The sequence below is a fragment of the Schistocerca piceifrons genome, chromosome 8 (assembly GCF_021461385.2).
Source record: "Schistocerca piceifrons isolate TAMUIC-IGC-003096 chromosome 8, iqSchPice1.1, whole genome shotgun sequence".
Taxonomy (NCBI): Eukaryota; Metazoa; Arthropoda; class Insecta; order Orthoptera; family Acrididae; genus Schistocerca; species Schistocerca piceifrons.
In genome coordinates, this window is record NC_060145.1 from 279,338,033 (window position 1) to 279,626,390 (window position 288,358).

General features: G+C 39.7%; 2 protein-coding genes across 2 annotated transcripts in view; one reads left to right on the forward strand and one right to left on the reverse strand.

The window, feature by feature from the left end:
- Positions 1 to 5,206: 5,206 nt before the first annotated feature.
- On the forward strand, positions 5,207 to 161,735 carry LOC124711991. The gene is made up of 13 exons (XM_047242276.1): positions 5,207 to 5,338; positions 5,430 to 5,531; positions 30,964 to 31,140; positions 31,224 to 31,350; positions 31,455 to 31,599; positions 31,676 to 31,818; positions 49,733 to 49,893; positions 75,827 to 76,118; positions 107,476 to 107,589; positions 110,875 to 111,548; positions 140,876 to 140,927; positions 143,226 to 143,414; positions 160,982 to 161,735. The coding sequence occupies exons 1-13, from the start codon at positions 5,333 to 5,335 to the stop codon at positions 161,191 to 161,193; spliced, it is 2,394 nt and encodes a 797-aa protein (XP_047098232.1). The 5' UTR covers positions 5,207 to 5,332; the 3' UTR covers positions 161,194 to 161,735.
- A 51,947-nt stretch (positions 161,736 to 213,682) lies between these two features.
- Positions 213,683 to 288,358, reverse strand: part of LOC124711575 (cubilin-like) — a gene marked incomplete in the record, with an annotated part of 644,865 nt that continues 570,189 nt past the window's right edge. Inside the window, 9 exon segments of the mRNA XM_047241722.1 lie at positions 213,683 to 213,936; positions 224,712 to 224,823; positions 225,176 to 225,282; positions 228,815 to 228,955; positions 247,524 to 247,689; positions 250,542 to 250,699; positions 261,734 to 261,878; positions 269,183 to 269,260; positions 281,705 to 281,916. Of these exon segments, the coding sequence (XP_047097678.1) occupies positions 213,914 to 213,936; positions 224,712 to 224,823; positions 225,176 to 225,282; positions 228,815 to 228,955; positions 247,524 to 247,689; positions 250,542 to 250,699; positions 261,734 to 261,878; positions 269,183 to 269,260; positions 281,705 to 281,916 (1,142 nt within the window).

A 288,358-nucleotide genomic window follows, 5' to 3' on the forward strand; every position in this document is an offset into this window, starting at 1 on the left:
TAGCAAGACATAAAGTTTCTTTCCGAAATGTCGTACTTTGTGATGAGATATATGACCTGTCCAAAATAGTTTCTTCAGCAATTTCAACTACTAGCGAAAGAATATGCAAACAGCCACTTGAACAGAGAGTGAGGTGAGATTAAAAATACCAATCAAAGCCTTGAAATTCTCATAACGATATCAGTTCAAAACTAGCGACTGCAGCGAAGGCACTGTGTAACATACCTAAGGAGCCATAATTCTAACGCAGTCGCCCAAAGCTCAAAAATCCAGTTCACCATAGAAACAGCCATCCAACTTCATTGCCAAACGCCTCTCACCACACAGGACATCCACGCATTGCACCTCAACAAAACAAGGCCTCTAACCCAGCCTACAGTGCTCGCTCACTCCCATGGACTGCACCGGTCATTTGTGGCTACCACATACAGAGCCGCTGCTGGCTCCGAAGTCTTCAGCACCATCTGTCAGCTGCTCGGCGACCTCCAGCTCTGTCCAGCCATTGCCTTTCGACCAGGATGATGCTTAAAAACCGTTTTTTCGCCACGGAGAATGCCCCCTCCAGCAGCCCATCGCTGTGTCGCTGGTGTCGATTGTGCCCACAGCAAAATCGATTGGAATGCATCAGTTACTAAGTGCCTTCTCTGAAAACTACTTACAACATGTAATTCAGAACCCCACCCATAACGAAAATGTATTACATATAATAACAACAAACAGACCTGACCTCTTTGAGGATGTTCACAGCAAAACTGTATCAATGACCATGAGGCAGTTATAACAACAAAAAATACCAAAGTACAAAGAGCTATAGAAGGAGTAGTGTCATCTCTATGAGCTATGAGGAACTTAAAAGTGTTACCTTAGGACAGGAGCCAGTATAGGAGATATGGCTCAAGTTTAAAAGTTGACCATGTTCTGTATCGTTATGTACCCAGGAGAGCACTTCATGATGGGAGGGTCTGTTCAGGAGCCACAGTTAATGTAAATATACCTCTAAGAAACAGAGGCTACTGCATAATAGGTATAAAACAAAGTGTTGGACTATAAATGGAGAGATGCTGAATCGAACACGTTTGACTGTCAAGAGGCAATCCGTGAAGCCTTCATTGATTACAGTAGCAGCATACTGTCGAGTGATCCTTCACAAAACATAGGTAAAAGCTGTTCTTCTTTATTCCTCTTCTTCACTCCATCTGAGATCACTACTGGATACAGGCCTCGTTTCCATTGTCTTCTATTTTCAGCCACCTGTTAACATTGTGTTTCAGCCACCAGCTTCAAATTAATAATCCATCTCTTTCGGCATCTTCCAGTGCCTCTCTTGTGGCCCGATTGTGTCCAGTGAACAATTATGTTGGCCCATTTGCTGTACTCTTGTCGAACTATGTTTCTGACCAATTACCACTTCAGTCTCACAATTTACTCAATGATGTTTGTTAGTTCTGCACTCTTTCCAATGTCCTGTGATGGAATCTTATGCCTGGGCCTGACCCATACCAAATGTCGCTCCAAGGCTCAACGTGTGCACTGCAGTATGTGAGCACTTGCGTTAGAGGCATGGTTTACAGACTGTAGATTGTAACGGGTAGTATGCACATGTTACAGACCTTAAACTTCAGTTTATTTGAGACATCCTTGCTGGTCAGGCTAGACCTTAGTTTCTGGAATGTTGCCCTGCTTAGTTTTATTCTGAGACGAATTTCTGAACTTTGATTGTTTTTCCCTAGTATGATTTTGTCACGAAGATAAATGGATGCATCAACAGCTTCTGGAGACTGGTTTCTGACTGTACGTGGTTATCTGGACTTCTTTATTTTTCTGTTATTGAAGTTCATTTCCAAGAACATTTCTCTACTGAACAGGCAAATAATTTATAGTTGCATGTCGATGATCAGATACAGTAATTATTACGAATGGAGAGTAAGTTGACTTCCATCTCCACTCACTAAATGAATTCCAAAGCTGTTTAAGACTGTATATTGTAATTGTCTCAGACTGGTGTTGGGAGTAACGTTACAAAAGATATGAACCAATGGAATTTTTGAAAAAGCAAATTGCACATCGCGATCTGATAACAGCTCTATGCTGTGCAATTAGTTAAAATTCTTGTACTTCTTCCTTGAGTGACTGCAGGACAGGTTATATGATAAGAGAAAAAGATATTGAAAGTTAGTAACGAAGTTACGCCAGTGGCGGATCGGTGCCAACTCGAAATGTTGCGTCTCTCCATGTTAAAAACACCTGAAAAATCCAACTAATATCACATTGCTTATTGACATAAATATGTGGGCTGGTTTTGTAATAAAGTATTCGAACACATTTTGAATGAAAATTAGCTCAATGTATTATAAATTATTCAGAACTACAGACAATGATGCCTATATTACAGGATCAGATTGGTAAAAGACAAAAGCGATCAGCGAGGCGTCTCCTAGCTGCCCTCAAAGAAAAAAATTGAAGGCTTGCCATCATTTATTTGTACAGATAGCATAAATATTGCCATACAGACACTCTGATTCTCAATCGACATATCAATTCTATCTTCCTTTGCACAAGCCTACACAAAATTTTACACACGCTGGTGCATGGGAGATTGCAGGTGTGCGCCACGTTGTTGCGGTGTTGACGGACGCCTCGTCCAACGACTCACCGCGTTTTGTTCGCTACAAGGTCTCCATATATGTTCTGCAAGCACCTATGAATATCTACGATTCGAAAGCTCTCTACTTGGATTGCACCTGTGTTACAGATTCTATTTTGAAGGATATGTATTGCTCTGGCATCTGTTGGACTGTCATGAAACTATAGGAACTGAAGCGAGAATATTCCACGATATCCCACATCAAAGGCCACATTTTTTCAACCGAAATTTGCCGAAAACAGAATATGCTGAATTACTTATTGAACGCCCCTCCTACTAATATCAACCTCAGATTTTCTCAGGTGATGTAGTTATCCATAATGAAGCACAGCTTGAAAGAAACTGCACAAATATTCAGTCATATCCCGATAGAATTTCAAAATAGTGCAAAGATTGACAACCTGCTTTAAATGTTCAGAAATGTAAAACTGCGCACTTCACAAAACGAAAAAATGTGATATCCTAAGAATTTAATGTTAACAAGTCACAACTGAAATCAGTAAACTGGATGTAACGCATTGTAGGGACACAAAATGGAAATCAAGTAGACTCAGTCATGGTAAAAAGAGATAGCAGACTTTGGTTTACTGGTAGAATACTGGGGGAATGCTACCAGTCTACGAAGAGACTGCTTGTAAAGCATTCATGCGAGCCATCCTAAAATATTACTCAAGCGTTTGGGATCTGTACCAGCTTGGACTGGCAGGGGATATTGAACAAACATAGAGAAGGGGAGCATGAATGGTCACAGTTGACCTCTGTGAGAGCAGCACAGTCAGTAAACTGTTACAGAAAAGTTTAGAAGAAAGTCATTACAGCAGCAAAGAAACTAAACAACATTCATACATTAACAGAAACCAGCATGACAAGAAAGATGAAATCAGTTTGGAATGTGATAAATACAAACTTCGACAGAAGCAAAGCAAAGAACATCATCATTATTCTTAAAGGCTATGACTAAACTATAAAACTATAAATGATCCTTTACAAATTACCACTATATTCAATAGATACTATATAAGTACAATACAAAATCCTACAAAAAACCAAAATCATATAAAGGCTAAATCATAGCATATATGTGAATCCAAAACTATGTTTTTGTATCATGTAACAGTACAAGAGGCAGAGAATGCAATTAGCAAACTAAAAAATAAACTTTCCTGTGGTACAGGTAGTGTTCCCGATATAGTGACTAGACACAGTAAATATATTGTTCCCCTGCTTGTTGATATAACTGATGCCTCTTTCAGCACTGGTGCTTTCCCTAGAGAACTTAAGCTATCAATAATAAAACCATTATATAAGAACAGTGCTCCCTATGAGGTAAAAACTACAGACCTTTATCAAAGTTCTCTTGTTTCTCAATATTTTTAGAGAATCATGTATGAAAGACTCTGTGCTGTTTTGAACAAATGTGGAATATTTGTAATGAAGAAAATGATCTTATAAAAAAGTGCGGCGACTGTAACTGCTATATATAATTTCCTAAAACTTGTTCTAAGTTACATTGTTCATAATGAAAATAAACTGTGAATTGTTTTTAGACTTATCTAAGGTATTTGATGTTATTGATCATAAAATTTTGCTTAATAAACTAATTATAGTGCAATGGAGTCCATTGCACTGCTCACACGTTGTTTAAATCTTACTCATAAGCCTTCTGAAATCCCATTCCCAGTTTTTTGTTTTGAACAATGATTTCCATGACTATGAAACTAGATATAGAACTGACTTCCAAAGAGAAGGACACATGAAATCTCAGTATGAAAAAAGTATAATATATCATTCCAAAATTCTTTTTGGTGCCTCCCATAAGAGTTAAAAAGATATCAATGGACTTGAGAAAATGCTTGTTAAAATGTTGATAGGATTGAAGCGGTCGAATCTTTAAGACAGATGGAAACTATCCTAGAAAGCCAACTTACAAAATTTCAGATACTAGCTTTGAATGGTTACTCTAGTAATGTGGCCTGTGCCGTAGCCACAACTACAACTGCATACTTATCACTCACATAAGGATTGTGAAGACAAGATTGGATTAATTACAACGTACACAGAGGCAGTTAAACAATCATTATTTCTGCACTCCATACGTGAATGGAACGGGGAAAAGCCTTAATAACTGGTTCAATATGGAATATTGCATGCCACGCACGTCACAGTGGTGAGAGAATAGCGGTGAAGGCCTAGTTGTAGCTATAGATTTGGAAGGAAGTTGTATGTCTAGTGGGGTTTCCTTCCGTGCTGCTTGCTTTGGCAAGTCATTTGCTTTCTAATTGTCTGTAATTCCACAATGGGTTTTAATCCACATGAATGTAATTTGTTTGTCGTGTTTCAGCATCCGTAATACAAAGATCGAATTTGAAGTAGATAGTCTTTGTTAGGAAATTAATTCTAGACAACGCTGTAGCACACTCTCAGAAGCTGATATAATTACAGATGTTGAGTACTCCTGACTCATGCGAGATTGCTTCGCTTTCGGATATTTTTATCCTATGGGTTTTCTCGTGAGGATAGAATAAATATTACTTTCCTCTGTCTACAGGATTAGACTATCGATATTTGTGACGATCGAACCAGAATGCGAACTTAGCACTTTATTCGTGGCGGGAATTGAGCTAAGAATTGAAAGATGCTTGAATGTAATGTGTATGTGTGCTGAGAATTGTGCGAAGTTGACGTCTAATGAAGTTACGGAGAATTAAATTATAATTATTATACTCTACAGTAAGGTGTATGAAGCGTTGTGTGGTATTTAATAGATTTGTTTAATTTCGAACAGATGGCGAAACCTAGTATATATTCACAACTCTTGTTAACGAACCTTGAATTGTTGTTCATGAATCATCCTCCACCACCAGAGCTACAGGGGATTTTACAAAAGGTAAGCGGTAAACTACGTTGAGTTATAATTCAAGCGTTCACATAAATGTACGGCGTTTACGTGCCTAAGTTTTGTGGGTACGATTTTGTTTCGTCGTCTTATTTGTTTCGTACTTCTTTCATGCACATTTCTATTGTTTCCCACCACAGAAATTGTTAAAAAGTATATCAAATACTTTGAACAGACCGACGTGTTGTAAGTGCGCTTTCTATTAATTCTGGATCACTGTTCATTGATTTACATTTTTAGATCTATGAATTATTCACCTTTAATCGTTAATAAAGGAATCGATGTCAGCTTTTTGTGTAAACACAAAGTTACATAAGTGACATACATGATGTTAAAAATATATTTGTCCACAATACCGCAGATGATATGTTCAGTATATTCATATATAAGTTTTTATCATAATGGAAGAGAATTAGTAGGCTCCTACTTAAGATCACGTTTAGGTCACATTTTGAACTTGTCTTCTGTATAAAATGTTTTTTTCTCTAGTTTGTTTCTGTGTGGTGCTTTAAACCATACTCAGTGACACATTGTGTGTATGTACTGTTACCATATTAATCACTTTTATCTCCGTGTAACTAACTATCCTGAGTTTTCTAGGGTGTCTTCTGTTTTAGGCATGTGTTATGTTGGATAGTCTGTGGTAGTTTCTGTTTTGGTTTTATTTTGCATGCATTACATAACTTATTATAAAGAGGAATGTAGCAATTGGTATTTTTTTTTTAAATATCCTCTACAGGTTTAATTACTTCTGACTTCACAAATGCATCTGATTGCGTTCCCCCCCCTCTCTTCAGTGGATTCCCCTGCAAAAACATGTCGTATGTGATGTGGGTGTGGAGGAAAGTTGTATTATATGATCTGTGACATAAGTCCATAGGTTACGTAAGAGCTATGCAACATGAACTAACTTTGTACAGGTGTAATTAGTATGGCTCTTCCATGTTAATTTCGAATGAAGGTGGATCCAAAGTAATTTAGCTGAAACAGTCATTGCTATTGTACTTCAGAATATATTTCTTCTCATGATACTCGCACAATGATGTTACACAAGAACTTACTCGAAATTTAAACAAAGTTTGTCTAACTTCATCAAAGTCATTGACATTTTAAAATTTTTTGAAACTGAACTGTAAACTGTTTTGTGACACACTTCACTTGCTATCTGTCCAACAGAGCACTGTTCATCCATGTTATTGCATTCCAGTTAATCTCTCAAAATTAATTACAAATAGAACACAGCACATAACACATTCTACACTCTTGATGAAGTATGTACATCCACTCTAACAGAGGTTTTAGAACAGACTGACTACAACAATGCCACACCCAGCAATAATGTACTTCTACAATGCCACACCTAGCAATAATGTACTTCTTTATTGACAATAAACCTAAATGTAAATGGGCATTTTTATAACCATAGAACAAAAGCAAAAGCTCATATTGTTTAACGTTGCATTATTGAGAATAAATAAACTAAATCAATATTGGGTTAACTAAATATGTCACAATTAAATTTTATTGCAATGAAAAAATAAAACATTTAAATAGGCAACAGCCATAAGATCAGTTGTAGAGTAAAGTGAATTATCTCCTCATTTTTACAAACTCATATCTTTGTTCAGTCAGATATCAGTGTTGAAACTTATACAGTACATTTTTGTATCCAGCCCCACCCGAGATAACTAACTGCAAACTTAACAAAAAATGAAAATTTTTGAATTTCAAAAATTCTAAAAAATTAGGGAAACGTTTGTAAGTGTTCTTGCTCTATATGATGCTAGTAGTGTATGATATCTAACTATAGGAAAAAATACTCTCATAAATCACTCTTTGTTTATTATTTTTGAGCCTAAAGAGGGGATTTTTGAAAATTTGGATACCAAACGTAGGAGGTCATTTTGACTGGTTATTTTTGAATTTAGGGTATTTAGTGTAATAGACAATGTTGTAGATTACACTTTTCTAAAAACAATCGTGTCAATTGCAATTTTTTTTTTGCTAACAACTCTAAACTGAAACATCGTCGCATACTTACAAATGAAAATGGCCACCATTCAGTAAAGGTGCAAGATAAATTATTTAAAAAAAACTGTTTTGAACTTCTCAAATATAGGGGAATCACATATAAAAAAATTAAAATATTTAAAAATGGTCGAGAACCGTCATTGGACCACTTCATATGGATTGACCCTGCTATCTGCTGGTCACTGTAGAGGAAAACAGGGTATCAAACAGAAATTGCCACCCCACTCCCCCAGGTTGCTTGCCTCTCTTTGGCGGGTTCTTTCTTGGCTACCATGGGGCCCCAGCCCTTGCAGCATCCTTTTCCACTCGTGCTGCATGTCTGTCCCCTTGCTATTCCTTCTCCCCTCCCCTGGTGTTGGAAACGTGTTCTGCATATTCAGTCGCCGATATCAGAACAGTCTCACCACTGTCTTTTGCTCCTTCTCCCTATTTGTCGTTTCTTCTCCCTTTTTGTCATCCCCCTTCTCCTATCCTTCCTCTGCCCCAGTGTTTGAGGTTCCTCTTTCTCCTTCTTTCTTCCTGTGCACTCCTTAAGGCCAGCTCACACGCCTAAGACATAAGGGTCATTCCATGTCAAGTCACCCAGGCCTTGACACCAACCATGTCAGATTTTGATGAAACTTGGTACAGTATGAAATTTTGGAATAAGTTTGTGTATTATATCTAAATGTTAAAAAAAATTACCATAAAGATATATTAAAATCTTCCAAATGAAAAAAAAATTTACAAGGGTTTTTTTTTTTTACTAATGGATGTTTAGTTTTACAAAAACTGCAATATCTAGAGTCTCAGACCTGATAGAAAGCTCAAATTGGTTTTAAAATACCCTTAATTGTATAGGCTATTAGATAAAAGAAAAATTATGTTGGCTTTTTAACCTGTTTAATAGTTATCTAATTTTTAAAATAATATTAATTATATTTTAAAAATAAAAAATACCAAGTGACTTAGACACCGAAAATAAGTTTTTGTTTTCTTGGAGTAACACTGTACACTTGGATTTTGTTTTGTTACTCCTGTGTTTTGAAGTAAAAAATTATTACAATGTTAAATAGTGGTTGGATAGTGTTTTATTAAGTTTATTCGAACTCTCAGTAAGTACTGTTACTTAGTTTACAGAAATTCTTTTCCAATATCCTATAAAAGTAACCAGAACAGTAATCAGACCAAAAGTGAAATCAGTATGTCAGATATTCAAACCTATATGGTAGGGTTATTTAAAAAATCTGACTGTTTCCAAACAACCTACACACCTTCAAAAAAGTTACAACCGGTATCAGAATTGAATGAGGAAGAAAAAGATTTGATCCACTTACGATCTGGAATTAATCTGTGTGAATTTAAGAATATATGTTCACACCACATATACTACTTTTTAAATGTTTTTGAAAAGTATCAAACAACATATGTAGACCCACTAAGAAAACACAAAAAGCCCATCAAAAAATTGTTGAGAAGTGTAGGCTTGGATCTTTCTAAACAGTTACTGACAAAAAATATTAGCATAAAACCTGGACAAAAGCTTTGCTCAACATGCCGTAACTTTTGTGAGGAAAAATTAAGAGTTGAAGTCAATGAAAGTGAAACAGATGATGAAGTCATGGTTGAATTAGAATAATTGGAATCCAGAAATGAATCCCTCGTACAAACAAACATTGCTCTTGATTATTTAGGTTTAACACCGATAAAGCTTCATGGCTTGTCAGAACAAAGTAATGGGTCTTATTTTAAAAGGAAGGTTAGCAGTATTGGAAAGACTGCAAAAAGGCGGTTTCAAAAGCATTAAAATATGATGCACCAAGTTCTGATGATGACGAAGAAGATAAAAGTGTGGTTGAGAAAGCAAAGGATTTTGATGTAATGATATCTCTTATGAAAGAGAAGATTTCATCTGTTGGGAGGTCTAGAAAAATCCAGATTTTGACCTAGGCTCCAGATTCTTGGAGTCGAAATAAAGTGATGAAAGAATTTAATGTAAGTGAGTACATGGTGCGACAAGCTAGAAAGCTAAAATCTGAAAAGGGTGTTTTGGAAACTCCTGGTCCAAAAAAGGTAAAACTCTTTCTGAAAATACAGTAAGACTTGTAACAGATTTTTATGAAAAGGGTGAAAGTTCCAGAGTGCTACCTGGAACAAAAGACAAAGTAAGTGTTCAAAAAAAGTGTACATGCAAAAAAGACTCATTTTGTGTAACTTGAGAGAACTCTATTCTTTCAAATGGGAGAATCCCGTGGTAGAAGTAGGATTTTCAAAATTTTGTTTCTTGAGACCTAAATGGTGCATCCTTGGTGGTGCTGCAGGCACACACACTGTATGTGTATGCAGTATCCACCAGAATGTTAAACTATTACTGGATGCTGTGAAAATTGAAGAATCTTATAAAGACCTAATTAAGATGCTTGTGTGCAACACAGAAAACCAAAACTGCATGCTACATCATTGCAACAGCTGTCCTGCAAATACTGCACTAACAGAGTGCTTAACTGAAAAACTAAGTGAATATTATGATTTAGAAGAAGAAATTGTAATCAGTCAGTGGGTTAACACAGACAGGGCAGAAATGATCAAACAGTCTATCAGTGTTGAAGACTAAATTTCTTTATTGGTTAGGTCATTGGAAAAGCTCACCCCGCACTCGTTTATAGCAAAATCCCTACCAGCAGCCTTTAAAAGATTGAAAGAAGACCCACCACCCAAAACAGCAATTATTGTGATGGATTTCAGTGAAAATCATTCCTTTGTTATACAAAATGAGATCCAAAGTTACCACTGGAATAGAGGTGGTTGTACTCTACACCCAGTTGGAGTTTTTCTAAGAAATGAGGAAAACAATGTTTTTGTTTCCAACCACTGTTTTATTAGTGATGACCAAGAACATGACACTGGTTTTGTTAACTTTGTACAAAAAGAAATTACAAAGTGGCTGTCATTACATCATACTGACATTGACTCAGTTCACTACTTTACAGATGGTTGTGCTGGGCAGTACAAAAATAGAAACAGTTTTAAAAATTTGACTGAACACTTGAGAGACTTTAATTTGAAGGCCCAACACTCTTTTTTTGCAACAAGTCATGGGAACTCAATTTGTGATGGCCTAGGAGGAACTATTAAAAGAATTTTAAGGAAAGCCAGTCTACAGCTTTCAGACAAAGAACAAATAATGACAGCAATCGATGTGTATAAGTTTTGTGAAAAAATATTGAAAACATTCATTTTCACTTTATTGTCAAAAAAGAAGCTGATTTGCTACGGTTAAAACTAGAAAAACGTTTTTCAGCAACCCGAACCATTCCTGGAACAAGAAGTTTTCATAACTTAAAACCACTTCCAACAAACAACCTTGAAATTAGTAGGACTACAGATAGTGTAAAACCCTCCTTAGTCTTTTCTTTCCATTCTTCTTCTGATTGGGTTCGTGTTGAACCATCCATAAATAGCTATGTGGCTGCAAATTATGATGATAACTGGTACTTTGGACTGGTAAAAACAATATTGAATGATGAAGAAGATGCAGATATTCTATTTCTACATCCTTCAGGACCCGCTGCATCGTTTTATTGGCCGGAAAGAGAAGATTCCTGCATAGTGCCTTTGGAGCACATAGTCTTTGTAGTAGACGCACCTCAATCAAGCGGCACTGGGAGAATGTATTAGGGTGAAGTGGGGTAAGTGTAACCATGGGGTTAGTGTAACCACGGCTTATGGTGCCTTAAAGAAGCTGTATTTTTACCTCTGACCTATCACACATATTAATTTACTCCTTTCTTTGTTATATTTCACCATAAGTTGTCAAATCTGACATAAATTGGTAATTAATTTTTGGACTTGAATTGACGTCTACTTTTTCACTCTGCGAGTGAGTGACATGCTCAGAATTTGGTGGTCTGTCATTTTTGCAGATTTAAAGATAACTGCACAATTTTTTGGTTACAAACTAACTTTTGCTTGACAATTTCAAATATGAGATTCATTTTACTCTACTGATAAAGCTCTTGATATGCCAGGCATGGTTACACTTACCCCACTTTTTTCCCATGTGGAGCAAGTGTAACCAGGGGGGTTACACTTGCCCCAAACAAACTTACTGGAACAGATTTATTTATTTAAACCGTAACCTTGTTTTTGCTATCACACTAGATCAACTAAACTGGCCTTCCTGTACATATGGATACCAGAATACTTGATGTGCTGGATTTGTAGGCCTACTGAGTTTGTGTGAGATATATTTTATTTTTTATTTAAGTCTACTATATTTTTTAACCACATTTCCTTTTATAAAATATGACACAGTCCGACAGTGTAGTCCCACTGCTAAAACAAAGAAGAAAAGGATTGCACCAGGAGCTGAAGTTATCACTTTTCAAGATGCCGTCTATAAAGAAAAAGATTTTAAAGGAAACAAGAATAATAAGGAGAAAGCAAAACGAAAAAGCATTGTCGACATAAAATAGGGCTTGGTAATGAAAAGTAAATCTTCCAATCAAAGTGCTGTTACTTTATTCGAAATGGCATCTCGGAATGTTGTGGAAAAAAACCCCTGATTGCTCATGTGGGTAACAAGAACAGAAAGTGAAACTGAAGAAGGTCTATCTTTAATAAGTAGTGATGAAGAAAATGGGATCATAATAACATTGGACAATATCAGGAAAGAAATGATAAACTGTGAAGAAGAAAAAGAGGCAAACTTTTTTGAAGCCAAAGATAAAATTACAGTTGGATACTATGTTCTGGTAGCTATTGCAAAAAAATGTAAGAAAGTTCATTTTATTGGCCAAGTTACCAAAATTAGTGATGTAGGAGATCCAGAAGTGATTTTCCTCAGATGCAAAAATAAGACAAAGCATGGCACCACATTCTACTGGCCTGATAGAAGAGATGAGACGGAAGTTCCATCCTCTGATGCCATTTCAGTGCTGCCTGAGCCTACTTTGAGTCGCAGGGGAGACCTGACATTTGGTGTTACATTTGATTCATACAACATTCAGTGACTAAATAACAGTTAGGGCCTAAGTGTGAGTATAAGAAGTTGAATTAGGGCAGTTTAGCGTTAAACACAAATTGCCAACAACTTTAGTTCAATTACCATGAAAGATAATAGAAAGTGAACTTATAAAAGTGAATTTTTCTTTTCTCTTGATACTAGATATTTTATTGTTTTTGTTAAATTGCCTACTAAAGAAAAAATATTACTTTTGTAGAATTTAAACTAATCAGTTACTGGCCTAAAACAAAAATAAATCGTCTATGAAGCATTCTGTTTCAGTGTTTTATGGTTTAGGCTAACACTTATTTTTTAGTTTGGCTAACATTTTCTGTGTATTTCATAATAAACAGAGGCGTGTGCAAAAAAGTTCATATCTTGAGTAAAATTTAAGATATTTTGATGATTTAAAAATTCTCAAATTCAGTAAAAATTGGGTAATCAAGTCACTTACCCCAAGTCTCTTTTACAGTGCTCTGTATGGGTACAACAATTCAGGGTTACACTTGCCCCGAACCATGGGGCAAGTGTAACCTCACAACACAAAATTTTGAAAACAATTAATTGACCATATAATTTCTTTTTTCAAAAACAAAATGTAGATTGTTTAAAAGTCAATAAGTCAACCTTTAAGCATGAGAAATTTCAAAATCATATCTTCAATAACAAGTTGGCAATTTGGTGTCAAAGTTGAACTATGCCAAAACGTGGTTACACTTGCCCCACTTCACCCTACTTCAAAAAAGACTGTATCAAAAGAACTGAAAGCTCTTGGATGAAGTGGAAAAACAGTTTGAATCAGCATTAAAGTTTATTAAAAAGACAAAATTACTCAAAAAATTCAATGTTTCAAGCAATCAGTTGGGTTATACATAAGTGTCGTAAGTAAACTATCTTTGTACATAATTCTAATGTAATCTACTATAATTAATAAACATGTTAAAACGCCATCATTATTTTTGTTTTATCAAGTAGCCTATATGTTTAAGAGTAAATTAAAACAAATTTGAGCATTCTATCAGGTCTGAGACTCTAGATATTGCAATTCTTATAAAACAAAACATCCGTTAAAAAAAAAAAGAAAAAAAATACATATATATATTTTTTTCATAGAAAATATTAATATATTTTAATAGCATCATTTTTGTCTTCAAATATGTATAATAAATAAACTTGCTGCAAAAATTCATGATGTTATCTAAAAGAGTTTTTAAGGTAAGCAAATTTAAAGTTTTGAATACAAATTAAATTGACCATTTCCGAAGGTTCAGAAAACGCAAAACATAAAAACTTTAAAAATTTATTAAAAAAAACCGTAAGAGATACAGCAAAAAAAAAAAAATTTGCAGGTGTTGTCAGGATGGTATTAGAACCATTTGAGCCAAATTTCATGAAAATCTAAGGAGGTGGGTGTAAAATTTATTTTTTATTGGGTGATTTGATATGGAATGACCCATAACAGGTGCCTGGATAATGCATAATTCCCAGCCCTGGGTTGATAGGTAGCGTTCGCATGTATCCCCTGGTAAAGGCCAGTCCCAGGGAGGGGTGACTACCTGAGCTGCTACCTTCCTAAATTGCCGATTGTTCCCTCTGTCAGGTGTTGGGGAGATGTGACGTGGGATGTGAACAGTCACCGAAAGTGGGTGTGCCCCCTTCTGATGGGGCAATCCGCAGTTGAAAGGAGTGCGCCATAGGAGATGCTGGCAATCATGGGGGATTTTCTCACAATGAGCCAATCATTCTTTTCACCATCAATGTCTACCAGAAGTAAATGAAATGAGGCTAATGATTCAAAGACCCTCCCAGCAGCACCGCAGTTCCTCGTTCCATGTACCGAAGACAGTCAATCCTTCACTATGGTAAATATGTTTATTATCCAGAAAGGTGTTAATGCTGCTGCTAGCCCTGTGAAATTCCACACTTTTTTATGAAATGGTACTTTGCTTTTGGAGATTACTTCTGATTCTCAAGGGGCCATTCTGTGCCAAGTGGTCTAAATCGAGAAATGTTCCCACATGACCATCATGGATTTTGATGAAATTTTCTATGAACATTCACACGTGTTCTCAATGAACACTGATAAAGTTTCAGTTTCAGAAATTCAATACTTTCGGAGATACAGTCACTTGTTTAAGACCATAGCACAGCTTTCTATAGCGCGTCCTTGAATTTTCAGCAACTTTGAGATGAGATATCTCTGTAAGTATTTGCATGAAAGAAACAAAACTTGGCCATCTTATACAACTTTTAGAGCTCTTTACAGTAAAATATTAAGAAAAGGATTTCTGAGCAATTTTCATATAGATAATTTGAAGCAAAGTTGGGCGAAAAAATAGCTGTTTAAAAGAAATGCGAGCTTTAGTTTTTTTATATCTCCAAAAGTAATTGTGGGATGTACATGAAACTTTGCACACCATAACTCAGCAACACAAGGTCTTAGAATATAAAATTTCATTCTCCTATTGCTTTCCATTATTTCACAAATCTAGGGTAAAGTTGACAATTTTTCAAAAAGTGCTAAAAATGGGTATTTTTAGTCAAATTTAAAAAAAAAGCGTTTTCTCCAAACTCTTCTAAACTATGGTCATTAGAAATAGCATATTCTAAACTATCTAGACAAGTGGATTTGGTTTTGCAATGCAAGCATATAAGGCCCTAAAAAGTAGCATCATCAAATAGACCTACTGGACGTTTGAACATATTTTTCTGGCACTCAAATTATACCTGAAACCTTTTATTATGCCTAATAAATGTTTATTAGTGCCTTGAATAATTGAAATAAAAAGATCTGGTAAATAGTCAATGAGACTGTCAGAAAAACTTTAGCCCTTCTGCTTTTATCGTAAGTGTGAGAGAGATCATAAAGAATTCAATGAATAATAGCTTCATATTTTTTGTACTTCTCAAAATTGTAAATATTTACAAGTGGAAAATGAAGACCTAATTTTTGGATTCAATTGTATAAAACATTTTTCCAAAAAAGAATCGGTTTGCTTGAATCATGCATCGAGTGATGTAAATTTTCCAACCAATATTGCAGAGATTTTAATACCTGGGTGTTGTAACCTGTGAATTTTTGTCTTATAGAGTTATTTGGGAAACGTGTGAAATTGGTTGGTTAAACATCTAATAGTTTTAATTTTGTATTTAATCACACTTAAATGTAGCCTACTACCTTGGTAAATACATAACCACTAGTTTCACACAGAAAATTCACAAGATTCACTGTTTATAGAAAATATAATGGCAACAATTACTTTAACAATCAGATTGTTTCATTATTGTGAGCCTTGTTTGAACAATCAGTATTTCAGTGGTGTGTTTGCAGCATAGTGAATGGGTTCTCTTGACTGAGTGTGGCTTGTTATGTGATTCGTAATACCATCAAAGTTTGTAATCTAATTTACAAAAAATTGTTTTGATTGTGTCTTTTATAGCATATATCTCTTATTAGATTTTTTCATTGGTAATTTAAGCAGATTGAGATAGTTTGCCTACACCATGAAGCCCTGTTATTGACACACTATGAGAGGTTACAAAACAAATGCTTCAATCCCTTTGGGAAGGTGAATCATAATGTTAAGGCAGGAATTTGCACTCTTGATACTGAAACAGCTAATAAGGCTTCTGATATGTTGAAGAAGCAGCTTGTTAATAACATAAAGCCAGGTCAGAAAATTTGTCCGGCTTGCAGGACTACCTTAAACAAACACTTGGACGAAGCTTTATCAGCCTCATCATCACATTTTGATGAGGACTTTACACCAAAAGAAGACTTAAGTAGTAGCTTATTGTCTATCGGTATTTCATCCCTGAAGAGAACAGTAAGCTACAGAGATAAGCCCCAATATGTGAAGAAGAAAATTCAAAAGGCTCAAAATGTGATTAAAAATAGAATTGTAAATGCAATGGGAGTAAACACACAAATTGAAGATGCTAGTGAAATTAAGGAATGTGGAAACTGTGCCGACTATGCACATTTGCTGACTGAACTGAAAGCCAAGATGCAGAATGCAATTCATAAAGAACAGATGCAAATTTTAACCTTGGCATCTGTAAGTTGGACAGTCAGACAAACAGCAGCTCAGTTCGGCATGTCCGAAAGAATGGTGAAGAATACTCAGAAGCTTAAGGCAGAGAAGGGCATTCTGGCACTTCCCGAAAATAGACAAAGCAGGAAATTACCAGCAGAAGTTGCTAGTAGAGTGCGAAATTTTTTTGAAGATGATGGGTATAGTAGGGTGTGCCCTGGAAAAAAAGATAGTATTTCAGTTAGACTTTTAGATAGAAAGACATACATGCAGAAAAGATTGTTACTTTGCAATTTATGGGAAATGTATGTTGTCTATAAGAATATAAATGGTCCAGAAATAGGGTTCTCAAAGTTTTGTGAACTTAGACCCAAATGATGTGTAACAGTAGGATCAGCTGGAATGCATGCAGTTTGCGTCTGTGCAATTCACCAAAATGTTTGCTTAGCGGAGCTGGTATACGTGAAAATTATAAGGAGATTCTCAGTTTGCAGTTTGAACTCTAAACAGTGCATGCTACATCGCTGTGAAAGGTGTCCTGGACCTGAAGCTATAGCATCTGAAATTGTCAGCTATTTCCTAGATCATGAGTAACAGGAAGTTATTGTGTTTAAGCAATTGATACATACCGATCGGGCCACACTGGACACGAAGCAAATGGTAGTGGATGTCAACTGTGTTTTTGTTAATGCTATTGTTCAATCCACCTACCTCGATAGGATTCCTGCCGATATCCCTTCACTCTGTGGTAGCAGATATGTGCTAGGCAGTGTAAAGCAGTGTTGATGAAACCACCACCCAGTACCTACCAAACAGAGGCCGCATAACTCTAGTTGAAAGTCACCTCCTGAAAGTTCATGATAAAAAAATTGGGCATACAGGATCTTCAATTTACTTGAAGAAAAGCATTTACAATTAGATTAACTTTGCTTTTTATTCATATTGAAACACATGAAATGACTATCAAGTCTGTATTTAATATGGGAAAAGGTTATCATTCAAAGTTCACTGTCTGTATAACAGATACTCACTCGAAAAACAGCCAGAATTTTAGATGTCCAACCTGACTAATTTTCACATTTTACCACTCTCAGACTCACAACTATTCGCGATTTAAACATTCAGTCGTTTCAGTTTTTTTCATAAGAGGTGCTCACCAAAATATTTCATACACAGCACGAAACACGCCACGCAGAGCTGTTACTATTACCAGAAAGTTCACATGCTCGTACTTCTCAACAGGTTCGCAGGAGAACTTCTGTAAAGTTTGGAAGGTAGGAGATGAGATACTGGCAGAAGTAAAGCTGTGGGTACCGGGCGTGAGTCGTGCTTCGGTAGCTCAGTTGGTAGAGCACTTGCCCGCGAAAGGCAAAGGTCCCGAGTTCGAGTCTCGGTCGGGCACACAGTTTTAATCTGCCAGGAAGTTTCATTCATTAAAATGTTCATAACTCCAGGCGCTTCAGTCACAATATGTTCAAACCGAAATTAGCTCACTATTTCCTCATCTTACAGAGTACTTTTAGGGAGCAATCTAACATTGTGTTATCTGTAGACCAGCTAGCAAGCGACTCCTCTTGAGGTACTCTCCTGTCTACCAACTCCTCTTTACACGTGAGAACAGCTTAATTCTGATTGTCTGTTGATCTAAATGACCAGTCAGATCGTTCCTTCCAGATCATTTTCACGGCAAATCTTGCCTTATCCAATCACTAATTTGATGGTAATTATTGTCAGCAAAACTTCAAATTCTTGTATTTTGTTTAATCAAAATAAACAAAGTGCGAAATATTCTTCAAATTGATAAACAAACATATTCCGTCTCTAACTTCCATTCTGGCTACTTTTTTACAAAAGCAAGCCCACACTGACATACGTCACCTGAATGATGGTTGCAACGTAACTTTCCCAAGGTTCATTTGTACAAGCTTTTACATAAAATGAAATATTAAATTTTGATGTATGCCCCACATACACACTCTCAATCATTCTCATGCACTCACATGGCAAAAATAATCAAATAATGTTTTTGACTGATTTTTGTATTATATAATGCACAGTGACTAAAGTTTTAAAAAAAAATTCTAATTAATTGATTTTTATGCACTGATAACTTTGGAATGGCTTCAAATGATAATGAAAGTCAATCTGTTATTGTTCCTAACTTGGTTTTAAAAAACAAGTAGTAGGTTTTAGGAGTTTTAGGTAATTCTCTTTATCTCCAGAACTATAGTAAATAAAAATCTGAAATTATGACAGCATCATTCCATTAATAACAAAAGGTTGTGTATCAGATTTGAACAAAATAGGATCATAACTAATATGGATTATTTAGATTTGTAGAGGGTACAAATCTTTGTATTGACTGAATGTTATGCTATGCAATTCTCACGGCAGGCAGCATCAGCTGTGCTGTGAGCAAAGCAGATAAAAAACATCGCCATACTGCTGCCACCGTACTAGACGGCTGCGTGTTTTACTGCAACGAATGTCATCTCGTAATAACTTGTTGCATTACACACACCCTACGAACTTAAAATTACTTCCTAACTTTACAGATACATTCATATCATAATTCGTTTCCTCTGTGAAAGTGGTTTTTATTTTCAGATATAAGGTTCTCCTTTAGTCTTGGAGCAGGGGCAGGTTGGTTGTGGTTGGGACTTCTTTCAGAGTCTTCTCGGTCTGTGATCCCTTGACCCCCCCCCCCCCCCCCCCCTTTTTCCAGTTTTTAGATTTGTTCTCACCTTTTATGCTTTTATTGTGTGTGTTTAATGTTCATTAGTTTCTAATTTGAATCCCTTGACTGAATCTGTCCGCTTTTAGCAGACCCTCTTCTTCTATAACTCACTTTGGAATCATGTGACTGATGACCTCGCCATTTGGTCCCATGCCCCTCAATTAATCAAACAATCCATAGCCTTCTAGGCCGCCAGCGACAGTCAAGTGTCCAGCGTTTAACCTTAAAGGTGTTCTGTGCACTGATCCATTGGTCCTTGCAGAACACCTCACAACACACTTTGCAATGGCATCGGCGTCCTCTTCCTATCCTGATTTCTTCCTCCGGCAGAAATGCAATTGGACAGACACCCCCCCCCCCCCCCTCATTAATCCTGTACCATGCTGAGCCCTAGAATGAACCCTACACTGAATGGGAATTCTTCACAAGACACGGCCCCAGGCCCGGATTCCATCCACAACCAGATGATCCAACACTTGAACGTTCCCCAGAGGTAGCATCTCCTCAGGAACTGCACCCGCCTTTGGCTCAACGCTGCTTTTCGGTTGCAATGGCGAGACGGTATAGTTATCCCTGTCGTTTAGCCCGGGAAGAACCCAACGTCTCTTGACAGCTACCGCCCAGTTAGCCTGATAAATTTATTTTGTAAACTGCTCGAGAAGATGGTTAGCTTCAGAATCTTGGGGCCTATTGTCCCTGTGTCAGTGTGGCTTCCAGGCAGGACAATCTCCAACTGACCATTTACTCAGATTGGAAACAGCCAACCGAAAGGGTGTTACTAACCGCCGGCAACTTGTCGCAGTCTTCTTTGACCTAAATAAGGCATATGACATGGCTTGGTGCCATCATGTTTTAGTTATCATCCATGACTGGGGCTTCCGAGGTCCCCTTCAGATTTTTATCCGCGAGTTTTTATCTCACTAGCTCTCCCGGCTTTGAGTTGGCACTTCACTCAGCATCTCTCAGATTCAGGAGAACAGTATCCCAAGTGTTCTGTGCTAAGTGTCACATTCTTCCTCAAAGCCATCAATGGGCTTGTTACCTCTCTTGGTGGTGGGTACCCGAGTGTTGTACATCAACAATTTTTTGAATCCGACGTAGCTCCCACTCGGTAGAATCTGCTGAGTGCTGGCTCCAAGGCGCCATCCGAACGACCTTTGCATGGGCCACCTCCCAGGGCTTCTAGTTTTCTCCTTCCAAAATGTGGGTTATGCATTTTCATCATTCACTTACAGTACACCTTGATCCAGAACTCTATTTAGGCAACGAGCTCTGCAGTGCTGTACCAGAGCCTTGTATCTTGGGCCTTTTTTTGATAAAAAAGAAAACACAAGGCTGCCCCATATTCACCACATGAAGACTACATGCATGCAGAAGCTTAATGCTCTCCACCTCCTGGCCCACACATCTTGGGTTGCAGAGTGTACCATTCTTCTCCATCTGTACTGTGCTCTGGTCTTGTCCAAACCAGATTATGGTAGTCAGGTTTATGGCTCAGCAGCTCCGTCCACTTTGCAACTTCTTTGCCCTGTTCACTATTATGGGGTGCATCTGGCTATTGGTGCCTTTTGCACTAGTCTCGTCACAGTAGCGGGGGTTCCCCCTCTACTAATATGATGGAGCCAACTCCTGGTTTCTTACGCAATCCCCATTCACCAAATCCTTGACTATCTAATGTACTCTGTCTTTTTTGCAAATGAGGGATGTCTCCTTCCTGGCACTCGATGGTAGATGGGATTGCCGGTTGGCATGTGTCTCACTTCTTTCTGTCGGGATCTCCATCTCCACACTCTGGAATACACCATGTGTGTTTCCTCCCATACTCCCTCTTGGATGGTGCTTCGACCTCAGATTAGAACCAATCTATTCCTGGGTCCTAAAATCTCTGTCGCCCCTGTGGTTTTCTGGCGTCTTGTCTGTGCCAACCTGGCAGAGTTCCAGGGTGCCACCATCTTTTACACTGGTGGTTCTAAAGACTATCGATAAGCTGGGATATACTTCCACATCTTCCAGTGGCTTAGAACACCAATTATTGCCGGTATCATGCAGTGTGTTCACAGCAGAGCTTCTAGCCATTCACAGAGCCGTCCATTTTGTTTCTGAGGCTTCCCTCCACAGTGTTTTAATTTTTTCAGACTCGGTGAGTAGCCTGTAGGCTATCTACCGATACTACTCTCATCGCCCTTTGGTCTCCACTATCCATGGCCTTCTCTCTGCTCTTGGCTGTGCTACCTGCTCAAGTGTCTTTCTCTGGCTCCCAAGTCATCTGGGCATCCGAGGGAATGGATTGGCTGACTGTTTGGCTAGAGAGGCAGATACTTTCCCCCATTTCTTGCATGATTCAGCTGCAGGATGCAGATCTATGTCAAATCTCTCTTTGCCCAAAAATGGAATGATATCTTGTGCACTACAGCTCGTAGTAATAAACTCCACACAATAAAGGAGTCTACTGTAATTTTGTGCTCTTCCTTCCGCTCCTCTTGGAAGGAGCCCACTGGTCTATGCTGTCTACGCATTGGTCATACCAGTCTCACCCATTGTTTTCTCCTTCATAACGAGCCAACCCCACAATGTGGTTGTGGAACGAGACTGACGGTGTCCCACATATTGGTGGAATGTCTCCTTCTTTTGGCCCTTTGTGCTAAGTATAGTCTTCCTGATTCCTTAAATTTTGTATTAGCATGTGATTCACAGATGGGTGAACTGGTCCTTAGTTTCTTCTGTGAAAGGGTTTTTATTTCCAGATGTAAGTTTTTACTTTACTGTTCGTCCAGGGGCAGGGTGGTTGTGATTGGTACCTCTCTTTATGCCTTCTCGGTCCAGCACCCCATGGAAAGACCGCCCCTTTTTTCCAGTTTTTAGATTTGGTCTCATGTTTTATGCCTTCTACTGTGTGTTTTAGCTTCACTGACTGGCTCTGTCCACTTTTAGTGAACCCTCTTTCTTCTGTTATTAACTTCAGAATTGTGGGACTGATGACCTCACTGTATGGTTCCATATACCTTCAATTAATCAATCCTATGACATGTGGCTTCTTGCTCCTGTTAGGGATCCTACAATGTGTGGTGTTAGTGGCAGACAGATAACTGCGCGCCACTTTTTACTAGTCTGTGTTTTATTTTCAGACAAGAGGGCAATGGCAGATTTGTCAGCAGATCTACCATCTCTTTCGTAATGAATGTGATTAGAGTTTTAAGATTTTGTGATGTGTCCAACATGTTTCCAAAAATTTTAGGGAGATGTTCATAATGTGTTTACATGGTGACTCCATTTTTTATAAAAGGTCGGCCAGTCGCATTTCCCTGTGCCATTCTTTTAGCTCGTCTGTGGTTTTACTTCAGTTTTAATCTCATGTACATCACCTTTAACTCTTCTCTTTTGTATTAAGGCCCATTAGATAGAATGATTGTGTGGGCCAACATGAGTGTGGTGAGAGTGAGAGAATGAGTGTCATTTTATAGGTCTCCTCCTCACTGTGCGACAACAATATGAGACATCTTACCTACATTTATTTCTTTTAAAATGTGTAAGGGAACAGATAACATCTGCGTTCAGCACCTGTGAACTCAAAAAAACACACACACACACACACACACACACACACACACACACACACACACACACACACTCTCTCTGGCCAACCTCTATTCCACTGGTGCAAATCACTGACTGATTCTCCACCCTGGAGTCACTGACAGTCCCAGGGAGGTTACGGGTACCTCAGATGAAAGTTCTGCAATGGAACATTTGTGGCATCAGATCACACAAGACAGACTTGCAGCTGCTATTGCGATTGCTCTACCTAGTTGTTTTATGCTTCCAAGAAACGAAATTACGTCCTCAAGACAGCTTTAGCTTCTTACAATTCACTCCAGTATGTTTTACCTTCCCTCCAAGGAAGGCATTCCAGCTCGGGAGGGGGGGGGGGGGGGGGGAGGGTTACCTTCCCTCCAAGGAAGGCATTCCAGCTCGGGAGGGGGGGGGGGGGGTCATGGTGCTCATTTGAGACGATACCCATCACCAAACCATTTCTTTGAACACCCAGCTACAAGCTGTTGCTGACCGTCTTTTTCTCCCCATTTGTACCTTTTCTCTTTGTAATACCTAGTTTACCCCATCATCTGATCTCACCAGGGCAGACAGCCAATAGCTTACCACTCAGCTCCCTCAAACGTTTTTGCTGCTTAGTGTCTTAAGTGCCCACCGTACCATGTGGGGCTCTCTAAGAACTTGACCGAGAGGCTATCTCCTGGCAGATATTCTGAACTCGCTTACTCTCACTTCTCTCAACATTGGTGGACCCACATTTCTTTCAGATTCCGTACACTTTCTCGCTCCTGGATCTCTCATTCTGTAATACACATCTTGCCCACCATCTAGACTGGTCCATTGCCCCAGCACATACTTGAGTTACCATTTCCCACATGTAATTCATCTGGTAACTCATGTCTCATCTGTGTGCAAGACAAACTGGCAGCTTTCTAAAGCTCACTGGATTCTCTGCTCTTCATCGGTAACCTTTGGCGAACTTTTCCACAGCAGTGTTCATCAAGTAGAGTATCTTACGAATGTTATCATTACCAGTGTAGAATGTTCCATCCTCTGCAACTCTTCTCTACCACGACATGTCCCAGTCTCCTGGTGGACTGAAGAAGGCCGTGAATGGTTTGCATGCGCAGATATGCTCTCTGTGTCTTTGAATGCCATCCCATGAAGGAAAACTGTATTCATTATAAACAGTTGCGCACAAAGTGTCGTCGCATTATCAAAGATAACAAAGAAGCTTGTTAGACATCTCTTACTAATTCTTTTTAAGCATTTTACTCCCTCTTCTGTTGTTTGTGGTAACTTACGTTGGATTTCTGGAAAAAGGCGCATTTCCAGATTGCTCAAATATACTTTCATCTCATCACAAGCCTGCACTCCAGAACTGGACGATTTTACATTTAGATGTTGCAGCATCTGTCTCTTGATGACCAGCACTTTTTCCTTTGTAAGTATAATCACTTGTGGATGGACGGTGCATTTCCCAGATGCTGGCGTGGACCACTGTAATCCCCATACACAAGCCTGGTAACAGTCTTCCATCCAGCTGCTGTCCAGTTTCCCTCACCAGCAGTGTCTGCAAGGCAATGGAATGCATGATCAATGGTCGGCTGGTTTGGTGGCTTGAGTATCTGAATTTGTTAATAAATACACAACATGGATTTTGTAAGCAGCAGTTTGCAGTTTATCATCTCATCACCCTTTCAATCCATATTATGAACTGTGCAATTAGTCTATAAACTGTTACCATTTTTAAAGCTATAGAACATCACGTGAAAGTCTGAAATTTTTTTATCAATTATTCGCAAATGAGGGCGCACCAGGATGAACAGCTGGAGAGTGTAAACGTCACCATATAGACTGTTTCAGAAATTTGATCCCACAACTAGGAACCTCTCTATGAGGTGAACGCTTCCTCGTCTAGCCATTAATGGGCTAGTCACCTCTGTCAGGGTGCTGGTCGCTCCAGTCCTGTATTTAGACTTTGCATCTGGTACAGCTCCCACTCATTAACCTTGGCTGAACATCAGCTCCAAGCTGCCATCTGAAGGGCCACTGCTTGGATATCTTCCCATGATTTCCATTTCTCTCGACTGCAAGTACACAGTCATGCATTTCTGTTGTTCTACAATGGTCCATCATGAGCCAGCACTCGACTTAGGTATCCAGCACTTTGGAGTTGTTGCCTAGTCCTATTTTTGAGCCTCCTTTTCGAAAACAAGCTGACTTCGCTGCCCCATATTAGTTAACTAAAGACTAGCTGCATGTGGAGCTTAACACTCTCTCCTTCCATGCCCAAATCTGTTGAGGTGCAGATCGTGCTTCTCTGACCCATATTTACTAGGCTCTGGTCTCATCTCTACTGGACTATTGTTATCAAGTACATGGCTTTGTGGCAGCTGCTGGTTTGAAATTGTTAGACCCAGTCCATCACTATGGCATGTGACTTGCTTCTGGTGCCTTCTGGACTAGTTCCCGCTTCGGTTTCGACAGTATCGACTCTTCTATGCAACTCCCGGGAACCTCACATCTTGTGTGAGTACATGCTTGGCCATCATTGGGTCCCAGCCCTTGCAGCCCTATTTCCATTTCCATACTGCAAGTCTATCCATATACTACTATTTATTCTCCTCTGCCTCTCGATTGGACAGTCTGTTTGATGCCAGTTGTGCTTACACTTGGTTTGTGATTTTGGACACTCTTTCTCTTCGCTTCTGGCATTATTCGGCTTTTCATTCTTCAGTATGTGGTCCCCATTCTTGGGTTTGACCTGCTATTATTTTCCCAAATTTTACAAAAGTGTGGGTCGTGCATGGTAGGTCACCAAATGCAGTGTATATTCTGCCAGTTGTTTGTTTGTTTCTTTGCACCCTTCCTGTGACTATAACATCAGTGAGTCACTGCTGGAATCACTCAACCCATACAAATATCTGGGTGTAACACTGTGTAGGGATATTGAATGGAATGATGACATAGGCTCAGTGGTTGGTAAAGCAGGTTGGTAAACTTAGGTTTATTCATAGAATATGGCGGAATGCAATCTGTCTACAAAGGAGTTTGCTTCTAATTACTTGTGTGGCCCATCCTTGAATATTACTCAAGTGTATGGAGCCAGACCAAATAGGTCTAACACGAGATATTGAATGTTACAAAGAACAGCACAAATGGTCCCAGGTTTGTCTGACATGTGGCAGTATGTCGCAGATATTTTGAAAGAACTCTAATGACTGATACAATGGGCATGCCCTTTGCCATACACTTCAGTGGTTTGCAGAGTATAGATATAGATGTTATTAAGTCTCCACCCAACCTCCAAGTTCTGATTACAGTTTGGTTTGTATTATTGGAAAGAAAGAAAGAAAGAAAAAGTATAAAAATTGCAGGTATAGTGTAGTTTATATCTTGAGTCAGAAAGGATGCAAGAGGTTCTTAATTTTGCTGCATCATTCCGAGCTGCACTGAAAAAGAGATCACAAAAAGTTGCTTCTTCAAAACACTTACTGGTTTGAAGATGCAGATTTCAAACATGCTGATGCTTCTGTTCCTAGGGGTTCAGTGTTCACTAAATGAATTATTTCAGTAGGGGCACACCAAAGCTAAAACTACTGCTCTTTCTCTCATGAGAGTTATTAAATGATCTACTTTTATTATTATTATTATTTATTTTATGGCCTTCATTGGACCACTCTAGTCAAAAATAGAAAGTCGTAAACAAGTTGTTACACAGGGATACAATAACTTAATATGTTATTTAGGTAATATAATTAGTAGAGTCTATTCTTATATGAAAGGTGTTTTGCTCTTCTGTCTGCCCAATATTTGTTCATTCTTTCAGATATTTTCTTTCTTTCTTCATCTGAGACCACTCTTCCTGTACTCCTTTTATTGATTTTCATTTGTAGTCTGGTTTGCGGGTCTTGCAGTATTCTGGTTTTCTTTGTCTTGTTTTTTAGGTCATCTACTGTAATTTGGAGTTCTTGTATATCTTCCTTAATTTCTGTGATCCATCTAATGTTGCTCTTGCTATTCCACAATTTTTGTATTATTTTTTTACTAATTCTGTTTTCTGGAGTTCTCATCAGATGTCCAAAGAATGAGATGCGTTTCTTCCTGATCGTGCTCATGACTGGTTCTATTTTCTTATATACTGTTTCATCTGATGCTATTCTCCTATGTCCATTTATTTTATACTGTTTATTTATACATGTCCTTATTCTTCTTTCTATTTTTAGTATTCTGTCAATTTCTGCTGTATTAGTTGTTTTGAAGATAGTTTCAGCTGCATACGTTATTTCTGGTTGTGTAACTGTTTTATAGTGTTTTAGTTTTGCATCTATAGATAGGCTTTTTTTGTTGTATGTAGTTTTGGTAATGTAATTTGCATAGTTCAGTTTTTTTATTCTATTCTGCCATGATGGCTTCTCATTTAGATTGTATGTTATTACTTCGCACAAATACTTAAATTTGTCAACAATTTTGATTTCTTGTTCTCCTATTGTAATTTTGCTTGCAATTGGTGGATCAGTAGCATAATCTCCGTTTTTTCAAATGACATTCTAAGGCCTGCTTTCTCTGCTATTTCTTGTAGTGATTTCACTTGTTGCCTGGCTTCCTGAATGGTGTTGGCTAGGAGAGCAAGATCATCAGCGAATCCCAAGCAGTTCAAGCTAATATCATCTTTTGCACTTCCAATTATTATAATCTTTGCCTTATCCTTGTACCATTCTCTCATTATGTTTTCCAGTGCACAGTTGAGCAGTAATGGTGATACGCAGTCACCTTGTCTTAAGCCTGTTTTTATGAGGAATGGTTCCGAAATTTCTCCTCTAAACTTCACTTTTGATTTGGTGTTGGTCAGAGTGAGTTGTATTATTTTAATTAGTTTTGGATGGAGTCCTAGATTTCTTAAAATTTTTAATACTGAAGGTCTGTGGAGACAGTCATATGCCTTCTTATAATCTACAAATGTTATTGCCAGAGGTTTGTTCTGTTTCTTGTAGTATGCCATAATCAATTTTAAACTGATTATCTGCTCTGCACAGCTTCTCCATGGTCTGGAAGCTCCCTGATATTCCCCTAACTCCTGTTCTAATTGCTCCTTGATTCTTTCATATAGGATCTTGGATAGAATTTTGTATGTGCAGTCTAAGAGAGAGATTCCTCTGTAGTTGTCTGGGTTGCTCTTATCTCCCTTTTTGTTAGTGGGTGGATGATAGCTGTGGTCCAATGTTCGGGGAATCGTTCTGTTACCCAAATTTTTGTTAGAGCCATGTGTAAGGAGGTCTTGACTGTGTCACTTACATATTTCCACATTTCAACAAAAACCTGATCTTCTTCACATGCCTTATAATTTTTTTGTTCTTTAAGAATTTTTTCTACTTCTTGGAAAGTTGGAGGGTCTAGTTTGTTAGGTTTGTTTTTTATTGGGGTATTTATGTTGATTTGTAAGGGTTCCTTGGGTTCCTCGCAATTCAGAAGTTTGTTAAATGCTTTTGCCATGATTTCTGCATTTTCCTTGTTAGTGTGTGTCACTCTTCCATCTTCATCTTTCACTATTAGTGTAGGGGCCTCATATTGTTGTAGTTGTTTCCCAAAGATTTTATAGTAGTTCCTGGAGTTGGTTTTATGATAATTATCTTCTATAGAGTTTATAATATCCTTATGGAATCCTCTCTTGATTCTTCTAATATTTTGTGTGAATTTTTTTCTTTCATTTTTAGGTTGATGACATTTTCTTCAGTTTTGTGTGTTTGAAACTTTAACCATGCTTGGTGTCTAGCTTCATGGAATTTGTCACATTCTGATGTCCACCATGCATGTTTCCTTCGTGGGTTCAAGGGAGCTAGATTCTCTGCTTCGTTTTTAAGATTTGGTACTAGTTGTTCTAGATCATCTGTTAATGTGATGGTTTGTGTTATTTGTTGGTATTTATTATTTTTAATTAGCTGATGTGGGTCAAACCTCCTTTTTGTTTTATTAGTTTTTCCAGTCCTCTTCTTTAATGGAGTGAATTTGATTTTACTTTTAACTATATAATGGTCTGAGCCTGTGTCTACTCCTCTCAGTACTTTAACATTGTGGATCTCCTTATGAAAATTTTTGTCCATACAGACATGGTCTAGCTGCCACTCCCCCTTTCTCCAGTCTGGATGTTTGCATGTTTTAAGTTTACTTGGCTTCCTCTTAAAGTATGTTGATTTAGATACGAGGTTGCGTTCTCTGCAGAGCTCTGCAAGTCTTTGACCGTTTTTGTTCGTAAATTTATGTGGACTCCATTTTCCAATTATATCTTTATATTTCCTTTCTTTTCCCAACTGAGCATTGAAATCTCCCAATAAGATTTTTACATTCTTTTTATTTACTCTGTTCACAGTTTGTTCTAGAACGTCCCAAAATTTATCTACCTTTTCCTTTGTTTTTGTTAGACTTTTTTTTTCATTTGTTGGGCATGAGCATTTATAATTGTATAGGTTTTATTTATTGTTTTAAATCTTAGTCGCAATTCTTGGTGATACTGCTTGGAAATCCGTTACTGAATCTATTATTTTTATGTTCACTAAAACCCCTGTTCCAAACTGGGGACATGTTTTATTGCCCTCGGTCCTGGTTTCCCATTATAAATTCTGTATCCTTATTATTCGAATAGGTCCACTGTGGTGTTTCTCATTTCTTGGATCCCTGTTATTAAAATTTTTTGTTTATTTAGTTGATTTGTGAGCTCCTTGAGTTTTCCGGTCTGAAGTAGTGAGTTTATGTTGTGTGTTGCTATATAATTTATCTGCTCATGTTTAATATTTTTTTGTGTTTTAGTGTGCATTTTGATGGTTGCAAATGCTCCGATTCGTTGCTGTCTTCTAGTTGACTACCCACCGAATCCGATGTAGCCTTTTCCTGCCTTTTTGAGCAGGACAGTGGAATTTTTTTCCTAAAAGACCTTTCAATTTTTGACTTTCGAAGGTTGTCAACCTTAGTTGGAGCAAGCTCCGACTTACAACTACGGTTGTTAACCACAGAGGGTGTGTTTGGTCCGCGAGAGCTATTTTATTTCACTCAAGTCCGCCTGTAAACCGATGAGGACTTCCCTATCCGCCACCTGGGACGCGCTATGTAGGGGTATCACCTCTCCTCCTACTATGACAGTGTAGTAGCTACTATAAAACTACAGTTTCTTTTTTGGTGTCACCATATGAACGCTGTTTTTATTGTTTTGTGAAGCTGTGTTTATAGAGGCTTTTTCAAACAACTTTTACTAGCAGAAAGAATTCTCGCTTTGCAGTGAAGTGTGTGCTGATACTGAAGTTTGGAAGTAGGAGGCAGAAGTAAAGCCCTGAGGGTGCTCGTGAGTCATGCTTGGCTAGCTCAGTCAGCAGAGCTCTTGGCTGTGAAACACAAAGGTCTCACGTTAGAGTCCCGTTCTAGCTTATGATTTACCATCATTCTTACCTATAGGATCTTTCAGTGCATGCAATGTGCTATGAGGCTTTATATTCACTTACACAGTTTGAGGCCTTTTCACCTTTACATTTGATTATTTAAGAAAAATCACTGATTATTGTTGTTGAGTGTCCTAGTAACAAATCATATTTTTAATAATATGTTGGTAAATAATTGGTTAAACATTTTCAACTGTAAGCTGTACTGCTTCTCTTTGAAATGCTGACATTCCTTTCTCATAAAAGCTTCAACTTGTTTCATTCTGGCAGTAAATGACAAACAGGTATGGTAATGCTTGAGACAAGACTTTTGTTGGTCTTCCTTATTTCTTAGTGGCATTTTGTAGGCTATCTGAATTTTGCTAAAATTAATGGCTAGTAGTGGTGTGCTTGAGCACATGAGTAAGAAAAATTACAGTGGGCCCGTAAGTAATTCCTGTACTCATTGTCATTGGGGTTGGTAATTGGCCTGTACTTTCAGGTTAGATTTAAGATCAAGGAGAAGTGAAACTTCATTTTCCATTAGTTTAATTTAAGAAGTAATTGTAGAGATTTGATTTTAAAGGGATTTTGTGTTGTACAAGCTAGCTTATCTTTCTTCTTTCTCAAAACTATTCTGTTGAAACATTAGTATTTTCAAATTTTTTTTTTTTTTTAGAATCTGTTTTCAGTGCCAAATAAGAGGGCATCAGATGAGTTGATTTGTTACCTTTTCTCTCTCATTGATGGAGATAAATACAACATCAAGCAGAATCTGCTTTACATCATGTTAGACAAGAAAAGGGAAAATAGTTTTTACTCTCAGGTCCACAGCTTTTCAAAAGATATAAGTGATGTAAGTATGTTGTTTCATTTAATTACACCTGCATTCGCAATAGTTTTGTTATTCATTTTATTCTTTTTTTCTTTTCTGCTCAGGAATATCCAGAGGAAAACCTGCCAAAAGTGGTTAAATCATTTTTCCTTATGCCTTCAGGAGAAAAATACGTGCAATACTTGTACAAACTTACATTAATTGCAATGAAAAATGATCTTAAAATGGCTGGTATGATGAATGATTTTGCAATACTTTTTTAATCTCATTGAATGTGGTTGGTAGTGGTTGCCTCACAAGTAATGATATCAAATACTCAGTATTTACACTTTCAGGGATCGTAATGCATCCAGCAAGAAGACCTAAGGATGAGGAAGAATTAACAAAACTAGAATGTATGAATGATATATTAGACGAACATTTGAAAATGCAGACCAAGTGTGCTGAGCAATCACATGTAAAGAACAAGAATAAGGAAAGGTAAATATACAACTGACTAAATTGCCCACTGACTATCATTAGTAATACCAGTGTAACAATTGTCTCTTTTTCCAAGATTGCTAAAGCTACAAAGAGAGAGAAAGCGAAAGGTGCTGATGGAGCTGACAGCAGATCTTAAATTGAAGATGGAGAAGTGTAGTCTTCCAGAACATATGAAAAGTTTGGTCTTCTCAGGGTATGACCAAAAAGTCATAAAAGGTAATATGGCTGTTCTTTTGTTAAATTATAAAAATTATTCCAATAGTCACAAATGAATCAATGAAATAGTTGTTTTGTGCAAATTTGTTTACAAACAGACTAAATGCAGAAACATTATGTTGGAGAAGAGCACTCATTTATGGCAGGTATATTTTAAATTTTACCAATTAAAATTAAATTCAATCACAAATTGAAGAGAGAGAAAATTATGTGACTTACACTTTCTGGTATCTACTGTTGTTCAGGAGCCTCTATGTGGCCACTTGCATGTCCTCTTACATTGCTCCCTCCTCTGTATCTACATCGTCCTTGTGACTTACTTGCATCATCTCCCTTTCTCTCGTTCAAGATCATTCTTTTGCGGTGAGACCAGTCATTAGGCAGTACATACAGAAACCATAAGAAGTGAGTGGAAGACAGTGTGTTCAATGTATCACAAAGAGACAGCTCAACAGTAGACCCATGCAGTGGCTAGATTTGTATAAAATATTGGAATATGTACTGCCTGAAAGTATACCCTGTAGCTCTCTAGTTTGATTTTTTCCTATGTGACAGTACATAAATATTCTTTAGTTGTAAACAGCCTGTAAATACACTGCGCAACAGAATTAAAGTATCACTTTTACGAAGCCCAGTAGTTGTCTCCCATTTTGATGCATAAGTTTGAACTTTCTTGAAAGGTGCCTACAGCCTCTCTCTGTAATATAAAAATATCACTGATGAGAAGTTCATTTGACGTGTAAAGTGGGTTAATTATGTCACATTGAACGTGTCACATGATGTGAAGGTCGTGATAGCCCCTCTTCCCACATTTCAGCCATGCTTTTGATTCCTCTGTAGAGGAGGTTAAAACTGCAATATCCAGTATTTAAGTCAGGTGGTTTGCTCATGGGTGGCCAAGGAAAACATTTCAGACACACCACCACTCAGAATCAAAATGAAAAGGCCTCGTGGATGCGAGGTGGCAGCATAAAGGGTTTCAGTGAAACCAACCTTTTCCTTGGGACATTGATTCCCACACATTTTGCGGTAAAAAACGACAGTTCGCAGTGCAACAAGCAGCAGGAAGATTGTTTTGACACTGCCTGCACCCTCAGACATTTCAACCCTTCTCTGTGGGGCTGAATCCTCATTGAATGTGATCGTACCCATTTGGCGTGCAATGTGATTAATTTTTGCTCTTGTGTACAGGTTATAACCAGTAGGTACAGTTCAAAATCTTTTGATGAAATTTGAATGTGATCTGAGCAGCAAAGAGTCTTTGTGCTTTTCCAGTGCTCCTGTTGCGCACTCCTGTGACATGATCAAAGAGGGCTGTAACATTGACATGTGTGAGAATAAAATGGCAAAGAGTGCCTTTAAGACCCCTCAGTTTTGCAAAACCTTCAGTGGCACCCACCCAACTTTAAAAATGTACCATTACAGAGAAATCCTGCCCAACCGGCTTACGCATCTCAAAGGCTAGTTGCCTGCCTGCAGTCACCTAGGAGTATTTTGCAGGTTTTCTCTGTCAATGCTAATTTTGAAAATACTCAGTTAATGTGGGTGGGTGCCACCAAGAGTTTTGCCAAACTGGGGGGTCTTAGAGCAACCATTTGTGTCAACACCTCCCCCCTTCTCATGATCACGTCACGGGAGGACATGAAACAGGAGCACTGAAAAAACATAAGGACCCTTTGCTGCTACTGATCATGTTCAGATGAGAATGGTTGGATCACCTAGGAGGAGTTACCAGTGCCAAAGATTGTCAAGTATATAGTCATTTTGCTCATAGCACTGCGAACTGTTATTTTTCACTGCAAAATGTGTGGGAATCAATGTCTCAAGAAAAGGGGTGTTTTCATTGACAACCTTATGCTACACCTTAAGACTTTTTCATTTGGTTCTGAGTGACAGTGTGTGTGAAATGAAATGTTACCCTCGGGCTCTCATAAGAAAACCATCTGATTCCAATGGCTGGCCATCATGGTTCTGACCTCCATCAGAGAGGCGAAAAAAGCAGCAATGAAATGTGGATAAGAGTGGCTGTGTCAACCTTGTTATCATGTGACAAGTCCACGGTGGTGTATGGCAGGATTCTGGTGAAATTTGATGCCAATGTGACATTATTAATGCACTTTGTCACATGAACGTCTGAGCTGTGGTCTTCTTCTCATACTTGAAGCATTGTTGAGCCCAAGGGAGAGGTCTCTGGGTGCCATGTCTTAGTACCATTACAGAGGAAGGTTGTAGGCACCTTTGAGCCAAAATTTAAACTTGTCCATTGGAGTAGGAGACAATTATGGGGTTTTGAAAAAGTGTTCGTGTAATTCCATTATGCAGTCTCAGTCTTTCTTACTGTAGTAATGTCTTAAGTAATATCTGAGCGTGATTTTTTTTTCATTATTTAGTTAAAATATTGATTGTAGTTATTGAAAATATATTTATCAGTGAAATGAGTATTGTTTCTTTTCACATATTTACTTTGTGAAACACTTTTGTATCCTTTGATCATAACTTTTTTTATCATCATATGATAGGGTCTTACTAACAAATAAAAGGATCAGGCTTTTCTATTTGTTATGCTATAAAAGGCAAGTTGAAATTTTTATTTTAAATCAATATACTTCCTGCAGCCGAGTTGTCGTATATTCCTATCTCTGCCAATTAATAAGGTAGCAACAATTCTCAACTACGTCAGGCATCGGCTTCTAGATAAACTACTATTCCCAATTATAGGTTACAATAAAATGTGGGAAATTGATCCTGCTTGTGAAACAAGCAGCTAATAGTGAAATATTTTTGTGTTTCAACAGTTCTGAAAGCCCTTGTGTAAAGGTGGAGAATTTAAGTAAGTAATGATTTTTGTGTCTCAGGGATAAAATTGCCAGTCAGCAACGTAAACTGTTTGATGACTCTAAAGTAGACTCGAGCACGTACCTGATATTGTTGCACATGCTGTCACCAGCACCCAAGACGACTTAACAGAATCCTTCCCCCCTTTAACTAGCAGACAACTCTCTCAGCAGATGATGGTCTGCACTGGTAATCAATTGGGACTCCTTCTGATTACAATCTCTCTTCTGTACACTGCTATTGGTTCAAATTTGAGTTGTTCTGTATGAAATGATTAATCTGTGACCACTGAAGTATCTTCTCAACCTAAATGTGTCTGCCTATTACCAAACCTTTAAACTGCATGAGTTGAATTCTGTTCATTTACAGTTTCAAAATTAGACAAATATCCCAACTATTGAAACAGTATAAATTTATAGTCTTGTGTACTCCCTTCACTTGACCTTGATTGTTTAATTTTTTTTCTTTTTTTAATGACTTAAGTAGTAGTCTTAATTTGACTGGTGCTCAGATAACTGATCTGCACAGGACCAAAATCCTAAAGATTTCCAGTTTTTAACCTGTATGTGATTGTAGCTCTAAGATGTAATGGGGGAATGTCCAACGTAGTCTCGAACTAAGCAGTGGGAGTGCTGCTAATTCCACCGATTATGGCTAGGTAGGCCCTTCTCTGCACCTTCTTGAGTTCCTAAGCAGCTGCCTTCTGTGCACCTTCTTGAGCTTCTTAGCAGCTGCCTTCTGTTCTACTTTATTCCACTGTACTCTAGCCTCATAAATTATCATACGTGTTGTTACAGAGATGTAAATCCAGTTAATGTTCTTGGGCCTGGACGCCAGTTTTTTTCACAGTGCTTCCTAATGTACATTGGAGCAAGTCTTGCCTTGCAACATGTATTCTTCAACTCAGGGGTGCATGTTAGTTTCACATCCATGGTTATCCCTGGATTCATCACCACACCCCCCTATTTGTAGAATTTTGTTGAAGCGCATAAGATTCCAGTAAGTATTTTAGATACGCTTTCTCATAAACTGTACATCAGTTTCGCTGGGAATAGCCATTAGATCCTGTTTCCTATACCAATTTTGCACAATGTTCAGAGCTTATTGTGCCAATATTCTATCAGTAGTTACAAATTTGCCAGGTATTAATATGACTAAATTGTCTGTGTATCCTTGAAACATATATTCCTTAATGAGCTGATGCACCTCTAGTTTTCACAGTTGTGGGGACATACTGTGCGTACTCCCTGCAGTGGTGCTGATCACCATTTTCACGTCCCATCATGGATGACTTCTGTCTTCTGTCCACTCAGCTTGGTATTAATCCATGTACATATTATGGTCGTAATTCCATACACTTCTGCAGCTTTGACTGTGGATTTGTAGGTCATGTTGCCGAAAGCCCCATCAGTATCAAGGAATATGCAGAGCCATTTTCTGAAAATGTAGTATATTTTTGTTATAACTTCAAGTTCAACAAATATATTTCAAGGAAGACACAATACATGAAAGTCACAGATCAAGTAAACAGAGTAAGAACAAGATGTCGGCCAGGTCGATAAGTAGCCAGGCACGGGGCGTGTTTCAGCAAAGTCTTCAATTTCTGGAAAGCCGCATTGCATGACGCGGACCAGTGAAAAGGCACGTTTTTATGCAACAGGCGATGCAACGGCTGAGCCACCGAAGCAGCATATGGTAAAAACTTGTGATAGTATGCTATTTTCCCCAAGAAGGCCTGCAGTTCCTTAACAGATGTAGGGTGAGGAAGGGCATCGATCGCAGCGACAGTTTGCTGAAGTGGACGAATACCATCCCGAGAGAGTTGAACCCAGGAGAAAAAAGGGACGAAAATGTCATCAACAAGGAATCCAATTGAGCATAAGGAGTAGCATCAGAGACGATATTCAGAGTCATCTATGGAGAACCCAAAAACGTGAAGGCATCGAAACCAAAAAGATTCTCTGCGTTACTATGGTCAGCCACAAATATGGGAACAGTGCGAACGGCAGATTTGTAAGATACCTCAGCATCAAATTGTCCCAAGAGAGAAATCTTCTGTTTATTGTAAGTCCGTAATTGCCTAGTGACAGGTGACAGGATTGGAGAACCCAACTGAAGATACGTCTGAGAATTGATGATAGTGGCAGCAGAACCAGTATCCACCTGCATGCGAACATCCCGACCAAGTATTTGGACAGTGAGGAATAACTTCCCTGAAAGGGAAGAAGTACAATTGACAGACAACACAGAAGCAGAGTCAGCGTCATGTGCATGAGCATCAGGTATGCAGTTGGATTTGCAAACGGATGACACATGACCCTTCTTTTTGCATTTGTGACACACGGCCCAACGTTGGGGACAATCCTCTCATGAATGTTTCGTAAAACACCGTGGACATGAAGAAAGTTGCCGTGGGTTTTGCTGCAGTTTCTTAGAGGGTTGTTTACAGTTAGGCCAAGGCTGCGCTTGGGAGCATACTGGGGCCACGTTGGCCGGCGGGGACACGCCGCACGCTTCGGCAACAGCGCACAGAGGTTGTACGTCCCCGACGTCACCCCCTGCCTCTTATTTGCACTCCAGCGGTGCGAGAAATTTCAAAAGATTGAGTGATGGATAGGACTTCATCTAGAGTCGGATTTATCAACTGAAGGGCACATTGCCTAACTTAGTCGGGCGCCGACCGGATAATAGCATCCCGTAGCATGGAATCGGCGTAGGATTCTTTGTGAATGTCAGTAACAAATTGACACTTTCGACTGAGGCCGTGAAGTTCAGCAGCCCAAGTGCGATAGGATTGATTCAGTTGTTTCTGACAATGATAAAAGGCAACACGAGAGGCTACCACATGCGTATGCTTTTGAAAATATACGAAAGTGAGCACATTTCAACAAAGGACAAAGACGCAGGATCTTTCAAAGGAGCCAACAACCGATACATTTGAGGTGAAAGCCATGAAAGGAACAAAGACTCACATGTTTGGTCATCCGCGACATGAAATGCCAAGAAGTGCTGTCAAAGACGTTTTTCGTAATCAGACCAGTCTTCCGCCATCTAGTTGTAAGGAGGAAAAGGAGGGAGAGACAATGACGAGAGACGCCCCACATTGGATGCCGCGACGAAGTCATGAATCACATTTGTGAGAAGCATTTGCTGTTCAATGAGACCTTGCAATAGTTGTTCTAAAGTAGCCATGAAAACCTGTGGGTCAACGATGAAAAAGAAAAATTCACTACCTCGTTGCCAATTGTTATAATGTCAAGTTTAACAAGTATATTTCAGGGACGACACAATACATGTAAGTCACAGATCAAGTAAACAAAGTAAGACGTGTGTATAATTTAACAGTCAAATCCGAACTGAGTCTGAGTCTAGCGGCTGCTGGCTGGATGGCTGGCCGGCCGCTTAGGTGGCGCTGCTGCTGCATGGCTGGCAGACAGCACCGCATGTAGAGAGCGCGTAACTGCACGGCGGCACTTTGAAAGATCGGCGAGTCACAACAGAAAGCTTTCTAAATAAGAGGCTATGATAGCAGCTGTTACTTCATCTGCCATTTACTCTAAGTCTACTGGGTTTCTTATTTAAGTTTTAACATCAGATAGACGTAAGTTGTAAGTATTTCTTATATGAATCCCATTCTGTCATATTAAGGTGCATTGTCCAAGGTGTGACAGCAGTTTGTGACAGTGATAAGAATCTCTGCAACGGAAGGGGTTGCCTGCTCACGCAAGCACAATGTGAGTTTGGGTTGCGATGCGCAGCTGGTGTAGGTGCCGTTGCAACACTGCACTAGTGACAAGTGCTGTGACGGAAGCTGTGCAACTGTGGTGTTCTACCTAGTGTTGTCGCATGGTGCCTATGCTAAGAATACTACAATGAGACACTCACAAAGAGTAATACTCTGTGAGCTAATCTCTCAGCGCACTGTCTTTAGATTTAAAGCATCATAAGTACGAGGGTGCTTTGTTCCAGCACCATCACAGTTGGAAAACAGGAAATATTTTGTTGCAACTCTGTCTCTGGTATTTGACTCTTTTAGTTAGAACAAAAGACTGACACCCTTGTTTCAAACATTGTGACTGATTCCAGACACAATACAGAAATTGTATCTACATCAGTTAACCAGGGAAAGCCTAAGATGAGAGAGAGAGATACAAGCTCCATCAACTGTTTCTGATGAACGTAAAACTTCCATGCGGATAAACAAAGGTCTTGATCCCAGTGGCTCAAGTTTACGTAAGAAGAAGAAGAAGAAGAAGAAGAAGAAAATGAGTGTTGAGGACAAGATGTATCTTCTGCTCGAAAAGAAAGACAGAATGAAAGGGAGAAAGCATCCGCAGAATTGAAAATAAAATACCTAGAGGTACCTATGAAGAAATGTATAAATTTATTTCTACCGAACATGTGTATGGAAATGAGAACACCCCACCCAACTATTTTAGTTGAGTCAAAAAGGCATATGGAATTTAGGAATTAAGTGATGGATATAAAACTGAAAACTGAGAAGTTTAAAAGTGTCAAAACAGAGTGATGTTATTTGAGAATGGTGATCTTAGGAGCATGATGTATTTTCCTTTTAAAAAAAAAATTAAAGTGTTGTTTAACTTTGTAAATTTCTTAAAAGCAGCTTGACATTTGAATAAATACAGTTGCTATTAAATTCTCTCTCTCTCTCTTTCTCTCTCTCTCTCTCTCTCTCTCTCTCTCTCTCTCTCGGGTTGCGATGCATAGCTGGTGCAGGTGCCGTTGCAACACTGCACCAGTGACAAGTGCTGTGACGGAAGCTGTGCAAGGACTTTTATCACAGTGATGTTGTACTCTGCAGAAGTTATTAGCTAAATGATATGCAAGGGTGTTAATAAACAGCTATTTTCCAAATGTTTCACCGTTTCCACCTTAAAGAAGAAATGTGACAGCATGTTGCAGGAAGGGGTTCAATTACCATCTGAAAACATTCGTTCTTATGAGGAATTGTTTAACATTACATGATGTGTTAAAATGTTAACTGCTGTTAAACGATTAGAACTGTGATAAAGTGAAAAATTATTTTAATAATTTTAGCCAAAAAATTTGTGTATTACAGCAGAAAATAAGTGTTATGAGAGTTTCTTCAGCTGAGCTGATGGGTTTCTTGAACAGGTTGCACTTTCCTGTAAGGTGCAAAATATGCACAAGTTAACCTAAAATTGTCTGAATTTGGTGTCATTGTTTACAAGATGCTTGTTAATAAAAATGTTATAACAACCTTCACTTCATATGCTGCAGAAATACTATTTATCTTCATCTTCATCATCAAGTTGGGGAACCACGATAATATATTGTGCCATTTTCTTCTTGTAGTAAAATATCTAACTACAGTAAAACCCCATTTTAGGTTCCCGGAATTAACATTTTCCTGCCATTTACAACATTTTATATCACTTCCGTAAAATTTCCTATGCCCGCAATGTTATTTCACGCCCGATTTTGCGTCAACATATTTATAATTTTCCTGCAATTTACGTTTTATGAAAAAATGTTTGTGGGGAAAAAAGGACATAAAATGACACTGGCATGATGTTGGCCGTCAAATAGTGTTTACAAACATTATGTGGTTAAATGTCTTGACACCAGGGAGCTCTACTAAGCAGATTTAAACTGGTAAAGACGTAAAAATTAGACTACTCATGCTGTATCTCCTGCCGCTGCCAAACTCTGCCCTGCGTGGTAGCTTATAGGAGTAACTAAGTTCATATGAATAAAGATACCATTATCAATCACAACCGTCTCCTAACTGTCTCCAGAGCACATGTGCAGTTTTGTGATTGTTGTAATCACAGTCACACCTCTGTCGAACTATATTTAGTGTTTCATCTTTTGGCCACTTGTAGTGCTAGTTGTCACATTCATTCACTTTGCGTTGCTCTAATGTTTTCGGTTTAAACACAGTGCGAATTACGTATATGATCATGCTGAGCAAAACATGTTTCAAGGATTTATTCCCATTGTGAAGTGCAATATTTATGTACGTATTTTTTGTGATACACAAAAAAAATGAGTGATAGTTTGCATGTGTGTGGTTTTCTACATGACTGAGAAAGCACAGTACCGGATAACCTCAAGTAAATTACTACAGTTCAAGAGATGCAGAACAACACATATGCAAACACCACATGAAAAAATATTGAACTGATGCAGTGTTTCATTATTTAAATAATGAATGACACCTGTAGACATCCCAAAAACATTGATAATGATGTATGAAATTGAGTCAAACATTTCTGTTTCCAAATTATCAGTTCTCATTATATTAGCAGTTTTTCTTAGATAATAAACCCCTGACAAGAGTATTTTGATGCCTATTGTGTGCACAGGAATAAAGAGCGGAAATGCAAGGGGGTATTCTATACATAACTTTTACAGCTTAAAATGTTATTACCCACATTTGACACCATTTTTTGAAGTTCCTTGAAAAACGTAAAAGCTATGTTTCACTGCATTTCAAAGTCAGATTCAATTCAACCATGTTTCTCTCCAACCTGGTTCTGTTAGTGTCACAACTGCGCCTGCCTTGCACCTTGGGAAACAGCACTGACTGCAGACAAAATTCTGTAGCGTGAGTGAGCAGGCAGCCCATTTCGCCGTAGGGGGTCTGTTGCTGCCGCAAGCTGTTGTCACGCCTTGGACAGTGCACCTTCAGATGCCTAATTGGATATGGTCTATCCATTTCCACCTATAACTTGATGTACATGGTGTGTAGAATTAAAGAACCAATTTCAAAATGCTGTAGAAAGAGAACCAAAGGCCTGTATGAGGTCAAATTTGAACAGCGCATTATTGGTACAGAGGAAAATGTCAATGAACAAGAAGAAGTGTAATGAATATTTGTCAAATGGATGCCGCCGTGAGTGTCATAATATGCACACCAACAGATGCATGGCACACGGTTATTCCTCAGTTGCATCCAAGACACCCAACATGACTGTCTCTATGAAGGATTGCTACTGATAAAGCTCTTTTATAAGAACAGTGACAGTACGCCAGTAGTCTTGTAAAAGTTACAGTCCCTGAAGGGTATGAAAAATAGTGCTGGTCCAATGTCTGCTAAGGGTATGGAGAAAATGATTATAAAATTAAAAAAGACAGGTTCTTTGGAAGTGCAGTGTGGTAGAGGGAGGAAAATAATTGATCAAAAGTCTGTCAAAGTGGCCATAGCATTGCATGGGGGTTCGAGTGGTGGTTTGCAAACGTGCAGTGCACAGGGAATCGCCCGAATGTTGGACATGCTTGCAAACATGGTGCATAAAATCCTGTGAAACATTCTGTTTTGCCATTCATGTAAAATCACCCATGTTCAGCAGTTGCTTTCTGCTGACCTGTGAGTATGACAAATATTCGCTCTGGCACTTCTTGCATGGATGGAAGTGGACAGTGAATGGTTTTGGAATATTCTGTGGCCAGACAAAGCCCATTTCCATCTCCAATTCCCCGTTAATATGTAGAAAAGCAGAATATGGGCAACGGAAAATCTGCACGCACGTCAAGCGGTACCATTTCATTCTACAACGGTGACTGTGGAGCTGGTTGACAACATCATTTATTGTAGGGCCATATCTTTTTGAGGAGATAAGTCCTGCAACTCCTGTTACCTGTACCATCACTGGTAAATACTACATGTGTTCTACATATCAATGTCATTCCAACCTTTCAACAGTGTGAACATGAGGGTGGGATCATTTTTATCAAAGATGGTGCTCTCCTGCACATTGCACAGCCTGTGAAGTTGCTGCTGCAGAGGCATTTTGGAAATACTACTATCAGTCGTCATTTCCCTACAACTTAGCCATCTAGATCATCTAATCTTAATCCGCTTGACTTCTGGGGTTATCTGAAAGATGTTGTGATCAGTGCTTGAGTTATTAATGTAGCTCTGTTGAAGGCACACATTACACAGAGCATTCTAAAAGTAACCCCCAAGACACTCCAGTCTGTTGTGGAACACAACTGTTTCTCAGTTTCAACTTGGTCAAAAAATGCTGGAGAGCATATTGAAAGTGATATGCACAAGTCTCACATCAATTATAAATATATGTTGTTTTGCTTCGTATGCAGTTTGTGGACCCAGAAAAACAAAAACCAATGTCATTTTGCTTTGTACGCAGTTTTTGGCCTCAGTGCAAAAAGAAACAGATTTTTCCCATTCAGTGTGGTACAACATTACCATTGTAGATGGGCTTGCCCAACTAACAGTGCTGTTGACTGCTGAATGTATACCGCCATGCACATTGAACAGTATGGATAGTGCAATGTGCAACTCAAATGATAGCTGTCGTAGCCGATCCTATTTACGTTAAGACGATTACAGTGCCATCTATTCATAAATTTTTTTGCGTAATGTTTCCTCTTGTGGGAATAATATGCTATTCTAATTTGATGTCACTCTAAGCAGGGGTTCTCTTGCTACAGCATTTTGAAACTTGAAATTTATTTACAGTCATGCCATACCATAAAGATGGTCCATTGCCATGTTTGGTTGTTTGATGTAGCTATCCATTAAGATAGTCCCAAAAGTTATGTCAGTTACTTCTTTTGTTTCACTACTCCGTGAAGATAGGTTCCTTACCCCTATTTAAGATCTCGGGGGGAACTCTTTAATAGTTAGGTTTCACTTATGCTGTTGGTGTTACTGCTTCCCCACACCAGCTTGTGGGCCTTAGAATCACAACTAACCAGCAGATTATTTGGTCATCTGCAAGCAGCTGCTTATCAGTCTCTTGTTGTTTGGGTTAAGGAGCACTGTTCCCATAAGGGATTATGCTGAGGGTCAATAATACTTCCTTTGAGCTACCTTCCTTATGCTGTTTCATTCCAATGGTCACTAAGTCTCTGGAACCGAAGTCTACCATTAACATGAATGAAATTCCATTTTTAACATAAATGCATGTTCAGGATTTTTTTAGGTTCATCTCATAAATCAACTTGCTTCCAGTTCCTCAGAGGCCTACCTTGCTTTATACAAGTATGGTTCTTGAACCAGATCCATGTCCTCTACCTATCTTCCTAGAAGGTAACTCAAGGCGCCAGTTGCCCCCTTACTCCACTACAGGTTTATCTGCAATGCTTCCAGCTGCTAATTTGCTGTCATTGTCACCTTTAATGTCTTTTTCACTCTGACAGTAACCTACGAGAACCTTAAGTCCAGTTTTAGGTCTTCCTCTCTCCAGGCTTTCTCTGATTTCCACCACAGGGAATTTGGAGGTTTGATTTGCATATGAAGCATGGCAAGTTGAAATCTTTCCATCTACTCTTGTTGTATATTTTTCTTCTTTTGAGTCTAGTTATCCACATTGTGTATGTGTAGTGTATCCTCAAATCTTGAAAAGTGGTACGTACCATGTATCATGCAAATTTATTCTTCAGGGGATAATTTTCAATGTGCTGACTACAGCAATTTGTTTAGTTCTTCTGGAAACCATTTTAATTGAAGGAAATAGAACTTACCATCATAATTGTGTGTAATGGTAGGTTTTGAGTAACAAGGGGACCCTCCATACTGTAAATGATGGATTTTGATGCGCTTCAAAAATGTTGTAGAGGCACATATGCTGAGTACCTGGCTATCCGGTTTTTCAGCGACAGGCTTGGTTTTTGAGAAAATCGATTTTGAAGTTCATTGCACACTTTTTATACCCGTAACATTATATATATTCCGAGCAAGTCAATGTAGCACAGAGGTCTGGGTTCACAGCTACCGCGCTGGAGATACTGTGTTTGAATCCTGCTCACGGAGTAGATTTTCGGCGTATTTAATGGCATTTGTGATTTTGCCTTTTGGTTCTTTGTTCAACTCCTCTACTTGTGGATCTTCTTCTTACTGCACCACTGCAGAAACATCTGGTTCTTCCATTTCACAGAATTTTTCTAACGCACGGCACTAGAGATGCTTTGCGAGCAACTGACACTGTCGTTAGATGCGAACATTAGTTAGATGCGAGCATACAGGAATGCAACTCGCATGCTCATTGGTCGCAACTAGGAGTTGGGGTTCCCGTTATGGCAAACAGTATTCATGGGAGAGGGGACGATAATGGGCGGAGGTAGATTTCAGGTAATACAAGAAGCGACCATTGTACGAACATTTGGAACTCCAACTGTGAACCACAAACGGAATGAATATTTGAAAGAATTAATAACTGAATATATCTTTTTAATTTTGCACACCTTAGACTGTTTGTTGATATTCTTTGAAATAAAATTAAAAAATTTGGTCGATTTTGGGTATACAAAGCGCGCAATGTATCTCAAAATCGATTTTCTCAAAAATCAAGACCCGTTGCTAAAAAATTGGATAGCCAGGTACTCAAGGTAAGTGCCTCTACAACATATTTGAAGCGCATCAAAATCCGTGATTTTCAGTATGGAGGGCCCCTTTGTAAGCTAATTAGCAGTTTTGGAAATATTGACACACATCATGGGAAAGCTGTGACTACAGACTTCACAGTAACTAGTTTTAATTTTTCTGAAACTAATTAACCTAATAGACAGTTAGTATTGAAGTTGGGATATACTCAGACCTGTTGCCTTCTGTGCCATTGCACCTGTCTAATTCAAAATTTTACCTGTTTACTTCCATTGCCCTAAATTTTCTGTATCAAATGGTACATTTCATTAATCATTTAAGTCACTAATTAAGAATTTGCATAATTTGTCATGATTTCAGATATGGTAACTGTACTCATGAATTGGTAATCTTCTATATTTTGTTAGCCATCTACTTATTGTATAAACAAAGATATTACATGAACATATGGCTCACCTACTCTGGTAAATTTCAGCTATACAGTTTTATAATCCCACACAGAAATCTTTAGTCTGTGTCCCGAGAGAATACAAACAGCATCTATGTGAAAGTCCTCTAACATCTATGTTTCAGCATCTGCAATCATGCATAATAAGTAACTGAGCGAGGTGGCACAGTGGTTAGCACACTGGACTCGCATTCAGGACGACAACGATGACGACGACGACAACAGTTCAAACCTGCTTCCAGCTGTCCTCATTTAGGTTTTCTGTGACTTTCCTAAATCGCTTCAAGCAAATGCCGGGTGGTTCCTTTGGAAGGGCACGGCTGACCTCTTTCCCAGTCCTTCACTAATCCGATAGGACTGATGACCTCGCAGTTTGGTCCCTGCAACCAAATCTACCAACCAAACAACCTTAAAAAGTACCTGTTTAACATTTTCTGTGAGAATTTGTACACATTCAGTGTGCATGCTTGAATAATACGTATAGAAATGTGTCCTTTGTCATAGTTTGAACATTTAACATTATTGCACCATTTATCTTGTTATCAACATTTATTAGTGAAATCTCTGTGTGAACTTCTTTGTTTGTTGAAAACATTAACTGTATTCACCAAACTGCTGTTGGTGAATGTGTTTTGGGAATCAATGCCACACGAAGCTCGTATGGTGATTAATAATGAACTTCGTTCAACTGTCTAATTCTTATAAACTGTGAATTACGAGATGGGTTTCGTGATAAGTATTGCCACTGAAACTAATATGTGTGTCACATAGTGAAACTAAAAAAAGACTTGTTGTGCCCGCTATTGTTGAACATAATTCAGCACCCAAAGTTTTCAGTTTCAATACAATGAACTAACACATGCTGCCGAGAAGAACAAGATGAGGCTCAAATCGTGTTTGAAGCATTCCATGTCCTCCGCAGTTTTTTTAAAGAGTGCCACGTGGACTAACAAGAGGACATGTGTGTCATGTGTGCTAACAAGAGGACAGTATTTTTGGATAACTGCCATCCTAAACACTGACTCTCGGGTTCTGTACAGTGTCGTTAGAAAGTGTCTGAAAAGCTTTTAAGGGTGTTTAACCAGTGAGGCTCCTGAGCAAGCAGATTCAACCAGCCTGCAAGAGAGAGTGTTGCCTAATGTGTTCTTCGTTCAGTTTTTTCAAACCGAACAAGAGCAATACAGAAATTTGATATTGGATGGAATCATGTGTCTAACCTGAGCCAGTGACTCAGCAGTTTTGTTCGCTACCGTCTACACTATGAGAGCAATCGACATTAATGGTATCAGCTTGTGTAGCTGAATTTTATATGCTAGTCATTTGATCATTTTTGGAAATCCGAATCAATATTTCTTGTGGTACTTGCCAAATGTGCTCTTCGTTCAGTTTCTTCAAACCGAACAAGAGCAATACAGAAATTGGATATTGGATGGAAGCATGTATCTAACCTGAGCCAGTGACTTGGCAGTCTTGTGTGCTACCATCTAAAATGAATACAAAGGGTATTCAAAAAGTTTTGCACAGTCGTCTCTAATTTTTTTATTTTTTGCATGAGGAGAATGAAATTTTTTGTGAACATACTTGGAACATTTAGCTATACATTGAGCCTACTCAATGTAACCTCCATCAGCTGTGATGCATCTGGCCCAACATTCTTTCCATGATGTAAATGCAATTTGGTAAAATTCTGGTGATTGACTTTTACACCATCGCTTGACGCAGGGTCTTTCTCACTATCAAATGTTTTACCATGCAGGTGGGCCTTCAGACAACCAAAGAGTTAAAAATCAGACGGAGCCAAGTCTGAACTGTAGGGAGGGTGAGGAACAATTTTCCAACCCATTTTCCTGATTTTCTTGTGCGTCTTAAGGGCTGTATGGGGTTTGGCTTTGTCATGGTGTAGTCTGATGAGCTGACCATGAAGCTTTGGTCTGTGGGTCGTGATGGCACATCGCAGCTTGTCCAATGGCAAACAGTAATGGTCTCAGTTAATTGTGGAGCCAGGTTCCAAAAAGTCAATGAAAATGACACCACACTGATCCCAGAAGAAGGAGGCCATCACCTTTCAGCCTGCTGTTCGTGAAAGTCTTGGTTTCTTCTTCCGAGGGGTACCCAGATGACGCCAGTCTATGAATTGAGTTTTGCTCTCAGATTTGGACAAAAACAACCATGTTTCATCCTGGGTAATGACACCATCAAAACACTGTTGCCACTCATCAGTAAAGGTTTTCGTGGGACGCTTCCACACATTCTTCCTCATCATTTCCATTTCTCTTGTCAATAATCTAGGAATCTAACATGCACAGATTTTTGTGTACCCTAGTGACTGTTCCAGTGATACTACACTACCCAATGACAGACGAGACATTTTAGCAAGCTGTCATGTCATCACACATCCATCTTTTTGGATGATTTGATCAATGGTCTCCTTATTCACATCACTCACTGCCGTCAATGGTCTATTGCATCGTGGATTGTCCAGTAGAGAGAAATCACCTTGTTTAAACCTATGCAACCACTGCTGGATGGTGCTGCGATCCACTGTGTCCTCCCCATAAACAGGGAGCAACTTCCTGTGAATTGCTGTGGCAGAGTCATCGCCGGACTTGAAGAGTAACTCCATCACCGACCGATGTCACAGCCTGACCTCTACTTCACTGTCCATTATGGCTCACCTGTAAATAAAAGAAATTACTTTTATTTACCAACTTACAGCTAAATGTTCCAAGTATGATCAAAATAATTTAATTCTCCTCCTGCAAAAAATAAAAAAAAATAGAGACGACTGTGCAAAACTTTCTGAACGCCCTTTGTATATCTTAATAGAACAAAAACAAGCTTCATGCAACAATGTTAAAAGAAAGATAGATGGGATGATGACAATGAGTGCTACTAACGTCAGTGATACAAATAAGAAAGTCAGATGCTAAATAAGTCAGGTGCTAAATAATATTTTGAAATTTGTGGTAAGGTCTTATGGGACCAAACTGCTGAGGTCATCGGTCCCTAAGCTTACACACTACTTAATCTAACTGAAACTAACCAATGCCAAGGATGACACCCATGCCCGAGGGAGGACTTGAACTTCCGATGGGCGGATCCGCACGGACGTGACAAGACGCCTAAGACTGCGCGGCTATCCCATGCGGCTGCTAAATATTATCTGGAAATAAGTTACAGTAGTTAAAAGGTAAATAAAAGCAGGATTGGTAATGGGGCAAAGTAAATAATTATTAAATAAGTTTATCACAGTGTACAGTGTTCTATGGTACCAGTACCCACACACAAATAGAACTAGAGGCTGTATGAGTTAAGTTGAATGATTATGGTGTGTATATTAAGTTTCATTGGCCCCCCCCCCCCCCCCTCTCTCTCTCTCTCTCTCTCTCTCTCTCTCTCTCTCTCTCTCTCTCTCTCTCTCTCTCTCTCTCTCCCTCCCCCCTCTCTCCCTCTTCCCCTCTCGCCCTCTCCTTCCCGCTCTTTTTTTTTTTTTTTTTTCCCCCCCCATCCCATGAGGGAGATCCTTCAAGTAAGTGAACAAGTTAAGCAACTTAAACTTATTTTGTTCACTCTGTTAACAACAGACTATCACTACAGTGCTATATACTTGCTTACTCCAGTTGCATTTAAAGCTTTCTCAGCTCTGTTAAACAGCTACTGTTTATCTGCTACTGATAGCTTAATATTTACACCACCATAATAATATTTATGGAATAAAAAGCCATCTGTATGCGGTATGAACAGATGCCTGCAGACAGTTAACTTTTCTGCTTGTCATAAAAATAACAGGACTTCTCAGTTACTGTTTTGAGATGATAAGAAAATTAGTAAGGGTGGCTAAGGAGGTACAGTTCCATTTCTCTTTTCCACTTGAGGGGATTATTGGTTCCTTTCTTTGTCATGGGAGCAGGTTGAAGACATTCACACTGAAATATGGAACCTGACTATGACCCCTAAGGCAGTATGTACATGGAAATAATTTTTATTTTATTAAATGGGTATTATTATTCATTGTTAAAGGGAGACTTATTTTTATTATTGGCAACAAATAACATTAAGGAGGAAATATATACACAACATTTTTTGTTTCCTTTTGCTGACTAAATACATTGATTGCTACAGAAAAGTGTATGAAACAATGGTAAGTGAAAATATGTAAAATAAGCCAGAAAGCTCTCACTCCTTTTTTTCTTATTTTTTAAAATTGTAAGTGTGTACAGACATGTGGCTATTTAAGTACTTCAAACATTTCTACTTTGAAATGAAATATTGGTTGACAAATTATTTTATTTCAGAGTGGTCCACAGCGCTGAGTCAAAGGTGTGAAAACCTGCAAAAAGATGCCGAGGTCATTAAAAACATTAAGTGGAATATATCTCAGCTTCATAAAGCCATTACCCAAAAGAGAAATGGAACTCTTGGGAAACGTTCATCATACCTCAGAAATGAACCGTTGGTGAGTGAAGTTGTGATATTTGCTGTTCGATACTGCTGATAAAATAAGTCAGGCTTTGCATTAGTTTTGCATGCTTTCATTCATCTATATTCTCTAGCGTTCTAGGGGTAGGAATGACGTCAACGCTTGACCACCCAAGAGATGTGGGTTTGCTGACTTGGAGAGTAGACGCGTGTCTGACAGCTGAAGGCAGTATTACAATGTTAAACATTTATTGTCCACAAAATTCAGCATTTGATGCTTTCGACATTTAGGCAGCCAGCAAGGGTGGTGGTAGTTTACTGCCGCAGAATGCACTGGTCAGCATTTGACATGCAGTTGTTAATATATCAGTTCAATAGCAGCAACATCATAAGGCTGGTCACCTCGTATATGTAAGTGCTCTGTTGTGTTTGTTCAAAATGAGGCTGCACACAACTTTTGTGAGATGATAGCCAGAGAATGCATGATCCTGTTCTAGACAATATACAGGCAAGGGATCTACCAGCTTTGCTTCGAGTACGTGAAATCATTCAGTGAAGTGAAGTGCTGTGGCCCTCTGCCAAGAAATACTGGCAACACTAACATCAGCCACAGGAACAGATGCGAGTGGCAGCAGTGGCTTGCCCTCATGGCAAAGGGTAACGAACTGCCCCCAGGTCCTACAAGTGAGGTGTTCAGAGGGCCTACTGGATAGTGATGGCCACAGCTACCCATCAGTCTTCACTTGTAGTTGGCACTGTGGCTATCAGTGACCAAGTTCCTCTTGACACAATAGAAGATCAAAGGCTACTCACCAAGCAGAAGGTTGACTGACACAGGCCTCTCCACTAGACAGGATAACAGCACAGAATATTAATACTATTTACACAGGATGAGCTTGTGTGCTCTGCTACAGTGGGGTAGCAATGACATCTCTCTTGGGGGCTTCAGCTTTTCACAACCCTCTTTTCTGCCATGTCAGTAAACTCCTCAGTTGCCATGTTGTCACTTTGCTACATTGCTTCCTAGAGCTCTCAGCCCTTTCAGGGTGTCAGAATAACTTCTGTGTTCACTGCAGCTCCCTCAGCAGTCCCTTCTTGCCAGCATTCCACTTGGCTATCGAACCTTGCTGCTCTGCTTCCAGCATTGCCTGGGAAGAACTTTGAAATTTTTCTTGCAGTAGTAATTTGCTGTGCAACAATTCAGTGATGAAACTGTGCAACAATTTAGTGACAAAATAGTTATGGAAAATATTTCGTCTCCCTATTTGTATGTATTCAAAATTTGAGAGCTACTTGAACAGTAACAGCTTTCTTCATTGACTTGATAGTACTGACACACGCTTTCTACTGACTAAAAGGAAATCCACAATAGATACCAGTTTAGCCTGAATGTTTTTTCAATGAACAGATGTATATAATTACTAACAAACCTGGCAGTGCTTCACAATTGGTAAATACACTGAAGAGCCAAAGAAGCTCATAAACCTGCCTAATATCGTGTAGGTCCCCCGCAAGCATGCAGAAGTGCCGCAACACGATGTGCCATGGACCCGACTAATGTCTAAAGTAGTGCCGGAGGGAACTGACATCATGAATACTGCAGGGCTGTCCATAAATCCGTAAGAGTACAAGAGGGTGGAGATCTCTTCCGAACAGCATGCTGCAAGACATACCAGAAATGCTCAATAATGTTCATGTCTGTGAGTTTGGTGGCCAGCGGAAGTGTTTAAGCTCAGAAGAGTGTTCACGGAGCCACTCTGTAGCAATGATGGTTGTGTTCGGTTCCACATTGTTCTACTGGAATTGCCAAAGTGTGTCGGAATGCACAATGGACATCAATGGCTGCAGGTGATCATACAGGATGCTTACGTACATGTCACCTGCAAGAATAGTATCTAGACATATCGGGGGTTCCATATCACTCCAATTGCACACGCCCCACACCATTACAGAGCCTTCACCAGATTGAACAGTCCCCTGCTGACATGCAGGTGTTCCCGACGCTAGCAGTGCCATATTCTGTCCATTTACATATCTCTGTATTTGAATAAGTGTGCCCATACCACTTTCTTTGGCACTTCAGTGTATGTACAGGACATGGATAGACACCCTAAACTTCTTTCCTCTCAGTACATCTCCTTCTCCTGCCTCTCTTAGTCCATTTCCTCCTCCACCTCTCTCTGTGTATCACCTCTTCCACCCCATTTCTCCATCTCCTTCTCCCACTCTCTCCTGTCTGTCAGTAGACTCATTCTCATACTCTACATCCATTTCCTCCCCCCCCCCCCCCCCCCCACCCCTCCTCCATTCTCCCTTTTTCTCCTCTCTCTGATCATGAGTCTGGTTTACTGACATCACAAATGAAACCTTGATTGGGAATTGAAGTCACTTAAAATGAATGAGCAAATCGATCCAGATGATTGGTATATGGGATATGAGAAAGAGATCTCTGCAGCTGCTAGACCTGTCAGCATAATACCTTCAATGTTAGTACTTCGCATAGTTGTAACCTGTGAATGGCAGGATTACAAACTTTCTGACAAGTCAGATTCCGTAGTAGTTTTGTAATCGTAAGACAGTAACCATAAATACAACTTTCCTATTTTCTATGAAACAGATTGAGTGGGACCCTGTCTGGGTGGAACTGTATGAGGGTGGTTTGATACGTCTGGTACATTTTCATGAAGGAATGGAGCATTTTTGTTGTGCCTTTATGATTGTTAAGCTTGAATATTCCAAAGTTCGTATAAAGAATACCAACCGTGTACAGCGTATAGCTCATTGTTGACAGCTGTCTGTGTTGGTCAGTCTGTTGGCTGCAATTGAAAATGGAGAGAACCGAGTTTTGTGCTGTTTTTAAACATTTTCATTTTAAAAGTTGGACTGCCACAAAAATAAAAATGGAATGGGATGAAGTTCACACGGGCTCTGCACCTTTGTTGAAGACCATTTACTTACCGGTTAATGAATTTAAATGTGGTCACACAAGTGACAAAGACGAAGTGCACACTGGCCATCAAGTTGAGATTGCCACATAGGAAACCTTTGACAAAATCAGCGATTCGGTACTGCAAGACTGCCAAATAGAAATTTGTGAGACTACTGTGACTGTAGGCATTTCAACTGAGCAAGTGCATAATATCATGCATGGAGAATTGGTATGAAGAAAAGTATGGCAAGGGGTGGGGGTGGAGGGTTACGATTGCTCTCAGTCAACTAAAAGTGCATCCATCACAACATTTCAACACAGTGTCTGGTGATGTTTAATTGCAATCTGCAAATTTTTTTGTGCTGATTTGATGAAACCTGAATTCATCATCACACATCAGAGTGGAGACAGCAGTCAAAAGAATGGGCAGGGGTTGGTGAAAGTGCCCTGAAGAGGGCACAGACAATTTTGTGAGCTGCTAAGGCGAGGGCCACTGATTTTTGGGATTCCCAAGAAATAATCCTCATGGATTACTTAGAAGAAGGCAGAACCAAACCTTGACCACATTGCGCTTCATTATTGGATCATTTGAAACTTGCTTCCTTTGAAAAAAGACCAAGATTGTTGACATGGAAAAAAAAGTGCTCTTTCACCAGGCTAATGCACCGCTCCACACGTCAGCGATAGCAATGGTGAAAGTACATGAATTGGGCTTTGAATTGGTTCCTCATCCACCCTATTTACCAAACTTAACCCCAGGTGACTTCTTCATGTTTCCTAACTTGAAACTTTGGCTTACTGAGAAGAAATGTTAATCAAATGAAGAAACGAAAGATGTAGACAATGAGTGTTTTGCAGAGTTTGACAGAAATTATTTTTCCGACGGGATAAAAAAGCTGGAGGAACTCTTGGGTCAAGAGTATATGTGTCAAATGAGACTGTTGAGAAGTGAATTGTATTCGAAACAAACATTTTTTTTTCTTGCTTTTTTATCAGAGTGTCAAACCAATCTCATATGTTCCTAGTTTCTCATATGGACACCCGGCAAATCTAATCAATACTGTCACTCGTAAAAAGTGCTGGTAGGTGTACCATCTGGGAGTACTCACACCCACTCATCCATATAAATGAGGGATGCTAATCCTCCTGATAATGAAGTTGCCTGTAGTAAGAGGGCTCAGTGAGTCTTAAATCAGATTGTGTACTTCTAGTGTTTTAAGAGGAAGGAGGGGACATTTGAAATAGTTTATGATAATAGCTCATGTTTGTCATGGTGTGCTCACTGTACCACCATCATGTGAGTCCACCGACAGTGTGATCCTCAAACAGCTTAATGGTGGACTGCCCTCTCCTCTCTCCTTTTATGAGATTTTAATGCACACAGTGTGCTATGGAGATCCAACACCACTTACTTTCAGGGATCAGCTACTCGAGACTGTCACACAAACTGAAGTCATTATCTTGCTGATCATGGGTTAAGCTGTGCATTTCAGCGCCCTACAGGTTATTCTACAACCGTAGACATCTCCTGTTGTCACCTGTGCTAGCAGACACTGCTCAGTAGGAAGTGGATGATGACCTATCTGGTTTATGGAGCAGATCATGAAAGGAAGCCGCTCAGATGGTGGTTCAGAAATGCTTAATGGAGGCAGTTAGGTGTTTTTAAGCTGTGTGAATGTGTCCAGGACTGGGCGGATCACATTACAATAATCATTCACCAAACTGGTGATGCATTCAGCCTGAAGTCAACAGGAACATCTAGGAGGCAGCCTGTCCCTTGGTGGAATGATGAGTATTTTTCTGCGTTCAGAGACAAGAGGGTGGCTATGCAAACATTCAGCTGATGCCCTAAAGATGCAAATCTTGTGACCTTTTGAATGGCACCATCGAAGGCGAGGAGAATAATTAGAGAGAGTAAGCAGGGGTCTTATCAAAAGTAACTGAACTCCATCAATAAGTCAACACCTTCAAGCAAAGTATGGGAAGAATTTCCAGGTGGAACTCAAAACTGTCAACAGCAGCTGTATGACAGGAGGAGGTTGTCTTCCGTTAGGTTTTTAATGAAATTTATGTGACAGAAATACTCCCCACTTCCTGGAAAGATCTGTTTCGTCTCGATTTTAAAATCGGGGAAGGATCGGACTAACACCAGTAGTGATTGTATTATTAGTCTCAAAAGCTGCATAGGAAAAGCACTGGAGTGTACTGTTAACCGGTGCCTAGTGTAGGCTCTTAAAACCTGGTTGCTAATAAATAACTCTCATTGTGGATTCATGGTGTATTGCCCCATACTCGCTAATCTGATGCTGCTTTACATGGCAGTCAACAAGCTTTCCTAAGTAAGCAACACGTGTCAGAGCCTCCTTTAATTTGGGAAAGGCCTTTGATACTGCCTGGAGACATAATATTTTGTTGCGGCTCTGCAGGTGGTGTTTACATATATGTCTCACCACTTCCATGCACTCCTTCCTCTCAGAAAGTTATCTAAGATACAAGGTTGAGGATGTCCTGTCTGACCGTTGCAAGCAGGAGAATAGTGTCCCTCAAAGTAGTGTTTTAAGTGCAAGGGTATTACGTTGGTGTTGAGGAGTGAGTCCCATACAGTGTCCTTGGATGACTTCTCCATGTTCAGCACATCTCCCACTCATGCAACAGCTACTTGGCAATTACATTTGATAGTAAAGTGGTTGGAGCAATAAATTTAAGGAAAATGTGAATTATTTGGTCTCGACTTTCGATGAAAGGCTAATGTGGCTACCACACCTTAAAGAACTAAATTGAGGTGCCTCAAGGTTTTAACAATCCTTAAATGCCCTGCTCCAACTTCATAAAATCTTTGTGATGCGCCTGGTTGAATATGGATGTCAGATTTATATGTGACTTTGGGCTTCATACCTAAACATGCTGGACACGATTCACCATAAGGATATTAAGCTGTCAACAGGAGCTTGTTGCACGAGTTCATTTGCTAGCCAGTGTGCAGAAACTGGTGAGCGTCCACTGATTATTTGACATCTCCTCGTGGGCACGCCAAGCATATAGGGCTCTGCCTGTTCCAAAATTGCCAGCATCCAACTCCATTGCCCAGCCACCACTTGAATGGCTATTTCATAATCTTCTGTGGACAGTTAGGCCATTTGGGATCTGTTTCAGGGAGAGCCTTGAGTTGTTACAGGTGGAGGGAATTAGAGTCCAGCCAAAGGTGGTGTAGATCCCCCTAGCTAGTACAGAGTAGTGGCCCACGGTATGACTTGTACGACTATCTACAGTAAGCATTATACTCCAAATTATATTTTTAAAATTAAATTTAATGAGATTTTAAATCAACACTCGGATTTTATTTTACATTTATGTGGATGGGTGCAAGCAGGGAAATTTTATCAGCTGCTCTGTCACGTTCCCCAACATTTTCCTTGGAATGGGGTTCCCAGAGCAGTTTTCAGTTTGTTTGATATCCTGAGGGCACTAGAGCATATGAGACATCATCGTGGAAAGAAATTCCTCATCTGCTCTATCCCCTTCTAGCTGTGAGCAGTAGTACCTAGTAGATTGTATGGTGCAAGAAGTGTGGGATGTTCTTCTCTTGCAGAGGAACGATTCAGAAATTCCTTCTGTTGAGTTCCAGGGCATGTTGGGGTCCAGGGAAATGAATTTTGTGACGCAGTTGCCAAGGAGGCTTGCTCCTTTCCATGTCCCGCATGCTGTTTAGTCCCCTGCAGACTGTTACCACATTTGTGAAGAGGAAGATAGTGTGTTGGTGGGAGACTTAGTAGCTGGAAGTGAAGAATAATGAGCTGCATTCATTGAAATGTTCAGAGCAATAGTGGCTTCACTCCTTCTGACCATGAAGAACTGAGCCAGTAGAACTTTACAATCCTTTGACTCGTGGATTTCTCTTACATCATGAGGAGCCCCCTGTATGGCACAGGTGTGGAACACAGCTCTCGATACAATATATGTTGAGTATATTTTATGACGACCTGCGACCTGAGGACAGATCTGTAGCTCCCACAGGAGCAGCTCTGCTTTAACTGATAATGAGGTGAGTGTGTTTTGAGATTTTCTTTCATGTCAGGACTACTTACCAAAAAATTGGGTGTGAGATTTAATGTGTTGCAGTGCAGCCCAGTCACCCATTATTTCTAAGTACTCACCCAGCCATTGTCGTCTGCCCCCCCTTTTTTAACTGTTTCTGCACAGGTGTTTTATCCTTGATTTTACCTAGTAATTCTGCTGCTTTTTGTCCAATTTTTATGCTTGGTCTTCTGTATATCTGTCTATTTTTGTGTGGGGATATAACTTGGTTTTAAATTTTATTTTTATTTTTCAGCAGCTTTTGACCCACGTCATTTTTATTTACGTCAAGCAAGGACACTAATGACGTCACCACCTAGTACCTTAAATCACTAATAATAATAATAATAATAATAATAATAATAATAATAATGAATAAGGAAAAGAAGAAGAAGAAAAGCAACCTAGTGAATTGTAATTCACCTCCATGGGAGGCAGCTTACAGACAATCTTTGAACTAAGTCTTTAATGTTACGTAACAGTCTGTGACCTTCCTTATAATGAGGAGATTGGATTTAGAGAAGCACTGTATCAAGTGCAGGTTTGTTTGGATCACATTGTTGCAATGAACATTGGCCATTTGGCTACCTCCTGCTTATGGACACTTTGCCAAGGCAGTATGGTCACATAACCTAGGGCCTGGCTGTCTGAATAAGCACCAGCTGTTGGCTCACACCAGCAGATGCTCCTGGCTGCCTGCCAATCATCACTTGAGTTGAATAGCCAGGTATAAAAGGTGCAAGAATGTTACAGAAATGATAACAAACTCTGATACAAGAAATAAATATGGTTTGGAAATATCAGGCAGTTTGTAAATAATTTAGGAGTGAAGGAAGCAACATACCAAATAGTAGGGGCTTTGACATTGATAGTCACACAAACAAGAATAAAGACTTTTATTGCTAGTTTTGTACAAACCTTTTCTCGATTTAGAGTGCCGACATTTGGCTACAGCTATATAGTGCCACCTTGGTACGCAATAGTGGGACTGCAGTTCGGCATGTATACAGGTGGAGGGGCTGTGTTGGGTGGATTGGGCGAGTGGAGAAGAGAGTCATGGAGAATGGGGTGGGGAGATAAGTGTGAGTAATGGCTTGGAGGGAGGCAGCAGGTATAGGAGACAGTAATGTGACACACAGGTGGAGGGACCAGTGAGTTTGTGCAGTTCACGATGGTAGTGACGTGGAGGGGTGACAGAATAGAGGAAGGGGAGACTGTGGGGAACGGGATGTGGGCACAGGGGATTAGTGGAGATTGGGGCCAGGAGGATTATGTAAATGAAGAATGTAGGCTTCCATCTACATAGCTCAGAAAATCTGATGCTGAGGAGAAGGATGCAGATGACACACATTGTGAAACACTCATCGAAATTGAGCATATTGCATTCAGCAGCTTTGTCTGCTTCTGAATGATGAACTCTGCTCTTGATCACAGTTTTGTGGCCCTGCCTCTGACAGTACAGGATCAGCTTGTAACATGATTGGAGCAGAATGTGCCAGATGCGTGAACAGGGCAGGCCTTGCACCTGGGTCTTCGCAGGGATATGACCCTCGCGGCATGTGATTGGGAGTGGGTGTACCATGGGGATGGATAAGGATATTATGTAGGTTGGAAGGGGGGGAGGGGAGGAGCATTGTAATACTATCACTTTGGAAGCGTGGGAGGGACAGTCAGCAGACATCTCTCATTTCCATGCACAGTGGTATAGTTATGGTGCTGTTGAATGATATGGTTCAGTTGCTCCAGTCTGGGATGATCTTGGGTGATGAGGAGGGTGCCCCTTTGTTGCTAGTTTTTGGGGTGTGTTGTATTTTTTGAGGGGGTGAGGGAAGAGATTGAGGATGTGACACAGAAATTCTAGTTTGCAGATGAAGTGTGAGGGATAGTACCTGTCTCTTAAAGACCTTAATGAGACCTTCAGCAAACACACACAAAGGAAATCCTCCCACTAACAGTCAACAGTACTAGATCCCTTCCACACACAGAATCACCCCCATAAGTCTGACCACCTTTGGATGACACATTTGCAGGGATGCCCTTGCTTATTTTTTCACGTGACCAGACATTCGATTTTTGTGCCTCATTAACTACAAAACACTTGCTACGAATGGGTTTTCAGAGAACTTAGTGAAGGATGCCATTAAACTTCTACAGATATAAACATTAAACCAATAAAAACCAGACCATAAGATAAACTAGTAAAAGGTTTGATGAAACTACTTTCTCAAGAAAAATTTTATCATGTTTATCTGGAATCAGCTGGATGTTGCTGGCAAGTTTTGAGTTACCAATATGATAAAATGAGGTGCCAATTCTGAAAATATAGTGAAGAATAAAAATGACATAAACAGTGTAATGTGCATGGTGCATCTAGTGCAGTAACTCATTGTTAACTTTACCAATATGAAAAAATCCACTCATCAGGCCATTTGCTGCTTGGTGGTACAATTTCATACTTAGAATTGAGAAACATAAACCTCAAAAGTGGTGTCCCTCTTCTCGTCTAACACAGTTATTACATACAGAAAAAAACACCAAAAACCAACTCCTAGCCAGTAAGTTCAGCCTTGGGCTTGTCCCGATTCCAGCACATCTTCACCCCTGTCCCTCTTGCCCTCAAGAGCCCAGTCATCACCATCCAGTCCCAACCCACAACCAAATTAGAGAGCATTAAAATCTACCTAGAACAGTTCTAACCCAAATCCCAAAGGAACCACCACCACCACCTCCTCCTCCTAATCCCCCTCCACCAAAACCTTTCTGATCATGAATGCCTCACTTCCTGCATTGCTTCTCAGTCCTTCCTGAAAAATATCATCGAAATCACTACTGTAGTACTTGATACTGAGGAAGATGTAGAAGAGGGCAGTGTCAGATCTCGGGTTCTTCAACACACAAAACTGTTTCTAATGACTTAATTTCTTCCATTCATACTGAGCAGTACAAAGCCCTTCAAATAATAGGCCCTTTGTAAGAGGTCACAACACCATAACCTTCTACCCATAGAATTTTCTCATTTTGAAAGTATTGAAGAGCGATCTGTTGTAATTACTAAAAACCATTCAACAGCCAAAATCACCTTTTTTCCTCCTTATATATGTATAGTGTGTTGCAGTCACTAGGTGACTCTTATATTTGAACCATGTAACAGATCGTAAATAATACTCTTTCCATATTTAAAATTAACTACTTTAGTAAGTGATTGGTCTTTAAGAATACTAAAGATCACGAAACTGTACTTTACTAACAACTGAAACATATATTTAATTCTTTCAATCCCTTTACAAGTTCTTATTATTGCATGCTTAATAGGGAAATCAACATGCTAACTCCACAATAGTTTATTTCGTTCTTGTGGCGCTTACATGCCGCAAACACAACAGGCGCACAAGAACGCTGCTGCAGGTGGGGAGGAGGCATCGGGAGCAAGCGCTCCAGACTATGAAAAAGCAATCTTGGCTGTTGATTTTTACCTTCTCCTTACTTACCAAAATACGGAAAACAACCTGCCTTGTCATTGTCGATGCAACCTCTCTTTACACCATCGCAACACATACACAAGCCTCTTCGCCATAGAACTCTACCTCTCTCAACGGGGACTTGAAAGTCTTTCTAAAATCTTGTTTATGCCACACTAGTCAACTTCGTTCTTACCTGTAACTACCATATTTTCCTGAGTGTAAGATGATGACACCCCCCCCCCCCCCCCACACACACACACACACACACACACACACACACACACACACACACACACACACACACACACACACACACACACACACACCACCACCACCACCACCACCACCCTCCCCGTTTTTAAGAAGCTCCATGAGAAAAATTTATTTTTTAACATATTGCGACTAATAAAAAGTTAAAAACTTGTATTAATGTAAGCTATGTGCCTGAAAAGTTACCATTACTCCTATTCTAAGCTAATGCCATTTATTGGTTGTCTACATTTTGATAATACAAGGAGAAATACAATGAAAAGATTGTTTACATTAATTTTTATCTTCACTGCCTCTTTTGGTTTGCCTGTCATCGGTCGTACCACTACTTTTGTCATCATACTAACAAGGAAACGGTGAAAGTTTTATCTTCGTTCTCACAAATATTTGGATGTTTCTTCCAAATATGGTGTGTTTTATTTTATTTTTGAACACACAGTGGATTTTGCCTCTCTATTGTCGTGAGAATGTTACAATGTCATTTGCTACAAAAACTTACCATCTGCCCGCCACTCTCTCATTGGCTGTGTAGAATCTGCCGATGACACCCCCTTATTGTTTGTGCCATACCTCTTGGTAAGCATTGACAACATTGCTGCATGAAACAAGTAAGTACGCCACTGGCCTCAGTCCAGACTTAGCATATCGTGTAGAAATGTATGCTGTTGTTTAGTATTTAGCCTATTTTAAAACCAATTAGAGTACAAATGGAGTCAGGCAAACTACAGTTTAAGCATGGTGGATGTTCATAAAAAGCCAAAGTACGCAGTGTAAATTCCCATGGTTGGCAACAAGACGAAATCTTCTGGCCGCTCACCACTCCCCTCCCCACAGTAATTATAGTTCTTGGCTAAGCTCGAGTCAATGTTCCCCCTCCAAGCCTTCTGTAGTGCTGTGCTTGAACAACTATGAAACATGGATGGCTATATATTCTAGGGTCCAGGTCATATGTATCAACAGCAGTTAATACGTGAATAAAAGATTGCAATCGTGATTCAGTCCAATTCCCAAACTATAGCTCGTCCCGGGATCTAGTACCATCTGTTGGTACTATCTCCGTAGTGGGTCTTTCTGCTATAAATTATTCTTGGGATAACAATTACAGACAGTTTAATGTGATTTATTTTGTTTGTTAGACATTTAACTCGCGATTAATTTTCTTTTTCATTTCATCTGAATGTTACCATGTTCTAAAGTTAATTAAAAGCTGGTAATGTTTTCCCCCCGGTATTCTAATAAGTGGACAGCTACGTAATTTTCAATTGCAGTGCACTTCATAAAACATCAGTTTCTCATAAGCAAATGAAATACTGATATGGGTTCAGAATCATGTAATGGTTTATGAAGGACAAGATTTTCACCTTTGAATGTTACCTTTACTTAAGAAGCAGCATAAATATGTGTATACGTTATCTATACATGTATGAGAAATTCTATTGCAGACCTATTCAAAGACAACAGTTTGTGAGTTGATAGAGTTTAATGCTATCAATTTTTTAAGCAGAGCATTATATTGTTATAGCACCTATTTCGTAGTTTCTCATGTCGCCATCCATTGCACTAGGGCTGCTAGTCAAATGTTGCGTGATAGATCAAACAAGATCAATGTTCTATGAAGAGCTTTTGTTTATCGGCGAATCTCGAGCCTATTCAAACGAAAATATTGTTTGCGAAGCCCTACCCTTTGGCACTCTTGAAGCTAAATTTGTACTAAACCTCAATAGCTAAAGATACATTTGTAAATGTAAGATAACCCCTGTATTAATCTATTGAACACTAAAAACATCTACATCGACAGCAATAGTATAATCTGCAGATACTATTTTCAAATGACGAATTTGGGGGAAAAAACATCATCTTTTAATCGGGTAAATATGGTACTTCACCCTTGAGGGCCAGATATACAAGCAAATGATTTGGGAACCAGGGTGGCTGTCATGAACTGACCTTTGCACATGCCACTTGAAGAGGTATTCCTTGGGTTGGTAAAATTTTATTGTGACATCTGGTACTGCTTACCACCCCCCTTTTCCCATTTTACAGAAAATGTGCTTAGCTGATATTAAAAGTAGTTACATAAATAAATGCAACAAAGTGGTGACCCAAATGGTACTCTTTTTGGGATGTTGGTCTGTGCTTGGAATTTATTCAGAATGTGAGGAAGAACTTACTGTTAGCTGAACTTCACCACATTAGGAATACAATGGTGGTAACTTACTACATGTTGCCTTTATAGATGTTGTTTGGTAGCATTATTATGTTGTACACTGATTATTTAGCCCTCAAATAGAAATTGTATGTAGACAGTAAACAGTGATAAAACAAATACAGAATGCACTTGTTGGATAATAACTTGAAATATGATACCCATGCTTTATACTGGCTTGTATCATAGTTCATTCATGATTTAGCAGGTTAGTAAATTTGTAACACAGTCACTAAGCCTGACAAGATAGTACACAAGTGTATCTCATCATCTGTACACACACATGCCTTAGCACATGACATTAATTACTTTAACACAAGAAAATACTTCCTTTGTGAGAGTCCGGTCATTCACATTTTAATTGCTTATGATTCACACTTAGTATAGTAAGAAAACTGTGTACAAATCTGTAAAGTGAGTGAGTGTAGTATAACTGTTAATTAGTACCACTTATCCCTGCGCTTGGAGTTGATTAGAGACTTCACACACGTCTTGTACATACTGATGGGTACTGCAGTGTGCAACTACTTGGCATAACAGAAACAATTTTTATATTATACCTCCTTGTGTCACAATACCTGTACTTGCAGCAAAACAGGTACCACTGTCTCCTTTTTCTCTTTTGCTATCTCTATATCTCTTTTGCTGTTCCCTTCCTTTGATAGTATTTAAATTAGAACCATATAACATATGCAAATAAGCTGACTAGCTTTGTTACTGTATGGCAGATATAACCTATTGGAGTCTGATCCACAGCACAAGTATTCATTACTGTTGCATTTGCCCAACACTGTAGAGAGAGAGAGGGAGAGAGGGTATCTGTCATTCTATATGTCTCTCACACCATGGAACTCCAATGTACTTTCTCAGTCATTTGTTATACCAACATTCACTAGTAAAATTATGGATTGGGCACTTTCCTCTGTACCGTTATATAAACCAAAAAGCCTTTAAACACTTCTCTCTCTCCCCCCACTCCCCCCTCTCCCCCCACTCCCCCCTCTCCCCCCACTCCCCCCTCTCCCCCCACTCCCCCCTCTCCCCCCACTCCCCCCACTCCCCCCACTCCCCCCTCTCCCCCCACTCCCCCCACTCCCCCTCTCCCCCCACTCCCCCCTCTCCCCCCACTCCCCCCTCTCCCCCCACTCCCCCCTCTCCCCCCACTCCCCCCTCTCCCCACTCTCCCCCCCACTCTCCCCCCCACTCCCCCTCCCCACTCCCCCCCCACTCTCCCCCCTCACTCCCCCCCACTCCCCCCTCTCTCCCCCCTCTCTCCCCCCCTCTCTCCCCCCCTCTCTCCCCCCTCTCTCCCCCCTCTCTCCCCCCTCTCTCCCCCCTCTCTCCCCCCTCTCCACCCCTCTCTCCCCCCAGGGAGTCCACAACTCTTTTGTGGATACGTGCGTGGCGAGCACGGGGCCCCGAGCCATTGCAGCCTTCTTTCTCTCCCGGGCTGCATTTCCTTTCCCTTCCCCTCCTTCCCCCTCCATGCTCCTTTCCCCTCGCCCTCTCCTCTCCCTCTATTGGTGCCCTTGCTTATGTTGGCCCCCGCTATCCTCCTGGTTCTGTTGGTTTTACGCTCCGGCTTTGTTGCGTAATCATTTCCTCGTTTTGGCATTCCGTGGTCCCCCTCTGGGGTTTGACCTCCATTCCAAAATTTCTCTTCCGTAGTGTGAGCCATTTGGGGAAGAGCACCTTACCTAGTGTCTCCGACGTGCGCCCTCCTAGTACATTTCACCTTTTCTTTTACATCGTTGTCTGATGCTAGGGTGCATAGCCAGCACGGTAGCCAGCCCGTGTGGTGGGGTCGCTATGTACCCTTTTGGTTGAGCCCCCTGAACACACAGGGATGACACTTCTGATACCTGAGCTGTGACCTCATCATGCATGCCGTGGAGTGGTTGCTCGTCATCCTGGAGCATCGGAACTCCCGGCAATGGCCGCCGTGCCAGACGGCCCTTGCTGTGGCTGGGTGGCGCCCGTGAGGAGAGCCCCTGATCAGAGTGGGTGGTATCAGGGCGGACGTTATGCAGATGAAACGCATACGGGTCCAAAACTCTGGCTGTTCTTCCGCGGCCGTCTCTCTGCGTGGAACTGATTCCTCAAGTGCTGCTTCTCTTGCCCTTTCGGCCTTCCCTTCCATGGCTACCCCCTGGGAAGAGGGTCAGGCCCGTCGTCTAGGGGCAAAACCTTTCCCCTGTTATCTAGTTTGCACCAGGACTGATGGAGATACTTTCACCAGTGTCAAACCTTTATTCTTTGTGGAACACATTGAAGACAAGTTTGGCGAAGTGGACTCCCTGAGCAAGATGTGGTCTGGTTCGTTGCTGATAAAAACTGCTTCAGCTGCCCAATCTGCGGCCCTTCGTGCCTGTACCCATCTTGGCACAATTCCTGTGTCCATTACCCCTCACCAGTCTCTAAATATGGTACAAGGTGTGATTTTTCACAGGGACCTCATCCTTCACACTGATGAGGAACTTCGGGACAATCTCGGGCTTGTTCACTTTGTTCGGCGTGTTCAGAAGGGTCCTAAAGATAATTGTATTGATACTGGTGCCTTTATCCTGGCCTTTGAAGGGGATACCCTTCCTGAGAAAGTTAAGATCATGGTCTATCGCTGTGATGTGAAGCCGTACATCCCACCACCTATGCGGTGTTTTAAGTGCTTGCGTTTTGGCCACATGTCTTCTCGCTGTTCCCAGGACCCTCTCTGTGGTGACTGTGGACGTCCACTCCATGAGGGGAGTCCCTGTGTTCCCCCTCCTGTATGTGTAAATTGCCATGGTAGTCATTCTCCACGTTCACCAGATTGCCCAGTATATAAGAAAGAAAAAAAGATACAGGAGTATAAGTCCCTTGATCGTTTAAGCTACACAGAGGCCCGTAAGAAATATGCACGATTGCACCCTGTGTCCATGACATCTAGTTACGCCTTGGTTACATCTTCAGCCCTTCCTCCCCCTTCCTTACCCCCATCCCGGACCCCTCTCCTCCCCCCCACCCCTGCGGCTCCCACATCATCTCCTCTGGGCGCTGCTCCCCCTCCCCAGCCGGAGAAGTGTCCCACTCCTTTGGCGTCTGCCGGTCAAGGGCGCCTCTCCCGGGATGCCCCTTCCCGGCCCCTTCCAGGTCAAAGGTCTGCTGCCGCGCGGCGACCGCGAGAGCCGCGGTCTATCGGCCCTCAGGTCGCCCGGTCTCTTTCTGTTCCTGATCTTGCTGCAGCTGGCTCCTTTATGCCACACAGCCCTCCTCGATCTCAGCCTGAAAAGAAGAAGAAACATAAGTCCTGGGACAAAGAGCCTCTGGTGTCACCGGAGGTCCCTTCCCCGATTTCACCACCGGATATAAAATTAATTTTTGGTATGGCGGGTACCAGGTCGAGATTCATTGGGAGAGTGCTTAGAAAATGTAGTCCATCAACAAAGGAGGTGGCTTACAAAACACTAGTTCAACCTATACTTGAGTATTGCTCATCAGTGTGGGATCCGTACCAGATCGGTCTGACGGAAGAGATAGAGAAGATCCAAAGAAGAGCGGCGCGTTTCGTCACAGGGTTATTTGGTAACCGTGATAGCGTTACGGAGATGTTTAATAAACTCAAGTGGCAGACTCTGCAAGAGAGGCGCTCTGCATCGCGGTGTAGCTTGCTCGCCAGGTTTCGAGAGGGTGCGCTTCTGGATGAGGTATCGAATATATTGCTTCCCCCTACTTATACCTCCCGAGGAGATCACGAATGTAAAATTAGAGAGATTAGAGCGCGCACGGAGGCTTTCAGACAGTCGTTCTTCCCGCGAACCATACGCGACTGGAACAGGAAAGGGAGGCAATGACAGTGGCACGTAAAGTGCCCTCCGCCACACACCGTTGGGTGGCTTGCGGAGTATCAATGTAGATGTAGATGTAGATTCTGACCTGTCATTCATGGATGTCGCCCCCTCCTTGTTGGTGACGGGTGGGGACCCGGCGGTATGACTGGATTTAGCGTGTTCAGCCCTCATTTAAACCATCATTCTGTGGTTCTCCAATGGAATTGTAATGGCTACTATTGTCACCTTCCGGAATTGAAATCCCTTCTTTCGTCCTACTCTGCAGCTTGTGTGGTTCTCCAGGAATCTCATTTTACTGATGCTCACTCACCGACCCTCTGTGGGTTCCGTGTTTTCTGTCGAAATCGGGTCGGACCCTTGCAGGCTTCTGGTGGCGTTTGTACGTTGGTCCGTACAGACATTGCTAGCACGTGGATTCCTCTCCAAACTACATTGGAAGCGGTTGCTGTTAGGGTCCACTTAGACTATGCAGTCACCGTTTGCAATCTTTATCTCCCTCCTGACAGGACTCTTACACCTGCTGCCTTAACCACCCTTCTTCAGCAACTTCCTCCTCCGTTCCTCCTCCTTGGGGATTTTAATGCTCATCATCCTTTGTGGGCCAGTGCCTTTCCATCTAGACGAGGTCTTCTTATAGACCAATTTATTGCAGACCACGACCTGTGCCTTCTTAATGATGGCTCCCCTACTCATTTCAGTGCTGTTCATGGTACCTTTTCTGCCATTGATCTTTCTCTTTCTTCTCCCTCTCTCCTCCCTTCATTACACTGGTCGCCACACGACGACCTTTGTGATAGTGACCATTTCCCGTTGATTATCACGATCCCTTCCCGCTCCCCGATGGACAGGTTACCTCGTTGGTCTTTCCACCGCGCCGATTGGCCTCTATACACTGCACAGGTCGAGTTTTCTCCCTCTTTGTCGGGTTGTATTGATGACGTCCTACGTGACGTGTCTGACGCGATTGTTTGCGCTGCTAACCTTGCTGTCCCGCGCTCATCTGGACCATTTCGTCGCCGGCAAGTCCCGTGGTGGAGTACGGCCATCGCCATTGCCATCCGTGATTGCCGTCAAGCTTTGCAACACTTTAAGAGGCACCCATCCGTAGCCAGCCTTACTACCTTTAAGCGCCTTCGCGCTAAAGCCTGTTATTTAATCAAACAGAGCAAGCGGATATGTTCTTCCTTGGTTCCACTGTCCCTCTGTCACGGGTATGGGCTACACTTCGCTCTCTCCAAGGTTGCCATCGGCAGTCCACCCTCCCAGGCCTTCACCTCCCAGATGGCATTTGTACGGACCCATTAGTTCTCGCAGAACATCTTGCGACCCATTTTGCGGTGGCATCAGCGTCAGCCTCCTATCCAGCTGCTTTCCTTCATCAAAAACCGCAGGCTGAAGCTCTCACCTTATGTTTCACCACTTGTGAGTCAGAATCTTACAACGAACCTTTTAGTGACTGGGAATTTCTTTCTGCTCTATCTTCTTCTCATGATACGGCCCCTGGCCCAGATTCCATTCATAACCAACTGCTTCACCATCTCAGTGCTCCACAACGGCAACATCATCTTCGGGTGTTTAACCGTATCTGGCTCCAGGGTGACTTCCCTTCTCAGTGGAGGGATAGCATTGTGGTTCCTGTCCTTAAGCCTGGTAAGAACCCCCTATCTGTTGACAGCTATCGGCCAATTAGTTTGACCAATGTTGTTTGTAAGTTACTTGAACGGATGGTAGCCCGTCGGCTCACTTGGGTCCTCGAATCTCGGGATCTATTGTCCCCTTACCAGTGTGGCTTTCGAGAGGGACGATCTCCAATCGATCATTTACTTCACTTGGAATCCGCAGTTCGGCAGGCTTTTTCCCAGCGCCGCCATTTGGTTGCAGTGTTTCTTGACCTTCGCAAGGTCTATGACACGGCCTGGCGCCATCACATCTTACTAACCCTTCATCAGTGGGGTCTTCGGGGCCCACTCCCGATTTTTATCCGCCAGTTCCTGATCCATCGGTCATTCAGAGTTCGAGTTGGTACGGCTTTTAGTTCTCCACGGACCCAGAAGACGGGCATCCCACAGGGTTCTGTCTTGAGTGTCCTTCTTTTCCTCATTGCTATCGATGGACTTGTGGCCTCTGTCGGTACCTTGGTCGCCCCTGCCCTGTATGTGGATGATTTCTGCCTTTGGGTTAGCTCCTCCTCGATGCCATCTGCAGAACGGCAGCTCCAGGTGGCTATACGGCATGCCTCTGTATGGACCCTCTCACACGGGTTTCAATTCTCCCCTTTAAAATCGCGGGTGGTCCACTTCTGTTGCCGTACTACGGTCCACCCTGATCCAGAGTTCTATCTCGCTGCACAAAGATTGCCTGTGGTTCCACAGTTTCGTTTCCTGGGTCTTCTTTTCGACAACAAGCTCACTTGGCTGCCCCATATCAGACTCCTGAAGGTAGGATGTTTCCGTAAACTCAATATCCTTCGCTTCCTTGCCCACCCCTCTTGGGGTGCGGACCGTTCCCTCCTCCTCCGTCTTTATCGTGCTCTAGTTCTGTCACGTTTGGACTATGGTTGTCAAGTTTATGGTTCAGCTGCTCCTTCCACACTGCACGTGCTGGATCCAGTCCACCATCGTGGTATCCGTTTGACCACTGGTGCCTTCCCTACTAGCCCTGTTGATAGTCTCCTGGTTGAAGCTGGGATCCCCCCCCCCCCCCCCTTTCTGTTCGGCGGTCCCAGCTTCTGGTGTCTTATGTCCTCACTATCCGTTCTTCTCCCACTCATCCTTCCTATTCTATCCTGTTCCCAGATCATGGACGTCGCCCACCTGACTCCCGCCCTCGGGCGGGTTTACCGGTTGGGCTGCGCCTTGTGTCTCTTTACCGTGATTTTCAGCTTCCTTCTTTGTCCTGTCTTCCTCGCTCACTCCCCTCCACCCCTCCTTGGTTAGTTCCTCGGCCTCGAATTCGGATGGATCTCCGCCGCGGTCCGAAAGATTCCATCCCCCCGGTGGTGTTCCGTTCCTTTTTCCGCCAAATTTTATGGGAGTTTCGGGATGCTGTTGTTTTTTACACTGATGGCTCTAAATCTGCTGATCATGTTGGGTATGCCTTCACGTCCTTTGTTGGAACGGAAAATCATCTGCTGCCACCTACATGTGGGGTGTTTACTGCGGAATTGATGGCAATTTCCCGGGCCCTTACCTTTATTAAACAATCCCAACACAACCGCGTTTTGTCATGTACGGACTCGATGAGTGGCCTTCTTGCTATTGACCGGTGTTTTTCGCGCCATCCCATGGTCTCTGCCATCCATGACCATCTCGCTGATCTTCACCGTGCTGCTTGTTCCATTGACTTCCTATGGGTCCCGGGCCATGTGGGTATCCCGGGTAATGAGCTCGCTGATCGTTTGGCTGGGGGAGCAGTACTTACCCCCGTTTTCTGTAACCCCTCCTGCAGCGGATTTACGGCTTCACATCAAATCCCACTTCGCACAGTCATGGGCCAATTCTTGGGAGGCTACTCCACTGTCTAAAACTTCGTGCAATTAAGGTGACACCAGGCCCATGGCGTTCTTCCTTTCGCCTCTCCCGCAAGGACTCGACCACACTGTGTCGTCTCCGCATTGGCCATACCAGGCTGACCCATGGTTTTCTTTTGCGTGATGAGCCACCCCCGCTATGTGGTTGTGGAGCCTTCCAGTCAGTGGCCCACATTTTGGTTGAATGCCCCCTTCTTTTGGCTCTGCGTGCTAAGTACAGACTCCCCCACACTTTACCTTCGATATTGGCTGACGATTCCCAGATGGTCTTTTTTGCAAAATATTTTACTGGTGGAAAAAATTGGGAGTGGATGACCCAAATTTTGAAGAGAAACTTGCAAGGATGTGCGAAGAAGTAGATGGAGAAGATGTGGAAGTAGAGGATTTATTTTCTGACAGATTCCAATTGTGATCCTTCCTTTTTTCAAGAAAAAGCAACCTCCAGATCTTCCTTCCTCTGATGAACAAGAATCAGTTGCAGGTGTTGACTTTTCCTGCACATGTGAGCAAGCAAATAATGATATGTCAGTTATTTTTGTTGACAAAGGCAATAATGGATTTTGTTGGGAATCAAAAGAACCAACTAAAGCTGGATGAGAATCTCATGATAACAAAATCAGAGTAATACCAGGTAAAACAAGGGTTGTTAAAAATTTGGGTGATAATCCTAAGGTAGAAGATGGTTGGTCTTTTGATATTTGATGATAAACTCATAGAAGTAATTGTGAAATGGGCAAATATTAAACTGGAATGGTACAGAAACAGTATTGAAGTACATCAGCAAAGTGACTACAAATCTGCTGATCTGTGTGAAATAAAAGCACTTATGGTGCTTTGTATGCTAACTTCCATGTGTAAGTCTAGGCACGAAGATATGCTATCATTTGTCTCTACTGACTATATTGGAAGACCTATATTTAGAGGCACAATGCTAGTAAAGCGGTTTCAAATCTCGGTACTCTGTGATTTGATGACCCTGAAACAAGAGAAATACGGAAAGAGGAAGACAAATCAGCATAAATTTCAGAGATTTTTTTCCAAATTCATCTGTTGTTGTTGTTGTTGGTGGTGGTGGTGGTGGTGGTGGTGGTGGTGGTGGTGTTTTTTCTAAAAGAGTTCCATTATATGAGTATTCATGAAAGTAATTCATATTAGAATTGTTACGCGCTAAGGGGGTTTATGGAGTTATTCCTCAGTTTGTTCATTGTACTAACAGATGAAAATCCTACTTTGTGAGAAAGCAACACGTAGTTCGCTTTCTTAGTTACCATGTCTGTCAGACACACATTTCCAGTTGAGTAATAAAAATCATTCTTCTTATTAAGTGTTAAATGATATTGGTGAAATGGCGGCCCCTTGTCTTAAGCCCAGTGAAATTCTTAAAATTTTCAGTTTCTCCTACAGTCGTCTTTATATGACAAATTTTTGTTTGTAAACATTCTAATCAATCTGGTTAGCTTTGTTGGTATATTAGATTTCCTTATTATATTAGGAGTATATGTCAGTGCATGCTGTTGTTGGCCTTCATGAAATTAGAAATAATATATGGGCATCTGCATTGATTGCCCACACCTTCTAATTAAGCTGTCATGGAGTGAATAAATGATCTAATGTGAATGTATTTTCGCAGAAACTGCATTGGTAGTCACCAATTAGTTCTGTTATTGGGAGCAGTCTGTTGAATAGGCATATTGCTAGGCTTTTATAAGTGACATCCAGTAAAGCAATCCCTCTGTAGTTTTCACAGACAAGGGGATAATTCTTCTTAAATATGAGCATATTATTTTGGTTTTTCAGTCTGTAGGCGTGATTTGGTCTGTTAAAGAATGTACTTCTAAGTCCAGTTCAGGTTCTCCATTCTTTAATACCTCATTGTATATCTGGTCTTCATCCCATGCCTTGTTATTCGTTAATTTATTGCTTGCTGTATTTCATTTACTGTTGGGTTTGTGACTTGTGCATCAACGCTATCAGGTTCATGAAATTTGAAGTAAAACTATGAATCATTGTAGTTGAATAGCTGTGAGAAGTAAGTTGTCCATCTTTTTTATGCCACACATGTTGGTTAGTATTTTCTCATGCTGATCCTTTATAAACTTTTCCATTTTAGTAAATTTACCAAAAGAGGTTTTTTTGCCCTCCCACCTTCCTTTATCACACTGTTTGTGCGGATGCTGGCTTCATTATTTTGCGCAACCTCTACCCCTGAGCTGGCAGAAGAGATATCTGCAAACAGGGAGGAAAAGTTGGTGATAATATTGGGGAGGGGGGCAGGGGGGGTGGGGGGGGGGGGGGGGGGATTTGGGCTCCTCTGAAGTGAATAGTGGATTGAATAGCACTTGATTTGCTGTTCTGAAGAAAAATCAAATTTAAGGTGATGAAGATTAATATCAGACCTATAAATAGCATAACAGCGCCACACCACTTCTCTGTGGATTAGTGTTTAAACTAAGCAGATATGTCTGCACAGTGTCGCGTAAAACTAGGAGTCTTCCTAGCTAGATAAAGTAATTGTATTACCATGTACAAACTGTTTTACAATACATACAGTTATATAATATGTGAAAGGGAGTTGATTAAACAAGCGTTATTCTACAGTGCTTTTTTAAATTGTATGTGTACTGTACCATCGCAGTTTATGCAGTCTACAAAATTCTGTATTGTAGTCTTCTTATGAAAACTTACATGTGCCAAGATTGCTTTTTTCAACACGTTAGTGCATTACTAATTTTGGCAATATAAATTTCCCTGTCAGATCAATAAAACTGGTCAATGGTAGCCACATCAAACAGTGATCAAACCATTCTGTCACAAGAACACACAGTGTATATAAGAAAAGTTAAGGCATTACAGTAACATGCCGGGTATGCCAACATTATGCATACACAACTTAAAATTTGTATGTTATGAACAAAACAGATGCACACCACATAATTTTGTTCCATGGTTTAATGTCATTTTGGCTGCAACAGAGTAACTGATCGGTTTTCGAGCTGAAGACGGCTGTTTATATTGCCAAAACTAGTAATTCACTGATGTGTCAACATAGTTATCTTGGCAAGTAAATAAGTTTTCATAAAAAGACTACAGTTTAAAATTATAGTAGTCTCCTGCAATGACTGATTACGTCAGTCATGTCAGTAACCACTATAAAGTTCCGTTGCACATGTTTGTAAACTTACTTGAATTCTATGCTGTACAATAGCAATTATATCTTTACAAATATTGGTACTTAATTACAAGGTGTAATTGTAGATTTCTCTCTCCTACATGTGGTCATTGACAGAAGTAAAATTATGTATGTAGCAGCTTTTGGTATTATTCAGTACGTCATTCATTAATTATGTCAGAGTTGTGGCTTGTGAAAAGTTACTGGGAAGCATTCTCCAAAGAAGATTTTCTGTGACATTAGCAACAGTAATGTTAATTACATTGCTACCATCTGGGGAATGTCCAGCAGCTTTTGTCTGGAGACTTTTGACCATTTGATTGTCTCTGTGGGGAAAGGCATTCCTTATACCTTTGTTCAGTCAAAAGTTCACTCTGTTGGCTCTTGCAGAAGTATCGAGAGTTCGATACAAACAGTTGAAATTCCAGATACCTTCAGATGGCAGGCTAGGGAAGAATTAACATGCAGTTAGATAGTATTAAACATGGACAAAAATGTAGAAACACCACGAGAAATGCTTGCTTCAGCATGAATGTAGATATTAGCCCAGCCTGTAGTGTGTGCTGTTGTATTTCACCACGAGCGGCAACTGTGTAGTGACCTCAATATGTTGCAAGTGTCAGTTGTCATAAAAGTGTTCTATACAGATCTGAGTGCGTTACATTGGAGCTATGTGAATTTGAACATGAGGAAACTGTTGATGCTGTATGGTGGTTGCTTCCATAAGCAAGGAAGCCAAAGTGTCCGGTGTTTCAAGAGGCACCATATCTAAGGTTCATACCGCATACAGGTACCGAAGGGAAAGCAACATTCATCAAGTCACAGAGCAGACAAAAGTGTGTGTTAAATGATCACGGCAGGCAGTCATTGAAGATGATTGTGACCAATAATGAGCAGAAGGCTGCGGCAATAGTCACGACAGAACTAAATGTCGTACTCGTGAACCCTGTCTAGAAGAAGAAGAAGTGAAGAGAGCTCCATAAGCTGGCAATTACAGAGTAAGCTGCTGTAATTCCAAAACCATTCATCAGTGATGCAAATACACCTAACAGAAAAACTTGGTGCCGAAACTATAAAACGTGGACTATGAAAAAATGGAAAAAAGTAATTTTGTTTTTTGAGTCATCTTTCACACCCTTTCTAATTTTTGACCAAGTTTATGTCCCAAGAATGAAATATGGCAAGATTCTATGATAATTTGGACAGCCTTGTCATGGATTCAATGAGTGCCATGGTGACTTGGTGAGGTCCCATTAATGCCAAGGTTTATGTGACGATTTTGGCTGACCAGGTCCATCCCATGATACAATGTTTGTTCACCAATGGTGATGCTGTGTTCCAGGAAGACAGTGCTGTTGTTCATACAGCTCACATAATCCAGGACTGGTTTCGTGAGAATGAGGATGAAGTGTCGCATCTCCCATGGCCACCATAGTCACCAGCTCTCAATATTATTGAGCCTTTGTGGTCTGCTTTGGAGAAAAACGTGCATGATCGCTATCAGTCTCCATCATCATTACTTGAACTCGACCACTGTTTTGCAGGAAGAATGGCATAAGATAGTCCTGAAACCGTACAATACCTGCATTCACCCATTTGGAGACAACTGGAAGCTCTTTCATCGGGTTTCCTATGCTGTATTAGGCATGGTAATGTGTTTCATTTGTGGTGTCCTCATATTTTTGTCCAACTTCTGTATCCTGCAGCAGTTAGATGAACATTGTCCTCTTCAACTATAGCTCTTGGAATGCATTGAGTGAATAGTATTATTTTGGGTACTACCATGGTGTCTGCAAGACTGTTCAATATTTGTTAAATAGGCTGTAAGACTGATATATATTGTCTTCCACAGATGTCCCCAGGAATTTGACATTATCTACTTCCCTAACTTGCTGATTTTTATTGGTAATTTGGGAGTTCTTTGTTTTGGGTTGCTTGGTTTTAAAGTATTAATCGGGCTTTGTCATCTTTAATTTTAATCCATTTAGATAAACTAATATACTAAACTGTTTTTAGTATCAGTGACTATTTGGAGAATTTGTTTTATTGTTCCATTTTCAGTTATTACAAATGCATTATCTGCAAATAAAACTGCATGAGATTTTATATTCTCAGGTGAATAAAAAAAAAATGGTATTGATAGAGAACAGTTATCTTTGGGATTCGCTGTGAAATCATTTTCGAGTCTGGCTTTTGCTGTGCTGAGGGAACTACCTTGTTACATACATTTATTCCTCTGCATCTAGTGTGGCACTGGGTGAGGCCTGTGTTTGTTAGATAAATCATCCATGAAATAATTTCAAAACTTTTTTTCACATTTTAGACATTTTTATGAGGCATCTTAAATGAAGTTTGTTGCTTGAGTATGAAGGATAGTTGACTAGCACTCTGTTCTTTATGGTATTTTGTTTAGGAAGCCTCAGATAATAATATAGAGTTGTAAATTGTACAATGTTGCAATACTGTATATAAAGATGTAAAATGCCACTTGAATTGCTGTTGTAGAATGGGCTGTTTCCAGAAGATTTCCTGAATAATTTGCTTAGGCAAGCAGAAGAAACTTTAATTGCACGACGTCTTGAAGGTCCTGCAGATCTGTCACCATATATCCCTGAGCTAGAGGATCTGACAAAGGAGTTTAAAGATATGTTGGATATTGTGTCTCACTGTTCTCAGTTCATTATCCAGTTGCACGATGAAGCAGAAATGCAAATCCCACAAGTGGAAGCTGCCCTTTTCTCCGATGAGCAGCTGGAAGCGAAAATTGTAGAAGACGAGGCTGCTGGTTGTGGGCACTGTAAGTAGGCCAATACATTATTATTAACTACTGTTACATAAGAAAAATTAATTAGTTGCTTTTAATTTTTCAATTCCTGAAGGAATTAGTTAATGTATGTTGTAAAAATTAGTACATCATAGTAGTTTCGTGTAGGAGACTGCTTCAGTAAACATGACTCCAAATTTTGCATTCGGTCATGTTTACAATTTTTTATTGATAAGATTGAATATTAACAGCTTAGACAGATGCACCACACACGAGCTGATGGGGCGAATTCGACTAATATAAATGAGTTGTTGATGATCAAATTCAAAACTGGCCAACTGCTCCAGCATGTTGGTGTGTAAAAAGTGATTGTAATTGATTTTACCCAGTGCAGTACTGTATGGTATTGCTTTTACATTCAACATGTCCAAAATGGGCTGAATATTTCCACTGTCTTTGGCAACTTTTTGGGGGGAGAGTGGGGGCGGTTAAAGTCAGTCTCGTAGAACAATGGTAAGATTTACCCCCGCCGCCGCCCGCTCTTTTTTTAACACGTAGTAGCTCAAGCTGACCAGTTCAATTGTTGCAACTCTTCCAACAGTGTTATTTCATTCACCAGTGCAAGTTATGTCGTTATCATCATCATCAGAAGAAGAAGAGAATATGTAATAGAAAGTGCTGGCAACAGTTTTTCTTCAGTGCTGAACATTGATGGCAGAAAGGCCTGTAGCAATGAAAGGTTGAAGCTGGTGTGGAGGCAGCAGTTACGATTAATCACTTGGAGGATACTACAATAATAGGCTATGCAGTTTTATACTCTGTGGAAACCAGTGACAATGTTGACAGAGGGGCTTCTACGTTTACTGCTGCATGTTGATGCCTGATGCAGCTGCGTTCATATCTAATGCTGTAGTTGATTCTCTTTTGATTATGTTTGTTCGTTCATTCATTCATTCAGTCAGGCAGTCATTTACTTGTTATGTCCCATAAATCGTATAACATTAATAGGAAAAGAGAACTGTTGCAGGCTGTGAAGATGTGCTGGAAAGTAATGCTTCTGACTTTTTGATGTGAAAACTGTGAAAACTTCTTAAATAAAACAAACATTATTAACTTTCTGTTCTTGTGTTATTGTTGTTATGCACCTGTGGTCAAGGCATAGCATCTTTGACTTTTAGTCAAAACATCCTCAATCCCAGATTCGAACCTCACCACTGCTTAAATTTTAAATAAAAACCATCAGCAATGGCAACCGAAGACTTCTGGCATAAGATGTCACCCTTGTTCTGCCAATGGTCTTGTGAGAAAGGTCAGAAGAGCAGGTAGAGATTCAGGGCACTCTCTTGCCCTCAGGGTGGTAACCTGTCCCTAAAAGTTGGAAAAATCAGCAGCAGTCAACGGCATGAGGATGCAGAAGGTAATGGAAACAACTGCAGTAAAGACACATAAAGTGTATCCATAGAACATATGGCCTGTAATTGAAGAAGTGTGGTGCTGTTCTCTCCATTAGCAAATGATTCTGGAGTATTCCCCCCATTTTGATCTGCAGAAGGGGACTGCCGAGGAGAGAGTTAACCATGAAAAAAAGATTGAAAGACCAATGAAAGGGTGATATTCTACGAATCTGAGCATGGAATGTCAGAAGTTTGAATGTGGTAGGGAAGGTAGAAATTCTAAAATACAGAAATTCAAAGACTCAATCTGGATATAGTGGGGTTCACTGAAATGAAATGGAAAGGAGACAATGATTTCTGCTCAGATGAGTATAGGACAATATCATCACCATCATCAGTAGCAGCAGCAGCAGAGAATGGATAACAGGAGTAGGATTCCTTACAAATAGGAAGGTGGGGCACAGACTGAGTTACAGTGAGCAGTTCATTGATAGAGTTGTTCTCATCAGAATCAACAGCAGACCGATGATGATGATAATAATAATAATAGTTCAGGTTACCTACCAACACTGCAAGCAGCTGGTGAAGAGATGAAATATATGAGGATACAGAATGGGTAATAGGGTACATAGAGGGTGTGGGAAATCTAATGGCCATGGGAGGTTGGAATGCAGTTGTAGGTAGTGATGTGAAATGCCTGGGCATTTACAAGTTGGTGCAAAAGTGTAAGATGAATTCGTGGGCAAATGCCCAGAATGCGTACGAGAGAGAAGTAGAACTGGTAAAAATAACAAGGACATTGTAAATGCCCTTCCTTGGTAAAACAAACTGGAATGCTAGAAAACAAAACATGCTTCTCTCTTCTTTCCCTTCAGTCTTAGAAACAAAGGCAGTGAATGACATTCACATGTTTAAATGTAAACATTTACTAACTTTTAATATTGGGAGTATTGTTCCATCCCTTATTTTAATTGATGAATTATACATTATAGCAGTAAAAACTTATTAAAAAAAGCCCAGATTTTGGGCATTTAAAACTGCTTTTGGTAATTGCTGGGCAAAGGCCATTTATAAATGTTCTGCCCACTGGCCATTTGCCCGGCCCACATCACTACTTTTAGGGTAGGGAGTAGAAGAACAGGTTACGGGAATGTATGGGCTTGGTAGTAGAAATGAAAGAGGAGAAAGACTAATTGAGTTCTGCAAAAAATATCAGTTATTAATTGTGAGTACTCTGTTCGAGAATCAAAAGAAGTTCATGAATACTTTGAAAAGGCCAGAAGATACTGGAAGATTCACACTGAGATTCCAAAATCATATATGGAATTGTAAGACATACCAAGGAGCACATATAGACTCAACTCATAATTTACTAATGATGAAGAGCAGGCTGAAGATTGAGACTACTGAGGGAGAATCAGTGCACAAAGAAGTGGGATACAGAAGTAGTAAGAAATGAAGAGATTTGCTTGGAGTTTTCTGAGGCTATAGGTACTGCGATAATGAATAGCTCAGTAGGCAGTTCAGTTAAAGAGGAATGAACATCTCTAAAAATGGCAATCATAGAAGTTGGGAAGAGAAACGTAGGTGCAAGGAAGGCAACTACAAAGAAACCATGGGTATAAGAAGAAATACTTCTGTTGCTCGACAAGAGGAGGAAGTACAAAAACGTGCAGGGAAAGTCAGGGATACAGAAATATAAATCACTTAGGAAAGAAATACATAGGTAGTGCAGGGAAGCTATGGTGAAATGGCTGCATGAAATCTGCGAAGAAACCAAAACAGGAATAACTGTCGGAAGGACTGACTCAGCATACAGAAAAGTCAAGACAACCTATGGTGAAGGAGGGTAACATTGAGTGCAATGGGAATTCCACTGTTAAATGCAGAAGAGAGAGCAAATAGATGGAAAGAGTATATTGAAGGCCTGTATGAGGGGAGGACTTGTCAGATGACATGTTAGAAGAAGAAACAGGAGTCACAGGTAAGAGATAGAGGATCCAGTGCTCGAATCAAAATTTAAAAGTTTTGGACAACTTGAATCAAGTGAGGAATAAAGGATAGATATTCTATCGGAATGTCTGAAATCATTGGGGGAAGTGACACAAAATGACTATTCACATTGGTGTGTGTGTGTGTGTGTGTGTGTGTGTGTGTGTGTGTGTGTGTGTGTGAGGCAGTATACCATCAGACGTTTGGAAAAACATCATCCACACAATTGCAAAAGCCAACAGATGCAAGAATTATCACACAATCAGCTTAACAGCTATTCCAACCAAATTTCTGACAGGAATAATATTCAAAAGAATGGAAAATAAAACTGAGGATGTGTTAGGTAACTGTCAGTTTATTAAAGACACCAGAGAGGCAGTTCTGACATTGCAGAAAGCAAGACTAAAGAAAAATCAAGATACGTTCTTAAGATTTGTCAACCTGGGAAAAGTGTTCAGCTATGTCAAATGGTGCAAGATATTCGAAATTTTGAGAAAAATGGGGTGGAAGACAAATAATATCCAATATGTACAAGAACCAAGAGGGAACAATAAGACTAGAAGACCAAGAATGAAGTACTCAGATTAAAAAGATTATAAGACAGGGATGTAGTCTTTTGCCCCTACTGTTCAATCTATTCATCGAAGAAGTGATGGTGGAAATGAAAGAAATGTTCAAAAATGGGATTAAAATTCAAGGTGAAAGTATATCAGTGATAAGATTCACTGATGACATTGGTATTTTGAGTGAAATTGAAGAAAAATTTAGAATCTGTTGTATGGAATGTATAGCTTAATGAGTACAGCGTATGAATTGAGAGCTGAAGTAATGGTAAGTAGCAGAAATGAAAACAGCAAAAAACTTATCAAAAGAAGTTAAAGAATTCTGCTACCTAGGCAGCAGAATGACACATGATTGACAAAGCAAGGAGGACATAAAAAGCAGACTATCACTGGGAAAACGGGCATTCCTGGCAAAGGAGAGTCAACTAGTATCAAACATAGGTTTTAAGCTGAGAAAGAATTCTGAGAATGTGTATTTGGAGCATAGCATTGCATGGTAGTGAAGCATGGACTGTGGGAAAACTGGAACGGAAGAGAATCAAAGCAATTCAGATGAGGTGCTACTGAAGAACATTGCAAATTAGGTGGTCTGTTATAAGGTAAGGAATGAGGTGGTTCTCAGCAGAATCAGCGAGGAAATAAATATGTGGGGACAGAGACTGGAATATGTCCAGCAAATAACTGAGGACATAGGTTACAAGTGCTGCTCTGAGATGAAAAGATTGTCACAGAAGAGGAATTCGTGGTAGGCAACATCAGACCAGTCAGGAGACTCATGACTCAACAAAAAAAAAATCTTCATGCTTCCATACTTGCGGCCCTCTGTCACTAGTTGACTCTGAATTGCTTCCATACTTGCGGCCCTCTGTCACTAGTTGACTCTGAATTGTAGTGTGTAATATGACTAAGTTGGTGTGTGAGAAACAGCGTACCGTGATCAAGTTTTGAATTCGAAGAGTTCATCCACCCATCGAACACCTTCTCCTTCAAGGTGACAATGCCAAACCACACACAAGTGCTGTGTCATCTGCAAGAGTTTGATGCCTCGGGTTCACTGTCATCAATTGTCCTCCATACAGTCCCAACTGGGCTCCATCTGATTTTCATCTGTTTCTAAAACTTAGAGTGCCTTTGAGAACTTCACTTTGACAGTGATGAAGTGGTGCATGCAGAGTTGAGATCGTGACTTCATCAACAAAGTCAAACATTGTACAGTTATGGCATCAGAAATTAATATGTGGACGTAAAGAATAAAGACGTACAACGTTAATAAAGTCAGTTTCGTTTTTAAAAAAACTTCAACAGTTTTCACATTAAAAATTCAGGCATTACTTTCCAGCCTGAAGTATGCTAACATTTGAATTAAAACTCACACAGTTAACTATGGGGACCACTTCTAAGTGCTCCCAGTCCCACCCTAATCAGGAGATTATGTTTATAAAATACTTGGGCAAAAGCTACAGGTCGTACTTTTACACTAGTCTGCTGCTATTTTTATCGACATCCTCTGCTAAGCCTTTATATAATTTTACCATTTCAGACAATGCTATCAACTCTCTCTCTCTGTAGTAGAAAACGTAAAACCTATTTTATATGAACATTTGGGAATAAAACTAATTTCCCTCTGATATGTGTCGTGATGACTTGCTCTAACACTTTGGAGGCTGGCCTAGGAAAACATGTATTTATGCAGTTATTTAAAGTGTTATTGGCACATATGGAATTGATGTATCTTCAGGAGTAATAAATACTAAAAAAAAAGGACAAAGCTACAAGATTTATTTTACATATTACTTTTGTTCTTTCATAGATTACAAATTTCAAGTTATGGTGGTAGGATGTATAATGACCCTTAGTGAGTTATTGAACAGTTTCTTCCTCATTGATCTTCCAAAATTTGTTACTCATTCAACAAAAGATATATTTGTAGCAGAATTATAGCAAATTGTGAATGAGTACACACATGAAATGACATCAGTGTGGTTATATTGGCTCAGCTGTTTGCTACAATAGCTGTTACATTCACTAATGTTTCTTTTGAAATAATTCTATAAATTGACAACAGAAGGCAACACCATTCATGGAACAGGCAGCGAGACATCCATTCATTGTTGTCATATACAGCAACTACAGTTTTTGAGCAATAGATGGCTCACATGTCGAGAAAATTGTAACCCAATCTATACTCAGGTGCAGTCTTTTAACACAAAGTTTTGTCCAAACTATGCTTGGACTTGGGCTACAGTGTGTTAACAAGCACAGTTACAATATCACAAAATCACTCCTGTAACCGACTGTACTGGCCATGCAACTTGTGCTAGCAGTGCTTATTTTGAAAATCTACTAGTATCACTCAGGCAAACAGTTCACTTAGTTGGCTATTATATCAGGAGTTCCATCAAAGGCTTATATTTTCTTGCTGTGATAGATGGTTCGGTGCAGCTGTGGACACACATTGACAAAAAGATAAAGGAATGACTTTCTCAAACCTAGAAAGGTGTGTACTTAATACACCCCCCCCCCCCCCTTTACTCACAACATAGAACACACCCTAAATTGTGTAGCAAATTGCAGACTCACTTGGATTTATTAAACTGAAAGAACTCAAGACACTTTCAAAGGAGAATGTGAGGTTATATCATTTGCATTCAGGTACTCCTCCTCCTCCTCCTCCGCCTCCTCATTTTTATTACTATTATTATCGAATTCTCCCAATAGATGGAAGATCTTAAGAAAATAACTCAATCAGCTTCTCTTAGGTTCTTCTTGTTGTACCAGTAGGCTTGTATTCTTTCTGAAGGAGTGTGTATTTTCTTCCAGCACTTTTGTCTTTACTGTTTTTGTTTAGGTTGCTCGGAAGTAACTTTCTATTTGCTTACTTCGTCTCTCTTTCAAAATGCCGATTAGTCTTGTGTTTTCTTTTCTGAGGTTCTTTGGAAGGGTATTTTGTTGTAGAGGTTTTGGGCTAATTCTAAATGCTTTTTTGAATTTTTGGAAGTGATTTTGCTGCGAGATTTTTTCAAGGCCTGTCAGTTCAGTGAATTCTCTGAGGTATTTAAAGTACAGGACCCTGTTGATTTTACCAAATTTTGTTTTCAGACTTGTAGTGTCTGTCTTTGAAAATTAAAATTCAGTTTTCTCAAATGAGGTCTGTAACCCTACTTTTTCTGCACATTCTATAAGTGTGCCAATCTGTTTGACAGCAGTCTCTTCATCCTCTGTGGGTATCGCCAGGTTGTTCGCAAATGTGAGGTATGGTGTATAGAAGTTATTTTTGGGAGAGCCCAGTAGAAGTAAACCCAAATTTCTTGGGTTCTTTCTCCCATTCTTCCACAACTTCGTCAAGGACAACGTTCAACAGAAGATGAGAGTGTCCATATCATTTTCTCACACCCATTTGAATGCCTAAGGGTTGTCAGTTTTTCCCCATAAATTTTACTTTAGATTTCCTGCCGATTAGTGTTTGTTTTATGAGTTCTTGTGTTTTGGAATCTAGTCCCCGCTCTTCTAAAATTTGGAATAGTGAGGCTCCTTTCTGCTGAGCCGTACCCCTTTTTTAAATCTACAAATATGCATACATAGGTTTTCGTCTGAGGACTCGCATTTTGAGTCTGGCTTTGAGGTTAAAAATTTGTTCTGGGAATGACCTGTTTGGTCTGAATTCTGCTTATTTGGGCTCTGATTATTGTATCTTGGGTGGTCACAACAGTAATTCATAGACTAATAAACAGGAGACAGACCAGGGTAGTTTGGCACAGTACAGAATATCAGTAGACAGGCTTATGATTGGATAATCACACACATTTACATTTCTTTTGGAAAGCAGCCATGTGGAACACTACAAGCATTTCCAATCTCTGAGTAAAGTCTTCTGCCAACTCAACAACAAACTGCCATTGTAGCTGTGCTCGTTCTTGCAGACCTAACTATGACAATGTTGGCAGCCACTGTCCCATGCAGCTGGGCTGTTGAACTGAGGAGATGATCTGCGATGACAAACTGCCCTGGAGTACTGTAGTCTTTGTCCTTTATACCAGCACTGGAGAGAGTGCTGTTGTCATGTAGTCTTTCCAGAGGGAGAGGTGTGGTGCTTTATTTGGGTAAACTGCCATGCTGGCACTACACCTTGGGGTCCGCAGATACTAACATTTGCTCTGGCAGGCTTTTGACGGCCAGCGCACGAGTGGTACCTTATGATGTCACCAGTCTAATTGCTTATATGCTCTATTCAAGAGACAAGCCGATTGGATTTTGTAGGTAGCCGGTAGAAGGGAGATACCTCTGTAGTTGTTTACATATGATTTATTGCGTTTCTTATGTAATGAATGGATTAGAGCAATCTTCCAGTCATCAAAGATTTTTTCAGTTTGTCAAATGTTTTGGATTACTTATGTAATATCTTTGAGTTTGGGCCTAAAATTTTCAATAGTTCAGCTACAATTCTGTTCTCCCATGATGCTTTGTTGTTTTCAAGTGTCTTGATATGTGAATAAACTATTTCTTATGTTGCTAGTTCTTGGCCATTTTCTTTATTTTTCAAGGCTGATTTACCATCATGTTTTCAAAAGCAGAAGTTTTGTAGGGAGTACCCTTTGAATTGGTTCACAAAGGTGCGTGTTATAATTTTTGAAGTTGTCTTCAATTGACTCCAGTTGGTCATTGACATATTTTTATTTATTTTATCTTGAGAGCTTGGAAGTTTGTTTGCGAACATTGAGGAATTGCTTCTGTACTACTTCTGATTTGTTCCAATTGTAACTTTGAAATGCCTTTATTCTGTCTTCTAGTGCATCCTCATATTCTTGCTTCCACTGAGGGTTTTTGGTTTCTTGTGAAAAGGGATCAGGTCTTTTGCTGTTGTAATGATTATGGTTTTGCAATTTCCCCCAGTCTTCTGCAGGTTGTTGTTGTTGTTGTTGTTGTTGTTCTTCTTCTTCTTCTTCTTCACATCATCATCATCTTTTAAGCAAGGCAATGGTGTCCTCTAATAATCAACATCTACGTATATACTTTGCAAGCCACTGTATGATGCGTGACGGGGGGTACTCTGTACATCTACTAGCCGTTTCATTTCCTGTTCCTCTCCCAAATACAGTGAGAGAAAAACATCTGCCTCTCTGCCTCTGTACGAGCCCTAATTTCTCGCATCTTGTCTTCATGGTCGTTACATGAAATTTATGTTGATGGCAGTCGAAATATTCTGCAGTCAGATTCAAATTCTGGTTCTCTAAATTTTCTGCGTAGTATTCCTCAAAAAGAACATTTTTTATCTCCAGGGATTCCCATTTGAGTTCCCGAAGCATTTCCGTAATACTTGCATATACTTCAAACCTACAGGTAACAAAACCAGCAGCCTGCTTCTTTCAATCCAATGTGGTGTGGATTCCAAACACTCGGAACAGTATTCATGAGTAGGTCACACTAGTGTCCTAACTGCAGTTTCCTTTACAGATCAACTGCACCTTCCCAAAATTCTCCCAATAAACTGAAACTGACCATTTGCCTTCTCTACCACAGTCCTCAAATACGTGTTCCATTTCATATCATTTAGCGACATTATGCCCAGATATTTTATAAGATGTGACGGTGTGAAGCAGCACAGTACTAATGCTGTATTCGAAAATTACAGGTTTGCTTGGCCTTCTCATCTGCGTTAACTTACGTGTTTCTACATTTAAAGGTAGCTGCCATTCATTACTCCAACAAGGAATTCTTCTTGTATCCTCCTACAGCCACTCAATGACAACACTTTCCTGTATATCACAGCATCAGCACCAAACAGCTGCAGGTTGTTGCCCACACTGTCTACCATATCTTCTATCTATGTAGAAAATAATAGCAGTCCTATCACACTTGCCTGGGGCACTCCTGATGACATTCTCATCACTGATGAACACTTGTTGTCGAGGACAACATACTGGGTTCTATTGCTTAAGAAGTCTTAGAGCCACTCACATATTTGGGAACCTATTGCCTATACCCATACCATCATTAACAGTCTGTAGTGGGGCACCATATCAAATGCTTTTTGGAAATCTGGAAATAAGGAATCTGCCTGTTGCCATTTAGCTATATTGAGAGAAAAGAACAAGCTGAGTTTTGCGTGGCTGATGGTTTCTAAATGCTTATTTGTGGATAGAAGCTTTCAATCTCAAGAAAATTTATTGTATCTGAACTGAGAATATTTTCAAGAATTCTGCAGCAAAGCAATGTTAAGGTCTGTAATGTTGTGGGTCTGTCCTTTTACCCCTTCTACATACAGGAGTCATCTGCAGTTTTTTCCATTTGCTTGGGACTTCATGTTGGGTGGGAGATCACACTAAATGTGAGCTAAGTAAGAGGCCAATGCATAGAGTACTCTTTGTAAAATCAAATTACAGCTTTCCTTTCGCTATCTTCTACTGCCACACCATACTGGTCAACAAGTGACTGGATAGAAGCGGTAGACCTGCTTAGTTTTTACACAGGACCAGAATTTTCTCTGTTCTCAGCCAGATCTTTTGCTAAAGTATGACAGTGGTGGTTGTTCTATGCTTCGCTCATAGACTGTTTTAAGACACATGAATTTCTGCTAACCTTTGTCTGTTGTCATTTGCACTTTCTCTTTTGAACTGAGAGTGCAACAGACTTTGCTTTCTCAGAATTATCTAAATTTTGTTGATAAGCCATGGCGGATCTCTTCTGTCCTTAATCCACTTACTAGGCACATACTTTGCCAGACCATGACTTTCAATCTGTTTAAACTTTGCCTGTAATTACTCTTTGTCCATCATACTGGAATTGAATGTCAGTTCATTGTCTAAGTGAGATACTAACAGCTGCTTATCTGCTCTTTATAGCAGAAACACACTCCTAGCCTCCTTGATTGATTTGTTGTCTTTAGTACCCACAGTCATTAGTATATAATGATCACAAATCCCTCTCTTTATACTGACACCGTCATTAAGATCAGGCCTGTTGGTAGTTACAAGGTGTAAAATATTTCCGTTGTGTATGGGCTATCAAACTAGATCTCAAGACAGTTTTCGAAAAACATACTCAAAAAATACTCTGCAAGATCGTCTGTTTGTGCTCCTGCAATGAATCCGTAGACGTCCTAGTGTGTACTCGGTAGATTAAAGTTGTCACCAACTAATATTGCATCATCTGGGTATTTACACACTACTGACTGTAGCTTTCTTTTAATGACTCTAGAACTGTCACAGCGAAATTGGGTGGCTGGTAAAAACATCTACAATTTCATCTTGGCCTCTTATATTTAACCATGTAACTTCAGTGTCGCACTCAATTAAGACCTCAATAGAGGCAATATATTAGTCAACTGCAGTGAGCATTCCCCAGTATTTGGTGTCTAGTTTGTCTGTCCGATGTGTGTTCTATGACTCGCTATATATCTGAGCTTTCTACCCAGGTTTCAGCCAGCTCCTATTCTGAAGTATGTCTTTTTTAATGTAAATGTTATTTAAATTGAGGGGATGTGCGGAGTTTTTTTTCCCCTCCCTCAGTATTTCTGATTGCATTGTTGGTGATATTTTCAAAAAGCACCACATTCAGAAAAAACAAACTTAGAATTTTGATGCAAGTAACATCTTCCAGTGTTTTTGTTTGCCAACATTTTAACAACTAAACAAAAGAAGTAGCAAGTTGTTGTTAAAACTCAAACAACAGAGACTATACATTGTCTTGGTATTCATCTTTTTAGGAACTTAAGCTGGTATGGTTGGTGTAATAGTGACCTGTTCATTACTTGTAATGTACAAATTTCTTTTGGCCTTGGCACTAGCTGAAAGACAAAATAGCAAAATCATTTATTATGATGATACTGGTTAAAGATTTTAAATTTGTAGAATACTAAAATACAAAGTATATTAACTGATGTAATGAATTTTATAATATAATTTTGAATTTACTTGTGATTTAATTAGTGGTAGGAGTGTGAATGCCAGTGTATTAGAGGATACTTCTGGTAGCCCTAAATTTGCTCTCTTCCTTGTACCATTTGCAGATACTATGCGGGAAGAATGATTGTCGGCAAGCCTCTTTATGAGCTTTAATTTCTCATTTCACAGGACGTACATGGGAGGAAGTTATACATTGTCCTACTGGAAATGTGTGCTCTCAGATTGTCTGCAGAAAGCCTGTCTACGATGTACTACACCTTTGTTGTTGTGCTTGACACTGGAGTTGGTTGAGCATTTTGGTAATGCTCTCTAAATAATGTATCAAGTGAAGTAGCGCAGTGGTTAACACATTTTACTTTCATTCAGGGTGATGTCGATTCAAATCCATATACTAGGGCCATCCACATTCATGTTTTCCGTGATTTCTTTAAATCACATTGAGCAAGTGCCAGGATGGTTCCTTTGAAAGGGCACAGCTGATATCCTTCCTCATCCTTTCCTAATCTCAGCTTGTGCTCTGTCTCTAATGACCTCACTGTTGATGGGATGTTAAAACACTAATCTTCCTTACCTCATTCTTCTATATGATCTTGTGACTAAATGTGCTGCTCTTCATTGGACCTCTCCCTCCCTCCCTCCCACTCCCCCTCTCCCACTCCCCCTCTCCCACTCCCCCTCTCCCACTTCCATTGGGTTTGTTTGAGCAGTTGCCTGCGGGCTCATGTGTATACACTGCAGAGTCATCTTCTGGCATGTATATTATTATGCCATAATAAAGAACCAAACAAAGAAAGTTTACATCCTGAAAACAACACTGAAAAGCTTAATATCTCGTTGGGACCTACTTCATTGTCAATCTGGACTGAGGAATATGCAGTTAAAGCCGAATTATGCATTTTAATATGGTTTACAAAATTCTGATGCTCTTGGAGTATGCTCTGATGTACTATTTTTTATGGCTTAATGTAAGATCTCTTAATGCTTTATGTGTATGAACATACAGGCTTGCTGTGTCACCGTAGTTCTGCATGTGCATTATTGCCTGTATTCTGCTGCTCTCTGGCAACTGCTGAAACGAACCTATCTCTAACAGGTCTCGAGAAAATATTGCAAATGATGGTTTGAAAAGTGTTATTTTCAAAGTAAATTTCCATTTGCACAAAATGAATTATGTTACGTGTAAAAATGCACGATAAATTTCTTAAATCACAGAGCGTTTGACTCTCTTTTTGAAACTGAACACTTTGAGGACCAGACGCTCAGAATAATTTCAAGCCGCTTTTCTTGTAACTACATTATGTATCTTAATTTTAAGCATTAACTTCTCCTATTTGTGTGTTCGCACTAGTTATCAGTGATGTTACTATTGGCTGGCTACAGAATGTGTCCTATGTTCTGAATATGTGTTGTCGTCTATGACTGGCTTGCAAGAGGGCATTGCAATCTTGATTTCAATGCTTTGAAAACTAACTTTCTGTGTTTGATGGAATTCGAATTTATACTTTCATAACACTGAAATATGCAGCATACATGTTGCTGCACATCAAGATCTTTCCAAAACTTTTTATTTATTTTTATGTTTGGTTTTGTTTCCTAAAGTGCCATGAAGCTCTACGCTGGTGTATAAAACATTAACCATTCAAAGGATTGATAAGTTTTACAGTTCAGCGGGTAAGCATACTATCACTTCACATGGAAGAAGTGTATTTTCACCCAGCAAAAAGTGTATTTTTAACTGCGAAATCCGAGAAAAATCCGGATTATTTTTTTTTTTTTTTTTTTTTTTTTTTTTTTTTTTTTTTTTTTTTTTTTTTTTTTTTTTTTTTGTCTTTGCCCGCATATACACCCTGTAGAAAGTATTTCAGGGTGTATACGACCCGGGAGATCCGGGAAAACCCCGGGAATTTTTTCATCCGGGAGAAAACTGGGAAAAACCTGGGAATTTTTTAGAATTCTGGGAATTTTTCATTGTTTTAGTTTTCAGTTAAATTTTTGTAATTTTGACTGGTAAGAACCGATACTCTAACAAAGGATATTACTGTATCCCGCTACTGCAGAATAATACTCCAACAATAAAACATAAACGAGTGAAAAAAACGAAAAGTTGCAAAGGAAATGCGCCATATACAACACCGACACTCAGTGCTCATGCAAGCGTCTGCTAACAGCAAAATGTGTCAAAGGCTTTAGATAGACTGTGCAATGCTTCATAACAACACATTGCCTCCAATGAGCGTGAAGTCACAACTGTTTACATTAGATTCGTTTTAGAGTTACGAGCGGGCTCATGCGCATGCGCAGTTGAGTCGATTGAGTTGTCGATTCTCCCGCTTCTGGCTACAGGAATGTGGCTGTTGGGTGTGCAAGCAGTTGCAGCAAGCAGCCAGCTGCTACCGGGAAAAGGGGGTGCTAAATTCATATTCTTGAAGAAACTAACTTGTTTCACAAAGCGCCTAGCATCCAGCCCACGTTTGTTTATCGATTATTCTTACGATTTTGAAACGCTTCCTTGTTGGCTTTTGAACATTTTTGAACACATTTTAAGTTAATTTCTGAATGAAATGTAAGTTGATTTTTGAATACGTGATGTCTCTGTCAGGAGAATCCTCGTCGCATCAGCCCACGTTTGTCTATCGATTATTCTTACGATTTTGAAACGCTTCCTTGTTGGCTTTTGAACATTTTTGAACACATTTTAAGTTAATTTCTGAATGAAATGTAAGTTGATTTTTGAATACGTGATGTCTCTGTCAGGAGAATCCTCGTCGCATCTGCAGACAAAAGAGGACAGGGCTATACGAGCTGAACGGAGTAAAGCCGAACGGATGAATGCCAGTGGCTGTCTGATTATGTGGTTGACTGGGTTTGCGAATGATCAGCGTTGCTATAATTACTAGCGAAATCTATAGATTCAGACTACCAGAATGGAAATAAATGACTGACAGGAATAACAGGTGAGAAAGATTACGTATTATCTTCTTGGTGTATCCCAGAAAATGAAATTTTGACAAAATTTTTGGCCAGATCGCTGTACTAGTAAGGACCAGTTGTACAGACCCCGGCTAGCAGCCGCTTAAGTTCTATTTTGGTAGTAACAAGGAAAACATGTTGTACGAACACGTAATAGCGCCTAACCGGAAAATAATCGCGGAATACCTAAACCTGTGATTCTGGCAGGGTTAGTGAAGTTAATCGGCGAACAAATTTTGACAATGGCAGGAATAGCTATAGAATTGGTGATGAGAAGATTGTTAGAACGAGGAAGGAGAAGAAATGGGGACATCACACAAATTATGGAAGAATAAGATGATTCCAAATGTATATAAAATACTACTTTTCGATCTCATTCTTGAGAAACTGGTGCGTATGAATGAAATGTGAAATTATTTCTTATCATAAAGCTTTTTGCTTGTAGTAGGCCTAACAGGCATTTGATATTGGTACTTCGTGAATTATATTCTGTCTTATTATGAAAATGGCCATTTGTGCCAAAACAGTCTCGTTTATTTGGTGTGTGTTACAAAACTGCTGCAATACTAGGAAGGCCTATTTTGTTTTATCTAGCAGACAGTGACAAAATAGCCATAATCAGATCGAGAAACCACACCAGTCTTGAGTATTATTTGTGTTACCAGCTTTTTCAGTATTAGATAACGACATTTCGATTTTTCACGCAGCAAAACGTTCGACAAACTTTGATGAGGTAATAGATTCTTTCGCAGAAAGGAAAGCATGCCGTGTAAAGCTGTAGCAAGATTAGAGAGAAAAAAATGCTAGGAGCTAAGGATTGAAGAAGTGTCTAATTTCATGCTTATCTCTTGTCTTTATTGGTTTTATGTATTCTATATTTAATTTTATATCACACAAAACAGCAAGTTATTAGCTAATATGCAGTAAAGAGTGCAAATTTTCTGAAGAGTTCTTGTTCTCCCGATTACAAATAATCTCACCGCTATTAATTGCGAGATTTTTTTAAAGAGGGGCAGGCTGTCAAACGGGCCGACTGGGAGCAGGAGAGGCACCACAGGATATTTCAATATTTCTACTGTCCTGAATATAGTTTGATGGCATCAATTATAAAATATACATACACGTTTCATTTCCACACAGCGAAATACAGTGATGTGCGGTAGAAGAATGCTTTATGAAGAGGCGTGGCACTGCACTTTAGCACACTTAACACCAAATAAAATGTCTTAACATTTCCTCGAACACATATGTTTTGTGTTTCAGAATGATATGTGCTACAAGGTGAACATATTTTTGAAAATTCGATCCCCCCCCCCGAACCCCCCCCCCCCTCCCTTCCCCCCCGCAGAGGCAGTCAATGTATTTGAAACAAAATGTTTAAATCCACAGTACTGGCTAGTTTCAACTGCTCGCTGCATTTCAAGTGCACGTTTTCACCTTCTAGCACATATGGCATTTTGCCATAATAAAGAACCAAACATGATAAAATGCAGTACTGGTGCTCCAAGAAAATTTACATTCCGAAAACCACACTGAAAAGCTTATTATCAGGTCAAGGTCTACTTCATTGAGAATCTGTACATATTAATGTGCACTTTAAGTATGTACTTTAAATGTGCACGTTTTAGTATGGTTCACGAAATTCTGATGCTCTTGGAGTATCCTCTGATCTCTTGTTTCTTTTGTGACATATTGTATGACCTTTTAATATTTTAAACCTACGTACATACGGGCTTCCTACGTCATGATACCTGCGCAAGCGCGGTGTCGCCTGTTATCTGCGCTCTCTGGCTACTGCTGAAACGAACCTCTTTCTAACAGGTTGCGGGTTATTTCGAATGTTGGTTTGAAAAGCGTTACTTTCAAAGTAAATATCTGTTTACATAAGTTGAACTATACACGAGAATGTACCATGAATTTATTAAATCACAGAGTGTTTCACTCTCATTTAAAAATCAACTCTTTGATGACAAGCCATTTAGAAGAATTTCGAACCCTGAAGATCAGTCATTTATGTCATTATTAAAAATTTTACTGGCACATTTGTGTGATATATCTTACGTGTAACACGTGCAAAAAAGATCAACATTATATGCAAAAGCTTAGCTTCTCTTGCAGCTTATTAACCTTAGAGACCAATATTACATGTGAGAGCTTTGCTTTTATTGTAGCAACAATATGTATATTAATTTAAACTATTAACTTTTCCTGTTTGTGTGATGTTGCTGTTGGCTGACTACATCACGTGTCCTATGCTCTGAATATCCGCTGCCATCGGCTGGCGAGATCACGTGGCATGAGCTATGACTGGCTTACAAATGTGCATCACAATCTCAATTTCAATGATTCGGAAAGTAACATGCAGTGTTTGGTGGGATTCCAATGTACACTTTCGTAATACGAAAATATGCAGTGTTCATGTCGCTGCACATCAATGATATTTCCAAAACGTGTCTTTTTCCCTGAATTACATTTTCTAAAGTTCCGGGAAATTCTACGCCCGTGTATAAAACTATAACCATTCAAAGGACTGATAAGTGAAAATATACTGTCACTTAACACGGTAAACGCGTGTTTTCACCTGGGAGAAAGTATATTTTTAACTGGGAAATCCGGGAATTTTTTTTTTCCTTGTCCCCGTATACACCCTGTATTTGTCCCGACAACAATTACATCTTCTGTTAACATTGATGATATAAGGGAACACTGCATCTGAAATGCTCATAGATTCGCTCTGATGTTACATAAACTTGATCTGACAGTACTAATGACAGGTTTGTACAAATCTGATGGAGTGTAATCATCGTATATCCTCTGTGATATCAGCACTGTTGTCAAGGAGGCTCCTTTATTTGATGGCGTGCCCCACTTCTCTGAGCCGGGATGCCAAGCTAGGAGGTACCTCAACTCGTAGCAAAACTAATGCCGTATACACTTGACTGCACTTTTCGTAGGCATAAAGTATAAATAGTGAAACTGCCAATTGCATCACTTTAGCTTTGCAAACACGTAAATAAACATGTCAACCACATGATTTGCATTATTTTTAATGTGATTTGTTGTGCTAAAGTATCGGTGAACGTCATCTCACCTGCTAAACATAGCACTAAATTCAGATAACCTTTATTAAATAATAAACATTCTTAGGTGGGTATTTTGTTTCCTATTACCTACATATATCATACAAAACTACAAAAATGGAAAGAGGCCCTCATACATAACCAGCAAAACTTAAGAGTCATTTCCCACATTTTACGTTTTCCCAAAGTTTATGCCATTTTTTCAAGTCCCTTGGGAAGTGCAAAAGTGGGGCTTTACTGTACTAATTCCTTTCCGTATCACTGTCTCTTGCTTCATTAATTTCTGTTGCGTAAAGTCTAGAAGACATTGATGATTATTCTTGCTCATCGACACTTTCAAAACGAGTATTTGACCTCTAAAAGAAATTATTTGTAAAGAAATGTTAAGTTTTCCCTCTTGTCCTGTCTGCTCATTCATTTCTTTTACCTTTAATGACAGCCTTCCCCCCTGTCCCCCACTCCCACTGTGTGGTGTAACGTATCATTTTGGTAGCGAAGTGTTACCTTATATCTAACTAACCAACGAATGATAGACACGATAGTTAAAAGTGTTTTTATTAGGTAAGTAGTTTAAAATAACAAACAGTAAGTTTACTTATTGTAGCGCATAAACTGGCACGGATGGACACCGTGCATCTTCCAGGTGGTCTCACAATAGCAGTACTAGCTGGCTTGACAATATTCTATGCTGTAGCATCCTAGCCTGTACCATGACGTTCAGTTATCTGTCAGATTTGTTGCCTTATTGTAGCAGAAGGAACAATATAACAGTGTTTCAGAAGTGCCGACTACTACTATTACTACTGAGTATGAAGTTAAAATATCGAAGTTCTTGATTCCATCTTGTTGCTGCATTGCTTAAATAGTGTGCATTCATGCAAAGTTAGTTTGAACATAACCTCAAGATGCAGCAGTTTGGAAGTTAGAGTAACAGTGCAGCATTTGACACAGCAGCCGCAGAGAAAGCAAGTACTGCTGATTTCCTTTTCATACTCTGAGCCACAATAGCTTGTTCCACATACATGCAGTACAGATGTGCACTCTGTGACCCCTCTAACCACAAATGACTTTCCACATTTACTTAAGTGCACACTGCATTCTGCACTTTAAAGGATGTGTGAATGGACATCAGGCTTCAGAAATGTCGGAGCATGAGTGAAGATAGTCAATGGCAGGCGCGGCTCGTGGTTTCTATACTGGGGAAGGCTGCGGTATTTATCGATCGGAGCCAACATAGACGTCGGGTTACGCTACAGATTAGTCTGACATAAACAACTAAGGATTCAGGGGGAGGGGGTGGGCATATCACTTTCTACCTATAATTTTACGTACTGTATCTTCTATAATCAGGTATTAAATATCATTAGAAGCTAACCTCGAGTTAAAATCTTTGGTTAGTGTTTTTATACGTCATCATTACATTTTCTGACACTTTGCAGCAAATCATATGAAAAGACGCGTTTCGGAGAGATCTTTAATGCGACGAATCTTAACTTTGCGGCTGCTTAATATTTTAGGTGTTTTCAGTTCTAAACTTAAGGCGTTTATTGTGCTTTACCTCCAAAGCTCGAAGTTTACGAGTTCGCATGACGATACTGTGATGTTCTGGTGACGTCACAGGTCTTGTGCAAGTAAAACTCACTAAAATCTTGCAAAATACACTCCGAAAAAGAAACTTGCTAATATCACACGATATCAACAAAAGCAGTCAGCATCAGCAAGCAAGGAAAGTAAAGTAATGGGACAAATTTCGCGCGCTTTGTCCTCTAATCACTTATGAAACTCTCGCTAGATGGCAGTACTGTTATGTTTCTGTAGTCTAGTGCACTCTGGCGGGATATTTGCAAACTTATTCTAAACGTGGATAAAATAGCCAATGGCAGAAACAAAACAACTATGTAAAACATTATCAAAACAATAATACTAAACGTCGATTAATGGCACATCGAAGCGTAGTAGAGATGTGCAGAGACAGAGATTGGACAGCGAAGTTTCGGCCACTCTACATTCCTTTATTACATAGATAGTGGAACGTGAAAAACGTGTGGTGGTTGGTATGACACCCTTAGGCTGCAAGCTCTGAGCCTTCGGGTCGCCCATAAAGAGCAGTACTATGTAGAAGCCACGCCCCCAAACCGCTACTACATGCAGCTTACGGACGTTCCAAGGCGCAGCCTAAACATTACTAACCGTTCGGAAAACATCTATCAATACAAGCAGTTCCAAAAACGTTGACCGTCGTTATTTTAATTGGAATGGGCAATATGCGAAATTCGTCCTGATAATTTAAATTATGTAATATGTTCTTGCGAAATTTACTTTAACATATATTTTGGGGCGGCTCCGCCTCAGAGCCTTTAATTACGAGCCGCGCCTGGTCAATGGAATTCCTTAGAAACCGCAGTTGTCGCTGTGCCTTCCGAACTGCCGCCTGTGACGGGTTTCCCATGAGTGGCTGACAGTCTCTAGTCTACAAAAATGGTTCAAATGGCTCTGAGCACTACGGGACTTAACTTCTGAGGTCATCAGTCACCTAGAACTTAGAACTACCTAAACCTAACTAACCTAAGGACATGACACACATCCATGCCTCAGGCAGGATTCGAACCTGCGACCGTAGGGGTCGCGTGGTTCCAGACTCAAGCATCTAGAACTGCTTGGCCACTCCGGCCGGCTCTAGTCTACAGCTGGCATTCAAAACAGCTTCCAGTCATTTTTAGTGTAACTTACTTGCGAAAGTGACGTCAGCAGATGTATACAGCACTGGCCACTTTACAGTGCTGTTTTTGATTTTGTAAATTTATAGTCGGGCAGTAGTAGCCGACCGCGACAGACGCAGCAACAGATAAGTAAACCGCTTTTGTGACATTTACGAGTTCCTAACCAGGAGCGAATTTTATATATCATATCATTTGTGTCCTTTAATAGTCTAGTTTCTTGAGTTTCTGCATGTAAATTTAATATATAATAGCCACAATTGTCTCGTTTTCGTTTGCGTCGAAATGTAAACCGATTATGTGATATATTACAAGTTCCTTATCGGGGGCAAATTATTTAGTTTAACCTGAGTGCTTCGGTAATCAGGTTCTCGAATATCTGCTTATTACTGGACATAGTTCGTGCGTTTTCGTCTACATTAGAGTTGCGCAGCACGTGCTGATAGTCCATTTATCTGCATAGTTAAGTTTTCCACGGTCTTTGGTATGGACAGGGACTGCGATTATTGTGTGCGGGTTCGAGCCGAGTTGGTAACACTTCGCTCTCAGCTTCAGGCTGTGATGGCTTCGGTTACACAGCTTGAGGCTGCAGTGGATGTGCACCACTGTTGTGGGCTGGCTGTGGGGATAAAGCAGACGTTCAGCTCGTCAAAGTCCTCCGATCGGTCCTCACCGGTGGCCAACCTAGTTAGTGCTCGCACTGGGACTGACCCCTCACCTGTGGTCGAGTGGGGTGTCGCCCCGGGGCGGCCACACATAAGGCCTTCCTGGTTCGTCTGACACACAGGTTCCAGGTGTTGTCTGTGGCTGACACTCGCTAAGCCGGATGCTGTTGCCTGTCCTGTTTCAGAGGAAACCACTCAGCCTGCAATATCCGGGCAATCGCAGAGGGTGGGACTATTGGTAGTTAGGAGCTCCGTTAGGCTCTTTATGGAGCCCCTTAGGGAGTTGGTTGACAAGGAGGGTAAGAAAATCAATGTGCACTCCATTTGCATACCGGGTAGAGTCATTTCAGATGTGGGAAGGGTCCTCCCTTATGCCATGAAGAGCACAGGGTGCAGCCAACTGCAGGTGGTTACTCACGTCGGTACCATTGATGTGTGTCGCTTTGAATCAGAAGAGATTCTGTCTGGTTTCGAGCTGCTAACAGAAGTGGTAAAGGCTGCCAGTCTTGCTTGCAAAATGAAAGCAAAGCTGACCATTTGCAGCATAGTCGACAGGACCAAATGCGGACCTCTGGTACAGAGCTGAGTGGAGGGTCTGAATCAGAGGCTCAGACGGTTCTGCAACCGTGTAGGCTGCAGATAACCTCGACTTGCGCCAAAGGGTGGTAGAGTTTCGGGTTCCGCTGAATAGGTGAGGTGGTTTTTTAGGTTAGAGGGTCTGGGAAAACACAAGATGGGCTTCAGTCACAAAGGGTGCAGGCTGAACACAGGAATAACATAGATACAGGAACCATTGGTATAATGTCGGGAAAGTACCAGAGCTCCAAGCGCCAATAGAAAGCACTGATGCTCAAATCGTTATAGGCACTGAAAGCTGGCTAAAGCCAGCTGAAATTTTTGCAAAGAACCTAACGGTGTTCCGAAAAGATGGCTAAACACGGTTGGCAGTGGCGTGTTTGTTGCTGTCAGAAGTAGTTTATCTTGTCACAAAATTGAAGTAGATAGTTCCTGTGGGTTAGTATGGGCAGAGGTCATAGTTGGCAACCGGAATAAAATAATAATTGTATCCTTTTACTGACCTTCCAGTTCAGATGATACAGTTGCTGAAAGGTTCAAAGAAAACTTGAATTTGATTTTAAACACGTATCCGACCCATACGATAATACAGAATAAGATTTTCACTCTGCAGCGGAGTGTGCACTGATATGAAACTTCCTGGCAGATTAAAACTGTGTGCCCGACCGAGACTCGAACTCGGGACCTTTGCCTTTCCCCGAAGCACGACTCACGCCCGGTACTCACAGCTTTACTTCTGCCAGTACCTCGTCTCCTACCTTCCAAACTTTACAGAAGCTCTCCTGCGAACCTTGCAGAACTAGCACTCCGCGAAAGGCAAAGGTCCCGAGTTTGAGTCTAGGTCGGGCACACAGTTTTAATCTGCCAGGAAGTTTCATACGATAATAGTTGGTTAGTTGGTGGTGACTTTAATTTACCCTCGATATGTTGGCGAAAGTACGTGTTTAATTCCGGAGGTACGCATAAAATATCATCCGAAATTGTGCTAAACGCATTCTCTGAAAATTATTTTGAACAGCTAGTTCAGGAGCTCACGCGAATAGTAAACGGTTGTGAAAACACATTTGACCTCTTAGCAACAAATAATTCTGAATTAATAACCAGCATCAGAACCGATATAGGGATTAGTGAACACAGCGTTGTGATAGCGAGATTGAATATTGTAATTCCCAAATCCTCGAAAAATAAGTGAAAAATATACCTATTCAGAAAAGCAGATAAAAATTCACATGATGCCTTCCTGAGAGACAATCTCCACTCATTCCAAATTAATAATATAAGTGTAGACCAGATGTGGCTTAAATTCAAAGAAATAGTATCAACAGCAGTTGAGAGGTTTATGCCAAATAAACTTGGAAAAACTACGGAGCTGATCCCCCTTGGTACACAAAACAGCTCACAACACTGCTGCAGAAACAACGAAACAGACATGCCAAATTTAAACAGACTTAAAATCCCCAAGATTGGCGATCCTTTACAGAAGCTCGAAACTTAGCGCGGAGTTCAATGCGAGACGCCTATAACAGTTTCCACAACGAAACTTTGTCTCAAAACCTGGCAGAAAATCAAGAGATCCTGGTCGTATGTGAAGTATATTAGCGGCAAGAAACAATCAGTGCCTTCTCTGTGCAATAGCAATGGAGATACTATCGAAGAGAGTGCTGCCAAAGCAGATTTACAACACAGCCTTCCGAAATGCCTTCACAAAAGAAGACGAACTAAATATTCCAGAATTCGAATCGAGAACAGCTGCCAACATGAGTAACATAGAAGTAAATATCCTCAGAGTAGTGAAGCAACTCAAATCACTTAATAAAAAGAAGTCTTCTGGTCCAGACTGTATACCAATTAGGTTCCTTTCGCAGCAGGATTTTAGAACATATATTGTGTTCGAACATTATGAATTACCTCGAAGGAAACGGTCTATTGACACACAGTCAACATGGGCTTAGAAAACATCTTTCCTGTGTAACACAACTAGCTCTTTATTCACATGAAGTGCTGAGTGCTATTGACAAGGGATTTCAGATCGATTCCGTATTCTTGGATTTCCGGAAGGCTTTTGACACTGTACCACACAAGCGGCTCGTAGTAAAATTGTGTGCTTATGGAATATCGTCTCAGTTACGTGACTGGATCTGTGATTTCCTGTCAGAGAAGTCACAGTTCATAGTAATTGACGGAAAGTCATTGAGTAAAACAAGTGATTTCAGGCGTTCCCCAAGGTAGTGTTATAGGCCCTTTGCTGTTCCTTATCTATATAAATGATTTTGGAGACAATCTGAGCAGCCGCCTTCGGTTGTTTGCAGATGTTGCTGTCGTTTATCGACTAATAAAGTCATCAGAAATCAAAACAAACTGCAAAACAATTTAGAAAAAATATCTGAATGGTGCGAAAAGTCGCAGTTGACCCTAAATAATGAAAAGTGTGAGATCATCCACACTAAAAGTACTATAAGGAATTCGTTAAACTTTGGTTACACGATAAATCAGTCTAATCTAAAAGCCGTAAATTCAACTAAATACCTAGGTATTACAATTACAAACAACTTAACTTGAAAAGAACACACAGAAAATGTTGTGGGGAAGGCTAACCAAAGACTGTGTTTTATTGGCAGGACACTTAGAAAATCTAACAGACCTACTAAGGAGACTGCCTACACTACACTTGTCCGTCCTCTTTTAGAATACTGCTGTGCGGTGTAGGATCCTTACCAGGTGGGACTGACGGAGTACATCGAAAAAGTTCAAAGAAAGGCAGCACGTTTTGTATTATCAAAAAATATGGGAGAGAGCGTCACAGAAATAATATAGGATTTGGGCTGGAAATCATTAAAAGAAAGGAGTTTTTTGTTGCGGTGGAATCTTCTCACAGAATTCCAGTCATCAACTTTCTCCTCCGAATGTGAAAATATTTTGTTGACACTGACCTACATAGGGCGGAACGATCACCACGATAAAATAAGGGAAATCAGAGCTCGTACGTAAAGATATAGGTGTTCATTCTTTCCGCGCGCTATATGAAATTGGAATAATAGAGAATTGTGAAGGTGGTTCGATGAACCCTCTGCCAGGCACTTAAATGTGATTTGCAGAGTATCCATGTAGATGTGTGAAATATTGTAAAGTGCACTAAATATGGCTCTACACTACTGATCAAATTGTCATTGCAGTCTTGGTTTCACACTCAACGGCTGTCCGCGGCTCGTGGTCTTCGGGTAGCGTTCTCACTTCCCGCACACGGGGTCCTGGGTTCGATTCCCGGCGGGGTCAAGGATTTTCTCTCCCTCGAGATGACTGGGTGTTGTGTCTCTTTCATCATCATTTCATCCTCATTCACTCGCAAGTCGCCATAGTGGCATTAAAGAACTTTGGGAGCGGCAGCCGAACCGCCCCACGAGAGGTCTGCCTGCCACCAATGCCATACGCTCATTATTATTACTCAACGGCTTCGTCAGCTCACAGCCAAATTGACACTTTCAAGTCAACGTAGACATCGGAGTAACGATAGAGATTGGTCTGTATCCACAGCAACAATATTACACGAAAGGAAACCAAACTGCACTTGTGGATTTTAAGCACACATTTACAAAACATTAATATACCATTTATATTTATTATACTGACCTTCAATTTGGTTGGTCTATAAATGCGATGTGAACAAATGGGTACAGTAGTTCCTACTTGTTAGCAAAAAAAAAAAAAAAAAAATTTGTGGGTTTTTCTGATAAATTTTTTTCAGTGTGGTTTCAGAGTTCATAAACACAATGGAAAACTTTGTCATCAACATCTGCAGCTGAAATACATATCTTTAGTTGTTTCCACTGCTGCATTAACAACTGCAGATGAGGGAACTTCGTTGTCCTCATCACTGTCGCTGTCACTTTCTGAGTTTTCTTCTGTTTGAAAGTCAATCACGTCATCAACAGAAACACTTTCCACAGTGACAACATCGTCATCAATGTGTCAGAAATCATGAACTGGATGTTGCAGCTGCAGCTTTTGCCATCATGAAGCAAGCAGTTTTTCACCGTTGTCACTAACACTCACTCCTGGTGTGTCGGATACATTTCTGTTAGCTTCAATGAATCCTGCTTTTTGGAAGCAATTGGAGATGATGGCTGCTGTAATGTCTGTCCATGCTTTCGCACTATAATGCAAAGCATCTAAAATTGACACTTTAAAAGAAGACTGGATCTTTTCCCAACTTCCATCAGAGTTAATGCCTTCTGCACAATCGCCTTCCTATAGCGTGTTTTGAAGGCATCGGTAATGCCCAAATCAAAAGGCTGTAGTTTGCTTGCGCAGTTTGCTTGCGCAGTTTGCTGGCAGAAACTCTAATTGCACATTATGCAGACTTATATTTCTGTGATGCATAGGGCAACAATCCACTAATGGGAAAATTTTTCTGTTGTGAGTACCCATTCTTGCATCAAGGCAATGTAATTGCTTCTCAAATGATTCTGACGTCATCCACACTTTTTTTTTTAGCACTGTAGTTCGTTGGTAGTGGATTTATTTTTTTAAAACAGAAGGATTTTCTTAGATTTGCCGACCACAAATGGTTTAATTTTTTCGGAACCATGTGTTTTTGCGCCTAACGTTTCTGTTGGGTCAACTTTACTGGGTTACCTCCATGGCAGTTTTCGCCTTTAAAGGCAAGCGCTTTATTTGGAAATATGCTGAAAGAGACCTGTTTTGTCAATATTGAAGATATCTTTCGCTTTGTATTGTTTCAAAAGTTCGTGTAACCTGTCGCTCTGCCATTCCGTAATAGATTTTATGTCCACACTGTTTTCTTCACCGCATACTGTTTTGTAAACTACATTGTACCTCTTCTTAAATCTATCTATCCGTCTATTACATGCTGTTAAGTCCTTCATCCCAAGTACATTGTCAGCTTTCAGCGCCTTTTCGCGCAACATCACACCGTTCATTGGAATGTTCGACGCACTTGCCGCCTGAAACCAGTTCTTTGTAATTTCCTCCAGCTCTGCGTATTTTGAATAGCTGGCACCCCATCCTCCCCCTCTCCGCACCACTGTTACTCGCACTTTCCAAAATAAGTGTTTTTTACGATAGCGTTCCACATAGATACAGGTATTCCTACTCTCTGTGCTAATGCAACATGTGTTCCACAGTGAGCTTCAACTCTTTCTAGAATTTGTACCTTTTCTTCCATAGAAAGGGTTTTAATGTCTGTTTTAGCAGTACCAGCTTTTTCCATCTTTAACTGCAACAGAAAACAACAACATGGAAGAAACAAGTAACCACAGACTTCGATCACTTCACCCAAGGCTACGAACATGCTACACGGTACACGCTACATGGTATACACAAACAAAGTAACAAACACCATCTCTTCGCACGGTAGTTGTCGAGAGTAGCTGTGTCGATTGAAATTGACTCAGTTCGGTTGTAGGAACAGGCTTGTCAGTGTTGCCAGCATTGTCAATCTTAGCTAGCAAATGACACTATGTACAATGTGTATGCGAACCATAAAGGAAACTACCGTATATTAGCAAGTTACAGATACTGGGAAATGGATATCCTCTGTATGTGATGATTATCACAGGGTGAAGTTAACGCCAAAACGATGCAGCTTCAGTAAAATAAGGGTACTAGTTATTGTAGCACACAGTACTGACAGATAAAATTGGTATCCAGAATGAGATTTTCACTCTGCAGTGGAGTGTGCGCTGATATGAAACTTCCTGGCAGATTAAAACTGTGTGCCCGACCGAGGCTCGAACCCGGGTTCGAGCCTCGGTCGGGCACACAGTTTTAATCTGCCAGGAAGTTTCAAAATTGGTACCAACTAGAAACAAATGAATGTTCCTCAGAAGTTGCACATTCCTCTGGCTTCTAGTGTAATATTTACATCAGCCACTATGCAGAGTTGTGGTTGGTAATGGCAGGATACAAATCACAATATGTTCTGACTTAAGATTTGCTGAGTAGATCGCCCTGGTATCAACAGAGCTAACCATGTAATGTATGTAAACACCACTTGAAGCAAATGCAGTGCCTGCATCATTTTATGTCAATCACACAAGGTGTTTTCTTCCCCCCCCCCCACCCCCCCCCACCCCCCCACCCCCTCACGAACATTAGTTCATAAAACTTAAATTGTGGGATAGTTACTGGTATGTTAACGTAAAAATGGGTGCGAATTAACATGGTGAACATAGGAAATTTGTCAGGAGCGATAAAACATGTTATAAACGGCGGGCCTATGATTTCCATAAATTGCTCCAGGCAAATTCTGTGATGGGTCCTGTAAAAGGGCGTGACCAATTTCCTTCCCCCATCCTTTGGTAATCCAAGCTAGTACTCAGTCTCTGATGACGACCGTGTTGCTGGGATATTCAACTCTTAATCTTCCTTCCTTCCTTCGTTCCTTCCTTCCTTCGCTACTGGTGAATCAAAGTCTGCCAAAAAACTGTACATTTGGTACTTAAACATTCTCACTATCATCATCACTTCTCTTTGAGATCTTAATGACATGTCTTTTTTCAGAAATATTGTGAATGCAGAGTTTGCACTTTCTTTTTCATTTCCTCGACTGTTGTCTTTGGCCTCCATTCTTTTAGCATACGACATATTTCGTTTAATGCTGTATCACATTTGTTACTGTTCAGATAATCTTTATTTCTAATATCAAAAAAACATGGCTTCAGTGTATATTGTTCAGCTAAAATAATAGTGTTGTCTGCATCATGTTGCCACGTCCTTCACGAAATCACGTAGTCAGCATGCCGAGGTAAGTGTGCAGTGTGCACCTACAAATGACTTCACTGCTTGAAAGCCCACGTATGAAAGTAAATGCTTAGCCTTCTGTCGGCAGCATTTGTGTATCGTGGGATGCACTTTCATGCACAGATGTATATACTCCCGTTCAGTTATATGCAACATTCAGATGCAAGTTAGGGGTAACAAGTTTCAAAAGTCAGCGCAACTACATTCTCTCTTGTTGTGCACTAAAATGAACTTGTTAATAGGTTCAGTGGCAGCAGCCTGAAGCTTGTCACCTGTGGTCAACACAACTTCTAGCTGCTTCTGGCAGTGGCCATTTCACCTTGTATGCACACAACAAACCCAGTCCCTATGGATTTTACTATGTAAACCTGTATAACATCATGAAGAAACTATTAACTAAAGCAGTCAGAGTGTATGGTGCTGTGATACAGCACCCAAGAGTCAGTTCCCAAGATTTTGTGTCTAGCTAAGTATGTAAACACGTAAAAAAAATTAAAAAAACACTTCTCAGAATCACACAACATGTATAAAAAAGATGAACTAAATGCTGCCTGTTACAGAAGTATACAACCTCTGACAATAAAGTTCGGTGAATAGTCCTGTAAAATTAACGTAGATGAACTATGAACTAAAGTTATCTTACTGTCCTTCGAAATAATCATCTCCCATAGCTGTGCACCGCTGAGCTCTGCGATACATCTCATGGAAACTTTGCATGAAGTCTTGCTTTAGGATGGTGTTGGAAATCCGCATCACGTTTCATTGGATGTCAGGAATATCGTCAAATCTCTTTCCTTTCAAAGCGAGTTTGATTCAAGGAAATAGGAAGAAGTCTGGAGGATTGAGATCCGCCGAGTATGGTGGATGTTCAAGTTGCACCACTCCCTTTTTTACCAGGAACTTTTTGAGAATATTGGTTGTGTGTGGGCCAGCTTTGTCGTGAACAAAAAACTGTGAACGTTGCTGTGCATACTGGTCATACCCTGCTTAGACGTTGCATGAAACATGTCAAAATTTCAACGTACTGTGTAGCATTCAACGTCTTTCCTTCAGGTAGATATTCCTTGTGGATAATGCCTTGACTATTGAAGGTCATAAGTATCATTTTGATGCGTGATTTTTTTTGTCTCTGACCTTTTTCTGGTGAGGTGATGTCAGAGAGCGCCATTCCATGCTTTGCCATTTCGGTACAGGCTGTACTGGAGACACCAGGTTTCATCCTCAGTGACAATACGGTTCAAGAAATTGTGTGTCACATCCACTCTTTCGACAAAATCCTATGAAGCCTCTAAATGTGCCTGCTTCTGATCATCAGTCAAGTGATGTTGCACAAACAACAAAGGCTTTATCTTCCGGGTAAGGATTTGTTACATGGATTCACAGTTCATCTGCAGTTCATCCACTGTCATGCACACATGTATTCGGTGGTCATTCATGGTTAATGTCCTCACTTTCTCAATATTTTCGTCACTGACAATGGTTGCCCGTCGTCCGCTATGGGAATTGTCAGAAACATTTTCTCGGCCTCCTTGAAAACAGGCAAACCACTCGTACACGGACTTCATGGGCAATGCTTGATCCCCATAAACACATACCAGCATTGTATGCATGCATGCATTTCTTTCAATGTCTTGCCAAGCTTAAAACAAAACTTTAAATTGACCCTTTTTCGTTCATTGTCCTGTTCTCAGTTCATAACCAACGCACTAAACAAGAACTTTGTCCGACAGGTCTAACACAGAACACTCACAATGCTCCATTGGACTACGGTGGGGGCAGGTTGTCAACACCGGCCGCTATGCAGATACAGCGTTGTGAGTCGCCAGTGTTGCCCGATCCACTGTTCTGACTTCATTTACCAAACTTTATTGTCAGCAGTTGTATATGCGTCTTTTTACACTTGCAGAATTGCTTGAGCGGTCCCCATCTTTTTTGAAACTTGTAGAGTGGTCATAGTAGATGTGAGGAGATTGTCAGTTGTGGCTTTCATCAGCCGCTCTGTATAAGTAGTGTATTTTCAACATCTCGTAAGGTGTTTCAGTGTTTAAGTAGTTTTTGAGTAGCAGAATGGAACAAAATGCAAACTTCATTTTAGTATATCTTCTCCAGAATGTTTTATTATAATACCTAGGTACACAACCAGTAGATCTAATGCAGGTTTACTATTGCTTTATTACAAATTTAAATATATTGTTTTTACATTATTTATATAAGAGGATTTATTATTTTATTCATGGCTGTAATTTTCGACTGCTGTAGTTCACGTTTCAGAATAAAATTCGGTCATTAATTGCAAATATGTTTTTATTTGACTTTACGAGTTTTGATAAATTTAATTTGTCATCTTCAGAATCTTAGTATTGGTTTAACATCTGTTAATTTCTTCTTTGCAGAATCATAATGCCGTCATATGTCGAAAAATGTACATTTTGAGTGTGATTGTTGTAAACACAGGTCGAGAATTTGGAGTAACTAAATCACGTCTGTGTATAGATACAGTTACAGAAATGATGTGATACAGTTACTGTAAATTATTAATCACATGCAATATGTGCATTTCTGGACATGTCATGGCATTATTCTGCTATGACGAAGCTCATGACATTTCCTAATCCAATATCAAGCTCCTGAATATGATAAATTAATTTGTCAAAACTGGTAAAACCAAATATAAGTATATTCGCGAAATGATCATAGAATTTTATTTTGAAACACAATGGATCTGTTTCCTGTGGTGGTATCATTTGTATTTATGCTAGCACTGTTTTTCCAGCACTCATCAATAAGCTGTGCGAGAGTACACCACCAGAGATGCTCAGAGACTTGAGAATTGCTGAACTCACGTGTACACCTCCAATGAAAAATCACGAAACAGAATCACAGAATGGTAACGGTACATTTTTCTGCTTTTTTTATAATAATTTTTATTTAATTTTGTGGCAATCAAACTTCAACATTTTTTCACTGATACACAGAACAGGCATTGGTTGTAATTTTCCTGACCCTAATTCACGTGTATCTGTATGGTGTAAAAACTTGCAATTGACCCTAAATAATGAAAAGTGTGAGGTCATCCACGTTAAGTGCTAACAGGAATCTGTTTAACTTCAGTTACACGATAAAGCAATCAAATCTAAATGCCTCAGATTCAAGTAAATACCTACGAATTACAATTACGAATAACTTAAATAGGAAAGAACACATAGTAGAAAATGTTGTGGGTAAGGCAATCCAAAGACTGCGTTTTATTGGCAGAACATTTGGAAGATGCTACAGATGTACTGGGTAGCTATAATTAAACTTTCCATTTTTAACACAGAAACTAATTACCCTAAGAGTTGCTACATTAGTGTCCAGAGTATGGCGGTGCATGATTTCCATGTGTCACAGTGCCGCCATCTAGTTCCAACTATGGCTACCAGGTGCAATGATCAGTCATCATGATTCATAGTCTCACGATCTGACGATTCCCATTGCATTTGTTGATGCGTCAGCGTGAGCTTGGACAAAAGGCAGCAGGACGTTATTGTTAAAGCTCCATTATCAAAACGGTACAGCTGCAGCTGCATTTCGAGAATATCGCCGGCTGAAAGGATGACGGAAGGGTCCTCTTTCTGCACCTGCTGTACAGAGCATGAGGAAGAAGTTTGAATCAACTGGTTGAATTGTGTGTCGCTCCAGGAAGAGGCCGATGACTGGTTGCACCACAGGTGGTTGATGAAATCGTTGTTGCTATGGCAGACAATGCTGCACGCAATTCTCAATTGTCAGGCAGTGCGTCTGCCGTGTGAAGACAGTTAAGCATCCCATGGTCCATTGTTCAGAAGGTGCTTTGATCCATTCTCAAATGGTATCCGTATAAGGTCCACATCGTACAGCAGCTTGCATCACAACATGCACAATGATATGTTGACTTTTTTCTCCACTTTCTCGCAAGGATTGAAGTTGACGAGGACTGACCCTGGACCATTCTACGGACATACGAAGCTCATTTTTCTCTGACAGGTGAGGAGAACACACAGAATTGCTGAGTGTGGGGATATTTGCCTCCAGTCACTGTGCATGAATCTCCTCTATATGGTGAACGTGTTACCATATGGTGTGGCTTCATGGCTACATTCATCATTGGCCCATTCTTTTTTAAACAGGTTGGCACTCAAGGACCAAAGACGTGCAGTGTGACTGGCCAGCATTACTGTGATTTGCTTCACCAGCGTGTTACACACGCCCTACAGGAGAGATGCATTGAACTCAACAGTTTTCATCCAAGATGGGGCCCCATTGTACATCGCTCGTGAAGTTCACCCGCTTCTCTGAAACACGTTTGGAAACAATTGGTTTATCAGCCATTGTTTCCAAATGCTTGGCCAGCTCTATCACCTGATCTTGCTTCCTGTGTTTTGTAGTTGTGGGGCTACTTGAAGGACAGGGTGTACCAGGGGAACATTCATACATGTGCTGATCTGAAGCACAGCATATCGAGAGAGGTAGCCAGCGTACCTACGGACCTATTCATTCTGCTGTGCAGAATACAATTCTGTGCTTTCAGACTCTTCTGGCACCATATTGATCCCCTTCTGTAGCAGTAATGGTACCGGTATGTAATGGTATGATGTTCCAAAGTAGCACATTAAAAGTGTTTCAGTTGAATTGTTTCTGCCTTATTTCTCCTTCCCACGCCCTTTTCGTTAATGCTACCAAGTTTGTTTCTTGTATGGTAATTTAGCTTCCATGTTATGACGTGAGACATAGGGAAAGGTTAATTATAACCACCCGCTACTATAGAGATTGCCTACGTTACTCTTGTCCATCCTCTTTTGGAGTACTGCTACATGATTTGGGTCCTTATCAGAGAGGATTAACAGAGTACATTGAGAGAGTTCAAAGGAGGTCAGAATGTTTTGCATTATCGAGTAATGGAGAGAATATGTCACGGTCGTAATACAGAATTTGAGATGGAAATCATTAAAACAAAGGAGTTTTTCATTGCGGCATGATCTTCTTGTGAAATTTTAATCACCATCTTTCTTTCCTAATGTGCAAATATTTTATTAATGCCAATGTACATAAGGAGAAAGGATCATCATAATAAAATCAGAGCTTGCACGGAAATGGTTGTTCAGTTCCTTAACTGATATAATTTTAAGAATTCGCCTGTAGCCTAAGCTGTCCACAATGATACTGTCATCGTAAGTGATGGTTACAGTTGGTCACATATTTACATAGTGTGTGGGCTGAGTGACACCCACATACAAGGTGGAACAAGTGAAAGTGGCTCAGTGAACAGAGTTCCAGGATATAAAGAAACACAACAGAGGAAAGGAAATGCAGTACTAATCTAACTATAACAGATGTTGAAAGTAACCACCATTCATCTCTTGGCACATTTAGGCCCTGGTCAGCAAGATGCTGAAGGCGGATCGAAGCCAGACTGCTAGAATTGTTGTGATCTCATCCGAAATGTTCTGATGCAGCCTTGAATACTTTGAGGGTTATTGCGATACACCTTAAACTTGAGGGCTCCCCATGCAAAGTAATCATGCACTAACAGATCATGTGACCAAGTGGCCAGCTAAATCTGCAACGTGTCTGACCTCTGCTAACATCTCATGTCAGGCATGAAGATTGTGTAATGTGGTTTGGCTGGCTGTATGGGCAGTTGCTCCATCCTGTTGAAGTAAATGTAGGTCTGTACCTCCTCTGTCAATGCTTCCACAAATGGTATCCACTCATCTGGCTACTTTTATTTTCCCCCACCCTGTATATGTAGATGCATTTACGCAATTTGTATGACTATGTTAAGTGCAATAATATTTATGGTATTGTTTTTCTTTAGCTGGCTTGGTTGTTGAAGCATTGTGTATATCGCCTCAATATTTGCATTAAAAATAAAATGCATTTTTGAATCTGACAAAATTTACCCAAAGAATAGAAAGCAAAAACAATGTAACTGTACAGGTTTGTGTGTAATCTATAGCTCTGATGAAAGATTCATCCAAAAGCTAGCAATATTCTGTCTCGTTTATGTGCTTTTCGATGACTCAGTGTCTGAACTGTGTGATGGAAATTGCTGAGATATTGGCACAGTTAACTGCTTTTGTTCCTTCTTTGTTGTTAACTGAGACAGTAAAAGTTTAACTAACTTCATGTTTTCTTCTTGTGGATGATACAGCCTCCAGGACAGATGCAGTTAATGAAGAAGATATGACAGACGTAACAGAATCATATACTCCTGTGGCCTTAGACACAATCTTGCTGAAGCCGATATGCTTTGAACGTAAATGTGGTGGCAGTACATGGAAACATGCTCTCCTACTCTCCACACTGAAGAAGAAAAACGAGCAGAAAGAAAATCCCATTAGTTATTTTCAAAATGGAATGTTTTCACCAGAAAGCCTTACTGACACACCTCTCTCACAGCCAAACAAGAGGACTTCAAATCCAGTGAAATCATTAAATAACTTGTGGACTGAAGATTCTGAAAACTTTAGAAATTACTGTGTCAGCAAGAAAACACTGCATGCAGAACTTCCATCTGATACTGAGAGTCTTGAGAAAAGCAGCCTAACAATTAATAGTGCAGTTAATAACCAAGTAGGAACTGAGTGTCATGTCTTGGGTGTACCAGATTCCGGTTTGGGAAGTGAAAGGATAAATCAAGTATTTCCAGGACTGCTTCAACTGAGGTCTGGAACTTCAAGTTCAGAGGCAGTGAAAGCCCTGATCATTCAGGATCAGAATAAAGTAAGTGGTGTCCCTGTTCATCATAGACAAAGTGGAAGACACTCCTCTGAAGAAGAAAATAGTCGGATCTCTGATATCTTCGCCAGTGGGAATTTCAGTCAGGTATGTTATAAACCTAAAAAAGAATAAAATTTTGTACTATCCTTAGGTCTTGAATGTGTGTCTCTTTTTTAAAAAAATAAAAAATTATTACAGTGGAAACTCGATTAACCGTCATCTTCGGGACCGTGGTCGTTACGGTTGAGCGAATAGACGGATAACAGAAACACTGTATTCCTCCCAAACATAACCTCAATCAATTATTTTATGTATAGACACGTATCACTCTCACAGTAATATAATAATATTTCGGAGCGAAAACAAATTAAACACGATTGTAATAGCAAATAAAACTATTTATTACATGATAAAAACATCTGTACAGTAGCTACAAAAGTTGCAAAATATGTAATGCACAGTACTGCACTACAAACTTACAGGTGAAATAGTTTATCTAGCTTGAAAATTGTCCGTCAGTTTCTTCTGCTTTTTTGATGTTCGAGCTTTCACTGCAGCAATATTTTGTATTTTTCGGAGCAGTAGTGCCTGCGTTGCATTAGCCTCTTCTTGACTTTCAAACCATTCTATACAGTTGGACAGCATTGTTTCGGCCTCTGAATGGCTAATAGTTTGTTTCTCTTCATGGTTTGAACACTCGTCTTCATCAGCCCCTTCTTCTTCTTCTTCTTCTTCTTCTTTGGTGGCACTTACGCTCGCAACAATTTCATCATCACTCAAAATTTGAAAACCCCCGTCCACTTTGTCACATTCTAACCACTCTGATACTTCTTCTGACGTCAAATTTGTGCTGATTTGTAAATTATTGCACAAATTGACCATCTCGTCAACTGTCACACACTCAGGTTCCTCCGATTCTTCATTTCTAGGTTGAGGCCAAAGTTTATTCCAGCCGTCCTTGAGATTTGACACTGGCAAATCACTCCATGCACTGGCAACATTGAAATTGGCATCTTTAATACTGTAAGACCTCCAAAACTGTTTTACAGATGTTGATTCATCAGATGAGAGCAAACAGTCGATAAATATTTTTCTGTAACTACTTTTCATGTTTTCGATGATTCCCTGATCCATGGGCTGTATAAGTGAAGTTGTGTTTGCTGGAAGGAAGAGGCATGTTATGTTGCCGTCATCACTTTTCATTTCACAAGTAGGGTGTGTTGGGGCATTGTCTAATAGCAATAACGCTTTCTGTGGCAACTTTTTTTCAGCCTAATGTGCTCTAACTTGAGGTACAAATTGTTTGTGAAACCAGTCAGAAAAAATTGATTGATCCATCCAAGCACTCTTCTGGGCGTAGTATTGTGTAGGGAGAGCATTCAAATTCAAATTCTTGAATGCACGAGGTTTTCCTGATTTCCCAATCACAAGTAGGGGTAGCCTATGATTGCAGGTCGCATTTGCGCAAACCATAGCAGTGATGCGATCTTTTTGTACTTTTCTTTGAAACCTGGAGCAGCTTTTTCAGAGAGTGATGCTAATGTCTTTTGTGGTAAAGCCTTCCAATGAAGCCCGGTTTCATCACAATTGTAAACTTGCTCCCTAACAAGATTCAGTTCAGCCATTTTTTCTTTAAATTGTTCCCGGAACTCAGCAATTACAGAGCTATCCGCGTTGAGTTTTTCTCCACTGATATCAAGTTGGCGAATGCCATGAAATTTAAACTTGTCGAGCCATCCGATACTTGCTTTAAAAGACAAGTCACCATCAAGTTTGTTGTTCATTTCAACAGCCTTGGCCATTATTATAGGCCCTGAAAGTGGTTTCATTGTCTTTTCTTGTTCGCACATCTCCATCCATGCTCTGCATTGTTGACACATGTTGTTCTATTTTATCAGCATCACATTTTATATCGTTAACTGTTGTTCTTCCAGTATACCATAAATCAGCGCTACACTTGTCGCAGTTTCGCCCTTTCTTAAGCGTTTTATAATTTCAATTTTTTGATTAAGTCCTAAAACAACATGTTTACGTTTTTCAGACATTTTATCAAGTCACTGTATCACACACACCACACTAAATATGGTAGTGTAAAATATTAGTTAATAAAGCTTATTCAAGTGGAAAACACGTAACACGGCACAGCCCGTTAGATACACTGCGACAATTAGGCCTACAGTCTTTTCGCCACAACTGGAAACCGATCCAGTGGTGATTGTTGACTCACAAGTGAGACAAAGACAAGAAAAGGGGGAGATGTGTTAGCACGTCAACTGAAGGTCATATTTTATGTGCCATTCTACGGCGGGCGGGTACATTCACTTCCCACTAAAATAGAGTAAATAAACAAAGTGAACGCATCACTGCACCTTAGAGCATTCTGTTATTACAGTATTATTACACTGTTACAGCAGTGATGGTTAACAGAAACTGACAGTTTAAAGAGTGACAGTTAATTGAGTTTTTACTGTATTCAGAAAATTACTACATTCAGCGACCTGTGTAATGGATGTAAAAGGAAACCTGCACTCACAATGCATTTCATTGTGTCCGACAATCAGTGGGACAGTATGGCATGCGGCCAGTATGTGGCCTGTCATCATGTCCTGAAGGGACATCAGAAGCTCCTACCATACCCACATTGTCGCATCTCAAAAAGATGGCCCCTTAATTGGCGTATGCCATGGAGAGATCACTGAAACATGTGGTGTATTGTTGCTAGTCTAGTTCAGGAAGAGGTTGAGTGGATGCTAAAACACACACAAATTTTAGTAATTTATTGAAATTCGAACATGGTGAATACTTAACTTTGAAAACAAGTAGAGTTCACACGCGGCCTTAGTGCTGTCACTGACACTTCCAACATTTAGCACTTAATTACAAAATGGTTGTTCAGTTCCTTAACAGATATAATGTTCAGAATAATTGTGCAATTGGCACATAGCCAGAGCTGTATCACAACTATACTGTCATCATAAATGATGATTACAGTTGTTCAGTTAGTTAGTGTGTTTGGCAGTGACTGACTTTACTGGTTGCGCTATCTTGAGGTACCAATTTTTAAAGGATACCTCAGTCAGTGAAAGATGCTATATTCCTGCCCCACCCACCACCCCACATGTTCCATCCTTGTGTAGTGCTGTGTCATGTGACTGCAGTGGAAAGGTAGGCCTGAGTGTGGACATAGGTGAGGAGACAGGGATTGTAATGACACCTGATATCCACCTAGAGAGTGACTGGAAACACTGGCTGAAAAACTGGCCATGGGGTGCACGCCTGCATCCAGTGACACAGTTGCTACGGTCGGGTTGACTGCAAGTGGAACTCCAGGGACATAGTGATGCCTGGTCTGTGACGGCACATCATCAGGCATTGACTCTGGCAGCTGGACCGGGAGAGACATTGATGGCATCAGAACAGTCTGTCTCCATCGACACCAAGCTGGTATAACTTAAGACAGAGTCTGTACATGTTGGCTCCTACCATAAGGCAGGAAGTAAGGTATGCATGCCATACCTGCAATGTTGTAAACTTTGAAGTGGGCTTCTAGTTGCTTGCAATCATGCCCTGAAATGAGGTCCATTCTGTCTGAAATTTTGCTCACCACAGCTGGAATAGTTTTTCGTCACCCTCCCAAACTCTGCAGTATCCTTGTCAGACTCTATGCTCCTGCACTCATCTCCCCACCCTCTGGCTCCTACCCCTGTGATTGTCCCCGCTGGAAGACTTGCCCTATCAGCCCTCCTATCACCACCTATTCCAGCCCTGTAACTGGTAAAACACATACTATCAAAGGGTGAGCCACCTGTGAAACGACACGTCACATACCAGCAGTTATGTAAACACTGTTCAGCCTTTTATATCAGTATGACTACTACCCAGTTACCAGTCAGGATGAATGGGCATAGGCAGAGTGTGTATACAAGCAACACTCAATATCCTGTTGTAGAGCATGCTGTACAACATAACACTCATAATCTGGGTGCCTGTTTCACCACATGCACCATCTGGATTCTTCCCCCAAACACCAGTTTCTCAGAACTCGGCAGATGGGAACTAGCACTGCAACATGTCTTTGATTCTCACCACCTACCTGTCCTTAATTTATACTAACTCCTTCCATTGCAGCATTTCTCTACAGTAACTACTCCTTTCTTCACTCCATTTTAGTTTTCTACATCTTTCTTTTTCTGACCTGCCTATTTTTCACCATATCCCTTTTACCTCTGTTACATACAGTGCACTTAGCTTTTCACTCTTATTAACCCGTGCATGATGTATTAGTAATAATCTCTGTCTTGCATATTATCCTGTCTTCCACCTTTAAGCTCTTAGGTTTTCAAATATCATCCGGTGCAGTTCCCAACAATCAGTCTTTCCTTCTCATCCCATCCTGTAAGTCTCCCCTGAGCCGGTGTTCTGGGTGACTTTTATGAACTGTACCCCTTTCCATAAACCTCTCCAGTTCTTCTCCTTCACCCTTCTTCCTTCCCCTTCAACTTTTCTGCTAGGAGGAAGAGCTACTGGTACCGAAAGCTTGTAATAGTTAAATCCTTTTGTGTGTGTGTGTGTGTGTGTGTGTGTGTGTGTGTGTGTGTGTGTGTGTGTGTGTGTGTGTGTGTGTGTATTTGTTTCCCTGCAGCCACTTGGTGAGTAGATATTTTATCTATCCATTTACATTATACTATCTGAGACATTATAGACAAAGGTGTGAGTGAGTGTTACCATAACTTGCAGTTTCTGAGGAGCCACAAGAAAGTTCAGGAAGACTTTTCACTGAAAAAACAGACAGACGAAAATAAAGGGCCACCTTCATCACCATTCTGGCATATGAAAAGCTGGAAAGGGCCATCTTTGTCCCCACTGTGCCAAATTTAGGCAGTCTAGTTCAGGACGAGGTCGAGCGATACTGCAACATGCAAACAAATTTTAATAATTTATTAAAACTCAAACATGATAAAGACTTAACTTTGGAAGTAGAAGAATGAGATTTTCACTCTGCAGCGAAGTGTGTGCTGATATGAAACTTCCTGGCAGATTAAAATCGTGTGCCTGACCGAGACTCGAACTCGAGACCTTTGCCTTTTGCGGGCAAGTGCTCTACCATCTGAGCTGCTCAGGCACAACTCATGCCCCATCCTCACGGCTTTACTTCTGCCAGTACCTCGTCTCCTACCTTCCAAACTTTACAGAAGCTCTCCTGCGAACCAGGAAGTTTAGAAGTAGTGTTCACATGGCATGAAATTGGTACTATCTCTCACATGTACAACCTTTAGCACTTCATTACAGAATGACAGTTTCATATCAAAGTTCAGTTCTTAACTGATAGAAACTTCAGAATAGCTGATTTGTGTGCAGCAGGATTTGTACTATGGCGATACTGTCATAAATGATGAGTACAATTAGTCGCTGATTACATATAGTGTGGACTGAGGGGCACTGCACTTGGAAAAAATAACTTTCCAGCTCTGGCAGCACATCGGTGTCTACACCGATGTGTTCAATTTGTTGCTATGTTTGGCAGTGACTGTCTTTAGTTGTGGTGCCATATTCAGGTACTAATTTATGCAAGGTACCTTATTCTGCAAATGACACCACAAACCATTCATTCGCTATCATGAGATGAAAATTATTGATGATCTACTTCGCCGCGCGGGATTAGCCGAGAGTCTGAGGCGCTGCAGTCACGGACTGTGTGTCTTGTCCTGGCAGAGGTTCGAGTCCTCCCTCGGGCATGGGTGTGTGTGTTTGTTTTTAGGATAATTTAGGTTAAGTAATGTGTAAGCTTAGGGACTGATGACCTTAGCAGTTAAGTCCCATAAGATTTCACACGCATTTTCTTTATGATCTACTTCCTTGTGGCCACCTTTGTCCAGTGCCAGCTGATGACAGCTACATACAAATTATGGCTAGTAGGTACCCTCAAATAATGAAACAAAACTGTGTGCTGCCTTTTTGGAGGCAACTGAGAGGGCCGTGTCAGCCTAGATCGAACACAAACATTATCCACATGATCAGGTTGGACCTTTAGGCATCAATTACATACAACAGTAGAAAGCTGCCAGCAACACTCTGTGTGAAGGTGGACAAGGGAGCATCTGGAATGGTGTCTGGTTTAAGGGAATCAGGTTCTCTTCACCAGTGCATACAGGATTTGCCTGACATCTGATGAGTGTCATAACAGTGTGGTAAGATGACCAGGTATTAATGCTCATCTGAGATAAGTCCAAGAAGTTCTACAGGGAAATTGGTCAGTCATGTTTTGGAGTAGTTTCATGCATAGATGTTGGAACACTTGCATTCGTTACAAGGATAATTTGAGGCCTCTGCAGTATCGAGACACGATCCTTATTCTGTTATTCAGTACTACAATCAGCCTCGCCCCCATGAACAATTGACCTTGTTGGTGGGGAGCCTTCTGTGTCTCAGTTATACAGGTGCAACCACAACACAGGGGTTTCAATTGAAATGCCAGACAAAAATGTGGTTCCTGAAGAGGGGCAGCAGCCTTTTCAGTAGTTGCAAGGGCAACAGTCCGGATGATTGACTGATCTGGCCTTGTAACATCAACCAAAATGACCTTGTTGTGCTGGTACTGCAAAGGGGTGAAAGCAAGGGAAAACTACAGCTGTAACAGATCGGAGCGTGAAATGTCAGATTCCTTAATCAAGCAGGTAGGTTAGAAAATTTAAAAATGGAAATGGATAGGTTAAAGTTAGATACCGCGGGATTTAGTGATGTTAGGTGGTAGGAGGAACATGACTTCTGGTAAGATGAATACAGCGTTCTAAACACAAAGTCAAATAATGGTAATGCAGGAGTAGGTTTAATAATGAATAGAAAATAACAACACAGATAAGCTACTACGAACAGCATAATGAATGCATTATTGTAGCCAAGATAGACACAAAGCCCATGCCTTCCACAGTAGTAAAAGTTTGTGTGTCAGCTAACTCCACAGATGATGAATAGATTGAAGAAATGTATGATACGGTAAAAGAAATTCTTCAGATAATGGAGGGAGATGAAAATTTAATAGTCAGGGGGACTTGAATTCGATAGTAGGAAAAGGAAGAAAAGGAAAAGTATTAGGTGAATATGAACTGGGGGTAAGGGACGAAAGAGGAAGTTGCCAGGTAGAATTTTGCATAACTTAACCATAGCTAACTCTTGGTTTAAGAATCGTGAAAGAAGGTTGTATACATGGAAGAGGCATGGAGACACTAGAAGTTTTCAGATAGATTATATAATAGTAAGACAGATTTAGGAACCAAGTTTTAAATTGTAAGACGTTTCCAGGGGCAGATGTGGTCTGTAACCACAATTTATTGGTTATGAACTGCAAAAAGGTAGGATAGGACCTGGATAAACTGAAAGAACCAGAGGTTGTACAGAATTTGAGAGAGCATTAGTGATTGATTGACAAGAAAAGGGGATAGAAATACAGGAGAAGAAGAATGGGTAGCTTTGAGAGATGAAATAGTGAAGGCAGCAGATACCTTAATTGATTGATGAATGAGGCAGGCAAAAAGGAATACAAACGTTTCAAAAATGTGATCGACAGGAAGTGCAAAATTGCTGAGCTGGGGTGGTTAGAGGACAGATGAAAGGATGTAGAAGCATGTATCAGTAAGATAGATACTGTCTACAGGAAAATTAAAGAGACCTTTTGAGACAAGAGAACTACATGTATGAACATCAAGAGGTCAGAGGGGAAAAACCAATCCTAGGCAAAGGAGGGAAAGCAGAAAGATGGAAGGCGTAGTATATAGAGGGTCTGTACAAGGCTGATGCACTTGGAAGAGGACAGAGATGAAATGGAAGATATGATACTGCATGAAGAATGGGATGGAGCACTGAAAGACCTAAGTCAAAACAAGTCCCCAGGAGTAGATAACATTCCATTAGAACTACTGATAGTCTTGGGAAAGCCAACCATGGCAAAACTCTTTCATGTGGTGAACAAGACGTATGAGACAGGCGAAATACCATCAGACTTCAAGAAGAATATAATAATTCCAGTTGCAAAGAAAGCTGGTGATAACAGGTGTGAAAATTACCGAATTATAAGTTTAATAAGTCATGGTTGCAAAATACTAACACAAATTCTTTACAGACGAATGGAAAAACTGGTAGAAGCTGACCTCAGGGAAGATCAATTTGGATTCCGTAGAAATGTTTGAACATGCGAGGCAATACTGGCCCTATGTCTAGCTATTGTAGACTTGGAGAAAGCTTTTGACAATGTTGACTGGAATACTTTCTTCCAAATTGTGAAGGTGGCTATGTACAATTTGTACAGAAACCAGATGGTAGTTAAAAGAGTTGAGGGGCATGAAAGGCTAGCAGTGCTTGAGAAGGGAGTGAGACAAGGTTGTAGCCTATCCCTGATGTTATTTACTCTGCATATTGAGGAGAGCAGTTGAATGGAATGGATAGTCTCTTGAAAGGAGGGTATAAGATGAATATCAACAAAAGCAAAACGAGGATAATGGAATGTAGTCGAATTAAGTCGGGTGATGCTGAGGGAATTAGACTAGGAAATGATACACTTAAAGTAGTAAAGGAATTCTGCTATTTGGGGAGCAAAATAACTGATGATGGTCAAAGTAGAGAGGATATAAAATGTAGACTGGCAATGGCAAGGAAAGCGTTTCTGAAGAAGAGAAATTTGTTAACATCTAGTATAGATTTAAGTGTCAGGAAGTCATTTCTGAAAGTATTCGTATGGAGTGTAGCCATGTATGGAAGTGAAACATGGACGATAAATAGTTTGGACAAGAAGAAAATAGAAGCTTTTGAAATGTGGTGCTACAGAAGAAATGCTGAAGATTAGATGGGTAGATCCCATAACTAATGAGGAAGTATTGAATAGGATTGGGGAGAAGAGAAGTTTGTGGCACAACTTGACTAGAAGAAAGGGATCGGCTGGTAGGACATGTGTTGAGGCATCAAGGGATCACCAATTTAGTATTGGAGGGCAGCGTGGAGGGTAAAAATCATAGAGGGAGACCAAGAGATGAATACACTAAGCAGATTCAGAAGGATGTAGGTTGCAGTAGGTACTGGGAGATAAAGCAGCTTGCACAGGATAGAGTAGCCTGGAGAGCTGCATCAAACCAGTCTCAGGACTGAAGACCACAACAACAACAACACAATAATCAGCAGTCCGGGACTTGGTTCATGTTTCAAGATGATATTGAAAAGGCACATTATATCCATCTTGTGAATACTGTCCTCCAGCAGGACAGGAATAAACTGAATTGAATAGCCTGCAATATTTGCTGACAGGTATAATTTGAAGCTTACATCCATGATCACTGCAACCCTAGACACACATTGAGTTCTGTCTGGCAAGCTGGTGTCATTGATTGTGGCAGGTTTGAACAGCAACATCTAGGCCACATTGTGGGCAGTGTGCTAAGGAGAATCCAAGCATGTTACAATACACAGTGGACCAACAGGATTTCTGCAGTATTGTATGTTACTCAGCAGCGTATTTTGATTTCAAATATGTGCGCTTCTGAATAGATTGCCGTTATTTTGATTGTTTAGAACATGAAGTAATTGTTTTGTTTCTTCCGGAATAAGTTTCATTCGCTGCCGCTCTTGAATGTAAGCTCACACCCATTTGCTCATACACATATCATGCAAAATTTCTTTGTCCCATGTGTATTAGCAGTAGGAGCAGTGATATTCTGTAAAATGTAGGTTAACATACAAAGGGGTACCAAAAAAGGAATCACTTTCTAAAAGCTATGTATTTCCAAATTGTTCGCAAAACAAACTTATCCGCTTCAAATTATTGTCCATTACAACTAATACATTTGTCCCACTGGTGCTTCCCTTGTTTGAAATGTTTTTCATAGTCAACTTTTGAAATAATGTCTGACAGCCCCCCCTCCCCGGTTTTTTCTTGACATATCAGTGTTGTCAAATTGGTGTCCTGTCGCGCCCCTTTTCATATGGGGAAATACGAAAATCACAGGGAGCTAGGTCAGATGTGGGGCAGCAGAACTGTCATTTTTAACGATAAACTAACCTAGAGGGCTGTGTGTGCAGGTGCGTTGTCATGGCGGAAGAATCAGTCTCGTGTCTGCCACAAATTGAGTCTTTTTTGTAACACTGTTCAGTTTTCTTAAAACTTCCAGATAAAAGGTTTGATCTGGAGGAACAAACTCTGAATGAACTACACTCTTGACGTCAAAAAAGCACATCAGCATTGTTTTGATGTTTGATTTGACTTGACAACATTTTTTTTGGACGGAATGGTGATGATGTCTCCCATTAGCTTGACTGTTGCTTTGTTTCCTGGTCATAATTACAGCACCTTGACTCATGACCAGTAATGACCTTTGACAGAAAATATGAATCAGTGTTGGTAAGCTGTTTTCAACATAAAAACAGTTTCAGCAGTATTTTTACCAAGTAGAAAACAAAACTTCGCAGCTGCACATTGTTCAGTTAAACTTGCCACCATAAAAAAACAAAACAAGAACAGAGCAATGCTAGCAAAAACAGTCACTGCAGATGAACAGAACAAGCCAGGTTGACAACACAAGGGGCACTGAACTGGCAATGAGTTGCACTATAAACACTTACCAGCAGAAATGCGTGCTACACAAGCTGCGCCCACAACGATGGTAAAAAGAGCTCTCTCTCTCTCTCTCTCTCTCTCTCTCTCTCTCTCACTCACTCACTCACTCACCAGTCAATCAATCAAACAGACATTAGGATATGTTTCATATGTGCATGTAACAGATATGTGATGTGGATTTCGTATGTGCCTTTATCTTTGATCAGACAGGAAATGCCCTTGCTGTACTGTAGTAGTGAGTCGCGGTTTGTTGTAGGGAACAGTTCTTCTAAATTATTGACAGGCGAGGACAGACAAATTTTACAAGCATAAGAGATCTGTAAAGTAATGTTAAATCTGCAGTTTTTAATTGTACATGGTGAAATCTGCATTTTATTAAAAAAATGCCATGAAATTTGACATTTTCCCCGGTCTTTTGCAAAATGCAATATAAAGCGGGCTTCCACAGTCCCTGGTGATGTTTGTTTTATGGACATGAGCTAAAGTGTACATAGGAACTACAAAGAGAAGCATAACACCTGACATAAGGTACCCAAGAAATTGTCATCTGGGAAATATGGGTACATCTAAAGTTGCAGATCAATCACAGGGACCAGAAAATCACCAAATTTGTTTCCCCAATAGTATTTTCAGCAGCTACGCATTACTTTGCTGGGATACACAGTGACACAACAGAAATTTAAAAGCACAAAAAACAACTTTAACACAAAGAATGAGGCTTGAAATTAAGACCAGCTGTTGACCTTAGTGCTAAATGAAGCAAATGGCAACATCTGTTCCTCATTGCAAAATCTATGGCACATCAATGCAGCTGTGCGATCTCAAGCAGCCGTCAAATGTCATGTCCCAATCCTTGCATGGATACATATTAACAGTGCAGCTTGTTGGACTTGCTTAAGTTGCAAACCCCCGTATGATTTGGTTTATAGTCTCTAATGTTGACTCCAGCATTAGGAGATGAAATGTTAGGCACAGAAATATGCCTTGGACCACAGCCTAATGACCTTAAAACAAAAATCGCCAAGGGTCCAATAGTGCTATGAATTTGAGGGTAGCAGTTTATTAATATTGGTAACTGATAGTTATTTAATGTTAGTACTAGATATTGAATTCTTTTATAAAGGCTGAGGTTTGATGTAACCTTAAAACTGTTATTTCCTGCATGAAGAACTGATGCTCTAGATGTGGTACCAGATACAAGTACCTCATTTCCAACAAACTCCATTCCAGAAACAATTTTATTCACAGCAATCATATTTCATGACACTTTGACACAACATATTGTAATAAAAATGTGTTCTAGGGAGGTTTTCAATGCTGTGAATTAAGCTACATGGTTTAGTAGGATATACAGGGTGTTACAAAAAGGTATGGCCAAACTTTCAGGAAACATTCCTCACAAACAAATAAAGAAAAGATGTTATGTGGACATGTGTCCGGAAATGCTTAATTTCCATGTTAGAGCTCATTATAGTTTCGTCAGTATGTACTGTACTCCCTTAATTCACCGTCAGTTGGCCCAATTGAAGGAAGGTAATGTTGACTTCGGTGCTTGTGTTGACATGTGACTCATTGCTCTACAGTACTAGCATCAAGCACACCAGTACGTAGCATCAACAGGTTAGTGTTCATCACGAACGTGGTTTTGCAGTCAGTGCAATGTTTACAAATGCGGAGTTGGCAGATGCCCATTTGATGTATGGATTAGCACGGGGCAATAGCCGTGGCGCGGTACGTTTGTATCGAGACAGATTTCCAGACCGAAGGTGTCCCGACAGGAAGACGTTCGAAGCAATTGATCGGCGTCTTAGGGAGCACGGAATATTCCAGCCTATGACTCGCGACTGGGGAAGACCTAGAATGACGAGGACACCTGCAATGGACGAGGCAATTCTTCGTGCAGTTGACGATAACCCTAATGTCAGCGTCAGAGAAGTTGCTGCTGTACAAGGTAACGTTGACCACGTCACTGTATGGAGAGTGCTACGGGAGAACCAGTTGTTTCCGTACCTTGTACAGCGTGTGCAGGCACTATCAGCAGCTGATTGGCCTCCACGGGTACACTTCTGCCAATGGTTCATCCAACAATGTGTCAATCCTCATTTCAGTGCAAATGTTCTCTTTACGGATGAGGCTTCATTCCAACGTGATCAAATTGTAAATTTTCACAATCAACAGGTGTGGGCTGACGAGAATTCGTACGCAATTGTGCAATCACGTCATCAACACAGATTTCCTGTGAACGTTTGGGCAGACATTGTTGGTCATGTCTTGATTGGGCCCCATGTTCTTCCACCTACGCTCAATGGAGCACGTTATCATGATTTCATACGGGATACTCTTCCTGTACTGCTAGAACATGTGCCTTTACAAGTACGACACAACATGTGGTTCATGCACAATGGAGCTCCTGACATTTCAGTCGAAGTGTTCGTACGCTTCTCAACAACAGATTCGGTGACCGATGGATTGGTAGAGGCGGACCAATTCCATGGCCTCCACGCTCTCCTGACCTCAACCCTCTTGACTTTCATTTATGGGGGCATTTGAAAGCTCTTGTCTACGCAACCCCGGTACCAGATGTAGAGACTCTTCGTGCTCGTATTGTGGACGGCTGTGATACAATACGCCATTCTCCAGGGCTGCATCAGCGCATCAGGGATTCCATGCGACAGAGGGTGGATGCACGTATCCTCGCTAACGGAGGACATTTTGAACATTTCCTGTAACAAAGTGTTTGAAGTCACTCTGGTACGTTCTGTTGCTGTGTGTTTCCATTCCATGATTAATGTGATTTGAAGAGAAGTAATAAAATGAGCTCTAACATGGAAAGTAAGTGTTTCCGGACACATGTCCACATAACATATTTTCTTTCTTTGTGTGTGAGGAATGTTTCCTGAGAGTTTGGCCATACCTTTTTGTAACACCCTGTATATAAGTACAAAAACCACCAAATATACCAATCTAGTAAAATAGGAAGTACCCTCTGCCATGCCCTTGACAGTAGAATGCAGACCATTGATGTAGTGTCAAAATGGCCACTTTAGTGCCTGTTCAGTTTGTGATGTCATGCAAAGGCTGTTTGTGTCATATACGGAAGATGAAAGAATTTAAATCTTGACACAAAATAAGTATAATAGCGTCTTCTTGAATCCCTACCTCATCACTAAATCATCACATTTAATCCAAACTCCTATCCAGATAACTGTCTCACCATGGACTTCATTCACACAAAAAGTTGAATAGGTATTTAAATATTCAATCTCATTGTTATATTGTAGCACAAGAAACACTTTTTTTGTGATGTGATGTGTACCGTGCTGTGATTTTCTTATGGAAGCAAACTCAGAAAGTACCATTACATTGCAAGTGCCAGTACTTTGAAGTTTTTGTACTTGCAACCACATACTACAAAAGTACACAGTGTAATTGATGCACCACATTAAAGATCTCTACCAAACACATTGGCTTTAGTCGGATTTGTTGTGCAAGCTTTTGAAAAATGTGAAGTGAGAAATACTTCAGACAGAGGCAAAGGAAACAGTAAAACCCACTGGTTGCTGCTTCAAACTGGGCTGACATCTTTATAGCCACAGATTCAGGATGCTGATGATGAATTCTCTTGGTGCTGACCTGACAGAGATTGTTTAGCTGAAATGAAATTATTGAACAGCAAAGTTATTGATGATGAACATTTTAAATTTAATAAGTTAAAGAAAAAAAAAACTTCCTCTGCAACCATACATCACTAAGAGTTTTTTGAAAGAAAGTATTGCCGCAACTTGAAAGTTTTGTTATGGAATATTATACCACATATCTGTCAGTACATCAGTTTAGTGTAAAAACAGCCACAGGCATGGGGAGTTGCTATTCCACTAAATTCAGAATTTAGTGGAATAGCAGCCCCACAGTAGCAGGAAGTGTGGACATGGTCAAATGTCTGCTGTTACACTGTGAGGTTCTTTTTCAGCTGTAGTAATGAATGGCCGTAGAGAAATTTTGCCTTTAGTCAGTTGAATTTAATTGATTTAGTGTAAATGTTCCTTTTTGCCCTATAATTTAAATAATGTGATGTATTATGCCAATAAATAGAAAGTAATTGATAGGTATTTTGTCATTTTCAACATAATATTGAAAAACAATAGCAGAAGACAAAAATAAATCACATAGAGTATTGGAAAAACCTTATCAGAAAATATTGCCAAAATTGATCATAAATTAAAATGATTTTTCTTGTCCTCGGAATGAGATTTTTCACTCTGCGGTGGAGTGGCACTGATATGAAACTTCCTGGCTGGCAGATTAAAACTGTGTGCTGAAGTTGTGAGGATGGGTCATGAGTCGCACTTGGCTAGCTCAGTTGGTACAGCACTTGCAGCGAAAGGCAAAGGGCCCAAGTTCAAGTGTCAGTCCAGCACACAGTCTTAATCTGCCAGGAAGTTTTGTATTGGCGCACACTCCGCGGCAGAGTGAAAATCTCATTCTGAAAACATCCCCAAGCTGCGGCTAAGTCATGTCTCTGCAATATCGTTTCGTCCAGGAGTGCTAGTTCAGTAAGTTTCGCAGAAGAGCTTCTGTGAAGTTTGGAAGGTAGGAGATGAGGTACTGGTAGTAGTGAAGCTGTGAGGACCGGTAGTGAGTCATGCTTGGGTAGCTCAGTTGGTAGAGCACTTGCCCATGGATCCAAGTTCGAGTCTCAGCCCTATTTAAGGAGAACCTCTGAGAGACGTAGCAATCGAAGCAGGACTGATGTAAACATGGGCCAACATATTTCATAGGTTGGATAGAGAACAGTGTGGGACTTTGGCAGGATGAAAGTAGGATTGAGAAGTACCAGGTGAAATGGACTTGGTAGTAGATGGTGATGGTCTGAAAGAAAGAGCAAAGGTAGTCTCTGTCATGTGCACAGAATATGTAGGTGTCATTAATCAATCTGAACTGTACAAAGGAAGGTGTATGAAGGTTCTGTGTAAGCAACTGTGGCATTCTTATGGACTGTTTGGATGTTTTGACCATTAAAGAGGAAATAATTAGGCCAGAAAGTAGGTTGTTGTTGTTGTTGTTGTTGTGGTCTTCAGTCCTGAGACTGGTTTGTTGCAGCTCTCCATGCTACCCTATCCTGTGCAAGATTCTTCAGCTCCCAGTACTTACTGCAACCTACATCCTTCTGAATCTGCTTAGTGTATTCATCTCTTGATCTCCCTCTACGATTTTTACCCTCCACACTGCCCTACAATGCTAAATTTGTGATCCCTTGATGCCTCAGAACATGTCCTACCAACCGGTCCCTTCTTCTTGTTAAGTTGTGCCACAACCTCCTCTTCTCCCCAATTCTATTCAATATCTCCTCATTAGTTATGTGACCTACCCATCTAATCCTTGGCATTCTTCTGTAGCACCACATTCGGAAAGCTTCCATTCTCTTCTTGTCCAAACTATTTATCGTCCATGTTTCACTTCCATACATGGCTACACTCCATACAAATACTTTCAGAAACGACTTCCTGACACTTAAATCTATACCCGATGTTAACAAATTTCTCTTCTTCAGAAACGCTTTTCTTGCCATTGCCAGTCTACATTTTATATCTTCTCTACATCGACCATCATCAGTTATTTTGCTCCCCAAATAGCAAAATTCCTTTACTACTGTAAGTGTCTTATTTCCTAATCTAATTCCTCAGCATCACCCGACTTAATTCGACTACATTCCATTATCCTCGTTTTGCTTTTGTTGATGTTCATCTTATATCCCCCTTTCAAGACACTGTCCATTCCGTTCAAGTGCTCTTCCAAGTCCTTTGCTGTCTCTGACAGAATTACAATGTCATCGGCAAACTTCGAGGTTTTTATTTCTTCTCCATGGATTTTAATACCCACTCCGAATTTTTCTTTTGTTTCCTTTACTGCTTGCTCAATATACAGATTGAATAACATCGGGGAGAGGCTACAACCCTGTCTCACTCCCTTCCCAACCGCTGCTTCCCTTTCATGCCTCTCGAGTCCTATAAGTGCCATCTGGTTTCTGTACAAATTGTAAATAGCCTTTCGCTCCCTGTATTTTACCCCTGCCACCTTTAGAATTTGAAAGAGAGTATTCCAGTCAACATTGTCAAAAGCTTTCTCTAAGTCTACAAATGCTAGAAACGTAGGTTTGCCTTTCCTTAATCTTTCTTCCAAGATAAGTCGTAAGGTCAGTATTGGATCACATGTTCCAATATTTCTACGGAATCCAAACTGATCTTCCCCGAGGTCGGCTTCTACTAGTTTTTCCGTTCGTCTGTAAAGAATTCACTTTAGTATTTTGCAGCTGTGACTTATTAAACTGATAGTTCGGTAATTTTCACACCTGTCAACACCTGCTTTCTTTGGGATTGGAATTATTATATTCTTCTTGAAGTCTGACGGTATTTCACCTGTCTCATACATCTTGCTCACCAGATGGTAGAGTTTTGTCAGGACTGGCTCTCCCAAGGCCGTCAGTAGTTCTAATGGAATGTTGTCCACTCCCGGGGCCTTGTTTCGACTCAGGTCTTTCATTGCTCTGTCAAACTCTTCACACAGTATCGTATCTCCCATTTCATCTTCATCTACATCCTCTTCCATTTCCATAATATTGTCCTCAAGTACATCACCCTTGTATAGACCCTCTATATACTCCTTCCACCTTTCTGCTTTCCCTTCGTTGCTTAGAACTGGGTTTCCATCTGAGCTCTTGATGTTCATACAAGTGGCTCTCTTATCTCCAAAGGTCTCTTTAATTTTCCTGTAGGCAGTATCTATCTTACCCCTAGTGAGATAAGCCTCTACATCCTTACATTTGTCCGCTAGCCATCCCTGCTTAGCCATTTTGCACTTCCTGTCGATCTCATTTTTGAGACGTTTGTATTCCCTTTTGCCTGCTTCATTTACTGCATTTTTATATTTTCTCCTTTCATCAATTAAATTCAATATTTCTTCTGTTACCCAAGGATTTCTACTAGCCCTCGTCTTTTTACCTACTTGATCGTCTGCTGCCTTCACTACTTCCTCCCTCAGAGCTACCCATTCTTCTTCTACTGTATTTCTTTTCCCCATTTATGACAATTGTTCCCTTATACTCTCCCTGAAACTCTGTACAACTTATGGTATAGTCAGTTTATCCAGGTCCCTTCTCCTTAAATTCCCACCTTCTTGCTGTTTCTTCAGTCTAGATTGTGGTCAGAGTCCACATCTGCCCCTGGAAATGTCTTACAATTTAAAACCTGGTTCCTAAATCTCTGTTTTACCATTATATAATCAATCTGATACCTACTAGTATCTCCAGGATTCTTCCATGTATACAACCTTCTTTTATGATTCTTGAACCAAGTGCTCTGCGCAAAATTCTACCAGGCAGCTTCCTCTTTCATTTCTTCCCCCCAATCCATATTCACCTACTACGTTTCCTTCTCTCCCTTTTCCTACTAGCGAATTCCAGTCACCCATGACTATTAAATTTTCGTCTCCCTTCACTACCTGAATAATTTCTTTTATCTCATCGTACATTTGATCTTTGCCACAATAACGCATTCACTATGCTGTTTGTAGTAGCTTACCCGCTCTCCTATTTTTTTATTCATTATTAATCCTACTCCTGCATTACCCTTTTATGATTTTGTATTTATAACCCTGTATTCACCTGACCAAAAGTCTTGTTCCTCCTGCCACCGAACTTCACTAATTCCCACTATATCTAACTTTAACCTATCCATTTCCCTTTTTAAATTTTCTAACCTACCTGCCCAATTAAGGGATCTGACATTCCACGCTCCGATCCGTTGAATGCCAGTTTTCGTTCTCCTGATAACAACGTCCTCTTGTTAGTCCCCACCCGGAGATCCGAATGGGGGACTATTTTAGCTCTGGAATATTTTACCCAAGAGGACGCCATCATCATTTAACCATACAGTAAAGCTGCATGCCCTCGGAAAAAATTATGGCTGTAGTTTCCTCTTGCTTTCAGCCGTTTGCAGTACCAGCATAGCAAGGCCGTTTTGGTTAGTGTTTCAAGGCCAGATCAGTCAATCGTCCAGACTGTTGCCCCTGCAACTACTGAAAAGGCTACTGCCTCTCTTCAGGAACCACACGTTTGTCTGGCCTCTCAACAGATACCCCTCCGTTGTGGTTGCACCTACGGTACGGCCATCTGTATTGCTGAGGCACGCAAGCCTCCCCACCAACGGCAAGGTCCATAGTTCATGGAGAGGGGGGAGGGGGTGGGAGGGGGAAGTAGGTGGCGAAAAGTAATAGGAAAGAAGTTGTCAGTTTGGTCAAAAGAGAGAAAATTATGCCATGAACTGGTTGTTCAGAAGCAGTAGGCATAAAATCATGGGTTTGGTCAAAAGAGAAATAATTATGCCAGGAAGTGGTTGGCCAAAAGTAATAGGTAGGAAGCCGTGGGATTGGTGTCATGAAGATGCTGGAAAAGGTTCTATTCCATGTCGGTAAGGTCATGGGTTTGGGAGACGTTAGTGTTTGATGACTTAGCATCTAGAGTGAGACAGAGATAACAAGCATGAATGAGGAGAGGGAGGCAGCGGACCAGTATGGCAGCTCTTCGCCTGGCTGGCTGTTACATCAATAGTCATTGAAACTGTGCAACAGTGGGAGACATGCATGAATGTAAGATGGAAATGCAAATTCATATAAAGGCAGGAACAAGTAAGATTTGACATTACTTGCATACCACAAAAAATTATGTAAAATTTTACGGAAAGTTGTTAATATATCAAGACTTATGTACAGCCTGACAGAAATTAATAATGTGGATAATACATTGAGGTGACAAGTAACGAGATAGTGATATGCACATATACAGATGGCAGTAGTATCGTGTACGGAAGGTCTAAAAGGGCAGTGCATTTATACTTGGATGATTCATGTGGAAAGGTTTCTGATGTGATTATGGCCCCATAACGGGAATTAATGACCATGAACTGCTAGTTGGATCTAGGTGCATGGGACATTCCATTTTGGAAATTGTTGGGCAATTCAGTATTCTGAAATCCAGTGTCAAGATTGTGCCAAGAATACCAAATTATAGGCTTTAACTCTCACTGCAGGCAATGCAGTGATGACCGTCCTTCACTTAATAACTGAGAGCAGTGGCGTTTGCATAGAGTTGTTGGTGCTAACAGACCAGCAACACCACAGCGAAATAACCGCAGAAATAAGTGTGGGATATACGATGAATGTACCTGCTACGACAGTGCGACAAATTTTGGATTAATGGACTATGCAGCAGATGACAAACGCTAGTGCCTTTGCTAACATCGTAACATCATCTTCAGTGCCTCTCCAGGGCTTGTGACCATTTTGGTTAGCCCCTAGTCAACTGGAAAACTGTGGCCGTGCCAGATCAGTATCGATATCAGGTGGTATGAGCTGATGGTAGGTTTAGAGTGTGGTACAGACTCCAAGAAGCCATGGACCCAAGTTGTCAGCAAGGTACTGTGCAAACTGTTTGTGGATTCATAATAGTGTGGGCTGTGTTTACATGGAACGGACTGGATCTTCTGGTCCAACTGAACTGACCATTGGCTGGAATTGGTTATGTTCAGCTACTCGGAGACCATTGCAGCCATTCATGGACTTTATATTCCCAAACGAAGATGGAATTTTTATGGATGATGATGATGCAACACATCACCAGGGCAAAGTAGTTCACAATCGGTTTGAAGAACGTTCTGGACAATTCAGATGATGATTTGGCCACCCAGATTGCCTGATATGAATCCCAGTGACATTTATGGAACATAATTGTTAGGTCAGTTCATGCACAAAATTCTGCACTGGCAACATTTTCACTGGCTATGGAAGCAGCATGGCTCAATATTTCTGCAGGGGAGTTCCGACCACTTGTTTGAGTCCATACAGTGTCAAGTTGCTGCGCTATGCCAGACAAAAGAAGGTCCAACACAATAGTAGGAGGTATACCATGACTTTCTCCCCTCAGTGTAAGATTAAAACAATATGGAATATTGATAGATAGGAGACAGGACTGCCATTGTACAAGATACCATATCAATTAAAGTAAATAACAATGTTGTGATTTATTATTAATAAGTTGTGAGTACTTTTAACAGTAGTTTTCCAAATTTAGTGGCAAAAATAGGATTAAATGATGCAATTTAGAAAATAAGAGAATATATTAAAAAGTCATTCCCAAAACTTAAGCAACTAGAAGTAGCACCCAAAAGCTCATATTGTGTTGATGGACTTTTGAACAGAATTCTGAAAAGTTTTTCCAACTTTGTATGTAATGTTTTTAGTAACATAAGAATTGCAGCACTTCACAGGGAATTTTTCTGGACAGATCAGGGTTGCCCCAAGTTCTGCAAATCAGGGAATTTCAAATGTATCAGGGAAATTTGAGAAAAACACTGGAAAAATCTGGCTTTTGTTTCAGTAGATGAAATGGTTTGTTTACTGAAATGTCATGTATAGTCACTGGCTGGGCACAACTTAGTACATGTGCCGCTTCCCTACTCCCTGATTCTTACTGCTTCTCCCCTTTCTACCACTCCCCTCAGCTTGCAGTCAGAGCTGCCCCACTTTTTACTGCTAGCCTAGCAGCTGCTGACTAGAGAAAGGGAATCGTGAGGAATGGTTTGTTTGGATCTGATTCTCAGAGACGGTTGATGCAGTGGCCGGGGACGGTGGTGTGTATGAAATGTGTTAATTGATAGTGTGAATGTGTGTGTGCTCTTGTTCTGACAAAGGTTATGGGCAAAAATTTAGTTGTCAGAACTTGGTTGTCTTTTCCGTGTGACACTCTTGACTCAGCCATCATCTTTATGCTGATTTGCTACCTATCTAGAGGATTTGCACAAGTTATCTGTTGCATGGATTGATCACTGCGGTCTCATTTCATCAACATGGTGTCCGTGACATGTGAATAGCTGCCCACACGAGTGGACTCCCACAACAAGCCAAAACCGCAGGCCATTTCTACATCTACATCCATACTCCGCAAGCCACCTGACGGTGTGTGGCGGAGGGTATCCTGAGTACCTCTATCGGTTCTCTCTTCTATTCCAGTCTCGTATTGTTCATGGAAAGAAGGATTGTCGGTATGCTTCTGTGTAAGCTCTAATCTCTCAGATTTTATCCCCATGGTCTCTTCGCGAGATATACGTAGGAGGGAGCAATATACTGCTTGACTCTTCGGTGAAGGTATGTTCTCGAAACTTTAGCAAAAGCCCATACCAAGCTACTGAGTGTCTCTCCTGCAGAGTCTTCCACTGGAGTTTATCTATCATCTCCGTAACGCTTTCGCGATTACTAAATGATCCTGTAACGAAGCACACTGCTCTCCGTTGGATCTTCTCTCTCTCTCTTCGATCAACCCTATCTGGTACAGATCCCACACTGCTGAGCAGTATTCAAGCAGTGGGTGAACAAGCGTACTGTAACCTACTTCCTTTGTTTTCGAATTGCATTTCCTTAGGATTCTTCCAATAAATCTCAGTCTGGCATCTGCTTTACCGACAATCAACTTTATATGATCATTCCATTTTAAATCACTCCTAATGTGTACTCCCAGATAATTTATGGAATTAACTGCTTCCAGTTGCTGACCTGCTATTTTGTAGCTAAATGATAAGGGATCTATCTTTCTATGTATTCGCAGCACATTACACTTTTCTACATTGAGATTGAATTGCCATTCCTTGCACCATGCGTCAATTCGCTGCAGATCCTCCTGCATTTCAGTACAATTTTCCATTGTTACAACCTCTCGACATACCACAGCATCATCTGCAAAAAGCCTCAGTGAAATTCCGATGTCATCCACAAGGTCATTTATGTATATTGTGAATAGCAACGGTCCTATGACCCTCCCCTGCGGCACACCTGAAATCACTCTTACTTCGGAAGACTTCTCTCCATTGAGAATGACATGCTGCGTTCTGTTATCTAGGAACTCTTCAATCCAATCACACAATTGGTCTGATAGTCCATATGCTCTTACTTTGTTCATTAAACGACTGTGGGGAACTGTATCGAACGCCTTGCAGAAGTCAAGAAACACGGCATCTACCTGGGAACCCGTGTCTATGCCCCTCTGAGTCTCGTGGATTAATAGCGCGAGCTGGGTTTCACACGACCGTCTTTTTCAAAACCCATGCTGATTCCTACAGAGTAGATTTCTAGTCTCCAGAAAAGTCATTATACTCGAACATAATACGTGTTCCAAAATTCTACAACTGATCGACGTTAGAAATATAGGTCTGTAGTTCTGCACATCTGTTTGACATCCCTTCTTGAAAACGGGGATGACCTGTGCCCTTCTACAATCCTTTGGAACGCTACGCTCTTCTAGAGACCTACGGTACACCGCTGCAAGAAGGGGGGCAAGTTCCTTCGTGTACTCTGCGTAAAATCGAACTGGTATCCCATCAGGTCCAGCGGCCTTTCCTCTTTTGAGCGATTTTAATTGTTTCTCTATTCCTCTGTTGTCTATTTCGATATCTACCATTTTGTCATCTGTGCGACAATCTAGAGAAGGAACTACAGTGCAGTCTTCCTCTGTGAAACAGCTTTGGAAAAAGACATTTAGTATTTCGGCCTTTAGTCTGCCATCCTCTGTTCCAGTACCATTTTGGTCACAGAGTGTCTGGACATTTTGTTTTGATCCACCTACCGCTTTGACACAAGACCAAAATTTGTTAGAATTTTGTGCCAAGTCAGTACATAGAACTTTACTTTCAAATTCATTGAACGCCTCTCGCATAGCCCTCCTCACACTACATTTTGCTTTGCGTAATGTTTGTTTGTCTGCAAGGCGTTGGCTATGTTTATGTTTGCTGTGAAGTTCCCTTTGCTTCCGCAGCAGTTTTCTAACTCTGTTGTTGTACCACGGTGGCTCTTTTCCATCTCTTATGATCTTGCTTGGCACATACTCATCTAACGCATATTGTACAATGGTTTTGAACTTTGTCCACTGATCCTCAACACTATCTGTACTTGGGACAAAACTTTTGTGTTGAGCCGTCAGGTATTCTGTAATCTGCTTTTTGTCACTTTTGCTAAACAGAAAAATCTTCCTACCTTTTTTAATATTTCTATTTACGACTGAAATCATCGATGCAGTAACCGCTATATGATCGCTGATTCCCTGTTCTGCGTTAACTGTTTCAAATAGTTCGGGTCTGTTTGTCACCAGAAGGTCTAATATGTTATCACCACGAGTCGGTTCTCTGTTTAACTGCTCAAGGTAGTTTTCAGATAAAACACTTAAAAAAATTTCTCTGGATTCTTTGTCCCTGCCACCTGTTATGAACGTTTGAGTCTCCCAGTCTATATCCGGCAAATTAAAATCTCCACCCAGAACTATAACTACCCACTTCTGTGGGTATCTTATAAAGGATCGGGCCTGTCAATCTGAAGCCTATTGTTTCCCACTAATGTGCAGGCCCTGCCTGTCGGATCTACTCTCACCTATTTTTCCGTAAGCCAGGTCTCCTTGTGTGTGGCTTAATGTGGTGGACTTTCATGGTTTATCCATTGACACAGGGCTGCAGTGCTCTTTGGCAGTCCAGAGGCCATGGACAATGGATTTCAAGAATTGCGACTGTTTCACCGCAAGTACATTGTACAGTGTGGTGTTTTATAGACATTTTAATTATTCTAGTACATTTTGGCACTTCAAAAGTACTTTATATACACTACTGGCCATTTAAATTGCTACACCACGAAAACGATGTTCCACAGACACGAAATTTAACCGACAGGAAGAAGATGATGTGATATGCCAATGATTAGCTTTTCAGAGCATTCACACAAGGTTGCCACTGGTGGCGACACCTACAGCGTGCTGACATGAGGAAAGTTTCCAACCAATTTCTCTTACACAAACAGCAGTTGACTGGCGTTGCCTGGTGAAACGTTGTTGTGATGCCTCGTGTAAAGAGGAGAAATGCGTACCATCACATTTCCGACTTTGATAAAGGTCGGATTGTAGCCTATCGCGATTGCAGTTTATCGTATCGCGACATTGCTGCTCGCGTTGCTCGAGATCCAATGACTGTTAGCAGAATATGGAATCGGTGGGTTCAGGAGGGTAATACGGAACACCGTGTTGGATCCCAACAGCCTCGTATCACTAGCAGTCGAGATGACAGGCATCTTATTCGCATGGCTGTAACGGATCATGCAGACACATCTCGATGCCTGAGTCAACAGATGGGGATGTTTGCAATACAACAACCACCTGCACGAACAGTTCGACCACGTTTGCAGCAGCATGGACTATCAGCTCGGAGACCATGGCTGCGGTTACCCTTAACACTGCAACCCAGACAGGACTGCCTGCGATTGGTGTACTCAGCGACGAACGTGGGTGCACAAACGGCAAAATGTCATTTTTTCGGATGAATCCAGGTTCTGTTTACAGCATCATGATGGTCGCATCCGTGTTTGGCGACATCACGGTGAACGCACATTGGAAGCGTGTATTCGTCATCGATACTGGTGTATCACCCAGTGTGATGGTATGGGGTGCCATTGGTTACATGTCTCGGTCACCTCTTGTTCGCATTGCCAGCACTTTGAACAGTGGTCGTTACATTTCAGATGTGTTACGACCCGTGGCTCTATCCTTCATTCGATCCCTGCGAAACCCTACATTTCAGCATGATAATGCACGACCGCATGTTGCAGGTCCTGTATGAGCCTTTCTGGATACGGAAAATGTTCGACTGCTGCCCTCGCCAGCACATTCTCCAGATCTCTCATCAATTGAAAACACCTGGTCAATGGTGGCTGAGCAACTGGCTCGTCACAATACGCCAGTCACTACTCTTGATGAACTGTGGTATAGTGTTGAAGCTGCATTGACAGCTGTACCTGTACACGCCATCCGAGCTCTGTTTGACTCAATACTCAGGCGTAAGAAGGCCGTTATTATGGCCAGAAATGGTTGTTCTGGGTACTGATTTCTCAGGATCTATGCACCCAAATTGCGCGAAAATGTTAGCACATGTCAGTTCTAGTATAATATATTTGTCCAATGAATACCCGTTTATCATCTGCATTTCTTCTTGGTGTAGCAATTTTGATGGCCAGTAGTGTAGAAGTAAGTATGGACAGTAAGAAGAAAATAGTGGCAGTTCGTACGCTATGTGCTCATGTGTTTCTTGGAAGAAAAACCATACAATACTTTTAAAATAATAGACATAACACAACGGATAATAACCAACATAAAAAAACATAGTAGAACCAACATTTTATTGGTAGTCACCTATAGTGTTGGTTTACACAACTCTCCCTGACTTAAATACTTCTTTCAAGAGGCCTACCTTTTTGAGGTTATTTCTAAAATCAGTGAAGGTATTTTAAATTTTATTGAAATAAAACACCATTGGTGGTCTTAATGAAACACAAAAATACCATTTGGCTTGCTTTCTCCGTCAAAAAATATCCATCTAAAAACAGTTCATTGCAAAAGATGTTGATGTTAGTACTGTACTTAAGCTTTTTCCTCACACACTCAGAAATACAGAAGTTTTTTTAATCAACTTATGTCTTTACTTACCCTTGAGATCTCAAAATTTGTCAGGGAAAAGTGCTAAAACTTGTCCGGAAATCAGGGAAATGTCAGAATTTTGCTTGTGGAAACTTGTGGCAACCCTGAATATGCAATTGCTAAGCACAGAACTTGACTAGAAGAAGGGATCGGTTCGTAGGACATGTTTTGAGGCATCAAGGGATCACAAATTTAGCATTGGAGGGCAGCGTGGAGTGTAAAAATCGTAGAGGGAGACCAAGAGATGAATACACTAAGCAGATTCAGAAGGATGTAGGTTGCAGTAGGTACTGGGAGATGAAGAAGCTTGCACAGGATAGAGTAGCATGGAGAGCTGCATCAAACCAGTCTCAGGACTGAAGACCACAACAACAACAACAAGCCTCTTTATAAGAAAAATGTTCAGAAAGACTTAAATTATTATTATCTGGTTTCCTTACTGACATTTTTCCAAAATATTCAAAAAAGTAGTGTACTCAAGACCCGTCTCACACTTAAATAGAAACAGTTTGCTGAACAGATCACAGTTTGGATTCCAGAAGGGAAGTTTTACGGAATTGGTGGCCTTAACATACAGCTGGTTTGAAACATACTTAACAAACAAAATGCAAAAAATTGTGCTGAATAATTCAAACATTGTTGGAAATGCATAAAAATGTAGTGACCAGGTGAAATCATAAAGAGAGTACCATTTAATTTTGGACCAACTCCTATTCTGTATCTAAGTGAATGATCTTCCACTTAACATTTAACAAGCTGAATTGGGACTTTTTGCAGACATAGTAGTGTTATAATAAATCTCAGTAGCGAGAAAGCAGTAAAATAGATTGTGAATTATGTTTTCCCAAAGAATTATTGAGTGGTCCTCAGAAAATGGGCTCAGCCTAAATTTTGAGAGAACTCATTATATGAAGTTCTGCACAAAAAATAGACATGCCAACAATTGATTTACTGGGATCGTGCACAGGAGCAGGAGTAACTAAGTAAGGTACAATGCTCCAAATTTTTGAGTGTACATATTGATGAAAGCTTGAACTGAAAAAAGCTTCTCAAACAATTAAGTTCACTTATGTTTGCTCTTCTGTGATTGCTGATCTTGGAAACAAATGAATTAACCTCTTGACATAATTTGCGTATTTCCACTCAGTAATGTCTTGTAGAATAATTTTCTGGGGTAACTCATCACTCAGAAAGAAAGTATTGATTGCACAAAAGCAAGCAGTGAGAATATGTGGTGTTTACCCACAGACTTAATATAGGTATCTCTCCAAGAAGTGAGGAATTTAAACTGCACTCACACTATTCATATTTGCTAATGAAATTTGTCATAAATAACCCATCATACTTTGAGAAGAAAAGTGAGGTCCATGCGTACAGCATTAGAGGGAAGACTGATCTTTATTGCGTCTTATTAAAGCTGTCGGTGGCAAAGAAAGGGTCTACATTAATTGTGCATACATGTCCTGTAAACTGACTCATTCCACATCATTTTGATAAAAGAATCCTTCATATGATCTACGGAATATGTAAAACAACAACAAAAAAAAGCACACACACAAAATGCGGGTCATTCATTAATCAATTCATTCATCATGTTCTGTGGGTCAAGGAGGAGAACCTACAAGACTGTTGAACAAGTCAAGAAATGCATTAGCATATGACAAAGACATCATAAATATTTCATCTTTATACTGTATTAACAATAAACAATCACTTTATTGCTTAATGCTGTTTATGCTTATGGCATCTGTTTGCAAGGAGGTAATTTTCAAAGAAAATATTTTTAAATCGATTAATACTGTTTTATTCGCAATAAATTATTATTTGTCATACAGCATTATAACAAACACTGCTGTTTCCCATGTAGTAACCAGGAATTTTGGATCCCAGAATCTACATATTCCAATAATTGGTGAGATGTTTCTAATTTTATTTTGGATTGATGGGGATTCCCAATTTCATGCTTTGTTAGACATGAACTTGTTGATTAACCTACCACCAGAGTTTAGAATTCTATTCTGAACACTGGATAAGTACATAGTCCACATGAAAATTATTTTTGTTTCTTTTACTGTGATGGTGCATATCACAGTTCAGTTGAAATAGATTTTTATCAGCAGCATCAAAAGCCATTAAGAGTAAATATATTGGGAACCGAGAGTAAGAATTCCAAGCTATCTGGTAAGATGTATGATCATCTGCTTTGCGCAATATTCTTACTGTATTTACTTTACATTCACTGACCAAGAAGATAATTCCAATACAAAAATAAGTTAACCATCTTGTCTCGCAAGTAAAGGTAAGGGTGGAAGCTACAAACAGCATAACATAATGAGGTGGACTTTTTGGTTAATTTTCCATGTGTTTACTCGGTTTTATCTTGCTGAACCCCCAAGGACTTTTACATAGTGTGCTTCATTCACTGTGTGGCAATATCTTTGGTATTATAAGGTTATTATAGTTTGTTTGAAACTGCATAATATGAGTCTTTGTGAGCTTAAGACTTAAAACTGTTGGCTGTGAACCACTTGTATGTCAATTCAGCATTCAGCTGTGTGCATGCCTGCACCGCGGGGTAACAGTGGTGGCAGCAGGTGAGTGGTTATTGAAGAGGAGGAGAGGAAGAAGACTGGAGTGAAAGAAGTTGGAATAGTGAGAAAAGTATATGTTACGGAGTTGGTTATTAGTGAAAATTGGATCTCAGTGGTAGAGTGAAGTTTAAAGGAGGTAACACACACAAAGTGAGGAGAGGTGAAGGGGGCGACAACATGGGGCTACAAATCAAAAAAGATTTGTTGTGTTCATGCAGTGTTCCAGTGAACTTTGTCCCACGTCAAATTAAAAAACAAACAATCCAAATCGCTGAAGAAGAAATGAAAGCAAAATCAAAAAGAATGAAACAATACTGGGCTAAAAGAAAGACACGGAATATTAAAAAGTTATTGATCTAACGTAGGTCCAAAGATGGGTGAAACAAAGGAAGAAAACAAGAATAATCATTCTCTGTTTACTTAAAATAACTAACAACAAACAGCAGTCTTTTGTACAGCTTCTTGGAACAAAACTATTAAAAGAATCAACTTTACCAGCAGTTACACTGCTTAACTAAATTTGTCACTAAAAATAATCAGCTGTGGAAGGCTTGCTTTAAGTAATGTGTTCTTATAAATGTTAGATATCCAGCTTAGATGGGAATGCTCTATTACCATAATTCTATGTTTAAAATATTCCAAATTTTTCTGGTTGTGTTGCTTCATGTAATAGAAGAATTTATTCTATTTTCAGGAATTTCATAATTTCATGCAAGCAGTGACAAACTCCAATGGTAGTTTGATGGGTAAGTAACAAATTCTGACTGTTATGATTATTTATATTGCACACATCTATTCCTAACCCAATAGCATATGTTGTGAAAGATCAGATAATGTCCAACAGCTGACTGCGGTTTCCCCATATAGTCTTCTCAAATGTGCAGTGGTGCAAAACACTTATCACCTGAAGATACACACTCGTAGGGACCTCTGAATGTTTCCTAGTGAGAGTAGTGTATTAAGTAAGACATATTAATATAGTTTTTACTGTAATTGAGTGCTTCTACGTAACACTAATCAATGATAAACTTCAAATTGAGCATTTGACCTTAGTTATGCTATTTGCTGTTGTAGGCTGAATCACCAGCTTACAACCAGTTATTTGAAATATTATCTTAATAATTTAGTTTTGGAGGTATGTAAATAGTCGATTGAATATGAACTAACTTGAGGATATGGGGTACTTATAAATGAGAATTGAAATTTTTTTATGACTTTATTAAATTCTACGGTCACTCCTGATTACATTGATATATACATTATAGGGTTTCAAATGAATAGTGACCTATACAGTAGAGTTATCTGATCTTCAGGTTTTTAACATGGCTGTCAATCAGCGATTGTTGTATAATACAAAATTTTGAAAAACACAGCCTTCAGTCGCGAACACAGTTGATTTGTAACCTAGGTTTCGGTGTCACAAGGAACACCTTCTTCGGACAAAATTAAAACTAAATGTTACAGCATAACGTACCAAAGTCATACCTGACAGCGTATGACTGCAGCTTTCGTATTTTTTGGTATGTTTTGCTGTAACATTTAGTTTCAATTTTGTCCGAAGAAGGTGTCCCTTGTGACACCGAAACCTAGGTTACAAATTAATTGTGTTTGCGACTGAGGGCTGTGGTTTTTCAAAATTTTGTATCTCATCTTCGGTTATCCAACCTTCTGTGTTATCCAACCCTTTCACCACACCGGCCGTGCGCCATCTGATGACAGGTCAGTGACTAATGTTTTGTTTGTTGATACTCAGTTCATTGTTAGGAAAAAAATTATAAAAATTAAAAGGTAAGATGTGAGACTTTTTTATCCTTATAATATACATAATAGGTAGAATTAAATAGGTGTAATTAAATAGGTCTAGTACCTCAGCCATCATGTCATGCATATCTGGTAAAAATTTGGTCTCCTTCAAATGTATAACATTGGATGAAATGGTACCTCAATTTGAGGAAGCATTTTGGGAAAAAAATGCATCATTTTGTTTGTAAAAAAATTTTTTTTTATCACCCTAAGCAGGTTCAAAAATATTCAAAATACTTACAATATGTTTAGAAAGTGTGCTGCATTACTTGATACCAACAAAATATCTGTAAAACATATACATTGTAAACAGTGCCTGAAAGAAATAGGTGTTGGTTTTTATATAATATTGAGGTGGAAAAGTACCCTGCATCCTTAAGGTGTTTTGCTGAATTTGCTGTGTCAACAAATAAAATATATCTTGAAAAACTGCTAAAATCGGTTTATGAGACTCTTACATGGCAGTTTAGGAGAGAAAACAGATCTTTGGTATTGTGTACAAAATGTTGGTAGTGCTGATAACTTTGATTTATTGTTAGTAAACAATGAAGTATGAAACAGATTGTCAAGGATCAGCACACAGTGAACCTACCACAGAACAGTTCCTAGTTTTCTCATCCAGCTCATATTAGGAGGTCATGAGGAGAGTAACTTATTTTTTGTTACTAAGACAATTTTAGTAAATGTTGTAATAAAAATACCTTTTTTTTTCAAATTCTTTTCATGGGAAAATACAGATATTCTTAATAAATTAAAAGATTGTGTAAAACTTCAGATATGAAATGCAATATCTTATTTTTAGGAACTAAACATTATTATTTTATCAGAAAGGCATCTCAGATGTCTGTATCAAATTTTAAATGATTTTCATCAAGTCAGTAATTAAAAATAAACGCTTCAAGTTCTAGGAGTTTTAGAATTGCGCTGTACTTCCATAGGAACTTGATGCTTGTGCACTAAACTTCAAATCTTAAGAAAGCCAGTCTGTAAAGTTCACTGGCTGGTTGATCAAAGTGCCAACATTAGCAGATTTTTAACACCATCTGTGTTATCACTTTATTTCATACCACTGTTACCTTCACCATTCTAATCATTACTGCCACTGCCATATTCAGATTGTGCGTGCGCGTGCGTGCGTGTGTGTGTGTGTGTGTGTGTGTGTGTGTGTGTGTGTGTGTGTGTGTGTGTCCTATTTTTAAATCTGTTTTCTTTGTGTTACTCGAACTTATTTTCTATTTTAGGTGCATCTTCAGTCTTTGACAGCAGTTCTTCGCCCTCACCGCCAGGTAGCAATATGACCGGTATTCACATGTTAGAGCATACAAGCTTGGATTTTATGCATATGTCATCCCATGCCGACACATCACTTGCACAGTGGGATGACCAGAAGGACCTGAAACGAATTCTTAGTGTTGCCCTTTCACCCGCAGGTAAGTTGTCCCAAGATTTGGCTGACTGCTCTGGAGGTAGTGCTGACAGATGGAAAGCACACTAGTGAGTTGTGTTTCTCTCCTCTTGCTGTCATCTAGATGCAACCTGTCCAATGCAACCTGATCTGCTTCCTGCTGTGCCCATCCTTCAGAATGTTGTCTTCAGGTATTTCATTTCAGTTGGAACAATGTCTCTGTGAATGAGTGTGTGTAAAATGCTTTCACTCTGGCAGTTGTTGTGACTAATGGAGGCATGTAGATACAAATCACCATAGGTCTTCTGTACACACTGCATCCCAGCTCGCCATCTCGTTATCTCGTTACTGTTTCACCAGGACATCAAGAAAGAAGAGGACACCACCCTATTTACACCTCCATTGTAATTTGTATGTTGGAGTGGAGCAGATTGAATTATGGAGAAATTCACCTAAGCTGTTTCATGTGTGTGGCTAATGATGAATGTGTCATTCACATAATGGTAGAAACAGGTTGGTTTTAATTAGGCTTGGTCTAGGGCCTTCTCCTTGACTTCTTCTCTGAAGAAATTCGGTACAGCCAGTGTTACAGGACAAACTGATGGCAGAGCCATCTGTATGTTCAAAATAATTTCCATCACATGTGAAGTAAGTTGAGGTGAGCACAGACGTGAAATTTGTCATAAGGTTAGTCACAAATTTTTTGTTTATCAATTCAGTTAATTCTTTTAGTGGTAGTGTGGTGTGTCAAAATTCGCAAGCAGGTCACTATCATTGAGGTAAAGTTCCTGTAGATGATGATCACACTAAAAGGAATTACACACGTGACATGTGCCAAGCTATACATTGCTTCCATATTCCCGAGAGGAGGCCACAGAGGAATGCCCTCTTGCGGACATTTGACAACCTATACAGCCATGACAGTGCAGCAGCTCATGGTCATAGTTTCTTGACGTTTTTTACGTTGAAGGTGCTGCAAAGAAGTTAGATCCCTTTCCTCAGACAGCAACTTGCCAGATCTCTTTATTTTCCAATATACTGTGCCGTTAGAAGTCCATAAATTTTCTCTTTATAATTGCGCCATCATATAACCCGTGTATGGACACTTTTCCTGCCTCCCCCTTGTGAATCATTGGTCTCCCCCCCTCTCCCCCACTTCTCCATCCCCTTCAGCTTCATTGGTACCTCCTCCACTTTATAAAGTGGGTATGAAATGGAATGGTGTCATAGGCCGCCATGGGTAAAGCAGGTGGCAGACTTCTATTTATTGGTAGAATACTGCAAAAATGCAATCAGTCTACAAAGGAGACTGCTTACAAATCACTCGAGAGATCCATTCTAGAATATTGCTCAAGTATATGGGACCCATACCAAATAGGACTAATATATACAGAGAAGGGCAGCACAAATGGTCCATGGGCGAGTGTCAACAAAGATTCTGAAGAAACTGAAGTGGAGACTCGTGAAGACATAAACTATCCTGTGAAAGCCTACCTACAGGGTTTCAAAATCCAGCTTTAAATTATGACTCTGGGAATGAACTATAATTACCTATTTCTCTCTCACACATTGATCATGAGGACAAGATTGCATTAATTACAACACACACAGAGGTATTTGAACAATCATTCTTCATGCACTCCATAACTAAATGGAACTGGAAGAAACCCTAATAACTGGTACTAGGGACATACCCTCTTCAGTGGTTTGCAGAGTGTAGATGTAGATGTAAATAATCAACCTGTGGTGCAATGTGAAATTACCTCTTGATACTAGCCTCAACTGGGAAACTTTACCACATAACTTATCACTCAGGGTGCTTAGTGTTCAAAATGATATCTTCTATAAGGAACGTAACAATTTCTAGAGTTTCAGAGGCTGACACTGCTTAGTGAAAACGTATTGGCTGAGTTAGTCAGTACATTGATGATACAGAATGTCTCAAAAGTTACTGCAGCATGTGCTTACATTGTTGGCATAGTATATAATTGATTGGTAATATCTGTGTCTGAATCTCTCTAGTTTTCACGAATCCCATGTGGCCAGATATTGGAGTGTCTTTGAAATACTACAGGATAGACAACCAGCCCCCTTTGGATCATATTTCTTGTTATCAGTGTTGGATCTTCCCTCTGTTCAGCATCAATGTCATTTAATGCAGGGAAGACAGATTTCACCCACTCTATTGTGGTCCACAAAAGGATTCCTTGAAAAGCAGTTGGTGTCCATTTAGGTATCCCACTTGATGATGTACTCCTGCCCATCTCACCAGCTGAACAGATGGATCCCTTGGACTGGTTAGCCGCTGTAGAGAACAGTGGTCTGACACAAAGGTGAATTGTTTGCAAAATAAATCGTGCCGGGACTTGTTAATGGTCCATGCTGCTGTAAGGCACTCTTTCTCAGTTGTAGATTAGTTCGTCTCAGATTTTGAGAGTAATCTGGAAACAAAAGCTATCACATTTTCAGCACTTTTCAAAATTTGCGGTAGAACTGCACTCATTAAGTAACTGCTAGGGCTGGTGAAGATGTTGGTGCCATCTTAAGGGCAAGCAAAGATCTTTCTTGCACCTCCTTCCATGAAAATTTGCTGTCTCCCTGCAGTAGTTCTTGCAAGGGACATGCAACACATCAGGAATGTGCTACAAGGTTGGAAAATCTTTGGCAGCTCTTATTTTCTCTGGGTTAGAATGGACTCAACTGCCACTTTCTAGGTGCCCCATGATTTTTATTTCTGGAGCTTGAAAGAGGTACTATTCTGAATTTAGTTGACCTGCAGTCTAAACACACTGCAACTTAGCCTTAGATATTCTCCAGATGTCTTTAGAAAAATGACAATGTCATATAGATAGCAAGATAAAAGGCATAACTTCGGACTCGTAGAAAGTGTCAGGTATTAAAAAGGCAGTCATCTGCCAGGGCGTTGGAAACAATGCTCAGGATGGGCATACGTGTATAAGGAAATATCTATGTGCCCTCCTCATGTAAGTGATATTTTCCCAATTTCAGTACAAAACTAAATTTTATTTATTTGAATACATATAAGCAACTGTTCACAAGATTGCATGTGAACTGCTTATGTATGTCGTCATTACTGGCGTTCCTACAGGTTGTGTATATGCCCCAGGACAATCAGGAAATCTGGCAGTTTTTTCACCTGGGGGGGAAATGTAATTTTTTAGAATTCCGGAATTTTTTTATTTTATTTTTTTATTTATTTATTTATTTTTTTCAGTTTTCACTTATTGTAATTTTGACTGGTAAGAACTCGTTGATTATCTAACAAAGAATTTTGCTTTAATTCTCTATAAAACATAAACAAAAGAATAATACTAAAATAAAACTTAAGTTGCAAAGAAAATGTGCCATTTACAACAACAAAAATACAGTGCACACACAATTGTCTGCAGACAGCAAAATGTGCCAAAAGCTTTAAGACAAAGACTATGCAAAACTTCGTAACAACAAACTGCTTTTGATGTCTGTGATGTCAAAATTATTTATATCTTTAAGATGTTGTGGGAAAATATTATGATGGTAGTTTGAGAAGTGTTACTTCCAAAGTAAATTTCCTTTTACGCAAGATGAATTATGGTACGTGTGAGAATGTGGAATGAATTTTTTAAATCACTCTCATTCACAATTTAAACTTTGAGGAACAGCAACTTAGAAAAATTTATGGCCCAGAAGACCAGCCATTTTTGCCATTATTTAATTTGTTACTTGCACCTTTGTGTTTACCATGTCTTGAAGAATAACACATGCTGAAAAAAAGAAGAAGCTTAAAGGATAGTTTTTCATATTTATTTGGATAGTTTTTCATATTTATTTGGATAGTTTTTCATATTTATTTGGATAGTTTTTCATATTTATTTTAATACTTCCGTAGATTACAAATTATGAGGTCGGTTCTTGAGCAATTTTACGCATAACTGAATTTTCTATGGAAAACTGAAGTGCTCGACAGGTCATGTGCTCAGCCAGGTAACCCACGAAATGTTCACCTGCTGCAATTTAAGCTGTGCTGTTAGGATCCTGCCTAACAACCACCTCAGGAGGGTGGGGGGGGGGGGCATACTATGTGTGAAGGCTTAGCATCTCTTGTAACTACAGAATATTGTATTTATATTAATTTAACCTTGAATGGAGAACCCCCCCAAAGTGGTAGAAAGTTTCACTTATTGAGGGAGTGAAATATCTAGGTATGGAAGAATAACTAACGAAATTAATAGGAGGTTACAGAAGGGAGGCAATTTCTACCAAACAATAAAACATCTGATTTGGAATAATGAAGTTTCAGAAAGAGCAAAAGTCCTTATGTATAAGAATTATTACATCCCTATTGTCACCTATGGTGGAGAAACATGGACAAGACAGAAAGGGACTGGAGCAGGGGAAATGAAATTTCTCAGAGCGGTTAAGGGAAAAACAAGAATGGACAGAGTAAGGAATGTAGAGATTAGAAAGGACCTCAAACAAAAAAGTATGAGAGAAGAAATTGAAAGAAAGAGATTAAGATGGTATGGGCATGTTAAGAGGATGCATGGGCAGAGACTCCCCAAAATTACGGAAGAACTAAAGATGGATGGGAAAAGACCTAGAGGGCGCCCAAGAACACGGTGGAAAATGGAAGTGAGAAAATCTGTTGAAAGGAGAGGTGTGACCTGGCAGCAAGTGGAGGAAGAAAAGTGGTGGGAGGACCGAGCCAAATGGAGAGGACTCGTCAGCACCCAGACCCGGCAGTAGCTGGAGCATGATTCGGATATAGATAGATAGATATTAATTTAAACCATGAATTTTTCATAGTTGTGTGTTTACGAACTGTAATGTTGCTATTGGCTGGCTACAACACATGTCCTATGCTCTTAATGTCTGCTGTCATTGGCTGGTGAGATCACATGACATGAGCTGTGATTGGTTGGCAAAAGTGCATGTCACAGCGCAAACTCGATTTCAGTGGTTCAGAAGCTACCATGCTGTATTTGGTTGATTTCGTATTAATACTTTCATAATGTTAAAAATTTAGTGTAAATGTTGCTGCACATCAAAGATTTGTCGTAAAATGTGGGGAATTCTGTGCTGGTGTATAAAACCTTTTACCATTCAAAAGATTGATAAGTCCTGCAGCTCACGGGGAATGTATATTGTCACTTAAAGTGAAATAATGTACTTTCACCTGTGGTACAGTGTATTTTCACTCGGGAGGGGGGAGTGCATTTTTAACCAGGAAATCTGGGGGAAAATCCAGGAATTTATTTTTTCTTGTTTACATATACACTCTATCTTACGCAGTTCAAAGTACGTTGTCAGACTTAAAATTACAGGTAAATAACATTCTTTATAGTTTCAACTAATTAAAATTTAAATACTGCTTCTCCCCTTCCTACCATTCCCCTCAGCTTGCACCCAGTGCTGCAACCACCTCTTGCATGTAGCCTAGCATCTACCAATGAGAGGCAGGGAGGCATGAGGAGAGGTTTGTTTGGATCTGATTCTCAAAGACTGTTGGCACAGTGTCCAGTGGCCAAAAATGTAGTTGTGAGAGTGTGATTTTCCTATGTGCCCATCTGCAGCTCAGTGATCATCTTCTCGGTGAGTTGTTACCTATCCTCATTAGTATTGATTCTCAGAGTATTCGCAAAAGTTATCTGTTGCATGGATCGTTCACTGTGGTCTCATTTCATCAACATGGTGTCTGTGACACTTGAATAGCTAGCCACACGAGTGGACTTCAGTGACGGGCCAAAACGACAGGCTATTTGTGCAGGTACCTATAACGGATCGGGCCTGCCAATCTGAAACCCCTCATTTACCACTATGTGCAGGCCCTGCCCGTCGGATCTAGTCTCACCGATCTGCCCGCTGGCCGGGTCTGTTTGCGTGTAGTGTAATGCGGTGGATTTTTACGATTTATCCATGGACCCAGGACTGTGGTGCTCCTTGGCAGGCCAGAGGCCACAGGCGATGGATTTCAGGAATTGCGACTGTACATTGGACAGTGCAGCATTTTAGAGACATTTTGGCACTTTGAAAATAGTTCATACTTAGAAAGTATGTTTGATAAGAAGAAGGAAATGGCGGCAGTCACTGGTGGTTTGCACAGTATGTACTCATATATTTCTTGAAAGGAATGTCACACAGTAAATGTCAAATTAAATGAGGACAACACAACACCCAGTCCATAAGCAGAGAAAATCTCCTACCCGACCACGAACCGAACCTGGGCCCGCCACGTGGTAGGCAAAATAATGTGAACAGTGGTAGTTATGGGATGGTTGTGTTTGATGGTCAACAATGCAGGTAAGACATGTGCCACACTGGATTGTGCATGTTCAGTACAGATTAGGCATCAGTGCAGGTTGTTTACGAGTAGTGCACACTTTGTATTTGCATTCAGAGGCTGAGGTTGATGGGGAAAGACCTAACAGAGTTACAATGAGGGCAGATTGTGGGGGCCCAATTAGATGGAGCATCATTAACCAACACAGCAAACTTATTGAATTTTTCAAGAACAACTGTTTCAACAATCATGATAGCCTACACAAAACATGGGAAGACATCATCATCATGTAAACATAATAGTGGGCGAAAATCAAAGCTAAATGACAGAGATCATTGTACACTAACACAAATTGTGTCAAAACAACACAAAACTATGGCGGCTAAAGTGATTGTAGAGCTCAATAGCCATATTCGAGACCCCGTATCTACCAACACTGTCTGCCGAGAACTCCATAAAGTGAATATTCATGGATGAGATACTGTACTGAAACCATTGGTGGTGATAACCAATGCAAAGAAGTGCAAAATGTGGTGCCAGGAGCATAAATTCTGGATGGCTGGTCGGTGGAAACACATATGGTCCAACGAGTCAACGTTTTCATTATTTCCAACATCAGGCAGGGTTTACATCTTGAGAATGCCAAAAGAAACCTGCAATCGTGATTGCTTGATTCCAGTGGTTAAACATGGAGGTGGAAGTTCGATGGTGTGGGCAGCCATATCATGGTAATCTGCTGGTTTCATCATTACTCTCACAGGCCGTTTTACAGCCAACGATTATGTGAACATTGTAGGTGATCAAGTGCACTCCATGATTCAACTGTTGTTCCCCAACAATGACACCATATTTCATGGCGAAAATGCAGCCATTCACACAGCCAAGACAGTACAGTTATGGTATGAGGAACATGCAACTGAACTGCAGTGTCTTCCCTGGCGAGCACAGTCCACAGACTTGAACGTTATCAAACCCTTCTGGGCGGTATTAGAATGCAGACTCTGGAGCAGATTTCCGCCTCCATCATCACTACAGGAGTTAGAAGAGGCGCTGACTGAAGAGTGGCATAACATTCCACTGGAGGCTATGCAATCATTTTATGCCAGTACTCCAAAACGAATGGGCAAATGAGGGTCCAACTCCTTATTAATGAACCAATTCCAAATAAGTACAGGTGTTCACATTATTTTGCCTATCCCTGTATGTTCCTAAGTCTCCTCCAGGGCAAATTACAGGGACAGAAGAACAGTCCCGAACAGCAACTTCGCAAAGTCCTTCACTGCCTTGTCATTTTTGTCAGTTTCAGCCTTCTAACGGCATCCTTAGAGAGTTCAAGATCTTCCTTTATGACACCAAATGTTTGCTGTCATGTTCTTGTATCTGCTGTGTTACTGATTTATTTTTCGTGTGAGACTTGTAGGGGAGGTTAGAGTCGAGAACGCGCCACAGAAGTAGAGAGGCCTCTCCATGGCACTGCTAGTGCTTCATGGCCCGACCCATCCCCTCTCCATGAGGAATCTACTTGTACCTAACTTACACCCATTCTGTTGAAGACAGTTCGGTGCATGTTACCATATTTCTTATTGTGGTGGGATACTTAAGTGTTTTCTCGAATTCGTTTCCACATACATCTTTTATTCAATATGTTCATCACTCTGATATTGTTAAAAACATAACTTGTGTATTTGCCCATTAACCAAATCACTGCTTTTTATATATATATATTCCTCCTTCTGTTTTTGCCAGCAGTTTCACTTTCTATTCACCTTCTCCTTTTTTACCGTAATCCAGTATACAATTTTATCCCGTCGATATACACTCAATAATACGTAATAATACGTAAATCACTTCGAAACCATAAACAAAAAATTTTTTTTTTCCGCTTTGCTGCTATAAAATCCACCGTTTCCAGTCCACAAACAGTTCCTTTTAGCTATTAAACAACCCTTTCGGCAGTTTTAATAACTTTTGCTTTATTTCCATTTCCGTTTTTCTCACATCACCGATCATTTTTAGCCGCTCCCCACAGGTTTTAACGTCATTATTTCTTCATCAAACAATTGTTAGCTTCATTTCCATAATCTGCCACCACCAAACCACTCCTTTTAATACATCCTCACGTAGTTTTTTCAAAATTTTCCCGAATTTCTCCACCCTTTAACGTGTTTTGGCGGCAACACAACCACCTAACCTTTATGCACATCATTATCTACCTACACAAGTTCACCACAGGATCAACATAGCCCAGCCCTAACCAACCCTTTTTCGCCTTTTTTCACACCAGATCTCCATTTGCTTTCTAATTTTACCTTTATCTCTCCCCATATATATTTTTTCATATTTATTTTCATTTTCATTTCAGCCTCGTGTTCCACTTTCCACCCTCTAGTACCATGTCACCCTCACAACACCTTCACAACGACCCCATTAAGTTTTATTTACATTCCCTCCGCAAACATGCCTTCGCCCTAGCCAGATTACACTCCCATATTTTATTTTCTCAGGCTTGTCTGACATTTGGCATCACCCCCAAAGGCCTCACACTTAAAGTTCCCATCTCTGGCTGCAACCCTTCTTTCCATCAGTCCCTATACCAGTTCCAAACCAAACAATCCATTGCCCTCACCCACCTAATCCTTCACCTACACATCCACTCAGCCAATCAACACGCCCATCAACTCCTATCCTTTATAAAAATCCTCAATCTTTCTTCTCCCACATCCACACCTGTTGTTCAGAGCATCCTCCTACAGGCCAACCGCAAATTAGAACAGCATGCCACCCTCCACCTTAAAAAACTATCCAATCTCCTGGTTTCCCACCTCCGGAAAGGCAACTCACTCACCCTTCACAACCTTTCCAGCAATCCTCAACCTCCTCTCATTGCACACAAACCCAGTCTCTCCCATCTACTCAATCTCCCACTTCCAGCTCCACTCCCTCCAAAACCTCAAAATTCCAATCAACGCAATCTGGAACCACAACACCCCAATTCAGTAGTTAACCTTTCCTCCAAACCTCTCTCCCAATCCGAAACCTCTGTCCTATCCAAAGGCCTCACCTTCAGCCCCACTCCCAGATTTAACCAAACAGCCCTCGTCAAAGATTTACTGTCCTACACCCGTACTCTCTGCTGGAAATATCACTTTGCCACGAAGAAAAATGATCCTAATCCTACTCCTAATGATCCAACTCCCCAAGACACTATCCAAATTGAACCATGCCTGGAACAGTTCCGTCCTCCGTCACAGCGGGACCCACCTCCTCTTCCTCAAAATCACCCTCTCCTAACCTTCCAGGAATTTCTGACTTCCAGCCTTGCCTCTCAATCCTTCTTAAAAAACCTTAATCCTACTCCCAACATCACCACTGCTGAAGCCCAGGCTATCCGTGATCTGAAGGCTGACCGATCCATCGTCATTCTTCCGGCGGACAAGGGTTCCACAACTGTGGTACTTGATCGTCGGGAGTATGTGGCTGAGGGACTGCGTCAGCTTTCAGACAACACTACTTACAAAGTTTGCCAAGGCAATCCCATTCCTGATGTCCAGGCGGAGCTTCAAGGAATCCTCAGAACCTTAGGCCCCCTACAAAACCTTTCACCCGACTCCATCAACCTCCTGACCCCACCAACACCCCGCACCCCTACCTTCTACCTTCTTCCCAAAATTCACAAACCCAATCATCCCGGCCGTCCCATTGTAGCTGGTTACCAAGCCCCCACCGAACGCATCTCTGCCTACGTAGATCAACACCTTCAACCCATTACATGCAGTCTCCCATCCTTCATCAAAGACACCAACCACTTTCTCAAACGCCTGGAATCCCTACCCAGTCTGTTACCCCCGGAAACCATCCTTGTAACCATTGATGCCACTTCCTTATACACAAATATTCCGCATGTCCAGGGCCTCGCTGCGATGGAGCACTTCCTTTCACGCCGATCACCTGCCGCCCTACCTAAAACCTCTTTCCTCATTACCTTAGCCAGCTTCATCCTGACCCACAACTTCTTCACTTTTGAAGGCCAGACATACCAACAATTAAAGGGAACAGCCATGGGTACCAGGATGGCCCCCTCGTATGCCAACCTATTCATGGGTCGCTTAGAGGAAGCCTTCCTGGTTACCCAGGCCTGCCAACCCGAAGTTTGGTACAGATTTATTGATGACATTTTCGTGATCTGGACTCACAGTGAAGAAGAACTCCAGAATTTCCTCTCCAACCTTAACTCCTTTGGTTCCATCAGATTCACCTGGTCCTACTCCAAATCCCATGCCACTTTCCTTGACGTTGACCTCCACCTGTCCAATGGCCAGCTTCACACGTCCGTCCACATTAAACCCACCAACAAGCAACAGTACCTCCATTATGACAGCTGCCACCCATTCCACATCAAACGGTCCCTTCCCTACAGCCTAGGTCTTCGTGGCAAACGAATCTGCTCCAGTCCGGAATCCTTGAACCATTACACCAACAACCTGAAAACAGCTTTTGCATCCCGTAACTACCCTCCCGACCTGGTACAGAAGCAAATAACCAGAGCCACATCCTCATCTCCTCAAACCCGGAACCTTCCACAGAAGAACCCCAAAAGTGCCCCACTTGTGACAGGATACTTTCCGGGACTGGATCAGATTCTGAATGTGGCTCTCCAGCAGGGATACGACTTCCTCAAATCCTGCCCTGAAATGAGATCCATCCTTCATGAAATCCTCCCCACTCCACCAAGAGTGTCTTTCCGCCGTCCACCTAACCTTCGCAACCTCTTAGTTCATCCCTATGAAATCCCCAAACCACCTTCCCTACCCTCTGGCTCCTACCCCTGTAACCGCCCCCGGTGTAAAACCTGTCCCATGCACCCTCCCACCACCACCTATTCCAGTCCTGTAACCCGGAAGGTGTACACGATCAAAGGCAGAGCCACGTGTGAAAGCACCCACGTGATTTACCAACTGACCTGCCTACACTGTGAAGCGTTCTATGTGGGAATGACCAGCAACAAACTGTCCATTCGCATGAATGGACACAGGCAGACAGTGTTTGTTGGTAATGAGGATCACCCTGTGGCTAAACATGCCTTGGTGCACGGCCAGCACATCTTGGCACAGTGTTACACTGTCCGGGTTATCTGGATACTTTCCACTAACACCAACCTGTCAGAACTCCGGAGATGGGAACTTGCCCTTCAGCATATCCTTTCTTCTCGCTATCCGCCAGGCCTCAATCTCCGCTAATTTCTAATTTCAATTTGCCGCCGCTCATACCTCACCTGTCTTTCAACTTCATCTTTGCCTCTGTACATCCGCCCCGACTGACATCTCTGCCCAAACTCTTTGCCTTTACAAATGTCTGCTTGTGTCTGTGTATGTGTGGATGGATATGTGTGTGTGTGCGAGTGTATACCTGTCCTTTTTTCCCCCTAAGGTAAGTCTTTCCGCTCCCGGGATTGGAATGACTCCTTACCCTCTCCCTTAAAACCCATATCCTTTTGTCTTTCCTTCTCCTTCCCTCTTTCCTGACGAGGCAACCATTGGTTGCGAAAGCTAGAATTTTGTGTGTATGTTTGTGTTTGTTTGTGTGTCTATCGACCTGCCAGCGCTTTTGTTTGGTAAGTTTCATCATCTTTCTTTTTTTATATATATATATATATATATATATATATATATATATATATATATATATATATATATATATATATATATATATATATATATATATATATATATATATATATATATATATATATATATATATATATATTAAAAAAAATCACTGGTTTTTTTTAAATATATATAGTAGTAACTTTCTCCTTATCTGAAGAAAATGTTAGTCTGTACATTGTTTGTGGAAGTCCTTGTTATTTGAGCAATTTTCTTCCTGGTCTACCAGCAGTTGATCGCCCTCTCTACACGTGCACTGATGAGGCACAGCATCAACAAGATTGCATTTACTGCAGAGGTTAGTGTCATGTAAACCAAAGGCAAAGAGATGCTCATTAGTGTTGAAAATGTTACTGACTACCTTGTACCACGCTGTTCTCACGTCTGACGAAGGAAAACCACTACTGATGTTTTTACAGACTACATTCCATGCTATTCCAGCATATTTAGTTGCTATGTAATTTTTCATTTCATGTTTCCTTTTTTCTGCTAAAATCGCATTTTCTCTAATTTTTTGGATTTTAAAATCTTTTTGCTGATGTCACTTTATTCAAGGTAAAAATACCTAATATGTTTTCGTTTAAAATTAGTTTTTGTGTATTTATCGATGACTCTACATTTTCTGGCCTGACAATGTTGTATAGTTTTGCTGTAATGCATCCCACATTGTTACACGCTATGCTTCATGTTCGTTTGACGTACAGTGCCATCACTTTAGACTTGATGTTGGTTAGTCCCATTCCTCCATTGCTTGGATCCAACACAGTTGTCTTCACTCGAAACAGTTCCCCTTTCCATAAAAACTTTGCTAAGGTGGAGATGATTGTCATCACCATCAATGATGGAATGGGGAGAACCTGTGCTATGTAGTAGACCTTCGATAACGTATACGTGTTGATAAACTGTTTTCTCTACAACTGGCCTATGCTACATTGACAGTTTTCAGTCAAAGCTCCCTTTATTTTTCTTGCCACCTCCTGCCAATTTCTTGCTTTCATTCTTAAAAGGTAAGTTGTCAGTGCTATTCCAAGGGCCTTAAGTTCACTGACATGGTTCACCCACTCAATTAACAAGTTAGCAAGCCCCTTTATATTTAGAAATTTACTTTTGTTTTCATTTACCTTTGCACCTAATGCGGAACAAAATTTTGCAAGAACTATCTAATTATATCACATCTGCTTGGCCTCTGACGATTACGCCTATATTGCCTGCCTAAACACCTACCACGGTCTTTGCTCCATGGATAGTAATGTCTGTTAGTCTGTACTGTAGCTGCCTCAGGAAAGGTTCCCGTGATATAACATACAGAAGCATGGATAAGGGGCTTCCTTGGGTAACACCCCTTTTTATTTCAGTTTTGTCAGTTGACAGTTAATGGAGCTTTGTGCAGTAACACCCATTGCCGTGTTCTTGATGATGTTGATGGTTTTTGGCAGGAAGCCCATTCAGCGCATTGTCTCTATCAGATATTTGTGATTAATTTGATCAAATGCCTTATGGAAGTCTATGGAAAGCAGTCCACATTTTATGTTAATTGTCTGTGTTAGCACAATGGCATTGCGGTACAAAGCTGCAGTTTGTAAAATTCGCCTTCTAAAGGCAAAAGTCTGCAGTTGGCCTATGATGATGTCAGCGGTGCATGGTATAAACCGCTTATTAGTTACTCGAGCTATAAACTCTGCAGGCACTGGCTTTCCTCGTAAGACTTCATTGACAATTTGGTGAACTTTTCTCCGGGCCCAAAAATGTTTGTGTAATTCAGTGGGCAGTCCGTCAGGTCCTGGAGATTTCCTAGTGGGGGAGCTGCTCGTGAGAAATGTTTTCATCATCATCTTGCGATATTCATGGAAGATATGTACCAAAGAACTCATGATATTTCTATGTTTGTTTTTTCTGATGCATGCATGCATTCATAGTACACTGAGATTTCTTTAATTATTCCCTTCTGGGTGGCGATTTGGTACCATTATCGATTTGAAGTTCATCCATGAAAACGCTTGTTCTGTTCTTGGTGTGTCTTATAAGATGGTACAATGCAACTATCTCATCTTCAATGACTGACTTTTCTTTGGCTTTTATCTTAAGTCCGTCCAGTTCCTTATTTTTCAAACTGACTAACTTTGATTTTATTTGCTTGATTTTTTTTAATCTTGTAGGAACTGAATCTGTCTGATCGTAGAGGTCCTTTAGAATACTATAGTAGAATTCTATAGTCTGTTTCCTTTCTCTGACCTTATCTGTACTACAAGATATTAAAACTTTCCTTAGCTTCGGTTTTGCCGTAGGGTCCACCATTCTAGAACAGTTGGAAAGTTGTTCAGTGAACGGAGACAATTACCCAAGCACTGGTTAGGGCATCTTCTAAGTCATCTTCTGATAGTAATGATATATTCAGATTCCACTGGCTTCTTACTCTTTGGGTAGGTTGTGGTTTAAATTTATGCAGGTTGACAATGCACTGTGATCGGAAAAACTAGGGGAACAGTTTGTGTTTTCAACACTTTGTCTGTTAAATTATAGGGTACGTAAATTCTGTCAGTTCTACATTCAGCTAAGCAGATGGACACACAGCACCTCTGAAATAATAGATATAATGCAGTGGGTAATGACTGACAATAATGAACATAGTAGAACCAACGTTTTATTGGCAGTCACCTATAGTGTTGGTTTACACAACTCTTCCCTGTCTTATACACTTCTTTCAGGAAGCCTACTTTTTTCTGAAGTTATGTCTGAAATCAGTGAACGTATTTTAAATGTGTGTTGCGACTCCAAGGAAATGCGTACTTTTGTCGTGTTATTGAAATAAAATAACATCTGTGGTCTTAGTGAAACACATATACCATTTGGCTTGCTTTCTCCACCTAAAAACCAGTTCATTACATCAACGTTAATACTTACGATTTTTGCTCACACATTTAGAAATACAGAAGTCCCTGCATATTTTTTTGTCAACTTAAGTCTTTATTCACCCTTTAGATCGCAAAATTTGTCAGGGAAAATGCTAAAACTTGTCTGGAAATAGGGAAACTTGGGGCAACCCTGACTATCCATGTTCATGTGTAAATCCCTGATGTCAAGTGCTTCACTACCATTACAGTTTTGCTTTCGTTTCTCCAAGGTACTAAGTATTGGTAAGCAATAGGTACATTTTTACTGAGAGATGGAACAATACAAGCAATAATAAACTAGCATCGCCCACTGTTGCTTACTTGTGAATAATCTTTTTGCTGACTTCACATAAACATAGCCCAATTTAATTTATTTATATTAATAGTCACTCTAAAATTATTTCTCCTATTGATATTTAGGACAAAATAATAATGTTACAGCCCATCATGATATGCAGCTAGACTGCACTTACATCACTGACTATTGTAAGTGACTCTTTTACGTAATGATTAATCTCTCTCTCCCTCTCTCTCTCTCTCTCTCTCTCTCTCTCTCTCTCTCTCTCTCTCTCTCTCTCTCTCTCATTTATAACACAATCAGCAGTATAATATTTGTCACCACCTTGTTATTTACTTTCAAGAAAAAAATTGTGTCTCTTCCTTCCTGCCTATCATTTTATTTTCCGATGTATTTCTGTAAAATCAATCACCAATAGTTGTAATATAATTCCTTCTTTTTTTTCATTTTTATTCACTAAATTCTACCCAGATAATATCGTCACAACTAGGCATATCACTAATAAATTGCATTTATCAGCTGTGTTTTTGTTTTTGTTCAACTAAGGTTTGAATCCTTCCTCGGGCATGGATGTGTGTGATGTCCTTAGGTTAGTTAGATTTAAGTAGTTCTAAGTTCTAGGGGATTGATGACCTCAGATATTAAGCCCCATACTGCTCAGAGCCAAAGATCTGTACCCAAAGACTGGAAGTTACACAAGTCACACCAATAACAAGAAAGGAAATACGAGTAATCCGTTGAATTACAGACTCACCTCACTAACATTGATTTTCAGTGGGATTTTGGAACATATACTGTGCTCGAATATTATGAATCACTTCGAAGAAAATGATTTGTTGACAGATGGCCAACATGGAGTCAGAAAATATTGTTTTTGTGAAACACAGCTAGCTCTTTATTCTCACAAACTAATGAGTGCTATCGACGGGACGTCACACTGACTCAATAGTTTTAGATTTCCAGAACACTTTTGACACAATTCCTCACAAGCGACTTCTAATCAAATTGTGTGCCAGTGGAGAGTAGTCTCAGTTGTGTGACTGGATTTGTGATTTCCTGTCAGAAAGGTCATAGTTCGTAATAATTGACGGCAAGTCATTAAGTAAAATAGAAGTAATATCCGTGTTCCCCAAGAAAGTGTTATAGGCCCTCTGTTGTTCCTCATCTATATAAATGATTTAGGAGACAATCACCAGATCATCCAAAACTAATTACAAAATGATTTTGACAAGATATCTGTATGGTGCAAAAAGTGACAGTTGACTCTAAAGCCTGAAAAGTGTTAAGTCATCCCCTTGAGCACAAAAAGAATCCACTGAATTTCAGTTGCAAAATAAATCACACAAATCTAAAGACTGTTATCTCAACTAAATACTCAGGGATTACAATTACAGGTAAGTTAAATTGGAATAATCACGTAGATAATGTTGTGTGGAAAGCATACTAAAGACTGTGATTTATTGGCAGAACACTTAGAAAATGTAACAGGTCTACAAGAGAGTTCTTACACTATGCTTGTCTGCCCTCTTCTGAAGTGTTGCTGTGTGGTGTGGGATCCACACCAGATTGGATTGAAGGAGACATCGAAAAAGTTCAAAGAAGGGCAGCTCGTTCCCAGTCAAACACAAGTGTTTTGCACTGCTACAGGATCATCTCATGAAATTTCAATCACCAACTTTCTCCTCAGGGTGACAATATTCTGTTGGTACCCGCCTATGTAGGGAGAAATGATCATCATAATAAAATATAGGAAATCTGAGTTTACATGGAAAGATTTAAGTGTTTGTTATTTTCCACACGCCGTTAGAGATTGGAACAGTAGAGTAGTAGCTTGAAGGTGGTTCGATGAAGTCTCTGCCAGGCACTTAATTGCAAATTGCAGAGTAATTATGTAAATGTAGATGGTGGGAATTATGAGTGCAAATTCGCCAACAGAGTCATCAGATATGAAAACCAGCCACCTACAAACAGTGGAAACTCCTGCTTGTTGAACTGGCACTGACAGATAGACTAGTGACTAAAGTAGCCACTGTCATTTGATGTGGATATGCAGTGGAATGGGTCATTTTTGTAGTCTTTGCACAGGCTCTCTGAAAATCTGTAGCTAAGGAACATTTCTCACTAATACAAGGCCACTTCGGTACTCTAGCCAGCTCAACACAGTGTAGTCTCCCTATTTGTTCCCACCCTAATAATTGCGCAGAAGGAAGGCAGGAAGTCAAATTGCGAGGTGTTTTTGTCATGTGTATACTATATACAAAAAAGTAAAGTTACATCCATATCTGGTGTTTCTTGGTAAATGTTTCATTTTTGTATAAAAATGTAAATAGTGTTTTATAACGTGTTTTCTACATCACAAAATTTCTATCAAGCTCCTTTATGGAAATTGTACTGTTAAAAATATTGATTCTTTCACATTTTCGAAATCTGTGGTACAGCTTAACCGTATCTGCATTACAGGTATTTCACCTGCAGAAGTCCGATCAAGCACACCGATCAACAGCAGTTCATCGTCACAACAAGAGCAGAATGGACACGCAAAGGAAGGTGAAAAGCAACCACAACCAGCAGTTGGTGCCTACGCAGTGTCCAGAATACCAAGAATCAAGTCATTAGGTGGGCTGAGGTTAAAGGAGTTGAGAAGCACTCTCTCAAGAGAAGACCAGTTTTAGTACAAATGAGACATTATATTGTACAGTTAGTGCTTATGTGTGGTACACAAGAGGTATTGAAGACATCAGTGGAAATGGAGGGGAGGGGGGAGATTTACTTATAATACGCCTGTGCAGAGTAAGTGGAAATGTTCCTGCAGTTTTTTTAACTCTGAAGATAAACTGTATTCTAGATTTTCTCAGACAACAAATAATATCACTTCCAATATGAATCACTATACTCTGAGATACTGAACTATAGTAAGGGTTGTCAATATGGATCAGAGCAATGAAGACTGGTTCTGAGATACTGAACTACAGTTAGGGTTGCACCAGAGCAGTGAAGACTTGTTGCACCAGTAACTGATAAAATTACAATGAAGTGTATTCTGCACCTCAGGCATCTCAGTGTTTGTAGATAGTGTAAGATAATAGTGAGACAGGGCTCTTTTGACTGCTTCTGTCACTTGAATGTCTTAAATGAATTAAATGTATTAAATGTTTTACACAGTTCTATGTAAGTTATAAAAAATATACTCTCTTAACAATTTACTATCTTGAAATTGTTTTGTTTGAAATTTTGAACTTAAGTATTGAGTAAACAGCTTCAGACCTTTGATTACTTTACAAACGAGTTACAATAGTGTGAAAAGGAAAGTTGCTAATCACCATATAGCAGAGTGCCTGAGACTACAGATTGTAGGATCGCAAGTGCATATCTGTTCCAGTAGGACCGTACTCAGTAAAGCTCTGTAATGTTCAAGCTAACTTTCAGGTTGTGGACAGCTTTGTGTTCCAGTAACTGTCAATTACATAAGTTACATATACATGCCACCAAGGGTGGTGCAGTGGTTAGCACACTGGACTCCCATTCCAGAGGATTGCGGTTCAAACCTGCATCCAACCATCCTGATTTAAGTTTTCCATGATTTCCCTAAATCGCTTCAGTGAAATTCAGAGATGGTTTCTTTGAAAGGGCACAGCCGACTTCCACATTGTTCCCTAATCCGATGGGACCGATGACCTCGCTGTTTAGCTCCCTCCCCCAAATCAACTGACAAACATACATGCCTATCTACATAGGTTCGCATAGACATGCCAACTTATATAAATCAAGTAAATTATCGACAAGTGTGAAATTATCTTTATGACCAATACCCAATGCACAATCATTGCCAGTCTTCGAATAAACTGGACACTAGCATATGTAGCTATGAATTTAATTCAATTCTTGGTAGATTATATAGCAGTCAGGTGAAACAATAAATGTAGTTTATATCTCACAAAAGAAAGGACATACAAAAATGAAACAACAGTCAAATGTAAACAGTATTAATGTAATCTCACTGTTTGACAGTAGATAGGTGTGAATTTATGGTGACGCACACCAGGATTTGGAACCAGAAATTCTTTTATATGTTAACAGACACGAAAACATTAGACAAAGTTGGGCCTTTCAGGGATTAGGTCTGAAAGTTGGAAAAACATCATTTGTCAAAAGTGTAGCTGCTGTCGTGGAGCTGAGGGGAGGCACCTGGAGCAGTAGCAGATTCTGTTTTGTATGCAATATTTAGTTTAGTTTTTGTTTTCACATACTTCTCCAAAGAAGTGTATTTGCTTGTATATTTTAATGTGTAGACTAGTGTTTAGTAACTTCCTTTAACTTATTAAGGTGTGTTTTTTTCATGCATTACGTTTGGCTGATCCGACTTTGACTTGTAGTATAAACTAGAAGCAGGATAGCAGCAGAACTTAAATTTGCACCCAGCTACGTCTTCGGTTAGTGTTACATTACTTGTGATATAGATAAAAATTGATTAAACCTGGTTAGGAACTGCAACTATTGTATACAGATGTTGGGCAAATTTGGCCACTGTCTGTAAAGTACTGGAAGCTTTGTTGGCCGTAGGCCATGGTCTTAAGGGCTTCAGGCTGCTGCCATGGACTAGTGGTGTTGGGGCACTTAAGACATGTGCTTTGGCACTTCTTGATTGCATAGCATCACTTGGCATCCCTGATGCTGGTGCACCTTCAGATTTGCAAGTCTCAGGCAATTGGCACTTACCTGGTGGGGATGGGCAAACAGTGGAAGAGTCATGGATCTCTGGACGGAAGACGGAAGGAGGTACTCAGCTGCATGGCTGTCCCCTTAAGCCTTAAAAACAGGTTTGAGGTATTGCCCACTACCGAAAGTACATCTACACCAGAACAGAATCCCCCACCAGTTGGGACTGCGGCCTATCTTCCAGAGAGGTGTGGACAAGCTCAGAAGGTGGGATTGCTTGTCATTCAGAGCTCAGTGAAATACTGGGAAGGTCAGAAAAGAATCTGTTTCCTTGTTGAAGGGGAGGTGTTCTTGTTAGAGATGTGGAGGAGACTCTGCCAGCAGCAATTGAGCACAGTGGGTACATCCAGCTGCAAATCATGTCTCACGTCAGAATGAATGACATCTGCTGCCTGGGTTGAGAGGTTATCCTTGGTTCCTACACGTGGCTTGCTGATTTGATGAAGACAGTGAGCCTTGCTCTCAGGGTGAAAGTAAAGCTATGTTTTGCAGCATAATTCTCAGAACCGATCACAGTCCTCTGGTTGACTTGGCTCCAAGAGGCTCTGGTGATTCTGTGACAATATGGCATGCGAATTTTCTGACCTCAGCCATCAGATGGAGAAACATAGGATCCTTTTAATAAATCGGGCATGATGTATGCACAGGAGGCTGCTACTAGGGTAGCAGAGTGAGTGTGGCATGTACATGTGGCATTTTAGAATAGAGAAATCCCAGCAAGATGCGTTCCAGTTCCAGACAGGATAGCATTGATCGGAGAAAGAAAATGTTAGTACTATTAGTTAACTGTCGAAATGTCTGTGGAAAGGCCCTGGAATTACTCATGCTTATAAACACTAACTATGTCCACATAGTACTATGGACAGAAAGCTGGCTAAAACCAGATGTTAAGATTAACAAATGTGTACACCCCGACTGGAATGTACAGGGTGTCCTACCCAAACCTCCCTGACTTAAAGGACCCAGGAGAGGAAAACTACAGTAGATACGACAATGAAAAATGAACTACGTTGTAGAGAATCTCAAAGAATTTATATTCCCGCATCAGAAGTGCCAAGTATCATCGCCAGAGTGCAGCATGCTCGCATCAAGTAAAAATGGCGACTCCACAGCAGCGCATGCAAGCAGTAGTGTGGTTTGCAGAAACAAAATCGCCAATTTCTGTGCAAAGAAATTATCGTCATATGTATGAATGTGATCCACCTGATGTGAAAACAATTAGGAATGGTGTAGGAAGTTTCTGGCAACAGGTGGTGTTCTGAAACATTCTGGCGGTGCACGTGATGGAGTTTCAGAAGAGACAGTGGAGTACATCAGACAAACATTTCTCAGAAGCCCACGTAAGTCAATTCGTCACGCATCCATGCAACTTGGTGTAGTGTAGTGTAGTGTAGTGCACCAGCTTCTTCGTATGGGTGCTTACAAGGTGCAAATTCTGCAACATCTGATGCCGAACGACACACCATGCTGACAATAATTTGCTGTGAATATGCTGCAGTGTATTGATGTGGATGACAACTTCCTGGACATCTGTTTATTCTCAGATGAGGTAACCTTTCATCTATCAGGAAGGGTTAATAGGCACAATGTTCGAATTTGGGGTTCGCAAAATCTGACGCTGTCATTGAACATGTTTGTGATAGCCCTAAACTAAACGTCTGGTGAGTGCTAATGCACAACAGGATTTTTGGACCATTCTTCTTTGTAGAACAAACAGTAAATGGGTCAGTGTATCTGGACATCTTGGAGCAGTTTGTGTACTCTCAGATATAAGACTTGCAACCCAATATAATTTTTCAACAAGATGGAGCTTCACCGCATTGGTCAACGGCTGTTTGCAAGTTCCTGCATAGGAATATTCCCAATCGTTGGATTGGATATGGAGGACACATTGCCTGGCCACCACGTTCACCTGACATTACGCTGCTTGATTTCTTCATGTGGGGATTTGCGAAGGACCGCATGTATGTGATAAAAGTGGACGATATTCCTATGTTGCAACATTGTATCACTAATGCGTCTTCAACAACAACAGAGGAAATGTTACAAAGAACTTGGCAAGAAATTGAATATAGACTCAATATACTTCGTGATACAAATGGTTCACATATAGATGTGTATTGATGGTAAGTAAATAAATTCTTGGGTAGGAGAGAAGTATTGCTAATGATTGCAGGAGGGGGATACAGGTGACTCCCCTTTTCAAGAAAGCATACGGAATATTGGATCAGCTTTACTGGATAATGTAGAAAGTTCCATGAGGCTTATCACAGTTGATGCTGTTGTATAAAGAGAAGTTACAATACTGGAGGATTGTGGCGAAATATAGGAAGACATGCAGAGGATTAAGGTTTGGTGCTGGGAGTGCCAATTGACTCCCAGCGTAAACAGCATAACATATTGTGTATACATAGTGTGGTGTAACGTGTTGATTCTGTGGGATAACATGTTCCACGTCTTAACTACTCAGGCCAACGAAAGCTGTTCATGGAAACTGGAAATGTTGTTTAGTTCCTTGTTAAGTGTGGAACATCCCATTGCGTCCACTTTGGTTTATGATATATGCAGATGGAGCGTAAAAGGCATCACCTCAGAACATTGATAAGGTGCGATGGTGCTCGAGCCTCTCCACCTGGTGTGGAGGACTGCTTATGTTTTAGCGGTGTGACTTGTCAGTGTCTTGGAAGTCACGAAGCAAAGGATGCGGGTGATAATGTCACTACCAGAATAATTGAATATACAAAATCACTCATTTTGTAATGTCAAATCAATACATGTATACATATTGCAATGTATGTTATGCTTCCAGTTAAGAATTCTATTTTACGTTCAATTGTAAAAGAAGTTGTACAGCAGAAACATTGTGATTGTGAATAGATTGCGATTGTGAACAGTAGTTCTCTCTCAGGATCAGTCCACCGCAAATGGTGAAGTAGTCACTTGTTACAGTCTAGTGTCACTGCATAGCAGGTCCGCTACATCAAATAACCACAAGATCCGACCGCAAGATATTTGTAAGGTATAAGTTGGCACACACTTCAACCAGGTGACATGGCATGCATGTCTTGTGCCAATCTACTGCAAGATGAATTTGATGTGCTAGAAGAAGAGAGCATTCATATTAGTTAGGTGTTATTAAGTGCATACATTGTTGTCTATATTGTTTGCCTGTTACTAAAAGATTAGAAGAGTTGTGTAATAGTATTAAAATCCAAGGACAAGCGACCTTAGATTTAAAAAGTCAAGGTGAGGGGTTATGGAAAGAATTTTATGTATCAGTACATCATGATTATTAAGATTTATATTTTTTAGTTATGTTACTTACCTGAGGCATATTGTCTTATTATGTATTTATTTAGTGTTAAATGAAGGAAATGAAATTGTTAAAGTTTTATTGCAATATGACAGAAATATTATTTGTCATGCAGTTTTTTTAATTGCTGTGGCAGAAGGATAGTGTAAAAGGAGGTCACTGGTTTGGCAACAGAATGTAATATTCATGATGATGATGATGAAGTCCAATACTCCCTAACAGAGTGTAGGGGAACGATGTGGGAGACCTGCACCGCCGTACTAGGCAAGGTCCTAGAGGAGGTGGTTTGCCAATGCCTTCCTCTGATCGTAATGGGGATGAATGATGATGAAGACGACAACACCACCCAGTCATCTCGAGGCAGGTGAAAATCCCTGACCCTGCTGGAAATTAAACGCAGGACCCCGTGCTTGGGAAGCGAGAATGCTACTGCAAGACCACGAGTTGCGGACAATGTAATATTAACATTAAATAAATTGTTTGCAGGCACAAAAGTGTTGCTGTGAAGTAAATATCATACTCACTTCATTAGAATAGAATAAAAATGAATATTATAAGTGTGATTCCTGAAGTTTCTGGATTACAGCTGAATAATGTCAACTTCTTGCCACAATATTCTGCCTGACAACCACTCAGCCATCTCTAGGGGAGTGTTTTGTATTGTGTATTGCTAGTTTACATTGCTAACTTTATACTGCAAATTGATGCAGAGACCCATGTGCAAAGGCAGCCACTACATGTGTGACCTCTGTCAAGTTTTGCACCCTCTTTGAATATTGCTCTATGTATGGTGTGCAGGCGCATGCATAATATGCACTCGTTGGAATGCGCACTCACGGAATTAAAATTCAAATGTAAAATTAATGAAATTAACTGTTGCTAGACATTTCATCGGTCAAAAAATGTTTTCTTCCTGAAAAATTAAAGCAATCACTGGGTACCATGCCTTATCTAATTGAAAACCTCTATCATGATTAATAAGATCTTGCACTAAATGTATTTCCACCAATTTCTTAATAACTGAATTCCAGAAGGATCTTGTCACGGCAAATATTTCTGTTTCAGAATAATCCATGGAATGTCCTTTAGTGAAACAACGCTCGGCTATGGCTGACTTGCTGGACTACGAAAGACAAGTGTGTCAATCATGTTCAATGCATGTTTGATACACCGTGAGTGTTGTCTGACAAATGTAGGCTTTGTCACTCAGCAGAGGTATTCTGTAGATTTCTGCGCCTCCCCAATTTTATGACCAATAACATATCTAGCGACAGTTAATTTTATTAATTTTGACATCTGGATTTTAAGTCTGCTAGATTGCATTCCAACAGAGAACTATACATGGAGCAATGTTCGAAGAGAGTGCGAAACTTGATGGAGGTCGCTCATGTTGTGGCTGCCTTTGTGCATGCAAAGATTTATGATAAGTTACCAACATCATGTGAACAGCGGGAAGAGGAAGGGAAAAGAAAACATTCCCTAGGAGCTGTATAACATTCAAGCGAAAAAGTAACAGTTCGCCAAATTCATTGTTTGCCTCCATAGTGGTAAAATAATAATAAGGTTTGTGTTCTCTGGTCAGAAGATGTTAATGAATAAATAGTTAATAACTGACATGTGGTATTAATAAAAGAGAGAAGTTATCTCTTATGAGAGAGCACCAGTGAAAAAATGATTTAAATAAATGACTTAGAAAGGCTATAGTTGTTGTCACTGTTATACCCCTTGCGTCAGGGCTTGATGACAAATACTCATTGATAGGAACAACTATCCTTCATAAGGGCTTTGTCATCATGCCCTGAAATGAGGGACATCGTACTCAAGATCATTCCTACTCCTCGTAAAGTGGTGGTGTGTCGCCCACTGAACCTCCACAACATCCTTTTCTATCCCCATATCACTCGAGATCCCAACCTCTTACCACAAGGTTCATATCCCTATGGAAGACAAAGGTGCAAGAACTGCCCAATCCATTCATCCAGCACATGCTCTTCTAGTCATCACAGCTTATTCCACACCACCAGAGGCTGGGCCATGTGTGAAAGCAGCAATGTAATATACCAGGTCTGCTGTAATCATTGCCCAGCTTTTTATGTTGGCCTGACTACCAACCAGCTGTCCAACAGGGTGAATGGCATGGCCATAGTCAAACTGTGGCCTAGAACAAAGCAGACCACCCTGTTGCACAACATGCAGCTGAACGTAACATGCTTTATTTCAATGGGTGCTTCACAACCAGGGTCATCTGGATCCTCCCCTCCACGTGCTTTTCTCAACTCCCAAAATCATCCCAGTGTCAACCTACGCTAACATATTGCCCCTACGCTTAACTGTTTCCGTTCCCTGTATCCTGTCAACTGCTCACAATTTGCCTCCGATCGTTCTCATAGTTCACTGCTTTCTGTTAGTGTACCCAGTAGTCCTTATCCCTTGCCTGCACCTCTCATTTCTGCTTCCGGTTTTCCCCACCTCGCCCTCCCCCATAGCCTGTCGATGCAGTGCCTGGGAACACTGTCCTGCCACTTAACAGTCCTGTACAGGCAGTGCCAATCCCCCCCCCCCCCCCTCTCTCTCTCTCTCTCTCTCTCTCTCTCTCTCTCTCTCTGTGTGTGTGTGTGTGTGTGTGTGTGTGTGTGTGTGTGTGTGTGTGTGCACACGCGCACTGTCTTATCATGCCGGGCCGGTCTGCAACTCAGCATGTCATCTATATGGTGAGTATCAGTTTATTTGTTTTTTATAAGGCTGGCACTGCTCCACCTCCACCAATTGAGCCAGTTGTACTATAGCATTGTTGTGGCCTCAGTTTGTGACTCGTTAGTAGCACATTATAAATGAAGTATTAATCCCATGTTAACTTCTTAATAATGGCTACAAGTTCTCATTATCGCTCGTACATAGCTAAAGAAAAACTTCAAACTATTGATGAAGCAGAGAACATTGGAAACAATGCAATGGGAAGAAAGTGCAATATGAGAAAATTTTATATTCGTAACTGTCAAAAAACGAAAGTGCGGCTTCAAAACCCAAATGATAATCGCTGGGCACTTAACAGCCAAAAAGCGAAGCATATGGACCTTGCAAAAAACCTCTGTGATTGTATAGGTGAGAAGCAACAATATGGCTGCATGATGACTACTAGTGAAATGTACGAACTCTACACATTGGCTTTAGCCAAAGAACTAGGCATCACCAGTTTCAAGGGTAGCTAGCTGGGGCTGGCTTCCAAGATTATCATTCAAATAGATAAGGCTTCCGAAGGAAAATACCATCATTCAATTGTCTTCCAGGCGATTACAAGGAAAAGGTAGTGAATTCTCATTGCTACATAAGTTTGTGCTGCGAACATTTGTATATAATGTATTTAAAGCAAAACTTACATACAAAGAGACCACTCATAACTCAAAATCACACAATACACAGCTATGATACAAGACAAAAATTGGATGTACATGTTCAAAGCGCCAACACAAAGTTATTTCAAAACGGCCTTATCCATCCTAGTATCCATCTACCAGGCAGCTTCCTCTTTCATTTCTTAGCCCCAATCCATATTCACCTACTACGTTTCCTTCTCTCCCTTTTCCTTCTCTCGAATTCCAGTCACCCATGACTATTAAATTTTCATCTCCCTTCACTACCTGAATAATTTCTTTTATCTCACCATACATTTCATCAATTTCTCCATAATCTGCATAGCTAGTTGGCATATAAACTTGTACTACTGTAGTAGGCGTGGGCTTCGTGTCTATCTTGGCTACAATAATGCGTTCACTATGCTGTTTGTAGTAGCTTACCCGCACCCCTATTCTTTTATTCATTATTAAACCTACTCCTGCATTACCCCTATTTGATTTTGTATTTATAACCCTGTATTCACCTGACCAAAAGTCTTGTTCCTCCTGCCACCAAACTTCACTAAATCGCACTATATCTAACTTTAACTTATCCATTTCCCTTTTTAAATTTTCTAACCTATCAGCCTGATTAAGGGATCTGACATTCCACGCTCCGATCCGCAGAACACCAGTTTTCTTTCTCCTGATAACTGTGTCCTCTTGAGTAGCCCCCGCCCGGAGGTCCGAATGGGGGACTATTTTACTTCCGGAATATTTTACCCGGGAGGACGCCATCATCATTTAATCATACAGTAAAGCTGCATGCCCTCGGGAAAAATTACGGCTGTAGTATTAACATAAAATCCAAATATCTCTTGCACATTGTGCAGCTGTAGATGAAAATGGATCAATAAATCAAAATCAAATCGGTAAAACATATCAAATGACAGTCTATTTTGAGATGCCTCTTATCACACTGAACAGGAAATGGGAACCAAGTGGCATGATATGAACTGGTAGCAATGAGAAGCAGAGGTGTACAGTGATGATGTGTGTTAACTGGCAATGAATGAAAGCAACCACCTTACGTGATATTCAAGAGGAAAACTATTCTGAAAATATCATCCTGACGTCCATCCTGCCATCACTAGACATGTTTATAAATCGGCCATGTGAAGCTACACTTAAACTGCGATATACGCTCTGGATAGTCGATGAAAACCTGAAGTTCACGCCAAGGGAAAAATCAAGTGACCAGATTTGTCCAGAATTTGAGGTTGGGTGAAATGTGCATGCGACTCCATTCTCCTACCATTGGTGGAAAAATGCTTCAAAACATGTGGTATCATAAATTGATTGGAGGGAACTGAGGACAACACTCCATGGGAAATGGGCAACAACAATAATTCTTCCACTAGCTATCATATCGAATGTGATTGAGGGGGGGGGGGGGGGGGGGGGGACGCAGAACGAGGTATGTGGTCCGGGTTCATATTTTTGAGGGGGGGAAAAAAACCTTGTTTCACAAAGTGCGTGGCATCCAGCGCACATTGGTCTATCGATTATTCGTATGATTTTGAAACGCATCCTTGATTTTTGAACACATTGTAAGTTGATTCCTGAATGATCAAGTTGATTGTTGAATGCGTGCATAGTGTATACTCAACACATCTAGAAATAAACTTCCTGCAGACAAAAGGGAGTAGGGCTGTACGAGCTGAGCAGAATAAAGCCAAATGGATGAATGCCAATTGGTGTCTGATTATGTGGTTGATTGAGTTTGCGAATGATGAACGTTTTAATAATTACTAGTGAAATCCATATGGGAATAACATGTAAGAAAGATTACGTACCATCTTCTTGGTGTATTGCTACACTAGTATGAGTGAATAGTGGCTAGAAAAGGGGGCAGGCATAAAATGTAATGAAACTGATTAATAATTGCTTCCTGATTAATCAAAAAAATTGGAAAGAGTAACTGAAAGAAATTGGAAGGTACACATACCCTGAGTGAACTTAACTTGCAGTAAATCAACAGACCCTAAAAGTCAATACAATTTTTTGATTAAGGTTCGTAAATTTACGCATTTCTTTTTCCTGTTATAACTATTAAGCAGAGAGATGGATATGACAAAACTGGTTCCGGATCGAACCCTCCCTGCCCATGCAAATTATTCTTGTCTGTTTCGATCTTCATGCAGAATTCTCGGTGCGGACGAAATGATGAACAGATGCGGTTATTAATAAACTCAGTCTCCCAAATACCTTTTACAACACTACTTTAATGGCCGACTAAAATACACGTTTTTGAACAATATTAATGCGGCGGAAGTCGTAATACGCCCGACCGCTACCACTCAGAGACAAACAGATGAATACACAGAAATTAATCAATTGAAGAGGGTATCTCTTACTTTTTTTTTTTTTTTTGTGTCTCAGTAGTATCGCTGGTACATATCTTATATGTATAAAAAGAAAATAGCGAGAGTGGAAAAAATAATGATTCATTACAAGGATCAATTGTACAGTCCCCGGCTAGCAGCCGCTTAAATTCTGTTTTGGATGTAGCTCGGAAAACACATTGTACGAACATGTAACGCCGCCTAACCGGAGAATAATCGCAGGACAACTAATTGATTCTGGCAGGGTTAGTGAACTTAACCGCGAATAAGTTTTGACAATGGCAGGAACAGCTGTACAATTAGTGACGAGAAGATTGTTAGAATGAGGAAGGAGAAAAAACGGGGATGTCACACGAATTATGGAAGAATGTGACGCTTCCAAATTTATATAATAATTTGGTACCACTACTTTTCGATCTCGAACTTGATAAACTGGTTCGTATGAATGAAATGTGAAACTATTTCCTAACATAAAGCTTTTCCCTTGTAATAGGCATAATAAGCATTTGATATTAGCAGTGGCGGATTTACATAGAAGCCCGCTAGACACGGGCCTAGGGGTGGCAACGTAAGGGGGCGACATTTGTTGCTCTTTACTCATTTTAACCTTTTACGTTTTAAAATAACTGCGCTTACAAACGACGAAAATTTTTAATGTTGTTTAAACAACTTGCTAGTTTAAGTAAGTCTTAAGAACGAAATTCGACAACACAAGTTTGGAAACATACATAGTTTACTTGGTGACTGAATGGAAATTTAACACTGGGTTTCTGTCAGGTATAATCTTCATGATTGTTCAAAATATTTTGAAATAAGCTGTCAGGATGGAAATCTTCAATACAATGTTAGAAACACTATTTCGAGAATGTTGTCGACTTTTACTTAATCCTACCACATTTTCCCCCTGAAAATACCGGGACTCCTGAAAAGCTGTGATGAACTAATCAGCAGTTTCTTAAATACTGTAACGTGCGGTCCTCAGTATGTAAAACCCAACTCTACTTAAATTTCTTGTAGAAATTAGGGGAAAGTATCAAGTCAACCCTCCTTTACTGTAATTAATATGAAAGCTCTGTGGTCTCCAATATCTAAGCTTTGATTTAATAGCACCCTTTTAACGAAAGATGTTGATACTGGGAATGTTTTACATTTTTAAACACATTTTTATACAAAAAGAACATAAGCAGAATATCTAATAATGTGTGAAATACACTTCAAAACAGCTTAAAAATTTTATTTATTGACTTAGTTAATTTTTTTGGCGAAAAAAGAAGAAAACAACTTTCGTTTGTCTCATTTATTGTGCTGCAGCCTGCACGACATCAAAGTTCCCACTCCGTGCAATCGAATAGTATGTGGCATTGAAAATTTTATACTAAGATTTTTTCCTTCTAGGAAAGGTTATTTTTATGTTTGAACGAAGGGTGCATTTGCGTGTAGACATAACAGCAGTGTTCACACAAATGACAAAACACCACATCAATTGCCAACAAGACTAACTTTGTAGTTTGCCTACTCTGCCCACAGAAACAGCTAAAATGCTATAAGAATAAGTGGGTTAAGAGTCGATCCAGCACACCTCTCGGAAAGAAATTGCAAAGATTATTTGCTTTATAATTAGATAGACAATGTCAAGAATATTCGGAACATATTTGCGCCCCAGCTACATTACGGCGACGCAGGAAACAGGAGCCAAAAAAGGGACTGTCCCGTTTTTTTTTACGAGAGGAATTCCTGCCGGCAGGTGTGCTTCTACTGTTCACTTAAAACAGAGAACCAGACGACAATAAAATTAAATTATTCTGCATTGTTGTTCTTTCATAGCACAGTTACGTCAGGTAATCTGAATTGGTCAGTTCATTGTTCCGTGTTTAAAGGGAAAATCTTTGTGCTCATGTGCGGTGTAGTACGGTTGGAACTGGATACAGTCTTTCTTTCTTTCCTTTTACAATTTTTTTCCTTTAGTTTTGACTGTTGTTTGACAATTTTGTAAGTGCCTTAACATGAATAACAGTGAAAAAAGCAAACGTGCACAATTAAGGGGGGCGGCATTTCGGTAATTATCGAAGGAAAGGCGAGAACGAAAAGCCAATGTTCTAAAAATGCGAGGCAGAGTAGATAAATGTTTCGCAAAAATTGTTGCTAGTTCGACTTCGAGTTCAAGTAGTGCGGAGGATATTTCTGGGACTGCGGCTGTTGTAAAAGAAGTAAATACAGATGTAACAAAAGTTGAAAATGAAGAAAGGCAAGTTGTTCCTTATTTCAAGTTTTAGGAAAAACTAAATGTCGAGTCAGACATTGCAAAAAGAAATAACCTCGTTAGTGATGACCCTGGAGAATGGTGTGTCAATCAATCAACAATCGACATTCTCTTACAATGTGGCATTAATCAAAGTTGTAACGGTAATTTTTCTAATTCAAGATCATCAATAGGCAATTTGTGTGTGTGGTCTTCAGTCCTGAGACTGGTTTGATGCAGCTCTCCAAGTTACTCTATCTTGTGCAAGCTTCTTCATCTCCCAGTACCTACTGCAACCTACATCCTTCTGAATCTGCTTAGTGTATTCTTGGTCTCCCTCTACGATTTTTACCCTCCACGCTGCCCTCCAATACTAAATTGGTGATCCCTTGATGCCTCAACACATGTCCTACCAGCCAATCCCTTCTTCTGGTCAAGTTGTGCCACAAACTTCTCTTCTCCCCCATCCTATTTAATACTTCCTCATTAGTTATGTGATCTACCCATTTAATCTTCAGCATTCATCTGTAGCACCACATTTCAAAAGCTTCTATTCTCTTCTTGTCTAAGCTATTTATCGTCTACGTTTCACTTCCATACATGGCTACACTCCATACAAATATTTTCAGAAACGACTTCCTGACATTTAAATCTATACTCGATGTTAACAAATTCCTCTTCTTCAGAAACGCTTTCCTTGCCATTGCCAGTCTACATTTTATATCCTCTCCACTTCGACCATCAACAGTTATTTTGCTCCCCAAATAGCAAAACTCCTTTACTACTTTAAGTGTCTCATTTCCTAATCTAATTCCCTCAGCATCACCCGACTTAATTCGACTACATTCCATTATCCTCGTTTTGCTTTTGTTGATGTTCATCTTATATCCTCCTTTCAAGACGCTATCCATTCTGTTCAACTGGTCTTCCAGGTGCTTTGCTGTTTCTGACAGAATTACGAGGGCGGTTCAGAAAGTAACCTCCGATTGGTCACAGTGCGGGTTCTGGGGGGAGTAGCGACGCCATCTGTGCGTTCACGCACTCAACAGGTCAGTCGGCATCAAGCCGTGGTCGAGTGAACGTCGTACCTGCGCTAGTTTAGTTTTTGTGGCAGTTTGAAATGTGTGCTGCAGTAGAAAACCCCGCCAAATGTGAAGTACGTGCTGTCATAAGGTTTTTTACAGCCAAAGGATATTCTGCAGCAGCTATTCATCGTGAGCTTTGTGCCGTGTACGGACCAAGAGTTACGAGTGAAGGAGTTGTCCGTGAATGGGTACGTTTATTTAAAAGTGGACGAGAAAACGTAAATGATGAAGAGAGGAGTGGTAGACCATCATTGGTGACTGACGAACTCGTTCAGACAGTTGATGCAAAAGTTCGTGAAAATCGACGTTTCTCAATGTCGGAGTTGTCTACTGGTTTTCCACAGATTTCTAAGACTCTCTTGTACGAGATAGTGACAGCAAGATTGGGTTACCGTAAGTTCTGTGCACGATGGGTGCCCAAAATTCTTACCGACCACCACAAAACTCAAAGAATGGCCTCTGCATTAGACTTTCTGTCACGTTATGAGGACGAAGGAGAACCATTGTTAAACAGAATCGTGACCGGTGACGAAACCTGGATTAAGTACGTGAACCCTGAGACAAAAGAACAATCAAAGATGTGGGCACATTCAAATTCGCCTACCAAACCAAGAAAAGCCTCGCAAGATTTTTCTGCCAGAAAACTGATGGCAATGGTGTTTTGGGATGCCAAAGGGGTGTTGTTGGTTGAATTCATGGAACGTGGTACGACCATTAATCAAGACGTGTACTGTGAAACAATAAAAAAGTTACGACGGGCTATACAGAACAAACGCCGTGGTATGCTGACTTCCGGTATCGTTTTTTTGCACGATAACGCCCGTCCTCACTCTGCTCGCAGAACAACGGCCCTTCTTGAGTCCTTCAAGTGGGACGTTATCAACCATCCACCTTACAGCCCAGACCTGGCGCCAAGTGATTATCACCTCTTCATGCATTTGAAGAAATGGCTCGGGTCACAGCGGTTTGATGACGACGAAGAGCTCAAAGATGCGGTCACAGGCTGGCTCCAGGCACAAGCGGGTGATTATTATGCAGAAGGAATTTCAAACCTTGTGAAGAGATACGATAAGTGCCTCAATCGCTATGGAGACTATGTAGAAAAATAGTGCAAAGATGTAGTTGTAAGATGTATATATTAAAATATTTTTATTTAACTTGGTGTATTTTTTTAAATCAACCGGAGGTTACTTTCTGAATGGCCCTCGTACAATGTCATCGGCAAACCTCAAAGTTTTTATTTCTTCTCCATGGATTTAAATACCTACTCCGAATTGTTCTTTTGTTTCCTTCACTGCTTGCTCAATATACAGATTGAATAACTCGGGATATAGGCTACAACCCTGTCTCACTCCCTTCCCAGCCACCGCTTCCCTTTCATGCCCCTCGACTCTTATAACTGCCATCTGGTTTCTGTACAAATTGTAAGTAGCTTTTCGCTCCCTGTATTTTACCCCTGCCACCTCCACAATTTGAAAGTCACCATTGTCAAAAGCTTTCTCTAAGTCTGCAAATACTAGAAACGTAGGTTTGCCTTTCCTTAATCTGGCATCTAAGATAGTCGTAGGGTCAGTATTGCCTCACGTGTTCTAATATTTCTACGGAATCCAAACTGATCTTCCCCGAGGTCGGCTTTTACCTGTTCTTCCATTCGTCTGTAAAGAATTTGCGTTAGTATTTTGCATCCGTGACTTATTAAACCGATTGTTCAGTAATTTTCCCATCTGTCAGCACCTGCTTTCTTTGGGATTGGAATTATTATATTCTTCTTGAAGTCTGAGGGTATTTCGCCTGTCTCATACATCTTGCTCACCAGGTGGTAGAGTTTTGTCAGGATTGGCTCTCCCGAGGCCGTCAGTAGTTATAATGTAATGTTGTCTACTCCCGGGGCCTTGTTTCGACTCAGGTCTTTCAGTGCTCTGTCACACTCTTCACGCAGTATCGTATCTCCCATTTCATCTTCATCTACATCCTCTTCCATTTCCATAATATTGTCCACAAGTACATCACCCTTGTACAGACCCTCTGTACATTCCTTCCACCTTTCTGCTTTCCCTTCGTTCCTTAGAACTGGGTTTCCACCTGAGCTTTTGATATTCATACAAGTGGTTCTCTTTTCTCCAAAGGTCTCTCTAATTTTCCTGTAGGCAGTATCTATCTTACCCCTAGTGAGATAAGCCTCTACATCCTTACATGTGTCATCTAGCCATCCCTGCTTAGCCATTTTGCACTTCCTGTCGATCTCATTTTTGAGACGTCTGTATTCCTTTTTGCCTGCTTCATTTACTGCATTTTTATATTTTCTCCTTTCATCAATTAAATTCAATATCTCTTCTGTTACCCAAGGATTTCTACTAGCCCTCGTCTTTTTACCTACTTGACCGTCTGCTGCCTTCACTACTGCATCCCTCAGAGCTACCCATTCTTCTTCTTCTACTGTATTTCTTTCCCCCATTCCTGTCAATTGTTCCCTTATGTTCGCCCTGAAACTCTGTACAACCTCTGGTTTAGTCAGTTTATCCGGGTCCCATCTCCTTAAATTCCCATCTTTTTGCAGTTTCTTCAGTTTTAATCTACAGTTCATAACCAATAGATTGTGGTCAGAGTCCACATCTGCCCCTGGAAATGTCTTACAATTTAAAACCTGGTTTCTAAATCTCTGTCTTATCATTATATAATCTATCTGAAACCTGTCAGTATCTCCAGACTTCTTCCATGTATACAACCTTCTTTTATGATGCTTGAACCAAGTGTCAATAGGCGATAAAACAATATATTTGAACAAAAATGTAATACCTTAAACTTTTAAATGGTGAAGCAACTTTGCTTGATTTTTCTAGTATACACATATAATACCGGTGCTGTTTTTCGTGCACAATGTAAATTGTTCGGAGGTAAGGCCATGATTGCTGCTAATGGTATTGCACATTGGAAAAATGTTTCTAATATTTTATCTCATCATGAGAATTCACTTGAACACAAAAATTCTGAGTTATCACTCTTAACAAGAAAAAAGTCACTTGGAACTATAGATAACCATTTCGAGTCACATGTGGAGACAGAAAAAATGTACTGGTGCAGTGTGTTGAAAAGTGTGTTTGCAGTAGCGAAGAAGCTAACAGGTTGTGGACTACTATGTGGACATGTTGAAAGATTCCATTCGTTACATAATGGTCACTTTATGTCGTCTCATGAACTTATAGCCGGGTTTGATCATTTTCTCATAGAGCACATTGAACGATATGGAAATCCATGGCAGGGGCATACAAGTTATCTTTCTTCAACAATCTGTGATGAAATAATAGAGTTTCTTTCTGAATGAATAAAAAGAATTATAATAATTCAAATAAAACATGCCAAATATTTCTCTATAATAGTAGATACTACTGTGGGCGTTTCACATATTGATCAATTATTTTTCATATCAAGATATGTGAATGAGAATGGTGAACGTGTTGAACGTTTCCTTCTGTTTTTACCAAACCCGGGACCCAAGTCTGAAAACTTAGCTAAGGCCGTACTAAAAGTCCCGTCTACAAATTCTATTGATATTATTGACTGTAGAGGCCAGTCATGACAACGCAGTTGCTCATTTTTTAATGTAGTGCAAAATCTTTAAAAAATTTTCTCTGCTATTGCACAGCTGTGGGATAAACTTCTTTCATGAAACCAGGAAGCAAAACGGTAAAAGGTTTATCAAAAAACACGTTGGTCAACAAGAGAAGAAGCGTGAGTAAGTCTATATGAAAACTGAGAGGGCGTTATCAAAGCCCTCGCACATATTGCCAATAATACGTTTGAAAAACCACTTCTGCGAAATGAGGCTTCAGCTTTATTGAATCAACTCAGCAGGCTAGAAACAGTATTCATGATGACAGTTTGGAATGACGTACACCAGAGATTTAACAGTGTAAATCTGAAATTGCTAAGTGTAAGTATTGATACTAAAATAGAGCATGAATTATATGAATCACTTGTAGGGTTTATTGCATCTGTTCGTGGCATGTTCGGCTATTATGAAAATAAATCTATGGAGATTGTGACTGATATAAACTATGAATGCACCTATAAAAGATTGCGAAAATGCAAACTTCATGATGACGAAGAAGTGGACTCTGAAGAAGTTTTCCTGACTGGAAGGGAAAAATTTAGAGTCCAAACATTTCTCCCAGTACTCGACAGCTTGTACACCGAATTAGTAAGGAGGAAGGAAAACTATAGAACACTGTTGGACCCCTTCACAGTTTTCAGTAACCTTAAGAACAGTTCACCTGTCGATATTGCTAAACGTGTAGCAAAACTCCAAGCGTCATATGACACAGATTTAGAGTCTTCCTTCCCCCGCGAAAGTGTGCATTTCGCGGAACTTTTGATATCTTCTGAGATTAGTGATATAGCAGACGAAATGAGTAATTTTTTACGAAAAGAGAGGCTACAGTCCGTGTTTCCGAATGCTGACATTGCTCTTAGAATATTTCTATGTATGACACTTACAAATTGTTCAACAGAAAGCTCTTTTTCGGCTCTTAAAAGACTGAAATCGTACCTATGTTCTACGTTGTCTGAGAAGAGATTGATCGCCTTATCCATTCTTCACATCGAAGCCGATCTCCTAACTGATAACCGTCTGAACCATGAAGATACTATCAACAAGCTTTCTACCGTCAAACCCAGGCGCAAGCTATACTGACTAGTGAGTTTCTTTATTTATTCATATTAGTTTGAAAAATTTAAGATTACAATGTGATCTTTATTATAACTTCGAGCACATTCATTGGATTTACCAACTACATAGACCATTACCTGTTTATTTTACAATTTCCGATGGCAGAACGCGGAACTAAACCTCGTCTACGTGCAGACGTGACCGAAGGCACCCGACAATACTAAACAATACCCGAATTAACCAGGCCGCTCGGCGCTGTACACTCAAGTCATACCTGATACTGTAGTATATTACAACTGATGCGTATTCTTGGTGTCTGCTGAAATGTATAGTTTTGCGGAATTATACGTTATGGGAGAGTACGCTCAGATGAAAAAGTATAAATCTGTAGTTCAGTTAAATACGTAAAAGCTATGCTACTACTGTTAGAGATATGGTGAGAGCAGTAGCTGCAGTACAAAACTGTTCAGTCCTTACACGGATTAAAGATATTGTGTACACTTAATATGCAGCATCACACAGACTTAATGCTTTACGCTAAACTTAATAATACCGAACATGTTTTCTTAAATCTGCTTTACATTCAAGTTTTTAGGTCGTAAAACGGGCTTTTAATTTTAATTTTGAACGCATTTCTGTAGAAGTATATGTTAATTTCTAATGTATGACACGTTGGCTTCAATTTTTAAAATAGTAACACAATTTTTTCAATTTCATCAGTTTCGTGTAAAACATATTAAAAGTGTATAACAAAAATCCGTTGTCTCCTACACGCTCGCCTGAATCTTTAAGCCATAAAAGAAATGTTATTTTCCTTATGTTCGTTTCTGTTGTCTTTCGATAAAAGAATATGTTAACACAATGCAGTTTTAAGTTTTGTTTTATCCACTGTTGTACACCAAGTATACAGTTCAGGGACTATATTACATAAAACATTAAACTGGTAGCCAAGATTGCAGTAATTCTTTTTATTCCACGATGACCGGTTTCGGTGAAACGGAAGCCGCATCACCACTGTTTGCCTTGATGTTGTAACCTGTATGTGTCCTAAGATCCGATGAAGGCGGCGAGAAACCGGTAATCGTGGAATAAAAAGAATTCCTGCGATCTTGGCTACCAGTTTGTTTTACAACCATCTAGATCGCTCCCACATGAGCACAATGTGCTCCCTACAACACTATATTATATTTTGAATGAGCGCGATTAAACCGCTGACGCATCCTTCAGAACAACGAATAGCAGAGTACGGAAACAGCTCACAGCACTCCCACCCAAAACGGCAATTGTGAAGAGATCGGGTAGTAGTTATTATTTAAAACCTGTTTTTTTTTTTTTTTTTTTTTTTTTGGGGGGGGGGGGGGGGGGGGCGTATAATATGGTGTGCCTAGGGCCGCAAAATCTTTAAATCCGCCACTGGATATTGATACTTAGTGAATTATATTCTGTCGTGTTATAAAAATAAGGATTTGTATCAAAACAGCCTCATTTACTTGCTGTATTACAATTGCTGCAATATTAGATAGGCCTATTTTGCTTTATTTAGCAGACAGTGACAAAATAGACGTAGTCAGATCGAGAAACCACACAAGTCTTGGATACTACCCATATCAATAGGTTTTTTCAGTAAGAGACAACGACATTTTGATTTTTCCTGTAGCAAAGTGTTTTATGAGGTTACAGATTCTTTCGTAGACAGGAAAGCATGCAATGCAAAGCTGTAGCAAGATTAGAGAGAGAAAAAAATGTTAGGTCCTAAAGATTGAAGAAATGTGTATCTACTGTCTTGTTTGACTTTTGTCTTTATGGTTTTATGTATCCTGTATTTAATTTTGACCTGGTTATGACCTGTAGATTAAAACTGAAGAAACTGCAAAAAGGTGGGAATTTAAGGAGATGGGACCTGGATAAACTGAAAGAACCAGAGGTTGTACAGAGTTTCAGGAGAGCATAAGGGAACAATTGACAGGAATGGGGGAAAGAAATACAGTAGGAGAAGAATGGGTAGCTTTGAGGAATGAAATAGTGAAGGCAGCAGAGGATGAAGTAAGTAAAAAGACGAGGGCTAGTAGAAATCCTTGGGTAACAGAAGAGATATTGAATTTAATTGATAAAAGGAGAAAATACAAAAATGCAGTAAGTGAAGCAGGCATAAATGAATACAAAGTCTCAAAAATGAGATCAACAGGAAGTGCAAAATGGCTAAGCAGGGATGGCTAGATGACACATGTAAGGATGTAGAGGCTTATCTCACTAGGGGTAAGATAGATACTGCCTACAGGAAAATTAAAGAGACCTTTGGAGAAAAGAGAACCACTTGTATGAATATCAAAAGCTCAGGTGGAAACCCCGTTCTAAGCAAAGAAGGGAAAGCAGAAAGGTAGAACGAGTATATAGAGGGTCCATACAAGGGCGATGTACTTGAGGACAATATTATGGAAATGGAAGAGGAGGTAGATGAAGATGAAATGGGAGATACGATACTGTGTGAAGAGTTTGATAGAGCACTGAAAGACCTGAGGCAAAACAAGGCCCCGGGAGTAGACAACATTCCATCAGAACTACTGATGGCCTTGGGAGAGCCAGTCCTGACTAAACTCTACCATCTGGTGAGAAAGATGTATGAAACAGGCGAAATTCCCTCAGACTTCAAGAAGAATATAATAATTCCAATATAATAATTCCAATCCCAAAGAAAGCAGGTGATGACAGATGTGAAAATTACCGATCAATCAGTTTAATAAGCGACAGCTGCAAAATACTAACACGAATTCTTTAGAGACGAATGGAAAAACTAGTAGAAGCCGACCTCGGGGAAGATCAGTTTGGATTCCATAGAAATACTGGAAAACGTGAGGCAATACTGACCTTACAACTTATCTTAGAAGAAAGATTAAGGAAAGGCAAACCTACGTTTCTAGCATTTGTAGACTTAGAGAAAGCTTTTGACAATGTTGACTGGAATACTCTCTTTCAAATTCTAAAGGTGGCTGGGGTAAAATACAGGGAGCGGAAGGCTATTTACAATTTGTACAGAAACCAGATGGCAGTTATAAGAGTCGAGGGACATGAAAGGGAAGCAGTGGTTGGGAAGGGAGTGAGACAGGGTTGTAGCCTCTCCCCGATGTTAATCAATCTGTATATTGAGCAAGCAGTAAAGGAAACAAAAGTATTGTCCTGATTTGTAAATAGAGGGTGATTATAATTAAAGTTAAACCTTCAAACCGGTGTGAAATAACACCACTGGTTACAATGGCATTAGATTCCAACGGAATATTAACGGCGAAACAGGAAAACGTATGGCAGAAGAAAAATAAATACTTACAAAACGTAGCGATATATAGCGCTGTACGTATCATAATTTAATAAAGGTCAACTACAAATGACAAATGAATCATACAACAATGCCTAAGGTGTACGTCTGACGTAAAACAAAATTGTACTACTCAGTGTGCATGGGTGTACCCATGCGCCACGGCAAAGTCATATCACATCGGATGCGAAAAATCGGTTTTTAATTGTCCTGAGGCCAAACTCGCAAAAAAGCATCAATCACATCAGTTTTTAATTGTTCTGAGGCCAAAAACTGCATAAAAAGCATCAATCAAAATTGTTAATTTCCGTGTGACCGGCACAAAACATGTTCAATATTCTGTCCGCCGTTTTCTGCAAAGAGTTGAAATCGAGACACAGCATGTTCCGCAACTGATCGAAGTGTTTCCGGAGTCACATTCAGAATGCATTGCGCAATGCGTGCCTTCAATACAGCTAAGTTTGCAATCTGAACACTGAACACAACATCTTTCAGATAGCCCCACAGCCAGAAGTCACACGGATTAAGATCAGGTGATCAGGACAGCCAGGCTGTAGGAAAACGGCGGCTGATAATTCTAGGATTTTCAAAATGGCGCTTCAGTAGCTGCTTAACTGGATTTGCATTGTGTGGAGGTGCTCTATCGTGCATAAAAATAATTCCATCTACGCTGTTGGAGGGCTGGAATGACGTGGTTGCGCAAAAGACACTCATAGGGCTTACAAGTAACAGTACAGGTAACAGGACTGGAGGCACTGTCTCTTCGAAAAAATATGGCCCTTTCATAAATGATGCCATAAACCCCGATCTCACAGTGATCATTTCAGGATGAACTGGTACTGGTTAATTTGCGTGTGGATTTTCCATTGCCCATATTCAACAATTCTGTGTATTGACATATCCTGTCAAATGGAAGTGGTCCCTGTCTGTCCACAAAATCTTCCACGGCCAATCATTGTCCACTTCCATGGGAGCAATAAATTCTAAAGCAAAGGACTCTCTTGCTGGCAGGTCAACAGGAATCAACTTGAGCACATGGGTAATTTTGAATGGATAGCAAAAAGGACGTTTCATAGGATATTATGCATCATGCTCACAGGTATGTCCAATGTTCGGTCCATTTTCTGTGCACTACACATTTGTACACAACCACTCATCTCGTCCTGCTTTGCTATGGTCCCTGCTTCCACCGACGTCGAATCAATTCGTTTCCTTCCACTACCAGGTTTCACACAAAACGAACCCGTCTTTACGAATTTCCGAATAATTTTCTCCAGACCCACGGCAGTCATCAGCCCAGCACCATTTTTCAAACCCTTCAGTGTCTGGAACTTCTGCAAAGCAATGTGTGCACAGTCATCATTCTTGTAATACAGCTTTACAAGCACAGTGTGATCCTGGATTGAGACAGTCATGGTGAATGTTGCAGACACAAAAGGAGGAGAAGCCGCGTATCCAGCATGTTTATACCAACTTCAATGGGTCGTGCGCATGACAAGTGTTTTCATTTACACTTTGACACATACAGTGCCATCTATTGATCAATTTTCACACTATTTTTTTTCTTCTGACTTACGTTTTCCACTTTCTCCAATAATATTCCGTTTCAATTTGACGTCATTCTGACCAGTGGTGTTATTTCTAGACAGTTTAGAAAGTTTAACTTTAATTATAATCACCATGTATCTTAGGTCGGGGTTGACGTGCAGAGCAGTCTGAGTTATAGAGGGAAGTGGGTAGTCTCCACAGAACCCGTGTTTACATTTAGTAATTTTGCAGTTTCCTCTTCGTTTACTGCTTTCACGTTAAATGAAGACAAAACTGATTTCTGAGGCCGAGAGCTGTCAAGTGATTTAAAATACACTCACATAATTACAGAAGGCTAATATGTGTTATTAGTTTCAGATTTTATTTTATTCCCACCTTGCTGACAGTCAAGCATTAACTACCCTGCAGAACAATGAAGTTTTTTTTTTGTTGGTTTGCTGAAGAAATTTGGCTTTTATAAATCTTTTCCACTGAGGTAGTCAATGAATCTGAAACGAAGTATTTAATTCCACACTATTGGCTAGTTTCAACTATTCACTGAATTTCAGGTGCACGTTTTCAGTTTCTAGCATGTATGGCATAATGCCATAATAAAGAACCAAACATGAGACAATAAAGTATGGTTACTCCAAGAAAATTTACATCCCGAAAAACCAAACTGAAAAGGTTAATATCAGGTCAAGCCCCACTTCATTGTTAATGGGACATACCACTTTAAGTATGCACTTTAAATGTGCACGTTTTAGTATGGTTCACGAAAGTCTGATGCTCTTGGAATATCCTCTGATGTCTTGTTTCTTTTATGACATAGTGTAAAATCTTTTAACGTTTTACAGGTACGAACATACTGGCTTGCTACGTCATCGTAGCTGCGGTGGTGCCTGTTATCTGGTGCTCTCTGGTAACTGCTGAAACGCACCTATTTCTAACAGGTTGCGGGAAAATATTGGGAATGGCGGTTTGAAAAGCATTACTTTCAAAGAGAAATCAAATGAGTGTGTGGCATTGTTGGCTGGGAGGTCCCATGCGGTGAAGTTCGGCCACCGAATGCAAGTCTTATTTCAGTCGATGCCAAGCAAATTTCCTCTTACGGAAGTTCATCTATGTTCGAGAATGTATGATATATTTCTTAAATCACAGAGCATTTGACTCTCATTTAAAAATCAGCTTTCTGATGACGAGCCGTTTAGAAGAATTTCGAGCTCAGAAGATCAGACATTTATGTCATTATTAAAAATTTTACTGGCACATTTTTGTGATATATCTTGAGGCATAACATGCGCAAAAACGATCAACATTAAATGTGAAAGCTTAGCTTCTCTTGGAGCTTATTAACCGTAGAGACCAATATAGTATCTGAAAGCTATGCTTTTTTTGTGGCAACACTATTTATTTTAATTTAAACCGTTAACTTTTCCTGTTTGTGAGTTCACGCTACTTAACAGTGATGCTGCAATTGGCTGACTACATCACATGTCCTACGCTCTGAACATCTGCTGTTACCGGCTGGCAAGTTCACGCGACATGAGCTATGACTGGTTTACAAAAGCACATCGCAATCTCGATTTCAATGCTTCAGAAAGTAACATGCGGTGTTCAGTGGAATTCGAATTCATACTTTCGTAATACGAAAACATGCAGCATACATGTTGCTGGACATCAAAGATCTTTCCGATACCTGTTTTCTTCCTTGAGTTTTGTTTCCTGAAGTGCCGGGAAATTCTACGCTCATGTATAAAACCTTAACCATTCGAAGGATTGATAAGTTTTACAGTTCTGAGGGAAAATATACTGTCACTTAACAAGGAAAAATGTTTTTTCACCCAGGAGAAAGCGTATTTTTAACCGAAATTTTTTTTCCTTATCCGCTTATAGACCCTGGATGATGGATGGGTGCAAGGAGAGCTTGCCGTTTGCAGCATTGTTCCCAGAGTTGATCGCATTCCTTCGATCTGCAATGGAGTGGAGGGTCTTAGCCAAAGGCTAATTTGACTCTGTGACTGCCTTGACTGCAAATTTCTAGACCTGCATTATCGGGTGGCAAATTGTAGGACTTTCGATGATAGGTCAGGGGTGCACTACACAAAGAAGCAGCTACTTTTATAGCAGATACTTGTGCAGCACACATGGGTCTCTTTTAGTCTAGGCGGGAGGTTGAGGTACTCTGATGAACACTGGCCAGTCAGTCCGCAGACAGCAATATCAGACCATGTTCAGAGTAAAGGCATTTCGACTGTCAAAATTTTATCAGTAAATTGTTAAAGTATTCATACCAATGTTCCCTGAATTTACTGCTCTCTAGGAAAGTTCTCATGGTGAAGTTATTCTTGGGGTAGAAAGCTGGATGAAACCCAAAATAGGAAACTCTGAGATATTCAGCTAGTCATGAAAGTTTGTTGGAAGGACAGATTATACTCCTTGGGAAGGTGGGGGAGGGAGGTTCATTGCAGTTTACAAAACCATTCTCTCCATTGAGTCTGAAATTGAGTGAGACAAAGAAGTTCTGCTCGCATATAACAGATCTAGGTGAAACCAAGTTAATTATTGGATGTTTTTATGGGCCACCTGATTCTGTTGCCACAGTTCTAGAGTCAAATAAAGATCATGCATTACTAGTGCTTTATTGGCTGCTATCTGGTCAGAAGCACCTTCAAATACAAGGGTTGCCAGTTACGCCACAGGGATTCTTATAGTCGCCATTATGGCATGAAGGCGCTGCCATAAACTATTAACCCGCTGCCAATGAGATGCAAGCATCCCCTCTCCGGAGCCCTAGTGGCAGGTGTACTTAAGTTCGAACATTATTGCACAGACACTTTTTTGTGCATTTACCAGTTGAATAACATTTACAGACTCATAGTGGCCAGAGCTAGACGTCCTTTGAATAGACATTTTATTGATGAGCGACAGAATCATAAATCTTTTGTATCTGTAATATTTCTACATTCAGAGCTACTTTTAGCAACTGTCATTGCAAATACAGTAACTAAGTCATGAATTATTTTTGCCATAAGATATTAGATGTAAAATACATCTACCTACATCAACATCTACGAAATTACTCTGCTATTCACAATAAAGTGCCTGGCAGAGGGTTCAATGAACCACCTTCAAGCTGTCTCTCTACCGTTCCACTCTCAAACAGCACGCGGGAGAAACGAGCACTTAAATTTTTCTGTGCGAGCCCTGATTTCTCTTATTTTATCGTGATGATGATTTCTCCCTATGTAGGTGGGTGCCAACAGAATGTTTTTGCAATCAGAGGACAAAACTGGTGATTGAAATTTCATGAGAAGACCCCGTTGCAACAAAAAACGCATTTGTTTTAATGATTGCCACTCCAATTCACGTGTCATGTCTGTGACACTATCTCCTCTATTTTGCAATAATACAAAACAAGCTGCTCTTCTTTGTACTTTTTCGATGTCATCCATCAGTCCCACCTGATGCGGATCCCACACCGTGCAACAATACTTCAGAATAGGGCGGACAAGTGTGGTGTAAGCAGTCTCTTTAGTAGACCTGTTGTACCTTCTAAGTGTTCTGCCAGTGAATCACAGTCTTTGCTTTGCTCTACGCACAATATTATCCATGTGATCGTTCCAATTTAGGTTATTTGTAATTGTAATCCCTAAGTATTTAGTTGAATTTACAGACTTCAGATTTATGTGTCTTATCGCATAGGCCTAATCGAAATTTAGCTGATTTCTTTTAGTACTCATGTGAATAACTTCACACTTTTCCTTAGTCATGGTCAATTGTCACTTTTCACAGCATACAGATATCTCATCTAAATCTTTTTGCAAGTCATTTTGATCATCTGATGACTTAACAAGATGGTAAATGACAGCATCATCTGCAAACAATCTAAGATGGCTACTGAGATTGTCTCCTATGTCGTTAATACAGATCAGGAACAATAGAGGGCCTATAACACTTTCTTGGGGAACGCCAGTATTACTTCTGTATTACTTGATGACTTTCCGCCTATTACTACGAACTGTGACCTTTCTGACAGGAAATCACTAATCTAGTCGCACAACTGAGGCGATACCCCGTAGGCACGCAGTTTGGCTAGAAGATGCTTATGAGGAACGGAGTCGAAAGCCTTCTGGAAATATAAAAATATGGAATCAATTTGACATCCCCTGTCGATAGCACTTATTACTTCCTGAATATAAAGACCTAGTTCTGTTTCACAAGAATAGTATTTTTTGAAACCGTGCTGACTGTGTGTCAATAAATCGTTTTCTTTCAGGTACTTCATAATGTTCGAATACAGTATATGTTCCAAAACCCTACTGCAAATCGACGTTAGTAATATAGGCCTGTAAGTCAATGGATTACTCCTACTTCTATTTTTGGGTATTGGTTTGACTTCAGCAATTTTCCAGTCTTTAGGTACCGGTCTTTCTGTGAGCGAGTGATTGTATATAATTGCTAAATATGGAGTTATTTTATCAGCATACTCTGAGAGGAACCTGACCGGTATACAAGCTGGACTGGAGGCCTTGCCTTTATTAAGTGATTTAAGCTGCTTTGTTACTCCGAGGTTATCTACTTCTATGTTTCTCATCTTGGCAGTTGTTCTTTATTGGAATTCATTAATATTTGCTTCCTCTTCTTTGGTGAAGCAGTTTCGGAAAACCATATTTAATAACTCTGTTTTAGTGACACTGTCATCAGTGACTTCACCCTTGTTATCGCGCAGTGAAGGTATTGTTGCGCCTTGCCACTGGTGTGCTTTATGTATGACCAGAATCTCTTTGTGTTTTCTGCCAGATTTCGAGACAGAATTTCGTTGTGGAAATTGTTAAAAGCATCTCGCATTCAAGTACGTGCCATATTTTGAACTTCTGTAAAACTTTGCCAATCTTGGGGATTTTGCATTCTTATAAATTTAGCATTTTTATCAGCTTTTTTAAATAGATATACTTTGTGTTTGTAGGTGTTACGGTATTCAGCCTAGCAGCAACTGCCTCATGGTCTCTAATCTCTGTATTCATCACAATACTCCCTATTTGTCCAGGATTATTTGTTGCTAAAAGGTCAAGTATGCTTTTGCAACCATTTACGCTTCAAGTGGCCTCATGAACTAATTGTTCAAAATAATTTTCTGAGAAAGCATTCAGTACAATTTCGGATGCCTGCTGCTGGCTTTAAACATATAACAGGAGGGCAGAGAGAACGTGATCGACCAAGAGCCAGATGGGAAGATGGAGTAATCGAAGATGGGCTATAGAAACTGGAGAGTATTGGCAAAGGACCGAGAGAGATGGAAGGAAATTGTAGAAGAGGCCAAGGCTCATCATGAGCTGTAGAGCCAAGAAAGAAGAAGTAGTTCCTAGAAAAGAGCCTTCCCACTGGGGGTTCTCATTTGAGTTCCCATAGCATCCCCTGTTTGTTTTTCAAATCACTCTTTCCAGCATATTGAAGGGTATGTAGGCTATGGATTGGTGAACGTTGTTCTTCAGGTGAATACTAGGACAATCCTCACAAACAAGTGATTTTAAATAGCCCCATAAAAAGTACACAGAAGGGTTAAATCAGGTGTTGGCCAGTGCAGATCACTCCTCATGGAGATCATGCATCCCGCCATGTGTTGCCACAAAACAGTCATTGACACATGTGCGTTCATTTTTCTTCAAACAACAAGGACCAATTATTCCAACTTTCAAGGGTGTACACCAAACAGTTACGTGTTGTGAATGTAGGGGAAACTGAAGAACTTGTCTGGTGTGGATCACTTGAAGCATATGTCCTCACTGACTTAGATATGCTTTAGTAACACTTATCTATAAAACTGAAAATAAACATTTACATCTAATTACAGATGTATTTCACTCCTTCCAATATTTTTCAAAGTGTATTAGAAAGTTGTCAGTGATGAATACTCACTCATTTAACTGGATACAATTTGTTTACTCACTCCATATCACAGTGATAGCTGCAATTGTGATTCACAGACAAAGCAAATAACTAATCTCCTCAAAGTTTAAACTTTCTAAAGTATTATACACACAGAAAGCTGTCTTCTTCATGTCTGAAGTGCTTGCAGAGCTAAACAAGAAAAATTAACCTGTTAGTGTATTTTCTGACCTTACTGAAACCTTTGATTGGCACAGCCACAACATTCCACATGGCCAACTAACGCAGTACATCGTCACTGGTGGCCCTCTTGGATGACTGGAATCTTACCTTCATAACAGAAAGTGGGCGATCTTGTTAATTCTGTCTTTCAGGCATGAATCTAATGTCAGAATGGGGGAACATAATGTGCCAAGTACCACAAGGGTCTGTACTGGGTCGAATCTTGTTCCTAATCTACATATATGATCTTCCAGTGACTTTAATGGGCAATTAAGAAATTTTAAAATTCACTGTTCACAAGCATACCAATCAAGGCTCCAAATTCAACCTCAGCAGACACCACACAGACAATAGCTCAACAGGGCTACAAGTGCTTCATAGCAAACTTTTTAGTTTCTAATCTCATAAAGTAAATCTGGGATGGAATATTAACAGTATTATGAAAGGGACAGATTGCTGGTCACCATAAAGATGACACATTGAGTTGAAGATTGGCATGATAAAAAGACTGTTACATATGAGTTTTCGGCCATGGCCTTCTGCAGGAATGGGGAGGGGGACCACACACACACACACACACACACACACACACACACACACACACACACACACACACGAGCACTACCTCCTTCAATAGTTTGGAGTAAGGTGGGGGAAAAGGAATCAGTGCTGCCTGGTGGAGCATGCAGGGACTAGAGGTGGCAGGACAAGGCTGCCTGGTGCAGCATCATTGGGAAGCTGTGAGGGAAGGGGCAGGGGTAGAGTGGAAAGGAGAGGACTAGGAAAGAGGAAGAGATCAGTGAGTGCTTTGGCAGTCAGCAGTGCACAATGAGGGTGAGTGGATGTGGGAGGAGGTGATATGACAGGGGACAGAAACACTAGGGGGAGGAGACAGTGGGTTCCTGTAGGTTGAGACTGGGATGATTTCAGGAGCAGAGAATGTATTGTAAAGATAACTGCCACTTACAAGTCTTTTCCTGTCATCCAGCTCACCTCACAAACCACCTAACCCCTCCATCTGCCCGTTTCCTAGATCATTTCCCATTTGCTCCATCTTTCTGCCCCAGTTCAGAAAAGTATCATTTTCTCTGCCTGTAACCCAGTCCCACATCCTGTTTCTCAAATGCTGCCTAAACCATGGAATCCCCCAAATGGCCTTAGCGTAAAGATTCCTTTCTCTGGATCCCACCTCTCTTTTTCACAACACTTACACCTTTTCAGATTGTGCCAATCCCTGGCCCTCACAAACCTGGTACTGCAAAAGCACATCTCAGTGGCACAGTCATCCTAGAACCACCTCTGCTCCCTCTTCAAGATAATGCTGCTATAAAATGCTTACTGTATACAAGATGTGTCCAAAAAGTAATGAAATATATTTTTTGTCACCCCCCCCCCCCCTCCCCAACCTTACAGCATACCAAAGCTCTGTCTGCTCTGAGCACCAGTAGATCAGCATTGTTGAATAAGTGCACATCTGTTTCGCAACATCGTCACAACTTGCGATGGTTGATTCAGTTGAACAATGTAGAAACCTACGGGGAGTCTGCAATGAGTTAAGAGGTGGGCGAAGAAGTTTAAGGATGGCCAGGAAGGGGTGAATGATCGCACTTGCTGTGAAAGACAATCAACAAGTAGAACTGAAGACAGACAAGTGAATCATGTTCATGAATTGTTGAATTCTGACTGCTGATTGAGTATTCAAAATTTATATGACACTGTGAATGTTTCAAAAAGTTCCGTGTTTAACAGTGTTATGGTGGAGTTGCACATGAGGAAGGCCAACGCCAAGCTGGTGCTGAAAATTCTGTCAAACGAGCAAAAGGCCAGTTGGGTGTTGATTGGAAGTGAACTGTTGGAATGTGTGGACAGTGAACTGGATTATTTTGGACAGCAGTATTACTGGTGATGAGACATGGACTTTCACGTAGGACCTGGAAATGGTACATCTCAGTGTCTCTAAAACCCAAGAAGGCATGGATGAGTAAGTCCAAGAAGAAAACGATGCTGATTGTCTTCTTCAAGAGCAAGGGTGTGGTGCACAAACAGCTTGTTCCCTGAGGACAGACTGTTAATGCTCATTACTATGTTGATGTCCTGGAAAGATTTAGAAAAAGGTCCTCAGAGTGCGAATAGACATCAGTGCTACTTGGCTGCTGCATCATGACAATGCACCCAGCCACATGTCTTAGTACGTCCATGGCTACCTGGTCAAGCACAACTAGTCAGTGCTGCTGCAGCAGCCCTACTGTCCCAACGTCTTTCTGTTACACTTTTTTCTGTTCCCCAGCATTAAAACCACACTCAAAGGATGCCATTTTGAGAGCATTGAGGATGCTCAAAAGACTGTGTCAACACTCTTAAACGTTTTTATGATTGAGGCCTTCCAGGAGGCTTACAAATCTTGGAAAAATGGTGGAAAAATATGTAGATGCTAACTATAACTACTTTGAAGAATTTTAAAGCTTTGTACATAGATAGCCAGTGAACATTTAAAAAAAATGTTTTTCATAACTTTTCACATCTCTGAAACTTAGTGCATTGCACTCCAGCACCTGGAAGAGTATCCCAGAAAGCATCTTCAAAAGTCATCCAGCATGCTGACATCTGCCTCTGCCTTTGGGTACCATTATCCAACACTTATCCTACCCATGGTGTTCCTCCTCGACGACCCCTCATAACACACAAACCCTGCTTAGCTGATCTTTCTAATTTGCCATATCCCCCAAACTTCCCTTCCACCAGTGCACTAAATCCAGAGCAGAACCAATCCTAGAGCACTGTTGTTAATCTTTCCACCAAAATCCTTGGCCCCACAGAAGTATCAGTCTATCCAAAGGCCTCCTTTTTAGCCATACACCCAGATTTACTTATGTTAGACTTGTCAAAGACCTGTACTCGGTTCATCGTAAGAGTAAACCTCATGTAAATACTACACAAGGTATTCCTCCACATTTTCTGGAACCTCATTGGATTTCGTTTCATGTGGATCAGATGCCAAATTTTCTTGAGTACAGTCAAGTACGATAATGAGGATATGTTTTATGCTGTGCGTTATGCGTATATTGACTCAGTGATAATATGGGGCAGCAGTTTTAGTGACGCATTTAACTTCAACATCACGGGCTAGGCAAGTGATTCAGCTAATCTGCATTGATATGAACAGTTGCAGTAAAGATGCAAAAAGAGACAAGCAGAAAACAATATAGTGTCAAATGGCATTTAATTTTTAAACAGAAGGAAATAATATATTGTAAAACTCAGTCGATATGCTTCTTAGATGACTGGATGGAAAACATAACATGCTCTCAATCTTAGCTAACAAAGTATTGTAATTAAAAACAAGAGTGATGAAAATTTCTGACTTTAACAACCTATGTGTGGCATAAAAATGCACTGCTGGGATTTCACCACGAAATTAAATCCTGAAGCCACTGAAGGTATTACTCAGTCATCTGGTAATCTCTGAACTCCTTCCATATGGAACTCTGAGGAACACATTTCAGTACTGTTACGTTGATAACGAGGTGACCCGCAACAGAATTCCAAGCTACCAAAAAAACCCACATTTCCTCCTCCTCTTTTATGATGTGCTGTTCTGCACTTCGCCATTGTTCGGCAGTAAAGTGTCAGAAAGCTTCGTGCATTATTTCCAGTATGTTTGGCATCTTCAACGTCTTGCGACAAATCCTTTGACTTGGCTCCATATCAGTTCTGCTGGGTTCAGATTGCAGTGTTAAGGTGACAACTGTAAAAATTCAGCATTTGAACAGTATGCTTGATGCCATGAAAATTATTGTTTTCCATGCTTCTATGACATATATCACTCTGGCTCATGTGAGATCACATCTGTCCTACAAAGCAGTGGGCATATTTAAAAAAAAAGTAGTTGATTTTTCATTTATCTCTTAAAAATTTAATCGTGTAATGTTTCCTTACCTTCAATAATCTTCAACAATCTTTTATAAAATATTGATAATTAAGAACGTCTATTGCAATGAAAACCAGAATTTTGTGCGTTATACATATTAGAAACTAGAAGACATGCATTTTTCTCAGGAAATGATGGTTAAGTATGAATTAATTAATAAATGAAAAGCACCAGTTTGCTTTTGTTCTACAATATTACTTTTATTGTAAACCGGTTTTCGGCTTACAAGGCCTTCTGCAGACATTTACTGAGTAAATGTCTGAAGATGGCCTAGTAAGCCGAAAACCAGTTTACAATAAAAGTAATATTGCAGAACAAAAGCAAACTTGTGCTTTTCATTTATTATAATGTTGTTCTACCAAGAACCGACAGAAGATTGTGTTAATATGATGAATCAAATACCATACATTTGATGAACTTCATATTTAAATGATTTAGGTATTCAACCTGAAAAAAAAAAAGACCACAACAAGTTTCAGCAGCCGCCCACCAGCACACATGTTATCAAACTACGACAGTACCGATTATGCCACACACAAACCTAAAACATGCTGCTTCATTTTTATTACATAGTGTTCCTCAAAAAATGACAAAGCTGATTTTTTTTCTCTGCAATCTTGTGAAAAACATTAACAACAATTTGTTTCTTGCTGTTAACAGAATAAATCCTGATATAGCAGTTACAGCTGATGTTCTGAGTCACGCATGTAATGCATCACTAACTCTAGGTATTTTCCCAGACAGGTTAAAATATGCCGTTGTCATGTCAATAATTATTGGCCAGTATCCTTGCTTAAATCATTTTCAAAAATCACAAAGAAAGCAATGTATGCAAGATTGGATAGCCATCTCAACAGTAATGGGATACTTAGTAAATCACAGTTTGGATTTCAAAAATGCTGTTCTACTGAGACAACAATATACAATTTCACTGCCCACATAATAGAGCCTTTAAACAGTAAAATGTCACCAATAGGAATTTTCTGTGACTTATCGAAACCATTTGATTGTGTGAATCATGACATTATGTAACAGAAATAACAATTTTATGGTATAAATGGAACAGTATATGAGTGGTTTAAGTCATATCTATAGATCGGGAAGCAGAAAGTTTCTTTATGTGGTTTAAGCGATTTAAGGAAGTTTGCCACTTCATCTAACTGCATTGAAATTACATTAGATGTTCCACAGGGTTCGATCATGGATCCTCTTCTGTTCTTGATATATATGAATGACCTCCCTTCTTACCTGAAACAAGAAGTTAAACTGACACTGTTTGCTGATGACAGAAGCATTATTACACCAGTGAAAGAAACACTGATTGAAAATGATACAAATAATGTCTTTTGAAGAGTTATTGTTTTTTTGTGAATGGGCCTGCTCTGAACTTTGAAAAAGCACAGTACTTCAAACTTTCTTCTCCAAGGAGTACAGCTCCTTCAATAAATATAACACATCAACAAAAGTCAGCAGCCAGGGCAGAGCACACTAAGTATTTGGGTGCACTTATAGATGAGAATCTTAATTGGAAAATTCATATTTTGGATCTCCTAAAGCGACTAGGTTCAGCAACTATTGCAATCAGAATAATTGCAAATTTTGAGGATATAGAAATTAGTAGGCTAACATACATTCACTCTCTGATGTCATACGGAATAATATTGTGGGGTAACTCAACACTTGGGCAAAAAGTATTCACTGCTCAAAAGAAATTGCTTAGAATAACATTTGGGGCTCATAGTCACACTTCTTGTAGGCATCTGTTTAAAAGGTTAGGAATTCTTACAACAGCCTCACAGTTCATTTACTCAGTAATGAAATTTGTTCTCAACAACATGGACCAGTTTAAAAACAGAAGTGACATTCATGATTATAACACCAGAAGAAAGACAGACTTACACTATCCTCAACTTGAAACCAATCTTTTATTCGAGAAATTAGCAGATGAAATAAAATGTCTGACAGGTGGCAGTAGTAATTTCAAAAATAAACTGAAAACATGTCTCCTTGACAACTCCTTCTATACTGTAGATGAATTCTTGAATAGGAATAAATAAATCTACAGGTATGATATATGCATTTTGTGCCATTTAAGAGAGTGGAGTATGTAATAAAATTTTTAAGCTTAAAAAAAGCCTTGATTCATGTGTACATTTGTTAAGCACTTTACACGTTCCACGTCGTAACGGTTACCGTGAGATTGCTCAATGGAACATGTAACTAACTAATTCTGCCACATGTGTGTGTCACTACAAAGCAGGAAGCAGTGTCACCCATTTTCATGCTACATATGAACAGCGAGACAGAGTACGCCGGCCATTGTGTCCGAGCGGTTCTAGGCACTTCAGTCCGGAACCATACTGCTGCTACGGTCGCAGGTTCAAATCCTGTCTCAGGCATGGATGTGTGTGCTGTCCTTAGGTTAGTTAGGTTTAAGTAGTTCTAAGTCTAGGGGACTGATGACCTCAGATGTTAAGTCCCATAGTGCTCAGAGCCATTTGAACAGAGTACGAGTAGCATTTATAGAGACTGTGACTGTACACGATTTTTGAAATAAAAATTACATAGCTAAAGTATGATAGAGAAAAACGTTGATGGCTGTTAATACATCAGAATGTCTTGAAGTTTCATTTACAGTGACACAGTAATAAGGTATCTAATACATAAGTTGGACCTCCTTCCAAGAGCTGAACACCACCATTGTATGAGAGCTACAGCTGCTGACCAATCATCACATTTGTGCTTTCTGTACATCAATTTTACTTTTATGATGAACAAATCCTGCAAAGGAAATGCTTTTTTGCCACCACTCCCCCCAATCGTAGCCATTGTAATCCAAACTTTGAATCCTGACTCTCCCAGTTCATACAATTATCCAACTGTGACCCTTTCCCACCTCTTTACCCTTCCACCTAACCATCCCCTCATCCTCACCTCCTACTTGGCCTCACAACCCTTCTCTATGTCCCTTTCTAAGAACACCCATCCTTTCCACAGGAGAAAGGACTGCCATACAAAGCCTCAAAATAGGTACCTCCAATCCCCGCTTAAAACCTTAGGCCTTCCCAGAACTTCTCCACTGAATATGTTCCCCTCCTCACACCTATGACACCCTGCACACACACCTTCTACATGCTCCCCTTAATCCACAAACCCAACAATCCTGGATGCCCCATTGTAGCTGGCTATTGTGCTCCCATTGAAAGAGTTTCAGCTCCTGTTGACCAACACCTCCAGTCTGTTGCCCAAAATCTAGCCTCCCACGTCAAAAATACCAACCATTTCCTTCACTAACTCTCCACCATCCCCATCTCTTTATATCCTGGAACCCTACTCCTCACTGTTAATGGCACTTCCCTGTATACCAACATCTCTCATGCTCATGGTCTAGCCAGTATTGAACACTCACTACCTCTCCAAACATCCTTCAAACTCTAAACATATTACCTCATTCCTCATAAACCTTAATAACAATATGTCTGCCTGTGTCTGTATGTGTGGATGGATATGTGTGTGTGTGTGTGTGTGAGTGTATGCCTGTCCTTTTTTCCCCCTAAGGTAAGTCTTTCCGCTCCCGGGATTGGAATGACTCCTTACCCTCACCCTTAAAACCCACTTCCTTCCGTCTTTCCCTCTCCTTCCCTCTTTCCTGATGAGGCAACAGTTTGTTGCGAAAGCTTGAATTTTGTGTGTATGTTTGTGTTTGTTTGTGTGTCTATCGACCTGCCAGCGCTTTCGTTCGGTAAGTCACCTCATCTTTGTTTTTATATTTAATAACTACTTTGTAACACACAATTACTACTTCTTTGAAGGAAAGGCATACAAATAAAGATGTAACACAGCCATGGGCATCTGCATGGCATCCTCCCATACTGACACGTTTATGGGTCATCCAGAGGAAACCTTCCTAGCCTCCAAAAACCCCAGACCCCTGGTCTGTTCTAGGGTTCATTGATGATATCTTCATCATCTGGACTCAAGGTCAGGACACCTTATCTTCACCCCTGCACTGTCTCAATGCCTTATCTTCCATCCACTTCACTTGATTCCCCCCAACCCAGTGTACCACCTTCTCAGGCATTGACCTCTTCCACTCTGATGGGTCCATCCACACTCCCACACCCCTGTCCACATAGAACCCACCAGCCACCAATAGTTCTTGTATTTTGATGGCTGTTATCCCTTCCCCAAAGAAACCCTCCTATATAGCCTGACTGTCCGGGGTCCGTGTCTCTGCAGTGACTGGAGCTCCCTTGCCCAGTATGCTGAGTTCTCACAAAGACCTTCACAGACAAAGTCTACAAATAGATTATCATGCCATATTCCCACAAAAACCCATTCCTCCCACCATCTCCAAGAAACAACTACAAATGAGTGCATCGTTCCTCATCCAGTACCACCCTGGATTGGATCAACTTCATCAGTGCTTTGATTATCTATCGTCAAGCCCCGAAATGATGTGCATTATACTCAAGATCTTCCACCCCTCCTACTGTGGTGTTGTGTTACCTACCCAACCTCCACAACATCCTAGTCTATCTCTTTGCCACTACAAATTCCAACCCCTTTCCACAGGGATCATATCCCTATGGAAGACTCAGGTGCAAAACCTGCTCAATCCACTCATACACTTCCTGTTCTAGTCCTGTCACAGTCTTATTCTATGATATAAGCCACGAAAGCAGCCATGTCAAGTACCAGCTCTGCTGTCATCATTGCTCAGCTTTTTATATTGGCATGAACAATTTTTGTTTTTAAAGGGTGTTACCTATGAAAAAGAACAGACCAAATGTTGCACATGAATTGTCAAGAATATAATACGGGGTGTTCAGAAAGTCTCTCCGCAGTGCCATATGTTTGTTAGCCGCGCATCCCATATGCCGCAATGAATATACCGAAACGAAACTCAGTGAAATACAAGTTATTAATAAATTAAACATTCATTTTTACTTACAAATTTTCACATTAAATGTTGAAAGTATCCCCCCTGTTGATGAATACACAATTCAATTCATCTAATTGTGTTTCCAAACACAAGCTGTAACATTTCTTCTGTGACAGAAGCACTGAAAGTGGATATTACAGTTTTCAATTCAGTGATGGATTTTGGATCGTTTTTATAGACAGTTGCTTTCGCTGCACTCCAGAAGAAAAAGTCAGGTGGTGTCAGGTCAGGCGATTGTGGAGGCCAAAGGCCCTGTGAAATTATGCGGTCACCAAAAACATCAGCAAGAAGTGACACTGAAATGCGAGCTGCATGCGTGGTTGCACCATCTTGTTGAAAATAATCGTTCAGTATTTCACTTAACACAAGTTCTCTTATGAATGGGTACAGAATATCACTGCAGTATTGTTGTTCATTTATTGTTTCATTGAAAAATATAGGACCCATAATCCGACATCTAGAAATTGCAATCCAAACTCCTGTTTTTGCAGAATGAAGTGGTTCCTCCTGAAAACACAATGGATTTGCAGTACTCCACATACGAGAATTTTGCAAGTTCATGTACCAGGATAAATGAAACCAAGCCTCATCTGTGAAAAACCTTTCATTAAGAATATCCCTTTCATTTTGTTGAATGAAATTTTTGAACCATTGACCGTAATGCAGTCACATGCCATGATCAGTATTTTTCAGTTCTTGCACGACTGTCACTTTGTACGGGAAAAGTTCTAATTTTTTCCTTACAGCTGTGTGGGCCATTCCAACACTAACATCAATTTCCTGTGTGAGTTTTCTTACTGACTTTTCGGACTCATGGGCATTTTATTAGGAATATCGAGTAGTTTATCCTCAGACAAAACGCTAGGATGACCACTTCTCAGTGCATCTGTCACTGAACCCGTACTTCAAAATTTGTAAATCAAATCTTGCACAGTATCGCGATGTGGGAGTGTTGTCTCCAAGAAAACTGAATTAAATGTTTGACGAACTGAAACTGTGTATTTGCTGCCAGCTTTGAACACATGTTCAACTAAAATGGTTAGCATTTTAACAGTGACAAAAACGAAACAAACAAACAAAGGAACTAAACTTAAACGTTCATGTCAACACATAATGACACACGCCATTGATACTACTGATGCTGGCTGAGATAAACAAAACAGTGGAACGTTCAGAGAGTCCACTGAAGGGAAGTAACCCAGGTAGGACAATCATATGGCACACGCGGCTAACAATCGGACAGCACTGCGGAGAGATTTTTGAGCACCCCGTACTTTAACATAATTTCAAATGTGTTAGTGATAACTTATCATTATGGTGTTTGAGAGGGGAAAAATCTGCATACAATATCTACAAAAAGAAAAAAAATCTACCTACTACCATTTGGCACACTGGTTTTTGTTCATCCGGAATTAAGAAGGCGCACGCTACTAGTCTATTACACTATTCTGGACTACACTACTATACAACAATACACTGGACTACGGTACTTGGTATCAGAACCAAACTGTATTTCTCATTTGTCTGGAAGGTTTACCCCCGGTGCACTGAGATGCAACCTGGATTCACAGGGGCTGTGCTGCCATTCCACCCAATGTGTGGAGATTAGGAGATGGCTGTCAGGGACTCAGGAAATCCCTCATGGTCCTTCCTGAGGGTCATCTCCCCACTGCTTCCACTAGGTTGTTGTTATGTGGATATACTGCCATGGCATGTCTTGTTATCATGATTCTATTCTTGGTTGTCTCTCAGCTATGTAGGCTTGCAGTTCAGACACTGATATTTTAACTGTCAGCAAGTTCAGTTTATACCACAGTTTCACATTTCTTATAATGTTGCATTTCCAAACACATTCCTGTCCTGATCTGTAACGCCTTTCTGATGACATGTTCCCAGACAATGTGATCCGGAGTACCAATTACCCAACATTCACAAGCATCTATGATGCACTGACATGTTTTTAGTAAGTAGCTGGGGTACCGACCATGTTCCATCAGATAATGTGTAGCTCCCTTGGTTGGAAGACAGTATGACATTTTTGTTCTTCATTTTATGCTAGGAAGGAACTGGTAGGTTCTCCTCACTGTTTCTGGTCTGCACCAGATTTATTGCCATTTCCTATCAATGCATGCTTTTATTTCCTTATTCAGTATGGCACTTGTGCCTAGTACCTCCTTTATCGTATCACGTTTTTGCATTTTGAGCCAATATTGTGGACCTCTCTTTCTTACTACTACAGCCAGTAGTAGTAAGCCTAATACCACAGCACATCAGTTGGTGTTCTATACGTGCCTGTCAGGCATAGGAGTACACTTCTCGGTGTTCGTTGTAGAGCCTGTTCTGTCATTAACATTCTGAAACTAAGAACCCAAACGCTTGACCTGTAGCCCACAAAAGCAAGAAAGATTTGTCTGTGGCATGCACTTTTTGTACTTTGTGACCGTTGACAACTTCTTTGGCCAATTGTTGCTATTTTATTTAGGATTTTAATGCCTCTCTGGCAGATGATTTCTACATATAGATGAAAGTTTTGATTTTGTCGATGTTAATTCCTAGGTACTTACAAATATACTACTTCCTTTTTCTTTTTTTCTTCTCTCTCTCTCTCTCTCTCTCTCTCTCTCTCTCTCTCTCTCTCTCTCCACAGGTTGGTCAGTTGTTCTGATGGTGGGATTTCTTCTTCTCGATAATGTTCCTTTTAGTAATGCATAAACTGTTTGTGCACTGCATCACTTAGTTTTCCATGTACAAGTTGCTTAGAAATTCAAGAACTACCCTACTATTTTCCTCAAATTTAGCCCTCGTGTTAGCAGATATTATCATTAATAGATCATCAGCATAAAATAAGCAGCATATAGTATTTATTACACTCTGAAGCTCGCTCAGAAATGGCTTTATGCCAACATCCCAGAACTCTGAACCACATACAAAGCCCTGTGGCCAGGCTTTTGTGCTGTCTTTCATAATTTTCTTTCCAGGACATTCTGATTGCATCTGCATGTCTGCGCATTAATCTCATAGACTGTTATAGCAACATCTGGGTCAGTCCATCTGTTTTAGTCTTTTGAACAGGGCAGGCAGGCCACCGAAAATTATCAAATGCCCCAGCTGTATCAGTCTTTAGTCAATAACATACTGTTCCTCTGAAATGTTCACAATATTCATTGCATGATTTATCGCATCCTCAGTGGATTTCCCTTTCGTGAAACCATACTGCAGGGGACTCATGTCTACTGTCTGCCCTTGGTCCCTTAGGCAGTGGCACTGAAACTTTGCCTTACTTTGGGTAGAGGATTTACCAAACAAATCACCACGTAAAATTTCAGTTCTCTTGGGTCTTCATCTGCCCCCTTTTTTCAGTATAATGATATTGGAAATTTTCCAAATTCTGGTCAACCGACCCTGCAAAACAAATTTGTTGAATAATACTGTTATATATGGCACAGTGTGGTTCACTAGCTGATGCAGAACTTCTGCCTCTATTCTATCAGATCCTGGTGCTTCCTTTTTCTTTAACTTAATTACTGCCAGTCTCACTTCCACCTGAGCAAATGTAAACACAACAGTATTATTCACATGCTGTTCTAGTAATTCAGAACAAAGCTGCTGATGGTACTCTGTGTCATTCATCATTATATCATCATGACAAGTCACCTGAATCCTCCACCAGAAAACAAATGGCTCTGAGCACTATGGGACTCAACTTCTGAGGTCATTAGTCCCCTAGAACTTAGAACTAGTTAAACCTAACTAACCTAAGGACATCACACACATCCATGCCCGAGGCAGGATTCGAACCTGCGACCGAAGCGGTCTCTCGGTTCCAGACTCCAGCACCTAGAACCGCACGGCCACTTCGGCCGGCACACCAGAAAACACATCTGATGTGTCATACATGCCATTAGTGCCATTACATGTGTCATATGATAGGAATCTCTTACCGACACACCTAATTTGTATTCCTGGTAAGTGAGTTAGACATGCCTCCTTGCCTGATTTACGTGTTTGAATAAATGTGAATGTGATCACTCCCCAGGAAATGCTGGAAACATAGTAGTTTGTCACATAAGCAGTAACAAATCAATGCAACAGTTTCAAAGCCATGCAGTTTATCTGTGCTCTGTGAAAAGATGTTCTAACTTTTTTTTAAATTGCATTCTGTTTTGGAAGTTTTGACTCTTGAATTCCCTTGTAACATAGTTCACACTCATTTATTTGTTGTTTTCATTTCTGTGAGACGTCTATGTGATATCTCGCCTGTTTTCGCTATCCATCACATTTACCTGCATCAGTAGCACATTCTTACCAAGTGACTTATATTCCATAACCAATGTACAGTATGACAACTGCCAAGACTAAAGGAAAAGGGCAGACATTTTGATGGCTGGACAGACAGTTCATTTTGTTGTGAAAAAAAAGAAAATAAAAATAAGTAGCATGATGGAATTTTGAACACGGCTCACCATGACCACCCCTGAGCATGACACCACTGCTGTCGTTTTGCTTACTATTGCACTTTTGCCTTTTTTTAAAAGATAAGCACACTTTCTTCCTGTCTTATGCGTGATCTGTGTTCAGTTTTTGATGGGCTATCTAATGGGCCATCTTAGCAGTAAATCTGATGGACGTGTGATGGGGAGTTTTCCTTGTGAGTGGGTACTGCACTGATGTCTCCCAGTTTGTCGTCATTAAGCTGTCAGATCGTCTCATGGTTGAGAAAACAGTGGCTGATCAAACTTTGTTTGTTGCAAGGGTGTATGAAAATGTCCAAACATCTTTGCCATTTGGTCTTTAAGGTACAGCCTGTCGGTAAACTTGGGAGCAAGCGAGAGCCCATTCTGCCTACCGAGCTATGCCACAAGGCACTTTCACAGGCTGTTTCACATTATAGTCCTCGACCTGCAGTGGCATGCAACTTAAATCTGTGGCGACAGCAGGTAAAGATACAGCCCAACAGCATTTATTTTTAGATAAATGCGTTATGACCATAAGGAATACAAAAGACAATAGCTTCTTTCGAAACACAACATTATAGAGTAAAACATAGGAACAGAAGTCAGGATTCTACTACAAACATGGAACCGAATGCCTGTTCACGTGAATGTATTTTCCTCTAATGCTATTCATAAAATGAAGACTACAAAGTGCAGTCATTCTGTAGAATTTAAGGCTTGTTCTTTCTTTGAGGATCTACTAAAAAGTAGAAGTTTTCTTTGAAGGGCTGCTGTGAAACATAACAATTCTTGCAACATGAAGAGTGTTTAAAAAGTAATGAGAAATTTATAATTTCGCATGTTGTATTAGTCTGATTCCCACTACTTTCTTTGTCACTGTCTTCGTAAACATATCTGAAATCATCTGTATAATGTTATGCATTCTGGGTATTTAGTCTATTGTCAGCTGTCGAGAAGGTTACATTGTTTTGGTAATATCAATGATTATTTGTTTTGTTTACAAATAGATTAGAGAATCTGCATTAAATTTTGTTACGAGAATGGAATAAAGCATATCAAATTTTTAGAAATTTTAAATATTGTGTTTGGTGAGTCTGCTATGAGGGCTTACAAATGGTACAAACATTTCAAACCAGGCCTTAAAGGGAAACGATTTTACAAGCATAGATGAGATTAAAAATGCAGTTAGGAGAACTATAAACTATCCCAAAGAAACAGTTCCAAAAGTGTTTTGGAAATTGGAGAAAGCACTGACATAAGTGTACAGTATGTAATGGGGAATATTTTGAAGAGGACAACATTGCTGTAGATTAACAAATAAAATTCTTACTAAAAAATAAAAATTAATATGTGAACACATCTCGTATCTCAAGCTTTTTACATAGAAATTCAGAATCAGTGTACATGTTTCAAAGGAAATTTCAGCAATGTTAGATAATTACTGTATACATGTTTTAAGCAAATGTCTTAGAATAAGGTTAATAGTAACCAAGATAGATATTTGGTGACAATTGAATCACACGCAAGAAATTAATTAATTTTGTGATGAAGTTCTTTATTGCTGATTTTGTACAATTAGTGATAAAGATATTTATTGCTTTGAACTACATTTGAAAGCATTTATCTTGGAAAATTGCTAAACACTTTTACTACCATATACCATATATACTGCTACATACTTCTACTACTTCTGTGTATGCACATAGTCAGTTTTGAAAAAATACACAACATATTTTATAAGAAATTATTCATTGCCTATTTACATATGTGTTATTTTAGAGGTCATCATCAACAGTGTCACTACCATTATCATTGTCATCATCATTGTTACTTTCTAAATTAATAACTATGATCTGTAGTATGTCGTCAATAATCCCATCCTTAGCCCAGTACTCTCTTTATAGTTTCAAAACATGTAACAATCGGGACAAGTATTTGTACATGCTTTTTTCTGTTACTGCAAAATTTAATTTGAAATAAGAAATGGATACTCAGAAAATTGCTGCATACTTTCTTTCACCAACTGCAGTCATGTAAATATCAACAAGAATATTTTGTTCTCTGGCGAAATTTTCGAGTTTTTTCCATGCCAATTCAACTGGATAGAAGTCACAGTTATATGGTGGAAGTCGCAATGCAGTGTGTCCATATGATTCAAGTATTTAACTTAATTTCGAATACTTTATCTTCTGGCTTATGTTGTTTAATTAAATCAAATAATTTCATTTTTCTCATTGACAAATCAGCTTCCACCCTATTTCTTGTGTTATGAAGTGTTGTCCATAAACATAACACAGTTTTGTGGCAGATTTGGTATTACTTTTGTTGATATCCAATTTGAAACATTTTTGTAGTTCATTCACCCGTGGTAGTCCCCTGTTGCACATCCTGCTTCATAAATTAAATGTGCATTGTGTAAAAACCCCTATTTCAATCCAATGTTGACCACAATAATCCTATTGCTTCCACTAACATAGTCCATAATGCTTTCAAAACCAAAAACCTGCCTACATTATCTGCAAATAATGTTGTTGCCCACCCAAGTTTCAGCATTATACAAGAAGTGTCTGCCTCGTTCACCTAATTTCCTCACTTGGATCAGATGCTTCCATCGCCAGTCAATTATATCCATTCTCGCTACCAGAATCTTTCATTTACTTACAGATCTTTTGCAGGTAAATCCCATTTCGTGCAGTGTCTTGCGTAAAACATATTTCTGCTAAGGAAAATTTATTACCTATTGCTTCCACTAACATAGTCCATAATGCTTTCAAAACCAAAAACCTGCCTACATTATCTGCAAATAATGTTGTTGCCCACCCAAGTTTCAGCATTATACAAGAAGTGTCTGCCTCGTTCACCTAATTTCCTCACTTGGATCAGATGCTTCCATCGCCAGTCAATTATATCCATTCTCGCTACCAGAATCTTTCATTTACTTACAGATCTTTTGCAGGTAAATCCCATTTCGTGCAGTGTCTTGCGTAAAACATATTTCTGCTAAGGAAAATTTATTTGAAGTACTGTAATGTTTACTAATGATATCAGTAACTGATCAAGACCTTGACTTGATGACATCACTCTCGCAGCTCCACAGGTTGATAAAATATATTTGCAAGAAATATTTTATGAATTGCTTTCAAAAGCAAATATTTGCAGTTATAAACAAATAAACCTATTAATCTGAGAAAACACACACAATGAAGCTTCAGTAATTCTTTTGTGGTTGTATAGATAAGAAATTGAAATGGATTTGCTACATTGATATTCTGACAAAACTCAATTTGACTCGCTTTGGACATACAAATATCTCTCTTGTATTGATATGTAGATGTGAATGTTCGCATATGTTGCATACCTTTACTACCTTAAGCTGTATGAAATAATCTGTATCGACATAGCACACACCATTTAAAGCATTTACCAGTAAAAAGTTGCTGTTGGCAACAATACATAGAACTGTCTAAGGTGCCATTGTTACACTCATATGGCAGTGCATATACCTCCGCATGGTATGTGTTACAAATAATAAAATCCAATTTCACTAGGCACTGAAATACATGACCATTCCAAAATTTATGGGAAATAAATGGATGAAGAATATGGAGGTTCCAGAAAAGATAAAAATCATGAAGTTAGCAAAGAATACACGTGGAAGGAGGAAACGTAAGAAACTATGGAGAAAAATAAAATGTTAAAAGAACATTTTGAGCATTATGATATATTAAATATGGAATAGAAGTCAAAATTCTGAGCAATCAAAGACCCTTAGTAACAGTTATGTCTCATTGGTACAATGAGCACAGTCTGAAGTAATACCAGTATTGAGGTCAAATACCGATCACACAGAAAGAATGGACACTATTCCAGTTAATGCAATCTGTAGTGACCTACATATATTCCACACCCGAGATCCAGGTGCATCACAGAAGTTGGCAGATGCTAGAACCATCAGAGGCTGTCATTCAGGGATGCACACGGAGTCTCTCTTCTTTGCAGTCTACCGGCTAGCCAATAGCCAACAGGGTCAGGCCCACCCAGCCACTTCCTCCTTTACTTGTTGATATTCTGACTAGGATTATCGCACTAGTAGTCACTCTATGGTAAGCCTGTTATAGTAGCAAGTTATGTCTAGACGTAATAAAGTGTTGTGTCCACCACTGTCCATGTTTTCATGTGGTTAGAAAACATTGGTGACGAGTAGGATTGTATTTTGATCTGTTTTTCCTCATGTGATTGCTTTTCACATCTTGTTGTGACATAGAGTCTCTGCTTCACATGTTGGTGCAACAACAGACGGCTCACATCACAGTCATGCAGCAAGTTTTGCCGGCATTGCTCTCTGAACCTCCTGGAGCTGTTCCATTTAACGAGGTAGTGAAAGATTAGAAGCGTATGAACACTGCCTCCAGCACCATTTCCACACCTTCCATGTTGCAGAGATGGATGTATGTGGTGCACTCTTTTTTTTTTTTTTTCCTCAAGGATTTCTCCTGCCTTGTATAAGGTGTTGCAGCAGTTGACCCCATTGCAGGAACCTTCCCCATTATTGTTTGACAGTTTATGTTTATTTTTGTCTTCTTATTATTGCCACAACATGCATGTCGCGGCAGCTAGGGTTGAATACTACCAATGTAAGAAGCATCCCTAACAGTCTTATCGTGCCTGGGCCACGAAACACAATGATCTGTCACAATTGATATCTCGTCACTGCTAAATCAAAAAAAAGTCTTATGCAGACACCACAGTTTACAATGTTATCATCTGTTTTGCCCCAGATAGGTAAGTTTGGCAACAGGTCCTCCAATAAGAGAACCCCTCCCCCGAAGAGGTTTTGTCAATTGTCCAGTCAAATGAGGCCAGCAGCTGAAAGTGTGGTGTGATGTCGCAGTGGTACAGGGTGGCCCGGCTGTGTCCGGGGAGGGCAACATAGCAGGGGTGCAAGCCGGTTGATACAGTGGCTTCCGCACAGCACAGCATAACCAATGTTCCAGCTGCTCCTCCCTGTTGTGGCCATGTGTGTCTTGTTACTCTCAACGTGACAGATTGGAGTGTCCCCAGCATTGGGTCATCTGCAGTAAGTGTCGGAAAAAAGGCCGCATTGTGGTAGTCTGCTATTCCACTCCACAGAACACACCATCAGAGACCATGGATATGGATGTCCAGGAAGTGTTGTCATCAGTAGCAGTTTCTGATCAGGATTCCAACACGCTGTTTACTGAGGTTTTCGTTCTCTCGTGACACCTTCACCTCCAGATAGACACCAGAGCAGCATTTCCCTTCTTAATGCCTAAACATATCAGACGTGTCACTGTCACCTATAAACAGGTGCTTCCAGGGATGCGGTAAACAACAAATCCCCTTGCTTGGTCAAGTCACAGCTGAAATTACCTATAAATCAGTGACTCAGCCTGTTACCCTTACTGTCAACGATAGTGCAAGTTCTGCGAACCTTTTCAGGTTTGATGCCTCTCAGGCCTTTAGCTTTTCAATCACGGACTCCATACAGTTGATATCTGCCAAAGTCCCCTATCAATCACTGGAATCTCTGTGTGCTCAGAGTTTCAGGATATATTTGTGAAAGGCCTAGGACACCCCACAGATTTTCAAGCCAATATAATATTGAAGCAGCCGGACTATCCTATATTTTTTCACACTAGGCAGATTCCTAAAATCCTACACTCCCAAGTCAAGGTGGACTTGAAGCAGCTTGCTTCTCTCATTGTTGTGGTTCCCATTTCCAATAGTGAATGGGTCATATCCCTCGTCATCATGAAGAAATCCTTTGGTAAACTGTGATTTTCAGTTATTGTGAATTCACAGTCTGTAGTAGACACGTACCCATTGCAATGTCTGGACAAACTGTTTACATGCATTGCAGGACATCAGTTCTTCTCCAAACTCGATCTTTGGATGAGGAGTCCAAGGGTATCATGGTTTTTAATATGCCTTTTTGCCTGTATCAATACCAGCAGTTGATGTTTGGGATGCCATGACTGCGACTATTTTTCACTGCTAACTGGAACATGCCACATCCACTATTCTGAACTGTTTCTTCTACCTGGATGACATTGTCATTACTGGATGTACTATGAGTGAGCACCTGCACAAACTCTACGCCCTTTTCCGAAACCTCTGGGCCATGTGTCTCCATTGCAATCTGCAGAAGTTCAAATATTTTCCAACCATTTTTCGAGTACCTGGGCCACGCCATTTCACGGCAAGCTGTCTGACACGTGTAGAGCTTTGTTGGGGCCATTACAGATTTGCTGTGTCCCTTGTGACTGCAAGAACTGCAAGCTTTCCTGGGTAAAATTGTCTGTTATCACTGTTTCATTCGTGGGCCGTCCACCATTTCATGCCCTTTCTACCAATTCCTCTGTGCAGGGGTGTTTCCTTTGTGTAATCTCTGGCATGTGGCCAGGACTTCACCACACTGAAGGAACACCTTGGGTCAGCACCGTCTCTAGCTATTTTCGATCCCAACAAACCATTGGTTTTGGCTACAGACGCTTCACAATATGGTGTGGGAACAGTCCTCACCCATCGGAATGCATACCGCTTGGAGCAGCCAATGGTGTTTGCACCCGAAACTCTCAGTCCAGCACAGGTGCAGTACTGTCAGGTCGAGAAGGGGACTCTGGCTGTTGCAAATATGGTCACCAAATTTCATATTTTCTTGCAAGGAACAAAATTCTGACTGATTATGGCCCAGAAGCCATTAATTTTGTTTATTAGTCTGTCCACCCAGCCCCACGATAAAGCAGCCCACAGGTTGCAGCGGTGGGCCTTGTTTCTCTCCAAAAACAACTATAACTTTAAGTTTCGCCCCCACTGGACACCATGCCAACACAGACGCCTTACTCAGGCTGCTCGTTGGCCCAGACTTTGAGTTTGATCGAGAGGAGCTCCTTTGTTTTAATTTGGATATCTCCTCCCGCCAACCGATAGATGAAATTCTTCATGGTGCTCTTTGCGCCAGCCACTTTCTTTTGTATTCTAAGGTCTTCAGCAACCAGGAGCTTCACTCCCCTCTCACCTCTGGGGCCATCATGGATGTGGATGCAGCATCCATATCATGGCCATCCACACCATGCTTGGGAAGTCGGTGACACTCCGTCCCCAAAAGGGAGGGGTGTAGTGACCCACACAGATTCCACATGCGAGATCTGGACGCACACTTGTAAGGTTTGCCTCAGAAGTCGGCAGATGCTAAAACTGTCAGAGGCCACCAATCACAGATGCGTGCACAGCTTCTCATCTGTGTACTCTACTGGCCAGCCCACAGCTTACAGGGTTGGGCCTGGCCAGCCTTGTCCTCAGTTACATGTTGACATTCTAAGAATTATTTTACTAGCAGTGTAGCCACTTCATGGCAAGTGTCTTCTTGTAACAAGTTATTTCTAGATACAATGAAGTGTTGTATCTGTCACTGTCTGTGTGTTCTTTTGGTTAGAACACAAAGGGGAAAGTTATTACCAAAAATCCTAAAATTATTGATCAATTTAGTTTAAATTTTCACATACTGCTCTAATGAATGTTCAGAGAGGAGGAAATGGAGACACAGAGGGAGGAGAAGGTGGACATAGAAATCCATAAATGTTAGAAATGTGTGCTTTCTGTTATATTTCTTTTCTGTTTAACCAGACTGAGTCACAGTAACACATGGCCTGGAATATCTACTTACTAGTTATCTTTCATTTTTCATCTTATTCATGTATATGTCAACTTGTCTCATTCCATAAAATAGCCACACACTTTTCAATGTTGTTGTTCTCTTCATTGTGTTCAGATCTGTGGTTGATGTCAAGTAGTGGCATGACTGTAGCAAGCTTTACTTCATAATAAGTCAGTTAAACCAAATATGTGGAAGAGTGGGAGGGGTCGAAGGGAGTGAAAGTAATGGTTGTCGTGGCCCAGCCTGTTGTCAGTAGCAGAGAATTTTTTGTATGGACTTTTATGACCCTGGCATAGCAAGAACAGAGTGTGCCAGCTGTTTTTGTAGAATGTGCATTTTTATCATCAGTAACTTATGCTTTTTAATGAGCATGGACTATATTATTGAATCTGGTTCAGTACCATAACCAAAACAAAGATCAATAGCCAAAACATTGTTGTGATCTTAAGGAAAAGGCAGTTTTTGTGACAGCTAATGCTTGGTGCATTATAGGATAATGCTTAAATATTCAAAGTGTTAGCTAACTTTACAATTTCTGATGTGTCACTGAGTCTATCATTTTCATTACCGTATCATCACAGTAATTTTGACCAACAAATTTACATGTAGTTGTTTTAAATTTAGTAAAAATTGGAAATGTTGGACAAAGGGCTGGGAAATTTTACTTTTATTAAGTCATGGTAGCCACTTGTTTCTATAGAAGTATGATAGGAAGACGAGATTAAGGCATTTGGGGATGGGGGTGTGGGGGATTACTAAGTTTTTGAGGAGCAAGTAATTTTTTCCCCATTGTCTGTTACTCAAATAATAGACTGATGTCCCAATTATATTTTAGTGTAATGGCTTCTACACTCAGTTCCATGGTATAGTAATGATTCAGATAAGGTAGGAATATAAATAATCCAGCAACTGGCTGTAGAGTGTGTTAATTCTTGTACCAGTAGTATTTTTGAAGTTACATTCTCTGTGTCAAGTTATCTGTTTGTACAGTATTTGTGTTGCTAGAAATGAAATGTAAGTTTTTACATTTCAATTCCGTGTATGTTGTGTGTAAGCATAGCTGGTTACCCTAACAATGGACAGTTAGACATGCCATCATAACAACAGAAAATACTCAAAAGCAGTTGTGTAACACTGACAACGAAATTAGAGAGAGTCACAATGAAATACAGCTTTTGGAGCTCTCCCTTCATGTAACGCAAAGGGGTGTACTTGAAGTTACTCTCTGTGTCACATTATCTGTGTTCCTTTACAGATATGTATTTGTATTGTTAGAAATAAGAAATAATTCTGTATGTTTCCGTTCCTTGTGAGGTATTTTGTGTAATGTGTAGGTATCACCTACAGATGTTATCTGCTGTAACTGGAGATGTTTCCCAGATCTCAAAAGAGTTCTCATTACATTACTTCATCAATCTATTCTGATACAGACCAGACAGGAAAACAAAAATAGAACATTAAAGTTGTTTTATTACCAAGGTATGGACTAGAATATTTACAGTCTTCTTTACAGTAAAAAATTCTCAAATATCCTATGATAAAATACAGAGCTCTGTATATTGAATGTATGTACAATAACTACAGCAAGTTGTTTTTCATGGATTCATGTGCATTGGAGTTTCATATCATGATAAGAAGAAACCTCAGCACTCCATCCTCCTCTTATCCACATCTTCAGCACATTCAAACTGCAATTATTGTGGACTCTGAAACATTAAATTAGGGATTATGTTAGAAACAACACTCACTGAAGAAATACGTTGCATATCTGAATCTAAAGGTAAGGTGATACTTCAAACCAGATGAAAGTCTTCATTGTATTCAAACAAAAAACAGCATTAATGGACAAAATATGATAAAAGAAGGAACATATGGCCAGCAAGAGGAGAATGCTGTTACTGTCAATTCAGAATCATCATCTCTGTTCCATTGACAGACAAATAGAAAATAAAGGGAAAGTAAATGAAAGTGACACAACATAGGAAGAAAATAGTCACTAAAAACTCTGTATCAGGAAAGAAGCAAGTGAAAAATCTTGTACGCCAGATGATTTCATTCCACAAAGCATGTAATGTACGAGAGCTATCCACAAAGTACATTATGTTTTGGAATTTAAAATAAATAAAGTATTGGAAATTTTTTTTATTATATACAGATGAAAGCCACACTTAAATACTACTTTTCTACATAGTTGCCATTTAAATTAAGGCACTTATCGTAGCGATGGACGAGCTTGGAAATTCCTTCGTCGTAAAATTCGGCCGCCTGCGCCTTCAACCACGTGGTTACCTCTTCTTGAAGCTGTGCATCGTCATCAAAATGCTGCATAGCCAACCACTTCTTCATTGCTGGGAATAAGTGGAAGTCGCTCAGTGCCAATTTGGGACTGTACAGCGGATGAGGAAACAACTCCCACTGAAAAGGCTCGAGAACTTCACGAGTGGCATTTGCCGTGTGGGCCCGGGCGTTGTCGTGAATCAGCAAGATCTTTGAGCCCAACTTTCCCCTGCGCTTGTTTTGTATTGCTCTTCTGAGGTTGTGCAGAGTTTGGCAATACCTTTGAGAGTTTATTGTAGTGCCTCTTTCCAGGAAATCCACAAAAATCACACCTTTTCTGTCCCAAAAGAAGAGGTAACCACGTGGTTGAAAGTGCAGGTGGCCGAATTTTATGACAAAGGAATTTCCAAGCTCGTCCATCGCTACGATAAGTGCCTTAATTTAAATGGCAACTATGTAGAAAAGTAGTATTAAAGTGTGGCTTTCATCCGTATATAATTAAAAAAATTTCCAATACTTTATTTATTTTTAATTCCAAAATGTAATGTACTTTGTGGATAGCCCTCGTATATTACCATGGATCAGTCATACTCTGAACCTAAGTAATTGCTAAATTACTTCACTTTGTATTCTACCTTGAAAATATGTGGACAGAATAGATTCGAACCGATTTGTTTTTAAAGCAAAAAGCATATGGATCCTACCAGAGACTATGGTCGTGTGTGTGTGTGTGTGTGTGTGTGTGTGTGTGTGTGTGTGTGTGTGTGTGTGTGTGTGTGTGTGTGGAGGGGGACACAGGTGTGCACAGGCGCCTATGTTTTCTTGTTCTCTATTTCCAATGAAGGCCTTGTTGGCCGAAAATTTACTTTCTGACAGTCTTTCTATTGTGCCTATCTGTGACTTAGCATCTCTGCTACATGGTGAATAGGAACTATCCTTTTCATAATATTGTCACATTCCATCCTTGATTTTCCATTTTTGACTAGAATGTACATTATACTGAACATATAACAACAAACCTCTCAACATACTATTAGCTCCAAAATTACAAGTAAAAATATGTGCAGAACCTCAAGGTGTGACAAAGTAACAGATTAATTACACATAAGAACAAGCATGAAAGAGGTTGAAATTGTGTTTGAGATATACCCAACGAGTCAACACTTCTGCAGAATAACTTTACATCTCATTAAATCGGCTTCTGAAGCATTTATTTCATCATGCAGAATGGTATCAACAGGAGCACCAACATATAGTGAGATGTGACACGTCATTTCAGGGGAAATTACAGGTCATGGCTATGTCCTTGTAGATGAAGAAAGGTGACAATGAAGTTAAGTCATTGTCTTATTTTAGAATTAAGGCGGGAACAGTCCATAGTGTCAGAAATGCTGTGCTGTTATGTGCAAAGATGTTGCAGGTTTCCAGAGCATAGCATTATCAGCTGGGCAGAATGACAAACGGGGTGGCATCACTTCCACTTACAGAAGGGAAGGGAAGGGGAGGGGGAGCACCAAGTCTCAGAACGTGCAGTCCAAAGATGTGCTATGGCCACAGAACACCAGCCATGGATAATCTGTAAGAAACTATAAAAGCAGTGGAAATTATATTATTCTGTTTTTACTAATGAATTGTACAGCAGGAGATGAGGTCCTGCCTTGGACAGTTAGTTGAAGAAAGGCTTTTGTCATTTAGTAGGTTGCAAAAGATAAAAACCTTAGCTTTAGACCACAGCCTAAACTGCCAGGAGAAGTAGTTTGATGTAACATAGCAGTGCAGAACAGAGTAGGTGGTCTGCAAGGGAACAGTTACAAGATAGAGGTGACACATTTTTATTTAGTTATATTATGCAACATAGACCAGAAGACTATAAATCTAGATTTATTCCACACCAGAAGTGGGACAGGAACAGCTCATCTTGGTAACTCATTGAAATGTCAGGGTAAAATTGTGCCAAAAAGAGAGCAAAATTACATTAAGAAAAAGATTTTTATGAAAATTTTACATTAATATGCAAGAAAGATACATTGTTGTCCACGAAAACACAAAATAACAGCACTGATAAGATGCAGCATACATGCTGTTAAATTACACAGCCAATTCCTGAAGTGAGGCAGTATTGGTAGCCAAGCACTTAATACCTTTCTTTGACTACCGTTTCAAATTATGACTTCCAAGATGAAAACAGTCTATGAATTGGAAGAGAGAGATGATGGGAGTCCATACACCTTTCAACTTTACCATGCGGTGCCTGACTGCACAGCTATGACACGAGCCGCCACCACTAAAACGTCGTGAGCGTATTCGTCTATACATTTCAAGACATCATCACGCCGGCAGAATAGCAGACAACATAGTCTGATACACTAACCTGGCAAGCTGTAACAGTGATGAACTATTTATTCATTCCTTTTTTTTTAATTTTTTGGAGTCTTTGTGTCATGTATGCTCAATAGGTAGTGATTTATTGACTGAGGTATTTTATTTTATAATTGGTCGTATCAGTTATCAACTTAGGACTAACATATATTTTGTTATAGTTACTGAATGTCTATTACAACATGTCGTAACTATTTAGAACTACATGGAGAAATCACATTAGCAGTTTAATATTGGCAGACTACATCACATGTCCTATGCTCTGGATATCTGCTATCACTGGCTGGTGAAATCACATGACGGGCTATGATTGGCTGGCAAAAGTGCATCATGCAGTGCAATCTCGATTTCAGTGCTTCAGAAGCTAAAATGCTGTGTTTGGTGGAATTTGTATTTATGCTTCTGCAAAACAAAACAATATCCAATGTACATGTCACTGTGTAGGCCTATCAAAGATCTTTCCAAAATGCCTCCCCCTCCCCTCCCTAAAGTGCTGGGAATTCTATGCCAGTGTTTAAAACCTTTACCATTCAAAGGATTCATAAGTTTCACAGCTCAGGCGAAAAGTATATTCTCACTTTACACAGAAAAAATGTACTTTCACTATGGGTATAGCGTATTTGCACCCAGGAAACAGTGCATTTTTAAATAGGAAATCTGTGCAAAATCCGGGAATATTTTGTTCTTGATCATGTATAAACCGTGTAAATACCATAGCCTATGCTTGCAGAAGTCTTAATTAGAATGAATTAAATTTTACAGCTACCATAAAAAACTATTTGGAATTGTGTAGAGTTTTCAAAAGTTTCAAATGCTAGTATTGGCTTTAAAAAGTTGCACTGATCATCAGGCCTTAATGGAAAGTAAATTACTTCACCCCAGTTTGATGAGATGGATATTATTTTTGCAGGAGTTTCCTACAGAGATAAATTACATAAAAGGATCACTACGTACAGTACCTGATGTACTTCCCTGACTACAACTAGATATGAATATGATGAGTAGAACAGAGGGACCAGAAGCTCATTTTACAATTAACTTTTTATTGATAAGTTACACCAGTAAGTATGCGCCTCCTGGATCTCTATGTATCAGTGCTGACACCACCTCCTTGTACACCAACATCCCTCATTCCCACGGTCTTACCACTACTGAACGCAACCTTTCTCAATGTCCTTTAGACTCCAAACCCACTACCTCACTCCTCATACACCTTACTATCTTTATCCTAACTCACTACTATGCCTCCATTGAAGAGAAGGTGTATAAACAAATCTGTGGCACAGCCAGAGTCACCAGCATGGCACCCTCCTACCCCACCCTGTTTATGGGGCATCTAGGGGAAATCTTTCTAGCCTCCCTAAATGCAAAATTCTTCGTCTGGTTCAGGCTCACTGAAAATATCTTCATGATCTGGACTCAGGGCCAAGATACCCTATCTTTGTTCCTTCACAACCTCAACATCATCTGTCCTATTCGATTCATCTGGTCCTCAACTCAGCATGCCACCTTTGTAGATGTTGACCTCCTACACTCAGATGGCTCCATCTGCACTTCTGTCCACATCAAATGCACCAACCACCAACAGTGCCTGCATTTTGATAACCTGGCCACCCCGGGATAGTGTATCGGCAGAGACAAAAACTCCTTTGCTCAGTATGCTGAGGGTCTCACCAAGGCCTTCACAGACAGACACTAACCCCTAGACCCAGTCTGCAAACAGATCGCTTCTGCCATTTCCCCTCACACCACCAATCCTCCCACTACCACCAGGAACCAGCCCCCCCCCCAGACTGGAACAACTGAACCACATCCTTTGATTACCTATCGTCATGCCCTGAAATGGGAGGCAACCTACCCAAGATATTTCCCACCCATCCTAAAGTGGTGTTTAGTCACCCAACCTTCCTCCACAGCATCCTAGTGCATCCCTACAGCACTCCCACTCCCAGCCCCTGCCACAAGGATCATATCCCTGTGGAAGACTCAGGTGCAAAAGCTGCCCAATCCACCCACCCAGCAGTTTCTGTTCCAGTTTTGTCACAGGTTTACCCTACCCCATCAGGGACTGGGCCACCTGTGAAAGCAACCATGTCATTCACCACCTCTGTTGCAGTCAATGCAGTTTTTATATTGGTATGACTACCAACCAGCTGTCCATCAGGATGAACGGCCACTGCCAAACTGTGGCCAAGAGCAAAGCAGACCACCCTGTGGCACAACATGCTGCTGAACATAACACACTTGATTTCAATGGCTGCTTCACAACCCGAGCTGTCTGCATCCTTCCCTCCACCAATAGCTTTTCTGAACTGTGCAGATGGGAGTTATCCTTACAACACAATCTCCGCTCTCGTAAGTATCCTGGCAACCTAAGGTAACCACTGTCCCCACACCCTCCACCCAACAGTTTCCGCAATCTCTGTCCTATCATCTCCTCCCCATTCTCACATCCCACCATGTTTATTTGTGCCCTCTGCCAACGCATCACTCCGTCTTTCCCGCTCCTCTCCTTTTTTGCTTCTTTTTTCCCCACCTCTGTGCCCCATAACCTCCTAATGCTGTACCTGTTGGCATTCTAGTCCCTGAACACTCCACCAGAGAGCATTCATCTGTCTCCCCACCCATACACTACTATCTCATCCCTACTCCAGATTGCTGATTGCATCCCACATGATAGTTGCATTTCGGCTGGAGATGCTGGAGTTGGCTGCTTGCTTGTTGGTGTGTGTGTCTCTTTTACTGATGAAGGCATGTTTTGTCGAAAGCTATATGTAAGTGCCTTTTAATTGTGTCCGTCTGCAACTTAAAGTCTTCTTTACGGTAAGTAGCAGTCTGTCTTTTCTTACATTGTTGAAATTCTTATATAAGGAATATTTGTATTTTTTTGAATAATTTCTACTATATAGTTGGGTTTATAACACTTTTTGTATGGGAGGTTAGCTTAGAAGAGAGGAGATAACAAAACTCTCTTCCTAAACTACAATACCTAGTTTTGTAAGAACAGAGAGCAACACAGTATTGTAACTAGAGATAAAGTGAATGTGTTATAGAAATAAAAAGATACTAAAGGTTCTAGAATCACAATGAAGTGTGCATATTAACCCTTTCTCTGCTACTGATATGCTCTCTGTATTCCATGCTGAGGGCAACTTTTTCCATGGCCTTACTACTCACCAAGTGCTGGTACCTGCACTGAAAGATTGCATTCCTCGATATGAAGTACTCATCAACCATTTTTTCGAAAACTATTAGGTGGAAAAATTTGATGTTTGCACATTGTACAGGATACCTTCACTCAATAAAGGACTGAACTTCTTTTCACTGTATGCCATAGTTGCTGCACTGCATCAACTGAAGTAAAACACTGAATGAAACTTTAAAGATTTTACAAAGGTAAAAATGTGTTCATAAACTTTGTGTATGGTTAATTTTAGCACACACACTGCAGTGAATTAAATGTAGGTAACATAGTGAAAAATTATTTGAAACTGAGAGCAGAAAATATCTCACTTTGTTCTCGAGTTACTTGGTTTGATATCCAACAGCCAGTTGTTCACAATGCACTCATTGCCGTCCTTGCTCATCAAGAATAATGTGCTCATAATAATCCTCATATCTCATTAACAATTCAAGAGATCAAAATGATGTTGTCTGCAAATGACAGCATGCAATGAAGAATGTATGTTGTATGATAAATACTCAAAATTTTTTTATTCACTGAGATATGGAAGTAACTCGGGTGCAGCAGTGAGAGGTCTGTAGCTCAGAACGCATACAGATGTCCATAGCACTGTAGGAAAACCAACGTGATGTGTGTGTACACTCCAACAGCAGTGAAAGGATTATATTCCTCCTTAAATGTGATTTTCTGAAGCAATGTGACATTACAGCCAACAATATAATTTAACAAACTCAAAATGCAAAGACATTTTAGAGTATTTGGGTAAGGTGATAGAATGACTCAACTCATATGCTAGAGATGTCATAAAGGTTAGTTATGCTCATTTAATTTAAATGTATTATGAAGAAAGTTTTCCTTTTGGGTTTAAAACTGTTCAAAATATCACAAGTATTAAGTTATTGTACAGAGTTAACTTTCATGACATCTTTCCTCTTAGTTGGGGAATCTGAGGTATGACACGTCATTTCATGGTAATTATAGGTCACACCTATGCCCTTTTAGATGAGGAATGGTGATCATGAAGTTATGTCCTCGTTTTATTTTAGAATTAAGGCAGAAACAGCCCACTGTGTAGGATATGCTATGCTGTTAAGTGCAGATGTTGCGGATTTCTAGAGTGCAGTGTATCGGCTGGGTAGAATGACGGATGGGGTGGCACCATTTGCTAAAGGGGGGGGACTATCTACTCTTAGAATGTGCAGCCCTAAGGTGTGCTATGACCATGGAACTTGAGCCATGAATAATCTGCGAGAAGCTACAAAAATGGTGGAATTTATGTTATTCTGTTTTTATTATTGAATTGTGTAGTAGGAGATGACATCTTGTCTTGTGAAATAAGATAAAGCTCTGTATGGAGAAGAGGAAATATATAGACTGTTGACTGAAGAAAGGCTTTTGTCATTTAGTAGCCTGCAGAAGATAAAAGCTTTTTTCTTGTAGCTTTAGACTGCAGCCTAAACTGCCAGAAGTACACTACTGGCCATTAAAACACTACTGGCCATTAAAATTGCTACACCAAGAAGAAATGCAGATGATAAACGGGTATTCATTGGACAAATATATTATACTAGAACCGACATGTGATTACATTTTCACACAATTTGGATGCATAGATCCTGCAAATCATTACCCAGAACAACCACCTCTGACTGTAATAATGGCCTCGATACACCTGGACATTGAGTCAAATGGAGCTTGGACGGCATGTACAGGTACAGTTGCCCATGTAGTTTCAACACGATACCACAGTTCATCAAAAGTAGTGACTGGCGTATTGTGATGAGCCAGTTGCTAGGCCACCATTGACCAGATGTATTCAATTGGTGAGAGATCTGGAGAATGTGCTGGTCAAGGCAGCAGTTGAACATTTTCTGTATCCAGAAAGGCCCGTACAGGACCTGCAACATGCGGTCGTGCATTATCCTGCTGAAATGTAGGGTTTTGCAGGGATCGAATGAAGGGTTGAGCCACGGGTCGTACCACATCTGAAATGTAACGTCCACTGTTCAAAGTGCCGCCGTCAATGCGAACAAGAGGTGACAGAGACGTGTAACCAATGGCACCCCACACCATCATGCCGGGTGACACGCCAGTATGGCGATGACGAATACACGCTTCCAATGTGCTTTCACCGTGATGTCGCCAAACATGGATACGACCATCATGATGCTGTAAACAGAACCTGGATTCTTCCAAAAAAATGACGTTTTGCCATTCATGCACCCAGGTTTGTCATTGAGTACACCATCGCAGGTGCTCCTGTCTGTGATGCAGCGTCAAGGGTAACCGCAGCCATGGTCTCCGAGCTGATAGTCCATGCTGCTGCAAAAGTCGTCAAACTGCTTGTGCAGATGGTTGTTGTCTTGCAAACATCCCCATCTGTTGACTCAGGGATCGAGACGTGGCTGCACGATCTGGTACAGCCATGCGGATAAGATGTCTGTCATCTTGACTACTAGTGATACGAGGCCATTGGGATCCAGCACGGCGATCCATATTACCCTCTGAACCCACAGATTCTATATTGTGCTAACAGTCATTGGATCTCGACCAACACAAGCAGCAATGTCGCGTACGATAAACCGCAATCGCGATAGGCTACAATCTGACCTTTATCAAAGTCGGATACATGATGGTACGTATTTCTCCTCCTGACATGAGGCATCACAACGTTTCACCAAGCAATGCCGGTCAACTGCTGTTTGTGTACGAGAAATTGGTTGGAAACTTTCCTCATGTCAGTACATTGTAGGAGTTGCCACCGGCGCCAACCTTGTGTGAATGCTCCGAAAAGCTAATTATTTGCATATAAGAGCATCTTCTTCCTGCCAGTTAAATTTCGCGTCTGTAGCATGTCATCTTCATGGTGTAGCAATTTTAATGGCCAGTAGTGTAGTTTGATGTAACATGGCACTTCAAACCAGAGTAGGTGGTCTGAAGGAGAAGAATTACAAGACAGAGAGATTTTTATTTATTTCCATTTTGGAACGTAGGAAAGAAGACTATAAATCAATACCTGTCCCCACCAGAAGCAAGACAGGAACAGCTCAATAGTACATCTGTGATGCATATTTCAGCCCATATAAATAAACAAACATCATTCTTCTGCATGAACACAATACATGCACCTCCCGTCCACACAGAAACCCTTCATGATTGGAATACTCCTTTGTCGATGATAAAGTTTAACAAGTGGAACACAATGTTGATAGTGACACCAATCACAACACCAAAGGGGCATAGTAAGGCACAACAGTAGCTATACACTTAGGCAAAGTTGACTGGTCACTACAGCAAAAATGGGCACTTTATTCAGTAAGCAGTGGTGACAAAGGAGATAATGGACTTAGGAAAATTTTAAGCAACTCGGGGAGCATTATCCCTTCATGCAAACTAGGCCATACTACAGAGCACACTGGCACAGCCACATCAGTTTCGGTAATCAAGAAGGTAAGTCTGTGACCTCGACTTACAACACCAAGGCAATGAGTGAAACACAAGGACTTCACATTATGCATGTATCATTATTATATATCGTACTATTGACAAAAGTTCAATAATGATAAAACATTGCACTATTCAATAAATAACATGTAACATACTCTATGACTAATGGTTACTGTAGCATATGACACAGATAAATAACTGGGATGAGAAGACATACAGAAGGGAGATTTTGCATATTCATGTATATGGGCTGAAATAACTGCCACAGAAGCTGATTTGACACAACATAAATTTATTCTGCACAAGTGTCTACCTGCTGTTCAAAGGCTATTACAACCTCTGCCAGACTTGTTCTTCGGTAATGTTGACCTATTACTTTACGGCAGGCTGAGTCTTTAAACTTTTTTCTGAAATATAATGGTAGAATTAAGAGCATATTAAGAGTGGGCATCTATGAATGGTTGACTGTCCCTGCACTTTTCTCTTCCTCACTGATTCTGGCAGAATGACTAAACTGCTACAATCAGAAAATGCACCAATAATTATTGTTGCAGTTTCTTTTAAGTATTTTATAATTGCAATGTTCATTCAGATGACATGTGAAAGATACCCTAATGCAAACTTCCTTGGTTTTCTCAGTGGGCCACGGCATTCAACCACTAATAAACAAAATTGCTTCATGGTGACATAAATAAAAATGTCATGTGACTAGGGCCTCCCGTCGGATAGACTGTTCGCCGGGTGCAAGTCTTTTGATTTGACGCCCCTTCGGCGACTTGCACAACGATGGGGGTGGAATGATGATGATTAGGACAACACAACACCCAGTCCCTGAGTGAAGAAAATCTCCGACCCAGCCGGGAATTGAACCCAGGCCCTTAGGATTGACATTCTGTCGCGCTGACCACTCAGCTACTCGGGGCGGACATTGTGACATTACTAAACAGGCTGTAAGTGTGGTAACCATTCTGCCTACTTATTTTATTTTTAACACATTATACAGGATATTACTACACATGCAGTAGTCTGGATGAGAGAAAAACTTAGGAAGGCGTCATACAACAACAGAATAATTCTTATATTCTCAGGTAACAGAACGGATGATTATTTGACCAGTACGTCTCTCCAAGAATAATTATGCAGTTATTATGCACTGCATTGGCATTAATAACAAACTATGTGTTATCAAATTACCTGGGTGTTTTGCTATAAAATGTATGAACCATCCACTTCCACCATTATGAACACTAGTCACATATCGGACAACAGTAGTCGTCGTGGCTCCTTCAAATGGTGCTGGCTGATCCTGTAGAATCAAAAAGCAAGAAATTTAAGTTTTTTCCTATTACATAAAAACAGACAGCAGTAGCATTAAAAAACTTCAAAGTCAATCACTCAGAGAAAGTTAAACTCTCTGTACAGTTCACAGATAGTAACACGAATGTACAGAAGTACCAACTTCGTGATTTAAAATGAGTATGTAATACAGCGGTGTTTCAATCTACTATTGTGATAGTATGACTATGTTTTCCATACGTAAACTTCTAGGTCCCAGAACAATATTATAAACTAAACTTAAGTGTTCATGGCAAAAAGTACAAAATGTATATATTTAATATATGTTCATTATTTGTATGTATAAAAATGCAGCAACTCACCTCTCCACAATATTTTGTGCGGAGTGTTTTTGCACCAGTGGCCTGATTCAAGTCATAGATCTCCAAAAAGTCTGTGCTGCAGGTTGTTCTTGAACCAATACTAAACTCTGGAAAGTATTGCCCATATACGTCAGTAACTAGCCAATATTTTTGCAAAATACAGTCCTAATGTTGGTAAAATGTCTCAATATCTTTCAAATCAATGATAGGTGCCAGTCATACCTCACGTGTAGCCATCACAGAAGAGAAACTTTATGAAGTGCTTGTAGTGGTAAATAGAGCAAAAACCTGTATATTAAATTTTGATATATGTCACAGCTTAAAGTGTTACTATATGTGGTTAGTTGGCATTACTTTTTGACATCATTATTGTGCAGTTTCTTAGAGAAACAAAAATTCTATAAACAGCATTTCTACAGCAAATCAAGAGATTTCATTTTTACAGCAAATCAATAGATTTTATTTTTAAGATGAGAATGATTTGTGACTCCATTCTATGCACTACTCAATGACAAATGTAAAAGCATGGAGGGCTCACATTATGAGAAGCAGGCTGTGACATGTGGCCATACAGCTTACAATACTTAAGTTGTTATGGAATGAAGACAATATGATTTTGTCACATCTCAAGCTTTGAGGTACTTGAACTGGAACAATTTTACTGATGTAATCACATTAGAAGATACATGAGAATAATTGTTGCTGAGTCATGGCACAATAGAAGATTATATTGCAGAAATGATACTGCAAATATCTGCTAAAACGTCAGAGAAAATGTACCTGACAACTCTTAGGAGAGATACCCTGTATATTTCATGTTCTATGTATGATGTACCAGATTGTCATCTCTTTTCATGTACACTGATTGATTGATTTATTTATTTATTTATTGATCCACTTTAAGCATTTTTCATGCAATTGATCTCGTCATTTTACATACATTATATAATTACAAAATAAGTCATACATTTTTAACATTCTGAATGAGTAAATATGTTTTATACTGCACATGTTTAGTAGTCATTAAACATAAATGTGTCGTGCAGAATGACAAAAGGAGATACTGTATGTGTAACACAATACACATGCTAAGAAAAACATTTTAACAAATATAAATGAGACAGGCTTAATACATGTTAAGCATTGGAGAAAATGCATTATGTAAATAAAGCATAACAGCATGGTACAATAACATTTTCAGAAGAACTTATGTAATAGGGTGGTCATGTCATACAGCAGTTAACTATTGAGTAAAAATACATTATTTAAATAAAGCACAACCGCATGATACAATAACATTTTCAGAAGTGCTCATGTAATATGGTGGTCATGTCATACAGCAGTTTTAATAGATTAGATCATTTTTATTACATACTTTAAATTCTTCTATTGTATAGAATGCTTTTTGTCCAAGCCATCTTTTTGTAATATTTTTTAAGACATTCAGTGATACACTGTGTGCTGTAGGTGGTAGCATGTTAAATAATTGTATCCCTGTCTATGTGTTAACTGTTTTGGGTTTTTTAAAGCCTAGTAACTGGGATGTCCATCATCTGCCTTTGGTGTGTGTCATGGCTATGTACAGACTCATGCAGTTTATAGCTTTCTTGGTTTTCCTTTATGTGCACTAAGCAACTGAGAATAAACAGTGATGTAAGTGTCAGTATTTTTAACTCTTTGAAATAGTCTCTACATGATACGTGGTTTCCCACTCCAGCAATACACCTAACGGCCTTTTTCTGCCAAAGAAAAATTCTTTTTGCCCCAGAGGCATTGCCCCATAACAGCACTGCATACGTGAGGTGGCTATGAAAAAAAGCATAACAGGCATTTAGCAGTAGCTCATCCGTCACACAAGTCCTGAGCTTAGTTACCTGATAGGTGACTCGGGATAACTTTTTGCATACATAATTGGTGTGAGTTTCCCAGGTTAATTTTGGGTCCAGATGAATGCCAAGAAAATTAACTGAGGAACTACAGTTGTCATTGTTACATAGGCTGAATAGAATGTTTACTGTTTTAGAGTGGTTAATTTGTAATTCATTTGCTCCGAACCATACACTGGATATTCTGAGTTGTTCTGCACTTTTGTGCTTGAGTATGTCCAAGGCCCTATCTACTGTAAGAAAGGTGGTGTCGTCTGCATATAGTATGGACTTACAAGGCATCATATTGGACAAACCATTTACATAAATTATGAAAGGCAAGGGTCCAAGCACGGACCCTTGTGGCACATCTCGTGTTACACCCAGTGTGTTTGACCACTGTCATTTTTAAACATGTTGGGAAACAACCACTAGTAAACATCCAATTTACAAGTACACAGAGTGGAAATGCTATTGTATCTCCTATTTTTCTAATTACAAAATTAGAAGGACCATAAATGTCTTCTGCTCTTGAACTTCTTAATTTTGCAATTGATCTCATGATATCACTTAACTGGACCTCTTTCCACTCACATGTAGGTGAAATGTGTTCCAAATGTTGCAGGAAAGATACAGCATCCTTCAGGTCCTGTTGACGTTTATTATTTGACTCAGATGCAGCAGAGGAACTTATGTCACAAGCACTAATGAAATAGGCATTGAATTCATCTGGTGTGATATTCACATTACACAAGCACTAATGAAATAGGCATTGAATTCATCTGGTGTGATATTCACATTACAGTCATCACTTTTACAGTTCTTACTTCTCTCCAGTTCAGTCTTTACAACATTCCATGAAGCTTTACATTTGTTGTCAGAATTATTAATGTAATTGTCATTTGCCTCACACTTTGCTAACCTGATTTCTGATCTGTATTTACTCTTTAACTTAATATAACTAGCTTTGTCTGCATCATGATTTTTATATTTATCATAATAAATCATAACCAATACTCTAAGCCTCTGCAGAGTGGGTGTGAATCACTTGGGTGTAGAGTCATGTTTTCTGGTTGTTGCCGTATTTCTTTCCAGAACTTTTGGACAACAGGTCTTAAAAACGTCTGCGAGTATATTGATAAAAACTATAAATGCATCCTTGACACTTTCACTATCAAGTAGGATGTCATTCCATCTAACCATCTGCAACTGTGTCCTGTAGTTGTCAATATTTTGATCATACAGTAGCCTGATATGCTTTGCTTTGGGGCAGTTAGATATAGGTTTATTGATTTTTAATTTTATCCATATCCCCTCATGGTCTGAAAGAAAATAAATACTGAACAACCCTAGCTCATATAGATCTTTTTCAACATTGGTGATAACATTATCAAGACAGGATAACTGCCTTGTTGGATTGTTACTAATGCAATATAGATCATGTGATCTTAACATATTCTGTAGATAAAGCTGCTTTGATGTCTTTAGCCTTATATCAATGTTTATGTCTCCAAATATTAATATTCTATATTTGCTTAACTTTTCAAAGTGTAAGATCATTTTTTCTAAGACCTGTGTAAATACTTCACTGTCACTATCTGAAGTATGTATGGTATACATGATGAGTGAAAGAGACAGCGAAGTAATAACATTAAGATATAATATAGTACCTCTCAGTAACTGAACAACTTCTTACTATTATTATTATTATTATTATTATTATTGAGTAACAACAAATATGGAAAACAATGCAAGTTACTAGTTTATTACTTACGTCTAAAAGTGAGATACGGATGCAAATTTTTAGGAACAGAAATCTCCCACTGACAGTCAGACATATTTCGGAAGTTTGTTGGATACATAGGGCTACTGAATGTGCCTGCCGTGTTAAATAATTTGCCTCCACAGCCATTACCTGGAAAAAATAAATACTTTTCATAGATTTAGAAATAGTTACAGAACTATAGATAACAATGATTCTAACAATTAATGATTTCTTGATCTTGCTTTACCATAACAAATTTATGTAAAATTCTGTCATTAAAGCCTTTTCAGAGATGAAAAATTCTGTAAACTGTCTGGACACAGAGTAAAATTAAGTTAATTTTAAAACTGAATTATAGTTTTAAGATGATGGAAATTTACATAGTTTGCTTCTCTACTTCTATATTTTTCTGTATTACATTTATTTAAACTAACAATTACGTTTTAATAACTTGTTACTTGTTGCCTGCATAAAATTCAACCACTGTATACTCTACTTGAAGCATATATATAAATATGTAGCAGTTATGGAATGTGGAAGACTAGATCAGGTTTTATAGTATACTTGAAGAGTTTTCTGCAAAAGGGGGGGGGGGGGGAGAGAGAGAGAGAGAGAGAGAGAGAGAGAGAGAGAGAGAGAGAGAGAGAGAGAGAGAGAGAGAGAGAGAGGGGGGGAGTTTATTACATGTATGAATATACCTGTCCATGCATCCTCTACTGAAGAATTAAAATACGACTTCTTGTTCATGTATCTGTCCACTGCTTCATTTATCGATCAGTACCGTGAGTGCTTATCTTTACTGATACCACTGTTCGTATCCCACAGAAGATGCTCCATTTTCAGATTAATGTCAATTATTTACTATCTATCAGGGATATTGCATACAGTTATTGATTTATACATTTATGTTAGTGAATTCACTGTTATATTTTATTCGAAGAGCATAATCAAAGCTTCAAACTAACTATTCTGTTAATCACCAGAGTAAAGAGAGATTAATTACTTTCAAATGGGTTCTGTGTCTTCACTAAGGATTACAAAAATGTTCAAATGTGTGTGATTTCCTAAGGGACCAAACTGTTGAGGTCATCAGTCCCTAGATTTGTGCACTGCTTAAACTAATTTACGCTAAGAACAACATACACATACACACACACACACACACACACACCCATGCCCAAGGGAGGACTTGAACTGCCGGTGGGAGGGACTGCGTAAGCCATGAGAGGGGCCGCGTAATCCGTGACATGGCACCTCAAACTGTGCGGCCATTCCGTGTGGCAAAGGATTACAAGTGAAGTCCCTTATTATTGTTTTACAATTTTAACAGACATACAGAAGTGAACTGTGAGTTCAATAAACTGCAAAATGAACTGGAGAACTATTAAAGAAATCTGAGAAAATTTGTAGTACCAATATAAAACTCAGATTTTTTGTATGTTTCTTCATGAATGTTTTTCCTTTGGTGAAATGGTTTTGAGCATAGGACAATCAACTACAATGGGTATGTCTGCATGTTAAGTAAATAATATTATGATATTGACAATATTATGAAAAGTATAGAGTGCTACTTGCCATGTAGAGGAGACACTGAGTCAAAGACAGGTGCAATGAAAATACTGCTGAACATTAAGGCTTTCACCAAAATGCCTTCTTTGGAAATAGAACACAGACTCACATTCACACAAGCACAATTCACATGTACCTGGCTATTGTCTCCAACTCATGGTTGCCAGTTAGGCAGACAGTCTCACAGATCTGTAAATTTTTTATTCAAAAGAATTCTCATCAATTACATGTCAATAAATGTTTCCCTTTCAAGTTTTAATAGCTTTCCTCACATTTTTTCCCTAAACATTAATGTTTCACATTCATATGATAAAAGACGTACCATATTGTTCAGTTTTGAACTGGCTGTTAGAGAATGTTCTGCTGGATCCTGCTAGACATGTATCTATTTCTATACCTGTTCTATTGTCCTTATTTAAGGGACTCCCTTAGTATTGAAGTGTTAAATTCACTTAAAGGTTAATCCATCAACAGTCAAGGGTGCATCAGTTTGGTTTTCATACCCATCAACAGTTACGTCTCCTCTCCTCATTGACAAATAATCCTGTTTTCTCAGCAGTTTTGTAACTTTCTCAAAAAATTCTCGTTAGTTATGCATTGTGGTGCTCCAGAAATTTTCACTGTTCTGATTGCGATAAAATGATGCTACAGGTGTACCAGATAGTTCCAATTTGACATTATACATCCTGGTATTATACTGTTCGTGTCATCTGTGCATGATTTATCAGGGATACGAAAGATACCTCAAGTACCAGCCTTGCCTTCAGATGCTGTCTCCTCTGCAGCAGGTACAGGATCTATATTACTAAATGGCCATCCCAGTTCATGGTTAATGACTCCAGTTGCAGGTAGTCTATTGAATGGCTACCACAGGCAGTAAAATTTGATTTTCAGCATTTTGCATCATTATTGACTGAATTTAAAAATTTAAAATGCACTTCTACATCTCCATGGATACTCTGTAAATCACATCTAAGTGCCTGGCAGAGGGTTCATCAAACTACCTTCACAATTGTCTATTATTCCAATCTCGTATAGTGCATGGAAAAAATGAATACCTACATCTTTCTGTGTGAGCTCTGATTTCCCTTATTTTATTATGGTGATCATTTCTCCCTATGTACATCAGCACCAACAAAATATTTTTGCATTTGGAGGAGAAAATCACATTTGGAGGAGAAAGTTGGTGATTGAAATTTCGTGAGAAGATTCCACCACAACGAAAAACGCCTTTGTTTTAATGATGTCCACCCCAAATCCTGTGTCTTTTCAGTGTCACTCTCTCCCTTATTTTGCAATAATACAAAATGTGCTACCCTCCTTTAAACTTTTATGATGTACTCCATCAATCCTGTCTGGTAAGGATCCCACATCATGCTGCAGTACTCTAAAAGACAAGGACAGACAAGCATAGTGTAGACAGTCTCTTTAGTAGATCTGTTACATTTTCTAAGTGTCCTGCCAATGAAACACAGTCTCTGGTTAGCCTTTCCCACAACATTTTCTATGTGTTCCTTCCAAATTAAGTTGTTTGTAATTTTAATGCCTAGGTATTTAGTTGAATTAATAGCTTTTAGATTTGACTGATTCAAAGTGTAAACGAAGGTTAATGGATTCCTTTTAACAGTCATGCAGATGATCTCACGCTTTTCATTATTCAGGGTCGATTGCCAATTTTTGCACCATACAAATATCTGTTCTACATTGTTTTGATGTCATAATCTACTCATTAAGAGGTATAATCTTGTGTTGAAGGTTTAATGCAACAAGACAAGTATTACAGTTAGAAACTGTGTATATATCTTTAGGCAGCGTAACTGACGATGCCTAAATACCCACATTATATTCATGTAGGATTTGAGAATGAGAGCACTTGTAACAAACTTTACACATAATTTCAAACCTTTACAAAACTTTTTCTTGCTGATTCCTGCCCCCCATGCACACATACAAAATGATGAAAAGGAAAAGTTTGTCTCTTACTAAATTTTTGCCTTCATGCGCTAAAACTTCAGCACCAGGCAAGGTGTTTTAATTCATTGCTTCCTTTCTATTAACTCCCTTCACAACACATTTTGCAGACAGTATCCACATATATACCAGTAAAGTTACATAACTGAATGCACAAAGCTTAGGAGATATGATGTCAAAACATTAAGATGCTTGAAAAACCACATATTCCTTAAAATAATGCACAAATTACCCAGACCATATTCATCCAATATTTGATAATGAAAGCACTCAGTGACTTGCAACAAACTTTAAACATAATTTCAAATCTTTTCTAAACTTTTTCTCATTTACTTGCTTAATGTCAAATATTTAATACATTAACATTTGTATTCAAAAGTCTGAAGCTGTTTTACACATAGGAATATGATTGTTTAAAGAACTGGGGGCTTCGTAGTGGATCATTACTCATCCACTTGGCCGTGAGTGCTGTGTCATCTTGTGTTGGCATCCGACACAGGGACTCACAGATCAAGAACTCATAGCATTATACTGATCCCTCGAACCAACGAGTTTGAGGTGCTGTCTTGCACAGAAAATGAAACTGAGCCAGTGAGACTCATTTCACAGGTTATAGAAAATGTTCTGTGTCTCTGTGTGCAAGCAACTGTGGATTGTTGTGCACATTGAAACAAAATTTGCTTGACATTTGCTCACTGAGGTAATACTTAGATCATTCCAGTTATTAGCAGAGAATGTTGAGAACACCAGCCTTGCTCATGGAGTTTCAATGAAGCTCAAAATATGCAGCATAGCTCCAGGAACAGATCATGGGCCCCTGTTTCTGAGTTGAATGGAAGGCCTGAACCAAAGACTCTGAAGGTTCTGAGGCAAGTTTGGTCATGAATTCCTGGACTTGCACCATAGGGCTGGAAACTGTCCAGTCCCACTAAATGGGTCAGGGGTGCACTACAGTTTTTTTGTGACAGGCATATCTCTGTCCACTCCAGATAATGATAGCTGTAGCTGGTCTGGAAGAATCTCTCTCGTTAAAAAGGCAAAAAATGAACAGTTCTTCGTGTAGAGAATGTAAAAAGCGTGTGATGAAGGGTATTCTGTGTATCAAATGCAACTTCTGGTTACACGAAAAGTGCGCGAAAGTAAATCTAAAGTTCGTCAGCGATGATTTTCCGTGGACATGTCACGGTTGTTTACGTGACGAAACGGCCGATCTTGTAAGTGCAGTTGATACAAAAAACGAAATTATAAAGTTACTACGAAGTGACATTGAGGCATTAAAAACCGAACTTTCAACCATCAAGAAAGAAAACGATACATTAATACAAGAAAAGAAGTCCTGTGTGTGTAAAAAACATAAATGGAAGGTGGTGACATACAGCAAAAGGAAAAACAAGGCGACAGATACGCAACAAAAGGAAAATGACTTTTTAATAATTGGCGATTCGCTCCTGAAGAATATCGCTGTCCCCAATTGCAAGATCGACGTACGACCTGGTATTAGAACGCATCAACTCGGTAAACATTTTAAAAATATGGTAAATGCAAGACAAGATACTACAGGACCAGATTCTGAAACCAGACATAACTATAATGGGGTGTTTATACATGTTGGGACGAATTCGTTAAGGAGCAGCAGTGAGGAAGAAATGGCAAGCGAAACAAGAAACATGATTTGTACTGCAAGAAATATGTATGCAGGATCTCGTCTGATACTTAGCGGAATCATAAACAGAAGGTCGGTGAGTGAAAAATATATCGCCAAAATAAACTGTGCTCTTAAAGAACAATGTGATCGTCTTGGGGCAATTTTTATAGACCCAAACAAATTCCTATGTAAAAACTCACTAGCGAAGGATGGCTTGCATTTAAATAGACTGGGGTCTGTAACGTTCAGCAGAATGTTTGCAGATGTCTGCAAAATCATTAGATGCAAGGGAAACTAATATGGCCTGAAGGGGATGAAAAATCATACACTCCAGCTGGAAAAGAAAAATATAAGCACCATACAAAAAAAGACGATACTAAAGAATTTGCCCCAGAATACAGCTCACAACATGTAAACCAACAAAAGAAAAATTACATAAAAGTACTTCATCAAAATATTCAATACTTTGCTAACAAAAAATTAGAAGCAGAAGTACTCCTGAGTGAAGTAAGACCAGACATATTATGCATAAGTGAACATGGACTAACTGAAAGTAAAATACATAATGTGGCAGTAAAGGACTACAAACTAGCTAGTTACTTCTGCAGATCTAAATATAAGGGTGGTGGCGTTTGTATATATATTAAAACAGGTACTCTAGCAAAGAATGTAAACAGTGAAGCTGCTACATTTCCCATAGCTAGAGAAAAAGACTTTGAAGTTACTGGTATAGTGGCAGAGGATTTTAGAGTGTTTTGTGTGTACAGGTCACCATGTGGCAATATTAGCATCTTTCTAAAAAAAGTTGCTAGCTTATTGAGAATGAATATGAAGAGAAATCTTATTATATGTGGAGACTTCAACATTGACATGGGAAAAGACACAAAAATAAGACAGGATTTTGAAGAATTGTTAATACAGCATAACATGAAAGTGACAATAACTGCACCAACAAGAGTGACTTCACAAAGTGAGACAATTATTGACAACATAATTACTAATATGTGTAACTATGAGTCACATGTAGTTCAGACAGAAATATCTGATCATCATGGACAACTAATCAGCTTTTGCAGAAGTAATGACACAGTATCAGAACCAAAACAAACAACCAAAGAAATTAGGATCATCAGTGAACAAAATATCAACATCTTTAGAACAATGTTAAGTAAGGAAACCTGGAATGAAACCCTACAGGCCCAGAGTGTAAATGAAAAATATGATGCATTTATTTCAACAATTAAGTACCATTTTAATGTAGCATTTCCCAAAGTAAAGAGACAAGAAAGGCATCAAGATCAAACACAGTGGATTACGAGTGAAATACTAGAACAGCGAAGGAAGCTTCAGGATGTGAGACAGATGGACGAAGCTGAAAACTATAAAATGTTAAAAAAGAAGTATAGAAAAACAATAAGAGAAGCGAAAGCAAGAGCAATTGACACCACTATAGCGAACTCAAAAAACAAGGCAAAGGCAGCTTGGAATGCGATCAATGCTGAAAGAAAGGAAAAAGATGGGTCAAACAAAGAAGAAGGTATTAGGTCAATTAAAGTAGACAACACAGTGGTCACAGATGGTATGGAAATAGCAAACATACTGAATAATAACTATATCAGTGTAGTAGAAAACCTAAAATTGGAAAGAAATAGTCAAAAACAGAAGGGTATTAAGGTACCAAAAAGATCATGCAGTACTATGTTCTTAAGACCAGTCACGGAAGATGAATTGCGGAAAACTATACAGAAACTGAAGTCCAAGAAATCAGCTGGTGATGATGAAATATCAAATCATGTAATAAAGCTGGTATGTGAGGAGATAATAACACCACTGCTGAACATAGCAAACTGTTCTTTCAGAGATGCAATTTTTTCAGAAAAACTGAAGATAACGAAGGTAGTGCCAGTGTACAAGAAAGGGTGTAAGGATGATCCCAACAACTACAGACCAGTTTCACTGATATCAGGTTTCTCAAAAATCCTAGAAATGCTTATGTATACCAGATTAGTTAACTATTTGGACAAACATAACATTCTCATGACCTCACAACATGGTTTCAGAAAGGGTAAATCTACAGAATCAGCAATTGTCAGTCTAACAGAATACATTTTACAGTCCTTAGATGAGAAAAAGGTTGTCTCTGCAATGTTTCTGGATCTTTCAAAGGCATTTGACACCATTGACCATGAAATGCTGATACAAAAATTAAGCAACTATGGCATTCGGGGGCAACCAGGTGAATGGATAAAATCATACTTGTGCAACCGCAAGCAGTATGTATCATTAGGAAACTCATACCAATCAGAAACCAAATCCATCAAATATGGAGTGCCACAGGGTTCGGTAATGGGGCTATTGTTATTTAATGTATTTGTTAATGATATAGGTGTTGAGGAGGAAGAAAAGAAAATATTGTATGCTGATGACATGACAATACTAAATAGTGACCAAAATATGGAACAGCTTGAGAGAAGAGCATACATATCTGCAAATGTCACAGCTCAATGGCTGTTGGAAAATGAACTGGTTATAAATCTAAAAAAGACTATGTATGCAGTGTTTAAAAACAAGGAAAAGGCTGTAGACATGGATTTAGAGGTTGACGGAACAAGGCTGGAAGAAGTAGAATCTGCTAGATTCTTAGGTATTCTTGTGGATAATGAACTGAAATGGAAAAAACATATTAATAATGTCTGTAAGAAACTGAGCTCTGTCATATTCTTAATGATGCAGCTATCACAGTATTCAGACAAGAACCTTCTGTGTACAGTGTATCATGGACTTTTCGAACCATACTTACAGTATGGAGTGACGGTGTGGGGAAACTCAAACAAACAAGAGACAAAACGAGTGTTCACATTACAAAAAAAAGCAATTAGGACCATTTTAAGAAGAAAGACCTCTGAAACATGCAGAAACTGTTTCAAGAATTTAGGTATCTTAACTTTTTCATCATTATATATATACAAACCAATAATGTACATCACAAAAGGTAGTGAGGACTGGATTACAAATGCTAGTGTACACACCCACAATACAAGAAAGAAGAATGAAGTACGGAGCATACCCCACCGACTGGCAATGCTAGAAAAAGGACCCCAGTACTCTGGTATCAGACTACTAAGAAGTCTGCCCAAAACCCTGCAAGATAGTGTACTTCACAATGAATTTACAAAGAAACATAAAGACTATCTCATTGAAAAAGAGTTTTACAGTGTTGCAGAATACTTATGCCATTAAATTTGTATATATTGTTACTCATTATCAGTGATGTAAAAATGTAAGCTAAAGGTGTAGAAAAATAATTGATAAAGAATTTTAATACTTTGACATGTCCTATATTACACGTACATTTACTGTACACGATGTAATCTTACAGGATCAAATAAAATTCAATTCAATTCAATTCTGTGTAAGAACTACCCCCCCCCCCCCCCCAAATAGGCAAGAGTATTAAGATTATATTGCTTAACTGGGAAAGTATTTGCAAGAAAGTAACAGAGTTGGAAGCACTTCTAAATAGTGGTCATCACATAATATTATGTACAGAAAATTGGTTAAAACCTGAAATGGAAAGCAGTGAAATTTTTGAGAAAATGTAAGTGCATATCAAAATCATACACTACTGGGAAATCGTGTTGGTGTATTTGTTACAGTAGACAAGAAATGCAAATCACTTACAGCAGAAACCGACGGTGTATGTAAGACTAATTGGGAAAGACTCAGTATCATGGGGATGGGCATAAACTCATCATTGTATCCTGCCACCAACCACCATCCCCCCCCCCTCCCCCTCCCACACACCAATATGTAACCAGAATCATTAGTTCACTAGTACATAAGTTCCACAATCATGCTGTAATCATGAGGGAATACTTGAATCATCCAAAAATCAATTTGAATAATTTCTGATTTGTTAGTGGTGGTGCGACAAGAAATCATGACAAACATTACCCAGTTTCTTCTCTGAAAATTATCTAGAACATATATGGTGAGTAGCAACTGCCCTTCTCACAGTATTGTTACACTCCATCCTGGACTTTCCATTGTTTGAACTATCTAGAACAGGTGGAAGTACAGGGTGTTTCAAAGTTTTTGCGCCACATGTTGAGTGGTGGCAGATCACATCATGAGAAACAACTTTTGTTACAGACAAAATATTCCCTGGTACTTCCTGGTGATGTATTTTTATTGTTGGTTATGCCCTTGAAAGACAGGAGGGCATAGGCACTCTGCAGCAAGTGTATGCAAAATGTGTTGCCTATAATCCAGTCACCTGCACCATTAAAAGCTGAGTAAAATCACAGTTACTGATTCAGTTTGTCGATGTCTTTCTCCACTTAGAGACTCACATGCTTACAGTTTTCCAGTTAAAAATAACTCTATCAATTTAATGGCTTAAGATATATGCAGATGCAGCATATCGGATTTGTAGAACCTGCTTCTTTGGTGAAATCTTGTAGTCCCAGGGCTGGCAAATACAATTTCAAAATATCGCTCACTACTTCTTACATTTTCTCCTCATAGTTTAACAAGAGAAATGTATACCAGGATATCATCATCAAGAGAAACAAAACTTATTATTCTACAGAGTGGAGTGTGGAATATTAGATTCCTTAATCAGGCAGGTAGGTTAGATAATTTAATCAGGGAAATGGAAAGGTTGAAGTTAGCTGTGGGAATTAGTGAAGTTCAGTTGTGGGGGGGAACAAGACTTCTGGTGAGGTGAATACACGGTTATAAATACGAAGTCATTTAGGGTTTATAATGAATAAAACAAAATGCAGGTGAACTACTAAAAACAGCATAGTGAACGCATTATAGTAGCCAGGATACATAGGGAGCCCATACCTATCACAGCAGTACGGGTTTATGTGCCAACTACCTCTCCAGATGATGAAATGATTGAAGAGGTGTATAATGAGATAAAAGAAATTATTCAGATAGTTAAGGGAGATGAAAAGTTAAGTTGTGATGGGGGACTGTAATTTAGTACTAGGAAAAGGAAGAGAAGGAAAAGTAGTAGGTGAATATGCACGGGGGGAAGGAATAAAAGAGGAAGCTGCCTGGTAGAATTTTTCACAGAGCATAATTTAATCACAGCTAATAATTGCTTTAATAATCATGGAACATGGCTGTATACACGGAAGAGACCTGGAGACACTAGAAGGTTTCAGATTGAGTATATAATGTTGAAACAGAGATTTAGGAACCAGATTTTAAATTGTAAGACATTTCCAGGGGCAGACGTGGACTCTAAACACAACTGAAGAAACTGCAAGCAGCAGAGGATCAAGTAGGTAAAAAGATGAAGGCTGGTATAAATCCTTGGTTAACACAAGAAATGTCGAATTTAATTGATGAAATGAGAAAATATAAAAATACAGTGAATGAAGCAGATGAATGGGAATACAAATGTCTAAAAAACGAAATTCAGAGGAAGTGCAAAATGGCTAAGCTGGAATGGCTAGAGGACAAATGTAAAGATCTAGAAGCATATATCACAAGGGGAAATATAGATGCTGCCTAAACATAAATTAAAGAGACCTCTGAAGAAAAGAGAACCACCTGTATGACTATCAATTCTAAAGGTGGCAGGGGTAAAAACAAATTTACAATTTGTGCAGTTATAAAGAGTCGAGTGGCATGAAAGGGACACACTGGTTGAGAAGGGAGTGAGACAGGGTTGTAGCCTGTCCACAATGTTATTCAATCTGTATATTGAGCAAGCAGTAATGGAAACAAAAGAAAAATTTTGGAGTAGGAATTCAAGTCCAGGGAGAAGAAATAAAAACTTTGAGGTTTGCCATTGTAATTCTGCCAGAGACAACAAAGAACTTAGAAGAGCAGTTGAAGGGAATGGATAGTGTCTTGAAAGGAGGATATAAGATGAACATCAACAAAAGAAAAATGAGGATAATGGAATGTAGTCAAATTAAATAAGGTGATGCTGAGGGAATTAGATTAGGAAATGAGACACTTTTTGCTATTTGAGCACCAAAATAACTGCTGATGGTTGAAGTAGAGAGGATAAAAAACACATATTGGAAACGGCAAGAAAAAGTGTTTCTGAAGAAGAGAAATTTAATAACATGGCGTATAAATTTAAGTAGGAAGTTTTTTCTGAAAGTATTTGTATGGAGTGTAGCCATATATGGAAGTGAAACATGAATGATAGACATTTAGACAAACAGAGAATAGAAGTTTTTGAAATTTGGTGTTACAGAAGAATGCTGAAGATCAGATGGATAGATCACAAACTAATGAGGAAGTACTGAATAGAACTGGGGAGAAAAGAAATCTGTGGCACAATCTCACTAGAAGAAGGGATTGGTTGATAGGGCACTCTCCGAGACATCAAGGGATCACCAGATTAGTACTGGAGGGAAGTGTGGAGGGAGAGAGAGGGGGTTAAATAATAAAGGGAGACCAAGAGGTGAATACAGTAAGCAGATTCAGAAGGATGTACATTGCAGTAGTTACTTCAGAGATGAAGGGGGGGGGGGGGGGGGGGGCTTGCACAGGATGGAGTAGTATGGAGTATGGAGAGCTACCGGTCTTTGGACTGAAGACCACAACAACAGTAATTTGCCTCCTTAATGGTTGCTTCTTTCTACAACTCTCTGGTGTGCTAAAATTGACCCTTAGCCTCTTCTATAAGGGAAGTAATTTTTCTAATGATTTAAAGGAAATCTCTCAGGAATACCAGTTTAATTTTCTTTCAGTGATGAAACTGACAAATTAACTCCTAAATGAGGCCAGACACAAGCTTCTGGCAATAATTAGCCGGTCACTTGCCAAGCGCCAAACAATAACAGACAACTGAAAACCCACAGACAATGGGTTTCAGCCAGCAAAGTAACACACACATATACCGAATAACACCCAAAGGCAAAGAGAATTTCAGTTGAGAGCCTCTCAGGACAATAATGTGTAACGAAACACCAAGAGTCAACATAGTGGAAGATATGCCTAACCTATAGGTTGATGCCACCGCGATGCTGGAAAATGTGAACCGGTCATGGTAGGCCCATGTTCTATGACCTTGGAGGAGAGTTGGGGACACGAGCTTGATCAACACTTGCTTTATCACATATGATCATGATAATGATGTGGGAGATATCTTTATCAAGGTAATGAGGGTGCACAGAAAAACTTGACAGAGGACAAGGCACAAGCTACTATTAAAGCCAAAATATCTGACCTTGGTGTACCCATTGTGCTTGACACAGCTGTTACAACTAATTTGATGTCACAGGGATTCTTTCAAGAATTGAAGAAACGTCGATGTATACCTACACTGCCACGTATTATGTTCAAGTATAATGACTTTTCTGGAGACTAGAAATCTACTCTGTAGGAATTAGCATGGGTTTCGAAAAAGACGATCGTGTGAAACCCAGCTCGCGCTATTCGTCCACGAGACTCAGAGGCCATAGACACGGGTTCCCAGGTAGATGCTGTGTTTCTTGACTTCCACAAGGCATTTGATACAGTTCCCCACAGTCATTTAATGAACAAAGTAAGAGCATATGGACTATTAGACCAATTGTGTGATTGAATTGAAGATTTCCTAGATAACAGAACACAGCATGTCATTCTCAATGGAGGGAAGTCTTCTGAAGTAACAGTGATTTTAGGTGTGCCGCAGGGGAGTGTCGTAGGACCATTTCTATTCACAATACACATAAATGACCTTGTGGATAACATCAGAAGTTCACTGAGGCTTTTTTCGGATGATGCTGTAGAATATAGAGAGATTGTAACAATGGAAAATTGTACTGAAATGCAGGAGGATCTGCAATAAATTGACCCATGGTGCAGGGAATGGCAATTGAATCTCAATGTAGACAAGTATAATGTGCTGCAAATACATTGAAAGAAAGATCACTTATCATTTAGCTACAATGTAGCAGGTCAGCAACTGCAAGCAGTTAATTCCATAAATTATCTGAGAGTAGGCATTAGGACTGATTTAAAATGAAATGACCATATAAAATTAATTATCGGTAAAGCAAATGCCACACTGAGATTTATTGGAAGAATCCTAAGGAAATGCAATACGAAAACAAAGGAAGTAGGTTACAGTACAATTGTTCGCCCACTGCTTGAATACTGCTCACCAGTATGGGATCCGTACCAGATAGTGTTGATAGAAGAGATAGAGAAAAATCCAACGGAGAGCAGTGCGCTCCGTTTTTTTTTTTTTTTGGTCATCAGTCTACTGACTGGTTTGATGCGGCCCGCCACGAATTCCTTTCCTGTGCTAACCTCTTCATCTCAGAGTAGCACTTGCAACCTACGTCCTCAATTATTTGCTTGATGTATTCCAATCTCTGTCTTCCTCTACAGTTTTTGCCCTCTACAGCTCCCTCTAGTACCATGGAAGTCATTCCCTCATGTCTTAGCAGATGTCCTATCATCCTGTCCCTTCTCCTTATCAGTGTTTTCCACATATTCCTTTCCTCTCCGATTCTGCATAGAACCTCCTCATTCCTTACCTCATCAGTCCACCTAATTTTCAACATTCGTCTATAGCACCACATCTCAAATGCTTCGATTCTCTTCTGTTCCGCTTTTCCCACAGTCCATGTTCCACTACCATACAATTCTGTACTCCAGACGTACATCCCCAGAAATTTCTTCCTCAAATTAAGGCCGGTATTTGATATTAGTAGACTTCTCTTGGCCAGAAATGCCTTTTTTGCCATAGCGAGTCTGCTTTTGATGTCCTCCTTGCTCCGTCCGTCATTGGTTATTTTACTGCCTAGGTAGCAGAATTCCTTAACTTCATTGACTTTGTGACCATCAATCCTGATGTTAAGTTTCTCGCTGTTCTCATTTCTACTACTTCTCATTACCTTTGTCTTTCTCCGATTTACTCTCAAACCATACTGTGTACTCATTAGACTGTTCATTCCATTCAGCAGATCATTTAATTCTTCTTCACTTTCACTCAGGATAGCAATGTCATCAGCGAATCATATCATTGATATCCTTTCACCTTGTATTTTAATTCCACTCCTGAACCTTTCTTTTATTTCCATCATTGCTTCCTCGATGTACAGATTGAAGAGTAGGGGCGGAAGGCTACAGCCTTGTCTTACACCCTTCTTAATACGAGCACTTCATTCTTGATCGTCCACTCTTATTATTCCCTCTTGGTTGTTGTACATATTGTATATGACCCATCTCTCCCTATAGCTTACCCCTACTTTTTTCAGAATCTCGAACAGCTTGCACCATTTTATATTGTCGAACGCTTTTTCCAGGTCGACAAATCCTATGAAAGTGTCTTGATTTTTCTTTAGCCTTGCTTCCATTATTAGCCGTAACGTCAGAATTGCCTCTCTCGTCCCTTTACTTTTCCTAAAGCCAAACTGATCGACACCTAGCGCATTCTCAATTTTCTTTTCCATTCTTCTGTATATTATTCTTTTAAGCAGCTTCGATGCATGAGCTGTTAAGCTGATTGTGCAATAATTCTCGCGCTTGTCAGCTCTTGCCGTCTTCGGAATTGTGTGGATGATGCTTTTCCGAAAGTCAGATGGTATATCGCCAGACTCATATATTCTACACACCAACGTGAATAGTCATTTTGTTGCCACTTCCTTGAATGATTTTAGAAATTCTGATAGAATGTTATCTATCCCTTCTGCCTTATTTGACAGTAAGTCCTCCAAAGCTCTTTTAAATTCTGATTCTAATACTGGATTCCCTATCTCTTCTAAATCGACTCCCGTTTCTTCTTCTATTACATCAGACAAATCTTCACCCTCATAGAGGCTTTCAATGTATTCTTTCCACCTATCTGCTCTCTCCTCTGCATTTAACAGTGGAATTCCCGTTGTACCCTTAATGTTACCACCGTTGCTTTTAATGTCACCAAAGGTTGTTTTGACTTTCCTGTATGCTGAGTCTGTCCTTCCGACAATCATATCTTTTTCGATGTCTTGACATTTTTCCTGCAGCCATTTCGTCTTAGCTTCCCTGCACTTCCTATTTATTTCATTCCTCAGCGACTTGTATTTGTGTATTCCTGATTTTCCCGGAACATGTTTGTACTTCCTCCTTTCATCAATCAACTGAAGTATTTCTTCTGTTACCCATGGTTTCTTCGCAGCTACCTTCTTTGTACCTATGTTTTCCTTCCCAACTTCTGTGATGGCCCTTTTTAGAGATGTCCATTCCTCTTCAACTGTACTGCCTACTGCGCTATTCCTTATTGCTGTATCTATAGCGTTAGAGAACTTCAAACGTATCTCGTCATTCCTTAGTACTTCCGTATCCCACTTCTTTGTGTATTGATTCTTCCTGACTAATGTCTTGAACTTCAGCCTACTCTTCATCACTACTATATTGTGATCTGAGTCTATATCTGCTCCTGGGTACGCCTTACAATCCAGTATCTGATTTCGGAATCTCTGTCTGACCATGATGTAATCTAATTGAAATCTTCCCGTACCTCCCAGCCTTTTCCAAGTATACCTCCTCCTCTTGTGATTCTTGAACAGGGTATTCGCTATTACTAGCTGAAACTTGTTACAGAACTCAGTTAGTCTTCTCCTCTTCCATTCCTTGTCCCAAGCCCATATTCTCCTGTAACCTTTTCTTCTACTCCTTCCCCTACAACTGCATTCCAGTCGCCCATGACTATTAGATTTTTGTCCCCCTTTACATACTGCATTACCCTTTCAATATCCTCATACACTTTCTCTACCTGTTCATCTTCAGCTTGCAATGTCGGCAAGTATACCTGAACTATCATTGTCGGTGTTGGTCTGCTGTCGATTCTGATTAGAACAACCCGGTCACTGAACTGTTCACAGTAACACACCCTCTGCCCTACCTTCCTATTCATAACGAATCCTACATCTGTTATACCATTTTCTGCTGCTGTTGATATTACCCGATACTCATCTGACCAGAAATCCTTGTCTTCCTTCCACTTCACTTCACTGACCCCTACTATATCTAGATTGAGCCTTTGCATTTCCCTTTTCAGATTTTCTAGTTTCCCTACCATGTTCAAGCTTCTGACATTCCACGCCCCGACTCGTAGAACGTTATCCTTTCGTAGATTATTCAGTCTTTTTCTCATGCTAACCTCCCCCTTGGCAGTCCCCTCCCGGAGATCCGAATGGGGGACTATTGCGGAATCTTTTGCCAATGGAGAGATCATCATGACACTTCTTCAATTACAGGCCACATGTCCTGTGGATACACGTTTGTTACAGGATCATTTAGTGATCGTGAAAGCGTTACGGAGATGATAGATAAACTCCAGTGGAAGACTCTGCAAGAGACGCTCAGTAGCTCGGTACGGGCTTTTGTTGAAGTTTCGAGAACATATCCTCACTGAAGAGTCAAGCAGTATATTGCTCCCTCCTACGTGTATCTCGTGAAGAGACCATGAAGATAAAATCAGAGAGATTAGAGCCCACACAGAGGCATACTGACAATCTTTCTTTCCACGAACATTAGGAGACTGGAATAGAACGGAGAACCGACAGAGGTACTCGAGGTACCCTCTGCCTCACACCGTCAGGTGGATTGTAGAGTATGGATGTAGATGTAGACGTAGATGCCAGTGCAAAATTGCAAGGTACAAACTGCCACTGGTCAGAAATTGAGAGGAGTCAAGATACAAGCCTTAATTCCTGTTCAATTAGGACAGTTTTCTGTATGATGCAATTTTTTGATACTAGAGAAAATAATAGTTGATTGTTTAATTGGTATGGAAAAATTTAGGACATACCAAGTACAAATTGATATAGGTAAGGGCCAATGTCCTTTCACTGTAAATAACCAATTGTTTGTAACAGACCAGATCAGGGGAAGTACTAATAGATGTAAAACTGAAATTACTCACAACCTAGAAGTTCAATAGGTAAATCCCATATTATGTTTGTCAATACATACAGTGATGAACAGTCATAAGCAGAAGAAATAAATGTCTACACAATACACACAAAGATGAGTGAATCAAAGTGCTTGTCTAAAGAACAGCAAGCAGAACTTACGGAACTGATATTCGCTCATATACATGTATTTAAAAAAAAGGACCAGGTATTATTAAGGATTTTGTGCACAAAATGGAAGTGTTATTAATATCTCAAATGAGAGGGTAGGCACCCATTTGTACACCTCTAAGTTGTACATATGTATGATAATATTAGATTTAGGATGCTGGAAAATCACATTTCAGAATTTATGTTGTTAGCTGTTAAGGAAAATTTTTGTTTATTTTTTTCCCCTGTATGTCACCTGTGTAAATGATAAGTTGGGTGGAAGTAACGAGGAAGAATTTTACTTTTATGTGTCTAGAGATGACAACACTTTAAACACAATGCTTCGCCTAGCGGGCAGCCTAGTTGTAAATGAATAAACGAACTTGTGAAACACATGGTAGCGTGCACTGCAATACACAACTTGCCATGACATTAGTGGTAACAGTGCGATGCAGCGCATGCGCATAGGAGAGTAAGTTAGTCAACAAACCGCAAGTGCATGCCTGCCAAACACAGCTGAAACTGTTGGAGCACCCACAACAAGCAAACCCTAAAAACAAACAAACCGTATGAGCTACAGCCTGCACTAGCATTTTTAAAACCTGTTGCAAAAATTGGGACATAGAAAATTAAGGAAGAGTCTATCTACACAATTCACGCAAACAAGGATAAGCTAAGGAATTGCATACATGGAAATGGAATCCTAAACTATGAGATATTTACCGAAGTTATGCTACTATGTTCATTATACCTATATATTTACAAGTTTAAGTATTGAAAGTACACACACTAATTATATGAAGGAGCCAGAAAATCCTTGCTGCTGGTAAACAAGTAAGTACAATACGAGTGGTGAACTGAATAAGATGTCGCACCACATTTATAATACACTTTATCTTTCAGATTTATAAGGTAAGTAGAGATTTACACATGACATTGATTAAGTTTGTGATAGCACAACTGCACACAAAAGTAAATGAATACATGGTTGAATATATGAAAGAGGTATTAGTGACCATCGAACCACTGTACACTTATCTTTGAAGATTTAGTTTTAAGTTAGTATCCTAAAGTGAAGAAAGATAAATGCTTGTCGAGTGGTAGGTACCATATAAACATAAGAAAGGGCCACACCGTAAGTAAATATAGTTGTAAGTTTACAATATGTGTGAATGTGGTAGTGTGAAAATATGGGTAGAAGAATACAGTTGCAGTATGTCGCATATCACAATGCTGAACTAAGGTGGAGCACTATCAAATAATCAAGGGGTCAAAACCAAACTACTGTGAGTGTCAACTACTTATTAAAGCGTCAAACATCTGATTTACATGGAACTTTTTTTGCACGTTTGTTACTTATATAAACACTATTTTACACTCATTGTACATGACATATAGAATTGATGAAAGAACTCTGTATAATCACAACAGTCTTTTATGTGTATGTTCTGCCGTTGCTTGGTGAGTAGATTTTTTATCTATGCAATTAAATAATAATATTACATTATTGTATGGTAGTTACCTTTATCAGTTGTCGTGTATGTGAGATCAATATTAGTTACTGAGTATGTAGTTTGGCGTGTCAGCTGCAGTAGCAAAAGTGGTCCAGAAGAAAACACAGGATCAGGTAATTTATAGCCACACATAGTTGACAGTAATGGAGCAGAGGTTGAACCTCCATCATATACCTGTAGAAATAAGTAATGCATCATCACAACCAATACTGGAAAAAAATAAAATGGAAAAAAATGAGAGAGACAGAGAGAGAGAGAGAGAGAGAGAGAGAGAGAGAGAGAGAGAGAGAGAGAGAACTATTCAACAATAATTTGAAAAGGGTGGATTGCTATTCACCATATAGAAGACAGACTGGCACAGCGAAAAGGCTGCTAAGCACATTTAAGGTTTTGGCCAAGAGGCCCCCTTCTGAAGTAGAAAACACTCACACCGGAACAAGTTATGTGAAAGTGTGTGTGTTTTCTAATAGCTTTTTTGCTGAAAGCTTAAGTGTTTAGCAGTTTTTTCACTGTGCTTGTCTGTGACACAATGTCTCCTCTATATGGTGAGTAGAATCTATCCTTTGCATAATATTGTCATTATTCCATCCTGGACTTCCCACTGTTTGATTCTACATTTATTCACATTTCTCAGTTTTATATCAACAAAACATTTCTTTGATTTCACCATCTGAATTAATGCTACCTTTATATACTTTCAGCTATAATTCCACAACTGATACAACAAAAAATATTAAAAATATGCAGAGTGAAAATCTTCGATGGGTTCAAAACAGTAACTGAGAAATTAAACAAAGACTTACATTTCAGATTAAAAGTACAGTATCAGAGTGAAACTCTTGCTCTTAACTTTCTGTGCCATACTCTGTAAACAAGCCATAAAAGGTACCATGGGCATCCACTGACTTTTAAATTGCCATTTTTTGTACAAATGAGATGGCCAATTTCAAGAAATCCCATGGATTAAGATCTAAGAATAGATGAATAAAAATTCTATTCTACAGATTCCAGTGGATTGGCAGGGGGTACTGGCAAATACTGCCACCACCTGGAATTTGTGACAAATTTACAATTTTTCCTTGGGAGATAAGTGGTAACTGACCTCCTGCACACTTGAGCTAAACTGTGCATGGTATTCCTGCTGCAAATCAATTTCTGAAGATGTGTGGCTAGAACTGGAAACTACTAAGATCAGGAACATAACAAATACACTCCTGGAAATGGAAAAAAGAACACATTGACACCGGTGTGTCAGACCCACCATACTTGCTCCGGACACTGCGAGAGGGCTGTACAAGCAATGATCACATGCACGGCACAGCGGACACACCAGGAACCGCGGTGTTGGCCGTCGAATGGCGCTAGCTGCACAGCATTTGTGCACCGCCGCTGTCAGTGTCAGCCAGTTTGCCGTGGCATACGGAGCTCCATCGCAGTCTTTAACACTGGTAGCATGCCGCGACAGCGTGAACGTGAACCGTATGTGCAGTTGACGGACTTTGAGCGAGGGCGTATAGTGGGCATGCGGGAGGCCGGGTGGACGTACCGCCGAATTGCTCAACACGTGGGGCGTGAGGTCTCCACAGTACATCGATGTTGTCGCCAGTGGTCGGCGGAAGGTGCACGTGCCCGTCGACCTGGGACCGGACCGCAGCGACGCACGGATGCACGCCAAGACCGTAGGATCCTACGCAGTGCCGTAGGGGACCGCACCGCCACTTCCCAGCAAATTAGGGACACTGTTGCTCCTGGGGTATCGGCGAGGACCATTCGCAACCGTCTCCATGAAGCTGGGCTACGGTCCCGCACACCGTTAGGCCGTCTTCCGCTCACGCCCCAACATCGTGCAGCCCGCCTCCAGTGGTGTCGCGACAGGCGTGAATGGAGGGACGAATGGAGACGTGTCGTCTTCAGCGATGAGAGTCGCTTCTGCCTTGGTGCCAATGATGGTCGTATGCGTGTTTGGCGCCGTGCAGGTGAGCGCCACAATCAGGACTGCATACGACCGAGGCACACAGGGCCAACACTCGGCATCATGGTGTGGGGAGTGATCTCCTACACTGGCCGTACACCACTGGTGATCGTCGAGGGGACACTGAATAGTGCACGGTACATCCAAACCGTCATCGAACCCATCATTCTACCATTCCTAGACCGGCAAGGGAACTTGCTGTTCCAACAGGACAATGCACGTCCGCATGTATCCCGTGCCACCCAACGTGCTCTAGAAGGTGTAAGTCAACTACCCTGGCCAGCAAGATCTCCGGATCTGTCCCCCATTGAGCATGTTTGGGACTGGATGAAGCGTCGTCTCACGCGGTCTGCACGTCCAGCACGAACGCTGGTCCAACTGAGGCGCCAGGTGGAAATGGCATGGCAAGCCGTTCCACAGGACTACATCCAGCATCTCTACGATCGTCTCCATGGGAGAATAGCAGCCTGCATTGCTGCGAAAGGTGGATATACACTGTACTAGTGCCGACATTGTGCATGCTCTGTTGCCTGTGTCTATGTGCCTGTGGTTCTGTCAGTGTGATCATGTGATGTATCTGACCCCAGGAATGTGTTAATAAAGTTTCCCCTTCCTGGGACAATGAATTCACGGTGTTCTTATTTCAATTTCCAGCAGTGTATTTCCACTGTCTTGGTCATCACTGGTGTATTCATTCCAAAATGCTTTCTATCCACATTTAAAATACTGTGAAATCACACACTGAACAGTTGAAAAAGCTGATTTGTGTTGATTGTTCTCAGTGTTTTGGTGTGCCCTAAATCATCATATAATAGAACCTGACAATTTTAATAGTTCACTGAATGTGTCCCCCCTCCTCCTCCTCCTCTACCTCAAACCCACTCTCTCTTGTAAAATAGATAAAGCAATAAGAAGCTCTGTTCATTATTTTAGGACTTCCACACTTTATGTGCACCAACATTAAAATGCCTTATACCTAATTAAAAATTCCTTGCTTAGTACAGTTAAATTGTGCACCTGAATTCATTTTCAAGCTAAATGAATTTATACTTACTTTCATACTGTCTGCATTGCAGTCACCACCAATATAGAAATCAGATACATATAAAGATATTGTACTATTCTGAGGTGCTGAAATCACTATTGTGCATGAAGCTGTAAATCTGTCAAGCTGGATCCGTCCTTGCACATGGGAGTAATTACGATTACAACCTGAAATAGAGCATTTATGGCATTAAATGCAGCATGCCACCAACAGGAAAATAAAAGAAACCTTTCATGAAAAGAGCTGCACTTGTGTGAATATCAAGAGCTCAGGTGGTAAGACAGTACTGAGCAAAGAAGGGATGGCTAAAAGTTGGAAGAAATTTGTTGAAGTGCTGTACAAAGGAAACTAAATTGAAGGCAGGGTTATGGAAAAGAAAGAAGAAGTAGACAATGATGAGATGGCTGATAAGATACAGTGAGGAGACTTTGTCAAAGCACTGAAAGACCTCATCTGAAACAAGGCACCTGGAATATACAAAATTCAATCAGATTATTAAGATCCTTTGGAGAACCATCCATGGCATAATCATGTAATATATGAGTCAGGTCCATTACCTTCAGACATCAAAAAGAATGTAATAATCCCAGTCACAAATAAAGAAGGTGCTAACATTTACAACAATCAGTTCATTAAGTCATGGCTACAAAATACTGACATGACTTGTTTACACAAGAATCAATAACTCAGGGAGCTCACAACTCTTTTGTGTGTACATGTGTGGTTAGCATGGAGTCTGAAGCAATTGCAGCACATATTTCCTTTCCTGTGCTGCAATCTTCCTTCTCTTACTTATGTTCTCATGATGACAGCATTTGATTCTGACCCAGCTATTCTCTAGGTTCTGCTTTCCTTTCCTAACATATTCATTCCTTTACTTAGGATCTCCTTTTGGCTGAAGTAATTTTTGGTATCCTTCTGATTTCCACCTTCATTCTTAAAATTTTTCTTTAGCCTGGACTGACTGGGAAAAAACACCTTAAATAGCAAGTATTGCATGCATTATTCAAGATAATCTGCCCGTAATATCTGCATAGTCGCATATGTATGCTTAAAAGCCAACACGATAGCCAATCTGACGTGGTGAGGTCTTTATATACCCTTTTGGTAGAGCCCTGACACCACACGTATCACACTGCTGATGCGGGAGCTGCTAGCTCCCCACACTTGCCAAGGAGTAGATCTCCCTCATCCTGGGGCATCCTGACTCATGGCAATGTTCCATTGTGCCAGATGATGATCTTTGGTTGCAGCTCTGTGGCATCCATCAGATGAGCCCGTGATCAGAATGGGTAGCATCAGAACAGACATTTCACACGTGAACCTTATCAAATAAAACCAAAACCATTGCCCTTCTGATTCAGTCATCTCATCAGACAGGTACAGAAATTTCAATGTGAACAGTAATTATCCTTCTGCTTTCCCTATTGTGCTGATCTTGCCTCATGGGAAGATGTACAAGCCAGATGCTTGGGGGGTGAAACAATTTACTGAACATTTGGTATGTACTTGAACAGATTAAGATACTTTTGCTGTGATGAAACTATTATTCTTGTGTAAAAAATTGAAGATAAATTTGGAGAAGTTGAGTCCCTGGGAAAATGTGCAATGTATTATTTCTCTTCATCCACACACTGGAGCTAACATTGGCACCAATATTAGCCAATAGTTAAGGGGCAGTGCACACACATTGGAGCCAACATTTGGTTGAATTCATGTAGAACCACCGTAAGCATGTGTGATGAACAGATCACTGCCAGTGATTTTGTGGATTTGAACATTAATAATTAAATTTCATCACAGCAAAACAAAAAATAAAATCAAGACAGTGAACAATGACCATAACACATACATAAAAATACTCCAGGTTCCGATGATCTATTGTGTAACATTTAGAATAAAAAAAACACAGTTTGAAAAATTCAGTTTAGTATCAGTTTTTGTGTGGTTTGATGCACACTTTACTATACATAAGATATATTCAGTGAAGAAAAATTCCAAACTCAATTGGAGATATGAGTAGTCCAAAAATTGAGAGAACAGTGTTAAGAGAAAAACATTCTGAAAAAAGTATATATAAGTAGTATATAGCACATGGTTAAAATTGTATTTGAATTTGAAATAAACTGTGTGTTATGTGAATCAAATAGAGTAACTCTAACTTATGGATCAGATAGATTACGGCCTAACCCACCCCGGCTAGTCAATATAAACATAGTTGTACAGTGATCATAAGTTTATCAAATTAATACTTAAGCCATTACTTAGCTAAACTAGCTTTCTCCTGAGTTAGTTTATCATCTGTTCATTATTAGATCCAAACTTTGCAAAATGACTGTAGTACCCATGTACAGAAGTATACCAAGATATTATTCATAGAGTAATTTGCACTTTTTTACTTTGTGTACTAAAGGATACTGTTATAATTTGAAGTAAATAACTATCTGCTCATAGGAAGTTACATGCCTTTCTGTCTGATAATCAATATTTTCTAACATGAATACATGTTTCATTCAAATTTGCAGGAACTAACAAAAACAATTATTGAAATAATGTCTATTACAACTTTTCAAAAACCAAATCACTTACTTTACACTACTCATTATAAGCAAATTTCATTCCCCATAATCTTCCACCCACCAAATCAATTTTCAGTCTCACAAAAAACAGATGAACTTACGCTGCTGATATTTCAGAAATGTTAAAGCATAATACAATTGTCAGGACTCTCCATCATCATAAAGTTCTTAGTATTTCATATAGCTTAAGGTATACTGCAAGCTTAAGGTATATTGCAAGAACTTGGATGAAACAATATTTATTGCAAAGCTCAGAAAGCACCTGAAAGTAAACTGATTTTGTGACATATTACAAGTTCCTTATCAGGACACCCTATTTTCCATTTTTGGGGTAGCACTCTCAGGAATATTGGATCTCTTTAATGCCTTGGCTGTACAGGGTATCTATGCAGCCAAGGAAAAATAGTTCTTGAATTTCTTCCAGATTTCCTGCTTAAAAATACAATTTTTCCTGGGTGAATATACACTTTTCCCCAAGTGAATATACACTTGTTTCCAAGTGCATGAACACTTCCTCCCAGATGAATATACACTTTTTCCTAGATGAATACACACTTTTTCTTGGTGAAAATACACATTTCCCGAGTTACGTGACAGTATACTTTCCCTCGGAGCTATAAAACTTTTCAATCCTTTGAATGGTTCAGGTATTATACGCCAGCATAGAACTCCCCTGCACTTTTCAAAGTATTGAAATAAAGATAGCAATGCGCTTTTGTTAGCCAATCATAGATCATGTCACGTCATCTCTCCAGTCGATGACAGCAGATATTCAGAGGATAGGACACGTAATGTAGTCAAGCAACAGCGACACCACTGTGAAGTTTAAGTAGTGCAACTACACACATGGCAAAACCTAATAGTTTAAATTAATATACTTACAGTACAGCTACAAGAAAAGGTAAGTTTTCATGTATAATATTGATATTTAATTCAAACAGTAGTTTGTTTCTTTTTGTTAATACCTTTACACTTGGTGTGCATGATTTTTCAGCACCACTTGTGTATTATTTATTACATGTAGCTTGTCATTTGCAACCAAACAATGTTGATAAGAAATTTTGTTGGGAGTTAACTTGTCATCTTAAAGTAATTTAGTTTGTTGCGATATTTTGCGCCTACATTAATTTTTACTTACGTTTTTGTGTGGAAAGCCCTTTTATCCTCACATCATGGTGAGGTGTCATGGTGCACATGTAAATATAACACATATTTTCACAAATAAGGTCGTAAAACACTTTGCACTTCACCAAAACACAGTATAACTGTGGTTGTTGTGTCCCAGCCCAGTCAGTGTTCATTTGTGCACCAGAGAGTTTGGCGCCAACTTTGAATTTTGTTTACATTTGTTTAAAAATGAATATAGGTGCAAAATATTGTGACAAACTAAATTACGTTTAGACTCCCAACAAAATTTCTCAACAACATTGTTTGGTTGTGTAGTAAATAATACACAAGTGGTGCTGAAAAATCATGCACACCAAGTGTAAAGGTATGAACAAAAAGAAACAAACTATTGTTTGAACTAAATAGCCACATAATTTTGTAGTCATTACAGGTTAAATAAAACGGAAACCCACTGATGATGGCACAGTGGTGCTGAAACATGTTTGGGTACTTGAAAAAATTGAGTTTTGCATAACTGGTGGACCTCACGTCCTACAATTATAATATTGATCTTTTTTGCATATTTTACCCTTCAAGGCACATAACACAAATATGACAGTAAAATTTTAAATAATGATATGAATGTATGGTCTTCTGGACTCAAACTTTTTCTAAGTGGCTGGTCCCCAAAGTGTTAAGATTTAAATGAGAGTCAAACACTATGTAATTTAAAAATTCATTACACATTTTCACTCATAACATAATTCATCTTGTGTAAAAGGAAGTTTACTTTGAAAGTAATGCTTCGCAAACCACCATTCACAATATTTTCCCACCATCTCTTAGAAGCTGGTTTGTTTGAGCAGTTGCCAGAGAACACCAGACAACAGGGGTTACTGGACATACATAGCTATGAAGACATAAGAAGCTTGTTCTCAGTGTTTGCTCTGCTCATATGTCTTTCGCCACATTTCTGTTTGGAATTTTGTGTGCAGTAGGGCACCACGTGATCAAGTGTGGCACTGTGGTACATTGTTAGGAGAGGACATACCGAGTTATTTATTTCGGACAATTGTTTTATCATATCCTACCCAGATATGACATTCAAAATAAGAAAGCTCTGGCATAATATTCATTTCAAAACTAGACTCTGTAACTTAAGGTATCCTAATATTTTACTACATGATGACTATAACATTTTGTTATTGTTATTATTATTATTATTATATCCATACTCAGCAATACTATTCATCCACTCATCCTAGCAGCGCTACAAAAAGCTAGTACGAAGGAATACAAATTTCTTGCAAAAATAAAAAAAAATTGCTTCTATACACCAGAACTAACAACATTAAGTTTTTTATGACTTTTTCCCACTGTAGAAAAAATTAACAAGGTTATTTCTGAAGGCAAGAAACTGTACAATTTGTAGTTTATATTCTACTCCAGGAGTAAATATAAAGCCTTATGGGAAGTTACGATGATAAAACACCATGTGCTGCTAGTCTTGATATATAGCAAATTTGAGTCCCATATTTTTCAACTGGAATATGTCTCCCTCATTCTCACAGTTATGACCTTCTGTAGGATATTGTCTTTTTGAAAAATGTTACATTTGTTGGAGACAACATCAGCCATAGAAGTGTATAAGTGGATGTAAACATTATTGGTACAGACACCTTCCAAGGCATCTCGCGTAAGAATCATAAGCCCCACAGAAGTCCACCATCTGCTGCTAGTGTAACGCTGCTACCAATGGTCAGTGTACATTCTATGATTAATGTGACAAGCAGGTTTTCTCCTTTTAGATGAAATGTGCTTGCATTGCTGTTGTGTAATCTGTTAGAAACCATGCTTCACCTGCCAAACAACTCATCTCCATGAGAAATATATTGTTTTTCCTGCAGCAGTAATGATGTAAATTTAGCACACATTATCTGGTTTGAGAGTCTGTTTGCAGCAAATCAGTATGATTATGTTCTCTAAAACACGTGGATTACCGAGCATCACATCTCACTGCCAGTGCAGCACAAATTCCATCTGTACACTTTTACAGAGCAGACATTCCAACAGTTTCCACATTCTTTGATCTTGGGATAAAGGATGTCCAATGACTTGTTGTCTACAAGCAGTTCTGCTATCATTGATCTACTTACAGTACAACCAAACAACAAGTTCCAACCAGTGTGACAATACTATTATTTTCAGATCTGAGAGAGACGAACATAACAACATCTACATCTACATGGATACTCTGCAAATCACATTTAAGTGCCTGGCAGAGGATTCATCGAACCACCTTCACAATTCTCTAATATTCCAATCTCTCATAGCGCGCGGAAAGAATGAACACCTATATCTTTCCGTACGAGTTCTGATTTCCCTTATTTTATCATGGTGATCGTTCCGCCCTATGTAGGTCAGTGTGAACAAAATATTTTTGCATTTGGAGGAGAAAGTTGCTGACTGGAATTTCGTGAGAAGATTCCATCACAGTGAAAAACGTCTTTCTTTTAATGATTTGCAGTCCAAATCCCGTATCATTTCTGTGACAGTCTCTCCCATATTTTGCGATAATACAAAGGATGCCGCCTTTCTTTGAACTTTCTCGATGTACTCCGTCAGTCCTACCTGGTAAGGATCCCACACCGCACAGCAGTATTCTAAAACAGGATAGACAAGCGTAGTGTAGGCAGTCTCCCTAGTAGGTCTGTTACATTTTCTAAGTGTCCTGCCAATAAAACGCAGCCTTTGGTTAGTCTTCCCCACAACATTTTCTATGTGTTCTTTTCAATTTAAGTTGTTTGCAATTGTAATACCTAGGTATTTAGTTGCATTTATGGCTTTTAGATTAGACTGATTTATCGTGTAACCAAAGTTTAACGAGTTCCTTTTAGCACTCATGTGGACAACCTCACATTTTTTGTTATTTAGGGTCAACTGCCACTTTTCGCACCATTCAGATATTTTTTCTAAATTGTTTTGCAGTTTGTTTTGATCTTCTGATGACTTTATTACTTGATAAACGACAGCATCATCTGCAAACAATCAAAGACGGCTGCTGAGATTGTCTCCAAAATCATTTATATAGATAAGGAACAGCAAAGGGCCTATAACACTACCTTGGGGAAAGCCTGAAATCACTTCTGTTTTACTCGATGACTTTCCATCAATTACTAAGAACTGTGACCCCTCTCACAGGAAATTGCAATTCCAGTCACATAACTGAGACGATATTCCATAAGCCTGCAATTTTATTACGAGCCGCTTGTGTGGTACAGTGTCAAAAGCCTTCCGGAAATCCAGGAATATGGAATCGATCTGAAATCCCTTGTCAATAGCACTCAGTACTTCATGTGAATAAAGAGCTAGCTGTCTTTCACAGGAACGATGTTTTCTAAACCCATGTTGATTGTGTGTCAATAGACCATTTCCTTCATGGTAATTCATAATACTTGAACACAATGTATGTTCTAAAATCCTGCTGCATATCGATGTTAACGATATGGGCCTGTAATTTAGTGGATGACTCCTACTACCTTTCTTGAATATTGGTGTGACCTGTGCAACTTTCCAGTCTTTGGGTATGGATCTTTCGTCGAGCAAACGGTTGTATATGATTGTTAAGTATGGAGCTAATGCATCAGCATACTCCAAAAGGAACCTTATTGGTATACAGTCTGGACCAGAAGACTTGTTTTTATTAAGTGATTTGAGTTGCTTCACTACTCCGAGGATATTTACTTCTATGTTACTCATGTTGGCAGCTGTTCTCGATTCGAATTCTGGAATATTTACTTCGTCTTCTTTTGTGAAGGCATTTCGGAAGGCTGTGTTTAGTATATCTGCTTTGGCAGCACTGTCTTCGATAGCATCTCCATTGTTATCACGCAGAGAAGGCATTGGTTGTTTCATGCCACTAACATACTTCACATACGACCATAATCTCTTTGGATTTTCTTCCAGGTTTCGAGACAAAGTTTCGTTGTGGAAACTGTTATAGGTGTCTCGCATTGAACTCCGCGCTAAGTTTTGAGCTTCTGTAAAGGATTGCCTATCTTGGGGATTTTGCGTCTGTTTAAATTTGGCATGTTTGTTTAGTTGTTTCTGCAACAGTGTTCTAACACGTTTTGTGTACCAAGAAGGACCAGCTCCGTCGTTTGTTAGTTTATTTGGTATAAACCTCTCAGTCGCCGCTGATACTGTTTTTTTGAATTTAAGCCACATCTGGTCTACACTTATATTATTAATTTGGAATGAGTGGAGATTGTCTCTCAGGAAGGCGTCAAGTGAATTTTTATCTGCTTTTTTGAATAGGTATATTTTTTGCTTGTTTTTCGAGGATTTGGGGACTACAATATTCAATCTTGATATGACAACCCTGTGTTCACTAATCCCTCTATCGGTTTTGATGTTGGTTATTAACTCAGGATTATTTGTTGCTAAGAGGTCAAGTGTTTTTTCACAACCGTTTAATATTTGTGTGGGCTCATGAACTAACTGCTCAAAATAATTTTCAGAGAATGTGTTTAGCACAATTTCGGATGATATTTTATGCGTACCTCCGTATATTTTCGCCAACATATCAAGGGTAAATTAAAGTCACCACTAACTATTATCGTTTGAGTTCGGTATGTATTTGAAATCAAACTCAAGTTTTCTTTGAACTTTTCAGCAACTGTGTCATCTGAACTGGGAGGTCAGTAAAAGGATTCACTTATGATTTTATTCTGGTTGCCCACAGTGACCTCTGCCCATACTAACTCACAGGAAGTACCTACTTCAACTTCATGACAAGTTAAAGTAGTTCTAACAGCAACAAACACGCCACCACCAACCGTGTTTAGCCTATCTTTTCGGAACACGGTTAGGATTTTTACAAAAATTTCAACTGAGCTTATATCCGGCTTTAGCCAGCATTCAGTGCCTATAACGATTTGAGCATTAGTGCTTTCTATTAGCGCTTGGAGCTCTGGTACTTTCCCAACATAGCTACGACAATTTACAGCTATTATACCAATGGTTCCTGTATCTATGTTCTTCCTGTGTTCAGCCGGCACCCTTGGTGACTGAAGCCCATCTTAAGTTTTCTCAAGACCCTCTAACCTAAACAACCGCCCAGCCCACGCCACACAGCCCCTGCATATAGTGGACACCTGACCTATTCAGTGGAACTCGAAACCCAACCACCCTTTGGCGCAAGTCGAGGAATCTGCAGCCTACATGGTCGCAAAACTGTCTGAGCCTCTGATTAAGACCCTCCACTCGGCTCTGTACCAGAGGTCCGCAATCGGTCCTGTCGACTACGCTGCAAATGGTCAGCTCTGCTTTCATCTTGCAAGCGAGAGTGGCAGCCTTTACCACTTATGTTAGCCGTTCAAAACCAGAGAGAATCTCTTCTGATCAAAAGTGAAACACATCATTGGTACCGATGTGAGCAACCACCTGCAGTTGGCTGCACCCTGTGTTCTTCATGGCATCTGGGAGGACCCTTTCCACGTCTGGAATGACTCCACCCGGTATGCACACAGAGTGCACATTGGTTTTCTTAGCCACCTTGTCAGCCAAGTCCCTAAGGGGCCCCATAACGCGCCTAACGTTGGAGCTCCCAACTACCAATAGTCCCACCCTCTGTGATTGCCCAGATCTTTCAGGCTGAGTGGTTTCCTCTGAAACAGGACAGGCGACAGCATCTGGCTCAGCGACAGTGTAGGCCACAGACAGCACCTGGAACCGGTTTGTTAGACAAACTGAGGAGGCCTTATGTGCGGCCGCCTGGGAAGTCTTTCGCCACCTGCTTCGCCCCAGGGCGACCTCCCACTCGACCACAGGTGAAGGGTCAGCCTCAGTGTGAGCGGTAACTGGGTTGGCAACCGGTGAGGACCGGTCGGAGGACTCTTGACACGCTGGTCGCCCGTTGGATCCCCACGGCCGGCCCACAACAGTGGTGCCCATGCACTGCAGCCTCAAGCTGTGTAATCGAAGCCATCACAACCTGAAGCTGAGAGCGAAGTGTCACCAACTCAGCTCACATCTGCACACATTAATCGCAGTCCCTGTCCATACCAAAGACCGCGGAAAAGTAAACTATGCAGATAAACAGACAATCAGCACGTGCTGCACAACTCTAATGTAGACCCTGACGAAAATGCATGAACTGTGTCTAGTAATATGCAGATATTCAAGAACCTAACTACCAAAGCACTCAGGTGAAACTAAATAATTTGCCACTGATTAGGAACTTGTAATATACCACAAAATTGGTTTACTTTCTGACGCAAATGAAAACACAAGAACTGTGGCTATTAAATTTTAAATTTACACGCAAGAACTCAAGAAACTGAACTATTAAAGCACACAGATGATATAATAGAATTTGCTCCTGGTTAGGAACTTGTAAATGTCACAAAAGAAGTTTACTTATCTGTTGCTGTGTCTGTCGCGGTCTGTTATTACTGCTATTTTTTATTGTTCTTACAAGCATTTTTTTGTTGTTCTTACAAGAATAGAGTCGTCACATACTAAACTCCTAATAACAATTCCCATTGTAATATGTTTGAACATATATCTTAACTAAATTGGCCATTTGAATTCTGATACTTAATTTTTTTTTAAATCTTTTAATATGGCACACCCTCTTTGCTATTATGTTTCATGATTTGCAAATGATGACTTTGTAAAACTTGCTGTTCTTAAAATGGTAATGATGGGATAATTTTTCTTATAGTTCCTTGACATCCATCTGTGTGTGTCAGATGTTGTGATGCTGCTGCATCTTCAGTACTCCCCCATTGCTAATACAATTTTTTGCATATGATATCTGCTTCAACATTCTTAAAGTATGTTCTGCTGTATTTCCTGTTGGAATTTTCAATCTTTCCTTCTACTCTGTGCCAATAAATTTAATTCAGTTAAAAGTACACTGTTGCATGTTGGAAAAACTAGTTGCTGCAGTTACTTTTGCTGTGTACTGCTAATTAACTACATGCTCTACTATGAACTACAACAGTTATGGGTAAGTCACACAACAAAGACATTTTTAACTACAGCCAGGAACAAAGTCTGCACTGCCTAATAATAGATATTAATAGCGACTGCATGTGAGCTCTCAACAAGCTTCACCATTTCAGTTGCTAGATGCAAGGCTTTGTTGATTTCCATGTCACCTATTATACAGCTTTCACACCATATCGTGTAACATTCATATACTCCAGACATGCTCATTTCAACAGAAGAGTGACACTCACAATGTTTCCAGTTGTGAAAGTTTGTTTATAAATGTCAAATATTCAGATGCACTTCACCATCTAATATTTCTTCTGGTGCTACACTAAAACTCAATAGATGTAGTTTCACTGTTATTGATTATTCTATGGCATTTCAGAAATGAACTACATAAATCACAAACTTTTCCCAAGAATTATTGACAGCCATTCTTCAATGGAACATATGTGATAAGCTTTACAGTATAGCTTGCAAATTCTTAGTTATGGTATGTAGATTTATAAGACATACCTGTTGAGGAATATATAAGTTTAAAACCACGATCAACTTCAGAAGATGCTACAAAGTTTATTTCAACATCACCAGTGCCTGAATAAAAATCCATGGGCTGAACAGTTCCACAGAATTTTGCAGAAGCCATAGGATCAGCCATAAACTGTAATAATGTGAAGATACAATGATTTATGTAACAGTACAAATCACTCCAGATCATTCAGTGCTGGAAAAAAACTTTTAACATGAAACACAAATGTATAATTCCATGGCTATTTACAGCAATGCTTTTAAGAGAGCATGTTTATTAATAAATAACAGCAACTACAGAAATTACAATAAAGCATCAACATGTGACAGCAATGGCTCAAAACTTCACATGGTGTACATCTGTAAAATAGTAACAAGGTACACTGAATATAGTCATATTAAAAGTGTAATTCAAATATAACCCTTAAAAGTGAAATTTATTAGTAAATAACAGTGACTACAGAAATTACAACAAAGCATTAATGTGTGAAGGAAATGGCTCCAAATTTCACATGGTGTACGTTTGTAAAATAGTAACAAGGTATATTGAATATTGTCATATTAAAAGTGTGATTCAAATATAACCCTTAAAAGCAAAATAAATTCCTAAAAGTTATACTATTGATTTGACATTTAGCAGTAATTACCCTTGTATTTTTATAAATTGCCAACAGTTGATAGCACAGAAAAGGAAGCTGTGTCAGTGCAAAGATGGCTGCTCACTGTTGACCTGCACCACACTGGAGCAGCGAACACCGGAATACATTTTCTGAGCTGTGAAACTGTTAAGCCTGTGGTAACATCTCACAGGATGAAATCACAGTACCACAATTCATTTGGTGTCCCTGCACCAACTGGACAAAGCGGTAGGGAGTTTAAAAGATGAATAATGTCTGTGGAAGATTCTCCGTGTCCAGGCCAGGCACACCTCATAGGAATGAGCAAAAATACTGCTGTCACGAAAGAGCTTGTGAAGGAAAATAGCGATACTGGTGTAAACAAAATAGCCACTATTTTGGATATCAGCATTAGTTCAGCACACAATATTGTCCATGCGCACAGTGATTCAATAAAATGTCCAGATGATGGGTGCCAGTCACATCAATGAAGAGCAAGCAAAGAAAGGAGCCATAGCTCATCTATGAAGAGGTGACAGCCTTGGTGCATGAATGGCAGCATTAACAACCAAAAAAATTCTTCTCATGAGGTACCTATGCAGTTCAGAAAGAGTGGTATGTATCACAAAATTATACAGCTGCAAATTTTCTCTATTGCCGCACTTGCACAATAATAAATAATTAAGGTTTTCATTTGAATCACCCTCGTACATGTCTGTATGGAGCAAGTGAAGCGAGTTGTTGTGATGCTGTCACACTACTTCTGACAGATTTGCATTTAGAGCAAGGTAACAGAATTGGAATTCAAAGTGCTTAATGGTCAGGTGAACACATAATAATGATGTCTGTTCAGACATCATATACAAGGGCTTCAATTTCTTTGGATTCAGAAAACAGAGATATGATTCTGAATCTCTTTTAAAGGCAATTCTTGTGGTATAAATGCTCCACCTGTGATGCTTGACTTTGGATGCTATACACAAGCAATCTTTGTAAATTAATAACAATTTATAGAATAAGGCTACAACATCTAAGTGCTCAAATGAATGCCATTGGGAAGGGTTTTCATTTGACTTCAACATCAGTAGTGCAAGAACCTACATACAGCCTCCAGAGGCTAATGATTACATTTGTTTTTGTTTTAAACAATTTGGCTCTTGAGTTACTCAGCATCATACAAAAAAGTAAAACAAGTGAACAGGCTTTGTATAATTTTGAAATAAGGTAGCGAGATATTTGTGTTTCTTTCTTTCATTTTTTTTTAGAGGGTGAAGTGCTTCCACAACTACGTAGTTTTAGTGTTTAAATAATAATTATAAATCAAAGTGCACAATATGCATAAACTGACCTTTGCCAGTGAAATCAGCAGGCAGAAATAGAGTAATTAATGTGCCACAATTGTTCTTGCTATTATTATTGAACCATTTTCTATGTTGTTATCACTTGGTATAATTTTGAAAATTTATCAATGATGCATGACCATGTTCCTCAATTAATTTCATTAAATAATAATTTTATGTACTGACCTGCAGAGAGGTTGGTCCATTGCATGCAAAGTGGTAGGGGAATACTTTAAATGACCTGCGAGAAGGTGGAATAGGAAGAGCAGCTGCATACAGTTGGTCTTGGGACCTGGTAGGGGGGAGGGGGGGGAAGGGGGCGGGCAGTCACACAGTGGTATGAGTGGCAGTAAGGCCGCTGGTTCTGAACATAGAATTTTCTGCTGGAACAGCTAGCAGTGAATTTATATTGATAATGATGAACATTTATTAAAAGCTTCCATGAGTGACAACAGTTAAGGAAAAGATAGATTGCTGCTTACCATAAAATTGACATGTTAAGTTGCAAACAGGAACAATTAAAAAAACACTTACATTAGCTTCCGGCCACAGCCTTCACCAGAAAAAGAAAGAGAAACAGAAACACCCCCATAAATTCACTCAAGAAAGCACACCTCGTGTACACATGACCACCAACTCCGGCAACTCGGACCAGAAGCTGCCGAAGTTGGCTGTCGTGTGCATGAGGTGCGCTTGTTTGCATGAATGTATGGTGTGGGTTCCTGTCTCTCTCTCTTTTTCCTATGAAGTCGTGGCTGAAAGCTAATGTGTAAGTGTATTGTAATTGTGCCTCTCTGCAATTTGATGTGTCATCTTCACGGTAACCAGCAATCTATCTTTTCCACACAGTGCTGACATTCCAGCCTAGAGTTTCCATTGTTGAATGAGAGATTGGACAGTCTTGTATTTAACGGAGCTGAGGCAATGAGTCGGCTTCTGTGGGATAACATTTGCTTCAGTGGCAGGAAAACCTTTAAATACCTCATCTGAACCCTTTATACATAAAGTAATGATACATCTGCTCAGTAATCTATATCCAATGAAGAACCAAAGAAACTGGTACACCTATCTAATATTGTGTAGGGGCTACGTGAGCATGCAGAAGTGCCACAACATGACACGGCATGGACTCTACTAATGTCTGAAGTAGTGCTTGAGGGAACTGCTACTATGAATCCTGCAGTGATGTCCATAAATCCATAAGAGTGTGGGAGGGTGGAGATCTCTTCTGAACAGCACGTTGCAAGGCATCCAAGATATGCTCAATAATGTTCATGTATGGGGAGTCTGGTGGCCAGCAGAACTGTTTAAACTCAGATGAGTGTTCCTGGAGCCACTGTAGTAATTCTGGACATGTGGGGTGTTGCATTGTCCTGCTGGAATTGCCCAAGTCTGTCGGAATGCACAATGGACAGGAATGGATGCAGGTGATCAGACAGGACGCTGATGCAGGTGATCAGACAGGAAGCTTACATATGTGTCACCTATCAGAGTTGTATCTAGATGTATCAGGGGTCCCATATCACTCCAACTGCACATATTCCACACCATTACAGAGCCTTCACCAACTTGAAGAGTCCCCTGCTGACGTGCAGAGTCCATGGATTCATGAGGTTGTCTCCATACCCATACACCTCCATTCCCATACACATCCATCCACTAGATACAATTTGAAATGAGACTCTTCTCACCAGACAATACGTTTCCAGTCATCAACAGTCCACTGTCGGTGTTGATGGGCCCAGCTGAGGCGTCAAGATTTGTGTTGTGAAGTCATGAAGGTTCCGAAAGCCCATATTGATGATGTTTTGTTGAATGGCTCACACACTGACACTTGCTGATGGCCCTGCACTGAAATCTGCAGCCATCTGCAGAAGGGCTGCACTTCTGTCAAACTGAATGATTCTGTACGGTTGTTGTTTGTCCCGTTCCTGCAGGATCTTTTCCGGCTGCAGCAATGTCTGAGATTTGATGTTTTACCAGATTTCTGATACTCACGGTACGCTTGTGAAATGGTTGTACAGAAAAGTTCCCACTTCATCACTACTTTGGAGATGCTGTGTCACATCGCTCGTGCAGCGACTATAACACCATGTTCATACTCACTTAAATCTTGATAATACACCATTGTACCAGCAGTAACTGAGCAAACAACTGCTGCAGACACTTGTTGTCTCAAACAGGCATCGCTGACCACAGTGCCGTATTCTGCATGTTTACGTATCTCTGTATTTGCATATGCATGCCTATACTAGTTTCTTTGGTGCTTCAGTGTAGCAATACTATTTGTCTTTAGCTATAACTGCTGCCAACTTGAAGGTTTGTTTGAAAACTGCAGTGATTTACTTGGAATGGTCCTGTTGGAGATGTTAAGCTCTTTACTTTCCTCACCTTCTGAACTGAATGGCCAGTTACAGGAGACCTACAGTTTAACATGGACATCAAATCATGCCATGGTGCAACTTGATATCATGCACAAATCATTATCGGGGATGAAATTATGAGACCAACTGGATACCAAACTACAGAACTTTGAATTTTTAGTCTGACACAAAACATAACAAAATGCGAATAGAGAGATCTTGTCCCTTAATGGTTTACTGTGAAGAAATTTAGTAGGCTCTTCTGCTATGAATACTGTACACAGGAAAATGACATGTTACTATGATTCTTGTAGCTGATGTTTTGCATCTTTTGCCCCTGAATCATTCTTCTCAGGCAATATTCATTGATTTTACCTTCATTTTCCTCAGTGTCTTGTCAATTTCCCTTCTAATTAAATTTTATTCCTCTGATCAGAAGCCTGTCATTGCTGGTGATATTGTGGCCTTGACTGCCACTCCTTTTCGGTCATATTAGTACAGAAATAAATATGCACTGAATATATGTATAAATATGCACTGAATATATGTAACACTTCCCAGCCACTAGATTTTATAGTGAGCTTCCAAGCTTCTAGATTTTACAGTAATAGAGTGAAACAAAATGATATTAAATCTGAACTTATAAATAATATACAGATGTACAATTTTATGTGCAACTGGCCTATTGTTTTCTTTTTTTTTCATACTGAAACCAAGTCTAAAGTTACAATAACAAATAAAAAATCTATTACTTATGTTGAACATCACAAATAAACAATTCAATCTGTGATAGAAGCATGTGAATGATATAAAACTCATGGAATGTGAAAAAGCCACTTTATGGAATATAATCAATTCAAGTAGGAAGTCTATGGATAGACTATCAAAATCCTCCAAATGGTCATGTTGTGTATGCCTATAAATAGCTGTAGAAAACATTAAACTGCAGTCTTTGCTAACATAATCATAAGTGATGATGGAAATGTGACAGCTGAAGAGAACAGGGAACATCTTAGACCCTACAAAACATCCTATTATCAGTCAAAGAAAGAAATTTCAATGATACCACAGTTATTGCAAGATCTCATTTCAGGTGTTAGCACAATACTAGAGCATATATTCCTTTGTGATCAATATGCCTGATAAACAACAATGTCTACAGTTACAATAGCCTTATCAGCAACAAATAATGGGTCTTCAGTACGGATTGAGATCGAGCGCCATACATCTGAACTGCTGTATGGGGTATATGGCACTGTCTAGAATGCATTATCTAGCATTACAATGCAGGAAGTTTGCTGTCGTTACTTGAGGTTTGATGTCAGGTGGTTGGGAACTCAACACTTTCTCCAATGTAGGGGTAACAACTGAGAGCCCAAATATGTATTATCTCTTCAACATATTCCTCAAGCTGTATTCGAGCAAACATGACTCACCTACATGTTTCAAAGTGTTCAACATTATTAGTATGCACAACATGTATGATTTCCACTCCAATCTGCCACTCACCTGACATGTTGATCTTTGAATACTTCTGGGAATTCACGAATTGTCAAATTAATCCTGCAACATCTCCTAGCCAATACAGATGGAATGTTAAAAGCAAATGTATAAAAACTACATGTAGTAATAGAAAGGATTTTCAGAACCTGACAGCAAATGCAAGTTTTATGACTTACACTCAAAAACAAAAAATCTTGGAGAAGTACAGCCAAGACAGCACACCCTTTTTTTTTTTTTAAAAAAAAAAAAAAAAAAAAAAAAAAAAAAATAAATAAATAAATAAATATCCATGTTCTGATCAACAATTTACATGATGAAAAATTAAGTTGCTACATTATGATGGTAAAGTCATTAGCATTTCATTTTAAAGTCATATAGAAGCAGTACAGTAATCTTGCTTAATGTGGGTATTCAAAGGTATAAATGGTCAAACACTTTTATAATATGTTGCATCAAAAAAGCTTGTCCTGTATTACAAGCACATTTGTTCAACACAGAATAATCCAACAAAAATAAATAATTCCTGCACACCATTATAAAATCCTTTCTGTCAAACTAAATCAAACAATATATAAAAACAAAGATGAGGTGACTTACCGAACAAAAGCGCTGGCAGGTCAATAGACACACAAACAAACACAAACATACACACAAAATTCAAGCTTTCGCAACAAACTGTTGCCTCATCAGGAAAGAGGGAAGGAGAGGGGAAGACGAAAGGAAGTGGGTTTTAAGGGAGAGGGTAAGGAGTCATTCCAATCCCGGGAGCGGAAAGACTTACCTTAGGGGGAAAAAGGACAGGTATACACTCGCACACACGCAGTCTGCAGCAGTTGTTTGCTCAGTTACTGCTGGTACAATGGTGTATTATCAAGATTTAAGTGAGTATGAACATGGTGTTATAGTCGCTGCACGAGCGATGTGACACAGCATCTCCAAAGTAGTGATGAAGTGGGATGGATATGTGCGTGTGTGCGAGTGTATACCTGTCCTTTTTCCCCCTAAGGTAAGTCTTTCCGCTCCCGGGATTGGAATGACTCCTTACCCTCTCCCTTAAAACCCACTTCCTTTCGTCTTCCCCTCTCCTTCCCTCTTTCCTGATGAGGCAACAGTTTGTTGCGAAAGCTTGAATTTTGTGTGTATGTTTGTGTTTGTTTGTGTGTCTATCGACCTGCCAGCACTTTTGTTCGGTAAGTCACCTCATCTTTGTTTTTATATATAATTTTTCCCACGTGGAATGTTTCCTTCCATTATATTAAATCAAACAATAATTCAGGATGAAATATATAAGCATATGTCATTACTCACCAAACAGAAATTATGCTGAGCAGCATACAAGAAAAACAGAAAATGACAATTTGTTACACTTTACTATACATCTGCTCCCTCTCCCGGATATGTCACTGAACAGATCTGAATAATTTCAACCTGCATCTATCTCTACGCTAACAACATTTTAAGTAACACTGGCACTGGGTGTAAAAAATACCTATCACTAATGATGTATTACAATAATTCTCTTCTACACTAATCATTTAATTGTTGGTAATAAATGAGACATTCTGTAATAAGTACATTTAAAATTATGTAAATGTTTCTGAGTTGATTACTTACACCATAAACATAGCCCTCTTTTCGTTTCCCACTATATATCATCATCTCACCAAGGCCTTCTCTGATATATTCAGCATTCTGAAAAAATACATGAATTTAGCAAAAAACACAGAACTAACACACAACTGGAACTCCATAGTTAAGTAGGCAACACTCAAATGTTGTGACATTTTGTATTTTGGAAAATGAAAGTTGTGATATTTTTGTTTCTGGATACACAAGTTGAAATTGTTACCCAACATTTATTTACCCCTGCACTGAAATTAGAATATCTTAATGAAGCTAAATCAAGGGAAGAACTTTTTTTTCCTCCAGTGGTAAATAACGAGTGGAAAGACTGCAAATGTAAGTGGAAGAGCACTTTTACGATTTGCAAAAATGTTATGCTACAATAAGATTAACGTAGAAGAATACCATTAATACACAAACACCACAGGCTATTCAGTTAATTGGAACAAGTGAACAATTATTTCGCATTGCTGGCAAACTTCACTACATGCCCACTTTCAGATGTAGATGTATAGACAGATGTCTACTGATGACGTGTGTGGTGCCGTATTTGGAATCAATAACTTATGTTACATGGGAATACTTATTTTTCCCACATGTAAGTTAAATTTCTTCATTTATAAAGACAAGAACAGCGAAAACAACTCAAGCACGCGTTACTCTACAGGCCATGTGACTGCAAATTTATGATACACAGTGCAAACTTTTTTCATAGCTGTTCTGGTATTATCATATTTATAATGTGGGAACAAATTTGTTTCCATGTAACATGATTTGGTTTTAAATACGATGGCACACACATATAATATATATCTGAAAATGGCCATTGCCCAAAATTAGGTAGCAATGCAAAATAAATGTTGAAGTAAAAGTTCAGCCTGTATCAATAAATTAAATAGTCTACACTGAATAAAATGGTTTTATCCTTCATAAATACATCGGGACTGTGGACTAAAACAAGAGGAAATGTACATACAAATACCTGGAAAAGACCACGACATTTTGATAATGACATAGCATTGGCATGATGAAAGTAAATGCTGTTTACAATGTAATTTCTGTTTACAATGTAATTTCATACTGTTCTAATGAAATCTTGATGTCGTATGTCACTGGTGTTATGTCACTGATGTATTGGGCTAGTCACTGTCACCTAAAGAAACAGAGGCTACTGCATAATACTGATAAAAAAAGGATAGGGCTATAGATAGAGACATGCTCTATGTAACTGACAAGCCAATGTGGCAGCTTTGTTTTATGCAATTCATATACAGCAATATTATTTCCAGGAGGTATGTTAGAAACACTGTGAAATCGAGGTAATATGTTATTTTCCCAGTGTATACTGGTTGTACAGTTGTGTGGATTGTCATATAATATTTTTTTTCCTCATAGTAATGTTTTTCTCCTGGTACATTGTAGATCCGAAGATGACACCTAGACTTTGTTGAAACCAGACATAGATAAAATTAAATAAAAATAAAAAAAGCTATTTCAACACGTGATATTGGCTGCCAAATATTCTTATAAACCCAAAAGTATTGGATTAAGACCATAATACTTAAGTCATATTTTCAATTTAATTCCCTTTGGAGTGTAGTCTCTTGGCAAACTTCACAGCATAATGCCACAGTGACTTCACTGGGACCCTGCTTTGTAGAGCAGAATAGTCTACTGTGTGTCCTACTCATGACAGTACAGCATTCTGCTACACTGATAGTGAACCATGTGTGAATGGATAAATGTATTTTCTACAGGTGAACCTGGCATTAGTTTGAAGGACAATGGTCCATACATTCACAGTACCCTGACACAAAAAGACCAGTCTTCTGGGGCCATTGTTTTTGGAGGTATTCTGTAGCATGAGCATATGTAGTTCCACATCTTCCTTGCTCAATAAATAAAGTACAGAAGAAAGGTACAGCAACTGTGACTTTTCTTAGATTCCAATTGTCCATATGTATTAATGGATGAAAGTGATCATTGACATTATTCATTCTTTACGGGCTTATTAGTGAATATATCTGACATATGTACTGCCAGTGAGATATCTGGATCTAAAACTTACAGAACCAGTTTGTGGCACACTATGTGGATGAACTGTAGCCCAGCAACGGCCACTATTGATGCTTCGAGATCTCTGTTGACATCTTTCTCAGAAATCAGACTAATTGCCAACAAAGCTCTTGATCTCATATATCACCAAATAGATAGCTTGCCACATTGCTGCTAAACATATGTGTCAGCTGAAAGTTACCATATCCCTCACTAACTGTTCCATAGTTGTAAAGATTTTCAATTTGTATATTGGGTATGTTTATATTTAGATCTTTTCTAATTACATGTTTCCAGGATTTTTGTATCCCAAATTACTAGTCATTAAGGTTCATCTTTCTCTGGAACCTTTCAAACATCCTGTAAATATGCTCATATTTCTTGATAAAAGGTATATTTTGAACACTAGTGTATGTTTATGGTAATGCCGTAGCATGTGCTACTATCAATTCATCATCAAGAATATTACTCATCCTAAGTTTTATGCCAGTATTCCGAAATATTTACCAAATTAGAGTTGTCTGTTCAGGAATGTTTCACATTATATGAAATAGTGAAGCCCTGAAAAATAATTACCCATTTGTTGTTGTTGTTGTGGTCTTCAGTCCTGAGACTGGTTTGATGCAGCTCTCCGTGCTACTCTATCCTGTGCAAGCTTCTTCATCTCCCAGTAATTACTGCAACCTACATCCTTCTGAATCTGCTTAGTGTATTCATCTCATGGTCTCCCTCTACGATTTTTACCCTCCACGCTGCCCTCCAATACTAAATTGGTGATCCCTTGATGCCTCAGAACATGTCCTACCAACCGATCCCTTCTTCTAGTCAAGTTGTGCCACAAATTTCTCTTCTCCCCAATCCTATTCAATACCTCATCATTTGGTATGTGATCTATCCGTCTAATCTTCAGCATTCTTCTGTAGCACCACATTTCAAAAGCTTCTATTCCCTTCTTGTCCAAACTATTTATCGTCCATGTTTCACTTCCATACATGGCTACACTCCATACAAATACTTTCAGAAAAGACTTCCTGAAACTTAAATCTATACTTGATGTTAACAAATTTCTCTTCTTCAGAAACGCTTTCCTTGCCGTTGCCAGTCTACATTTTATATCCTCTCTACTTTGACCATCGTCAGTTATTTTGCTCCCCAAATAGCAAAACTCCTTAACTACTTTAAGTGTCTCATTTCCTAATCTAATTCCCTCCGCATCGCTCAAATTAATTCAACTACATTCCATTATCCTCGTTTTTCTTTTGTTGATGTTCATCTTATATCCTCCTTTCAAGACACCATCCATTCCGTTCAACTGCTCTTCCAAGTCCTTTGCTGTCTCTGACAGAATTACAATGTCATTGGCGAACCTCAAAGTTTTTATTTCTTCTCCATGGATTTTAATACCTACTCTGAATTTTTCTTTTTTTTCCTTTACTGCTTGCTCAATATAGCGATTGAATAACATCGGGGAGAGGCTACAACTCTGTCTCACTCCCTTCCCAACCACTGCTTCCCCTTCGTGTCCCTCTACTCTTATAACTGCCATCTGGTTTCTGTACAAATTGTAAATAGCCTTTCGCTCCCTGTATTTTACCCCTTCCACCTTCAGAATTTGAAAGAGAGTATTCCAGTCAACATTGTCAAAAGCTTTCTCTTTATCTTGTCAATTACCAGTATTATTTCAACAAATTATCCGAATATTTTGATTCTAGGTTTTCTAATTTTTATTAAAGCCATAGGAAGTAATTTTCACTTGAAATATGCCTCAATACTTACAGTAAGAGAGAGCAGGATTATAGAAGTCAAAGCCTCTTACAAGCAAGTTGCATAGCATGCTATACAAAATTCACTCCACAAAATCAAGACAACAATGTTCTATGACATCTAACAATGGCCATCAGTAAAATTCAGTGCATAGGTAATTGTAATTGTCACTATATCAGCTGTAATGTATGGCAATACTTACATGTGTAGTCACTCTCATGAGTTAAAAACCAGGTCTATTTGTAGTAACCAGAACTAACCAATTGGTTAGTGAAAACCAGAACTTATTACCATAAGTAACTAAAATATGTTAAACATCAGTGCTTTTACACAAGGGAATTACCATTTTTATACAAGTAAAAGAAAACCATATTTTGAGCTTTTAACAATACCAAAGTACACAAAACCATAGGAAGGAAACCAGTAACAAAGTTTGTGAACAACGTCAAGCAACAATTCATCAAGATAGACTATGAAATGCCAGCAAGGAGTAAGAGGATACACGCTGAGACTGCTCATTCCAGTTGATAAAAAGAAGTAACATTTGATTTTTATGTCTATCAGCCAAAAGATTATGAACAATTTTGATGCAAAGGTCACAATTCTCAAAGTGTGGAGCCACTGTGTTGTCACCAGGCTCATAAACAAGACTGAAAACTTCACTAGCTTTCTGAAGAATCCTTTTCCAAGCTGTAGAGTGCAGGTTCATGCCTGCACATGACCCCCCCTCCCCGCACACACACAGACCAATTCCGTACATTCTGTCAGAACTTTACAGCAAAAAAGATATTAAAAGGTAAAACTGCAAGCTCAGATTTAACAATGATTGGCCACAGCCTTGTCTGAGGAAAGAAGGAAGGAAGATCATTATGGATTAACAGCCTATCAACAAAGTTATCAGAACAACGTGCATGCACAGATTAAACAAGAACAGAATGGAAAATCAGCTATGTCCTTTTTATGGAGCTTTCCTGGAATACACCTCTAGTCACTTTGGGAAACCATCAAAATCTTTATCTGGAATGCTGGATGGAAATTTGAACTCCCTTCAACCCAAATATGACTGTGCCACTTCCTTCTGTGTTCCTACTGGAAAAGGCTTGCATTGAGATATCAACCTGGACAGTATACCATCTATCAAATATGTTGAGGAAACATCATAAATTATGAGTTTCCATCCCATTGCTTTACATGCTCCTCATGTACACTGCACTGAAAATGACAGCACTTGAAACGTCTTGGCTATACCCAGATCAGAATAACAAAGTGACTGACATCTAGCTGATTCCCAGTCTGCTACCACAGCAACAGCGAATCAGAGAATGCGCTTGGCCTCACCTCATATTCCATTCACCATTGTCACACCTTTCTGCTATGGCAGGTAGTGGCTACTGTAGCTAGTTTGTTTCTCTGTGAGGCGAATTTATTTTGTGCCACAGAATGTCTGTAGCTTGTAGAGGGCATGTGCAAAAATGTGTGGCTGCTAAATGGACAGTTCAGTGATCTGCTCGTTTTGTGTGGTCCGACACGTGAGTTTGTATGTTCTGTGTGAGAATATTTCGAGAAGGAGAGAGACAATGATGCAACTCTATTGCCTCTAACAAAGGTAGTTGAAGGAACTGAAGATGCTTTGAAGATACTAAAAATATTGTCATCAAAATTTGCAAGAAGAAATACTGTGCACTAAGGGAAGAGCCTGGTTCATATAAAATGTGGAGACCCAGTAAAACGAAACAGAACCCCACATAAAAAAACTTGGATTCTTTTCAACAAGATGCTGTTTGTCACCATATACATGGATTTTATGAGAAAAAAAGGACATCCAACTTTTAAAAAAGCTGCATGTTACTCTTTGTGAGGCGGAGTTATTCAGTAGCAGCAAGACATTTTTGTTAAAAGTTTGTTAGGTCCCCAGTTCTTGGTATAAAAAAAATTAATATACAGAAAATTATAATGGAGAGAAGTGATATCATCTCTGGCATTGTCGACGTTTGAGAAATATCATTAAAGTGCTGTTTGAGAACATTGTGTGGCTCGACAAAACCTGGATAAACACTGGTCATTCTATAAAAATAGACTGACAGGTGAGGCATATGTGAAAATTATTATGTTCCTGTGGGAAAGCGCCCAAGAACTATTGTCTTGCATGCTGTAGCTACATCTGGCTTTGTGCCTAACTATCTCCTCATTTACACATCAAGAAAAACAAGCGAATACCATGAGGTTATGAACTATGACAGTTTTCTTAAGTGGTTTAAGGGGCAACTAATTGGAAAACCTGAACTGGTCATGTGTCATTGTAATGGGTAATGCCCCTACCATTCAGTTATTAAAGATAAAGCTTCAATGATGGAAACAAAAAAGGCTGACATTGGATGGTTGAAACTCCACAAGGTGAAAAGTCAGGATGATTTACGAAGGATGCAGCTCACAGAGGTAGTGAAAAAATAATCCACAGTTTCAACAGTAAGTTGTGGAAGAGGTAGCTAAAGAATGTGGCCACAGGGTTTGGCTTCCACCATACCACTGCCATTTTAATGCTATCGAAATGATTTGGACCCAGACTAGACGTTACGTGGCAACAAATAACAAAAGCTTCACTGTGCAGAAATTCAAAGACCATTAGAGGAAGCAGTGGCACAAATAACACCAGAGAAGTGGGATAATGTTGTACATCACACAGATATGGTTGTTAAAGAAGTGTGGAAACGTGGAGCGAGTGTAGACTGTAATACTGAAAATATAACTGTATCCTTGGGGAATTCCAGTGATTCGTTCACGGACCACAGGTCAGATAATGGCAGTGTCGAGGAAGAAAGTGATTCAGAATTAAGTGGCATTTACCCTTTGCCTTTAATTCATCTTTATTTTTGTGTTTTGAATTTTTGACTGAATGGTATGTACTGCATTTGCACAATAAGTCTCATCTCATTATTAAGGAATACTCCCCTGCACAAGTATAACGCTCTGCATTCGCACTACAGTGATTGGTAAGTACTCAAGCTGCAGCTGCAGCCATACTGCGCACATACGCACCAGTGAGCTGACAACATTGCCCCCTTCCACACTCAACTATGCTTTGCTGTAAAATCACTTTGTTCTTCTAATCAGGGTGTAACTTTTCTGTTGTGCATACACAACTTGGAAAGCACAGACTATTTTGTTTCTTATTTGGACATCTTAAAAACAGGTAATAACATAAGTATTTCTTATCCTACAATGTTCTGTTACTCATAATAATTTCTTCCATTCTCACTTGCCTGACCAGGCATTGCTTTGATATCTCCACTAACTTAAACACCGGGTAATTAGAGAAACCAAATATATTTTATGAAGAGTGCAATTTCTTTTGAAGTACAAGAAATTTTTTATTTGTGTATTTTCTTTTTAAGTACAAAAAATTTTTTATTAGTGTTTCACTAAGGAGATCTAAGTACTTCATGTGGCGAGTATACCATGTTGTTGTTGTTGTGGTCTTCAGTCCCGAGACTGGTTCGATGCAGCTCTCCATGCTACTCTATCCTGTGCAAACTCCTTCATCTCCCAGTACCTACTGCAACCCACATCCTTCTGAATCTGCTTAGTGTATTCATCTCTTGGTCTCCCTTTGCGATTTTTACCCTCCACGCTGCCCTCCAATACTAAACTGGTGATCCCTTGATGCCTCAGAACATGTCCTACCAACTGATCCCTTCTTCTAGTCAAGTTGTGCCACAAACTCCTCTTCTCCCCAATTCTAATCAATACCTTCTTATTAGTTATGTGATCTACCCATCTAATCTTCAGCATTCTTCTGTAGCACCACTTTTCGAAAGCTGCTATTCTCATCTTGTCCAAACCATTTATCGTCCATGTTTCACTTCCATACATGGCTACACTCCACACAAATACTTTCAGAAACGACTTCCTGACACTTAAATCTATACTCAATGTTAACAAATTTCTCTTCTTCAGAAACGCTTTCCTTGCCATTGCCAGTCTACATTTTATATCTTCTCTACTTCGACCATCATCAGTTATTCTGCTCATCAAATAGCAAAACTCCTTTACTACTTTAAGTGTCTCATTTCCTAATCTAATTCCCTCCGCATCACTCAAATTAATTCAACTACATTCCATTATCCTCGTTTTTCTTTTGTTGACGTTCATCTTATATCCTCCTTTCAAGACACCATCCATTCCGTTCAACTGCTCTTCCAAGTCCTTTGCTGTCTCTGACAGAATTACAATGTCATCGGAGAACCTCAAAGCTTCTAATTCTTCTCCATGGATTTTAATACCTACTCCGAATTTTTCTTTATGTCCCTCGATTTTTATAACTGCCATCTGGTTTCTGTACAAACTGTAAATAGCCTTTTGCTCCTTATAATTTACCCCTGCCACCTTCAGAATATGAAAGAGAGTATTCCAGTCAACATTATCAAAAGCTTTCTCTAAGTCTGCAAATGCTAGATACTTATGTTTGCCTTTTCTTAATCTAGCTCCTAAGATAAGTCGTAGGGTCAGTATTGCCTCACGTGTTTGATCATTTCTACAGAATCCAAACTGACCTTCCCCGAGGTCGGCTTCTACCAGTTTTTCCATTTGTCTGTAAAGAATTCGTGTTAGTATTTTGCAGCCATGACTTATTAAACTGATAGTTCAGTAATTTTCACATCTGTCAACACCTGCTTTCTTTGGGATTGAAATTGTTATACTGTTCTTGAAGTGTGAGGGTATTTTGCCTGTCTCATACACCTTGCTCACCGGATGGTAGAGTTTTGTCAGGGCTGGTTCTCCCAAGGCTATCAGTAGTTCTAACAGAATATTGTCTACTCCCGGGGCCTTGTTTCGACTTAGGTCTTTTAGTGCCCTGTCAAACTCTTCACGCAGTATCAAATCTCCCATTTCATCTTCATCTACATTCTCTTCCATTTCCATAATATTGTCCTCAAGTACATCATCCTTGTATAGATCCTCTATATACTCCTTCCATCTTACTTCTTTCCCTTCTTTGCTTAGAACTGGGTTTCCATCTGAGCTCTTGATATTCATACAAGTGGTTCTCTTTTCTCCAAAGGTCTTTTTAATTTTCCTGTAGGCAGTATCTATCTTACCCCTCGTGAGATAAGCCTCTACATCTTTACATTTGTCCTCTAGCCATCCCTGCCTAGCCATTTTGCACTTCCTGTTGATCTCATTTTTGTGACATTTGTATTCCCTTTTGCCTGCTTCATTTACTGCATTTTTACATTTTCTCCTTTCATCAATTAAATTCAATATTTCTTCTGTTACCCAAGGATTTCTACCAGCCCTCGTCTTTTTACCTACTTTATCCTCTACTGCCTTCACTACTTCATCCCTCAAAGCTACCGATTCTTCTTCTACTGTATTTCTTTCCCCCATTCCTGTCAATTGTTCCCTTATGCTCTCCCTGAAACTCTGTACAACCTCTGGTTTAGTCAGTTTATCCAGGTCCCAATTCCTTAAATTCCCACCTTTTTGCAGTGTCTTCAGTTTTAATCTACAGTTCATAACCAATAGATTGTGGTCAGAGTCCAAATCTGCCCCTGGAAATGTCTTACAATTTAAAACCTGGTTCCTAAATCTCTGTCTTACCATTATATAATCTATCTGAAACCTTCTAGTATCTCCAAGGTTCTTCCATGTATACAACCTTATTTCATGATTCTTGAACCAAGTGTTAGCTATGATTAAGTTATGCTCTGTGCAAAATTCTGCCAGGCGGCTTCCTCTATCATTTCTTAGCCCCAATCCATACTCACCTACTACGTTTCCTTCTATTCCTTTTCCTACTGTCGAATTCCAGTCACCCATGACTATTAAATTTTCGTCTCCCTTCACTACCTGAATAATTTCTTTTATCTCATCATACATTTCATCAATTTCATCTGCAGAGATAGTTGGCATATAAACTTGTACTACTGTAGTAGGCGTGGTCTTCGTGTCTATATTGGCCACAATAATGCGTTCACTATGCTGTTTGTAGTAGCTTACCAGCACCCCTATTTTTTTTATTCACTGTTAAACCTACTCCTACGTTACCCCTATTTCATTTTGTATTTATTACCCTGTATTCACCTGATCAAAAGTCTTGTTCCTCCGGCCACTGAACTTCACTAATTCTCACTGTATCTAACTTCAACCTACCCATTTCCCTTTTTATATTTTCTAACCTACCTGCCTGTTTAAGGGATCTGACGTTTCTCGCTCTTATCTGTAGAATGCCAGTTTTCTTTCTCCTGATAACGATGTCATCCTGAGTAGTCCCTGCCTGGAGTTCCAAATGGGGGACTATTTTACCTCTGGAATATTTTACCCAAGAGGACGCCATCATTGTTTAACCATACAGTAAAGCAGCACGCCCTCGGGAAAAATTACAGCTGTAGTTTCCCCTTGCTTTCAGCCATTCGCAATACCACCACAGCAAGGCCATTTTGGTTAGTGTTACAACGCCAGATCAGTCAATCATCGAGACTGTTGCCCCTGCAACTACTAAAAAGGCTGATGCCCCTCTTCAGGAACCACACTGAGCCGTGTATCGACTCGTGCTACACCTTGTGTTTAGAGTGCATTGGTTTTCCTTTTTTCCCCTGACATGTTTGTTGATATATTGTCTGTCATTAAGTGGTTGCTTGTTTGTCTTTTCCCTCTGCTATCGATATCTGCATTTTTGGTTCCAGGAAACTGCTATGGAGGAAGTGAGATCTTTGACTGGCTGTAAGCTTGTGTAGTGGCGTGGAAGTAGGGACGTTGCGCACAGAGAGTGTGGTGGACACGGGAGGGAGTGTGGCTCTCCAGCGAGGCAGGTGTGGTCGGTTGTACCGAGTTGCTATGTGATGTATGTCGGTTGTGTGTAACGAGCGGGACGAGTTTACGGAAGAGCTCCCCACGTGTTGGTTGTAGACAGAATCGCCCCCACGAGTAGTTGCTGTTCATTTTGCCTAGGTGGGACGTTAACCAGCTTCTTTAAATCCTCCATTTCAACACTGGAGTTTAAAAGGAGACACCTAACATGAAGGAGTGGCACTACCCGTCAACGTTGCAGAGAAGACGTGAACTCCGGTGACAGAGTGTGTTGTTGCGTGACTGTGGCTTGTTGGGTATGCTGGTGATGCGTGCACGGTTGGATGTGTGGATCCTTGCCATCGGAGGTCGTGTACTGCCTGTTTGAGCATCATTGCAAGTTAAGTTCGTTGAAGGTTTAATCATTAAGTAATAAATTTGTGTAACCAGCGCCTCTTCTGCCTTGTGGCCTCTGGCGACTGGGTTTCCTGTCCCTGGCACCGGTGTAATTGAAGACAATGATCTTTCCTACTCCTCTCGTTACTGTCCGATGGGAGGTATAGTTTTGGCAGTTTAATTGTTTCGCTATTCTGTCGAGGGTTGTGAGTAAATTCATGCTTCTTGTTGGTTGATTATATGGTTGCTCATTCAGGACTGTGTCGTGTAATGTTTCCTTGCACGAGGTTAGCTCTAATTCAGTCAGCAAGTTAAGCCATCTTATAACAAGTTTTCGCTGGCTAAAAGTTGGTGCAGTGAGAGTTGCAATTGTGTTTACGGGCGTATTTAAATTGGTCAGTATTCTGTCTAGCCTGAGCATCCCTGAGTGGGTGATTTGTGGCCACCTTACACGGGTCCGTCGCATCTGTTATGTTCTAACGATATTCCAGGACACTTTTGTTTAAATTTTTTTTTAAATTCCTCCAAGTTTGTAAATTCCTTTTATTGCCATTACTTGTGTGTTTGCTAAGACCTGTTTAATCTTTTTAATGGTGGTGCCTTGTTAACGAAGTTCTGTATTTACTTTAGTAGCCTGTTTACTAATGTTCTTTAAATTTTTTTAAATTGTGTTATTGCTATAAATTACTTTGACTGGCGTTAACGGTGTGTTTTAAAAGGTGGTTTATTGCCGTACTGTTAGCTTCTGTGTATTTTTTTTTTTTAATTGTTGTATTGCTATAAATTACTTGCAATTAACGACATGCTTAAAAGGCTGTTTATTGCCGTACTGCTAGTTTCTGTAAGATACGAATAAAACATTTGTGAAAATCTCAACTCGACAGTTAACTACTAGAAATTTGGCCCCATTTCCCAACTTGTGGTGTGGCTTGTAGTAGCCGTAACCACAGTGTGTGTCATACACATTTGTCTGGTCTCTTAAAAGATACCCCTGCATTGTGTGCATTAAAATAGTATACCTTCCATACATTGTAATATGCTCCTTTTCCTTCAGTATCATTCAAAATAATGGCAATTTTCCATCAATAGCCAACAATATACTCACACACATGGTGATTATGTAAGAAGAGGGTAGATTCTGCACATGCAAGGTGTGAGCATTTCACGCTCATGATAATTTTGTTTATTTTATTTTTAATTTCTACTGTTCGTGTTACATAAGCAGAACATTCCAAAATACCAGTACAACAGCAGAACATGTAATCATTTCTAACAATTCAAAATTATTTTTAGCTAACAATGCTCGATGCACAGACTGCGCAATAGTGCAATCTGAGAAAGTTGTTGTGCCCATCTTTTGAATGGTTAATATTGCTCATGTCTATTTGAAGAATTATCGTTACTAAATTATAAAGGTCAGACCATAAATTAGTCAGGGAAACTAAAGAACATGCACCATCTTAGTTCCTTTAAAAATTATTTAATGAGCACATATTAAATCAAAATACATACCCGCCTATCATTCACACTCAGTCTTGCTTTTTCACAGTTCTGTCCGCCACCACTGATCTGGAGATCAGCTATATGAATATCAATTGATTCATAAGGAGGACCACTTAACAACCATCGGCAACGGATGTTTGCTGGATAATTTCCTGGGTATCCAGGAGATTTTAGTTCTTGTGGTTCATGTCCAACATTCAGAACTGGAGCACCACATGGGGCTGTTGCAAAAATACACATGGTCGCATAATTATGAAGAATTGCAAATTTTTATAAGCTTAGTTTCTAGTGAAATCAAAGGTTGGAGGCGCAAATTGTAAAGATAATGACTTATGATGCATCATATTTGACATTCAATACATAACTATACTTACAATCCTATATTCCATGATGAAAACAGTTGAAAATAAATTACTGAAAGCAGTTTTATCACATCTAAAACACTCCTCATAACTTAATGTGGTGAAAGAATAGGTGTGCTTAGATGTGCATAAATATGTGAAAAGACCTTTTATTGCAGGCTGCTCCAGCCTTAATGTCTGCTGCAGAAAAGCTGGTGCCCATGGGCACATGCAAGCAGGGGTGGGCAAAGTGCTCATGTGCAGGCAGGCAGGGAACTGGCTGTACATGGGCAGGGGTGGGTAAATGGATCCCGGGTGGATAGTCAACACTGTGCACATACAACTAGTGGTTAGTGGGGAGACCATGATCACATTGCAACTGGATATGTTTAACAGAACCATTCAATCCAAGTGAAAAATACAAATATTTTATTAAACAATGGGAACTTCAGGTTGAAATAACAACAGTATTAGGAACAGGACAGATTGTTACTCACCCTACACATGACTCGCGGGGTTGCAGACAGGAAAAATGAAAGGACTGTTACTCATTATAGATTTCAGCCAAAGCCTTCTTCAGCACACACACACACACATTCACACAAGCATGCATAAATCTTGCACACATAAGAACTACCACTGACAGCTCTGATCAGAACATTTTGTTACATTTATGAAACAAGACATTTAATTTTCTTTTCGAGAGATGAAATATTTGGTTTGAGACTCCTTGCTAGTGCCAAGATGCAGAATGCTCTTCAGTGTTGGCAATGTTGGGTTGTTAACCTGGACCTTTCTGCAGTTTTTATCCTCTTTGTTACGAAAAAAGGGTTGTTCACAACATTATCCTGACCCAAAATAGATATAATGTTGTAGTGATGCGAGGGACAGCAAATTTGTTATAAAAGTCAGTAAATTACTCAATGGACAGCTGTCTTCCCCAGGGGCTCGATTGTTTTTTGACTTGTGCACAGCCTGGGAGACCTCTTGTAGTGTTGGCTTTCTTGCCTCATTGGTTTCATTGTCTACTTCCAGCTCCACTCTTCCCTCCTGTGCAGAGGTCTCTTCATCTTCTAGGCTGGTGCTTAGTGTATCTTTGAAATACTCTGCCCATCTTCCCACTATCTGTTCTTCCTCCCTTATCATTTTCCCATCTTTACTGGAGCAGGCCGTTGTTTTTGGTTGGAATCTATTCTTCATTTTGCCTATGGCATGATAGAACTTTCTTATTTCACTCTGTTCCTTTAGTTCTTTCAGTTCTTGAAATTTCTTCTTATTCCACTCTCTTTTCTTTCTCTTGCAAATATTTGTGATAAGGCAAATGATGGAAAAGTTCTATGAATATGATATAGATCTGCATTTCTTATTCATCGATTTCAAACAAGCCTTTGACAGCATAAATCGGCAGGAACTATACAGAGTACTGAAAGAAGTTGGAATATGTGCTAAATTAATAAGACTAATCAGAATGACAATGACAGAGACAAGAGCAAAAGTAAAGGTCCTTAGCAGAACAAGTGATAGCTTTGACTTTAATAAAGGTGTGAAGCAAGGGGATAGTCTCTCCACTGTCCTATTCAACATAGCCCTGCATAGTGCAGTAAATAAAATCAACAAAAGAGGCACCATATTTATGAAAACTAGCCAGATATGTGCATACGCTGATGACATTGCTATAGTAGGAAGAAATACCAATACACTCCTAGAAACATACCGGGCAATGGAAACAGAAGCCTTAAAAATTGGCCTCATAGTAAATGAAAACAAAACAAAATACATGGTAATGTCACAATCTGAGGCCAGAAGAACCCCTAAAAACCTAAACATCAATGGGAAATGCTTCAATGGAGTGTCCTCTTTTAATTACTTGGGAGCCCTAATAACAAATGATAACAGTATTGGAAAGGCTATAAGAGAAAGAATACAGGCAGGAAACAGAGCTTACTTTGCAAATATGCAGCTTTTCAAAAATAGCCTTGTTACAAGAAAAACTAAACTGCTAATATATAATTCCCTAGTCCGCCCAGTTATCACATATGGCTCAGAGGTATGGACATTGACAGAACACGATAAAAATGCTCTAAGAAGCACTGAGCGGAAAATACTACGCAAAATCTATGGGCCAATAAGGGAGGAAGAAGGCTGGAGAATACGCTACAATGCCGAATTACAAGAGTTAATACAAGGCAGGGACATTGTAAAATTTGTGAAATCACAGCGAATACGATGGCTAGGACACTTGGAGAGAATGGCAGAGGATAGAATTCCAAAGAAAATGATGAAAGGTATGATCCATTCAGTTAGGCGAAAAGGGAGACCTAGAAGAAGATGGGTCGATGAGGTAATAATGGATATCACAAATATGGGAGTCCGGGGGTGGAAAAGAGCAGCAAATAACCGAGAAGTGTGGAGGAAGATTGTTGAAGAAGCCAAGGCTCACCAAGGGCTGTAGAGCTACTGAAGAGAAAGAGAGAGTATTTTTCAGTACAGGTATTTCGTTCATTCCAAGCAAGTGTCAATTCATGACGTCATCGTCCAGAAACAAACTGACTGTAATCTGAATCAATTTTAGCAAACTAATCATTTCTATCAGGCGATAAAATTTTATTGATTATGAAATACAAGTTCTTGAAGTTTATTCAGAATTGGAAATGTTTAATTAGTAATTACATGCCATAATTTATTTGTTTAATATAAAGGTGTTTTGAATTTTGTATGTATAAAAAGAAGTGTGAATTTATGTGCGGCTATTACTCTGAGATGAGTTTATGAGTGCTAAAAGTGCGCGTGTACAGTTCGCTGACCTATGTGGTGAATTTTATTTTGTGATCTTGACCCAAATGGAGAGTAAATCCAGTTTCATTTAAACTTTATGTGAGATAGATACATCAAATTATTACAGAAGAGTCATTTAGCCCATTAGGGGAAAACTGAAACCTGCGGGCTCGATTTGAAATATGTTAAAAACCAGTGTGTGTTCGAGCTGTCCAGTAAATCACATACAATAGTTACAAATGCGTTTGGATTTAATGCACAAAGTTGGAAATTAATTTTGAGACAAGTGCTGATTTTGATAAAAAAATAAACAGAAAGTTTATTCAAAATATCGAGGTCCAGTTTTAACTGAGACACATATCACCTTGTTGATTACATTGCCTAGCAACACTGTAAAGCAGCTTAATTAACTCATTAGAACAATTTGTGACATAGTAAGGACCATTACACACACAAAATGTTATATGAAGTTTGCTGACCGCATGAGAGCATTTTTCTTTCCATAAATGCCAATAAACCAGCAGTTTCAAAAGTTAAATTATTAACTCTTGTGTAACTTCATTGATTGTCCTACACCACTATGGAACTTCTTGTATCGTGTCGAATGTGACACCACTGTAACAAATTTGTTGCTTGGTAATACTTGTCCTTGAGAAAAATTCAGTTTCGTAAATTACTCACTTCTAATTACATTTTCAAAGGCATGGTGTCTGCTGCAACTGGTGGTGCAGTTGTTAGCATAATGGACTTGCATTCGGGAGGATGACAGTTCAAACCCGCATCCGGCCGTCCTGATTTAGGTTTCCAGTGATTTCCCTAAATCGCTCCAGGCAAATGCCGGGACGTGATTTGGACAGGGGCCCCCATTGAAAATGGTGTGTCACTTGGTGCCATGATATGTGCAGTTTTATAACTTGCTCATAATGCTGTATCAATGGAATGAAATATGTACAACAGTTGAAACTGGTCCGTATGAAGAACATCAAGGAGCTCTGTGTATGACTGCTTTTCTGCCTCAGATGTACCTGTTGCTCTGCTTCACACATTTGTGTGGCAATGAGTTTGCCTCCTTACTTCACTGTCCAGCTTGTCATACTGTGTCGTGCAAAGGAACAAGTAGTGACACTCAGCATTGTGATTCTTCATTGCATTAAGTGTCTTCAACACATGAGGTGCCCATGTTTTTCAACAGATAAAGATTTGTTCTTCCAAAGAAGTGAAAAATCGCAGTGGGCCATTTAATTTTAAGAAGTCATCATTATAGTAAAGTCTTGGGTAAAATATTCCGGAGGTAAAATAGTCCCCCATTCGGATCTCCGGGCGGGGATTACTCAGGATGACGTCGTTATCAGGAGAAAGAAAACTGGCGTTCTACGGATAGGAGCGTAGAATGTCAGATCCCTTAATCGGGCAGGTAGGTTAGAAAATTTAAAAAGGGAAATGGATAGGTTAAAGTTAGATATAGTGGGAATTTGTGAAGTGCGGTGGCAGGAGGAACAGGACTTTTGGTCAGGTGAATACAGAGTAATAAATACAAAATGGAATAAGGGTAATGCAGGAGTAGGTTTAATAATGAATAAAAAAGTAGGAGTGTGGGTAAGCTACTACAAACAGCATAGTGAACACATTATTGTGGCCAAGATAGACATGAAGCCCACACCTACTACAGCAGTACAAGTTTATATGCCAACTAGCTCCGGAGATGATGAAGAAATTGATGAAATGTATGATGAGATACAAGAAATTATTCAGGTAGTGAAGGGAGACGAAAATTTAATAGTCATGGGTGACTGGAATTTGACAGTAGGAAAAGGAATAGAAGGAAACGTAGTAGGTGAATATGGATTGGGGCTAAGAAATGATAGAGGAAGCCGTCTGGTAGAATTTTGCACAGAGCATAACTTAATCATAGCTAACACTTGGTTCAAGAATCATGAAATAAGGTTGTATACATGGAAGAACCCTGGAGATGCTAGAAGGTTTCAGATAGATTATATAATGGTAAGACAGAGATTTAGGAACCAGGTTTTAAATTAAATAAGACATTTCCAGGGGCAGATGTGGACTCTGACCACAATCTTTTGGTTATGAACTGAAGATTAAAACTGAAGAAACTGCAAAAAGGTGGGAATTTAAGGAGATGGGACCTAGATAAACTGACTAAACCAGAGGTTGTACAGAGTTTCAGGGAGAGCATAAGGGAACAATTGACAGGAATGGGGGAAAGAAATACAGTAGGGGAAGAATGGGCAGCTTTGAGGAATGAAATAGTGAAGGCAGCAGAGGATCAAGTAGGTAAAAAGACGAGGGCTAGTAGAAATCCTTGGGTAACAGAAGAGACACTGAATTTAATTGATAAAAGGAGAAAATACAAAAATGCAGTAAGTGAAGCAGGCATAAAGGAATATAAAGTCTCAAAAATGAGATCGACAGGAAATGCAAAATGGCTAAGCAGGGATGGCTAGAGAACAAATGTAAGGATGTAGAGGCTTATCTCACGAGGGGTAAGATAGATACTGCCTACAGGAAAATTAAAGAGACCTTTGGAGAAAAAGAGAACCACTTGCATGAATATCAAGAGCTCAGATGGAAACCCAGTTCTAAGCAAAGAAGGGAAAGCAGAAAGGTGGAAGGAGTATATAGAGGGTCTATACAGGGGCGATGTTCTTGAGGACAATATTATAGTAATGGAAGAGGAGGTAGATGGGGGGGGGGGGGGGGGGGGGAAATATTCCCAGTAGCAAGATTTAGACCAGTGACTTTGTGAATACAATGCCTTTGTGAATACAATCTGACTGGCTTTATGAAAAGTGTACAGACTCGGAAATCTTACCTGAGCTTCACAGCCTGTAAGTATGAAGGAAATCAGAGGAGGCCACTCTGTAAGGTCTCTTGTAAGTGCTTCGTCAGATGTAGACAATACTTGCACGTGCACACACACGTACACACACACACACACACACACACACACACACACACACAATGTCATAACAAGCTTTATGAATGGATATAGCAGAGCAGAGCAATTCCACATCATGAACAGAGACACAATTGTGCAATAAGTATGCTTTTGTCACTTTTTATGTGATTCATGGATTCTAAGGAAACTTTTGGCTCAGTTTCATCTAAGTCCATACTAACAGTCATTAAACAATGTACTGATTCAACCTAAGTTAATATACTTAAAAACTGTATATGTCAATGCTAGAAATTCCATCAGACTTCATTCAGGTACTGGCAAATTCAGACCTGAAAGATAGGAATCAGGCATGGAGATACCACATAACTATAACTGTTCTTGGAAGCCCTACCGGAAGTTTTAAAATCTCTCAACTAGAAAAAGAAGCAATATACACTAACCACACATAAGCGAAACAGCTTTCTTTTGCTGATGTACTTTTTGCCTTTAGTGCAGGTGATTGCAACAACTGTATTATAATAAGCCTGCAATAATGTACCAAGAACACATGAAAAGTAGCATGATAAGGGTTAATAATGAAGTTTTAGAACAAATAGATGAGTTTTTGTATTTCAATAAGTTAAGGAT

Excerpts from the sequence above, each read along its gene's own strand:
- LOC124711991 (XM_047242276.1), top strand. Across the intron at positions 49,894-75,826 it reads ACCTCAGAAATGAACCGTTG|AATGGGCTGTTTCCAGAAGA; the intron begins GTGAGTGAAGTT and ends TTGCTGTTGTAG. Across the intron at positions 76,119-107,475 it reads GGCTGCTGGTTGTGGGCACT|CACTCATCAATAAGCTGTGC; the intron begins GTAAGTAGGCCA and ends CTGTTTTTCCAG.